General features: G+C 45.2%; 2 protein-coding genes across 3 annotated transcripts; one reads left to right on the top strand and one right to left on the bottom strand.

The window, feature by feature from the left end:
• The first annotated feature begins 67,767 nt into the window (after window positions 1–67,767).
• Eml4 (EMAP like 4) lies at window positions 67,768–201,613 on the top strand. 2 transcript variants are annotated; one of them, XM_045137312.1, is made up of 23 exons: window positions 67,768–67,882; window positions 131,645–131,827; window positions 143,476–143,605; window positions 148,141–148,314; window positions 150,145–150,273; window positions 151,619–151,644; window positions 162,945–163,068; window positions 163,492–163,641; window positions 166,041–166,110; window positions 167,865–167,975; window positions 171,792–171,887; window positions 175,332–175,466; window positions 175,578–175,713; window positions 181,434–181,585; window positions 182,691–182,816; window positions 182,899–183,030; window positions 183,681–183,748; window positions 188,682–188,770; window positions 191,160–191,257; window positions 194,338–194,425; window positions 194,919–195,017; window positions 197,500–197,630; window positions 198,896–201,613. In XM_045137312.1, exons 1-23 carry the CDS (start codon window positions 67,858–67,860, stop codon window positions 199,337–199,339), a joined length of 2,916 nt encoding a protein of 971 aa, XP_044993247.1. In that variant the 5' UTR covers window positions 67,768–67,857; the 3' UTR covers window positions 199,340–201,613. The 2 variants fall into 2 exon arrangements, with proteins under 2 accessions (XP_044993247.1, XP_044993248.1); XM_045137313.1 differs by lacking the exon at window positions 148,141–148,314.
• A 16,836-nt stretch (window positions 201,614–218,449) lies between these two features.
• Window positions 218,450–230,606, bottom strand: LOC101616129 (cytochrome c oxidase subunit 7A-related protein, mitochondrial). Its single transcript, XM_004660124.2, has 3 exons — window positions 230,475–230,606; window positions 220,947–221,078; window positions 218,450–219,324 (listed from the first exon to the last, which is right to left on the bottom strand). The coding sequence occupies exons 1-3, from the start codon at window positions 230,544–230,546 to the stop codon at window positions 219,184–219,186; spliced, it is 345 nt and encodes a 114-aa protein (XP_004660181.2). The 5' UTR covers window positions 230,547–230,606; the 3' UTR covers window positions 218,450–219,183.
• Window positions 230,607–288,358: the final 57,752 nt, after the last annotated feature.

Genomic DNA, 288,358 nt, shown 5'->3' with positions numbered 1-288,358 from the left:
CACTATGTAGTTTTGGGGTGGCCTTGAACTCTCAGCGATCCTCCTACCTCTGCCTGTCGAGTGTGCTGGGATTAAAGGCACGCGCCATCACACCCAGGTCTGGAACGCATTTTACTTTTTTTTTTCCTTTTGTAATTTATTCATAAGGAGAAAGAGCGAGAGAATGGGTGCTCCAGGTCCTCTTGGCCCTGTAAGCAAAACAAACTCCAAGCCTGTCATGGTGGCACACAGCTTTAATGTCAGCACTCAGGAGGCAGAGGTAGGAGGATTCCTGTGAGTTCGAGGCCAGCTTGAGACTGCATAGTGAATTCCAGGTCAGCCTGAGCTAGAGTGAGACCCTACCTCAAAAAACAAATAACAGGCTGGAGAGATTGCTTAGCGGTTAAGGCATTTGCCTACAAAATCAAAGGACCCCGGTTCGATTCCCCAAGACCCACATAAACCAGATGCACAATGCAACATAGACTCTGGAGTTTGTTTGCAGTGGCTGAAGGCACTGGTGCACCCATTCTCTCTCTCTCTCTCAAATAAATAAATTATGAAATATAAATTAAGAAAACAACAACAACAAAAATTAAAACTCCAAATGCATGTGCCACTTTGTGCACCTGGGTTTTACATGGGCACTGGGAAATTGAACCTGGACAGGCAGGTTTTGCAAGGAAGCGCTTTTAACCATGGAGCTATCTTCCCCAGCCCTAGAACTTCTCCTGTTAGATGTCTTTGTGACTTGTCCTCGTGCCCACTTTTCTTTTTTTGAATATCTACCCAGGCACTCAATTATTAGCTACGTAGGCCTTTCTGACCCAGCGTCAGAGAGCAACCCACTGCCCCTACAGAATTTTTTTTTTTTTTTTTTTTTTTTGGTTTTTCGAGGTAGGGTCTCACTCTAGCCCAGGCTGACCTGGAATTCACTATGGAGTCTCAAGGTGGCCTTGAACTCACGGCGATCCTCCTACCTCTGCCTCCTGAGTGCTGGGATGAAAGGCGTGCGCCACCACTCCTGGCCCTTACAGAACTCTTTATTCTGCCTTATCGGTATACCTCTTAGTCCATGTCCATTATTATAGTCAGGTTTGGCCATCGCTGTATCACTCCCCTCTCCCACCACCAGGAACCGTGCCAGGCATGTAGCAAGGAGTCAACACACTTGTATAGAATGAGCGGTCCCGAGCCGGGCACGGTGGCGCACGCCTTTCATCCCAGCACTCAGGAGCCAGAGGTGGGAGGATTGCCGTGAGTTCGAGGCCACCCTGAGACTACAGAGTGAATTCCAGGTCAGCCTGGGCTAGAGTGAGACCCTACCTCGAAAAAAACAAAAAAGAATGAGTGGTCCCCTGCAGAACAAGATGTTGACCTTTTATTCTGCTATCAAACGAGGCTGCTCAAAAGCCGGACGTGGTGGCACACGCCTTTAATCCCAGCACTCCAGGAGGCACAGGTAGGAGGATTGCCATGAGTTCGAGGCCACCCTGAGAGGCTACATAGTGAATTCCAGGTCAGCCTGGGCTAGAGCGAGACCCTACCTTGGCAAACCAAAGCAACAACAAAAAACAAACAAATGAATGTGGCTGATCAAAGTGGGCACGGATCATAGTATACTCGATCTAGATGGGGCACTGTATTAAATCCAAGGGGGTTGGCCGTGAGCCTCCCAGAGCTAATCAGTGCTCTCCCCAAAAGGCTGAGTGGTTGGAGCAGCAAAACTTCTTTCCTCAGAGCTCCGTCCTTTGAGAATGCTGCAAAACTAGTGACAACCAGCTCAGCTGCATGTCCTTCGAGCCCGGACTTTGTTCCTGGCCCGCAGGATCTAGGTGACCCTTCCCGATGGCCTGACGTTAGCAAACTCACGGGTGCGTAGGCCTCCACGGCGATAGAGATCCCTTTCAGAGAGCCACACCACAGAGAGGTGTTCCTTCACCAGCCGAAAGATTTATGATGTCCTTCCCCCACAGAAAAAAAAACCACAGAAATATTTCCATCTTGACTGCAGCAGTGAGTTCCAAGTTTCATTAAAGAATTGGCCAAATACTTCCTCCTAGCTGGTGTGGGAATACTTTCAAGATAAAAGCCCTTGGAAATTCTACCTCTGCACACCTGCCTCACAACCCTATTCTCCCCCCCCCCACACCCTCGCTCTCTCTCTCTCTCTTTTTGTTGTTTTTTTTTTTTTTGATGGGTCCTTTTCCCATTTCCCCAGGGGTCAGGGCTCTGTGACTTGCTTCCCCAAGCAGCTGGGGCTCCGGGTCCCCCTTCCATATTAATAATAGATGGCTGATTGAATTGCACACCCGCAAGACACCAGGCACTGCGATCTGCAAATTGGCCCAGGTTCTGCGTGCGTGCGTGTGGGTGTGTGGGTGGGTGTGTGAGTGCGTGCACGCGTGCACGTGCTATGGAACACATGTGGTGATCAGAGGACAACCAGGGACGGGATGTTCTTTCACCTTATTTGAGAAAGAATCTCTGTCATTTGCTGCTCTGAACTCCAGACTATGAACTTTGGGACCCTTCTGGTTCTGCCTCCCATTTGCTATAGGCACATTGTGATTACAGGCCGGCTTTACATGGGTTCTGGGGATCCGAACTCCACTCGTTAGGTTTTTTTTGTTTGTTTGTTTGCTTGTTTGTGTTTTTTGGTTTTTCGAGGTAGGGTCTCGATCTAGCCCAGGCTGACCTGGAATTCACTGTGGAGTCTCTGGGTGGCCTTGAACTCACGACGATCCTCCTACCTCTGCCTCCCGAGTGCTGGGATTAAAGGCGTGCCAGAATCTGTCCTCCTACCCCTGCCACCAAACATCACCTTCCTGCAGGATATGTGCGGAAAGGGAGTTGGGTTTGTCACCTCCAGAACCGGTCTGAGCCGCGGCCCTGATCTTCCGCCCCCACCTGCTCCTAAACCGCACACGCGGTCCTGTGGGTTCTAGTTTATGACTCAGCGCTGCCACCTGCCCTGGATGAGACCCTGGTGGTGGCCTCAGGGGTACAGTGGGCAGAATAGCAATCCCCCGAAGTGTCTGCGTCCTGCAGCCCTTGAGTACAGTTTCCTTAAATGGACTTTGCAGATGGGATTAAGTTAATGACCTTGAGATGGGGAGCTTATCCTGGACTAGCCCAGTAAGCATAAAGTAATCACAAGGATCCTTATAAGGGAAGGAGGGAAGGCAGAGAGCCAGGGTGAGGACAGCTTGCAAGGTTGGAGTGACACCAGGGACAGCCAAGGACTACAGGCAGCCTTTACCAACTGTAAGGGGCCGGGAAACACTCCTCCCTAGGAACCCCAGGAGGAATGCCACCTTGCTTGCCGCTACCTCAATTTTAGGTCTTATGATCCCCAAGACAAGGAAAATAATAGATATGCAGTGCTTTAAGTCACTATTTGAGATAATTTTAAAATATTTTTATGTGCCATAGTATTGGCAACGCAATAGCTCTTTTATTTACTTGACAGAGAAAGAGGGAGAGAGAGAGAGAGAGAGAATTGGCGCCCCAGGGCCTCCAGCCACTGCAAACGAACTCCAGACACGTGCGCCCCTCACCCCTTGTGCATCTGGCTAATGTGGGTCCTGGGGAATTGAACCGGGGTCCTTTGGCTTTGCAGGCAAACACCTTAACCACTAAGCCATCCCTCCAGCCCAGTTGGAAGTAATTTGTTACACAAGTCATAGGAAAATCGAGGCCACACGGAGACTACACAGTGAATTCCAGGTCAGCCTAGACTAAAGCGAGACCCTACCTCAAAAACAAACAAACAAACAAAAAACAGCCAAATCCTCCTGTGCTTATATTCTAGTGGGCTGAAAGGTCTCAGCCCACCTTTGGCCCTGTTCTCTAACAGGAGAAGCTGTAAGACCCAGGGGACCCAGACCATGCATCTCTCACTGTCTCGCCCAGGAATGATGCCACACCGTCAGCCGATTCGCAGAATAAGTCATGGCTTGCTTCATTTCCCAGCTCCTGTTCTTCTCAGGATTCTTCTGTCAACATGGGCACAACAAACTCTGCTTCCTGCTTGACAGGGCTGTGGCTGGTTTTATGATTTCTGTAATTCATCTCTCTCTCTCTCTCTCTCTCTCTCTCTCTCTCTCTCTCTCTCTCACACACACACACACACACACACACACACACACACACAGAGCGTCTCATTCTACATTATTGTTTGAGAGAGTCTTGCTAAAGGTAACATACTCTATCCAACTAAATAAAGACACCAGAGCCGGACGTAGTGGTGCACACCTCTAATCCCAACACTTGGGAGGCAGAGAGATAGGAGGATCTCCATGAGTTCGAGGCCACCTTGAGACTACACGGTGAATTCCAGGTCAGCCTGGGCAAGAGTGAGACCCTGCCTTGAAAAAAGAAAGGAAGGAAGGAAGGAAGGAAGGAAGGAAGGAAGGAAGGAAGGAAGGAAGGAAGGAAGGAAGGGAGGAAGGAAGGGAAGGAAAGAAGGCGGGAAGGAAGGCAGGCGGGAAGGAAGGAAGGAGAGACAGATATGATTTGACTTGAGCTGTTCAGGGCAGCTCTGGTCACCTTTGCACAACCACACACTGAATCCAATGCTTGCTGCTGCCAAGGAAATGGTCCCTGTAATTCATTTATTTGACAGAGAAAGAGGGAGAGAGAGACACAGAGAGAGAGAGACAGAAAGAGAATGGGTGCCCCAGGGCCTCCAGCCACTGCAAACGAACTCCAGACGCGTGTGCCCTCTTGTGCATCTGGCTTACGTGGGTCCTGAGGAATCAAGCCTCAAACCAGGGTCCTCAGGCTTCACAGGCCAAGTGCTTAACCGCTAAGCCATCTCTCCAGCCCATGGTTACCTTCTTGTTGCTGGGACAAAACACCTGCCTAAAACCAGTTGATGGTAGGAAAGGGCTCATTTCAGTTTCTAGTCTTGAGGGAAAGTTTTATGAAGGCAGGAGCAGGGTGATCCTGGGGTACAAGCTGCGCACCCCTTCTCGCCGTGGCAGGTTGAACACAGTACCAGGAATGTGGGCTGAGCGGTGGAATGGGGGAGCTGGCAATAACACCCCCAAAGCCTGCCCCAGGGAACACATCTTCTCTAGCAAGACTCCACCTCCCAAATTGCCACCACCCAGGGACCAAGCATTTGAACACATGAGTTTATGGGGACATTGGATTCGAACCACCACACGAACTCAGGCTGACCTGGAACTCCCCTTGAAGCCCCAGGCTGGCCTTGAACTCATGGCGATCCCCCTACCTCAGCCTCCCAAGTGCTGAGACTAAAGGCATATACCATCATACCTGGCTCTATTTACTATTTATTTATTTGTTCACAAGCACAGAGAGAAAGGTAGAAAAGGAGAGAGAGAGTTTGGGCACACCAGGGTCTCTAGCCTCTGCACATGACCTCCGGATGCAGGTAGTATCACTTTGTGCCTCTGGCTTTACATTGGTACTGGAGAATTGAACCCCAGCTGTCAGGCATTGCAAGCAAGTGTCTTAACCACTGAACCATCCAACCTGCCTGGCTCTTTTTTTTTTTTCCTTTCTTTTTTTGTTTTTTGTTTTTCTTTTTCTTTTAAACTTTTGATAATGGAGATTGAATCCAGGACTTCTTGCATTGAACCATCAAGCTATACCTTCAACCCAAGTACTTCTCTGTAACCTCTTTTTGTTGCTATTGTTGTTACTTTTTTTTTTTAATTTATTTGAGAGAGGGAGAAAGAGAGGGAGGGAAAGAGAATAGGCGCTCCAGGGCCTCTAGCCACTGCAAACGAACTCCAGATGCATGTCCACCTTGTGCATCTGGCTTAAGTGGGTCCTAGGGAATCGAACCGAGGTACTTTGGCTTTGCAGGCAAACAGCGCAACTCCCAAACCATCTCTCCAGCCCTATTTAGGTATTTTTATACATATGCACTACAAGCAAATGCCAGATGATTGGACCACATTTTAAAAACAAAATTTTGTTTATTTTTATTTATTCATTTGAGAGCAACAGACACAGAGAAAGAGGCAGAGAGAGAGAGAGAGAGAGAGAATGGGCGCACCAGGGCCTCCAGCCACTGCAAATGAACTCCAGATGCATGTGCCCCCTTCTGCATCTGGCTCACGTGGGTCCTGGGGAATCAAGCCTTGAACCAGGGTCCTTAGACTTCACAAGCAAGCGCTTAACCACTAAGCCATCTCTCCAGCCCCCCTTGGACCACTTTTTGATCCTGGCTTTATGAGGCTGCTAGAAAATTGAACCCAGGCTGGCAAGCTTTGCAAGCAAGTATCTTTAAACAGTTGAGCCTTGTTTGTTTGTTTGAGATTGAGTCTCAATATGTAGCCCTGGCTGGCCTGTAACTCACCATATAGAACAGGCTGGCCTCAAATTCAGGATGTTGCTGCCTCAGCCTGCCCAGGGCTAGGATTACAGGCATATATACCACCATATACCCGGGTAGTTTTTTAAATTTGTTTTTCAAAGTAGACTTTCATCCTAGCCCAGGCTGATCTGGGATTTACTATGCAATCTCAGGGAAGCCTTGAACTTACGGTGATCCTCCTACCTCTGCCTCCTGAGTGCTGGGATTAAAGGCATGCGCCACCATACCTGATAAGGTACTTCTTTATTATTATTATTGTTATTTTGTTTGATTTTGTTTCTTTGAGGTAGGGTTTGCTCTAGCTCAGGCTGACCTGGAATTCGCTATGTTGTTTCAGGGTGGCTTCGAACTCACGGCAATCCTCCTATCTCTGCCTCCCAAGTGCTGGGATTAAAGGCATGTGCCACCATGCCTGGCTTCCCAGATACTTTTTTTTGGATCAGTCATGGTTTTCCCCTCAAAGAATGAGGACCATTCCAATCAAGCACAGGCAGCTCAAGCCAATTACTTTTAACAAAACAAACTCTAACTGGGGATACTGGAATTTCAAGGGGAAGAACTCTTGCCCGTAGATTCCAATTAAGTTTACTACCCTTCTTGTTGCACAATGATTATTGTAATATAAATAATGATACATCTTTCACGTGTTTACTAGGTGCCAGGAACCTCACTAAATGTTTGACTTGCCTTAGTTCATTGAATCCTTAGCAGCGAGGTTGAGAATCATTATTATCCACATTTTACAGATGAAGAGATTGTGGTGACGGGGATTAAGAAAGTTACTTGAGGGCTGGAGAGATGGCTTAGCGGTTAAGCGCTTGCCTGTGAAGCCTAAGGACCCTGGTTCGAGGCTCGGTTCCCCAGGTCCCACGTTAGCCAGATGCACAAGGGGGCGCACGCATCTGGAGTTCGTTTGCAGAGGCTGGAGGCCCTGGCGCGCCCATTCTCTCTCTCCCTCTATGTGTCTTTCTCTCTGTGCCTGTCGCTCTCAAATAAATAAATAAATAAATAAATAAATAAAATTAAAAATAAAAAGAAAGTTACTTGAAGATTGTGCTGCTAATAAGTGGCAAAGCCAGAGCTGAACACACAGGTTTGCCTGACAATCACCCTGGTATCACCACTGCACACTACTGCGGGTGCTTTTGTGACTCAAGGAACTGCAGGATGAAAATATTTCCACTTTAAAAATGCTACTGTCAGGACTGGAGGGATGGCTTCGTGGTTCAGGCGTTTGCCTGCAAAGCCAAAGGACCCAGGTTCGATTTCCCAGGACCCATGTAAGCCAGATGTACCAGGTGGCACATGCGTCTAGAGTTCATTTACAGTGGCTAGAAGCCCTGGCATGCCCATTCCCTCTCTCTCTCTCTGTGCCTCTTTCTCTCTGTCAAATAAATAAATATGCTACTGTAAACCATGGCATGGCAGCACACGCCTTTAATCCCAGCACTCGGGAGGCAGAGGTAGGAGGATTGCTAAATTCGAGGCCAGCCTGAGACTCCATAGTGAATTCCAGGTCAGCCTGGGCTAGAGTGAGACCCTACCTCGAAAAAAAAAAAAAAAAAAAACATTAATTGCCTGAGCAATGGTGAGTTTGGAGACTTGTGATTTACCCAAGAGTCGTATGGAGACTGGCAGCAGTGGCAAGGACTGCCACCTCCATTTAGAGGCCTTTAATAAATGAGCGTCTAAAACGCTCCAGAGCGAATCCCAGCAGAGCCCTCCAGCCAAGAATCCTTGGCTCACGGAGTAACGGGGATTGCTTCTTCCCAAGTTACCACGCACAGAAGCAAAACTTGGCAGAATCTGAAACAAAAGAATTTGATCCTGTTCCTACCATGGCTTCCAGGGAAGGATGCGAAACCACTGGTTTTTTTTTTTTTTTATCTAGTACTGCGCCTGAGCACCTAGACCCGGCTGGAAGAGAATGCCTCGCAAGCTCTCTGCCCGGAGAAACCAGGTCCAGCTCCCAATACCACGTGCAAATGAGACGTTCATACCCAGGCTTATTTTCTGCAAGGTTCTCTTTTCTGAGGGAGAACACCCCCCCACCTCCACCTCCCGCCCATAGAAGGGAGCTGCTGCTCTGACGCCACTTTAATTGAGTAATTCATGGTGACGTCATGTCAGCCAGGCGCTTCAGGGAAGGTTCGCGTTGCTGGTAGAAATCACCTGACCAAGAGCAGCTTGTGGGAAAGAAGAGGTTTACTTTGGCTTTCAGGCTCGACAGGGGAAGCTCCACGGTGGCAGGAGGAAAACGACGACATGAGCAGAAGGTGGACATCACCCCCTGGCCAACATCAGGTGGACCACAGCGACAGGAGAGTGTGCCAAACGCTGGCAAGGGGACACTGGCTGTAACACCCGTAGGCCCCCCCAACAATACACTGCCTCCAGAAGGCTTTAATTTCCAATTGCCACCAGCTGGGAAACCTAATATTCAGAACACCTAAGTTTATGGGGGACACCTGAATCAAACCACCACACTGGCTATTATGTTTTATGAATTGGTTCTCCCTTAGGAATATATATATATATATATATATATATATATATATATACACACACACACACACACACATATATGTGTGTATATATACATATATGTGTATGTATATATACATATATGTGTATGTATATATACATATATGTGTGTATGTATATATACATATATGTGTGTATGTATGTATATATGTATATATATGCATACACACACACCTATATATATATACACACACATAAACAGTCCAAAATATATATATACATCATATATATATATATTTTGGACTGTCCTCCCTTTTTTTTTGCTGGACTCCGCCACTTCTGAGGCAGCATGCCTGAGTGGTGAAGTGTTGCCTGCTTTTGAGAAAAGGAATTCCTGCTGGTGGAGAGACAAATGGTGAGTGAGGCAAAATGCGTGCCTATAATAGTACATCTTAATTGGCGAGCTGGCTCAGGATGTGCGGGGGCCTGCTCTGGGGCTCATTTGCTCCCCCGTAGGGCCCATGGAGCTGGGGGACACTGGAACTCACGGCCACACTCCCTAGAAACCTGCGGAGCCACTCGCCTCCCTGGCTGGCACCTGAGCCACTACATCCCTCACGCCCGCCTCCCCCGACCATGCACACACATGGTCACTTTCCTCCCCTGTCTGCTCGGTGCAAAAAAGAAAGGAAAAGACGGGTTTGGCAAACGTGGACTGTAAAAGTCTAATGCAAACAGCATGCCCGCTGAGCTCAGCCTGGGTGACTCATGTGCAGTGATGTGTGAGGCCAGCGAGCAGAGATTAAGATCTGGCCCGCCCCCGCCAGCCTGCCAGCCTGCCAGCCTGCCAGCCTGTGCCCCACACTTCCTTTGATCGGCTCTGCATGGTTTTTAAATTGGGCGAAGCTACTTCGTGCCAGCAGAAGCAGCAGCAGCAGCAGCAGCAGCAGCAGCAGCGAGCGGCGGCTTTCTGGTGCAGGAGGCCGGGCCAGGGCAGTGTCCGCGCTGACCTACTTGTCAGAGGCCAGGCAGGCATGTGCGGATGGCACAGGGCACTGACATCCTGGGCTCCCAGCCCGCCTGGAACCGAGAGGGCAGCCTCTGCGCCCAGGCAAAGCCTCAGAAGCCGTGCGTGTGAGCAGCCTGGGCTCTGAACCCGCCCTTGGCACCCGCTCAGTCGCTGCGTAATAAAGGAAACGCCTCTCTCTCTCTCTCTCTCTCTCTCTCTCTCTCTCTCTCTCTCTCTCTCTCTCTCTCTCTCTGTAGGAGACTTTTTTATTTATTTATTTTCTTTTCCTTTTTTTCTTTTTTGGAAGCTGGGACATCTCCAGTGTCTGGCACCAGATGAAGGTCTGGCTGCGTTCAGAACTAGCATCTCACATGGGCTTCGCTGAAGGTGGAACGCACTGGGAGCGTATTGCCTCTGGAATTGCCCTGCTTGGCTGGAATGCCCTTGCCCCTCAGTTACACCCTCTGCCAAGCACAGCACCTGGAGTCAAGGCTCATGACCCTTCCCCTTCTCTTCCTCTGGATTCCCAGGCAGCAGCGTGATTCTAACCCAAGCTGCACGCTACCACCACTTTGGGAGAGGGTATGACTTAAAATAATAATAATAATAATAATAATAATAATAATAATAATAATAAAGAGCCAGGTGTGGGGGCGCATGCTTTTAATCCCAGCACTTGGGGAGGCAGATGTAGGAGTATCACCATGAGTTCAAGGCTACCCTGAGACAGAGTGAATTCCAGGTCAGCCTGAGCTAGAGTGAGACCCTACCATGAAAAAAAAAAAGGAATAAAATAAAATAAATAATAATAATAGATCCCAGGTTAGTGGTTAAGACCTGTGACATGTAAGGTCGCAGGTTTGATACCCAAATAAGCCAGATGTACATGGTGGCACATGTGTCTAGAGTTTGTTTGCAGTGGTTAGATTCCCTAGTGTGCCCACTCTCTTTCTCTCTCTCTCTTTTTTTTTTTCTCTCTCTCTCTCTCGTGAATAAATAAATAAATAAAAATAAAATATTAAAAAAGAAAACTGGAGGGCTAGAGAGATGGCTTAGCGGTTAAGGCACTTGCCTGCAAAGCCTAAAGACCCATGTTCAACTGGGTGACACAAGTGTGCAAGTTTGCACATGTGCACAAGGCAGCACGTGTGTCTGGAGTAACACTCACAATGGCTGGAGGCCCTGTTGTGCCAATTTTCTATCTCTGTCTCTCTCCCCCTCTCTCTCTCTTTCTCTCTCTCTCTCTCTAGTGAGTGCATGCGCTCACTCTCATATTCTCACATAAAAGGGAAAAAAAGGCAGTTTGTCGGGCTTACCTCAAAAAGAAAAAAAAACATACATACATACATATATATATATATCAGCAGCGGCCAGCTGAAAAGTCTTGGTGTATAATGAGCCTTTGAACTTTTGCATGCCAATGTCATGTCAGGAGCAATAAACCCAAAGCAGTGGGATACAAATATTAACCAGATCAGAATTAATATGAAAGTTCTAAGAAGGAAGAATACAAGCTGGATGTGGTGGCACACGCCTTTAATCCCAGCACTTAAGAGGTAGAGAGGTAGGAGGATCGCTGTGACTACTGAGAGAATTCCAGGTCAGCCTGGGCTAGAGTGAGACCCTACCTCAAAAAAGTAAAAAAAAAAAAAAAAAATACACACTGTAGCCAAGTGTGGTGGCACATGCCTTTAATCTCAGCTCTTGGGAGGCTGAGGTAGAAGGATAACGATGAATTTGAGGACACCCTAGGCCTGCAGAAGAAGTTCTAGGTCAGCCTGGACTAGATAGAGCAAAACTCTACCTCAAAATAAAAAAAAATAAATAAATAAAAATAGGGCTGGGGAAATGGCTTAGTGCTTAAGGCATTTGCCTATGAAGCCTAAGGGCCACTGTTTGATTTCCTAGGACCCAAGTAAGCCAGATGTACAAGAGGGTGCATGCGTCTAGTTCATTTGCAGTGGCTGGCGGCTCTGGCACGCCCATTCTCTCTCTCTCTCTGCCACTTTCTTTCTCTCTCTCTCTCTCAAAGACATTTTAAAAAAATGGGCTGATTGGCTTAGTGGTTAAGACATTTGCCTGTGAAGCCAAAGAACCCAGGTTCGATTCCCCAGGACCCACATAAGCCAGATGCACAAGGGGCACATACGTCTGGACTTCATTTGCAGTGGCTAGAGAACTCGGCACATCCATTCTCTCTCTATCTGTCTCTCTTCTCTCTCTCTCTTCTTGCAAATAAATAATATTAAAAAAGAGAAAAAGAGAAAGAAAAGGAAAAAAGAAAGAGAGAGGAAGGAAGGAAGGAAACTTGTGATGGACCATGTGGTAGTTTGAATGAATGCCCCCCAACATATTCAGGATTTTATTAAGTTCATAATTTAGATCTGTAGCTACCTGGTTGGAGGAGGCGTAACTCTGGGTGGATCCCAGGGTCCAGCCCTGGCATGTGGGGGTGGATTTGAAATTCCAGTCTAAAGATATGCAAAGTGCCTGAGCTCTGCCTGGAATTCCTAAGTGTGCTTGCTTAGAGGGCTGGCGTGGCTTGTGGCATTTTCTCTCTCTGCCTGGACCTGTGAATGAGGACCAGCTTCTTCTGCCATTAGGCAACTTCCATTGGGTCTGCAAGCTTCAAATAAATTCCCTTCCTCCATAACTGTGCCTGGTTTGGAAGTTCATCCCAGCGGTGTGAAGCTATAATCTCAGCATTTAGGAGACAGAGACAGAAGAATTAGAAATTCCAAGCCAGGGCTGGGCATGGTGGCACATGACTTTAATCCCAGCGCTTGAGAAGCAGAGGTAGGAAGATGGCTGTGAGTTCAAGGCCACCCTAAGATTACATAGTGAATTCCATGTTAGCCTGATCTACAAGACCCAAACTCGGGTGTGGAGGGGGGGCAGTGGAGAGAGAACCTTTTAAAAAGCTACATAGGGACTGGAGAAGATGGCTTAGCAGTTAAGGCAATTGCCTGCAAAGCCAAAGGACCCCTGCTCGATTCCCCAGGACCTACATAAACCAGAGATGCACAAGGAGGCACATGTATCTGGAGTTCATTTGCAGGGACTGGAGGTCTTGGCGCACCCATTCTCTCTCTCTCTCCCTTTCTCTCCTCTCTCAAATAAATAACTAAAATACTTTTTTTTTTTTTGGTTTTTCGAGGTAGGGTCTCACTCTAGCCCAGGCTGACCTGGAATTCACTATGGAGTCTCAGGGTGGCCTCGAACTCACGGCGATCCTCCTACCTCTGCCTCCCGAGTGCTGGGATTAAAGGCATGTGCCACCATGCCCGGCTTAAAATACATTTTTTTAAATTTATTTATTTGAGAGCGACAGACACAGAGAGAAAGACAGATAGAGGGAGAGAGAGAGAATGGGCGCACCAGGGCTTCCAGCCTCTGCAAACGAACTCCAGACGCGTGCGCCTCCTTGTGCATCTGGCTAACGTGGGACCTGGGGAAGCGAGCCTCGAACCGGGGTCCTTAGGCTTCACAGGCAAGCGCTTAACCGCTAAGCCATCTCTCCAGCCCTAAAATACATTTTTTAAACCAGGTGTGGTGGCACACGCCTTTAATCCCAGTCCTTGGGAGGCAGAGGTAGGAGGATCACCGTGAGTTTGAGGAAACCCTGAGACTCCATAGTGAATTCCAGATCAGCCTGAGCTAGAGCGAGATCCTACCTCAAAAAACGACCCCCCCAAAATATATTTTTTTAAAGTTAGTATATTATATGGAAATGTGAATTACATTTGCAGTCTAATATTTAATATTTTAAGCTGCAGTTTCCAGAACATTTGGATTAATTACTAAATGGGCATTAAGTTTTATTTTGCTGTCTGAAAAAAAAATATTTTAATAAATTTTACTCTAGGTAGTCCTTACTATAAAATCACCTGTTGCTATATGCCATTTACTGACAAAACTTGAAATCGTACTTGATGCTAGTTGAGACCTATGCGTGTTAGGTACTAATGCCCATTAGCCTGGCTAAGAAGTTTTCACCCTGAGACTTTCGTGGGTTAAACTACTATACATGAATTAAACACGTAGTATATTTGGTGCTTCTGTAAAATGCAGTTAATGCAGGTATTTAAATCCATAGTTGGCAATATTTCCATAGTCAGATAATGAATCATCTGCAAATCTAACACTAAATGATGAATGTGGCCCACTATATAGTTTAATTTTTTTGTTTTATTTATTTAAATGAGAGCGAGAGACAGAGAGAGAAAGAGGTGGATAGAGAGAATGGGCGCGCCAGGGCCTCCAGCTACTGATAACGAACTCCAGATGCATGCGCCCCCTTGTGCATCTGGCTTATATGGGTACTGGGGAAACCAAGCCTTGAACCAGGATCCTTAGGCTTCACAGGAAAGCACTTAACTGCCAAGCCATCTCTCCAGCCCCCCATTATATTGTTTTTGAAGTGGTATGGATAATTCAGGGAAATTACCAGATGCAAAGAAATTGTATGAAGACTATAGAGAGATATATCTATTTGTTTTAATAGTTGTATATATTTCATCCTGAGCAATGGCAGCTAACATGCTACTTCTGCTAAGGGTCATTTATATAATGATTTATCTTTTCATTTATGAAATTAAAACCAATTTTACTTACATTTTCACTGGAAAAAAGAAGAAGAAATTCAAAGTCATCCTCAGCTACATAATGAGTTGGAAGCCAGTTTGCATAAGATTCTCTCTTAAAAAATAAAATCCCCCAGGAGGAGGGATGGCTCAGCAGTTAAGGTGTTTGCCTGCAAAGCCAAAGGACCCAGGTTTGATTCTCCAGGACCCATGTTAGTCAGATGCACAAGGGGACGCACTCATCTGGAATTCGTTTGCAGTGGCTGGAGGCCCTGGAATGCCCATTCTCTTTCTCTCTCTTTCTTTATCAAATAAATAAATAAAAATTAAAACCACATTTTAAAATAAAAAATATAAAATTCCAGGGCTGGAGAGAAGGTTTAGTGGTTAAGGCATTTGCCTGCAAAGTCAAAGGACCACCATTCAACTCCCCAGAACCCACATAAGCCAGACGCACAAGGTGGCTCATGCATCTGGAGTTTGCTTGCAATAGCTGGAGGACCTGGTGCGTCGTTCTCTTCCTCTCTTTCTCTTTCTCTCTGCTTCCTTCTCTCTCGCTGTCTCAAATATATAAAAAGAAAATTTAAAAATAGCATAAATAAATAAGATCCCAGCCAGGTGTGATGGTGCATGCCTTTAATTTCAGAACTCAGGAGGCAGAGGTAAGAGGATCACTGTGAGTTCAAAGCCACCCTGAATTCCAGGCCAGCTTGGATTGGAGTAAGACCCTACCTCAAAAAGCAACAACAGGGGCTGGAGAGATGGCTTAGCGGGTAAGCGCTTGCCTGTGAAGCCTAAGGACCCCGGTTCGAGGCTCGGTTCCCCAGGTCCCACGTTAGCCAGATGCACAAGGGGGCGCACGCATCTGGAGTTCGTTTGCAGTGGCTGGAAGCCCTGGCTCGCCCATTCTCTCTCTTTCCCTCTATGTGTCTTTCTCTCTATGTCTGTCGCTCTCAAATAAATAAATAAAAAATGAACCAAAAAAAAAAAATTAAAAAAAAAAAGCAACAACAGCCTCTTTCTGTCTCTCTCAAATAAATAAATCAAAAGTTTAAATAATAATAATAATAATAATAAGGGTTGGAGAGATGGCTTAGCAGTTAAGGCATTTGCCTACAAAGCCAAAGGATCTCAGTTTGATTCCCCAGGACCCTTGTAAGCCAGATGCACAATGTGGTGCATGCATCTGGGGTTCATTTGCAGTGGCTAGAAGCCCTGGTGCACCCATCCTCTCTCTCTCTCTCCATCTTTCTCTCTCTCTCAAATAAACAAATAATAATTAAATTAAAAATAAAAGAAATAATAAATAAGTAAATCAAATCCCACCTGGGTGTGGCGGTGCACACCTTTGATCCCAGCACTCAAGAGGCAGAGGAATAAATCCAGCTGCCATTTCCCACTGCCATGGACAGAGCCATCCCAGCCCACCCTGCCTTCCCCACCACCGACTGGAGATCGACTGGAAACCAACCAGTCCTTCCTCCCTTATGTTGTTTCTGTCAAGTTCTGTCACAGGATTGAGAAAAGTAATCAAGACATACAGTATTGGAGCCTGGTATGGTGGCACACGCCTTTAATCCCAGCACTCGGGAGGCAGAGGTAAGAGTGAGTTCAGGGTCAGCCTGGGCTAGAGTGAATAATAATAATAAACAAGTAAATAAAAATACCTTGGAAAAAAAACAAATGATAAAAAATAAATACCAAAAACCAAATAAAGTATTTACCATCCCACTAAGAAAGTGGGATGCAGCACAGAGAAAGAAAAACATGAAAGAGTGAAATTCAGAATAGGCGAGTTTTGATACGGGTGAAGAAAGACAGGTTCCGCACACAAAGCAGTGACCAATGCAATAGGAATTTCTGGAAGGCAGGTTTGTCTGCGGTGGGGCGGGTCATATGGTATTGTCTTCACTCCGATGACTTCCAAATAAAGTAAGATTCAGTAGTTAGTTAGAGTTTGATTGCAGAGAAACAATAAATAATGTAATACTTGGGAAATACTTGCACTTACATTTTTTTTTTGGAGGGGGGGACTTCAGGGTAGGGTCTCACTCTAGCCCAGGCTGACCTGGAATTCACTATGTAGTCTCTGGGTAGCCTTGAACTCACAATGATCCTCCTACCTCTACCTACCAAGAGGCCAACAGACTGGTCTTTTAAAAAAAAAAAAAAGAATTTTTTTTAAATTTTTTGTTCATTTTTATTTATTTATTTGAGAGTGACAGAGAGAGAGAAAGAGAGAGAGAGAGGCAGATATAGTGAGAGAGAGAATGGGTGCGCCAGGGCTTCCAGCCACTGCAAACGAACTCCGGACGCGTGTGCCCCCTTGTGTATCTGGCTAATGTGGGTCCTGGGGAATTGAGCCTAGAACTGGGGTCCTTAGGCTTCACAGGCAAGCGCTTAACCGCTGAGTCATCTCTCCAGCCCCAGACTGGTCTTTTGGTGTGTGTGAGAGAGAGGACAGAAAGAATTGGCATGCCAGGGCTCCGGCCACTGAAATTGAACTCCAGACACGTGCTCCCCTTTGTGTGCATGAGCAACATCACACACTTGCATCACTGTGCGTCTGGCTTACTTGGGACCTGGAGAGTCAAACATGAGTCCTTAAGCTTCGCAGGCAAGTGCTTTAACCACTAAGCCATCTCTCCAGCCCCCAATTTTTCTTCTTTCTTCCTCCTCTTTATTTTTTTTATTTTTTTTTTTTTGGTTTTGTCAAGGCAGGGTCTCACTGTAGCACCAGGATTCACTCTGGAGTCTCAGGGTAGCCTCAAACTCATAGCCTGCTTCCTACCTCTGCCTCTCAAATGCTGGGATTAAAGGCATGCACCACCCCGCCCAGCTTCCTGGTTATTTCACAGTTACCTTCTAAGATAATACAAGTTATACAGTGGTTAAGGTGCTTGCCTGCAAAGCCTAAGGACCTGGGTTTGATTCCCCAGTACCCGCATAAAGTCAAAAGCACAAGGTGGTTCATGGGTCTGGAGTTTGTTTGCAATGGCTAAAGGCCCTGGTATGCCCATTCCCCCCCACCCCTTCTCTTTCTCTCTCTCTCATAAATAAATAAATAAATAAATAAATAAATAAATAAATAAATAAATAAATAAATTTTTTGGCATTTTGAGGTTGGGTCCCACTCTAACCCAGGCTGATGTGGAATTCACTGTGTAGTCTCAGGGTGACCTCAAACAAATAATTTTTTTTTAAAAAAAGGACAAGCTATAGTTTTTAATCTTAGTTCATTGAAAACATTTTTTTTTAATTTTTATTTATTTATTTGAGAGCGCCAGACACAGAGAGAAAGACAGATAGAGGGAGAGAGAGAGAATGGGCGCGCCAGGGCTTCCAGCCACTGCAAACGAACTCCAGACGCGTGCGCCCCCTTGTGCATCTGGCTAACGTGGGACCTGGGGAACCGAGCCTCCAACCGGGGTCCTTAGGCTTCATAGGCAAGCGCTTAACCGCTAAGCCATCTCTCCAGCCCTGAAAACATTTTTGTTTTGATGGTCGCTTGACTGTTTCTGTGGCAGGGTCTCATGTGGCCAGGACTGACCTTGACCTCCTGAACCTCTTGCCTCGTCCTCCCAAGTGTGAGAGTACAAGCCTGCACCACCATACTAGGCTTAGAGGCCGAGATTTTTATTTTTAATTGGTTTATTTATTTTTTTTCCCCAAGGCATTTTAAAAATGAGCTAACGTATTCAAAATCTCTCAGTTTCTAACAATCTTTATCAATAAAGGGGCATTGCCCGGAGCTTGGATGAAAATTCTTGTGTTTTTTTTTTTTAAGTATTTATTTGAGAAAGAGAAGGAGAGAGAGAGAGAATGGGTACACCACGGCTTCCTGCTGCTGCAAACACACTCCAGAAGTACGTGCCACTTTGTGCGTCTGGTTTTGTATGGGTGGCTGGGGAGTCGAGCCTGGGCTGTCGAGCTTTGCAAGCAAGCACCTTTAACTGCTTAGACATCTTTCCATGTTCGGTGTTTACTGAAAGCTTCCTCTATGTAACGCTCCTGGGATAAGGAAAATGTGGCATGAGGTGCGAGCTATGTTTATGGAGAACGAAAAGAAAAGAATAGGACCAGGAACATTCCACTTGCCACACAGCACTCCGCTCCCTACAGAACCAGACAGAAATAGCCACCCTGCCCAGAGGCCACCTTCCAGCCACATCCTCAGGAAAGGGATAAAGGAAAACAGTGTGTCACCAAGGCCCCCACCCCAGGGTAGGGTCCTGAGTATGACTTGAGGGACCGTGTGACGCAGTAGCTCATCCTTTAATGACTGCTACACTTGGCATTAGCCGACCTCTCTTCCAAAGGCAGGGAACAAATAATTAGATGACTCAAAAAAGACTTTTCCATTTTTGGGTTTTTTTTTAATATTAAATTTATTTATTTGAGAGAGAGAGGAAAAAAAAAATGTGGGCACACCAGGTCCCCCCGGCCACTGTAAATGAATTCCAGATGCTTGCACCACCTTGTGCATCTGGCTTATGTGGGCACTGGGGAATCAAACCCGGGTCCTTAGGCTTCGCAGGCAAGCACTTAACCACTAAGCCATCTCTCCAGCCTCCATTTTTGGTTTTATCTGGACCTTTCTTTTTTCTATTTTAACCAACTGCTTTAATGAATAGGAGTCAAACACAAACAAAAAATAAACCACAGATTTAAAAAAAAAAAAAATCACTTCTATAGCTGAAGAGAAGGCTTAGCAGTTAAGGCACTTGCCTGCAAAGCCTAAGGACTCATGTTCAACTCTCCAGGTCCCACGTAAGCCAGACGCACAAGGTGACGCAAGTGTGCAAGGCTGCACATGCGCACAAGGCATCTGGCGTTCGACTTCAGTTGGCTGGAGGCCTTGGCAGGCCAATGCTCTTTCTCTTTTGCTCTCCTCTCTGATAAAATAAATAAATAAATAAATAATACTAATAGAGCTGGAAGGATGGCTTAGCGGTTAAGGCATTTGCCTGCAAAGCCAAAGGACCCGGGGTTCAATTCCCCAGGACCCATATTAGCCAGAGGCACAAGGGGGCCCACGTGTCTGGAGTTCGTTTGCAGTGGCTGGAGGCCCTGGAGCTCCCATTCTCTCTCTCTCTCTTTCTCTGTCAAATAAATAGACAAATAAACAAAAATAAAATACTTAAAATAAGAATAAGATTTTTTAAATCCCCTCTAGACAATACCAGTGGAAGGAAGCTGTGACCTGGAGCTTAGAGGCCCAAGAGCTGTCAGTGGCTGACTACCACATATGCCTCTCTTCCTGCCCACCCATTCCATGCCAGGTGGACAGCAGAGGGAAATTATGGATGCCCTTCCACATATCAGAGTCCATAGATAATCAAAGGTCTAAGCAGTCAGTCTAAGATGAGAGTCAAGGCCAACAGTGTAAGTCTTGGACACAGATTTTGGGTTTTTGTATTTATTTTATTTTTGTTTAATTATTTTTTTAAATAAATATTTTTTATTTATTTATTTATTTGAGAGTGACAGACACAGAGAGAGAGACAGATAGAGGGAGAGAGAGAGAATGGGCGCGCCAGGGCTTCCAGCCTCTGCAAACGAACTCCAGACGCGTGCGCCCCCTTGTGCATCTGGCTAACGTGGGACCTGGGGAACCGAGCCTCGAACCGGGGTCCTTAGGCTTCACAGGCAAGTGCTTAACCACTAAGCCATCTCTCCAGCCCTAATTATTTTATTTATTTATTGCGGTAGGGTCTTGTTCAAGCCCAGGTGGACATGGAATCCACTCTATAGTCTCAGGGTGGCCTCGAACTCACGGCGATCCTCTTCCTTCTGCCTGCCGAGTGCCAGGATGAAAGACGTGTGCCGCCATACCTGGCGGGTTTTTACATTTAAGTAGCAACAGTTTTGATGTTCTTCCTACTGGTGTGAAAAGACTGACGAGAGCAGGCTGCTTTGGTGTGTCAATCTTACCAAGAGTAATCTACACATTTAATGCAACGCCCATCAAAATTCCAATGGCAGCCTTTAATCCCAGCACTGGGGAGGCAGAGGTGGGAGGATCACCATGAGTTCGAGGGCAGCCTGAGACTCCATAGTGAATTCCAGGGCAGCCTGGACCAGAGTGAGACCCTACCTCGGAAAAAAAAAAAAAAAAAAAAAAAAAAACTAAGAGGGTGTAAATAAGTCATATGGAAACCTACTTTTTTTTGGATAATGGTGCATCCAGATGCCATAGATTGTTACTAGAATGTTTTTTTTTTTTACATTTTAATTATTTATTTATTTTTCTTTTCACAATTTTTATTAACATTTTCCATGATTATAAAAAATATCCCATCGTAATAACCTCCCTCCCCCCCTGCACTTTCCCCTTTGAAATTCCATTCTCCATCATATCCCCTCCCCATTAGAAAATTTTCAGTGTCAAGAATGGGATTCCTTCCAGAGAAGTGTTGGCCAGGGAGGTCTGTGATGCCCCCAAAACATTACAGGCCATTGCCAAAGCTCTTGGTTTCCCACCAGGAATAGATGGTAAGACCCTCCCTATGGTGAAGATTCCACATACTTGGGCTGCAAGGCCACTGAGAAATCCTGCTGGAATTGAGCGATAACCTCCTCCATGTAGACCAGCTGACAGAAAGCTGGAAGAAGTCATTCTGCATGCAGCTCAATGGGAGAGAGAGAAATCACCAGTGAAGATACTCAACAGTGGACACTGCAAGCCTTATATTTGGCCAGCCAGGCCAAATGAGCTAATGGGTGCAACAATGGCACGTCTGTTATGGGGAAAACAACTGCCCTCTAATTGGACTGGAGGCCCGCTCCATGGGAGAGACTACATCCTTGATACTGAAAACCTATGACAGAGGAGGTCATGAGCCCTAGGGATTTAACGACTGCTGGTATCTGGCTAACTGTATAAACTATGCTCACCAAACTGCCTGGTAGCCCTTTTCTTAATGTTCACACCCTTATATTAATGCTACTCTCACTTTTGGTTAGAGAAGCTTCTCTTTTCAGATGGCAGTGACCTTGGGATGACTCAGAAGGCACCACAGTGCTGAGAAGAAGTGACAGAGTGCTCACTACTGCAACATCTCTATCACACCTTCCAAGGCTCAGGGTCCATTGCCGAAGAGGTGGTGGGAAGAATGTAAGAGCCAAAGGAAGGGTAGGACTCCTTACAACGTGCTCCTCCAGACATAAAATGGTCTGGATATCCATGACCTCACAGTGCCTGACACTACCTATACAAGACCAGCATAATAGGAGGAAAAGATGATGACATCAAAATAAAAGAAAGACTGTTGGGGCTGGAGAGATGGCTTAGCAGTTAAGCGCTTGCCTGTGAAGCCTAAGGACCCCGGTTCGAGGCTCGCTTCCCCAGGTCCCACGTTAGCCAGATGCACAAGGGGGCGCACGCGTCTGGAGTTCGTTTGCAGAGGCTGGAAGCCCTGACGCGCCCATTCTCTCTCTGTCCCTCTATCTGTCTTTCTCTCTATGTCTGTCGCTCTCAAATAAATAAATAAATAAATAAAGACTGTGCCGGGCATGGTAGCCCACACCTTTAATCCCAGTACTTGGGAGGTGGAGATAGGAGGATTGCTGTGAGTTTGAGGCCACCCTTAGACCACACAGTGAATTCCAGGTCAGCCTGGACTAGAGCGAGACCCTACCTCGAAAAAAAGCAAACAAATGTTCAAACAAACAAACAAAAAAAAAGAAGTTGGGTGTGGTTTGAGGCAAGCCTGTTCTACATAGTGAGTTGCAAATCAGCCTCGGCTAGAGTGAGGCACTGCTTTTAAAAAGAGAGTGGAGCCAGGCGTGGTGGCGCACACCTTTAGTTCCAGCACTTGGGAGGCAGAGGTAGGAGGATTGCTGTGAGTTCAAGGCCACCCTGAGACTAAATAGTGAACTCTAGGCAAACCTGGGCTACAGCAAGACCCTACCTGAAAAAGAAAAAAAAAAGACCAAAAAAAAAAAAAAAAGAGGAAGGAGGGGCTGGAGAGATGGCTCAGCAGTTAAAGGTGCTTGCTTGCAAAGCTTGACAGCCTGGATTCAATCTTCTAGTGCCCAGGTAAAGCCATATATTCAAAGAGTCACATGCATCTCGAGTTTACATGCAGTGGCAGGAGGCCCTGGTAGGCCCTACTCTCTCTCTCTCTCTCTCTCTCTCTCTCTTCTTTCTCTGTTTCACAAATAAATAAATAACAAAGAAGAGTGGAGTTCATGGTGACACCCAGTGCACATGGCTGAAGCTATGGCAGTACAGCCTGGGCTAGACAGAGACCCTACCTCCAAAACACAAAAAAGGGGCTGGAGAGATGGCTTAGCGGTTAAGCACTTGCCTGTGAAGCCTAAGGACCCCGGTTCGAGGCTCGCTTCCCCAGGTCCCACGTTAGCCAGATGCACAAGGGGGTGCACGCGTCTGGAGTTCGTTTGCAGAGGCTGGAAGCCCTGGCGCGCCCATTCTCTCTCTCTCCCTCTCTCTGTCTTTCTCTCTGTGTCTGTCGCTCTCAAATAAATTAATTAATTAATTTAAAGATATTTTTTAATGTTTTATTTACTTATTTGAAAGAGAGAAAGAGTCAGAGAGAGAGAGGGAGAGAGAGAGAAAGGGCGCGCCAGGGCTTCCAGCACACTGCAAATGAACTCCAGATGCGTGCGCCCCCTTGTGCATCTGGCTAACGTGGGTCCTGGAGAGGTGAACCGGGATCCTTTGGCTTTGCAGGCAAATGCCTTAACCACTAAGCCATCTCTCCAGCCCATTTTAAATAGTTTTTGTTTATTTTTATTTATTTGAGAGAGAGAGAGAGAGAATGGGCGTGCCAGGGCCTGTACTCACTGCAAAAAAACTCCACTTTGTGCATCTGGCTTACTTGGGTACCAGGGAATTAATTGAACCTGGGTCCTTAGGCTTCACAGGCAAGTGCCTTAACCAAAAAGCCATCTCTCCAGCCCTATCTTTTTCTTAAAAAAAAAAAAAAAAAGAAGACATTTTTAAATATTTAATGTCTTTTTTTATATGTGCGCCCCCTTGTGCATCTGGCTAACGTGGGTCCTGGGGAATCAAGCCTCGAACTGGGGTCCTTAGGCTTCACAGGCAAGCGCTTAACTGCTGAGCCATCTCTCCAGCCCTAATGTCTTTTTATAAAAAGAATTCTGGCCTCCGAGAGGAGCCAGCACAGGCCTGGCGGATGCACTCCCAGGCAGGCAAAGCCCGACTTGGGTCGGTCCCAGGCGGCATGCCGGTCCATTTCTTCTTGGAAGAGGGCCCCAGGAATGCCTGCGAGCTTAGTCAAGATGGCTCTCCAAAAAAACGCGTTTGAGTCTGTGTCAAAGGTGTTGACAGACTGTGGGGAGACCATCTGAATCTAGAAATCCAAGCAGAGTTTTCAGTTCCCTTAACCGTGTCAGTGATCCACTCCGAGTAAAATTAGCTGTGAGTAAGACTCTTGGGTTTTTTTTGTTGTTGTTGATGTTGTTTTGGTTTTTCAAAGTAAGGTCTCGCTCTGGCCCAGGCTGACCTGGAATTCACTGAGTGGTCTCAGGTTGGCCTCGAACTCACAGCAATCGCCCTACCTCTGCCTCCGAAGTGCTGGGATTAAAGGCATGGTGTGCCATTCTGCCCAACTACTTCTTTATTTATTATTATTTTTTGAGTAGGGTCTCATTCTAGCGGAGGTACTTTTTTATTTTTATAAATGTTTTATTTACCTATTTTATTTATTTATTTGAGACAGAGAGAGGGAGAGAGAGAGATAGACAGGGAGTGAGAATGGGCATACCAGGGCTTCCAGCCAGTGCAAATGAAGTCCAGACGCACGTACCACCATGTGCATCTGGCTTACGTGGGACCTGGAGAATCGAACATGGGTCCTTTGGCTTTGTAGGCAAGCGCCTTAACCACTAAGCCATTTTTCCAGCCCATCTCTTAACATTTTTAAGCCCTCATTTTCTAATTTAGAGGGTTTGGAGTATTTGACTCACCAAATTTAATGTCTCAAATATGACATGTTTATTATCATGGGTACTTCAAAATGTCCTTTAGCCCAAGTACAGACTTGGCCTCAATGTGGCCATGTCCTAGAAGAGCTTAGGATCCATTTCCCTAGTAATGTCCTCAAGTCAGGATGCTCAAGCTAGTGTTCAAGTAAAAAGGCAGAAAATAGCCGGGCGTGGTGGCGCACGTCTTTAATCCCAGCACTTGGGAGGCAGAGGTAGGAGGATCACCATGAGTTCAAAGCCACCCTGAGACTCCATAGTGAATTCCAGGTGAGCCTGGGCTAGAGTGAGACCCTACCTCGAAAAATCAAAAAGACAGAAAACGCTGACACCTTTTAACTTGTAACTCTATACCCAGGTACAGAATTTTCTGCCTCCCACCCCCTGCCCTCTTTTTTGGTGGTGACGGTGTTGAGCATAGAACCCAGGTTTTCAAGTCCATTAAGCATGCAATCCGTCTGCCACTGAGCTGCTCCCGGCTTTTAGAGACCCTTTTGTTTTAGTGCTCAGGTTTTACCGCAGGAGCAGGATTTCCAAGAAAAGGGCTTCTAACCCAGACTTAGCTTCAGATTCACCCTGATGACCAATTAAAAAAAAAAAAAAAAAAAAAACAACGGTCTGTGAGGTTTTCAACCTGTCCAGGCTTGGGTTTTTCACGTGTCCACTTCATGGCAGCAGTTGCTTTTCTTCGGAGAGGGTGTTGTGACTCCTTGGGCCCTTTGGGTTTCCAGTGACAGGCAGATTTGGAAGGTCATAAGGGACAAGCAGAAGAGAAGTGTCATCAGATTTCCTCTACTTCCTCCCTGGGGAGAGACCATGCAGCTGGAAAAGAGGGAGGGGTGGCGGCAAGAAAGACAAGATGAGAATGGAAACAAACCCCCCTGGCGTAGGGGAGGGAGACAGAATGGCACCGACTTTGGCACTCAGCTGCCTGAAACAGTCTTAATGCCCTGCATTGCTGTGGGAAGAGGAGCCCAGACTTCCCCCCTCCCCCACCCCACCCCCAAATCCAGGCACTCCGACACGATTGCAGAAGCCACACCCATCGGCCCACAGACAGCCAGAGCTGCCCAGGAACCCATGAGACACCTTGGGAGGCGACCTAAGTTTCTGCAGACATCCCTTGTTTAAAATTTAAAATTAAAAAAAAAAAAAAGCTTGCCTTTTGTGCATGGTGGATGCTTAAATCCCCAAACCCCGGGCAATCTGGGGGAATTGGGGGGATTGCTTGCAGGGCTGCTGTGCAGAGCTGGAATAATAAATAATTTATTTGCTTAATGAAAAGTTCATTGCAGAAATTGTGCCCTGCGCTCTGTTTGTGGGGCTCACCGCCAGTCCCCTCTCCCCCCACCACCCCCCCAGCAGCTGGCATCAAGGCAAGGCAGACCCAGAAAGCACGTGAGAAGCTTTGATGTCAATAGAGGTAGGCAGGGCAGGTCCCGGTGGAAAACTGTGAAGTCAGCACTTATCTCCCGCAGCTCCTCCCTTCCCCTGGCTTCCCCTTCCTCCACCCGTTCCTCCCCCCACACATCGGAGTCCAGCTTCTAATTTTGGGGGGAGGGAGGGGGTGGTGCTAGGGAATATATGAAAACCTGCTGCCACAAGATAGGAGCCCCCCCCACCCCAATCCCTGCTGGCAAGGCTCCAGCTATCACAGCCTGCAGGGTTGCATTCCATACATTTCCTTGGAGAAGACCCCCGAACTCTTCCTCTGTGTGCTCACAGTGAAACCCCCAAGAGTTTTGGGGGGGACCTCAAGCCTGAAGCTGTCTTCTTGCCTCTTAGGGCTTTTATAAAGAGAGAATTGACTCTGAAGGGCTCCAAACCAATCCATTTGCTTGGTTTGTGGCTCACATTTAAAACCACAAATTATAAAATGATAAATCTCTGCTCAAGTCTCTTCCAGGAAAGACAATGATGTTGTGAACATGAGGTTTACAACCTCATGGACGTAGGAAAGTGGGGTGCGGGGCGGGGGGGAGAGCGTCTAGCTGGTGACTTCATTCTCACCCATTCTCCTGCTGGAGATGTTTTCTGTCCAGTGACCTTTGTTCCTGAGATGACACGAAGGAATCAAGATCAGGGAGGCCCGGGGAAGCATCAGGGGCTCTGCGCTTGATTACATAATGGCCGCTTTCGTTTCGTGAGAAGCCAAGGAAAGTTATGAATTTTCTTCCTTCCTTTATTTTATTTTTTTTTTGTCCTTGGGCACATCGTAGGCAGAGGAGCTCTCTTCACACAGCGCCTGGGAATGTGAAGTTTGTAGTCAGACGGGGTTGTTTGAAGGAATTCGAGTCTTTTTTTTTTTTTTTTAAAGGATCTGTTCTGTGATTTGTGCAAGATTGCACCATGAATTTACTGTGCTTTGTTCCCATGAAAATACATCCTTTGGCAGTCTCTGGCCAGGGTCTGTTCAGTGACATGCATGATTTCGCTGTTGATGATCTATGCCAGAGCTCTGGTGTGGGCAGGGGGCAGGAGAGAGGAAATACTTGTTCAAGGAAGCCACCTTGCAAAAACAACACCAAAAAACAAAACAAAAACAAAAACAAAAAAACACTAGGCACACTGACCTGGTTTGGAGGTCCTGGGGTCACAGGAGCTTCTCCAGCGCAGTGCCTCAGTTACACACCATGCCCAGGGGTTCTCCAAGGCCACTCCAGCCTCCAAGGCCTGGACCTTCAGGTCACCAGTCAGATCCAACTCCCAAATTACACTTTGGACCCTCCCGTCTCCCCCAGCCCCCCGCGGTTCTTGCCTCCCTCCTAGGTGGCAGTTAGCGCTCGCTCGGGTGTCCACTGTCTTGCCGCCCCCCAACCCCACTGCCGCTTGCTTCGGCTGCCGTCGTCACTGTTGCTTTTTCTGGGATCCTTCAAATTGTGGAGAGAGAGTCCTTTTCCTGTGATTATAGTTCTTTCTTCCAATGTTGAGAAGTCTGGCGTCGCTATGATTATAGTTCATTAGGACTCCCAAGGCAAGAGAGGAAACTTTTTTTTTTTTTTTTTGAGGTAGGGTTTCACTCTACCCCAGGCTGACCTGGAATTCACTATGGAGTCTCAGGGTGGCCTCGAACTCACGGCGATGCTCCTCCCTCTGCCTCCCGAGCGCTGGGATTAAGGCGTGCGCCACCGTGTCCCTCAGAGAGAGCACTTTTTTCTTACTTGCTTATTTCAATTTTTTTTTTTTTTTTCTAGGTAGGGTCTCACTCTAGTTCAGGCTGACCTGGAATTCACTCTGTAGACTCAGGATGGCCTTGAACTTACAGCCATCCTCCTACCTCTGCCTCCTGAGTGCTGGGATTAAAGGCATGTGCCACCATGCCCGGCTTATTTCTATTTTTTTTTTTTTTTTTGTTAATAGCATTTACTATAGTTCATTTTTTGCAGAGAGGTATAAAGAAAAACTCAATAGTGGTTATTGATCACTCAGTCCTAATAACCCCTAGCAGTTACTTTTAGAAATAAAAGTAATACATACACATGGGGAAAAGATCAAATGAAACAATAAAAAAAAATTAAAAGAAAAAGAGGGTATAAAACGAACAAATTTAAAAAAGCTCCCTCTTTTGCCCTTAAATTCCTTTCAGAAACATAACCATTCTTACTACTTTCCGTTCATCTTAACTCCCTGCTTGTTTACATCCTTTAACAAAACTCTATGAAACAGATCTTACTGTGTTTATTATTCTGCATTCCACTTTCCCACCTCAAATGCCCCAAATCAGGGAACTTTGTACATGTGCACGGCAGCAGTTATATACCCTTTTCTTTCTTTCTTTTTTTTTTTTTTAGTAGGGTTTCTCAATACAAAAAATATGGGCTAAAAAGTCAAGCATTGTAGCGTATACCTTTAATCCCAGCACTCTGAGATATAGGAAGACCCTACCTCAAAAAAGAAACCAGGGCTGGAGAGATGGCTTAGTGGTTAAGATACATGCCTGCAAAGCCTAAGGACCCAGGTTCAATTCTCCAGGTCCCACACAAGCCAGTTGCACAAGGTGGCACATGCGTCTGGAGTTTGTTTGCAGTGGCTGGAGGCCCTGGCGCACCCATTTTTACTCTCTTTCTATCTCTCACTCTCCCCCTCTCTCTGTCTCAAATAAATAAATAAAATAGGCACATAAAATGTTTGTTTGTTTGCTTGTTTTAAAAAAAAAAAACACAACCTGGGCTAGACCAGGCTAACCTGGAATTCACTATGTTGTCCTAGGCTGGCCTCAAATTCACCGAGGTCCTCCTACCTCTGCCTACAGTTGGGATTAAAGTCATGTGCCACCATGCCCAGCTATATTCCCTACTGCTAATGTTTGTGTTCTCTTGGTTAGAAAAGCCAGCTTTCTTGCCACTCCCGGCCCCTCGGGTCCCTGTCCTTTGACGTCCTTCACACCCCAATGCAGGGTCTGATCACCAAACTTCGAAGAATAATTTACATATGCAAGGTTCAACTCTGCTCTTTCCTCCTGAAGATCATTATGCCGACAGGGAGACAGCTTTCTGCTGGTCAGAGCGGGTGAAAGTCCACCCAATTCTGCGTGTCAAGGGTGGTGGCGCACGCCTTTAACCCCAGCGCTTGGGAGGCAGAGGTAGGAGGTTCACCTGAGTTCGAGACCACCCTGAGACTACAGAGTGAATTCCAGAGCAGCCTGAGGTAGAGTGAGACCCTACCTTGGTGGAGGGGGGGACAATTCTGGGTGTCACTAGTACAGGAAGCCTATTTGTCTCCTGCTTAATATGAGCTGACATAGAGTTGGGCATTCCTGCTAGCCTGATATTCGTTCAATTCCAGTTTGTTCGACATCTTAGCAGGGAAGAACGCTGCTCTCTGTTGGGCCTCTTCACGGTCCTTGAATGTCACTTCTTACATAGTTGTATCAAAATACACTTAAGTTTCCTAATGATGGATGTATTCATTGATTGAGCAACAATACTTCAATGAACTCTTTGATTGATTTTTCAAGGTAGGGTCTTGCTCTAGCTCAGGCTGACCTGGAATTCACTCTGTAGTCTCAGGGTAGCCTCGAACTCACGGTGATCCTGCTACCTCTGCCTCCCAAGCGTTGGGGTTTAAAGGTGGGCGTCACCACGCCTGGCTCGTGAGCATTTTTTGTTTAAGTAGTTTGGTGCACTTTTTACAAACACATGGAAGAACAGGTTCTTTATAAAACAATTGCTGGGCCAAAGATAGGCATTTTGGGGTCCCTAAGATGGAAGAAAAAGTCTATCCTCAACATTAATACAGGGTTGGAAGAAATACCTCAGGAATGGGGCTGGAGAGATGGCTTAGAGATTAAGGCATTTACCTGAGAATCCAAGGAACCCAGGTTCGTTTCCCCAGAACCCACATAAGCCAACTTCAGAAGGTGGCACATGCATGTCGAGTTTGTTACCACTGGCTGAAGGCCCTGGTACACCCATCCTCTCTCTCTCTTTTTCCCTTTCTATGTCTCTCTCTCAAATAAATAAAATATAAATTTAAAAAGATTAAAAATCAATTAATTAAAGGTCGGGCATGGTGATGTACGCCTTTAATCCCAGCACTCAGGAGGCAGAGGTAGAAGGATCACCATGGGCTCGGGGCCACCCTGAGACTCCATAGTGAATTCCAGGTCAGCCTGGGCTAGAGTGAGACCCTACTTCGAAAAACAAAAAAACAACAAAAACTGATTCTTCTCTCTCTCTCAATCTCTCTCTCTCTCTCTCTCTCTCTCTCTCTCTCTCTCTCTCTCTCTCTGTACTGGAGATCAAAACTGGGGCTTTCTTACTTACATGTGGCAGGCAAGTGATCTATCTCCACTAAGCTACAACCCCAGCATGCAAGCTGATCCTTATAAGGGTAATAATTAACACAGCTTTATTTCTTACTAGGTGCCAAGTTCTTGCTAAGCACTTTATGTGTAGTAATACTTTTGATCATTATGCCTTCCATCGTGACCATTATTATCTCTATGTTTTCTGCAGTTGAAGGTCAAAAATTGTTCATTAGCTGGTTGGTATTCACACAACTGGGCCCAGTAGAGAAGATGGAATTCATGACCATTTTTCTGTGATGCCAGACCCCCTGTGACTAAGCTGAGTAAAGGGTGTTCTTCGCGGCGTGGCCTGGCGTTTGAAAGCGTGGGGTAAAGCTACGGAGATGGCTTTGCAGTTAAGGTGCTCGCTTGAAAAGTCAAAGGACCCGGGTTTGATTCTCCAGGGCCCACGTAAGCCAGATGCACAAGGTGGCCCATCATCTGGAATTCTGTTTGCAGTGGCTGGAGGCCCTGGCGAGCTCATTTTCTCTCGCTAAAAAGAAAAAAAAAAAGAAAAAAAAAGAAAAAGAAAATGTGTGGTGACTTTTGCTTCAGGATTCAGCTCACACATTTGTACATATATAGTGAAGGGATTAAGAGTACAGACTCTTGGGCTGGAGAGATGGCCTAGCGGTTAAGTGCTTGCCTGTGAAGCCTAAGTATGCTGGTTCGAGGCTCGATTCCCCAGGACCCACGTTAGCCAGATGCACAAGGGGGGCGCATGCATCTGTAGTACATTTGCAGTGGCTGGAGGCCTGGCACGTCCAGTCATTCATTCTCTTTCTCTCTCTCTTTTCTTTCTTTTTTTTTTTTGGTTTTTTGAGGTAGGATCTCACTCTAGCCCAGGCTGACCTGTAATTCACTATGGAGTCTCAGGGTAGCCTCGAACTCACGGCAATCCTCCTACCTCTGCCTCCCGAGTACTGGGATTAAAGGCGTGCGCAACCACACCCGGTTCTCATTCTCTCTATCTGCCTCTTTCTCTATCTGTCACTTTCAAATAAATAAATAAAAACAAGGAAAAATTAAAAAAAAAAAAAGAGTACAGATTCTTCACCCACACTGAGTTCAAATCCCAGCCAGGCTTCTTACTTCTTACCCATCATATGACAAGCACCTCAGTTTTCTCATCTGCTAAGTGGAGATTTTTTTCCTTGTTTTTCAAGGTAGGGTCTCAGTCTAGCCCAAGTTGACCAGGAATTCGCTATATAGTCTCAGGCTGGCCTCAAACGCAGTGATCCTCCTCAACTCTTGAATGCATAATGGGGATGGGCCATGGCCTTCAAAACCGTGCTTGATGCTCTCCCAAAGTGCTAGGATTTGAATGCCACAGCACAAAATGATTCATGCTTTTGTCCACTGATGCTCCAGGGGTTTCTTTATATGAAGTCCATAGAAATCAGTGCTCTGCACAAGTGCCGGGAATGCCGACCTCACTATGTGCCGAAGTGAAACTTCCTGTGAGTGATGCTGGTCAGCCTTGTCCCTCGGAGCCATTGCTGTGCCTGCATGCCTTTAATCCCAGCACTCGGGAGCAGAGGTAGGAGAATTGCCATGAGTTCAAGGCCACCCTGAGACTACAGAATGATTTCCAGGTCAGCCTGAGCTAGAGTGAAATCCTACCTCGAAAAAAGTGAAAGTGAAGACACTTTAAGAACAAGTATATAGGGCTGGAGAGATGGCTTAGCGGTTAAGCGCTTGCCTGTGAAGCCTAAGGACCCCGGTTCGAGGCTCGGTTCCCCAGGTCCCACGTTAGCCAGATGCACAAGGGGGCGCACGCGTCTGGAGTTCGTTTGCAGAGGCTGGAAGCCCTGGCGCGCCCATTCTCTCTCTCTCCCTCTATCTGTCTTTCTCTCTGTGTCTGTCGCTCTCAAATAAATAAATAAAAAATTAAAAAAAAAAAAAAAGAACAAGTATATATACATACACACACACACACACACATATATGGAGTAGCAAAATATTTAATAAGAGGACATTGGAACAAGACTAACTGGATTCCAGTCCCACTTCACTTACCTATCAGTCATATGACTCCAGTTAACTTAACTAACTTCTCTGCAAATTGGTGTTCCCATTAATTTCTATAATGAAGAAAAAAAGAACACTGGCCAGGCGTGGTGGCGCACACCTTTAATCCCAGCCCTGGGGAGGCAGAGGTAGGAGGATCGCAGTGAGTTCGAGGCCACCCTGACACTACATAGTGAATGTCAGGTCAGCCTGAGCTACAGTGAGACCCTACCTTGAAAAATGAAAGAAAAAAAAAGTCTGCTCTATTACAGAGATTAAGTGACTTAATATACGTAAAGCTCTTAAGCACTGTGGTGAACATTAGATCTCATAATTATTATTCCTAAGAATGCTATTGCGAAACTGGCTTTCTTATTGATAATGTGCTTTAGGGATTATTTCACAGCAGTATAGAGTTCTCTCTCTCTCTCTTTTTGTCTTATCTCATTTTATATTTTTAAAGTTATTTATTTATTTATTAAAAACAGAGAGTGAGAATGGGCTCACCAGGGCCTCTAGCCACTGCAAATGAAGTCCAGACACATGTGCCGCCATGTGCGTCTGGCTTATGTGGGCTCTGGAGAGTCGAACCTGGGGTCCCTAGGCTTTGCAGGCAAGCTCCTTGACCTCTAAGCCATCTCTCCAGCCCAAGTTCTCATCTTAAAAGCGGCAACTTAGTACTTCAGACCATGGACCATACTGTGATTTATTTACATATGTCCCGATTTGAGCAGTCTCTAGCATTTGTGTTCTTTCTCATCTGAGAACATAGGGCTGACTACAAGTCATAGATAAATACATTCCATTTTATTTACTCAATACATATAATCCAACATTTACCTCATAAATGTAACTCCTTTACCATAGCAGTAACACATGCTCAGTGGAGTAAAATGAACCTGTCTCAGGACAGTCTAATGCCAGCTCACATTCCTTAATAGTAAGTGAACAGGGCTGGAGAGAGGGCTTAGCAGTTAAGGCACTTGCCTGCAAAGCCTAAGGACCCAGGTTCAATTTTCCAGAGCCCACATAAGCCAGATGCACAAAGGTGAGGCAAGCTCAAGGTCACACATGCCCACTAGGTGGTACAAGTGTCTGGAGTTTGATTTCAGTGGCTGCTGCCCTGGTGTGCCAATTCTCTCTCCCTTGTCTCTCTGTCTCTCTCTCTCTTGCCCTTGCTAAAAATAAATAAATAAATAAATATTAATTAATTAATTAATTAATTAAATAGTAGGTGAACAAATGTAGCTGATTTAATATAGTAGTCCTGAGCCAGGCATGGTGGTGCACGCCTTTAATCTCAGCACTCAAGAGGCAGAGGTAGGAGGATCACCGTGAGTTCGAGGCCACCCTGAGACTACATAGTGAATTCCAGGTCAGCCTGGACTAGAATGAGACGCTGTCTTGAAAAATAATAATAATAAACAAGTGTGTGCTGTGGCTGGTTGTGGAACAATGCATTTCCCGTTAGGTCGGTTAGGTGGTTCAACACTCATGCATACAACCTTCCCTTTTGCAGATTTCTCCTGTGCCTTTCACAACTGACTTGGCCAACTCAGACTCCTAAAATGTAAAGTTCCCAAAGAAAGTGTGGTCAGAAGTTTCCCAGTGAAAACACGAGCTTCTCTCCTCTTTGCCCTCTGTCAGGGTTCCCATCCCTTCCCTTAGGCAACTTTAGCTTTTACACATGTGTACTAAATGTCTTTTTCTTTAAAGATATGAGTGAAATATTTCTTTTGGAGCATGTCCAGAGAATCTGGGGAAATGCACACTTGACATTAGCTACAGGGAAACTTTTTTTTTTTTAATTGGAAGAACAAAAAAATAAATAAAAGTAGGGCAAACTATAGGCTTATCTTATTTACAAATCAGGATATCTTTCCAAATGGAAGGCTTTTATAAAACGCAAACAAAATCTTTGCTTTGTTAATGAAAAAATATAAACATACACATGTAATACAATGTTCTGGCAAGTTTGTGTATTCATGATAAGGGCATGCATTTTCAACTCAAAAGTTCTCATCCTAACACATTAAAAACCTTCATTTTCTCTTAAAAATAAACTATCTTTGATTGTGTTCTTACAAAAAGAAAGCACATAAAACTGATCTTCCACCCACCCCGAAGCTTGGCTTTTGGCTCATGGTGCTTCCTGCCCTGTTCCAGCTGTGACATGTTGAAAGTAGACTTGGAAATTGTGGACTTTGCTGTAGTGTGTGAGCCTTTGTTGTGACTCAGGCCCTTTGGTTTTTAGGATAGGGTGGGAAGGACTGGAGAAAGTCCTGTTAGAAATAGGGAAGGGGCCAGGCGTGGTGGCACACACCTTCAATCCCAGGACTTGGGAGGCAGAGGTAGGAGGATCGCCGTGAGTTCGAGGCCACCCTTAGAATACATAGTGAATTCCAGGTCAGCCTGGGCTAGAGTGAGACCCTATTTAAAGAAAGAAAGGCAGAGAGAGAGAGAGAGAGAGAGAGAGAGGAAGGGAAGAAGGAAAGCAGGAAGGAAGGAAAGTAGGAAGGAAAGAAAAGAAAGAAAAAAATAGGGAAGGGGCCAGGCGTGGTGTTATACGCCTTTAATCCCAGCACTGGAGAGGCAGAGGTAGGAGGATCACTGTGAGTTGGAAGTCACCCTGAGACTACATAGTGAATTCCAGGTCAGCCTGAGCTAGAGTGAGACCCTACCTTTAAAAAGAAGAAAGAAAGATAGATAGAAATAAATAGGGAATCTGGGAGTGGTGGCGCACGTCTTTAATCCCAGCACTCGGGAGGCAGAGGCAAGAGGATCACCATGAGTTCGAGGCCACCCTGAGACTACATAGTGAATTCCAGGTCAGCCTAGACCAGAGTGAGACCCTATCTCAAAACTCCCCCTCCCCCCCCCCCAAAAAAAAAGTTCGAGGCCACCCTGAGACTACCTAGTGAATTCCAGGTCAATCTGAGCTAGAGTGAGAATCTACCTTTAAAGAAAGAAATGAAATGAAAAATAAATAAATAAACAGGAAAGGGGCCTCCAAGGGACTCTTCTCCACTCCTCTGCTGATCACATCTTTCACGGGAACAAATTGCCTTTACTTAAGCCAGCCTCTCTCACAGGGAGGTAGTTGAGCAGTGTGTTGGGACAGGAAAAAGGGCTTGGTTTACCTTTGATCACAGTGCACAAAACTACAGGTTGAATACAGGAAAATATACTAGCAGAACCGCTAAGACCAAAATCAGAAGTTGATTGCAAAGGTGGTGATCCATTTTCATTTAAATGTGTACATGATGTAATGAATCGGCCATTATCTGCTTAAGCAGACCAGGCAGCCATATTTTGTTTGGTGTTCTTTTTGTTTGTTGTTGTTTATTTGTTTGTTTTTGAGATAGGGTCTCACTCTGGTCCAGGCTGACATGGGATTCACTATGTAGTCTCAGTGGCCTCAAACCCAAGGCAACCCTCCTACCTCTGCCTCCCAAATGCTGGGATTAAGGGAATGCCACACCTCACCCAGCCCCAGCAGCCATATTTTGAACCATCTGATGTAGATCTCGGATCTCACGGCTGATTGGATCACAGTGTGCACCCGATCAGAAGGCAGCCAATCAGTACACCCAGCTAAATTCCTGTCCCCTCTATCTGGGTCGCAAAAGGCACACCAAGGGAGAGGGAAGACTCTAGAAGACTCTATAACTGTCATGGTCATTGTGCTAATAGCCATGTGCTAATAAAGTTTTTTTTTAAACTTTTTACAAACTGCATACTGTCAATTAGGATAACTTTTTAAAGTTTTTTTGAGGTAGGGTTTCATTCCAGTAGTCTCAGGGTGGCCTCGAACTCATGGTGATCATCCTACCTCTGCCTCCCAAGTGCTGGTCCTTCCTTTCTTTCTCCCTCCCTCCCTTTCTTCCTCTCTTTTCCTTCCTCCCTTCCCTCCTCTTTCCCTTCCTTCCTTCCTCCCTCTCTTCTTTCCTTCCTTCATTCCTTCCTCCCTCCCTCCCTCTCTCTTTTCTTTCCTTCCTTCCTTCCTTCCTTCCTTCCTTCCTTCCTTCCTTCCTTCCTTCCTTCCTTCCTTCCTTCCCTCCCTCCCTCCCTCCCTTCTTTCTTTCTTTCTTTTGTTTTAAGGTAGGGTCTCACTCTAGCTCAGGCTGACCTGGAATTCACTATGGAGTCTCAGGGTGGACTCGAACTCTCAGTGATCCTCCTATCTCTGCCTCCTGGGTGCGGATTGAAGGCGTGCGCCACCACACCCAGCCTCACATTGATGTTTCTTAATGTTCTTACATTTGAGCTAACTGGAAGGAGTGATGGACACATAGTTACTGCTAAAATAAAGCCAGTTTAAAGCACTCTCCAATAGGCCATAAAAATGGAGCCAAGATAAAGGGGACTGAGGAATCAGGGAACTCCAAGACAGAAGTCACAACAACAGGTTAGTAGAGCTCTTTCCTAGCAGGCATGAGGCCCTGGCTTGCCTCACCAGCTCGGCATAACCTGAGCATGCCTTTAACACGGCACTCAGAAGTGGAGGCAAGAGGATCAGGAATTTAACGTCATCCTGGCTATGTAGGGAGCTCAAGGTCAGGCTAAACTACGTGACAGCCAGTCAAAAGGAAAGACAAAGAATAAAAACAGGGTGTGGGACTGGAGAGATGGCTTAGCCATTAAGGCATTTGTCTGCAAAGCCAAAGGATACCCATTCGATTCCCCAGGACCCACCTAAGCCAGATGCACAAGGGAGCGCATGCGTCTAAAGTTTGTCTGCAGTGGCTGGAGGCCCTGGCGTGCCCATTCTCTCTCTCTCTCTCTCTCTCTCTGTCTTTCTCTCTCTCTCCCCTTCTTTCTCTCTCTAAAATAAATAAATAAAATATTTTTTTAAAAATAAAATAAAATAAAAACAGGGGCTGGAGAGAGGGCTTAGCAGTTACGGTGTTTGCCTACAAAGCCAAAGGACCCAGGTTCGATTCCCCAGGACCCATGTAAGCCAGATGCACAAGGAGGCGCATGCATCTGGAGTTCGTTTGCAGTGGCTGGAGGCCCTGGCACACCCATTCTCTCTCTCAAATAAATAAGTAAACTAAGATAAAAATAGGCACGGTGATCCTGACCTTGAAACCCAGGATCAATACTCTCACTAATTGTTTCTACCTTATAAAGCAGAACCGTCCCCTTGGAAAACGTCAACATGAGAGAGGCGCAGGGGTCCCACTTCTCGGGCCAGCCTGACTCATCTGATGTGGGGCGTTAGGACATGAAGTCTTTCGGGGGTTTAGTCACATTGACACCAGCTCTCTTATCTTCCCCTTAAGGATGTCCCTTAACACAAAGATGACTATGAGCAGGTCAGATTCCCAGGAGGACAGAAATGTGTAGTCCATGAGTCAACACGGTAGATTGCGCTCTCAAAAGGAGAGGACGGGTCAGAGAAAACATCTACGCAAAGCTCTTTGACAAGCACGCTGACAGCAAGCCGTTCTTTTCTCTGACTTCATCCACTCGTGGGAAGTAGTCACACTGGGCCTGTGTGTGTGTGTGTGTGTGCGTGTGAACACAGGTGAAGAGGCCAAAGGCATTACCTGTTCCCCTCTATTTTCTTCTACTTTATTTCCTTGAGAGGGATTTTTTTTTTTTTAATTTTTATTTACTTACTTGACAGAGAGAAAGAGAGAGGGAAGATTGGCATGCCAGGCCTCTAGCCACTGCTAACACAATTTCAAGATGCATGTGCCTCCTTGAGCCTCTGGCTAACATGGGCCCTGGAGAATCGAACCCAGGTCCTTTGGCTTTGCAGGCAAACCACTAAACCATTCCTCCAGCCCACCCTTTATTTATTTATTTATTTATTTGGTCAGACTGGTTGACCAGTGAGCATGCGTGACCACAGCATCCTTTTTATTTATTTATTTTTATTTATTTAATTTATTTATTTGCAAGCAGAGGGAGAGAGATAGAAGAGAGGCAGACAGAGAGACAGAGAATGGACACGCCAGGGCCTCCAGCCAATGCAAACAAACTCCACATTCATGTGCACCTTGTGTATCTGGCTTATGTGGGTCCTGGGGAATAGAACCTGCGTCCTTTGGCTTTGCAGCCAAGCGCCTTAACCGCTAAACCATTTTTGTTTTGTTTGTTTGTTTCTTTTCGAGGTAGGGTTTCACTCTAGCCCAGGTTGACTTATAATTCACTATGTAGTCTCAGGGTGGCCTCGAACTCACGACGATCCTCTTACCTCTGCCTCCCGAGTGCGGGGATTAAAGGCGTGAGCCACCACGCCCAAACTACAGCATGCTTTTTATGTGGGTGCTAAGGATTGAACTCAGGTCCTCAGACTTGCACAGCAAGCAGTCTTAACCAATGAGCTATCTCCCTAGTCCCCTAGATAAGAAGTTTTGCTGCATGACTTGAGTCATACCTTTTTTTTTTAAATAATGTACTGAAGATGACCTTGAACTCCTGATCCTCCTGCCTCCATCTCTGGAGTATTTGATTACATCGTGCTCAGTTTATGCGATGTTGGGGTCCAAACCCAGGGCCTCATGCATGCTAAGAAAGCTCCTTACCAACTGAACTATCATCCAGGCCCTCTTTTGTAATATTAATTTACTTGAGAGAGAGAAACAGAGAGGCAGAGATATAGAGAGAGAATGTGAAGGCCAAGGCCTCCAGCCACTGCAGACACACTCCAGATGTATGCGCCATCTTGTGCATCTGGTTTTAGGTGGGTACTGGGGAATCAAACCTGAGTCCTTGGGCTTCACTGGCATATGTTATTTATTTGAGAGAGAGAAAGTAATTTATATTTTTTTCTTTTGGGATATGTGTGACATATTCTTTTCATATCTACATTCACTTTCTTTTCTCTTCTTCCTTACTTCATTTCTTTTTTTTTTGAAACAGGGTCTCACTCAAGCCCGGATTGACCTGGAACTCACTCTGTAGTCTAGGTTGGCATTAAACCCATGGTGATCCTCTTACCTCAGCCTCCTGAGTGCTGTGATTAAAGGCATGTGCCACCAACCCCAGTCATGCCTACTTTTTGTTTGTTTGTTTTTGCAAGGTAGGGTCTCTTAGCTCAGGCTGACTTGGAATTCACTATGTCATCTCAGGGTGGTCTCAAAATCATAGAGATCCTCCTAACCCTGCCTCCCAAGTGCTGGGATTAAAAGGCGTATGCCACCACATCCTGCCACACCTACATTTTTTAACCCATGGTGTGGCCAGCTTGAAGCCCCTGGATTCTGGATGAATGATCAGCAACTCCCTTGAATTGATGTGAAGACACTTTTTGCACAACTTTGGCCCTGGAGGATGCCAGGTTCTTCTGTGGGAATGGCTTCTGACAGAGAACTTGTCCTCTTCTCCATGGGCTCTCCAAACCTGGGTCATGACCCATCTCTCAAGCCTTTAAACCCATCTCTTGGGAGGAAGAGGTAGAAGGAGCCTTGAGAGTTCAAAGCCACCCTGGAACTATAGAGTGAGTTCCAGGTCAGCCTGGGCGAGAGTGAGACCCTACCTTGAAAAATCAAACAATAACCACAAAAAAAAAAAAAAAAAAAAAAGACCAATACTGCCGGCCAGAGAGATGGCTTAGCAGTTAAGGCATTTGCCTGAGAAGCCAAAGGACCCAGGTTTGATTCCCCAGGACCCACATAAGTCAGATGCGCAAGGTGGCACGTGTGTCTGGAGTTCATTTGCAATGGCTGGAGGCCCTGGTGCACCCATTCTCTCCCTATCTATCTGCCTCTTAGTCTCTCTCTCTCAAATAAATATTTTTTAAAATTTTATTTTTATTTATTAGAGAGAGAGAGAGAATGGACGCACCAGGGCCTCTAGCCACTGCAAAGAAACTCCAAATGCATGCAGGCGCTGCCATGATCATCTGGTTTACATGGGTTCTGGGGAGTTGAACCTGGATCCTTAGGCTTCACGGACAAGTACCTTAACCACTAAGCCATCTCTCTAAACTTCAAATAAATAAATATTTAAGAAAAAGAACACATACAAAAAAAAAAAAAAACGCTGCCATTTTGGAATTAAATTTTCAGTTCTAAAATAATGTACACATTTTAGTTTATGAAACCATATTCAATTCATAGAGCCTCTCAGTCTTTTTTTTTTTTTTTTCAGATAGGGTCTTGCTCCAGCCCAGGCTGACCTAAAATTCACTGTGTAGTCTCAGGGTGGCCCTGAACTCATAGCAATCCACCTACCCCTGCCTCTCAAGTGCTGGGATTAAAGGTGTGCACCACCATGCCTGGCTCCATAGATCCTCTCAATGCTCCAACAATCAGAATTTAAATTAAAGAGAGGCCTTATCTGAAATGGTCATCCATTTAGGTGAAAGTACACCAAGGATCTAAGAATGAAAAATTTCTCTTCTAACTGGGAGAACTTTAAAAATGATCATTAATTTATGCAACTGGAAACCATCTGCTACTATAGACCATTCACAGCTTAATCAAATACGCAGTGTAGACCAAGAAAAGTTTTAGGCTAGGAAGAGGGTGATACAAAAAACATTTTGGGGCTGAAGAGATGGCCTAGTGGTTAAGGTGCTTGCTCGTGAAGCTTAGCGACCCAGGTTCGAGCACCAGGACCCACATCAGCCAGATGCACAAAGTGACATATGCGTCTGCAGTTTGCAGTGGCTGGAGGTCCTGGTACGCCCATTCTTCTCTCTCTCTTGCTTTCTTTCTCTTTCTGTCTGTCTCTTTCTCTCTCTCTCAAATAAATGAATAAAATATTTTTAAAAAAAACAACTTTTGAAGCCAGGCATGGTGGCACATGACTTTGATCCCAGCACTTGGGAGGCTGAGGTAGGAGGATTGCTGTGAGTTCAAGGCCAGCCTGAGATTACCTAGTGAATTCCAGGTCAGCCTGAGCTAGAGTGAGACTTTATCTCAAAAACAACAATAACTTTTGGCTGTGTACCTGGAGACACACACATATGCACACACTCATGCACATACAATTTATTTAAATGGACTGATCTGATCAGAAGCAAATGATTCACTTTTCTTCTTCTTTTTTTTTTTTTTTTTTTTTTTTTTTAGTAAAAACCCCCACAATTTCAGGCTGCTTAATGACAAACTAATAGTTATATGAGTAAAGACACTAAGGTTATATCTGATTGCAAAAAGGAAATTGCTTTTAAATCCATTAGTAAGATTTTTATAGGCTTTAATTACACCCATGAAAGACTATAAACTAGGGATGGGAACCTCCAGTTCTTTTCTTTAATCATTTATTTTTCCCCTTTGGTTTTTCTTTTTTCTTTTTTTTTTTTTTTGGTTTTTTGAGGTAGGGTCTCACTCCAGCTCAGGCTGACCTGGAATTCACTATGTAGCCTCAGGGTGGCCTCGAACTCTCAGCAATCCTCCTACCTCTGCCTCCCAAGTGCTAGGATTAAAGGCATGCGCCACCACCCCAGTCCCTTTAGTTTTTCGAGGTAAGGTCTCACTCTATCCCAGGCTGACCTGAAATTTACTAGATAGTCTGCAGTTGGCTTTGAACTCACAGCAATCCTCCTGCCTCTGCCTCATGGGTGCTAGGATTAAAGGTGTGTGCCGCAATGCCCAGCTCGTTCTTTAATCTTTTTTATTTTATTTTATTTTTATTTATTTATCTGAGAGAGAGAGATGTAGAAACAGGCAGAGAGACGCAGAGAGAGAGAGAGAGAATGGGCATGCCAGGGCCTCCAGCCACTGCAAATGAACTCCAGATGCATGTGCCCCACAGCTGGCTTATCTGGGTCCTGGGGAGTTGAACCTGGGTCCTTTGGCTTTGCAGGCAAGCGTCTTAACTGCTAAACCACCTCTCTAGCCCTAGTTCTTTAATCTTGTCACAGTTCAAGTATTTCATTGCTCTTGACAACCATTTATGATCTCTTACTCATAGATTTCTGGTACTTGAAGAAAGAAAGATTTAGAAGAATACAAAACACTTTGTGGTTATTATTTGAAGCATAGGCAATTTTTAACTTCATCTTTTATAAGACTTCTTTACAATGTTTTAGTACTGTATTTGGTCATTTGGTTATTTTTATTTTTGAGGCAGGGTCTTACTCTAACCCAAGTTGAACTGTAACTCACTCTGTAGGTCCAGGCTAGTCTTGAGTTCACAGCACTTCAGCCTCCTGAGTGCTGGAATTAAAGGTATGTATCACCACGGCCAGTTCATTTGGTTCTTGAATTTAAAATTTGGGTGTTACAGCCGGGCGAGGTGGCACATGACTTTAATCCCAGCACTCAGCAGGCAGAGGTAGGAAGCTCGCCATGAGTTCGAGGCCACCCTGAGATTGTGTAGTGAATTCCAGGTCTGCTTGGGCTAGAGCAAGACCCTCCCTCAAAAAACAAAAACAAAAATTGGTGTCACCAAAAAAAGAAAAAAAAAAGGAGGCTGATGAAATGGCTTAGTAGTTAAGGCATTTGCTTACGAAGCCTAAGGACCCCAGCTCAAAATCCTCAGAACTCACGTAAGCCAGATGCACAAGGGTGCATGTGTCTGGAGTTTGTTTGCAGTGGCTAAAGACCCTGGCATACCCATTCTCTCTCTCTCATAAATAAATAAATAAAATGTTTTTCTTAAAAAAATAAAAGGTGGCACATGCATCTGGAGTTCATTTGCAGTGGCTGGAGGCCCTGGCATGCCCATTCTCTCTCTACCTGCCTCTTTCCTTCTTTCTCTCTCTCTCAATTAAATAAATAGTAAAAAAAATATTTTCTTGGGCTGGAGAGATGGCTTAGCGGTTAAGCGCTTGCCTGTGAAGCCCAAGGACCCCGGTTCAAGGCTCGGTTCCCCAGGTCCCACGTTAGCCAGATGCACAAGGGGGCGCACGCGTCTGGTGTTCGTTTGCAGTGGCTGGAAGCCCTGGCGCGCCCATTCTCTCTCTCCCTCTATCTGTCTTTCTCTCTATGTCTGTCGCTTTCAAATAAATAAATAAATAATATTTTCTTAAAAGAGGAAGTAATGGATCCAGGTGTGGAACACACGCCTTTAATCCCAGCACTCAGGAGACAGAGGTAGAAGGATCACCAAGAGTTTGAGGTCACGCTGAGACCCATAGTGAATTCCAGGTCAGCCTGGGCTAGAGTGAAACTCTACGTCAAAAAAAATTTTTAATTAAAAAAAAGAGGAAGTAGTGGATATGGACATCATAAGTATGTCATTGAACATGCAGACATAGTTGATGATTTCAAAAAAAAGGCATAATGAATCGAACAAACAAACAAACAAAATGACCAAACAATATGCGACAAAATGAGAAATGCAGAAACTCCATAACTCATAGTAAGGCTATGTCCCAGTAACCCCATTATAAGCTGGATATAGTTACTTTCTTGTCACTCTGACCAAATATCTGACAGGAAACAAGAGAGAAAAGGAAGGAAAGAAACGCGGGAGGAGAGATTTATTTTGGTTCATGATTTGAGGAGATGCAAGTCCATCATGATGGGAAAGGCTTCATGGCGGTGGCAGCGTAAAGCAGCTGGTTGTGTGGGTTAGCAGTCAGGAGGCTGAAAGGAGTGGAACTGGACACAGGGCTAGGCTATCATGCTCACCCTGTCTCCAGAAATCCCCCTCCTCCAGCTAGGCTCCACTTCCTAAAGTTCCATCACCTCCCAAAAGTGCACACGAGCCCATGAGGGCAATATCACAAATCAAAACTGCATTACCATATCTGATCTACTGAACATCATAGCTCAGTGGAATTGCACTGTACAGTTTGGGTTGTTTTCAACTGGCTGTGGTGGCTCACTGCCATTGCCCACAGCACCATGAGAGTTCTGGACTAACTATCACCAGCTCAGGAAAAGTTGAAAACCCAAAATTTGAAATCAGGTTTCTCTTGCATCTGGATGATTTGTGTGGTAGTGTGATTCAGGTGTCCCCCATGAACTCACGTGTTCTGAATCCTTGGTCCTCTGCTGATGCAGTTGAGGAATTGGCGCTTCCTGTAGGAGGTGTGTTGTTGGGGCAGGCTTTATGGTGTGATAGCCAGCTTCCCCTTGCCAGCGTTTGGCTTGCTCCCTTGCTGCTTTTGTCCAACTGATGTTGGCCAGGAGGTGACGTCAGCCTCTGCTCATTTTCTGCTTTCTTCTGCCATAATGGAGTTTCCCCTTATGTCCATAAGGCAAAATAAATCCTTCCCTCCCATAAGCTGCTTTCAGTTGGATGTTTTGTGCCAACAATGCAAAGGTAACTGCAACAACTTATATTATCATAAAGTTGAAAATTTACATGAAACTACTGTAATTCAGAGACCACATGTATCTGCTTGGACTTTGTCCTGAGTTCCTAACTCAGAGCTACTAAAGCTCTTGTAACTTCTGGAGAGGTTGGACTTCTGTCACTGTTGACAGGCCTTTAGGTAGGTTTAAGATAGGGGCTGGTCTCTAAAAGGACAGAACTTGGAGTCAAATCTTGGCACTTTCAGGCCTTTTCCCACCTCTGAGGAAAGACAAGGAGCTGGAGATTGAGTTAATGGTTGATCGTAAGCCGGGCGTGGTGGCGCACGCCTTTAATTCCAGCACTCGGGAGGCAGAGGTAGGAGGATTGCCGTGAGTTCGAGGCCACCCTGAGACTCCATAGTGAAGTCCAGGTCAGCCTGGGCTAGAGTGAGACCCTACCTCGAAAAACCAAGGAAAAAAAAAAAAAGATTGATCATGCCTATGTGATTCAAATGAATAAACAAGGATAAAGCCCTGCGTGGTGGAATTGGAAGAGCCTATGGGCTCATGAGTGAATTCACATGCTAGAATGCCACAGGACAAAACGATCCTTCTAGACTTTGCTTTACGTACCATTGCGTCTGATTGTTCATCTGGATTCATTAAAATATATTTTATAATAAATGAGTAAGCATGAGTAAAAAAAAAAAAAAAAAACCACCAGGGTAGGACTCCTTACAATGTGCTCCTCCAGACACAAAATGGCCTGGATATCCATGACCTCACAGTGCCCGACACTACCTACACAAGACCCTCATAAGAGGAGGAAAAGACCATGACATCAAAATAAAAAAGAGACTGATTGAGACAGGGAGGGAATATGATGGAGAGTGAAGTTTCAAAGGGGAAATTGGGGGGAGGGAGGGAATTACCATAGGATATTGTTTACAATTATGGAAGTTGTCAATAAAAAAAAGAAAGAAAAAAATTTAAAAATAAGTAGTATAAGGCTAGAGATGGCTTAGCGATTAAGCACTTGCCTGTGAAGCCTAAGGACCCCAGTTCGATTCCCCAAGACCCACATAAACCAGATGCCCAAGGTGGCACGTGCATCTGGGGTTTGTTTGCAGTGGCTGGAAGCCCTGGCATGCCCATTCTCTCTCTCTCTCTCTCTGCCTCTTTCTCTCTCTGTCACTCTCAAATAAGTAAATTAAATAAATAAAAATTAAAAATATGTATGGATGAGGAATATTTTATTTATCTCTGTGCAGAATATAAATTAGTAGGAGAGGGCTGGAGAGATGGCTTAGTGGTTAATCACTTGCCTGTGAAACCTAAGGACCCTGGTTCAAGGCTCGATTCCACAGGACCCATGTAAGCCAGATGCACAAGGGGGTACATGCATCTGGGGTTTGTTTGCAGTGGCTGGAAGCCCTGGCATGCCCATCTCTATCTGTCTCTCTTCTATATATCTCTCCAGTTGCAAATAAATAAATAAATATTTACAAAATAAATAAACCAGGGTTGGAGAGATGGCTTAGCGGTTAAGGCGTTTGCCTGCAAAGCCAAAGGATCCCAGTTCGATTATCCAGGACCCACATAAGCCAGATGCACAAGGGGGCACACACACCTGGAGTTTGTTTGCAATGGCTGGAGACCCTGACACACTCATTCTCTCTCTCTCTCTCTCTCTCTCTGTCAAATAAATAAAATACATTTTTTAAAAAGTTTCCAAGCCAGGCATGGTGGTACACGCCTTTAAAAAATTAAAACTAAATAAATAAAATAAACCAAAATAAAATGAAAAATTGCTCTCTATGAATGGTGATTATAGAGAAGAAGCCATCTACAGGTAGCTAGTAAAATGTAGAAATCAAGTGCCAGGCATGGTGGCGCACACCTTTAATCCCAGCACTTGGGAGGCAGAGGTAGGACCGCCATGAGTTCAAGACCACCCTGAGACTACCAAGTGAATTCCAGGTCAGCCTGGGCTAGAGTGAGACTCTACTTCGAAACCCTTCCCGCAAAAAACAAAGTAGAAATCAAGCTCTCCCTCTGACAGAGACAAGAGAGAGAACTTGGTTGGTTTCCTTTGCTTGCAAGCACACTTGGATACCCTCAATTCTAAAACTGTGCGTTTTTTTTTTTTTTTCTAAACTATATGTCAGTTCAAATGAGTATTCTTTCTGCTCTTCCTTCTTCATCCAATAGCAGATTTACTGAGCACCCATCAGATGCAGGGGCTTTTCCAGACTCTTCCCATGTTCTAGAAACTGTAGCCTGTGTTGTTTCTTTGCATCTTCAGATCACCTCCTTAGTCTTTAACCTCCCATGAACGTACTTCTTCCCCCACTGTGGAAGTTTGAACGTATGTTTCCCATAGATCCAGATGTTTTTTTATTGACAGCTTCCATAATTGTAAACAATATCACATGGTAATTCCTGCCCTCCCTCTACTTTCCTCTTTGAAACTCCACTCTCCATGATATCCCCTTCCCCTCTCAATCAGTCTCGGTTTTATTTTGATGTCATGATCTTTTCCTCCTCTGATGATGGTCTTGTGTAGGTAGTGTCAGGCACTATGAGGTCATGGATATCCAGGCCATTTTGTGTCTGGGGGAGCACGTTGAAAGGATTCCTACCCTTCTTTTGGCTCTTACATTCTTTCCACCTCCTCTTCCGCAATAGACCCTGAGCCTTGGAAGGTGTGATAGAGATATTTCAGTGCTGAGCACTCCTCTGTCACTTCTTCCCAGCACCATGGTGCCTTCTGAGACTCAGATATTTTATTAAAGATTGTAACTTGGACTGGCTGTAAGAGATGTCACAGGGGGTGGATCCAAGAGTCCAACCCTAAGGCATGTGGAGGGGGAGCGGGATAGGGGTGTGTGTGTGTGCGGCATTCCAGAATTTTGGGCTGACTTCCAGCCCAAAGAGGTACAAAAGCAGTTTGGGTTTTGCCTGTGTCCCCACTACTTCCTGCCAATCTGTGCCTGCTTACGGGGCTGGCTGTGTGGTGCTTTCTGTCTGCTTGGGTCTTTGAAAGGGAGCCAGCCTCTTCTGCCAGGATGGGACTGCCCTGGATCCATAAGCTAAACTGACCCCGTGCGTTGGTACACGGTTCCTCCCAGCAACGAGGAGCTGACTCCAGTGCCCACCACAACACGGCAGCTCACTAAGGAGCAGCAGTGATCACTTCATCACTCAATCTCTGTTCTGGCTCCTCATTTTCTTTGGAGCACATAATATTGAATAACACCCTGTAGCACACAGCTTCAGGTTCACCGAGATGAACTTTCAGACCAGACACAGTTATGGAGGAAGGGGTATTTACTGAAGCTCACAGATCCAGGGGAAGTTCCATAAGTGGCAGAAGAAGCTGGCCTGCCTTCACAGGTCCAAGCAGGGAGAGAGAGAAGCACAAGCCTAAAGCCAAAAGCCACAGCACACTTCAGGAACACTAGGCACACTTTGCATATCTTTAGATTGAAATCTGAAACCCACCACCACACCTAAAGATTCACCCAGTGACATGGCCTCCAGCCAGGTGGCTGCAGATGCAAACTACAAACAAATAAACAACTGAATATATTGGGGGCCATCTATTCAAACCACCACACACCCATAGTCTTGTTTTTATTTTTTGAGGAAGGGTTTCACTCTAGCCCAGGCTGACCTGGAATTCACTATGTAGTCTCAGGGTGGCCTTGAACTCACGGTGATCCTCCTACCTCTGTCTCCCGAGTGCTGGGATGAAAGGGGTGCGCCGCCACGCCCAGCTAACATCCATAGTCTTTGCAGACGAGATAGGGTGTGTTCAGGGTGGCATGATCATAGATGCCACTGTGGCTCTAGTATGACTTGCTTCCTGCTGCTATTTTTTGTTGTTGTTTTGTTTGTTTTGATTATTTAAATTTTATTATTTATTAGAGAGAGTGCATGTGTTTGCATGTGTGTGTGTGTGTGTGTGTGTGTGTGTGTGTGTGCGTAAGAGAGAGAGAGAATGGACTTGTAGCGTCTCTAGCCACTGCCAACTCCACACTCATACACCACCTTGTGCCATCTGGCTTACGTGGGTTCTGGGGAGTTGAACTTGGGTCATCAGGCTTCACAGGCAAGCACTTTAACTGCTAAGCCATCTCTCCAGCCCCATTATTGTTTTTTTTTTTTTAATTTATTTATTTGCAAGCAGTGGGAGGGAGAGAGAGATAAGAGAGGCAGACACAGAGAGAGAACGGGTGTGCCAGGCCCTCCAACCACTGCAAACGAACTCCAGACGCATTTGCTCCTTGTGCTCTGGTGCAGCTGGTTTAGGTGGGTCCTGGGGAATCGAACCTTGGGTTCTTTGGCTTCACAGGCAAAATGCCTTAACCATTTCTCCAGCCCTGGGTTGTTGTTGTTTTTTCTTTCTTCCTTTTTTTTCTGAGGTAGGGTCTCACTGTGGCCCAGGCTGACCTAGAATTCACTATGCAGATCTCAGGGTGACCTCGAACTCAGCAATCCTCCTACCTCTGCCTCCCCAGTGCTGGGATTAAAGGTGTGCCCACCACGCCCATCTTTATTTTTTATTTTTATTTATATATGTTTTTGAGACAAAGTCTCATATATCCCAGGCTGACTTCAAGCTCATGATGTACCTGAGGATGAGCTTAACTTCATAACCCTCCCACCTTGACCCCTCCAGTGCTGGGATTCCACCCCAGCATTGTCCTGCTTGCTTACCCTGCCTGCCGTTGCCCTTGCTTCTTTCCTCATTCCTGCTCTCATGTCCCCCACTTTCTGTGGTCCCCCGAGCTGTGCATTCAGTCCAACTCAACTGTCGCTTAAACTTTTTCCTTAGAGCCAGGCGTGGCAGCACATGCCTTTAATCCCAGCCCTCGGGAGGCCCAGGTCAGAGGATCGCCGTGAGTTCAAGGCCACCCTGAGACTCCACAGTGAATTCCAAGGTCAGTCTGGGCCAGAGTGAGACCCTAAAAACTTTTTCCTTTGAGGATGTCTCATGACTTAAGTCTCTGGCTTTTCTAGAAATTTCTGAAACCTACATTTCCAGAATGGCTAAACTCAAATCCCACATTTCAAGTGGTATGCCGGGAGACCTCCATGTGGGTATCTGGTTGTGATGCCAGGCACCGCCCGTTTAAAAACGAGAGAGGCAGTGTTTGTCCCACTCTGGGTTCTCCACTACAAATAACAGAAACCCATTCTGGCTAACTCATGCAGAAAAGGAATTCACTGTGAGGATATCAAGTAACTCACTCAGTGGGCAGGAAAGTCAGAGGGATAGGCACATGAAACTGGCAGAATGCCAGGCCATCGAGGAGGGCACATGGCCAAATTTACCCGCAAGAGGAGGCTGCCCTGGAGTTGGCGTCCCTCCTCCTGCCTTCCAACATTACCATAGCAACTCTACACTTTTTTCAGCCTCCTTTAACTTGGGGTCTAACGGATAGTTTTTTTGAATTATTTCCCCGAAGATTAAAAGATCTAGTTTGCACCATCCAACTGGCCTAGGGTTATGTGCCTGGACTCCAGCTACCAAAAACTACTTCTGGCTGGGCTTGGTGATACACGCCTTTAATCCTGGCAGTCCGGAGGCAGAGGTAGGAGGATCGCCGTGAGTTCGAGGCCACCCTGAGACTATAACAGTGAATTTCAGGTCAGCCTGGACTAGAGAGAGACCCTGCCTCCAAAAATCAAAACAGAACAAACAGCACCACCACCAACAAAAACATCCTCCGATTCCCCTCACCTTCACAGAAAAGGAAATTAATCTCTATACATTTGGTATGTGTGTGGGGGGAGGGGCGTTGATAGGGTCTCACTCTAACCCAGGCTGACCTGGAACTCACTCTGTAGTCCCAAAGTGGCCTTGGACTCACGGTGACCCTCCTACCTCTGCCTCCTGAGTGCTGGGATTAAAGGGTGCACCCACGCAGAGCCATCTTATTTCTTTTACTTCCAACATTATCTGCATGACCACAAGCTACACCTGGGTAACCTCTTCATGTGTGTGCGTGTGTTCACGTGGAAACCAGAAGACAACCTCTGCTGTATTATTTATGTATTCAATGTGGGGGGTGGGGGGCTGGAGAGTTAGCTTAGTGATTAGGTGCTTCCCTGTGAAGCCTAAGGACCCAGGTTTGATTCCCGCCGGGGCCCACGTAAGCCAGATGCAGAAGATGGTGCATGCATGTGGAGTTCATTTGCAGTGGCTAGAGGCCCTGGTGTGCCCATTCTCTCTCTATCTGCCTCTCTCTCTCTCTCTCTCTCTCTCCCTTGCTCCAATAGATTAATAGAATTTTTAAAAGAGAGAGAGAGGATGACTGTGTCAGGGCCACTAGCCACTACAAATGAATTCCAGATGTGTGTGTGCCACTTTGCACATTTGGCTTACCTGGGTCCTGGGGAGTTGGACCTGGGTCCTTAGGCTTTACAGCCAAGTGCCTTAACTGCTAAGACATCTCTACAGCCCTGCCATCCACCTTAAAAAAAATTTTTTTTTTTTTAAAGTTTTTGGAGGTAGGTTCCCGCTCTAGCCCAGGTTGACCTGGAATTCACTATGTAGTCTCAGGGTAGCCTTGAACTCATGGCTCTCCTACCTCTTCCTCCTGAGTGCTGGGATTAAAGGCATGTGCCACCACGCCCAGTGTCATATTTTTTAAAAATTTTATTTATTTATTTGCAAGCAGAGAGATAGAAGAGAGACAGCCCGAGAGAGAATGGGCGCTCCAGAGTCTCCAGCCGCTGCAAACGAACTCCAAATGCACATGCCACCTTGTGCATCTGGTTTACGTGGGTCCTGGAGAATTGAACCTGGATCCTTTGGCTTTGCAGGCAAATGCCTTAACTGCTAAGCCATCTCTCCAGCCCTAATTCTTTTTTTTTTTTTTTTTTTCAGTAGTGTCTCATACTAGCCCAGACTGACTTGAAACTCACTGCATAGCCCAGACTGGCCTTAAACTCATGGTGACTCACCTACCTCAGCTTCCCAAGTGTTGAGATTAAAGGCGTGTGTTAGATGCCCAGCTCACTTTAAATTAATTAATTAATTAATTTTTAATATATATTTTTTTATTGACAACTTGTATACTGACAGACAACAAACTATGCTATTTCCCTCCCTTCCCCTCCCCCACTTTCCTCCTCATAATTCTGCTCTCCATCACATCCCCTCCCTCTCTCCATTAGTCTCTCTTTTAGTTTGATGTCGTCATCTTTTTCTCCTATTATGAGGGTCTTGTGTATGTATTTCTAGGCACTGTGAGGTCTTGGATATCGAGGCCAATTTCTGTCCAGACAGTTGTATGTAAGGAGTCCTACCCTTCCTTTGGCTCTTACATTCTTTCTGCCACCTCTTCCACAATGGACCCTGAGCCTTGAAGGGTGTGAGATGTTTCGGTGCTGGACACTCCTCCATCCTTTCTTCTCAGCACTGTGTTGTCTTTCGGGTCATCCCAGTGGTCATCGCCATCTGAAAAGAGAAGCTTCTCTAGCCAGAAGTGAGAGTAGCATTAATATATGAGTGTGGAGACTGGAAGATGGCTTAGTGGTTAAGAGCCACGTTAGCCAGATGCCCAAGGGGGCGCACGCGTCTGGAGTTCGTTTGCAGTGGCTGGAAACCCTGGCGTGCATTCTCTCTCTCTCTCTTCGACCCTCTTTCTCTGTCAAATAAATAAACAAAAAATTTAAAAATTTTGAGTATGAGGAGAATCACTGTGAGTTCGAGGCCACCCTGAGACTCCATAGTGAATTCCAGGTCAGCCTGGGCTAGAGTGAGACCCTACCTCGAAAAAAATAAAAAATAAATAAATAAATAAATAAATAAATAAAATTAAAAAATAGGGCTGGAGAGATGGCTTAGTGGTTAAGCGCTTGCCTGTGAAGCCTAAGGACCCCAGTTCGAGGCTCGGTTCCCCAGGTCCCACGTTAGCCAGATGCACAAGGGGGCGCACGCGTCTGGAGTTCGTTTGCAGAGGCTGGAAGCCCTGGCGCGCCCATTCTCTCTCTCTCCCTCTATCTGTCTTTCTCTCTGTGTCTGTCGCTCTCAAATAAATAAATAAATAAATAAGTGTTCCATTCTAAAAAAAAAAAAAAATTAAAATAAAATAAAATAAAAAAATAAATTGAGTATGAACATTAAGTGTAGTGATTTCAGGGCAATTTGGTGAGAGTGATATATGCATTTATCCACACAAGAGCAGGCTTTATACCCCTAAGGCTCATGACCTCCCCTGCCAGAGGCTTTTGATTAGGTTTTCAGTACCAGGCACGTATTCCCTCACATAGAGTGGACTTTCAGTCCAATTACCCAGCTCACTTTTTATTTTAGTTTATTTATTTATTTGAGACAGGATTTCTCACTGGCCTGGAGCTCACAAGTCAGGTTAAACCAGCTAGCCATCAAACCCCAAGAATCTGCATATCTCTGCCTCCTCAGTCCTGGGATTAAAAGAGTGCTAATATACTCAGCTTTTTTTTTTTTCTTTTGAGGTACGGTCTCACTCTAACCCAGGCTGACCTGGAATTCACTATGGAGACTCGGGGTGGCATCAGACTTCTTGCAATCCGCCCACCTCTGCCTCCCGAGTGCTGGGATTAAAGGTGTGTGCCACGATGCCCTGCTTTTTTTTTTTTTTTAACGTGGGTTCTAGAGACCCAGCTGAGGTTCCCATGCTTGCACCCCAAACATTTTACTACCCAAGCACCCCTGGGTGACTTCTCTCACCTCTTCCTCAGTTACAAGCAAGCTGTCAGTCAGGTCTGCAAGGATTTGGGTGGTGGTCTTCCCTCACACTGTTTTCCGTAACTGCTTCCCCACTAGGACCGTCTCTGCCACACCCCCCAACCTTAACTGGAGTCCACTGTTCTGCCTCCTCCAGGTTGTCCTCCCAGGGGTTCATCTTCCAAAAGCAACACTTGGATTACATCACTCTGCTGCAAACTCTACACTGCTGATGGATGCCTCTCGGGCACCCCAGGATCTCCATTCTAGAACCCTGACGAGACAAAAGGGCAAACTGGTGCCCTGAAAGGAACCTAACCTTCAGATACAAAATGATGTCGGTTCAGGCTTTGATTACCCCTCTTCTAGCTGCACACTCTTTAGATTTATTTCCTCGGTCTGGAAAACAAGGACACTAATATCTGCCTTGGGCTGGAGAGGTAGCTTAGCTGTTAAGGCGTTGCCAAAGGACCCAGGTTCCATTCCCCAGGACCCACATAAGCCAGATGCACAAGGTGGTACACGCATCTGGAGTTTGTCTGCAGTGGCTGGAGGCCCTGGTGTGCCCATTCTCTCTATCTGCTTCTCTCTCTCTCTCTCTCAAATAAAATTAAATAAATAAAGTTAACTTTAAAAAAATCTTGCTGGAAAGAAGTGACTGGAGTACTGAGGAACATCTTGATCACACCTTCCAAGGCTCAGGGTCTAATGCGGAAGAGGTGGCAGAAAGAATGTAAGAGCCAAAGGAAGGGTAGGACTCATTACAACGTGCTCCCCCAAGACACAAAATGGCCTGCATATCCATGACCTCACCATGCCTGACGCTACCTGCATAAGACCTTCATAAGAGGAGGAAAAGATCATGACATCAAAATAAAAGAGAGACTGATTGAGATAGGGAGGGGATATGATGGAGAATGGAGTTTCAAAGGGGAAAATGGGGGAGGGGGGAGGGAGGGTATTACCATGGGATATTTTTTGTAATCATGGAAAATGTTAATAAAAATTGAGAAAAACAAAAGAAAACAAAATCTACCTCCTATTGTATTTCTAAGTCAGCACTTTGAAAGCTGGAATGGAGTTATAAATTGCGTGTAGGTTGCAACACCATCCCACAGGAACTTACAATGGGCAGTATTCAATTTCAGACCTGTCTGATTCAAAGCCTTAAGTAAGGCTGTCATCACTGTGGTTTTTACCCAGGCCGGTTAGGATCAGCACGCAACATGTTTTGAGGGCAAAGGAGGCATTCTACCCATCATTTATAGCATTGTTCTTAATTTCAAACAACTGACTTACAAATGACCCCTTGAAATATGTTATTGCAAGTAGAGAACTTCCTGAGCTATTTACTTTGAGAATTAAATTTCCCTTAGTGATTGATTTCCATCCTAACATCGCTGGTCAAAAGTAGTTTCCTGTAGCATTTTAATTTTGTTAAAGACTGCTATGAATTGCCTGTGGAGGAAAAGTATATAATTGTGATGGACACATGAAAATTATTAACTATAATCTCTATAATTTTCCTGGTATCTAGCAAATGTGGCAAAAACACAAGCACATAAAAAGAAACTTTAAAGTTTAGCTTTTGGTTTTTTTCAGGTAGGGTCTCACTCTAGTCCAGGCTGACCTAGAATTCACTATGGAGTCTCAGCCTGGCCTTGAACTCATGGCGATCCTCCTACCTCTGCCTCCTGAGTGCTGGGATTAAAGGTGTGCACCATCATGCCCGGCTAATGTGTTTTTTTTTGTTTTTTTTTTTTCCCACCTCATGGTTTAAGTTTTGAGTCAGCACTGGGAGGACTTAGCTTCACGGCCTCAGTGATTCTCTTCTCTCTGCCAGTCATGGATGGTGTCAGAATTAGCCAGGGTCAGTGTCCACTCATTCACTCATGCCCTGATGTGAGGCGTGACAGTGATCCATCTGCAGGACAGATTTCAGCTCTCACGGGGAATTTACACCACTAGGCTCAGCAGTTAAAAGTGCTTGTTTGTTCATTTGAGATTGACAGAGAGAGAGAGAGAAAGAGGCAGAAAGGGAGAGAGAGAGAGAGAATGGGTGCGCCAGGGCCTGCAAACGAACTCCAGACGCGTGCACCCCCTTGTGCATCTGGCTAATGTGGGTCCTGAGGAACTGAGCCTTGAACAGGGGTCCTTAGGCTTCACAGGCAAGCGCTTAACTGCTAAGCCATCTCTCCAGCTTGTTTGGAAGGCCAGCTAGCCCTGGTTCGATTCCACAGTATCCATGTAAAGACCAGCTGCACAAAGTGGTGGGCACATGTGTTTGCAGTTTGTTTACAGTGGCAAGAGGTCCTGGCATGCTCGTACTCTCCCTCTCCTGTAAATACATAAGTAAAAATACTTTAGAAAGAATTTATAGCTGGGCGTGGTGGTGCACGTCTTTAATCCCAGCACTTGGAAGGCAGAGGAAGGAGGATCGCCGTGAGTTTGAGGCCACCCTGAGACTACAGAGTGAATTCCAGGTCAGCCTGAGCTAGAGTGAGACCCTACCTTGAAAAACCAAAAAGAAAAAAAAAAAAAAAAGAATTTATAGCACTGCCAATTGCTTCTGAAGGCAGTAACTTTGGAAAGTCCTGAATTAGAAGATCAAAGTCATGCCAAAATTGGTAAACTAGTTATTAAAGAAGTATGATACACGTTTTGTTTTTGAGGCAGGGTCTCGCTCTAGCCTACGCTGAACTGGAGCTCACTCTAGCTCCAGACTGACATCGAACTCACGGCGATCCTCCTACCTCCACTTTTAGTGTGGGGCGACTAAAAGCCATATGTCACCACATCCAGCTAAGTATGATGTTAAAATATATTTTTATTTATTTACTTATTAGACAGAGAGAGGACAGAGAATTGGTGCTCCAGGGCCTCCAGCCACTGCAAATGGACTTTAGACACATGCACCACTTTCTGCATCTGGCTTACATGAGTTCTGAGGAATTGAACCTAGGTGGTCTCTCCAGCTCCCACCATGCCCAGTTTTATGGGGCTGTGGGGCTTCCTGCATTCCAGGCAAGCACTCTTAACAACTGAGCCTAGTCCAAGTTTACATTCCTACCTAACTCCTGGGGTATGCTACCTCTGCTGCATTCTAGGAGCGCTCTGTGGTATACAGTCTAGTAGTGAGATACTTATTGAATAATAATTCAGATAAAATTAAATAAACAAAAGCCGGGCGTGGTGGCGCATGCCTTCAATCCCAGCACTCGGGAGGCAGAGGTAGGAGGATCACCATGAGTTTGAGGCCACCCTGAGACTACATAGTGAATTCCAGGTCAGCCTAAGGTAGAGTGAGACCTCAAAAAACCACACACACACACACACACACACACACACACACAAAATTTTAAATAAATGAATCAAAAAAAATTCATGCTCCCATGAAGGAGAGTACAGATTGTCACGAAATGTTTTTTTTTTTTTTTTCAATTTGAAAACACAATGAGAACATTACCCAGCCTTCCTTGCAGTTAAATGTGGTCAAGTGATTTCTAGCCAGTGGAATGTGGACAAAATGTGATAAAGGACAAGAAAGAACCTTGTAGAACAACAAATCCAGGTGCCATGGAGTACAATGGGCAAAGAAATGTTTTTTTTTTTTTTAATTTTTTTTCCTGTTGATTTTTATGTATTTATTTGAGTGTGACAGAGAGAGAAAGAGACACAGAGAGAGAGAGAATGGGTGCGCCAGGGCTTCCAGCCACTGCTAACGAACTCCAGACGCGTGCGCCTGCGTGCGCCCACTTGTATCTGGCTAACGTGGGTTGTGGGGAATCGAACCTCGAACCGGGGTCCTTAGGCTTCACAGGCAAGCACTTAACCGCTAAGCCATCCCTCCAGCCCCAAAGAAATGTTTTGAAAACAAGATTCAAGCAAAGAATTTTCCCTACCCTTCATATAGTAGTACTAGCAATGCTGTGTAAATTTTGATTAATTCTTTTTCACAAGATCACATTTAAAAAAGGGGGGGGGCGGATGGAGAGATGCCTCAGCAGTTAAGGTGCTTGTCTGCAAAACCTAAGGACCTGAGTTTGATTCCCCAGTACCTACATAATGCCAGATGTACAAGGTGCTATATACATCTGGAGTTTGTTTGCAGTGGCTAGACGGCCTGGTGTGCCCATTCTCTCTCTCTGTCTCTCTCTCTATGTACCTCTTTCATTATCTCTCTAAAATAATTTTTTTTTTTAAAGAAGGAAAGAAACTGTATCAACCTTGGGGTTCTAGAATCGCCGTGGGAAAGTGACTGCTGTATCTCCCCCATTTCTCCGACTTTACTCTACTTGCCCTCTTTCTGAGAGGATGTATTGCAGCTTTCCTGAATTTTTTTTGTAAGATAAATAAATGTTTTGTTGGTTTCATTAGTTAAAATAAATCTGGAGTACTTTCATAAAAATGAAAGTAGCTAGGGCTGGAGAGATGGCTTAGCGGTTATGCGCTTGCCTGTGAAGCCTAAGGACCCCGGTTCGAGGCTCGGTTCCCCAGGTCCCACGTGAGCCAGATGCACAAGGGGGCGCACGCGTCTGGAGTTCGTTTGCAGAGGCTGGAAGCCCTGGCGCGCCCATTCTCTCTCTCTCCCTCAGATTATCTGTCTTTCTCTCTGTGTCTGTCGCTCTCAAATAAATAAATAAAAATTAAAAAAAAAAAAATGAAAGTAGCTAGGCCAGGCGTGGTGGCGCACGCCTTTAATCCCAGCACTCGGGAGGCAGGAGTAGGAGGATTCCCGTGAGTTCGAGGCCACCCTGAGACTCCATAGTGAATCCCAGGTCAGCCTGGGCTAGAGTGAGACCCTACCTCGAAAAACCAAAAAAAAAGAAAGTCGCTAAAATAGAGGTAGATTTCTCATGAAATTAACTAGTCTCAACTTCTCTCAGTCTGTAAGTCTGTCCATCTCTCTCTCTCTCTCTTTTAGCGCAGGCTGACCTGGAATTCATTTATGAGGATCCTCCTACCTCCGCCTCCTGAGCGCTGGGATCAAAGGCATGTGCCACCACGCCTAGCACTCTCTCTCTCTCTTTTTAAAATTTTATTTATTTAGTTATTTGATAGAAGGAGAGAGAGAGAAAAAGAGAGAGAGGGGGTCATATATAGAGAGAATGGACATGCCAGGGCCTCCAGCCACTGCCAGTGAACTCCAGACGCATGAGCCACTTGTGCATCTGACTTACATGGGTACTGGGGAATTGAACCTGGGTCCTTTGGCTTTTTGAGAAAGTCCCTTAATGGCTAAGCCATCTCTCCAGCCCCCTCTTGTGTTTTTTTTTTAAATTATTTATTTATTTATTTGAGAGCGACAGACACAGAGAGAAAGACAGATAGAGGGAGAGAGAGAGAATGGGCGCGCCAGGGCTTCCAGCCTCTGCAAACGAACTCCAGACGCGTGCGCCCCCTTGTGCATCTGGCTAACGTGGGACCTGGGGAACCGAGCCTCGAACTGGGGTCCTTAGGCTTCACAGGCAAGTGCTTAACCGCTAAGCCATCTCTCCAGCCCCTCTTGTTGTTTTTGATATAGCTCATACAGCCTAGGTTGGCTTCAAACTTGCTGTGTGGCTGAGAATGCCCTGGAACTCTTAATCTTCCAGCCTCTCAACTGCTGAGTTACAGGTTTGTGCTTTGCCAGTGTCCTGTGACCTGTGGCTTTGCTACACGTGTTTGGTAAAGTGTCTTTCCACTACCGTCTTCCTTTTGCCACCCAGTTCTTTGCATCGAGTGGTGTTGGAGTAGCTCAGCATATTTTGACTATCTGGCTGAGGCAAAGCTGAGTTAGGGGTACATTTGATTTCAGGCTTTGTGAGATATATTCGTATGATCTATGGTTAATTGTATTGAATTATTGCTGGCTTTTTTTTTTTTTTTTTTTTATTTTTAGAGTGCTCCTGTGGGCCACTGAGCTGACTCCGCTGGCATCCGGTCATTCCGTTTTAGGGGAGAGGTTCCAATGTGGCACAGACATATGGCTGGTACTGCCAGCATGTGAGAAGTGTGGGAGGAATAAGGATTGCAACATACAGTGCCAGAAGCTAATCCAGGGGAAAATTCTTGCAGTCATCAGATATGTACATTGTGAGTAGAGAATTTGGTTTTCATTGATGTCAAGCCAAAAACAGACATTGTTTCCTGTCAGAAACATACTCAATAATGCAGCGTGTATAATCTTAAACGCACCGTAAATTTCATCTCTCATCTTCTTAAAATGGGAATCGCATGAAATAAAAGCAAATAGAATGCCTTCAGTAATATATAGCCTTTATTATACGTGTGAAGTTTTATCTCAGTAAATAGTTAAAACATTGATCTACCATGCTAAAGACACACTGAATTATATTCCTATCCGTTCAATTAAAATGATTTGATTATTACTTTTTATTATCATTTAAAAAATTTCTTTTGTTTATTTGTGAGAGAGAGAGAGAGTGAAATAGGCAGGGAGAGAGAGAGAGAGAGAGAGAGAGAGAGAAAAGAATGGGCATGCCAGGGCCACTAGCCACTGCAAATGAACTCCAGATGCACGCACCTCCTCAAGCTTATGTGGGTGCTGGGGAATTTAACCTGGGTCCTTTGGCTTTCCAAGCAAGTATCTTAACCGCTAAGCCATCTCTCCAGCCCTATTTTATGATTTTTTAATCTTTTTGATTGTTTTTCAAGGCAGGGCCTCACTCTAGTCTGGGCTTACAGAACATGCTCTATAGTCCCAGGCTGGTCTTGAATTCATAGTGATCCTCCTACCCCAACCTCCCAAATGCTAAGACTAAAGGCTTACACCACCATGCCTGTCTTAAAAAATATTTTAAAAATAAACATCATATTTGTAACACTGATTTCATAAGGGGTGCTGTGACGTTGAAAGAGAATAAAGAACATGAAGCTTTATTCTGAATAAAAAACAAAAATTTATTTTGGGCACAAAACTTGTCACATAGCAGAATCATAATAAACGTGATCGATTTGAGAGACAAGTAAGCCTGGCATGGTGGCGCATGCCTTTAATCCCAGCACTTGGGAGGCAGTGGTAGGAGGATTGCCATGAGTTCAAGACCACCCCAAGAATGCAGAGTGAATTCCAGGTCAACCTGGGCTAGAGTGAAACCCTAGCTCAAAAAAAAAAAATAAAAAAATAAAAAAGAAGCAGAAGAAGAAAGCAATATCATATATATATATTTTTAATTTTTTGTTCATTTTTATTTATTTATTTGAGAGTGACAGAGAGAGAGAGAGAGAGAGAGAAAGAGACAGAGAGAGAGAGATTGAGAACGGGCGCGCCAGGGCTTCCAGCCGCTGTATACGAACTCCAGACGCGTGCGCCCCCTTGTGCATCTGGCTAATGTGGGTCCTGGGGAACTGAGCCTCGAACTGGGGTCCTCAGGCTTCACAGGCAAGCGCTTAACCGCTAAGCCATCTCTCCCGCCCTTAATATATATTTTTCTCTGCAAGGGGGGGCAGGGAAGATAAAGAGAGAATGCATTTGCCAGGGCTTCTTGTCGCTGCAAACAAACTCCCGACGCATGTGCCGCTTTGCTCATCTGGCTTTATGTGGGTACTAGAGAATTGAACTTGCACCATCAGGCTTTGCAAGCAAGGGCTTTTAACTGCTGAGCCACCTTCCCAGCCACAGGTAAGATTTACATTTCCAATAGCCTAACTTCAGTCTGTGAAACTTTCCAGAAATACTCTGTGGACTGATACTTATTCACTTTCTAACTCAGCTCTTTATTAGTGAATAAGCAACTTAGTTCCCAGGAACCTTACTCTAGTCTGCACAAACTATAGGAAAGTGGGCTGGAGAGAAGGCTTAGCAGTTAAGATGCTTGCCTGCAAAGCCTAAGGATCTAGGTTCGAAGCCCCAGTACTCACATAAGGCAGAGGCGCAGGTTGGCACATCCTTGGCGTGCCCATTCTTTCTATCTGCTTCTTTCTTTCTCTCAAATAAATAAATAAATAAACTACAGGTGTGGTGGTTTGATTCAGGGGTCCTCCATAAACTTAGGTGTGCTGAATGCTAGGTTCCCAGCTGATGGAGATTTGGGAATTAATGCCTCTTGCAAGCAGTGTATTGTTGGGGGCAGGCTAATAGGTATTTTAGCCCGTCCCCTTGCCAGTGTTTGGCACACTCTCCTGTTGCTGTTGTCCACCTGATGTTGGTCAGGAGGCAATGTCCACCTTCTGTTCATTTCATCATTTTCCCCTGCCATCATGGAGCTTCCCCTCGAGCCCGTAAGCCAAAATAAACCTTTTATCCCCACAAGCTGCTCTTGGTTGGGTGATTTCTGCCAGCAATGTGAACTTGACTGCAACAGTAATGTTGGCACCAATAGTGACATTGCTGTTAGACACCTGTGTGGCTTTGGCCTTTTGGAGCTGATTTTCAAGAGAAATGTGGAAGGACTTGAATCCTTGGCCTAAGAGAGACGCCTTGCAGCATGGTAATTACAGCTTGATGGACTATTCTGGGCAGAGCTGAAAGACCTGAGTGCAGTAAGAACTATGGGCTGCGAGGTTTGGCTTGTGAAGGTGAGAAAGAGCTTTAACTGGACTGGGCTAGAAGCAGTTTTGTGTGAGAGGCTTGCTGTCATGCCCATGTCTGGAGAACTTGTGCAGGGTTATTTTGTGTAGAAATGGACTGGTGTGATCAGAGGGATATGACACAGAAAAAAATGAAATCTTTGGGTTGAAACTTCTGCCTGTTCAGCTGCAATTGAGAGAGTACAACCTTTGAGATTGGGTCAGCTGACCTGCACTGGGGCAACAAGAATGTAGACTCTTTGGAAGGGGCCTGAGTGCTCAAGGAGTGTCCTGTTCTTCAAAGTCTGCTTTATTCCCCCCTGGATTAACAAATTGGCACCGTACCTGTTATTATGGAGTATAAGAAATACAAGAAAGAGAGGGTCATTGAATTTGCAACACAGTCTTGTGTTTTGGAAATGGCCATGGGCATTGTGAAGCAGGTTTGCTGGATGCCTGCATGGAGACCCGATAGAATCATGAGGAAGAATTGTGGGTTGCACTGGAGATCCAGTGGAGATGCCAGGATCATGAGATGGCTGCTAAGGAGAGCTGCTGGCCCCAGATGAAATTTCCCAGGACTGTGAGTAGCCTAGCTGGAGGGGTGGAATTGGAACTCCTGAGACTTGTTGCTAGCTAGAATTATTGGACTTGGAGATTTGTCACTGGCTAGAGTTGTTGGACTTGGAGCTACAGAGTTTGATGTTTGCCCTGGTTGTTTTAAATCTTGTATTGGTTGAGTATTTCTTTGCTATGCCCAGTGCCATCTTTTGCAGTGTGAAATGTTTATTCTGTGCCATTATGTTTTTTTTTTCTTTGAACATGAGGTAGCTTTTATTACTTTTTTTTTTTTTAAAAGAAAAAGTCTCAGCCGGGCGTGGTGGCACACGCCTTTAATCCCAGCACTCAGGAGGCAGAGGTAGGAGGATCACTGTGGGTTCGAGGCCACCCTGAGAATGCAGAGTGAATTCCAGGTCAGCCTGGGCTAAAACCAAAAAAAGAAAAAGTCTCAATATGGAGCCTAGGCTGGCTTTGACATTGATTCTCCTGCCTCGGCCTCCCAAGTGCAGGTATTCACAGGCATTCACCACCACCTCTGGCTTATTTAGTTCCTAATTCCTTCAGTCATTCCCTGTAATTTTCTTTACTACTCTCATTTCTAAGTGTTTGTGCTGCTGACACTATAATTAGTGGGAGTGTTTCATTGTCACAGATGCACTGAGGAGTCACCCAATAGCATCTCCACCAGCATTGTGTTCCCTTTGTATCGCCGCCCTTAGCTTACCTCTCATTATGTATGGGCATTCAATGATACTTTTGAACACCAATCAATTATCTGGTTTTTTTGTTTGTTTGTTTTGTTTTTTGAGGTAGGGTTGTACTCTGGCCCAGGCTGACCTGGAATTCACTCTGTATTCTCAGGGTGCCCTCGAACTCACTGTGATCCTCCTACCTCTGCCTCCCAGTACTGGGATTAAAGGTGTGCACCACCACATCTGGCCTCATTTTGGCTTTGTTTATCTTGATTGGTGAGATGAGTAACTCCCTGGGCTCCTGTACCCAGGCTATTGCCCCAAAAGTACAATAAGTAAGCATTAACTTGAAATGGAATAGAAATTGGACTTTTCTTTTTCAACCTCACAAGACCTGATGACCCCAAGAGCTTTAAATTTTTATAATTTTATTTATTTATTTATTTATTTGTGTTGGGGGGCACACCAGGGTCTCTTGCTACTGCAAGTGAATGCCTGTCTGGTTTTATGTGGCTGACTGGGAATAGAAACTGTTCCAGCAGGCTTTACAAACGAAATACTTTGACCACTTGGCTAGCCCCCTAAGTTATTATTTGTTTTCGAGGTAGGGTCTCACTCTAGCCCAGGCTGACCTGGAATTCACTCTGTATTCGCAGGGTGGCCTTGAACTCACGGTGATCCTCCTACCTCTGCCTCCGGAGTGCTGGGATTAAAAGGCGTGCGCCACCACGCCCGGCCCCCTGAGTTACTTTTTTTTTTCTCAATTTTTATTAACATTTTCCATGATTATAAAAAATATCCCATGGTAATACCCTCTCTCCTCCCCCACTTTCCCCTTTGAAATTCCATTCTCCATCATATCCCCTCCCCATCTCAATCATTGTACTTACATATATACAATACTAACCTATTAAGTACCCTCCTCCCTTCCTTTCTCTTCCCTTTATATCTCCTTTTTAACTTACTGGCCTCTGCTACTGAGTTTTTTTCCTTCTCACGCAGAAACCCAATCATCTGTAGTTAGGATCCACATATGAGGGAGAACATGTGGCACTTGGCTTTCTGGGCCTCAGTTACCTCACTTAGTATAATCCTTTCCAGATCCATCCATTTTTCTGCAAATTTCATAACTCCATTTTTCTTTACCACTGAGTAGAATTCCATTGTATAAATGTGCCATATCTTCATTATCCACTCATCAGTTGAGGAACATCTAGGCTGGTTCCATTTCCCAGCTATTATAAATTGAGCAGCAATAAACATGGTTGAGCATATACTTCTAAGGAAATGAGATGAGTCCTTAGGATATATGCCTAGGAGTGCTATAGCTGGGTCATCTGGTAGATCAGTCTTTAGCTGTTTTAGGAACCTCCACACTGATTTCCACAATGGCTGGACCAGATTGCATTCCCACCAGCAGTGTAGAAAGGTTCCTCTTTTTCCACATCCCCGCCAACATTTATGATCATTTGTTTTCATGATGGTGGCCAATCTGACAGGAGTGAGATGGAATCTCAATGTAGTTTTAATCTGCATTTCCCTGATGACTAGTGACGTAGAACATTTTTTCAGATGCTTATATGCCATTCGTATTTCTTCCTTGAGAACTCTCTATTTAGCTCCATAGCCCATTTTTTGATTGGCTTGTTTGATTCCTTATGAGTTAACTTTTTAAGTTCTTTGTATATCCTAGATATTAATCCTCTATCAGTTGTATACCTGGCGAAGATTTTTTCCCATTCTGTAGGTTGCCATTATGGTGTTTTATTTTTGGATAGTTTGGTATTATGGCTCAGTTAAAAGGTCTAGGACTATGGTAATGTTTGAATATCACTGGGATTGATAAAAACTATGGGGACTTTTAAAGTTGAATGAATGCATTGCATTTTACATCATGGATGGTTATCAGTTTATGGGGATCAGGGACGGAATGTGGTGGTTTGATTTAGGTGTCCCCCATAAACTTAGGTGTTCTGAATGTTAGGCTCCCAGCTGATGGAGATTTGGGAATTAATGCCTCCTGGAGGCAGTGTATTGTTTGGGGTGGGCTTGTGGGTGTTATAGCCAGTGTCCCCTTGCCAGTGTTTGGCACACTCTCCTGTTGCTATGGTCCACCTGATGTTGGTCAGGAGGTGATGTCCACCTTCTGCTCATTTCATCATTTCCCCCTGCCATTGTGGAGCTTCCCCTCGAGTCTGTAAGCCAAAATTAACCTCCCCCCACCCCAAGCTGCTCTTGGTTGGGTGATTTCTGCCAGCAACACGAACCTAACTGCAACAACAGGAAAGTACGGAAGGGAAATAGAATAAGGAGAGTGGGCAGAAAGATGGCCTTGCCCTTGACTTTGAAAATGAATTGACATGATGCCTAAATAAGTTAGGTGATTTTATGGAGCTAACCCTAGAATCCCTCGCTTGCTGTAGTTTCCCAGCGGGCAATTCTATGGTGTGCATAAAACAGCTCCCTTTGCGCCTTTGGTGGAAAGATCATCCAGGGGAGTAAGGAAGCCTGGGGTTTAGTTCGAGTTCCACCAAGCGCCATGACCTTGGGCAGGTCATGATCTTCCGAAGACCTAGTACCTTTCCTGTAAGGGTTAATAAGTCTGAGGTCCCAGCAGTCATTAGAGTCACAGAAACATGAGGTTTAGCACAGAGGAAATTCTTTTGGGTTGTAAATAACTTTCCAAACCACAACCTGATAAGGAGCCATGCAAACCTACCATCATCAAAGAACTAGTCAACAGTTAAGAGTCCAACCTGGGAGAAGTCAACAAAGAAAATGGCCCTGTTACACCCATTTCCCCCTCCCCCCCAATTCTCTGCCCTGCTGGTCTCTCCCTGTTAAAATCTCGCTCAGCTGCTTCTGAGCAAACCTGCGGATACGGCTGGCCGCCCTTCACTGTTTACTCGTTCCTTTTCCAATAAAGAACAGCCTGCTGTTGAGGTCATATATTCTTGTTCCCCGTCGCTCTAGTTGATTCAGCCCTGACTCTGAGCCAACACTTCCTCCTAAGAGTTTAAGATGAACTCCTGGGTCTCATCCGCCACTAAAATTCCTTGTTTGTGATCTGTCCTGGGGGACCCGCGGCTGTGGCAATAGTGAGCTCCAAGCTGGTGAAAAAGGCCTAGACCAAGGCTGGAGACATGGCTAAGTGGTTAAGGCACTTGTGTGAAAGTCAAAGGACCCAGGTTCGATTCCTCAGGACTCATATAAGCCATCTGCACAAGGTTGTGCATGCATCTGGAGGCCCTGGTGCACAGGGCTTCTCTCTCTGCTTCTTTCTGTCTCAAATAAATAAAATATTTGGAAAAAGACAAAAGGCCTTGTCCGTACTTACTCTTCTTCACCAACTAGAGAGGGGCACTCCCGTGATTGGAATGCCTGCTTCTCTCATTCATTTGCCTCTTTTTGTAAAAAAGGTATTTTATTTAAGAGAGTGAGGCACAGAGAAAGAGAACGGGCGTCCCAGGGCTTCCAGCCACTGCAAAGGAACTCCAGAGGACGCATGCACCACCTAGCCCATCTGGCTTACGTGGGTACTGGGGAATTGAACCAGGGTCCTTTGGCTTTGCAGGGAAAGTGCCTTAACTGGTGCAGCCTTCATTTTGCCTCTTTTATTTTACTTATTTGAGAGAGAAAGAAAGAGGCAAATGGAGAAAGGCAGAGAATGGGCACGCTAGGGCCTCCAGCCACTGCAAACACACTCCAGATGCATGTGCCACCTTGTACATCTGGCTTACATGGGTCCTGGAGAATCGAACTGGGATCCTTTAGCTTTGCAGGCAAACGCCTTAGTGGCTAAGCCATCTCTTCAGCCCCGTTTTGCCTCTTTTTAAGGTCCTTGTAGAATGACCATTGCCTTTCCATGGGTAGGACTCCAGATCTGGAATCCCCAGACGCTTGGGGGGAAGAGGGGCTGGGAGGGAGGGCTGAATGCAAGAATTCCACGCTGCAAGTCCTGGTGGAGCACACCCGGGAGGCAGACGTAGCAGGAGGGCTGTGAGATAAGAGGCCACACTGAGAATACATAGCGAGTTCCAGGTCAGCCTGAGCTAGAGTGAGATCCTACCTTGAAAAACAAACAAAAGCCTAAAAAAAAAAAGCCTGGCGTGGTGACGCACACCTTTAACCCCAACACTTGGGTTGGCAGCGGTAGGAGGATCGCCGTGAGTTCGAGGCCACCCTGACACTACAGAGTGACTTCCAGGTCGGCCTGAGCTAGAGTCAAACCCTACCTCAAAAAAGCAAAAAAAAAAAAAAAAAAAAAAAAAAAAAAAACCACACACAAAGAAATTTCCACGCTGCACCTGAGTATTTATCCTAAGCAGCAGACTAACCCCCGAGAACAGCAGGCACCGGAACCCGTGTCCCGGACCCCAGCGGGCAGCCGGGGCCTACCGCGCACGCGCAGTCAGCAGCAGCACCAAGCACCAGAATAGGCCCCGCCTCCTCCTCCTCCTCCGCGGCGTCACGTGGGGGGAGGGCGGAGTCGGAAGCGTGACGACGTGCGCGGGGGGCGGGGCGTGCGCAGGGGCCGGCGCTGTGCCTGCGCGCGGCGGCCGGGGGCGGGGCGCGGCGTGCGCGGGGGGCGGAGCCATGCCTGCGCGCGGCGGCCGGGGGCGGGGCGCGGCGTGCGCGGGGGGCGGAGCCATGCCTGCGCGCGGTCGTAGGGGGCGGGGCGCGGCGCGGCGCTCGCGGCTGCAGCCTGGGAGAGAAGAGCGAGACGAGAGAGAGAGAAAAAGAGACCAGAGAGGCCGGGCCGGCGGCGGGGCGGCTCGGAGCGGCGCGGCGGCTCTCATCCTGACGGGGAAGGTGTCCCGAGCGGCCGCGTCTCGGTGACTCGGGGGGTGGCGGGGGGGGGGGGGCTCCCCGCAGACGGACGGACGGACGGACGGAGGCGGCGCGTGGAGAACGAGAGGCTCGGGCTGCCCCGCGGGCGCGCTGAATGAAGTGCCCGCCGGCCCGCTGAGCGAGCCCCCGAGCCCGGCGCTTCCCCCTCGGCGGCCGCCCCCTGCCCCGCGCCCCATCCCCCCGCCGCCCCGGCAGACATGGACGGGTTCGCGGGCAGCCTCGGTGAGTACGGCCGGCCGCGCTCTCGCGCGCAGCCCGCGGGGAGTCCCCCCACCCCACCCCCGGGTGACCTCCCACGCCGCAGGCCCCGCTGGGTCTGTCCACCCGGGGGCCCCCCGGCGCCCCTCCCCACCTCCACCTCCACCCCGCACCCGGGCCCCTCCGCCAGCCCACCGCCCCCTCCCCCTGGTCTTCCCACAGCGGCAGCCCCCCTCCATTCCCTGTGCGGGCCCCTCCTCCAAAAGGTGGGGGTCCCCGTCCCCCTCGCACCTCACCCCCCATAGCTGGCACTTCGTTACCCTACCCCATAGACAGATGTTCGGCACTGTTCTCATCCCCCCCCACCCCGCACCGACCCCCTCTAGGGTTGGGGCACCCCCCCCACTTTCTTTAAATCCAGATTCCTTTTGGGGGTGCTACATTCTTCTCTCCGCTTGACCAGGCGCTCTGCTGGATTGGGACAATCTTTCTCCATAGAGGGGTTTTCTTGTTTTTAGTGTAGGAATCCTATCCCTCCCCCACTCCCCGGCCACCCCCCCCCCCCCACTTCTGGACAGGGCACCCCTCCTGAAGTCTTCACCTTAAATTTGGAGACGTGTTTTATTTTAAGTATTCACCTCACTCACGGACAATTTTCCCTCCACTGCCTCCACATCGCGGGGAAGACACTGGAGCCCACAAGCATCATTTCTTTAATACAGGAAAAGAACTGTGTGTCTATACTGGGGACTTTTAAGAGTAAAAATAAGTGTTTTTTTTTTTTTTTTTTATTGGCCATCAGCATGAATACTGGAGAGAACCAGTAGCCCTATGAATCCATAGGAAAGGGGGCCTCAAATAGAGAAAGGATTTTCCATTTTTGGAATATGTTGTCTTTGTGGAATGGGGAGCAAGGGGATGGAGCCTTTATTCAGTTTGCTAAAGTAAGGTTTCAGTGTTACCTTTGACTCGAATATACGTGGTAAGTTTTGTAACTGACTATAACCTGTGTCTGGAATTACTATTCTTCGAGGCCAGTGGAATCTGGTTACTGTAAAGATTGAGCTCAACTTTTATGGTGAGAGAAAGTTTTGCTTTGGCTGATATGGCAGTTATATGATACCTGCTGCTGGATTTGATTTGTGTTTTGAGTATTTTATGCAGAGGTAGTTCGTTCTCAGATGCCTTTCTTTTGTATTTCTTTTTTTAAACCCACTTGGTTTTTTAAAAAAATATTTTACTTGAGAGACAGAAAGAGAACAGACGTGCCAGGGCCTCTAGCCACTGCAAACGAACTCCAGATGCATGTGCCTCCTTGTGCATCCAGTTTTCGTGGGTACTGGGGAACTGAACCTGTGTCCTTAGGCCTGGCAGGCAAGCTCCTTAACCTCCAAGCCATCTCTACAGCCCCTCTTTTGTATTTCTTGATAATAAGTGTTTAGTTGATTAACAAGGATCATGGATCAGTAAACGATCTGGCCGTATTTTAATCTGTCCACACAAGGTTGGGATTATGGATTTTAAAAATCTAAAGTAGGGGCTGGAGAGATGGTGTAGCAGTTAAGGCACTTGCTTGTGAAGCTTAAGGGCCTAGGTTCGATTCCCCCAGTACCCACGTAAGCCAGATGCACATGGTGACGCAGGCATCTGGAGTTCATCTGCAGTGGTTAGAAGCCCTGGTGCATCCATTCTCTCTCTCCCCTCCCCCCTGAAATAAATTTAAAAAATTAAAATTAAAGTTAAAAAAAAAGTAAGTGGAAGAGCAGTGGGTTCATTCTTGTACTTAACTAGGAAGACCCATCATTTTGGTCCCTCCATTCTCTGGAAGAAAAAAAAAAAAATCAATGTTAGTAGAATGCTTGGAGAATGTAAATCCTAAAATAGGAAGCAACTCAGTGTTACTCTTTCCTCCCCAAAGGCACCTGTTGTCCATTATCTAACCTTAGATGTCTTATAATTCCTTACATAGTGAAGTTATTTCACTCTTGGGCTCGTTTTAGAGAGGCGTCAACTTTTCATTGGTTCTTTTTTAGCTTCATGCCTGGGTTTATTCAGTAGTTCATTTTGGGAATTTGTTCTGTATGTCCACTAAAGTGGTGACCATATGCTTTGCAACAATTAGCTATCTTTCAGGGCTTGGTGGCTGTAATAATCTTGGTATTCTAAAGTCCCTGCTTATTTGTGCTGGTTCTCAGGAATTCTAAAGGACTTGCAGAAACTTCTTAGGCAGTGTTTTGAAAGTATTTTTTCACTAAGTGGAGCATTTAAGTTTATTTTGAAAGTGTATCTGCCTCGTTAAGTAACTTTATCTCTTTGTAACCAATTCAGGAGAAATTCCAGGCTGAAAAAGTTACAATTAAAAAAAAAATCTCATTTTTATAGAGCATTAAAGTTGACCTTAATGTTGGATTTGTTTTTTGTTTTGTGTTTTCGAGGTTGGGTCTCATGTTAGCTCAGGCTGACCTGGAACTCACTCTGTAGTCCCAGGCTGGCCTCGAACCCATAGTGATCCTTCTATTTCTGCCTCCCAGTACTGGGATTAAAGGCGTGTACCAACAAACTTGGCTAATACTGGATTTTTAAAATTAATTCATTTGATGGCCCCTTTTGGGTGATAGGTGATAAGACGGTTCTTTTTACTTGGTGCTGATCAGGAACTGGAGAGAGATGTCTGTCTCTAGAGAGGAACCTGTGTCGCCTGAGGGAAGGAAATGGCTCCTGGCAGCGTTCTGAAGCTGCTCTTGAGCAGCTCTGCTTTCTCTTTCTGTCTGTCCCCTTCCTTGTGAGAGTAAAACTAGGCCCCATCTTAATTGAAACCTTCAAGGGTTGGGAGTGGGGGAGGGGCAGGGCTGGTATACTTTACTGGTAGACTTTAAGAGATGCCCTGATTCGCCTTTGCCAAATTGCTTGTTTCTGCTCCCTGCGGTTCATTAGTCTGGAGCTTAGAGTTACATTGATCTTTATTTCATCACGAGAGCCATTAATACAAAGGCAAGTACTCGTACGCTAGTAGATGCTTAAAACTGTGTGTGTGTGTGTGTGTGTGTGTGTGTGTACACGAAACAAGAATTCAAAACATGTAAAGTTCTTCTGGGGTAATCACTATTGGAAGCATTTTATTCCCGAGAAAGTGTGTGTGTCTGTCTCCTTTTGCGTGAGTTCTTGGGAGATTGTGAAAAAGCGACGTTTTCATAAGCAGGAAAGTTTAGTGCTTTATCAACAGAATGATTCTAGAAGAGCTGATTATTTAAGGGAATCGTGTGTGGTGAATCATCTTTTGTAAAGTGGAAGGACTGAAAATTCTAATTGTGCCTTTGGTCTGAGTGGTTAGATAGGGAAAACACTGTATTATGTGCATTTTCTAAGATACCTAGTGACAATGGTGGTTTTTGGAACTGGCCACTTTACAAATGCCACTTTGAAGTTGTATACTTCTTGTGTTACATAAAAGCAAATAAAGGATCTTTTTAATCTATGCAGCAGGCAACTAGCTAATGAACTCCTGGACAGCTTGGTTGGCAGGTGTTTGTACTCTGGAATTTCCCTCAGGTATGTTTGAGTGCATAAATCAGGGTAATTAAAAAGGCAGCACTTTGGAAACTTTTTTTTTTACATCACCTTTTGTTATTTTGATGTGTTGCCTCCAAATCACAGTATGCGTATACATACATACATACAGCTTGTCTACACAGTATCTATTTTCAGGTCTATGTGCAAAATAGGGAGACTCAATATAACTTTCTGATAACTTGTAAGATAGGGATTGGGTACATTTTTATTCTTGTCTTAACTTTTTTTTTTTTTATTTTGAGGTAGGGTCTTACTAAGTAGTCCAGGCTGATCTTGGATTTGCAGAGGTTTTCTGCCTCAGCCTTCCAAGTACTGGCATTGCAAACTTGAGGCATCTTGATGCCCTGGAAGATGCCTTTAATCCCAGCACTTGGGAGGCAGAGGTAGGATGTTCACCATGACTTGGAACTACAGAGTGAACTCCAGGTCTGGTTGGGCTAAGGTAAGAACTTACCTCAAAAAAACAACAAAAATTCTATTTATTTACTTGAGGGAGAGAGAGTGATACAGTGTGGGTGCTCCAGGACCTCATGCCACTACAAACAGATTCCAGTTGCTTGCACCACTTTATGCACCTGGCTTTACCTGTGTACCAGGGAAGTGAACCCATGGTGGTCAAGCTTTGCAAGCAATGCCTTTACCCTCTATACCTTCTCCAGCCCCCAAATATTATTTATTTATCTACTTGAGAGAGAAGCAGAGAGAAAGAGTATGGAGTCACCAGGACCTCCTGCCACTTCAAGCAAATTCCAAGGTCCATGCACCACTTTGTGCTTCTGGCTTTGTGTGGGTACTGGGCAATCAAACCTGGGATGGCAGGCTTTGCAATGATTTTGTTTGTTTGTTTGTTTTATGTTTGTTTATTTGAAAGTGACAGGCAGAGAAAGAGGCAGAGAGAGAGTGAGAGAGAATGGGCACGCCAGGGCCTCCAGCCACTGCAAACGAACTCCAGACGCATGTGCCCCCTTGTGCATCTGGCTAATGTGGGTCCTGGGGAATCTAGCCTTGAACCAGGGTCCTTAGGCTTCACAGGCAAGCGCTTAAGGCTAAGCCATCTCTCCAGCCCTGCAGTGATTTTTAATGAATAACATTAAATCTAAAATACCTAAGTCTGAACACTTTCTCCATAAGCCAGCTGCTTTTCCTTTCACAATGATTCATCACTAACTTTTCTTAGTCAGCTTTTCTGGAATCATTGTGTCGTTAAAGCACTCAATCTCTGCTTATAAAAAGTGCTAATCAGGGCTGGGGAAATGGCTTAGCAGTTAAGGCGTTTGCCTGTGAAGCCTAAGGACCATGGTTTGATTCCCCAGGATACATGTAAGCCAGATGCACAAGGGGGCGCATGCGTCTGGAATTCATTTGCAGTGGCTAGAGGCTCTGGTGTGCTCATTCTCTTTATCTCTATCTGCCCCTTTCTTTCTCTCTAGAACAAATAAATAAATACATATTAAAAAAATGCTAATCAGACTGTTGTTGATGACTAAAGTTTAGGTAAAAATAACTTCTGAATTATGTGCACTTTACATTTAATAGAAATTAAAGCTATATGCATTGGTTTTTGAAATCATAGACCAGCCAGCATGTTAGGTGATGGGCCATTTTATAAATGTCACAATGTAGCCTGGTGTGGTGGTACACACCTTTAATACCAACACTTGGGAGGCAGAGGTAGGAGAACTGTGAGTTCCAAGCCACATTGAGACTACCATATGAATTCCAGGTAATCTCCTATCTTGGAAAAACAAAACAAAAAAGTCACAATGAAGTTATATAATATATTACTTTTTCAAACTTAAAATATTTTGTTACTTAGCTTTGAAATCTCAGGACAGTGTTATAATTCCTTGCATTTTTTCTTAACTACATGTAATGGTTTGATTCAGGTGTCCCCCATAAACTTAGGTGTTCTGAATGCTAGGTTCCAAGCTGATGGAGATTTCAGAATTAATGCTTCCTGGAGGCAGTGTATTGTTGGTGGCGGGCTTATGGCTATTATAGACAGCTTCCCCTTCCCTTTGGTACTCTGTCTTGTTGCTATTGTCCACCTTATGTTGACCAGGGGGTGATGTCCACTCTCTGCACATGTCATTATTTTCCCTTGCCATCATGGAGCTTCCCCCTCGAGCCTGTAACCCAAAATAAACCCTTTTTCCCACAAGCTACTCCTGGTTGGTTGATTTCTACCAGCAGTGTGAACCTGACTGCAACAGTAAAGTGGTACCAAGGAATGGGATTGCTGTTAGACACCTGACTGTGGCTTTGACCTTTTGGAGCTGATTTTCAAGGGGGATGTGGAAGAATTTGAAACCTTGGCCTAAGAGATGCCTTGCAGTGCTGTAAGTACAGCTTGATGGACTATTCTGGACAGAGCTGAAAGACATGAAGGCAGTAAGAACTATGGACTATGAGGTTTGGCTTATGAAGATGAGAAAGAGCTTTGCTTGGACTGAGCTAGAAGCAGTTTGTGTGAGAGACTTGCTGTTATGCCTGTGTCCTGAGAAGTGCATGGGTGCATTGCTTAGAAATGGACTGGTGTGAGCAGAAGGATATGGCACAGAAATGAAATCTTTGGGCTGAAACTTCTGCCTGTTTAGCTGCAATGAGACAGTACAACCTTTGAGATTGGGCCAGCTGACCTGCACTGGGGCAACAGGAAGAATATAGACTCTTGTAGGGTCCTGAGTGCTCAAGGAGTGACTTCAAAGTCTGCTTTATTCCCCCCTGGATTAACAAATTGGCACCCTACCTGGTATTACAGAGTATAAGAAATGCAGGAAAGACCCAGCACTCAGGAGGCAGAGGTAGGAGGATTACCATGAGTTCGAGGCCACCCTGAGACTCCATAGTGAATTCCAGGTCAGCCTGGGCTATAGTGAGACGAAACCTCAAAAAACCAAAAAAGAAAAAAAAAAAAGAAAAAAGAAATGCAGGAAAGAGATAGTCATTGAATTTACAACACGGTCTTATGTTTTGGAAATGGCATGGGCTGTGTGAAGCAGGTATGCTGGATGCCTGCGTGGAGACCCAATGCCATCTTTTGCAGTGTGAGTGTTTATTTTGTGCCATTATGGGTTTTTGGTATTACAGTTCAGTTAAAAGACTTTGGACTGTGGGGATGTATGAACATCATTGGGATTGATAAAAACTATGGGGACTTTTAAAGTTGGACTGAATACATTGCATTTTACACCATGTATGGTCATCAGTTTATGGGGGCCAGGGGTGGAATGTGGTGGTTTGATTCAGGTGTCCCCTGTAAATGTCCCTTGTAATCTTAGGTGTTCTGAATGCCAGTTCCCAGCTGGTGGAGATTTGGGAATTAACTCCTCCTGGAGGGAGTGTGTTGTTGGGGGCGGGCTTGTGGGTGTTATGCTCATTGTCCCCTTGCCAGTGTTTCACACACTTTCCTGTTGCTCTTGTCCATTTGACGTTGGCCAGGGGGTGATGTCCACCCTCTGCTCATGCCATCGTTGAAACTATAACAGTTCAGACAGGAATCAATAGATGCTAAACCTAAAAGGGAATTTGATGAAGAGCTGGATTCGTACCTGCTCTTAAATTTCTCTTCATTGTTTGCTTTTTTAGTTCTAAGCGGAAAAATAATCGTTGTATACAGCAATGAAGTCAGGCAACACGGAGTGCGTGACCAAATAAAAAGTGAACCGTGTGCCTCTGGATGTGACGCCTTGAAAGAACACGTCACTGAGGTTGTTTTCTTGGTACGAATGTGTAGTCTGAATCCAATCAGGAAGAAACTTTGGACTCCGAATGGGAAACCTCTTACTTTTGTCATATTAACTATAGACACCTCTGTGGAAGTGGTCCAGATTACAGGAGACTAAAGAAACTTGGCAACTACTAAGTCATGTTTTAGAGGGAAAAACAAACAAGGGATGGTGGTGGCTTGATGCAGGTGTCCGGTAAGCTTACGTGCGCTGAGCACTCCGTCCTCACTGGTGGGAATTGAGCCTTGCTGGAGGCAGGGTGCCGTTGGAGCAGGTCTGCGGATGTTACAGCCAGCTTCCCCTTGCCAGTGTTTGGCACACTCTCCTGCTACTCTTGTCTACCTATGCTGGTCCACCGTTTGCTCATGCCACTGTTTGCCCCTGCCATTATGGAGCTTCCCTGAATCTGAAAGCCATAGTAAACCCTTTCCTCCCACAAGCTGCTGTTGGTCAGGTGTTTTCTGCCAGCAACGCAAAGCTGACTGTAACGGGAATATTATCAGTTCCCCTGGAAGAAATTGGAATATATGTGATAGATGAGAGAAAAGTATTACAGCAAGCAAGGCATGGTGGTGCACGCCTTTAATCCTAGCACTCAGGAGGCCTAGGTAGGAGGATCATCATGAGTTTGCCTCCACCCTGCGACTACATAGTAAACTCCAAGTCAGCCTGGGCTGGAGCAAGACCCTACCTCGAAAAACAAACAAAAAATGAGATCAGTACTCAGTTAAACTGAAGTTGATATCTATCCTAAATTATGTATAAAGGTATTGTAAAAAATAAAATTTAGGCCAGGCATGGTCTTGCATGCCTTTAATCCCAGCACTCAGGAAGCAGGAGTAGGAGAATCACTGAGTTTGAGGCTAGCCTGAGAGTACACAGTGAGTTCCAGGTTAGCCTGGGCTAGAGGAGACCCTACCTTGAACCTCCCCCCAAAAAATTATTATTAGAGCAGAGAGTATGTGTGTATGGGTGCACCAGGGCCACTTGTCATTGCAAATGAGCTACAGATGCATGCACAGCTGTTGAGTGCATCTGGCTTTACATGAGTACTGGGGAATTAAATCCAGGCTGGCGTGCTTTGCAAGGCTGAGCTAACTCCCTAGTCCCATTTTGTTACTACTTATTTTTAGTTTTCAAGGTAGGGTCTCACTCTAGCCCAGGCTGACCTGGAATTCACTACGAAGTCTCAGGGTGGCCTTGAACTCACAGCAATCCTCCTACCTCTGCCTCCAGAGTGCTGGGATTAAAGGCGTGTGCCACCATGCCCAGATGTTATTTTTAATTTTATTTATTTGTGAGCAGAGGGAGATAGAAGAGAGGCGGATGGAGAGAGAATAGTCACGTCACGCCCCGTAGCTGTGGCAAACAAACTAGATCCATGAACCACACTGTGCGTCTGGGGAATTGAACCAGGGTTGTTAGCTTTGCTGGCAAGCACTTTAACCGCTGGGCCATCTCTCCAGCCCTGTTTTGTTATTTGTGAAGTAGGGTCTTCTTGAACTCATGGTGATACTCCTACCTCAGCCTCCTGAGAGCCAAGATTAAAGTTATGTACCACTGGGCCTGCCGAGCATTTTTCTTTAAATGCAAAGTGTGTGTGTATATGTGCCGTGGCATCGCGCACACTCCCACAGGCCAGAGTGGGATGTCCGGTGTCGGGCTGCATTGCTCTTCCACCAGAGTCCTGTTTTTGACCTGGAGTCTCTTCATTGGTTTCAGAGTCTTTGAAGATTATTGGGTCTCTGCTCCCAAGAGTGTATCACCCACATGTGGTCTCACCCAATGGTTTGTGTGGGTTCTGAAGAAATGAACTCTGGTGTCTTGGGCCCGCAGGGCTTTGTGCCTGCACAGGAAGCACGCGCAAGTGCTGAGCCACCTCTCCAGCACATTTTAAAAACATAATTTTATTTACTTATTGGCAAACAGAGGAGAGAAAGACAGAGAATGAATGGATGAATATGGATATGCAAGGGCATCTTACCACTGCAAACTCCAGATGCATGTGTCTCTTTTTTAAAAAATCTTACTAACATTTTCCATGATTATAAAAAAATATCCCATGGTAATTCCCCCCCCCCACACTTTCCGCATGTGTCTCTTTGTACATCTGGCTTTACATGGGTATTAGGAATTGAACCCAGGCTGTCAGGCTTTGCAGGCAAATGCCTTTAACCACCGAGCCATCTCTAGCCCACTTCTGAGAAGTTTATTTACATGTGTGTCTGTATGTGTGCTCCGGTCTCAATCTGTAAACCAATGTTAATCAGTCTTAACATGGGTGCTTAGGCTTTGCAAGCAAGAGCCATCTCCCCGGTCCTAAGAGTATCATCATTGTCAGGAAAGACATTACATGGTTAGGGGAAGGTGGTCAGGTATGTATAACTTAACTGCTGTGCTTGGTTTATTTACTTATTTTGGAGGCTAGGTCTCCTCATGTTGTAGCCAGAGTGACTGCGCTCACAGTGACCCTCTTCACTTACAGTCCTGAGTGCCAGGATTGTCGGCATGCTGTGCCCAGCTTTATGGAGAGAAGGTCTCACCAAAATGGACAGTTTTAGTAGGTGAGCTTCGTAAGAGCTGTGTGTGTGCTCTTTTTTAAAAAATTGTTTATCTGGGGGCGGGGGTGAGAAGTGGCGGGAGAGAATGGCCACAGCACGGCCTCTAGCCACTGCAAACAAACTCTAAACGTATGTGCCACTTTGTGCGTCTGGCTTACGTGGGTCCTGGGGGGATTGGACCGTGGTCTTTTGATTTTGTAAGCAGGCATCTTAACCACTAAGCCATCCCTCCAGCCCTACCCGTATGCTCTTGTACCGTTGCTCTTAAAGCTTTTCTGCAGTGTGTGCACACGTGCCAGGGTCTCTTGCTGCTGCCAATGAACACCATATGCTTGTGCCACTTTTTGCATCTGGCTTTATGTGCGGGTGGCTGGGGAATTAAACCTGGGCTGGCAGGTTTTGTAAGGCAGGGCCAGACCCTCCAATATAGAGTTAGAAAAATGAACTTTGTATCTTACTCCATAGGACAGTATTTTAAAGGTACGAAACTGTCCTGTCTCAGACAATCTCAGGGTTAGCACTCGAGATAAAATGGCTCAGAGTAGCTGCTGGCTGTGGGGCGCAAGGACGCGCGTTCTCTAGTGGCGTAGCCGCGGGTTAGTGGCCTGCATTCAGTCACGTAACTCCCTAGCGTGTCGTGCAATTCTGACCTAACCCAGTGGTTAACATAAGTAAGAAAGAAGTAGGGAGAGGATTAGTTGGGAAGAAGGTGTTTAATGGGAGGGGAAAGGGATAAAGAGGGTAATAAGGGGGCTGGAGAGATGGCTCAGCAATTAAGGCACTTGCCTGTGAAGCCTAAAGACCCGGGTTAAGTTCCCCAGTACCCACATAAAGCCAAATGTACAAAGTGGCACATGTATCTGGAATTCCTTTGCAGTGGCGTGGAGGCCCTGGCATGTACAGTCTTTCCCTTTCCCCTCCTCTTCTTTCCTTCCTTGTAAATAAATATTTGAAAAAGATGGTAATGGGATGTGTATTACATGCATGTGTGAACTTGTCAAAAATAAAATTGGCCTTGAGTATTTAATTTGGTTGGTTGGTTGGTTTGTTTGTTTTTGTTTTTTCGAGGTAGGGTCTCACTCTGGCCCAGACTGACCTGGAATTCACTATGTAGTGTCAGGGTGTCCTCAAATTCTCTGCAGGGTGTCCTCAAATTCTCTGCAGTCCTCCTACGTCTGCCTTCCGAGTGCTGGGATTAAAGGTGTGCGGCACCACACTTGACTTCTAATTTTTTTTTTCCAGGTAGGGTCTCTCTCTGTAGCCCAGGCTGACCTGGAATTCACCATGTAGTGCCAGGCTGGCCTTGAACTCATGACGATCCTCTTATCTCTGCCTCCCAAATGCTGGGATTAAAAGCATGAGCCACCACATCCAGACTTATTTTGGTTTTTTGAGTTAGGTTCTCACTGTAGCGCAGGCTAACCTGAAATTCACTGTCTTCTCAGTGTGGCCTCAAACTCACAGCCATCTTCCTATCTCTGCTTCTGGTGCTGGTGCTGGAATTAAAGGATGTGCCACTACACCCAGCTTAATTTGGGCAATTTTATTTAGTAGTTTGGGATGTTTTTAAATTGAAAAATGAAATGAGTTTGCATTCCAGATAGTCTGTATTATTTAAGAATATTTATTTACTTATTATTTCAGAGACAGAGAAGTAGAGAACATGGGCATGCCAGGGCTTCCAGCCACTATAAACAAAACTCCTGATATCCGTGCCATTTTGTGCATCTGGCTTCATGTGGGTACTGGGAATTGGACCTAGGCCATGAGGCTTTGCAAGCACCTGTAACCGCTGAGCCAGCTCCCCGGCCCCGATAGCCTGTGTCCCCCGAGGGGCGTGTCGGGCCCACTGGCCTCCGTCCTGCTGCACACGCAGGTTTTCGTTTACTTCCTCGCTGCCCTCCAGACACACGCTCGCCACCTGGGCCTCGCCGGGAGGGAGATGCGCGCTCTGTTGCTCCTACGGTTTGAAAGCTGAGTTGCTGAGCTAATGTTCTGTCACCCTCCCAGGCCTTAGTGTTTGTTTCCGGTGAGCAAGGAGCTTGTGCATAACACGCCACAGCCAACAGTGCTGGGCATCAATGTGGATGCGGTGCTAGGGTCTGTCTCCTCCTCTAGTTTCTGCCAGCAGTATAACCTCAGTTTAGCACACCGATTCTGCTCACAATTAACATGTAGTGCTAGGTTGCGTGTCTCTTTAGTCTCCTTCAGAGCCCTTAGTCTGCCTGTGTGGTTTTGGTGTCTTTACACTTTGGTATATTACAAACGTTTTTATAGAATGTTCCGAACTTGAGTTTTCTTCCTGAGTAGATTTAAGCCATAGTTCTTATTTAGAAATATCACAAAGTTGAGCTGTTTGTGCCATTGCTTTCTCCCCATCTCTCTGTCTGTGTGTGTGTGTGTGTGTGTGTGTGTGTTTGTATACACATATATACACGCACATATATCTGTATTCATGTGTATATTTATTTATTTATTTTGCTTGTTTTAGAAGTAGGGTCTCACTGTAGCCAGGTGGACCTGGAACTCACCCTGTAGCCCTCACGCTAGCTTCTGACTCACACTGATTGTCCTGCTTCAGCCTGTGATTAAAGGTATACACCATCCAACCCCGGCTAGTTCATTTTTTTTTAAATTGAGAACTTGAATATGTGGTCATGCATTAATTTGATCATGTTCTTGTCCTTTTGTGCTTTTTTTTTTTTTTTCGGCCCCCTCTCCCCTACCCCCTACCTCCTGAGGACCCTCTTCTTTCCAGGTAGTCCTTCCTGTGTTCTGTTGTCTAGTTCCTTTCGTCCTCCATGTCAAAATGGTGATGGGCCGAGAACCGTGCTGGCCTTGTATCAGTATTCCCTGTGGGGTCATGAATGCATTGGTTGGTTTTTGTCCGGAGGACAGAGACCCCATGGTATGTATGCTTACACCCCCTTTGGCCCTCGCTTCCAGTGTGCCTGAGCCTTGATGGGTGTAGTAGAACTCTCCTTCATTGTTGAGCTGTTGACAGCCTCTTGGTTTCTGCTCTGTTGGTTTAAAACACACACACACACACACACACACACACACACACACACACACATTTGTGAATAGAGTTGGGGGAGAGGGGAGAGAGAAAGGGAGGAGATGGGAGCTGCAGTTACATTCCAGAAGCAGGCGCTACCTTGTGCGTTTGGCTTTACTTGGGTGTTGAAGAATTGAACCTGGGCCTTCAGGGTGCAGGTGAGCACCTTCATCTGCTGAGCCTTCTCCCCCAGCCCCTTTAGAGTTCTGAGTCTCCTCAGTGTCTGCTGCCATCTCCGTAGAGACGTTTCTCTGGCAAGTAGCACTCACGTTCTTCCTGTTCCTGAGCCCTGGTGGGTGGGATAGAGGTGAGTTGTCCCGGCTGAGGCCCTAGGCCTTCTTGTCATTTTGATGACTCTCAGTCCTCCCAGCGTTGATAAAAGAAGGTTCTTAACCAGAAGTGGCAATAGCAATCAAAGTGCTTAAACATATAGTACACACTTAGAAGTTCCTTTTAAGTTACTTTTTTATTGCTTATTTTATTATTTTTTTTAAATTTTTTTCTTCATTTTTATTTATTTGAGAGTAACAGTACTAGAAAGAGGCAGAGAGAGAATGGGCACGCCAGGGCTTCCAGCCACTGCAAATGAACTCCAGACGCGTGCGCCCCCTTGTGCATCTGGCTAACGTAGGTCCTGGAGAATCAAGCCTCCAACCAGGATCCTTAGGCTTCACAGGCAAGTGTTTAACCACTAAGCCATCTCTCCAGCCCCTCTTATTGTTTATTGATACTTTTTTTTTATATTTTGATTTTTCTTTTTTTAATTATTTGAGAGAGAGAGAAAGAACGGGTGTGCCAGGGTCTCTAGCTGCTGCAAATGAACTCCATCTTCAGGTGCCACCTTTTGCATCTGGCTTACGTGAGTAATTGAACGTAGGGCTTGGTGGGCAAGCATCTTAACTGCTAAGCCATCTTTCCAGCCCCGTTTTTTGGTTTTTCCAAGGTTAGGGTTTCACTGTAGCCCAGGCTGACCTGGAATTCTCTATGTAGTTCTAGGCTGGCCTCAAACTCACAGTGATCCTCCCACCTCTGACTCCTGGGTGCTAGGATTTGCTTTTTTTTGTTGTTGTTGTTTGTGTTTTTGAAGTAGGGTCTCACAGCCATCCTCCTACCTCTGCCTCCCAAGAGCTGGGATAAAAGGTGTGCGTCTCCACGCCTGACCCAGCTGTTTTTTAAATTGAAAAAGTTGCTAAGCAGCTTTAATGAACAAAAACTAGCCCTCTTGCCAAATGATACCATTATTTCATTTTCTATGATTTCTCCATTTTTTTGTTGTTGTTGTTGTTTATTTGTTTGGTGTTTTGAGGTAGGGTCTTGCTGTAGTCCAGGTTGACCTGGAATCTACTATGTCGTCTCAGGGTGACCTTGAGCTCGCAGTGATCCTCCTACCTCTGCCTCCTGGTGCTGGGATTAAAGGCGTGCACCACCATACCTGGCTGATTTCTCCACTCTTGTTCACTTGTATTTTAGTCTGTTGGAGCTACCACAATATACTACCTCACAGTGGGTGGCTTATCAGAAATTTTTCTTTTTCACAGTTCTGGAAACTAGAGATGGAAGATCAGGGTCTTGGCAGGCTTGCTTTCTCCTGAAGTCTCTTCTCCCGGCTGCAGACCGCCAGCTGCAGGGGCTTTCCTGTGCGCGCACTGCCACGGCGTCTCCGCTTGTGTCCAGATCCTCCTCCTCAGGAGGTTGCTGCTTATGCTGGGACAGGCCTGCCTTACGTCCTTACTCTTACCCCAAATACAGAGATACAGTCGTATTCTTTTCTTTCTTTTTTTCGAGGTAGAGTCTTCCTGTAGCCCAGGCTGGCCTGGAATTCACTATGTAGTCTCAGGGTGGCCTCAAACTCACGTTGATTCTCCTACGCGTGCCTCCCAAGTGCTGGGATTAAAGGTGTGCGCCACCATGCCCAGCCTTTTCTCTTTTTTTTCTCTTTTTTTGTTTTTTCAGGTAAGGTCTCACTCTAGTCCAGGCTAACCTGGAATTCACTATGTAGTCTCAGGGTGGCCTCAAACTCAGAGCAATCCTCTTACCTCCCTCAGCCTTCTGAGTGCTGGGGTCAAAGCTGTGCACCATCATGCCTGGCGGTGAGGGAGGGGAAGGAAAGAATGGGTGCACCAGGGCCTCTAGCTGGTACAAATGAATTCTAGACGCATGACCACCTTTTGCATCTGGCTTTACTTAGATACTGGGTAATCAAACCCAGGTCTTTAGGCTTTAACTGGCAAGTGCCTTAACTACTGAGCAATCTTTCCATCCCCAGATAAATCTTTATATAAGTGAGATGTTGATGTATTACAGTCAATTATGCTGACTTATATTTGTCATACTCCTTAGCAATGCATTTCTCTTTCCCAGAGAACATGATTTTCCTTTTATTTCCTGCTGTGAAATAGAGCTATTCAGTATTAACATCCAACATTTCCTTAAATCATTGTTTTTGCATGCTGGTTTGAAGTGGCTATCATAATGTAATGTTCTAAGTGATATTTCAAAGTAAATGACAGAATTTATTTGCATTTTTCAGTGAGCCATTTGTTTCAGAAAAGTGTCATACATCTGGTGATGAGTGAGTGGGAAGTTTGTTTTCAGTTTTGTTGGGATACAGTTTTGAATGATATTAGTAGTTTTTGGCATTCATGTTACCCTTTGTTTTTGTCTTTTTAAGGTAGGGTCTCACTGTAGTCTAGGCTGACCTGGAAGTCACTGTGCATTCTGAGGCTGACCTCAAACTCACAGCAATCCTCCTCCTTCTGCCTTCCAAGTGCTGGGATTGAAGGTGTGCGCCATGTCCAACTTCATTTTATTTTTTATGTTTTTAATCTTTAAAATATTTTTATTTTATTTTATTTATTTGAGAGAAAGAAAGAGGCAGATAGAGAGAATGGGTGTACCAGGGCCGTTAGCCACTCTAAATAAACTCCAGACGCATGTGCCACCTTGTGTATCTGGCTTACATGGGTCCTGGGGACTCATACCTGGGTCCTTTGCCTTTGCAGGCAAGCGCTTTAACCACTAAGCCATCTCTGCAGCCCTCATCTTCAGTTATTATTGGTATAGATGCATGCTAATGACACAAGCAGAGACTTCAATTTTTAGGATTAAGTTATTTGTTTAAGTACTTACTATTTAAGATATTGAGGAACAAAGTTTAGAATGGATGATTGGAAAGATATTTTGGAGCCGGGCGTGGTGGTGCACGCCTTTAATCCCAGCAGTTGGGAGGCAGAGGTAGTAGGATCACAGTGAGTTCGAGGCCACCCTGAGATTACATAGTGAGTTCCAGGTCAGCCTGAGCTAGAGTGAAACCCTACCTCGAAAAAAAAAAAAAAAAAAAAAAATTTTGTTTTCAAGTCAGAGTCTCTCTCTAGCTCTGGGTGACCAGGAACTCACTCTGTAGCTCCAGGCTGATCTCCAGCTCACAGCAGTCTTTCTACTTTAGCTTCCTGAGTTCCTGAGTGCTGGGAATAAAGGTATATACAACTGTACCCAGGTAGAAAGATAAGTGTTTTGTTTTGTTTTTTTAATGTGAGGGTGAGAGAGATCATTGGCCTGCCAGGGCCTCCAGCCACTGCAGTCGATCTCCAGGTGCGTGTGCCCCGTGTGCATGTGTGGCCTTGGGCGCTTGCGTCACTGTGCACCTTGGCTTCCATGGGACCCGGAGAGTTGAACATGGGTCCTTAGGCTTCATAGGCAAGTGCCTTAACCGCTAAGCCATTTCTCCAGCCTGAAAGATAAGTTTTGTTTTGAAAATTTTAATAGTGAATATTTGTGAATGGCATTTAATATGCATTCTTTCAAACCCCTTATCCTCTTCATTAATGTATGTTTTAGTAGGGCAAGGTCATGGGCTTCAGTCTTACTTACCTTGAGATTCCTAGTTCTACGTGCATTCAGTGTGTGGGTTTTTATTAGTGTCTGAAGATCTCATCCTGCACCAAGTGCGGTGGAAGTCTGGTGAGTGAGGCACTCAGAACCACTGATCCCATGAGGCTTCTAATGCTGTGGGGGATTCCGGCAATATTTAGTCAGGAAATATTTATTGAATGCTGGGAATGTGCTTAGCACTCTTCCAGCTATAAACAAAATCCGCATGAGTTTATAATGCAGACTTTTATAATACAATAATAAGAATTGTTGTAGTGAAGTATACAGAAGGGTTTGGGAACCTGGATGGTTACCTTACGCCTCTCTCATCGAGCCTTTTCTTTTAAATTCACATCTTTGTTTAAGCAGAAAAATAGAGGCCAGGTCACAGTGGCCCTCATAGCTAATGGAAAAAGCTCAGAGGAGCATTCTTCTCATTCCCGCTCCCTAGACCCCTGAGAACGTGACGGGGGTTGTACAGGCAGCGCATCCTGCAGCGGGCCGTCACCCGCTGCGCCCTTCTCTATCACGCCGAGGCAGGGATTTCATCGGCTTCTGTCCTCTCTGTGTCACCTGTCATCAGCAGTCGTTTTCTATGTTTTCTGTCTTTGTCTTCGAGCATGAATCGAGACCTGTAGTGGACACTGCCCAGTGTGGTGGTACCTGGCTGTAATCCCAGCATGGAGTGGCTGAGGCAGGAAGCCAGCCTGGCTACACAGGGACATCAGGGAGAGGAAGAGGGAGGGATTTGAATTTCAGGATTTCAAAATACTGATATTTTGTGTAAATTAACTTCCTTCCTTGTTCCCTTCCTCTTTCCCTCCATTCTTCCCTCCAGGTAGGGTCTCGCTCTAGCCCAGGCTGACCTGGAATTCACTATGTAGTCTCAGGATGGTCTTGAACTCACAGTAATTATCCTACTTCTATCTACTGCTGGGATTAAAGACGTATGCCACCATGCCTGGCTTTGTGATAACCTTCTAAAGAACCCAGAGAAATCTTAATTTCAGACTGAAACATACCCTTAAGCTTACCGTCAGTTCCGTAGGTGGAGTGAAATGGAACCTGTTATCTCAGATCTCATTCCGAGATGCTGATGCCTGCCCAAAAATGTGAACTGCTCCAAAATCAAAACTGTGGGAGCATTTGGGAGTTTTAGATTAGAAATGCTCCGTTGGACATCAATGCAGATATTCCAAAAATTGAAAACTCCAAAACCAGAAACGTACCTGGCCTAACTTTGGGTTAAAGATTTTCTTTTTATTTTTTCATTTGGTTTTTCTTTCTTTCTTTGAGAGAGAGAGAAAGAGAGTGAGAATGGGCCATCTTATTAATACCCTCCCTCCCTTCCTTTCTCTTCCCTTTATATCGCTTTTCTAGCTTACTGGCCTTTGCTACTGAGTTTTCTTCCTGCTCACACAGAAGTCCAATCATCTATAGCTAGGATCCACATATGAGAGAGAACATGTGATGCTTGGCTTTCTAAGCCTGGGTTACCTCACTTAGTATAATCCTTTCGAGATCCATCCATTTTCCTGCAGATTTCATAACTTCATTTTTCTTTACTGCTGAGTAGAACTCCATTGTTTAAATGTGTCATATCTTCGTTATCCACTCATCAGTTGAGGGACATCTAGGCTGGTGGTTCCATTTCCCAGCCATTATGAATTGAGCAACAATAAACATGGTTGAGCATGTGCTTCTAAGGAAATGGGATGAGTCCTTAGGATATATGCCTAGGAGTGCTATAGTTGGGTCATATGATAGATCTATTTTTATCTGTCTTAGGAACCTCCACACTGATTTCCACAATGGCTGGACCAGATTGCATTCCCACCAACATTTGTAGAAGGGTTCCTCTTTTTCCACATCCTCGCCAGCATTTATGGTGATTTGTTTTCATAATGGTAGCCAATCTGACAGGAGTGAGATGGAATTTCAATGTAGTTTTAATCTGTATTTCCCTGATGATTAGGGATGTAGAACGTTTTTTCAGATGCTTATATGCCATCCGTATTTCTTCTTTTGACAACTCTCTATTTAGTTCCATAGCCCATTTTTTAGTTGGCTTGTTTGATTTCTTATTATTGAATTTTTTGAGTTCTTTGTATATCCTAGATATTAATCCTCTTAACAGATTTTCTCCCATTTTGTAGGTTGCCTCTTAATTTTATTCACACTGTCCTTTGTCATATAAAATCTTTGTAATTTCATGAGGTCCCAGCCTTTAATTTGTGGTTTTATTGCCTGAGCAATTGGGGTTATATTCAGAAAGTCTTTGCCAAGACCAATATGTTGAAGGATTTCCCCTACTTTTTCCTCTAGCAGTTTCTGAGTTTCAGGTCTGGTGTTAAGGTCTTTAATCCATTTGAACTTAATTCTTGTGCATGGAGAGAGAGAGAAGAATCTATTTTCATCCTTCTACAGATACATATCCAGTTTTCCCAGCACCATTTGCTGAAGAGGCCGTCTTTTCTCCAATGAGTATTTTTGCCATTTTTATCGAATATGAGGTGACTATAGCTATCCGGACTTACATCTGGGTCCTCTATTCTGTTCCCTTGATCTACATGTCTGCTTTTTTGTGCCAGTACCATGCTGCAGAACGGGTTCTTAAAACATAGTAATAGCTAGGCTGAGTGGCTTGTGTCTGTACTTCCAGCTGCTGGGAGAACTGGAGCACAGGAGTTGAAGACTGACCTGAGCCGCGTAGTGAGATCCCTTCGCACACAAAACGAGGAGCAGTGATAGCTGTGGTGTTGACTGACTTACTCGTGTTTTTTCCCTCACGTGTGTGGTGTCTGCCACGTGTGTCGTGTCTGCCACGTGTGTCGTGTGTGCCCTTCGGCGTCCACAGTTTTGCCTGCAGCGGCCAGAGCCGAAGGCATCCTGCTCCGTTGCTCTTCTGCCACTTCCTGTTGGAGTTGGGGTCTCTACCGCGTCCGCTCGCGGCTTTGCCGGAGCCCAAGCAGGTCCCTGGCCTTGCCTTCTCTTTCCAAGGGCGAGGGCCACAGGCCTCCATGGCCACACCCAGCTGCTCCCTGGGTTCTGGAGAAGCTCAGGCCCTCAGGCTTGAGCAGGAAAGCACTCAACCCAGGAGCCATCCCCAGCCCTTTTTTATGTAGCTTAGTATTTAATTTTAGTATGTTTCTGGAATATTTACTAGTATTCTTTACATTTTCAGCTTTATCATTTATATTTAAGCCCTTATTGTTAGATAGACTACCTTTCTATTTCCTTTTATATATTGGAGTCTTTTGATTTAAAAAAGAAACTAGGGCTGGAGAGATGGCTTAGCGGTTAAGCGCTTGCCTGTGAAGTCTAAGGACCCCGGTTCGAGGCTCGGTTCCCCAGGTCCCATGTTACCCAGATGCACAAGGGGGCGCACGCATCTGTAGTTCGTTTTCAGAGGCTGGAAGCCCTGGCGCGCCCATTCTCTCTCTCTCCCTCTATGTGTCTTTCTCTCTGTGTCTGTAAGCTCTCAAATAAATAAATTAAAAAAAAAATGAACAAAAAATATTAAAAAAAAAAGAAACTAGCTGGGTGTGGTGGCGCACACCTTTAATCCCAGCCCTGGGGAGGCAAAGGTAGGAGGATCACTGTGACTTCGACAGCAGCCTGGAGTTAGAGAGAGAGTTCCAGGACAGCCTGAGCTGGAGTGAGACCCTATCTCGAGACAAAAATAAACACTTCTTTGTAAGGAGAGAGATAACATGAGAGAGTGAATATGAATGGGCGCACCAGGACGTCTAGCCCCTAGAAATGAACTCCAGATGCGTGCACCACCTTGCGCATCTGGCTTTATGAGGTTACTGGGAAATTGAACCTGGGTTGTTAGGCTCTGCAGGCAGCAAGACCTCAACTGCTGAGCCAGCTCTTCATCCCCCTTTTTGGATTTCTTGAGGTAGAGTCTCAGTTTAGCCCAGGCTGAGCTGGAATGCACTTTGTAGTCTCAGGCTGGTCTCGAGCTCAGAGTGATCTTCATGCATGTCTCATAAGTACTGGGATTAAAAGGGTACCACCATGCCTGGCGAAATATACACTTTTTAAGTAACTGAAAAATATTTTTGTTAATTTTTTTTGTTTATATAAGAGGGAAAGACGGAGGCAGAGAGGGAGAGAATGGGCGAGCCAGGGCATCCAGTCACTGCAAATGAACTCCAGATGCGTGTGCCACCTTGTGCATCTTGCTCACGTGGGTCCTTTGGCTTTGCAGGCAAACACCTTAACTGCTAAGTCATCTTTTTCAGCCCAGTTTTTTTTTTAAATAAAATATATTTATTTGAGAGTCAGGCAGATGGATGGATGGAAAGAGAGAGAGAGAGAGAGAGAGAGAATGGGCATGCCAGGGTCTCTAGCCACTGCAAAAGAACTCCAGATGCATGCACCATCCTGTGCATCTGGCTTACGTGGGTACTGGGGAATTGAATTTGGTAGTCCTTAAGTTTCATAGGCAAGCGTCTTAACCTCTAAGCCATCTCTCCAGCCTCTAAAAAATATATTTTTAAAAATTTTTGTTTATTTTTATTTATTTATTTGACAGCAACAGATACAGAGAGAGAAAGAGACAGGTAGAGAGAGAGAGAGAGAATGGGCGTGTCAGGGCCTCTAGCCACTGAACTTCAGACACGTGCACCCCCATGTGCATCTGGCTAACGTGGGTCCTGGGGAGTTGAGTCTCAAACCGGGGTCCTTAGGCCTCACAGGCATGTGCTTAACCGCTAAGCCATCTCTCCAGCCCTAAAAAATATTTTTAATGGAAGAATTTGTCCATATTTCAGTGAAATCTTATTTCAGATCACCTACTATAGGACCCTGTTTATCATTTTGGATTCAGGACCCTATCCAATTACTGAGGAGTTCCTGCGCTGCTGCAAAGGTCTTGGGACAAACAGCTGCTTGTGGGTGGCAGTGGTGGTAGAGGCAAACAGTGGGCTGTGGGACCAGGATGAGGTCACCTTTTCCACTTTGTGGATCTCTTTCCGGATTTTAACACCTACTTTGGTACTTAGAGCAGTTGCAATTCGGGCTGTTTGCCGCACTGAGAGGGTCCGTTTATTGGTATCCTCCTATACAGTGAGGTCAGGGTTTTTCTTTCTGCTTTTTGTTGTTTTGTTTTGGGTGAAACTTTTCGGGGTGTGACTGTCCTCAGGCGGTGTTGATACGGTGCATGGGTCCTGGCACACTGTAAGCGGTGTTCCAGTATCTGATCTCGGCGTTTGACCTCCCCTCTTCCGCTAAGCTCCCTAGGGCCACTGTTCTTTTAACATACCGTGATTGTGATTTCCCAGTTTTAAGACCTCTCACTCATTTTAAATTGCTAGGGTGGTGGGCTGATGGTTCAGTAGTTAAAGGCCCTTGCCTGTAAAGGCTGAGATCACAGATTTGATGCCCCAGTAACCTGCTTAAGGCCAAGTGCACAAAGTGATACATGTGTCTGGAGTTCATTTCCAGTAGCAAGAGGCCCTGACACAGCCATATTCATTCATCCATTCTCTCTCTGCAAATAATTAATGAGTAAAAATAAAAATAATTGCTAGGTTAAATTGTCCTACCCCTAGCTGCAAATTACCTTGCTACCCTCATTCTATATTTCCTGTTGTTTTTTAAATTTTTTTAAAATTTATTTTTATTTGAGACAGAGACACAGGGAGTGAGAGAAAGAGAGACAATGGGCACACCAGGGCCTCCAGCCACTGCAAACGAACTCTAGACACATGTGCCACCTTGTGTATCTGGCTTACATGAGACCTGGAGAATTGAACCTGGGTCCTTAGGCTTCATAGGCAAGCTCTGTAACCACTGAGCCATCTCTCCAGCCCATATTTCCTGTTTTGAATCTTATGGATTCTCCCAGTAACCTTTTTCTTTTTAAAAAATATTTTATTTTTATTTATTTATTTGACAGAGAAAGAGGGAGAGTGTGTGTGTGACAGGGCCTCCAGCCATTGCAAACGAACTCCAGATGCGGGCACCTCCCCTCCTTGTGCACCTCTCTGACGCGGGTCCTGGGGAATCGGACCTGGGTCCTTTTTCTTTGCAGGCAAATGCCTTAAGCGCTAAGCCATCCTTGCAGCACCTTTGTCTTGCTAGCTTGTTTCTTCTTACAAGGCTCATTTCATTGTGTAGCAGCTTCATTTCTCTTGCTAACCCCCGCCTGTGCAGCGCATCAGCACCTCTTCTTCCTCTGACTGCTTCAGTCCCAGGCCGCCTCCCGATTCTGGCTCCTGCAGCCCCTCCACTCGCCAGTCATGTCCGCCCCACACTGGCCTGTCTTGTCTTTGGGTTTATGTTTCTTCTCTCTTCACTCCCACAGTATACTTGGTATGTTTGCTTTTGAAACAGAGTCTTACTCCAGCCCAGGCTAACCTGAAACTCACTCTGTATCCTGGTCGTGAACTATGAGCAATCCTCCTATCACCGCGGGAATTTAAAGCATGTGCTGCCATACCTGGCGTTTCTTCTGTTTTTGCTTGTGGGTTTTGTGTGTGTGTGTGTGTGTGTGTGTGTACATTGCATGTGTACATTGTGTGTACTGTGCATGCACATGTGGAGCATGGCAAGGGTGTCTTCTCTGCAGTGACTGGAGCAGAACTTCAGCTGTCCCACCCTATCATTTTTCTACCCAGCATTGTTTTTTTAACTATTTATTTATTTGAGAGAGAGAGAATGGGCACACCAGGGCCTCCAGCCACTGCAAATGAACTCCAGATGCAGGAGCCACTTTGTGCATCTGGCTTACATGGGTTTTGTGGAATTGAACCTGGGTCCTCAGGCTTCACAGGCAAGTGCCTTAACCGCTGCGCCATTTCTCCAGCCCCCAGTTTTTGTTGTTTTGAGGAGGGGTCTCGCTGTAGCCCAGGCTGAGCTGGAATGTACTAGTCCTCTCAGGCTGGCTTCAGACTCACAGCAGCCATCCTCCTGTGCCTCCTGGGATCAAGGCATGCACCACCCGGGAGAGAGAGAGGGAAGGAGGAAGAGAGAGAATGACTGTGAACAGGTGCACCAGCGCCTCCAGCTGCTACAAACGGATCCCAGACTCTTGCCCCACCTTGTGCGTCTGTCTTTTTGTGGGCACTGGGCAGTTGAACTCAGATCTGGGTTTTGCAGGCAAGGGCCTTAACTGGTGAGGCCTCTCTCCAGGCCTCCCCTCCCCCATCTGGTTTTGAGATGAGGTCTCTTTTTTCTGATTCCAGGCCTTGTTGGGGTTGGGCCCAGAAGATTCTTGGGTGTCTGTTCCCTTGCAGGACTAGGTCATAGGCTTGCTCGGCCATGCCCAGCTGTTCTACATGGACCTGCAGTGTCAGCCCCTCCCCTTGGTCGCTCATGCTTGGGCAGGAAGCACGCTTAACTACCCATCTCTCCAGTCCAACAGTACTTTCCTTTTTCTTTTTAAAGAATATTTATTTATTTGTTGGCTGGAGATGGCTTAGTGGTTAAGATGCTTGTCCAAATCTCCAGGTCCCACATAGCCAGCCAGATGCACAATGACGCAAGTGTGCAATATCACACATGTGCACAGAGGGGTGCATGTGTCTGGAGTTGGTTTGCAGCAGCCTAAAGGTCCTAGTGTGCCCATTCTCTGTCTCTCTCTCTCTGCCTCTTTCTCTCTCTCTCCCTTAAAAATAAAAATAATTCAGAAATATTTATTTCTGAGAGAATGGACATGCCAGGGTCCCCTGCTGCTGTAAACAAACTACACACATGTGCCATTTTGTGCTTCTGGCTTTACTTGGGTGCTGACAAATTGAATCCAGGCTGGCCATCTTTGTAAGCAAGTGCCTTTACTATGGAGCCACTTCCCTAGCCCCAGAGAATACATTGCTTTTGGACAGGGCAGTATTTTATATTCAGTAGAATTATTCTTTATTTGTTTACACATACATATAACATACATACATACATACATACTTGAGATATGGCATTGATATTAAAGGTGTTAGCCACCATGCCCATCTTAATATTTTTTTTGTTGTTAATTTTTCAAGGTAGGTTCTCACTCTAGCCCAGGCTGATCTGGAATTCATTCTGTATTATCAGGCTGGCCTCAAACTCCTCGGTACTATAATGATTAATAGTATGGGAGGCAAATCTGATGAAAGCAGGACCAAAATCCTGCCATAAGTTTTCAAACTCGTACTGAAGGAAAGACACTTTGGGACTACCAGGTGAGTTCCAGGTCATCCTGGCCCCCACCCTCAAAAATAAAAATGACAACACAACAGTAAAGCCCATGCTAAAAGAGCTGGCAGGTTCGATTTGGCTGATTCTGTGCATTGTTTCATGATTGCAGTCTCACATGGAATTTTATTTCCTGCCTTCCCTGCCTTATATGTATAAATGCGCATTGTTTTAATTGAAAACCCAAACAGTTATGTTTGCTGAAGAGTAAGTCCAGATAAACTTGTATGTACAAAGTATCTTATTTACTTATTTTAATTTTTATAACTACAGGAATTTATTCTTCAAAGTACACTTTTTTCCTGGAGGCCCGTGATTGTTGGATCAAAGACCAGCCTGGGCTACGTTGTGAGACCCTATCTAAAATCACCACCTCCTCCAACAACAAACACAAAGACACAATGTACAGCTTTTCCAGCAGCAGCAGCAGGAGGCATGGCGGCCCGCGGCCTAGAGCTGTGTCTCGGGTGAAGGCAGAGAGGAGCGTAGGACAGGCGCAGCGTGGCGCGTCCCAGGCTTGCCGCCGGTCTCTTCCTCAGCTTCCCCGGTGCTGGGACTAAAGGCGCGCACTGCTACCCCTGGCGTGCCGGTTAATTTTATGTTCAGGTTACCTATTTGTAGTACACTCAGTTTTCTTGACCTTGGTATGATTTTCATTACTATTTAGTTTTTTTGTTGTTGTTTTGTTTTTCAAGGTAGGGTTTCACTCTAGACTCTAGCCCAGGCTGGCCTGGAATTCACTACAGAGTCTCAGGGGGTCTCGAACTCACGGCGATCCTCCTACCTCTACCTCCTGAGTGGTGGGATTAAAGGTGTGCTCCACCATGCCCAGCTATTACTATTTAGTTTTGTCACCATCTCAAATTGGATTTTAAAAGACACCCCGTGTGCGCGCGCGCGCGCACGCGTGCGTGTGTGTGTGCATGCACATGCACATATGCCATGGCATGTGTGTGACAGTCAGAGGATGGATCACGGTGTCTGTCCTCTCCTTCCCTATTCTTTGAGACCAATTAACGCCCTGTTTGGCCACTGCAGGCACCCAGGTAGCTGGACTCTGAGCTTCCAGTGCTTCTGGCTCTTCCTCCCATTGCTGTAGGTCAGAGAGAGCACACATGCCTGTGTCTGGCCTTAGGTGGGTGCTGGCGAGTATTGAACCAAGTCACCAGGCTTGAAAGCAAGCGCCCTTACCTGTTGTGCCCTCTTCCCGGCTCCAACTCCAGTTTTGGTGCCTTTTTTCTGAAGGCCTTGGTGGAAGTTACTCTTCTTGAAAGTGTGTGCACTTATAACCAGTCTGTGTGCTGGAATACTGGATAAAAAGACCTTGGTCTTCTCTTACCTTTTTTTTTGTTTGTTTGTTTGTTTATTTGAGGTAGAGTCTCGCTCTAGCTCAGACTGACCTGACTTCACTGTGTCTCACGGTGACCTTGAACTCATAGTGATTGTGGTAGTTTTAGGTGTCCCCCATAAATTGAAGTATTCTGATGCTAGGTTCCCAGTTGATGGAGATTTGGGAATTAACACCTCCTGCAGGGAGTGTATTGTTGGGGGCAGGCTAATGGGTGTTACAGCCAGTTTCCCCTTGCCAGTGTTTGGCACACTCTCCTGTTGCTATGGTTCACCTGATGTTGGCTAGGGGATGATGTCCACCCTCTGCTCATGCCGTCGTTTTCTCCCTGCCATCCTGGAGCTTCCCCTCGAGCCTGAAAGCCAAAATAAACCTCTTTTTCCCACAAGCTGCTCTTGGTTGGGTGATTTCTACCAGCAATGCCAACCTGACTGCAACAGCAATCCTCCTACCCCTGCCTCCTGAGTGCTGGGATTAAAGATGTGCACCACCACACTTGATAGTTCTTGACATTTTTATTGCATTTGAATATGTCAGGCATTAAAATATAAGTGTGTTTTGTTCAAATAGCTGCCTTCTGTTAGAACTAAAAATCTCACCTGTAAGAAATGGAAACAGTAGAGCAGTTAGTTGCTGTGTCTCAGAGTTAATAGAGTGATAGATTCCACTGTACCGTTTTCAGTCTTTTCTGCTCTTTACCGAGAAACCCTGAGAATTATGGTGCATCAGGGTTTAGCTAAATTGCAAGAGGGATCGGTGATATTAAAAAGGCATAGAACTGCTTTACAGGTTCTGAAGTGGTAGAGGGAATACATACTTGGAGAATGTGATTTGGCATGTTTGGCTGGTTGGCTACATTTAGCCCAGCAGTCATTTGTATACAGCATGGTATGCCTCTTAGTAAATACTACATAATGTGTGTGTGTGATTTGTTCTACTGAAGTAGAACAGAGGAACTAGTTGGTGGGAAGGATGGGGGACCAGTAAGAGCAAGTATGGGGTTGGAAGAACAGTAGAGAAGAGATGAGTAAGGCCAAAGTATACTGGTATGATTGAAAATGGCATAATGACTCCTGTTACTTTAGATGGTTATTTCAAATTAATTAAAATTTTTTTTTCTACTGAAGGAAATGAAAAGGTTTTTTTTGGGGGGGGGCATTTCAAGGAAGGGTCTCACTTCTAGCCCAGGCTGATCTGGAATTACTCTCAGTCTGGCCTCGAATTCACAGCAATCCTCCTACCTCAGCCTCCCAAGTTCTGGGATTAAAGGCATGTACCACCGTACCCAGCCTTAAGTTTTTATTTTTTTTGGAGGGGGCTGTTGCTTTGAGGTAGGGTCTCACTCCGGCCTAGCTGGCCTGGAATTCACTATGTAGTCTCAGGTTGGCCTCAAACTCACAGTCATCCTCCTACTTCTGCTTCCCAAATGCTGGGATTAAAGGCATGTACTGCCACACCTGGCTAAAGAAGGATTTAAAGAAAAAAATGAAAAGGAAAAGTATTCAGGGCTGGAGAGATGCTCAGTGATAGAGGCACTTGCTTGCGAAGCCTAAGGACCCAGGTTTGATTCCCCAGTACCCATGTAAGCCAGATGCACAAGATGGCACAAACGCCTACAATTGGTTTGCAGTGGCTGAGGCCCTGGTGTGCCCATTTTCTCATATCTGCCTCTCTTATTTTTTTTAAGTATATTTTATTTATTTACTTGAGAGAGAGAATGGGCGTGTTAGGGCCCTCAGCCACTGCAGAGTTCTTTCACTCCAGGTGCATGGGCCTTCTTGTGCATCTGGCTAACGTGGGCCCTGGAGAGTAGAATCGGGATTCTTTGGCTTTGCAGTCAAACATCTTAACCACTAAGCCATTTCTCCAGCCCTGTATCTGCCTCTTTCCTCTTCTCTCTCTCTCTCAAATAAATAAAGAAATTAAAAAATATTTTATTAGCAAGAGAGTGATGTCTCTAGTAAGAGTCAGAGAATGAGCATGTCAGGGCCTCCAGCCACTGCAAACTAACTCCAGAAGCATGTGCCCCCTTCTGCATCTGGCTTATGTGGGTCCTGGGGAGTTGAACCTGGGTCCTTTGGCTTTGCAGGCAAGTTCCTTAACTGCTAAGCCATTTCTCTAGCTCCCCACCTCCAGTATTTTTTTTTTAAGGAAAAGTATTTATAATTATGTCTGTTGTGTAATTGTTTAGACTGGAAATTTTTCTCAGGAAAGAAATAGCTGTTAACAATTTTGCTTTTTGGAGTCAAACCTCATCTAATATTATAGTTAGAGCTAAAATGATTTGAATTACTTAACCGGTTAGCCTTTGTCATGTCTCTGTGTGTGTGTGCAGTGTGAATGCAGAGGCCAGAGAACAGTGCTGTTTACCTGCCCTCAGTTGCCATCCGTCTTGTGTGTGTGCCTGTGGGGATGGGGACTGTGTGGGGACATGGATTGCCTCTCTCAGGCGGGTGCCTTAACCGCGGAGCTGCCTCTCCAGCCCCTGGTGGTCTTTCTCCACCACTTACTAACTCATTTGAGACAGGATCTTTTGCTGAACCTAGAGCTCCCTGCCAGGCTGGACTAGCTAGCCAGTGAGTCCCGGCAATTCCCTGCCTCCGCCTTCGCTGCGCCCCCTTGTGCATCTGGCTAACGTGGGACCTGGGGAAACGAGCCTCGAACCGGGGTCCTTAGGCTTCACAGGCAAGTGCTTAACTGCTAAGCCATCTCTCCAGCCCCTGTTTACTGTTTTTTAAAGGTAGGTTCTCAGAGTAGGTCAGGCTGTCCTGGAATTCACTAGGGTAGTCTCAGATTGGGCTGGAACTCACAGTGATCCTTCTACTTCTGACTTCTAAGACACAGAAAGAGGCAGAGAGGGGGGGAGAGAGAATGGGCACATCAGGGCCTCTAGCCACTGCAAACAAATTCGGGGGAATCGAGCCTCGAACCAAGGTCCCCTAAGCTATTTCTCCAGCCCCTCATTTCTAACTCTTTTAAAAAATATTTTTAAATTTCTTTTTTATTTATTAGAGACAGAAAGAGAGAGAGAGGGAGGGAGGGAGGGAGGGAAGGAGGAAGGGAAAGAGGGAGAGAGAGAGGGAGGGAGAAAATGAATATAAGAATGGGTGCACTAGGGCCTCCAGCCACTGCAGACGAACTCCAGACACGTGCTGCACTTCGTGCATCTTTCTTTATGTGGGTATTGGGAGTTGAACCTGGGTCCTTAGGCTTCATGGGCCTTAACCACTAAGCCATCTCTCCAGCCCATGACTTGTATTATCTTTTGATTTATTTGTTGAATTGTATGCTGTTGCAGTCAGCTTCACATTGCTGGCACAAAGCAGCTTGTGGGAGGAAAGGGTTTATTTTGGCTCATAGACTCTAGGGGGAAGTTCCATGATGGCAGGGGAGAGTGGCATGAGCAGAGGCTGGACATCACCTCCTGCCCAACATCAAGTGGACAGCAGAAGGACTGGCAAGGGAAAACCAGCTATAACACCCATAAGCCCACCCCCAACAGTACAATGCCTTCAGGAGGCACCAATTCCCAAATTGCCATCAACTGAGAACCTGGCATTCAGAATACATAAATTTATGAGTGACACCGAGTTCAGACCACCACATGTGCTCTTTCATTTTATTGTGAGATGGTTATAGAATTTCCCTTACACCTTTTCTTTTTTTTTGCTCATTGCAAATCGTATTTGTAATTCATTTATTTGGTAGCACATTTTAAGTCCATTTTTCTTTTAGAAGAGTTCTCAATGATACCTTTTTTCAGTATTTTATTTATTTACTTTTTTTTGTTTAGTTTTATTTATTTGAGAGTCACAGAGAAAGAGGCAGAGAGGGAAAGAGAATGGGCGCGCCAGGACCTCCAGCCACTGGAAACGAACTCCAGATGCATGCGCCCCCTTGTGCATCTGGCTTATGTGGGTCCTGGGGAATCAAGCCTCGAACTGGGGTCTTTAGGCTTCACAGGCAAGCTTAATCACTAAGCCATCTCTCCAGCCGCTATTTATTTACTTTTTAATGCATCCTTTAAAAAAGTTATTTCATTTATTTGAGAGAGAGAACGGGCACGCCAGGGCTGTCAGCCTCTGCAAATGAACTCCAGAAGCATGCACCACTTTGTGCATCTGGCTTACGTGGGTCCTGGGAAGTTGAACCTGAGTTCTTTGGCTTTGCAAACGAGCTCCATAACTGCTGAGCCATCCCCCCAGCCCCCCCTTTTTTTGGAGGTAGGGTCTTGCTCTAGTCTAGGCTGACCTGGAATTCACATTGTAGTCTCAGGGTAGTCTCAAATTCACAGTGATTCTCCTACCTCTGCCTCCTTAGTGCTGGGGTTAAAGGCGTGTGCTAACCACCCCTGGCTAATACATCCTTTTTATTTTATTTTTTAAATTTTTAAAAATTTATTTGAGAGAGAGAGAGAGAGAGAGAGAAAGAGATACAGAAATAGACAAGTAGACCAAGATAATGGGCGTGCTAGGGCTTCCAGACACTGCAAACGAACTCCAGACACATGCGCCCCTTGTGCATCTGGCTAACGTGGGTCCTGGGGAAATGAGCCTTGACCGGGGTCCTTAGGCTTCACAGGCAAGTGCTTAACCACTAAGCCATCTCTCCAGCCCTAATACGTCCTTTTTTAATTGCTTTTTTTATTGACAGCTTCCATACTTACAGACAATAAACCGTGATAGGGCTGGAGAGGTGGCTTAGCAGTTAAGCGTTTGCCTGTGAAGCCTAAGGACCCCAGTTTGGGGCTCGATTCCCCAGGACCCACATTAGCCAGATGCACAAGGGGGTGCATACATCTGGAGTTTGTTTCCAGTGACTGGTGGCCCTGGTGGGCCCATTCTCTCTCTCTGTCTCTCTCTGCCTCTTTCTCTCTTCACTCTCAAATAAATAAAAAAAAATAAAAATAAAACCATAATTCCCTCCCTTCCCCCACTTTCCCCTTGACAAATCCACATTCCAACATATCCCCGTCCTCTCTCTGTTAGCTTCTCTTTTATTTTGATGTCATCATCTTTCCCTCCGATTATGAGAGTCTTATGATGGTAGTGCCAGGTACTGTGAGGTGAAGGATATCGAGGTCCTCTTTCTTTCTTTCTTTCGCTCTTTCTTTTATTTTTTTTTGAGGTAGGGTCTCATTCCAGCCCATACTGACTTGGAATTCACTATGGAGTCTCAGGGTGGCCTCGAACTCACAGCGATCCTCCTACCTCTGCCTCCTGAGTGCTGGGATTAAAGGCGTGCGCCACCACGCCCAGTTTTTACCTGGACTGTTGCATTGTAAGCAGTCCTACCCTTACTTCGGCTCTTACATTCTTTCCTCCACCTCTTCCGTGCCTGGCTTATTACTACATTTTATTTGTTTTCAAACATTTTATTTATTAGAGAGAGAGAGAATGGACGCATCAGGTCCTCTAGCCATTCATTGCAAAAAAACTTCAGATGCAGGTACCCCCTTGTGCATATGGCTTCCGTGGGTTCTGGGATTGTTAGGCTTCACAGGCAAGTGCCTTAAGTGCTAAGCCATCTCTCCAGCCCTTTTTATTACATTTTAAAATACAGTACCCAGTACCATATGCTCAGTTTTTATATTATACTAAAATTAACATAAATAGATTAATTTTGGTAAATTTTAGGAAACAATATTCCAGAGTTTGTATTGAATCATACCCATAAAGATGGCACTGCAAAATCCTTTTGTTACCAGGTTTTGTGACTGTAGGATAAAAATTTTAACATTTAAGACAGCTTTTAGAATTAAATTAAAATTTAATGCCAGACGTGGTGGCGCACGCCTTTAATCCCAGCACTTGGGAGACAGAGATAGGAGGATTGCTGTGAGTTCAAGGCCACCCTGAAACTCCATAGTGAATTCCAGGTCAGCCTGTACCAGAGTGAGACCCTACCTCGAAAAAAATAAAATAAAATTTAAGAAAAAATGTTTGTTTTTTATTTGTACATGTGTGGGGGGTGGCGTGCCAAGGTCTTTTGCTGCTGCAGTCCAGTGTCTGCCCAGCTTTATGTGTATAGCTGGGGAATTGAACCTGGGCCAGCAGGCTTTGCAAGCAAGCACCTTTAACTGCTGAGCCATCTCCTTTAAGAAAAATCTAAACGTAAGTCTGCATATGTATTAGTGTATAGACATATCACGCTTGTACCAGAGTATAGACATTATGCAAACTCAGTTGTTGGCTTAATCTCTGAAATACCAGTATTTAACATGCTTTAGCTCTAAAGGCTAAATTTTAATCATATTACTTTGCTAGGATTTGTGCCAGCTTTTGGTTAATCATTTTCTCGTTGATTATGTTTGGTTCAAGATGACTCATTTTTCAAGGAGCTTTATTGCAACATAACATATTTACTACAGGAAGCCTGGACGGACGTGGAGCATTAGGTTGTTAGAAATCGTTCTTCAGTCTTTATTGTACTGTTATTTAAGTTAATCATTTTTCAGTAACCATTTTTTTTTCTCTGTAAAACCTGGTGCTTCATTAACCAAATGTCTTAGCTTAGTTACTCCTTTCTTGTGGCAGACAAAAATGTATGTTTGATAATTGGTTTGAGTTTGACTAAAGTATTTTGTTTTTATCAAATGGATATTAGAATTGTCTGGGTTTTTTGGAACCAATTGTAGAGCTTTGAGGTTAAATTTGTCTGTAAAATTTACTAGCCTTGGAAGCTTGGGTAAAATACTTCTCTGAACCTTACTATTCACTTAAGTGAATGTATGAATTCACTCACTGAATTTGGATAAAAATATTTACCTTGCAAGATCAGGATTAAAATGGACATAAAGGAGCATCTAACACTTAATGTGCTTAATTTATTGTAGTACTTATGCTGATAATAGATACTGAAGCTAGGGGAACCAGTCATTTATTTTGCAGCGAGTTATCAGCCTAACAAAGATCCTGGGCCAGAGCTAAAGGTCAGCGGTTATGTCCATGCAGTTTCTTCATCTGTGTTCAACGTGAGGTCCGAAGGCTGGCAGAGATGCTCTCAGCGGGTGTGGGCACTTCCTGCAAGCGTACGGGGGCTCATTCTGAGTTTGATTCCCTAGTACTCTCGTATAAGTAACTGTGGGCTCATATACTTGTGACCCCAGTCCTGTGGGGAGCAGAGACCAGAGAGTTGCTGGGGCTTCCCAAAAACAGCAGCTCCAGGTTCAGAGCCAGACTTGTCTCAAGGAATTGTGGGGATGAGCAATAGAAGACACTCGGGAGTCGCTGCTGTCTCTGCACACGTGCTTGTGCAGCGGCACCTACAGCACACACACACGCGCGCACACACACACACACACACGCACACACGCACACACACGTGGTCCAAGGAAGATTTTAGACCCTCACTCATCAAATGAGTGCCTTCTCTGCAGGGAAGATGGGCGTGTGTGGAGTGGTGGGAAGTTTAGTGGCTAATTCAGTAACCCTCCTGCTGCCGTCTGGTCCCTTCCATGTGGGAAAGAGAAGGGAAGTTCTTTTTTTAAATTTTATTTGCAAGCAGAGAGATAGAAAGGCTGGAGGGAGGACGAGAGAGAGAGAGAATGGGTGTGCCAGGGCCTCTAGCTGCTGCAAACAAACTCCAGATACATGCTCTACTTGTTCACTTGGCTTTATGTGGGCACTGGGAAATCAAACCCTGGTTGTTAGGGTTTGCAGGCAAGCGCCTTAACCACTGAGCCATCTCTCCCGCCTGGAAGTCCCATTCTTTATCTTTTTTAAAAAATTGATTTATTTATTTGAAAAAGAGAGGAAAAAAAATGAGGCAGATAAAGAGAATGGGCATGCCAGGGCCTCTAGCTGCTGCACATGAACTCCGGACACATGTGCCACCTTGTGCATCTGGCTTATGCGGATCCTGAGGAATTGAACCTGGGTCCTTTGGCTTTGCAGGCAAGTGCCTTAATCACTAAGCCATGTTCTCCAGCCCCCATTCTTTTAATATGAGGTGAGCAGAAGAGTGACTCCCTATTTTGAAAACAGAAATTTCGCTATGCTCCTTGTTTTTGTAGGTCATAGAATAATTAAGTGGTTACAGCGTAAGAGTTATGAGTGGGAAAGAAAAAGTCAGGCGTGGTGGCGTGTACCTTTAATCCCAGCATTCAGAAGGCTGAGGTAGGAGGATTGCTTTGAGGTCGAGGTCAGCCTGGGACTACAAAGTGAATTCCCAGATCAACCTGGAAAGAAACAAACAAAAATAGTAATTACTGGGCTGGAGAGATGGCTTATTGTTTAAGATGCTTGTCTACAACACCAAAGAACCCAGAGTCAGTTCCCAAGGACCCACATAAGCCAGATGCACAAGGTGGCACATGCGTCTGGAGTTTGTTTGCAATGGCTGGATGCTTTGGTGTGTCCTTTCTTTCTCTCTCTCATCTTCCTCAAATAAAATAAATAAATAAAGTAATTACTTTTGTTTGGAGTCTCTCTTGTAGTTGAAGAGGTAGTTTGAGAAATTGAGGCTCAGCCTTTTGTTGTAAAGACAATAATCTTCGGGCTCAGCAGTTTGGCTCTAAGCGTCATAATAAGTCTAAATTTCATATCTGAAAGAATGTTTCAAATCTGTTTTTGGCAAATTTTACCATTTCTGCAGACACTCATATGATAGCATTGGCATGTGTTTTGTTCAATTTTTGGTGGGAGAAAATAGCACATTAAGTCAAGAACTGAAATTTCCAGGGGAAGGGTAGGGGAAAATAGCAGGAAATGAGGTCCTGTCCGCAACATAGTTTATCCCAGTGCTTTGGCCCTCCTCTGTGCTCCGTGGGTTGCGTGCTGTGTTCCTCCACGGGTGACCGAGGAAAAGGAAGCAAACAGCTTCTAGTGTAAGTGTTCACTAGTAGCCGCACGACAGGGGAATAGACATTTCTTTTTTGTTTTTTTTTCATAGTAGGGTCTCACTGTTGCCCCGGCTGACCTGGCACTCACTCTGTGGTTCCAGGCTGGGCTTGAACTCACAGTGATCCTCTTGCCTCTGCCTCCCAAGTACTGGGCTTTAGGCATGTGCTATCACACCCAACTTTATATACCAGTCTTTTTCATTTGGCTTATGAAGTTGAACTTAAGACTGAAACCTTAAAAATACGAAGTACAAGTTATATATGTAACATAATAACACTTCTGGGTATTCATACTCAAAGGGATTGAAATGAGTATGAACTTCAGTTGTTCACTGCAGCATTATTTACAATGCTGAGGTGTTGAAACAAGTCGTGAGTGGATATTTAAAATGGACGTGTGTATCCAATGAAATACTATTTAACTTGAAAAAGGGGGGATTTCTATAATTTGGAACATGATGACTCTAGAGGCCGTTATTTCTAAGAGAAATGAGCCAGCACAGAGAGCCAAGTTCTGTATCCTGACTTGAACTAGGTGTCCCCCATAAACTTACTGAATGCTAGGTCCCCAGCTGATGGCAGTTTGGGAATTGGACCCTTGTTAGAATATGCTGTTGGGGGCCGGCTTATGGGTGTTATAGCCAGCTTCCCCTTGCCAGTGTTTGGTCACCCTCCTGCTGATGTTCGCCACGTGCTGTGGCAAAGGTGATGCCCACCCTCTGCTCCTGCCATGGCATTCCCTGCCACCATGGAGCTTCCCCTTGAGTCTGTGGCCTAAATAAGCCCTTCCCTCCCTCAGTCTGCTTTGGTTGGGTGTTTTCTGCCAGCGAGGAGAAGCTGACTGCAGCATGCTGCATGGCCTAGGACAGCAGGCGTCGTCTTTGTGCTATCTCCACTGGTGATCGCCAGAGACTGGAAGAGGAGGTGCGGGGCCGGTGGAAGGAAGGCTGGTCAGGAGGAGGAAAGTCTTCACGGGGGCAGAAAGAAGTGGGTTGTGAAGACCCTTGTACAGCAGTGCCCACATACAGCATGGAGACTTCAAAATAGCTGAAGGAATCAGTTTTCATTGTTTTAAAACAAAGCCAGGATAAGCATATAAGGTGATATGTTAATTGATTTGATTGGTAGGTAGTCATAATGAATGTATGTCACCTAATAATTGTTGAGGACTACTTTATGGTATAGATATAGTACTAAGCACTTGTATACATGTTCATTGCCTGGAAAATATATGCTGCTAATTACTTTTTTTTTTAGGTAGGGTCTCACTGTGGTTCATGCTGACCTGGAATTCACTGTGTAGTCTCAGGGTGGTCTCGAACTCACAGCGATCCTCCTACCTCTGCCTCCTAAGTGCTGGGATTAAAGGCATGCGCCACCACACCTGGCCTGCTGCTAATTATTATTATTTTTTTTATGAGAGTGGGTAAGAGAGACAGAAATGGCATGCCTCCAGCCACTGTAATCAAACTCCAGGCATGTGCACCACCGTGTGTGCATGTGTGACCTTGTGTGTCTGGGTTACATGGACGGGGTCTGGGGAGTTGAACATGGGTCTTTAGGCTTCGCAGACAAATATCTTAACCACTAAGCCATCTTTCTAGCCCTGCTATTACATTTTTTAAAGAAAATGGAAATTAATATCTGGTTGGGCATGTGGTATGTGCCTTTAATCCCAGCACTGGGGAGGCAGAGGCAGAAGGATCGCTATGAGTTTGAGGACACCCTCAGACTATATAATGAATTCCAGGTCAGCCTGGGCTAGAGTGAGACCCTACCTTGAAAAACAAAATAAAACAACAACAAAAAAAGAAACTAATTTTTAGGGAAGCTATAACTGCTTGGTGACATAGATTTTGATTCTAGGTTGTTTTGGCTTTACTGCCAATGGCTTAATTTCTTTTTTTTTTAAATTATTTATTTATTTATTTATTTGAGAGCAACAGACACAGAGAGAAAGACAGATAGAGGGAGAGAGAGAGAATAGGCGCGCCAGGGCTTCCAGCCTCTGCAAACGAACTCCAGACGCGTGCACCCCCTTGTGCATCTGGCTAACGTGGGACCTGGGGAATCGAGCCTCGAACCGGGGTCCTTAGGCTTCACAGGCAAGCGCTTAACCGCTAAGCCATCTCTCCAGTCCCTTAATTTCTTTTTTATGTTTTATTTATTTATGCATTTAGTGTGTGTGGTTTTTGAGGTAGGGCTACCCTAGGTGGACCTGGAACTTGCTCTTTAGTCCCAGTCTGGCCTTGTACTCACAGAGATCCTCTTACCTTTACCTCCTGAGTGCTTGGGATTAAAGGCATGCACCACCATGCTCAACCCCGTGGCTTAATCTCTTGCCCACCATGCTGCTTGACAGGGGTTGATCAATTTTTTTGCTTTATTGAGGTAGTCTCACTCTACTCCAGGCTGACCTGGAACTTACTCTGTAGTCTTAGGCTTGAACACACAGCCATCATCCAACGTCTGCCTCCCAAGTGCTGGGATTAAAGGCGTGCACCACTGCACCTGGCTTTTTTTTTTTTAAGATGTTTGTTTGTTTGTTTGTTTATTTATTTATTAGAAATAATGAGTGAGAATGGGCCTGCCAGGGCCTCTAGCCACTGCAAACAAACTCCAGATGCATGCGTCACCTTGTGCATCTGACTTACGTGGGTCTTCAGAGTCAAACCAATGCCCTTTGGCTTTGCAGGCATGTGCCTTAACTTCTAAGCCATCTCTCCAGCCCTCCCCCCTTTTTAATGAGAGAGAGAGAATTGGCGTGCCAGGGCCTCCAGCCCCTGTAATCGAACCCCAGATGTGTGCACCATTTTCTGCACGTGTGTCACCTTGTGCATCTGGCTTATGTGGGTTCTGCGGAGTTGAACTTTGGTCCTTAGGCTTTGCAGGCAAGTGCTTTAACTGCTAAGCCATCTCTCCAGCCCCTGGCTGTGGCCAACTTTTTTGGTGAAGGACCGACTACTAAATATTTTAGGCTTTGTGGGCCACATGGTCTCTTTTCTGCTCTATTTTTTTAATTAATTTATATACTTGAGAGAGACTGGGCATGTCAGGGCCTCTAGCCACTGCAAACAAACTCCAGATGCATGTGACACCTTGTGCGTCTGGCTTACGTGGGTTCTGGGGAGTCGAACAGACATCCTTTGGCTTTGTAGGCAAGCGCCCTAACTGCTAAGCCATCTCTCCAGCCCTGCTCTGCTAGTTTTACAAAACAACCATAGATGATATCTAAGAGATACATGTTCGGACAAAACAATTTCATATAATTTTTATGGGTTCTGAAGTACTCTTCCTTGAATTAAAAATATTTTATTATTTATTTATTAGAGAGAGGGAGTGGTAGATAGAGAGTGGGTATGCCAGGACCTTCAGTCACTGCTGATGAACTCCTGACTTGTGTGCCACTTTGTGCATCTGGCTTTATGTGGTTACTGGGGAATTGAACCTGGGTCCTGCTTTGCCAGCAAGTGCCTTGACCACTAAGCTATCTTTCCAGCCCTGTAACAGTTTTTTAGAACAAGCTAATATTGGGCTGGAGAGATGGCTTAGTGGTTAAGGTGCTTGCTTGCTAAGCCTAAGGGGCTCAGGTTTGATTCCTTAGTACCCACGTAAGCCACATGCACAAGGTGGTGCATGCGTCTGGAGTTGTTTGCAATGGATGGAGGCCCTGGCATGCCCATTTTGTCTGTCTGCCTCTTCCCCTCTCAAATATATAAATAAGTAAAAAAAAAAAATTAATTTATTTATTTATTTGAAAGGGAGAGAAAGAGAGATTGGGTGCGCCAGGGCCTCCAGCCACTGCAAACAACTCCAGATGCATGCGTTTCCTTGTGCATCTGGCTTACGAGGGTCCTGGCTAGTCAAACCAGGATCCCTTGGCTTTGCAGGCAAATTTCTTAACCACTAAGCCATCTCTTCAGCCAAGTAGAATGTTTTCTTTCTTTCCTTTTTTTTTTTTAAATAAGCTAATTTTGTTTGGTGTAGTTACAAATTAAAAACAAATATTGGCAGACATTCATGAAATGCTAAGATTATGGAACTGCAATATTGTTCCTATTATAATCCTACGTTTATCTCTGTATAGTTCTATTTTAAACTTTATTATTATGGTGATGATTTTGTCTTGCTGTGTAGGCCATCCTGGTCTTGAACTTGCAATCTTTTTCTTGTCTTAGCCTCTTACATGCTTGGACTTCACATGCCTACTACCAAGCCCAGCCCATATATTCTTAGAAGCTGTAAATATTCACCTATTTATCATTTACAATAAATTGCCAATTAGTTTTATATCCATCAAAACAATTTTATGTTTTTGAGTCAGTGCCTCATTATGTATGCCAGACTGGCCTTGAAATTGTAATCTTTTTGTTTCAGTCTCTAATGTTGGGATTACAGGCATATACCACCAAGTCTGGTTGTCTATCAAAATAACTTCAAATCTTGATCTTTTCTTTATGTATGTTAGGTTCTAAGATAACTTGATTCTACAACTAATGGGAAAGGGTGTTAGGAATAAAATGAAAGACTTTGCCAGGCATGGTGGCTCAAGTGGCGCATGCCTTTAATCCCAGCACTCGGGAGGCAGAGGTAGGCAGATCGCCATGAGTTCAAGGCCACCCTGAGACTCCATAGTGAATTCCAGGTCAGCCTGGGCCAGGGTGAGACCCTACCTTGAAAAAAAAAGAAATGAAAGACTTTCAAAAGATAATTCCTGAGAAATTAGTGTATTAGATGACATTTTAATATTTATAAACTGGATTTTGTAGAATAAATTTAGTGTAAGTTTGGCTTATGAGCAATAGGAAAACACTTCCAGATGTGATCACTGATACATGATTCTGAATTAAAATGCTTAATGAAAACTTGTGTTGACAAATCAACACGAATATAACTGCCTCCTTATACATTGTGAAGTTTATTAGCAAAAATTTATACTTTTGTGTTTGGTAAGAAAAAGATATATACTGCTGTGCGTGGTGGCGCACGCCTTCAATCCCAGCACTGGAGGGCAGAGGTAGGAGGTTCACCATGAGTTCAAGTCCAGCCTGAGAGTACATTGTGAATTCCAGGTCTGTTTGGGCTAGAGTGAGAGCCTACCTTGGGGGGAAAAAATAAGAAAAAGAGATACACTGAAAATAATCCAATTTGAGTTTGGCATAAAATAATTATAGGTACAGAATGGTCCTTTTTTTTTTTGTTTTGTTTTTGGTTTTTCGAGGTAGGGTCTCACCCTGGTCCAGGCTGACCTGAAATTACCTGTGTAGTCTCAGGGTGGCCTGAACTCTCTATGCAGTCCTTCTACCTCTGCCTCCTGAGTGCTGGATTAAAAGTGGGCACCAAGAATGGTCCTTCGTGAGAAATACCTACATAGTTGGTGCCAAGCCAGTTTCTTGGCTTGCTTAAATTCACTCAATTTTAAAACATATCCAGTGTGGCCTGAATTATTAGGTGGGCACTCACATGGAGAAATCAAAAGACCTCTGTTTGCATAAAAGGTTTTCTAAGGAATTGACAGAATGAGTGAATCAGTCAGACTCTTGACAGAAATGGAGAAATTATTTCAGAATCACACCAGTTGGTTATTGCCTGTAATATGAAATCTAGTTATGGAGGCTTAGGTTAAGCCTACATAATTTGGCCTCAATCTTCCTTTGCAGCCACCTGTTTCTTAATCCTTTGTTAACTGATTAACTGATTGTGTATTCAAGCTTTACTGTTCCTTGATTCATATACATTTAATCTACCACTTTGCAATTTTGTTATCCTTTTGGACCAGTCGATTTCTGCTTGCTTTAAGACTCAAGTCCATTTTATTTTTTTTAGGCGGATCATTCTTGTGTGCCTTGATCTTTTTTCCCCTTTTAATTTCTAGCATTTAATACCTCTGCACTCAGGTGAAGATCCTCCTACCTCTGCCCCCAAGTGCTGGGGTTAAAGCTGATCCAGGTTAGGAAAGGCAGACGAATGAGAACATGGGTGTCTTTTTGTGACTGTGTGTGTGTTGCTGAGTATGATCTGTTCCATCCATTTTCCTATAGATTTCACTGTTTGTTTTTTTTTTTTTGCTTTTCCTCTTTTCTTGGGCTACTGGGGTGTTGTTGAGGAAGTCCGTCCTCACTTCTGTATTGTGGAGAGTTCCTCCTATTTTTTCTTGCAGTAGTTGGAGAGTTTCCGGTGTTTAGAGATGGGTCATCACTGCAGCCCAGGCTGGCCTTGGACTTAGAGCAGTCGTCCTACCTCTTAACTCCCAAATGATGGGGTTAAAGGTGTGTACCCCATACCCAGAGCAAGAATGTGCAGTATTTTCCTTTTATGTGTGTAGCCACCGAGTTTTATTATCTTGCTGCTTGTATAGAACATTATGGTACATGGTGCATAATGCATACAAGTTTGTAACTTAAATTTTTTCCCAACATGTTGGTAGAAGCAAGGAACTGTTTAGATTTCAGATTGAAGAGATAGCTCAGTGGGTAAGGTGCCTAAAGTGCAAAGCTTGAGTACCTGAGTTTGGATCCCAGACCCCACATAAAAACCCACAGCTGAGCTGATCTATAATCCTCACACACCTGTGGTGAGATGGGAAGTGGAAACAGAATTACCTGAGGCATACCCACCAGCTAGCCTGGTGAATGGAGCAGTGACTCATGGGAGACCTTGCTTCAAATGAAGTCAAAGGCAAGGTCCAAACACTTGTGTGCTCACACTTACAATATGCACTCATAAGCCCACAGCATCTCCTCTTGCCCAAGACATGAAAGAAGAAGGGGGTACTAGCCAGGAAGAGGGAGGGGAGCAGCAGAAGTGGGAAGGGAGCAAGAGAGGAGAGTAATGGGTTGAATGTAATAACACATGAATGTACATGTGTGAAAATAGCCAGTGAAACACATTACGTAGGATTAACATGCTAGTAAAATATTTTTGAAGGAAATTTGGTGATATCTAAAAAAATAGATTTAGTCTATTTCCTGTCATTCCTTATTCTTTTATAGGCAGCAGCTTGAGTGAGAGTCACGGATTGCTAGCTCGGCTGGGTCAGAGCCCTCGCTGTACAAGCGCAGGAGCCCAAGTTCTACACCCACTGCCAACAGGAGAAGCCGGCCCGGCCACTCATGTCTGTAATACCCAGACAGGAGAATCTCCAGTTCACCAGTCAACTTCAGAGAGGGAGAGAGAGGGGGGGGGGGGGAGGGAGGGAGGACACACACACACACACACACACACACACACACACACACACACACACAGAGACAGAGACAGGGAGAGCGAGCACTCGAGAAGGACACCTTGCATTCTCCACTGGTCTCTGCATGGGGCAGCCACATGCACCTGCACACACCTGTGCAAACACTATGCACACCACTAAAAAAGGTCAGAGAATGGATACAGTGCAAAAGTTATTTTTAACACATTTACTCTTTAAGTGTTCTATTTAGAGAGCCAGGCATGGTGGCCACGCCTTTAATCCCTGCACTTAGGAGGCAGGGCTAGGAGGATTGCCTTGAGTTCGAGGCCACCCTGAGACTCCATACTGAATTCCGGGTCAGCCTGAGCTAGAGTGAGACCCTACTCCGAAAAACAAAACAAAACAAAAGTAGTAATTTAGAAACAGACTGTTACTTGATGCTTAGCTAAGTATTTAATCTCAAAGGGCTTGTATATTTAAAAAGTCATTCTCAGTGTTGTAACCTATTTCTTTATCTGCTTGTATAGTGTAGATTTTAGGGTCCATCCTTCTCCTCCCCCTCCTCCCTGTGGTAGGGCCTCACTCTAACCCAGGCTGACCTGGAATTCACTATGTAGTGTCAGGGTGGCATCAAACTCTGCCATCCTCCCACCTCTGCCTCCCGAGTGCTGGGATTAAAGGCATGTGACATCACACCCTGCTGAGTTTTTTAAATTAAATTTAATTATTTGAGAGTGGATCACTTTCCAAAAACTTATTATATAATTTTTTTAAAATTTTTTTTGTTTATTTATTTGAGAGGGATAGAGAAAGAGGGAGAGAGAGAATGGGCGCGCCGGGGCCTCCAGCCACTGCAAACGAACTCCAGACGTGTGCGCCCCCTTGTGCATCTGGCTAACGTGGGTCCTGGGGAATCGAGCCTTGAACTGGGCAAGCGCTTAACTGCTAAGCCATCTCTCCAACTCTATTATTATATTATTAATTATTATATTTACTATTTAATACACCTTACTGACCTATTGTGTTGAAAAAAGTAACACTTAAAACTCAGTGGCTTAAGGCTATATTGTGGGTCAGGAATTTTGGTCGGGCTTAAATTCACTTGCTGCCTTTCAGCCTAGTCACTAGAAAGTCCTAATGTTTCCTTGATAGTCCAGTATGTCTGTCAGAACGGCTGGTAGAGTAGGCTTATCTTGGTACAGCTACACTAGTAAGTACAAATATGTGTCTTCTCTTCAGAATACACCTGAAGACTTCATTTGAGAGAGAGTGAGAAAGAGAGGGCATGAGAGGAAGAGGGACATAGAGAATGGCTCCAGGTCCACTAGCCACTACAAAACAGATGCATGTACATCTTGTACATCTGGCTTATGTGGGCACTGGGGAATCAATCCTGGGTCCTTAGGTTTCAAAGGCAAGAGCCCTAACTGCTAAGCCATCTCTCCAGCCCTAGTTGACTTAAAAACATTTTTTCTTAAAATTTATTTGTGAGAAAGCGAGGGAGTGTGTATGCATGAATGCGTTGAGGCCTCTTTCTGCACTGTAAACAAACTTCAGACGCACGTGCCATTTTTTGCTTCTGGTTTTACATGAGTACTGGGAAATTGAACCTGGGCCAGCAGGCTTTGTACGTAAGTGCCTTTAACCACCGCGCCATCTCCCTAGCCATTGTTGGACTTCCTAAATGAAAAGTTACTACTACTAAAAGAAAGTATCTCAGCAAGCCAGAGTTGAAGTTTATAAAAATCAGCTTGTATTATAAAGTTTTAAAAAAATACTTGTTTTTTTAAAAAAATATTTACTTATTTGAAAGGGAGGGAGAATGAGAATGAATGGGTGCACCAGGACCTCTAGGCATTGCAAATGAACTCCAGATGCATGTACCACCTTGTGCATTTGGCTTTACATGGGTCCTGGTAAATTGAACTTGGGCCCTTCGCCTTTGCCGGCCAGCACCTTAACTGCTCAGCCATCTCTCCAGCCCCAAGATTTTTTAATATTTAATTTAATGTATTTATTGGAGAGAGGGGGAGAGAAAGAGAGAGAATGGGCCCGCCAGGGCTTCTAACCACTGCAAACTAACTCCAGATGCATGTGCCACGTTGTGCATCTGTCTGATGTGGCTCTGGGGAAATAAACGGAGGTCCTTTGGCTTTGCAGGCGAGCACCGTAACCGCTAAGCCATCTCTCCAGCCCCAGCCCCAAGACTTAGATACTGTAGTATAGCTAGTTTCCCAAGTGAACTGACATTAGTTGTACAGGTTGGATAAGTCCTGGTGATTCTGAGACTAATGAAATCGCCGAGGAGACAAAGTAGTGAGAAGGAACAAAGGTCAGCATCACTTCTTACTGAATTTGAAACCACACCAAGAGTAAATAAAACAAGAAAGTCAGAAAAACTAGATTTTCAACCATTCAGGCATTTCTGTCAGTGAAGTTTTCAGTTCACCAGTATTTACACAGCTGGGAAGCCCTGCAGAGCCCCGGGGGAAAGGGTGACGCTTCACCAGAGAGAGACATCCGCCTCAGTGCATTGGTGCAGGTGAAGGCATCGTAAAGATTTGAGGCTGGTTGTGGTGACACCTTGTGATTCCAGAAGGATCATCATAAGTGCACTCTTACCTACAAGCTTAAGCACGTTAGGAAATTTGGGTGTCGTGTCCAAGATCTAGGTAGGTGTGTCACATTCCCTGTAAGTTTTACTGCCATCGGTGCGCGACTCCTTGGAGTCCTAGGGTGGTGTACAGCTCAGCACTTGCTAGTGTGTGCTTGTGGAAGTGGTCGTCATAAGCATTTCTTCTAGCCTTAACATAATTAGCTAATTTGAAGAGGGTTATTCAGACAAACTGAATTCTGTAATTGTAGGAAGAGTCTTGTAGAAGATCGTTTGTTGCATCCTCATACACTGAGACTAGGTTACACTTGACTCCTCAAGACAGGCTAGCCTCGTTTCATTAAAGAATTTTTCAGTGAAAGGAAGTGTCATTTGTCAAAGTTCATTCATTCATTCATTCTTCTTTTTGTTTTGTTCTGTTTTTCAAGGCAGGGTCTCACTCTAACCCAGGCTGACCTGAAATTCACTATGTAGTCCCAAGGTGACCTTGAACTCACAGTGATCCTTCTACCTCTGCCACCGAGTGCTGGGATGAAAGGCCTGCGACATCATGCCCGGCTTCAAAGTTCATTCTTCTTCTTTTTTTAAATTTATTTGAGAAATAGGCAGATAAGAGAGAGAATGCACGTGCCAGAGCCTCCAGCCACTGCAGAGGTACTCCAGACGCGTGCGCCCCCTTGTGCCTCTGGCTAACGTGGGTCCTGGGGAATCGAGTCTCGAACCGGGGTCCTTAGGCTTCACAGGCATGCACTTAACCGCTAAGCCATTTCTCTAGCTCTCAAAGTTCATTCTCCTTGAATTAACCTTTAAGAAAAATCTTAATCTAACCTGTGTTCCTCACATAACAGGTGGAGTACATTTCTTGTTGTTTAGCCTTGGTAGAAACCCATGACTACTGTTTTTATTTAGTCACTGTAGGTAGGTACTTGAAGCCATCTTTTAGGCTTTGCTGTGCTTGAATTAAATTATTTACATAATACATATCCAAACAGAACTTTCTGCCTATGAAAAATGCTCTGGGGATTGTTAAAATATGCTTCTGGATTACGTTTGGTTGTGTTTGTATGTGCATATTTTGATTTTCTTAGATAAGTAGGTAGTTTGAACTATGTTGCTTGGTTGCTGGGAATGTCTTAGAACTGTGGTAAAGGGTCTGATCTATCAAGATCCTAACCAACCTACTCATTAGAGAAAATGGTTTGGATTTGATGGGACTTGTTTTGTTTTTGTTTTTGTTTTTTTTTTTTGGTTTTTCAAGGTAGGGTCTCACTCTAGCCCAGGCTGACCTGGAATTCACTATGTAGTCTCAGGGTGGCCTCGAATTCACGGTGATCCTCCTACCTCTGCCTCCCAAGTGCTGGGATTAAAGGCATGCGCCACCACGCCCGGCTTGTTTTTGTTTTTTGGTTTTTCAAGCTAGGTTCTCACTATAGCCCAGGCTGACTTGGAATTCGGTATGAAGTCTCAGGGTGGCCTTGAACTCATGGCAATCCTCCTACCTCTGCCTCCTGAGTGCTGGAATTAAAGGCGTGAGCCACCACGCCGGGCTTTGATGGGGCTTTTGAGTACATAGATAGATATATTTTGAGGAGGACATGGGGAATTTGATCTGGGCTTTGATAATCTCACTTTTGGAAAATCCTTAGAATGTTAGATTGATTCTGGAATTAATTAATGGCTCAATCAGTTCTGGGTGGTCCTGCAAGATTGCAAAGTTCTAAGTAGTGGCCTGTGTAATTTCCCAGGTGTTCTGTCTATAAGAATTAATTACTGTTTGATTCTCTCATGAATATGAATCTTATTGAACCTGTCTGAGGAGCATGTAATAGTGGAGAAAAGGAGAATTAAGTTTGTTCTTCCTTTCTGCTTTAGTGTTAGCCCTTCATTGAACAGCGCAATCCATATGAGCACTGTGTGGGTATGCCCTTAATTGCTTTACTGGGGCCATAAGAATTCTTGAATTTTGGATTTCAGCTAGTAGTATAAGTTAGGGTTTTTATTTTTGCCAACTCTGCGATCCTTTAATGTAGGAATAGCTAATGAAGCTAAATGTTTGTTATGCATCTTCCCCCAAATTTAGCTGTATTACATTTGCAAGTTATCAGTGATACCGTTTTCAAAGTAGATTCTGAAAAGTCAGCTTTCTTGATTTCTGCCATCAGTTATTTATTATAGTAGAAATTGCATTAAATGAGGAAGTCTGTGGTAAGAAAATAAACGAGTCAGAAGGAAGGGATGCTGGGCTGGAGGGATGGCTTAGTGGTTAAGGTGTCTGCCTGCAAAGCCAAAGGACCCAGGTTCGATTCCCCAGGACCCACATAAGCCAGATGCACAAGGGGGTGCATGCATCTGGAGTTCGTTTGCAGTGGGTAGAGGCCCTGGCACACCCATTCTCTCTCCTTCCCTCCCTCCCTCCCTCTTTGTCAAATAAATAAAAATAAAATAATTTAAAAAAAAAAAGAAGGAAGGGATGCTGAGGGAAGTAGGAAAGAGTTACCTGTATTTGCTGTCTGCTGTTAATTATTGGCTAAAATGGTTTCTGGCAGCTCCCTCTCACAGCATGATGAAACTTTAAAGCAGGGCACTCCATCGTTGGTAAAACTCCTCACAACCTCCTTTGGCCTTCCATTCTGATCAGTGCTTTCAGCCATGTTTTTGTTCCCTTTACTCCACTGGAATCTTCTGGTAAATAATGGCCATACCAGACCATTTATTTCAGTCTTTGTCTTTGATACCTGTGTAATCTGTGGTTGGTTTCTTCTTTCCCATGTTTGTGATTCCATTTCTTCCAGTTTTCTCTGTTGTGAAACCTCAGCCTCTGTTCTCATCTCACCCAGAGCTGGAATTCTCATAATCCTAGTTATCAGTTGTATGTGACTGTGGTTCCCTGATGTAATCAATGTCTGTGTCAGCGCTCTGTCTTAAGCTGCAGACTTTTTGTGAAAACAGCCTCGAACTCCTCAGGTCCAGGGCTGGTCATCGTTCTACTTGAGTCCTCACATGCCACACTCTCTTTCCTTCCTTCCCTACAAGTGGAACCATGGAAATTCTCTTCTACTTTTTATCCTTCATGCGATCATGATCATAATCTGTCAGTTCTGTCTTGAATGAAGCTCTGGCTCAGAAAACCATACTCCCAAGTATGACACTATTGCATGCTAAGAACTTTGAACTAAGGACCATTGGAGGGCCCCAGAGACAACCTCAGAAAAGATCTCTCTGGGCTTTTCCTACCATACTTGTTCTCCCCTCATCCTCCTCCAAAGTTACAGAAATCCAAACTTCTCTCCCACGGTGGGTCACAGGGATTGAACTCCTTTTTTGCAAAGCTGCCGGTAATGCATACAGTTACCACTGTGATCTGTCCCCTCACCTTTCTGTGTGGGAGCTAGCCATTACATTCTCTGGCTTGCCTCCTTCCTTGCCTGATAGAAGGGATTTTCTCCTATCTTTGCAAGGAAGGAATGCCACAGAGACCAAGAAGAACCTGGAAAGGCCTTGCTGTATCTATCTATGTCCCTACTTCAGTCTCTGACGTTAGCTCATGACCTTTTTTTTTGTCCAAGCATAGATCTGCATGCTCTCCATTCTCTGAATCTAAACATAAACAAGTATTTTTATTTTAAAAATTTATTTGCAAGGAGAGAGAGAGAATGAGAATGATATGAGAGAATGGATGCACCAGGGCCTTCAGCTGCTGCAAATGAACTCCAGACGCATGTACCACTGTGCATCTGGCTTTATGTGGTAACTGGGGAATTGAACTAGGGTTGTTAGGCTTTGTAGTCGAGTTCCTTAAGCCCTGAGCCATCTCTGCAGTCCACAGAGATAAGGTTTGAGCATAGAAACTAATCTAAGACTTAGAAGCTTTCTTATTTTAAAACATATTTATTTATTAGAGATAGAGAGAGGGAGACAAACAGGTACACAGAGAGAATGGGCATGTCAGGGCCTCAGGCCACTGCAAACAAGTCCAGATACATGTGCCACCTTGTTTTATGTGAGTACTGGGGAATCAAATCTAAGTCCTTTGGCTTTACTGGCAAGTGCCTTAACCACTAAGCCATCTCTCCAGCGCAGCTTTCTATCCTGAAGTCAGATTTTGATTTGAGAAGAAATACCCAGGTTCTATAATGTGCAGATTAGTAGTACTCCACACAGGTGAATGGTAGAGAGGAAGAATCATAATGCAGAAGAGGAGTATTTTTGTTTCACTAGTTAAAAAGCACTTTGTTACAAAACTTGACAGTCCTAACCTTAGGAGGCTGTAGTTATTTAATTGGGCTATACTTAGTATAAAGAAGAGTAGTTGACGTAGAAATCATGAAATTAGTCTACGGCCATACCACCCTGAACATGCCCGGTCTCATCTGATCTTGGAAGCTAAGCAGGATTGGGCCCGGTTAGTACTTGGTTGGGAGAAATTATGAAATCAGGGCTGGAGAGATGGCTTAGCAGTTAAGGCGCTTTCCTGTGAAGCCTAAGGACCCAGGTCTTCCAGTACCTATGTCAACCAGATGTACATGGTGGCACATGTGTCTGGAGTTCCTTTGCAGTGGCTAGAGGGCCTGGTGTGTCCTTTTTTTTTTCTCTCTCACCCCTCTCAAATAAGTAAAATGTAAAAAATGTCAAAATTATAAAACAACAGTCTGAAATACGGCAATTTAAGATACACATACTTTAATATTACATATCAATTAATACATATTAATAATATGCAACTACTTTCCAGCTTCTCACAAACCAATATCAAGAGTTTGAATTCCTGGCTGGGTGTGGTGACACATGCCTTTAATCCCAGCACTCAAGGCAAAGGTAGGAGGATCACTGTGAGTTCGAGGCCACCTCTCCTGAGACTCCATAGTGAATTCCAGGTCAGCCTGGGGTAGAGTGAGACCTTACCTCGAAAACAAAAAGCAAAATAAGAGTTTGAATTCCTTCCTGTTCTGTGATGTTTCAAACACATAGCACACTTCCCAGTTCCCTTAATTCCTGCAGTTGTTTGATGGCTCCGCACCAGGTGTCAAAGACTGTTTTCCTGAGTCTTACTTGCGGAACACAAGTGGTAGCTCCCGCTTTCCCAACAAGCTTTTCATCAGTGTTAGTCTGATTGCTTTCCTGTTTCTCCCCGTCTGCTTGCCAGTTCTCTTCCCTTCCCACCATCGCTGTCCACTGCTCTTCATGTCCAGTTTGGTTTAGGCTTCAATCATTGCACAGTATTTTCTTGGTGCATGCATGTGTTTTTTGTTTCTAAATCAAGCCAGAGTAATTACTTTTCTTAAATATAGTTAAGTTTAAAAGCAATAGATTGAAGGAGAAACATCTGATTTTTAAATTTTTATTTATTTATTTGTTTGTTTGTTTTTCGAGGTAGGGTCACACTCTAGTCCAGGAATTCACTATGTAGTCTCAGGGTGGCCTTGAACTCTTAGCAATCCTCCTCCTCCTGCCTCCTGAGTGCTGGGATTAAAGGCATGCGCCACCATGCCTGGTTTGACATCTTTGTTTTGGCACTTCCATCACAAATTTGTTCTTAACTTTAGAAATGTATACAAAAAATAAATTTATATTATATTCATTGTTACCTGGTTTTATATAGTATCATAAGACAGTGTAAAGATATGTAAGATTTGAATTCTGTTGTACATTATCATTACATGGACAGTGTAAAGCTGAGATGTTCGGGGCTGGAGAGATGGTTTAGTGGTTAAGGCGCTTGCCTGCAAGACCAAAGGACCCAGATTCAACAACTCAGTACCTACACAAGCCAGATGCATAAGGGGGCGCCCGCATCTGGAGTTCATTAGCAGTGGCTGGAGGATCTGGCACACCCATTCTCTCTCTCAAATAAAGAAAAATAAAATATTGTAAAACACGGAGATGTCTGTCTGACCAGTTATGAATTTTCTTTAATTATAGGTTACTTAGTACTACTATAGCTGCAATATTTTATAATAATTTGAAAATCGCTTTTTTGTTAATTATGTGTACTCACAGTGAAATGCCTATAATAAACCAGTCATGGTCGTAATATTGAGGCTTAAAAACTGAATGAAAAGTAATCATTCTTTGGCCTATATAGTTGATGTGGATTTCATTTTATTTTAAGCAGAAGGAAAAAGGAAATATGACTCGCCACTTTGCGCACACATTGTTTGCTTCCTACTAGAAAAAAACGTTCACTTGGGGACTTCTAAACTCCATTATTTATAGAAGCTGCCTTGTGTTGCAATTTCAGAAGGAGAGAACTGGCCTTTGTATTGGAATAGCAGTGTCTTAGTGCTTTGTTGCTGCTCATTTAAGAGAAGGTGCAAAAAGTACTGCCACAGACAGCCAAATAATCATCCCGAGTATTCACGTAGTACATTAATTCTGGTGTTTCTGTTGCCTGGGGTTTAGCTGCTGCCAGCAAGGTGGGGTTTTTGTTTTGTTTTTTTGTATGTGTGTGTTGTTTGTTTTTGTCTGTATCCTACCGCTTCCTGCTCGCGTGCTGTTTGCTGGCTCTCCTTCAGTTTGTCTCCCTATATCAGTAAGTAGAAAACTTTTGAGTTCAGAGAGCAGAGACAGGAGAGGAGCGATCCTGAGCAAGTTTTTATTTGTGCCCGCATAGAGGGCTTGTGGTAGGCTGTCTGGAGTGAGAGGGTTTCCTCAGAGTGTAAAGTCTGTCGTGAGAGTTAGAGGCGAGCGTTGGCTCTGGAATCACCTGGGAAGGCAGCAGGAACCATAGGCAGACGGGTTTGAATTAAGTTTACGTTTAGGTGGCAGAAATGGAAGACAGTTTGCAGTGGGTGGCTCCTGTATGCTTATGAACTGGTGAGCTGGGAACACATCTCTTCTTTCCTGGGAATTCAGACCAGTCTCTCATGCTTCCCTGTTGGTAGAAGTTCAAGGAATTGGGAATAAACCTAGTCCCTTTGCCCCTTGCATATATGTGCCAATAATGGCATAAATATTTGCCTGTGTACTTTGTGTGCTTTAAAATGTACTCATTTTATAAACAATTATCTTCCTGTCGAGAGGCAGAGTGGGCTTTAATCTCCTTTCTAAAAGGTAGTCAGGGCTCTTTACCCCCTCCCGCCTTCTTGTGTACTTTTCTCTGCTTCTCTTAATCTAATAAAGTCTCTCTTTAAAAAAAAAAAAAAGGTAGTAGCCAGGCGTGGTGGTGCACGCCTTTAATCCCAGCACTCTGGGAGGCAGAGGTAGGAGGATCACCACGAATTTGAGGGCACTCTGAGACTATGTAGTGAATTCCAGGTCAGCCTGAGCTAGAGTGAGACCCTACCTAGAAAAAAACAAAACAAAACAAAAAGGTAGTCAGGTACATAATACATAATATACTTGAGGGGAAATTTTAAAGCAACGGCTTTTAATGTTGTCTTTTAAGTAATTAATCAGGTTGTATAATTCAAGCTTCTATAAAGTCTGACCAGAAAACTTTATCACAGAGAATTATCTGCCTGTTATTTTAAATTTTGTGTTAGATGAAATAAGACTTTGACAAAATCATCTAAATACAGTAATAGGTTTTTAGAAATATTTTCTTCACTTATTTTACAAGCAGAGAGAGACACAGAGGAGGGAATGGGCATAACAGAGCCTCCAGGCTGTGTAAACAAACTTCAGATGCGTGTGCCGCTGGCTTTACGTGGGTACTGGGGAGTCAAACTCAGGTCACTAGGCTTTGCAGACAAGTGCCTTAACCACTGAGCCATCTCTCTTGCTAGCCCCAGGAGTGGGTTTTTTTTTTTTTTTTTTTTTTTTTTTTTTTTTTTTGCCTAACACAGTTTCTCTTACATGCTAATAGATGATTTTTTTTTTTCTTTTTGCCCAGGCTGGCCTCAAAGTCATGGCAAACCTTCTACTTCAACTTCTAAGGCATCTCTAATTTTTAAAAGCTTAAAAAAAAAAAGCAGCAGCATTGTGTTGTTTCACAAAAGCTAGAAATTAAGTTTTCTTATTTTAATAAAAACATTATTTACTAAAAAAATGAAATGGCCAGGTTTTAAGTTAAAATAGATTATTAAGTCTTTTTTTTTAGAGAATAGTTTTACTTTGGAAGTAGGACATCAGGATAAATAGGAAACATTAGTTTTTGAGTAAATATACTTCTGTGTTTTCATGAAAACCATTTTATAGTTATTTTCAGACATAAGGCTTAGCTATAGTAGCATACATAGTACATTGACGTAATGGTGCTGTGCTCAAATATTGCCGTCTTTGTGTAGCAGTGCTTGAAGACAATGCCCGTTTCTTTTTTGGGGGTTTTCCAAGGTGGGGTCTTGGTCTAGCCCAGGCTGGCTAGGAATTCACTATGTAGTCTCATGCTGGCCTTGAAGTCAAAGCTGTTCTCCTACCTCAGCCTTCACGTGCTGGGATTAAAGGTTGTGTGGCACTATGCCTGGTTATTTTTTTTTTATTTATTTATTTTTGGTCCGTTTTTCAAGGTAGGGTCTTACTCTAGCCCAGGCTGACCTGGAATTCACTATGGAGTCTCAGGGTGGCCTCGAACTCACGGCCATCCTCCTACCTCTGCCTCCCGAGTGCTGGGATTAAAGGTGTGTGCCATCACGCCTGGCCTGCTGCTGATTACTTTTTTTTTTCTTTTTTTTGATAAGGCAGTGTCTCACTTCTAGCCTAGGCTGACCTGGAACTCTGTAGCCCCAAGCTGGCCTGGAACTCATGGATTCTGCTATCCAGCCTTTTAAGTGCTGGGATTAAAGACGTGTGCCACCACACCAACCTTTCTACCTTTTCTTGCAGTGAACATTCTTGAATCTGTCTCTTGGGTATTTGTGCAAGAGGGTCTCTAGAACAGAGACTGGAAAACTGCCTGACAGCTATTTTGTTTGGTTTCCTGAAGAATTGTAACTTGACATAGCCTTATTCATAGCTGTCCCCCCCCCTTTACAAAAATAGATCTGAGTAGTTGCTACAGAAACTCATTTAGAAAGCCTAAAATCCTTATTCTCCTGTCCTTTACAGAATAACACCCGACTCCTGCTAAGTTAGAGTGTGCCCCTCAGGGTAGAGCTGCTGTTGATCACAGGACATTTATTCCACATCTTTAGTTGTACTTGATAATGCTGACACCCCCCCCCCCCCCTTCAGTTACTCAAATAAGCTGCCTTCTGCCAGTAATGTGTGAGGGTTCACATTACATTATGTCTTTGGGAATATATAATATTGTTATATGTAAAGCTCTTCCCTTACCCTCCCAGGGTTTCATTGTTGCCTGGGTTGACTTGAAATTCACTCTGTAGCCCCAGGCTGCCTTTGAACTCAAGGTGATCTTCCATCACACCCAGCATAAAATAGCATTTTGTATGCACCTTTCCAAGATGATTAATGAGGTGTTCAACACTCATTTCATATACTCAATGATTATTCATGCTTCCTTTTCTTTCTGTGAGGTGTTCAGTTAAAGCTTTGATAGTTTTTTTCTGTGCAGTTTCTTTTTCTTTCTCATTTATAAGAATTCCTTGGGCTGGAGATATGGTTTAGTGGTTAAGCGCTTGCCTGTGAAGCCTAAGGACCCCAGTTTGAGGCTTGATTCCCCAGGACCCACGTTAGCCAGATGCACAAGGGGGCGCACGCGTCTGGAGTTCGTTTGCAGTAGCTAGAGGCCCTGGTAAGCCCATTGTTTATTTTTCTCTCTCTGTCACTCTCAAATAAATAAATAAAAATTTTAAAAGATTCCTTATTTGGGATCCTAACTAATATGATACAACTATCTTTTTTTCTGTCCATAGATTGCTATTTCTCTTTACAGGGTCTGAACATATTTCTTTAAAATTTAAACTTTAGGGCTGGAGAGAGATGGCTTAGTGGTTAAGGTGCTTGCTGGCTAAGCCAAAATGCCCAGGTTCACTTGCCTAGTACCCATGTAAATCCAGATGCACAAGGTGGCACATGCATCTGGAGTTTGTTAGCAGTGGCTAGAGGCCCTGGTGTGCCCCCTTTGTTTCTTTTTAAAATATATTTTTTTATTTATTTGAGAGGGGGGAGGGAGAAAGAGAGAGAATGGGCGTGCCAGGGCCGCTGCAAACGAACTTCAGATGCATGTGCCACCTTGTGCATCTGGCCTATGTGGGTACTTTGGTTTTGCAGCCAATTGCCTTAACTACTAAAAGCCCTCTCTCCAGCCCTCTTTTTGGCTTTTTGAGGTGGGGTCCCACTCTAGTCTAGGCTGACCTGGAATTCACTATGTAGTCTCAGGGTGGCTTTGAATTTACGTCGATCCTCCTACCTCTGCCTCCTGAATGCAGGGATTAAAGGTGTGCGCCACTATATCCGGCCCATTTTCTTTCTCTCATAAATAAAGTACTTAAAGAAAAAAGTACAAAAATATTATACCTTTATATTTGTTTTCTGTTATATTGCACTGGACTTTATTTTATTTATCTATTTTTATTGACAACTTCCATGATTGTAAACAATATCGCATGGTAATTCCCTCCCTCCCTCCACTCTCAATCAGTCTCTCTTTTACTTTTGGTGTCATGATCTTTTCCTCCTCTTATGATGGTCTTGTGTAGGTAGTGTCAGGCACTGCGAGGTCATGGATATCCAGGCCATTTTGTGTCTGGAGGAGCACGTTGTAAGGAGTCCTACCCTTCCTTTGGCTCTTACATTCTTCCCTCCACCTCTTCCGCAATGGACCCTGAGCCTGGGAAGGTGTGATAGAGATACTGCAGTGCTAAGCACTCCTCTTTTCACTCCTCAGCACCATGATGCAAGGTCACTGCCATCTGAAATGTGAAAGTATCATTAATATAAGGGTATGCACATTAAGAGAAGTGCTTATTGGGCAGTTTGATAAGCATAGTATATACATTTAGCCAGACAGCAGCAGACGTTACACCCCTAGGGCTCATGACTACCCCTGTTGTGTGTTTTCAGTATCAGGGATGTATTCCCTCCTAGGGAGCAGGCCTCCTGTCCAATTAGAGGGCAGTTGGTTTCCACCATGACAGATGTGCCACTATTGCACTGGTTGGCTCATTTGGCCTGGCTGGCCAAATATAAAGCTTGCAGCGTCCACTGTTGAGTACCTTCACTGGTGATTTCTCTTTCTCCCATTGAACTGCATGCAGAATGGCTTCTTTCTGCTTTCTATCAGCTGGTCTGCAGGGAAGAGGTTTTCAGCTCAGTTCCAGCAGGATTTCTCAGTGGCCTTGTAGCCCAAGTATGTGGAGTCTTCAGCAATAGGGTCTTTCCATCTATTCCTAGTGGGAAACCAAGGGCCTTGGCAATGGCCTGTCATGTTTTGGGGACATCAGGGACCTCACTGGAAGGTATCCCATCCCTGGCACTGACAATTTTCTAGTAATAATCTGTGGCTCCTGTGTGTTTTATTGTCCAAAATAGTAGGTTTCCATATGACTTACTTATGTCCTCTTAGATTTTGATTAAGTAAAGAAAGCGTGGAGGGAGGGCTTACCTCTTCCCCTGACCTCACTTAGGCCTTCCCACCCCCATTAAGGTGTTGTTCTACTTACATACATAACTACCCCCCCTTCTATTCCCTTCATAGCCCCTTTCTAGCTTACTGGCCTCTGCTACTGAGTTTTCTTTGTACTCATAAAGAAGTCCAGTCATTTGTATTGGATTTAATTTTTGCATATGGTAGAGGAGTTTGAATCTACCTAATTGAAGTGAATTTATAATAGTAATTATTATTTGAGGTAGTCTTGCTGTATCCCAGACTGACCTGGAATTTACTATGTAATCTCAGGCTGGCCTGGAACTCAGAGCAATCCTCCTACCTCTGCCTCCTGAGTTCTGAGATTAAAGGCTTATGCTACCACGGCCAGCAAGTTTATAAATTTTAATTTTGGCAAGTCAACCTCTTTTTTTATCCCCTCCTAAAATCTTTTTTATCTTCCTCTAGTGACACAGATATTAGGTCTGTGGCTGTGTTCATTCCCATCCCCCCACTTCTTGATGAGATTGGGTGATTATTATCAATCTGTCATTAAGTTAAATTTTTTTCTAGTTCTAAAATCTACATTTAGCTTTAAAATACCTGTTTCTTGCTGATACTTTAACAATGCTTGTCCTTGCTTTTCAGAACATAAATAGTTGCTTCAAAGTCATTGATGATTCTATAACTGTCACTTCTGATTAGTGTTCGTTGATTTTCCTTGTGTCTGGGTGTCAGTTCTCCTGGCTCTGAAATTAGTTAATTAACTGGAATCAGTTAATTTTGTGTTACTTTCCAGGCACTTTGAATATTATGACACTCTGTCTTTAAAAAACATTTTTTCCATTTGCTGAATTTATTTAATTAAATTAAACTTGACATTAACTTATTGCCATGATCCTGAAACAGATGTTAACACTCGATGCAAGTTAGTAGTCACTTGTGAGGAAAGCTGCCCATCAATAAGACCAGTATTTAGCAAAATAAACACCATTGACCATACTATTAAACTACAACTGAATATAGTAAAGACAATGTTGTATGGATAGGGGCTAGAGATGGCTTAGTGGTTAAGGTGCTTGCCTAAGGATCCAGGATCAGTTCGCCTGTACTCACCTAAGGCAGATGTACAAGGTGGCATATGAGTCCGGAGTTTGTTTACAGTGGCCTGAGACCCTGGTATGCCCATTCATTCTCTCTCTCAGTATTTAGAACACCCCCCCCCCCCCCGAGTTATGGTCTGACTCTAGCCCAGGCTTGCTTCAAACTCACAAGGACCTTCTACCTCTGTCTCCCAAGTGCTGGAATCAAAGATGCGTGTCATCACACCCTGCATATCTCTTTAAATCTTGTGGAGAATGTTGGTGGTTTGGTTTGCCAGACCATCAGCTTAGTTAGACTGCAATTCCTGAGCTGCATTCTGTGCACTGTGCTTCTAGTTTCTGTTTAGCTATTAAAGCTAAAGTTTTTCCAGGGTTTTCTTGTCAGCTCTGCATGAGCACTGCACGTGCGCGGAGCAGCTTGGGTCCCGTGAGTATTGCAGTGTAACTCCAGTGGTTTCCTTTTAGCCTAGAGGATTTCATGGACCCCTTCCTTTCCCTAGCTTCTCTTGCTCATTGCCATGAAGTCTGGATTTCATGCTGGCCTTTTCTAAGTTTACTTGATAGAAATCTGAGTTCTTTCCCTTCTTGTGTTGCTCTCCACGTGAAGGTACAGGGTGAAAGAGCCTGCCCCCTACCCCCCTTGAGGCCTCCCAGCCCCAGGAACTTGTGTGCTTGGGAGAACCAGAAAGTACTGGACTTGTGTTTGCCTTGCAGTCTTCCGGTTAGAGGGACTCGAGTTATTCTTCAGGTACAGCTGGGCATGGGGCGAAGTTATTACCTTATTAGGCGTCGGTCAGAGTTTGATTTCCCTTTCAGTTCACCTGCTACCATTTACTCCCAGAGATGGCGAGTAATCACTTGTGTTCTTTCCGGACTGCTTAGTTGCAATTAAGGGACAAGGTGGATGAGCGTCTGTTTTCAATACCCAGAAACCCTAGTCTTTGTGTATTTTAATACCTGATTTAGCCAAAGACAATGAGGCACTATATATTATCTATAATCCACCCAAACATGAAAAAGTAAGCAGCTTATGTTACTAGCAGAAGTCAGAGGTGAGGGCTGTGGAGCTGCTTCAGTGGGCAGTGCTTGCTGAACAGAGGCCCTGCCTGGTCAGCGCAGTGCTTGAGTCCCCAGCCTCCATGTAAACAGGTGTGGGCCCCAGTGAAACAAACCAGCATCTTTGGGTTCAGTGAGCGACTTGTCAAGGAAGCATGTGGGTGAGCAGAAGAGGACATCTGATGTTCTCTTCTGGGTGAGGTGAAACAGCTGTATTGAGCCAGAGTCCTGGCCTAATGTTATTTTACCATGACAAAATGAGCCCCAAATTAGTTGTGTGTTTTGTACACTTTCTAAATGCACCCTGCCACAGAAAAGCTAAATTTTAGATCTGACAAACTTGGATCAGATCCCAACACTGCATCTTATGAGCCACACACTCTTAGGCAGTTATTTCTCACCTTTTCTTTTTTGTAAAGTAGGGTTGCCCCAACCTATTCTATGGTGTTATTGATGGACTAAGTGTGATTACAAGGTGTTTACCACAGTGCCCAGCAGTAAATGTTAGTGACCTTATGTTTTTCTATTTTTTAAATATTTTAGAGAGAGAATGGGCATGTCAGGGTCTCCAGCCGCTGCAAACGAACTGCAGACACATGTGCCACCTTGTACATCTGGCTTATGCAGATTCTGAGGAATTGAACCTGGGTCCTTTGGCTTTACAGGCAAATGCCTCAACTGCTATGGTGTCCCTCCAGCCCCGTTTTCTAGTTTTAAGTTAGGCCTTTTGTTATGTAATTCATGTATATTTACACAAACTTAAATAGATGATGTCTACTTCAGAAACTATTCTTTGTTTGCATAAAAAAATTTATTTTATTGGCAACTCCCATAATTATAGACAACAACCTATGGTAATTCCCCCCAATCAATCAGTCTCTCTTTTATTTTGATGTCTTGATCTTTTCCTCCTCTTATGATGGTCTTGTGTGTCAGGCACTGTGAGGTCATGGATATCCAGGTCATTTTGTGTCTGGGGGAGCACGTTGTAAGGAGTCCTACCCTTCCTTTGGCTCTTACGTTCTTTCCGCCACCTCTTCCGCAATGGACCCTGAGCCTTGGAAGGTGTGATAGAAATATTTCAGTGCTGAGCACTCCTCTGTCATTGCCATCTGAAAAGAGAAGGTTGCGTAATCAAGAGTGAGAGTAGCATTAATATATGGTTATGAACATTAAGAGAAGTGCTTATTGGGCAGTTTGGTGAGCATAGTATATAACATTTGTTCAGACACCAGCAGACATTACCCCCCTAGGGCTCATGACTACCCCTGTTGTATGTTTTCAGTATCAGGGATGTATTCCCTCCTATGGAGCAGGTCTCCTGTCCAATTAGAGGGCCGTTGGTTTCCCCCATAATAGACATGCCATTATTCCACCCAATGGCCCATTTGGCCTGGGTGGCCAAATTTAAGACTTTTTTTTCCAGCTTTTTGTCAGCTGGTCTACATGGAGAAGTGTTTTAGTTTAGCTCCCAGCACATAAACTATTTTCATATAGACAGTTCCACGGCTTGATTATCCAAGACCCCATAGTATCAGATATTAAATCGAAAGGAAGCATTGCTCGAATCAGGCATAGTTATTCCTCACTGCAAAAAGATATGCAGAATAAAATATTAGAGTCACGTATCGTGGCACGTCTTTAATTCCAACATAAAAGGTAGTAGGATTGCCATGAGTTTGAGGCCAACCTGAGGCTACATAATGAATTCCAGGTCAGCGTGGGCCAGAGGGAGACACTACCTACCCCCAAAAACCAAAGGAAAAAAAGCTATTGTATTTCTACCATAATTTCTTTCTAAGACGTCTTTAAAAACTTTTTTATTTATGGGGGAAGGAGGGAAAGACAGAGGAACGAAAGAAAATGGGCATACCAGGGCCAAATTCCAGATGCATGCATCACTTTTGCACGTGGCTCTATATGGGTACTGGGGAACTGAACGCAGACCACCATCAGGCTTTGTAAGCAAGCATATTTTAACATTTTATGTTTAATTATTATTTATTTGACAGAATAGGCACACCAGGGCCTGCAGCCACTACAAATAAACTCTAGATGCATGCATCCCCTTGTGCATCTGGCTTTCCTGGGTCCTGGGGAATTGAGCCTCAAACTTGGTCCTTAGGCTTCAAAGTCAAGTGCTTAACTGCTAAGCCATCTCTCCAGCCCCCCAAAACTTTTTTTTGGATTTTCTAGGTAGGGTCTCACTTTAGTTCAGGCTGACCTGGAATTCATTATGGAGTCTCAGGGTGGCCTCGAACTCATAGCGATCCTCCTACCTCTGCCTCCCAAGTGCTGGGATTAAAGGAGCGTACCACTACGCCCAGCCCCAAAACTATTTTTAAAATAAATTATTGTCCCTCATCCCACTGAGTTTAACTTTGCACGGGTGTGGGTGGGGGGGTTACGTACTGGAGCATGGGAAACGCAGCAGTGGCTGCGCTCCTTAACTGCCCGTAACTCCTCCAGGAGGGCTGCGGTCCCCCGAACCCCTCCCGTCTGTCCACAGTGGGATGCTGACGGGTCCAGTCTTGTACTGTTAATCACAGAGGCCGCACGCTTGAGAGTGTGGTGGCCAGGTCAGAAGACATGAGCAAAGTTAAATGGCTTGGAGAGAGACGGCTTAGTGGTTTAGGCGCTTGCTTGCAAACCTGGTAGCCCAGGTTCAAATTCCCCGTACCCACATAAAGCCAGATGCATAGGGCAGTGTGTGCATCTGGAGTTCACTGCAGTGGTAAGAGGTCCTGGGCACCTATTCTCATTCTCTTTCATATTCTTTCTCTCTTCTTGAAAAATACACACACGTCTGTTAAATGGCTTGACCAAACTAAAAAAAAAAAAAAAAAGTTACTAAGGAGTTACTAAAAGCTAGGCAGGTCTGTAACATTGACATTATAGTCTGATAATCTGTGCACTAGTTTATGCATTATGGTGGAAACATAACTGCTTATTCTTCACAAATTGAGAACTTACAAGGACTTATCCTTCCAGTTTACTGACTTCATTGGGATGTTCGACCTATAAGTGGCAGCTTGCAAAAGGTAGACTTATTAGGCTACATAATTAGCTATACGAAATAGCAGGCTGGAGAGATGGTTCAGTGATTAAAGGTGCTTGCTTGTAAAGCCTGACAGACTAGGTTCAGTTCCCAGTACCCATGTAAAGGCAGATGCACAAAGTAGGGCTTGCATCTGGAGTTTGTAGGGGGCAGAGGGCCCTGGTGTGCCCCGTCCCTACTCACCAGGGGTGTCACTACCCTCCCTCTCATTAATTAATTTAAAAATGTGTGAAAACCAAGGACGACGATAATCCTAGTTTGCTTCCTCTGGATTTTTTCAGTTTATAGTGAATTAGTCAGTAGCAGTAGCAGTTGATCCAACAAATAGTTCATGCTTAGATTGAGCAGCTGTAGAAGTTGGTAATTGCTGTTACAGTTTATTTAAACTACTCTTTAGCTGGGCGTGGTGGCGCACGCCTTTAATCCCAGCACTGGGGAGTTTTAGATGGGAGCATCGCCATGAGTTCCTGGCCACCCTGAGACTACAGAGTGAGTTCCAGGTAAGCCTGGGCCAGAACAAGACCCCTACCTCGGAAAACAAACAAAATAAAGTACTTTGTGATGGCTATCCACCCAGGGCATATATATTATATAAGCATTTCCTTTTTATTTTGATTTGTTGGTTCGGATTTATTTATTTACTTAGAGACAGTGTCTCACTGTGAGGCCCAGGCCAGCCTCTCACATTGCAGGTGCGCGTGCACATGAGTACATGTGCCTGTAGAGGCCAGCTCGTGTCCAGTATTGCCTTCAGTCACTCCTCCCTTATTCTTAAGCCCCAGGATCCTTCTGTCTGCTTCCCAGCTTGGGAATTACAGGCATGCACTTCTGTGTCTGGCTTTTCTTTTGGTTTGCTTTTCAAGGTAGGGTCTCTCTCTAGCCCAGGCTGGAATTCACTATGTGGTCTCAGGCTGGCTTCAAACTCACAGTGATCCTCCCACTTCTGCCTCCTGAGTGTGCCTAACTTAAGTGAGGGCTTGGGATCTAAACTCAGGGTCTCAGGCTTGCACAGCAATCACTTTCCTGACTGAGCCATCTCCTCCACCCCTCCCCTCAAGCCAGTTTTAATTTTTTTTTTTTTTTTGAGGTAGGGTCTTGGTCTAGCCCCAGGCTGATCTGTAATTCACTCTAGTCTCAAGTCAGCCTCAACTACAGTGAGACGCTTCAGTAAACAAACAGAAAAGGATAGCTTGAATAGTTTGCTCACTTACAAACTATTCAGAAGTCTGCAACTAGGTATTCTTGAAATATTTAGGTAAGAAAAGTAATTAAGGTGATGTTATCAAAATAGGAAAAAATTGACCACACGAATGTTCTCATCATTTTCAAATAACTTGACAGAAAAAAGAAATTATATAGAAGTTAATTTTGTAAATGTGATAGAATTTTTTTGTCTTTTTGTTTAGAAATATTTGTTTGAGAGAGAGGCAGATAGAATATACCAGAGTCTAGCCACTGCAAACGAACTCCACATGTATGTATATCATCTTGCATGTCTGGCTTTATATGGGGTTGGGGAATTGAACCTGGGTCCTTTGGCTTCGCCAGCAAGGGCTTTAACTGCAGAGCCATCTCTCAACCCCCTCTTTTCAGAGGTTGAGTCTCACAGTAGCCCAGGCTGACCTCATGCTATTACCTCAGCCTCCCTAATTACCAGGACTAAACCACATCCAGTTGAGTGTTTGTTTGTTTATTTATTTTGGTCCTTCAAAAAACTAATCTGTTGCTGGGTGTGGTGGCACACGCCTTTAATCCCAGCACTCGGGAGGCAGAGAGGTAGGAGGATAGCTCAAGACCATCCTGAGGCTACATAGTGAATTCCATGTCAGCCTGAGCTAGAGTGAGACCCACCCTCGAAAAACCAAAAAAAAAAAAAAAAAAAAAATCTAATCTGGTATACTTGTTTTTACTGGAAAGAGATTTTTGCTCACGTAGTTTTTAAAACATTCATTATTGGGACTGGAGAGATGGCTTAGCTGTTAAGGCACATGGTTGCAAAGCCTAAGGACCCAGGTTTGATTCTGCAGGTTCCATGCAAGCCAGATGCACATGGTGGTGCATGCATCTGGAATTTGTTTGCAGTGGCTAGAGGCATTGGTGTGCATCTATTGTCTCTCTCTCTCTCCCTGTCTGTCTGTCTCTAATTAATAAAAATAAATCTTTAAATTATTCAATATTTTATTTTTTAGATGACAGTATTTCTGCTGCAAGTACATCTGATGTTCAAGATCGCCTCTTAGCTCTTGAGTCACGAGTTCAACAACAAGAAGACGAAATCACTGTGCTAAAGGCAGCTTTGGCTGATGTCTTGAGGCGTCTTGCGATCTCTGAAGATCATGTGGCCTCAGTGAAAAAGTCTGTCCCAAATAAAGGTAATTAAGTGTGTTATAAAAGAGAAAGAAACCTTGCTTTTTGTGGCATTTTCCTTGAAAATTGAAATGGGAAATTAAAGCTATTTGCTTGTTTGTATTCGATTCTAGCTCTTTTATTCATAATTCTGAAAGCTTGTTCTTCATTTTAAATTGGAAAGTTTGTATAATCCTCCTGATTGCACTTGTGGACTTTTTGTCAGACAATTTGAGTGAAATTAGTGTTTTTTGTTTGTTTGTTTGTCTTTTAACTAAGTAGTAAACTTACTGAGAATTAAGAACTGGATCTTTTTGGGCCTCCTGTCTTAATATACGGAGTAGGATTCAGTCCAGTTATTATGGAAAAATGTTTAAAACCATAGTTCAACTTCATTCTGAGCTTTCTGATTAGTCAACACAATTCTGAAGAAATTAATTTAAGCTTTGAAAAATATTGCCAATCTCAGGACAATGGGAAAATAAGCTTCCAAATAGTGGGTGTTTCAAAGGTTGAAGAAAATCTTTAGGAACCTTTTGCTCTGAAGAAATACAGCCTTTTTCTTCCTTCAACCACCAGAAATTTTACATTCTTTCAAATTGACCAAACATTTGAACTTATCATTTCACCTCTCTCATTGTTTCCTTGGTAGAATTAAATGGGGACTAGAATGAATTACCCTCCTTTCTGTATTGGGAAAAGGCAAGGCTGCAGTAAGTGAGGAGAACTAGGAGAAAATTTAGAGAAGGTCTTTTGTAACTCCTAGGTTTTAGCTACTCGTAAGAGAATACAGTCAACCAGATCTGGAAGAAAGGTGGTGAATCCGGTTGTTGAATGTTGAACATGAAGCATATGTGTTGCATGAATAGGCACGTGAAAATAGCTGAAGTCCATGTATGGTGCTCACTTTAGTCTTGGCTAGCAAAAATAACTTAGGGCTGTTTAGCTTCTGAATGAAATTAGAAGCAATAGAAAGAGGATGTAAAGCCGGGCGTGGTAGCTCACTTCTTTAATCCCAGCACTCGGGAGGCAGAGGTAGGAGGATCGCCGTGAGTTCGAGGCCACCCTGAGACTACATAGTGAATTCCAGGTCAGCCTGAGCCCGAGTGAGACCCTGCCTTGAAAAACCAAAAAAAAGAAAGAGGTTGTAAAGTTAGAAGCCCAGGACAGACCACTGGATGATTCTGATTGTTAGCGCCTACAAATGTAAATCAATTAAGAGTTTGAGGGCTGGGGCTGGAGAGCTGGTTTAGCAGTTAAAGCGTTTTCTTGCAAAGCCAAAGGAGCTCAGTTCAATTCCCCAGGACCCACATTAGCCAGATGCACAAGGTGGCGCATGCGTCTGGAGTTCGTTTGCAGTGGCAGGAGACCCTAGTACGCCCATTTTCTAATTCATTAATAAAATTAAAGAACATGTTAAAAATTTGAGAGCTGGATTAAGCTGGACAAGGTGGCGCATACCTTTAATTCCAGCACTTGGGAGGCAAAGGTAAGGGGATGGCTGTGAGCTCAAGGTCAGCCTGAGACTACAGAGTGAATTCCAGGTCAGCCTGAGCTAGAGCAAGACCCTGCCTTAAGAACCCCCTCCCCCCCCAAAAAAAAAGTTTGAGGGCTGGAGAGACTGCATTTGCTTGCAAAGCTGAAGGACCCACATCAGCCAGATGCACAATGGGGCGGATGCATCTGGAGTTTGTTTGCAGTGGCTGGAGGCCCTGGTGCACCCATTTTCTCCCCTCTCAAATAAATAAAGTTTAAGAAGTGGCCATTGAGTTTGGTGCTTATAAGAATATTAGAAAACTATAAAAGCAATTTTAGTATGATAGTAGAATTGAAAATCTAGTACTCTGAGAAACTCAATTAGAATATTGTAATTGTGAATTGAGAGCAGCAAATAGTGATTCTTTTTATATTTTATATAATATTTCAAAAACTGTTTTATTTTTATTTATTTATTTGAGAGTGGCAGATAGAGAAAGAAAGTCACATCGGGGCCTCCAGCTACTGCAAATGAACTCCAGACACGTGGCGCCACCTTGTGTATCTGGCTTATGTGGGTCCTTTGGCTTTACAGCAAGTGTCCTAACCACTAAGCTATGTCTCTAGCCCTGTAGTGACTTTCTTTTAATGACTTGCAGAGGGGTGAGATGCTAGCAGCCAGACGAAGAGGATGGTGAGTTGAAGGATAGTCTAAATTTAGTGGAAAGTGGATGGGTGGCTTTACACACGATAAGTACACACATATTCGTGCTCCTAATTATTAAAGACATTTTAGATACACGGGAGACAGCCGAGAGGAAGCTGCTGTTAGGACTGAGGATAGTTGGTGAAGCAAGTTTTCTTCACCTTGCAGAAAGGACCTTATGGTGGCGAGGCAGAATATTATGGTGGAGTTCATTTGGTAGAGCAAAGCTTCTTCGTACTGATTTCATTTCCAACACACAGTTCCTGTCATGGGATAGTTGGATCATCCACAGTGACTATACACACTGCTAAGCCATCTCTCCAGCCCAACTAACTTCAGTCTTTTAATAAGTCTTGTTTATATTTAGGGAGGGGAGGGAGAAGAAGAAAGAGAATGGGCTAGAGCCTCCTGATACTGCATGTGCTACTCTGTGCATCTGGCTTTATGTGGGTACTAGGGAATTGAACTCAGGGCTTTAGGCTTTACATGCAAGCACCTAACCACTAAGCCATCTCTCCAGCCCATTAAATCCTATCAATTGGATACTAATCTTTCATTTAATTTTAAAATATAGCTTTGTATGTTTACTTTGCTATTGTGGGTTTTTGGGTTTACTATTATTATTATTAATTTATTTTTGAGGGAGAGTCTCACTCTAACCCAGGCTGACCTGAAACTCACTATGTAGTAGTCTCAGACTGGCCTTCAGTGGACTGCTAGGATTAAAGGCATGTGCCGCCCTCCCGGCTTTTTTTTTTTTTTTTTTTTTTTTTTTTGAGGTGAGACACTCTCTCACTCTATAGCCCAGGCTGTCTTGAACTTAGTTTGTAAACTAGACTGGCCTTTAACTCATTCAAGGTGTTCTGCCTGCCTCAGCCTCCTGAATGCTGGGATTATAGGTGTGAACCACCACTCCTGACTGACTTTGTTATAACATGCTAATTGATTATATCCTGAAATGGGGCTCACTAATATTGACTATTCTTTGAGTTACTTGGTTACTTAGACACCACCAGTAAAATGGATTGATGGGCCTGTTGATTATAATAATTTGGAAAAATAACCTTATTTTCCAAGGTAGGGTCTCACTTTAGCCCAAGTTGATCTGGAACTCATTCTGTAGTCCCAGGCTGATCTCAAACTCAGAGAGATCCTCCTACATCTGGAAAAATAACCTTTATAGCTGTACATAATTTATTAAGAAGCAATTACTTATTTTCCTTTAATAGAACTCCTGCCTGACCAATTTTGTTTTCAATATTGGTCATAAGTTTAGAGAGAGAATTTGTGTGTGTGTGTGGATATGTGTGTGCACGTGGAGACACTGTCATTCACACTAGCACGAGATCTATTCCGGATGCTGTTTTCCAGGTGTGCTGCCCACCTCTTTCTCCCTAGTTCTGGGATCATAGGCGCTTACTGCCATGCCCAGCCCAGTGAACGCTGGGAATGAAACTCAGAGCCTCGTGTTTGCACGAGGAGCGCTTTACCAGCCACGCAGTCTCCTCAGCCAGGATAGTTTTAATGTTAGGTTCATAGTGGAATTTGTACGTAACGTACTATCAAAGCAGTTCGAAAAGATATTAAGTGGCTTCATTGTTAGCATAAAATAAGTTGTCAATTTTGAAATTACATAGGATATAGTAATAGTATAAAATATAGTATATAAATATTTTAAGCAAAACATTTTTAAGTAAATAAAAATTTTTTATAAAATGTTAATAAAATTGGGTTGTTTTTTTTTTAAAGGATTTGTGTTTCTTTTTTCCTGTAATTAAAAAGTGAAATTACTTTAATCCCAGCACATGGGCAGCTAAGATAGGAGGATCATCAGGAGTTTGAGGCCAGCCTGGAGCTACAGAGTAAGTTCCAGGTCAGTGAGTTCCTCAGGTAAACTGAGAACCTGCCTTGTAAAAAAAGAAAGAAAGAAAGAAAAAAGAAAGCAAAATCAGCCAACAGAATGCTTTTAATCCCATCACAAGTTTGGAGTCAGCCAAGGCCAAAGTGAGACTTTGCCTCAAAAAAGGGGGGAGGAGCTGGAGAGATGGCTTAGCAGTTAGGTGCTTGCCTATGAAGCCTAAGGACCCCGGTTCGAGCCTTGATTCCCTAGGGCCTACGTTAGCCAGATGTACAAGGGGGCGCACACGTCTGGAGTTCGTTTGCTGTGGCTGGAGGCCCTGGCATGCCCATTCTCTCTCTCTGTTGCTCTTAAATAAATATACAAAAAATAAGCAACAACAACAAAAAAGCCGGGTGTGGTGGCACACATCTTTAATCCCAGCACTTGGGAGGCAGAGGTAGGAGGATTGCTATGAGTTCAAGGCCATTCTGAGACTGCATAGTGAATTCCAAGTCGCCCGAGCTAGAACAAGACCCTACCTCAAAAATCAAAACACACACAACGAAAAAGTGAGATTATGTTTTATACTAGGACAACAATTGTATCAATTTTTCAGTCCCCCTTGAAATTAAAATTAAGTATATAACATCAGGTTGGAGAGATGGCTTAGCAGTTAAGGCACTTGCCTGCAAAGCCTAAGAACCGAGGTTCAGTCCCCTTGTAACCACATAGAGCCAGATGCACAGGGAGGCACGTGTATCTGGAGCTGGTTTGCAGTAGCTTAGAAGCCCTGGTACACCCATTCTCTCTCTCTCAAATAAATAAAATATTTAAAAAACACAGCATCTATTATCCATAGCGTTCCCACTGTAGTGGGCGTGTTAAATAGTGCAGAGACTAAGAAGTGTGCAGGAGGTTGTGTGGAGGGTGTGCAAATAGTGCAAGAGGCTTGAGGGGATGGCTTCATTTCCCCAGACACTGCGCTCACTGTCACACTGTAAGTTGTTGACAGGACCCTGATCGTCGTCATCAAAGCGTGCCTTTTCCAGACACATTTCTTCTAGAGATCAGACTGAGCCCCGGAAGGTGAGTAGGGCAGAACCCTTCTACGGAGCTTTGCTTAGAATACGCCACCCTTGCTAATGCAAACGGCAACTGTATCTTTTGGTAGTTAGTTGATGGCGATGTTAAGCGTCATTTGGCTTCATGTGTGGTTCACATTGAATGCTAATAATGTGTATGTATCTTAATGGCTTAATGAATTTCTGCTCTCACTTCATAGTGGGATTGCCATTCAGTAAGTGCCAAAACCCAAAACATACCTAACTAGTTACTGCAATTTGTCTAGTTCTCTTCTTTTAGTTTATCTTCTGCCATGTGCCAGCAGTATTAAAAGCTAATCCTTGTATTTTTCTTGTGTACATTGTGCAAGGCACTTAACCGAGTAAGAAAGATTTCCCAATACTTTTTAAGGTGGCCACTCATTTAATATACCTAATACACCTTCTCAGTTGGGAATTCTTTCCCTTTGACGACATGTGTCCATAACGTATGCACCAGTTCAACTGAATCCTTGCCAAAAGGAAAAAAAAAAAGAAAAAAACACCTGTACTTTGGAACAAAAAACAAGGTCTAGAGAACACTTTGGCAGTTTTAACTGCCAGGAAGACAAATTATAGTTCAGCTGTTAGCTGGGAAACTCATTAGGACCTCTTGGGGTTGAACGAATGAATGTAATTTGAGAGTATAAGCCAGTGGCATTATTCAAATACATGCTATTAGTATGCAGTGCTTTAGAAGCAAAAGAGCCAAATTTATGTGAAGATAACAGTCATTAAAATCAAAGAAGGTGTTGATAAACCGAAGATAGGAAACACTGAGCCTGCCAGTTGAGAAAACAAAGAAAGCACTGAACTGCACCAGGGTCAGTCCCCGTTGCATAGAACCTGGGACATCAGGAAAGCACAGGTCTGGGTCATTTGGTTCCTCTCTCCAGCAGCATCGGAGCAAGCAGCAGTTGACAGGTTTGTCGTCAAGATTGTTAAGTAAATTACATTAATCTAGTCGGGGAAGATGTGATTCTCCTTGATGGGACCATTAAGCTAAGTGACTGATAATGTGATGGGGACAGGGAACGCCTCCTTATTTGGGGAAACACCTTAGAGACTGCTGAGCTCTCTAGAAATGTGTTGGACGTGGCCTCAGACCTGGCAGCATTGCCACCTAGGGGCACAGTCACTTTGTGAAAATCAGTGCTTGCTTTGTCATTTCTGTCAAAGTATGTTTCTGAAAAATAGTGGCCAGGTGTTAAAGTACATCTTCCTGTAATTCAAGAGGAAAGGAGAAACACAGAGATAATCCTGGGTGAAGAGAAAAGTAGATGTGCACACTGCCTTCTCCAGGGATGCAGCTGTGCATGGGTTCAGAAAGGAGCAAGGGGCTTGGCAGTGAGGAGAGCAAGAAAGAGCGGTGGTGAACCTTCTCGAGTGATGGACCCCATGATGGCAATTCTCAGATAAATGAGGTTCTGAGAATCAGCGTTCCTCCTCCTCCTCGGGTTGTCTTGACCCTGCCCCTGAGCATTTGTTTTCCGTTGTGCAGAGTTGGGCACAGACCAGAACAAAATGGCAGCGCCGAGCTCATCTTTTGAGACTGCAAATTATATCCTTAAAATGTTTTGAATTTTATTTTACATTATTTTTTTGAAGCAGGGTCTCACTCTAGCACAGGCTGACCTGGAATTCACTATATAGTCTCAGGTTGTCCTCGAACTCACAGTGATCCTCCTACTTCAGCCTTCCTAGTGCTGGGATTAAAGGCGTGCACCACCACACCTGGCTGCCCCCCCCCCTTCTTTTTTAGAGAAAAGAGAGAAGCGGGGAGATTTGGTGCCTCAAAGCCTCAGCCAGAGCAATCAAACTCCAGACGCTTCACCAGCTACTGGGCATGTACACCCTTGCATTTGCTTCATCTTTGTGGGAACTGGAGGGTCAAACATGGATCCTTAGGCATCTTAGGCAAGCACCTTAACTGCTAAGCCATCTCTCCAGCCCCTAATATGTATATTTTTTTAATTTGTTTGCAAGCAGACAGAGATAGAGATAGAAAAGAGAGAGAGAGAACACACACCAGGGCTTCCAACCACTACAAAGGAACTCTAGATGTGTGTGCTACTGTGCATCTGGCTTCATGTGGGTCCTGTGGAGTTGAACTCGGGTCATTAGGCTTTGCAGGCAAGTGCCTTTGACCTCTGAGCCATCTTTCCTGCTCCCAAAATGTTCTAATTTTGTTGTTGTGTCATAATTGTCTTAGAATTTTATTTATCCTTTTTGCATTTATGTGTCATATTATCCTGAAATCTATTTATATGGCCACTAAGGGGCGGGTCCTATAAAATGCAGATTGAGGGACTGAGAATACGGCTCAGTAAGAGTGCTTGCCTCGCATGGTTGAGATCCTGGGTGGGGAGTGGGTGCAAACTGAACTATTTCTTTTTTTTTTTTTTCTTTCCCAGTTTAAAACTCTTTAGTGGTCTCTATTCTGTAAAAATCTCATTATCTAAGTTCCACTTTTCCTTTGCAGACTCTGCCCTCTCTGCTCACTTTCTGGGCGTATACTAATGAACTTGTTGGTACCCCCGCCCTGCCCATCCAAGGCCACGCATACGGACGCACGTTTAGCTGCTATATTTTCTTGGTTCCTTTACAAGAGCTGCAATAGGAGTCCAGGATCTTAGCTGCCTTTTAATTGGCCATTCTTATCTTTTTAGACTTTATTCCTAACATTATCCTTAGAGAACTGTAATCCTTTTCTAGTACTTCATTAATATTGCTATTACCATATTTGCCACCTTTTCATTGCCAGTGTGCTTCCCCTACAGTATTCTGAACTTGATCTCAGTGGCTGAAGCGAGTGGGGAGTGACGGGGGCATGTTAGTTGAGACAAGCAGGGTGGGGGTCAAAGCACACGCCGGAGAGCTGAGCACAAGTCCTTGATTCAGCAGTGAAGAGTGAGTGAGTGCAGGATCGACGCTTGCAGGTGTCAGAAACGACCCCAGACTAGTCAGTAGGTAGAGTGATACGCTAATTGCTTTTGCATACTATATCCAAAATGTGTGGAAGAGGACAGACTCGTTGTGGCTCACAGTTCTAGCGGCGCCGTCAGTACGTTGTGACGGGGAGGCCATAGTCGCGCCGAGCAGCCCGTCTCCTGATGACAGGCAGAAGGAAGTTCCACCAGCACGATCCCGGAGAGAACGCGGAGGCACGCAGGCGCCCTCAGTCATGGCTGGGCTTTGTGTGGGTGCAGGTGTGCACGCCCCCTGTGTCTTCAGGAGGCGTGCACCGCCATGCCCGGCTTTTTTTTTTTTTTTTTTTTTTGAGGCTGTCTCACTCTGTAGCCAAGGCTGGCCTTGAATCAGTTGTCCTACCTCAGCTTCCCTAGTGCTGTGATTGTAGACATGGGCCACCATGCCTGGCATTACACTGGCTAATTTTACATTCTTTCCCAAGTACTAACATCAGCTAAATCCCATGAGAGTTCAACTTAAGACAAATAGTTGCCATTTTTGGCATCTAGTACTTGATAATTTTGACTCATGGGGTGGGGGCATCTTGCTGGTGAATGAACCCAAAGCCTCACAGGAAGTAGATCTGGTTCTGAGTTATAGCCCCAGCCCTGTACATTTTTTTGTTGTTGTTGTTTTTGTTGTTATTTTTGAGGCAGGGTTTCACTCTGGAGCCCTAGGCTGCCCTCACACTCACGGGGATCCTTCTACCTCAGCCTCTCCCGGACTGAGATTAAAGGTGGGTGCCACCACATCTGGCTTATTATTTTTGAGACCTTTTAAAATTTATTTTTATTTACTTATTTGCAAGCAGAGTAAACAGAAGAGAGCCGGACAGAGATTGGGCATGCCAGGGAGGGCCTCTAGCCACTGCAGACAAATTCCAGATGGATGTGCCACTTTGTGCATCTGGCTTTACATGGGCACTGAAGAATCAAACCTGGGTCATTAGGCAAGCAAGCAACCACCAAGCTATCTTTCTAGCCTAAGACCTTTTTCTCCTCATATCAGCACCTTCGTTATTCTTGTCATTTGTTCTACTTAAGATAAAATATTCAAGCTGGGCATGGTGGCACACACTTTTAACCCCAGCACTCGGGAGGCAGAGGTAGGAGGATCACCATGAGTTTGAGGCCACCCTGAGACTACCTAATTCCAGGCTAGTCTGGGCAATCATGAGACCCTACCTTGAAAAACCAAGAATAAAAAATAAAAAAATAAAATATTCAAATGATTGCTAAAACATTTTGGTGGGTTTCAAAACAGTAGGGTGGTCTCAAACTGATGGCAATCCTCCTACCTCTGCTTCCTGAGTGCTGGGATTAAAGGCATGCACCACCATGCCCGGCTTTAGTGAATTTTATTGAAGACTTTGTTAGAAAATACACAAAGCTTGAATTGACCTAAACTAAACTGCTAAAACTGACCAGAATTGTCAGGCATACACTGCCATCTGATCATGTGAAAACACTAATTACACAAGATACCTTGAAATCATTTGAAGAATGGCAAATTGTAGGACTTAGGTGATGGTAATGTGGTCATCTCTTTTTGCTTTACTGTAATAAAATTTATTACAAAATTTGGTACCCATTTTTAGGTATAGAGTCCATTGATATTTATGTACCCACCACCATCCTCCTCCCAAATTGAAGATCTGTGCCCAGTCAACAACAACAAAAATTCCCATTGTCGGGGTGGAGAGATTGATTGCTCAGTGGTTAAGGTGTTTGCCTGCAAAGCCCAACGACCTGTGTTTGCACCCAGCTAAAGGCAGATGCACAAAGTGGCACCTGCGTGTGGAGTTTGTTTGCAGTGGCTAGATGTCCTTACGTGCCTGTTCTCTCCAGCCTCCTCCACGCTGGTAACTCTAACTCTACGTGCTGTGTCTATGAATTTGCTGGGAGGAAATTTTTTAACTATAAATACGTACATTAGGAAAGGAGACTTGGCTGGAAAGATAGCTTAGAGGGTAAGGTGTTTGCCTCAGAAGCCAAAGGGTCCAGGTTTGATTACCCCCGAAAAAACATGCATAATGACACACAGTTACAATCCCAGCCCTGGGAAGGCAGATGGGGCTCTCTGGCCAGCTTGTGTAGCCTTCCTCTGAGTTAAGAAACAGTCTCAAAAAAAAAAAAAAATTGCCCGAAGGACACTGCCTTTGAAAGCCTACTCTCTACTCACTACTCACGCACACCCATAGAACACAGAGAGGGAAATAATCACGTGTGCCACAGAAGCTATCCAGGGCAGGCACATGGGTGGGAATAGAAAGCAGCTGGTAGCTGACAGAGAACGCAGAGGGGGAAAGCAGATGGGAAGTGGCTGCTTAGCAAGTGTACCAGTTCTGTTTAGAATGAAAGAAGGTTCTGGAACTTGGTAGTGAGGATGTCCATACAACATTGTGAGTGAGCTAGCTGACTGATACTGATACTGAATTTGAACATTGCTGAAATGGCATTTTTGTAAGTTTTTTTTGGGGGGTGTGTGTGTGTATGGGGGTATATGAGCACGTATATGCCTTTGCAGTACCATGTGTACTTGCCTGCAGCCGGGGATGTTCGTCTGCTGCTGTTGAAGGAGAATGGCCAGTGTCTAACCCCACTGCTCTTCCACCTGTTTTTATTCTGAGCCAGGGTCTCTTAGTGGGCTTGTGGTTTTAGGAGCCCAGGGCTTGGTTTCGGGCGTGCGTGGCTGTGCCGGGCTGGTGGCGGGCGCGTTCCGGAGGGGCGGTGGCCCTCGTGCGCACACAGCTAAATGAACGGGCCTAGCTGCAGCTTAGCAGTTTACTATGGCTTTTCTTTTTGTGCATTTTTATGAGATTAAATCTGAAGACGGTACTATCATACGCTGCATGATAGGGAAGGGGGCAGCCTGCTCACTAAATCTTAACACTGATGTGGGTTTTTGTTTTGTTTTTAAAGAATGAGTCACACCTCAGGCCCTAGGAAGAGATAATGACATTCTGAAAAGTCACCAGAGAACACCTATTAATGCTTTATTTATTTAAGAGCATGAGGATGGGTGTGCCAGTATAGCCACTGCAAATGAACTCCAGACACATGTGCCACCGTGTGCATCTGGCCTACGTGGGCACTGAGGAATTGAACATGGGTCCTTTGGCTTTATAGGCACACATCTTACCCACTAAGCCATCTTTCTACCCTAGCTTTAACTTTTAAAACTGATCTTGAAGAATTATTTTGAGAGAGAGAGAAAGAGGCAGAGAGGGAAAGAATGGGGCACCAGGACCTTCAGCCTGCTGTGAACAAAGTCCCCTTGTGTGCACGTGCAACATTGCACGCATGTGTCACTGGGCGTCTGGCTGCATGGCACCTGGAGATTTGACTCTGAGTTGTAGGTTTCACAGGTAAGCCATCTCTCCAGCCCTGTTTTGTTCTCTTCAAGATAAGGGCCTGCTCTAGCCTGGGCTGAGCTGGAACTCCACTCTGTAGCCCAGGCTGGCCTCAGACTCATCAGTGATCCATCCTCCTTGTATGCTGGGATCATAGATGTGTACCATCCCATCTGGCCTTTGAGGAATATTTCAAAGTTGGATATAACCTTTTCCTTAACTATCTTTAGGTCAGCCAAGTCTTCGAGAAGCTATTTCTATGACCTGCATAACCAATGGAAGTGGTGTGAACAGAAAACCAAGTCATACAAGTTCTGTCTCAATTGCAAGAAAAGAAACTCTGTCATCTGCTGCTAAAAGGTAATTAGTAGGTGGGAGGAGGAGCTGACGCCGCCGCGCCACGCCGCTTCAGTCTCTCAACTGCGCGTGAGGCTTTGAGCCGGGCATTGCCGTTAGATTCATCATAATCTGTTCTTTTTTTTTTTTTTTTTAAAGCAAGAATTTGTTGGTGTCTCTTATCGAATGAAAATATATAAGTGAATTTTCCTCAGCAAGTTTTTGATACATATAATTTTCAGCCTTTCATTAATGTAGAATATCTGAGAGATTCTACTCTAGAGTACTGAAAGGCTAAGTGCTGTAATACCATTTTCTTTAACCATAATTATGAAATTGAAACTTAATATGCTGGTAATGTGTGATAGGTGTCTATCTGCATGTTCAAAGATAGTAGACAGCAGGGAGGCAGTATTGTTGCAATATAAAAGTTGCAGTGGGGCTGGAGAGATGGCTTAGTGGTTAAGTCACTTGCCTACAAAGCCAGAAGACCCAGGTTTGATTCCCCAGGACCCACGTAAGCCACATGCATAAGGTGGGACATGCATCTGGAGGCCCTGGTGTGCCCATTCTCTCTCTCTCTCTGTCTCTCAAGTAAACAAAAATACAAAAAATTTTACAGATTTGAATTCTGTATTTATCAGTAATTACCTGTTTCTCCAATACAGTTTTGTATAGGACTCCCGTCCCTTTTATTTTGTGGAGTAGGGTTTCACTTTAGCCCAGACTGACCTGGAAGTCACTTTGTAGCCCCAGGCTGGACTCAGAGTCGCAGCAATCCTCCTACCTCAGCCTCCTAAGTGCTGGGATTAAAGATGTACACTGTCATGCCTGGATTTTTTAATAACTAAATATAAAAAAAGTAAAGAAAAAGTTATTTGCAAGCAGAGAGAGAGAGAAAAGAGACAGACAGTGGGCATGCCAGGGCCCCAGCCACTGCCAATGAACTCCAGACGCGTCCATCACTTTGGGCATCTGGCTTATGTGAGTACTGGGGGGTTTGAACTAGGTCCTTAGGCTTCCCAAGAAAGCACCACAAGCCCTCTTTCTTTCCAGCCCCGTTTCACCTCCACCGTCCACTTCTGTGCCCGTAGACAGGGCAGCACAGTCGTAACCCCTCCCACCACGCCGCTTTCTCCCTCCCTTCTCTCCACCGAATCGCTGCTTTCCAACTCGTCTCTCCTGCTCTGTGACTGAGGTCCCCTCCTGTTAGGTGGATGGCGTCGGTCACTGTGAGGTCATGAGTGCCAAGGCCACTCTGTGTCTGGAAGACAGTATCATAAAGCACTCCTCCTCCTCTTTGGCTCTAAAATTTTTTCTGCCACCTCTTCTGCAGTGGTGCCTGAGCCTTGGAGGCTGTGATAGAGATGACTCATTTAATGCTGAGCACTCCACTGTCACTTCTCTGCACTTTGAGTGTTGAGGCACCCAGTGGTCACCGTCACCTGAGAAGGGAAGCTTCTCTAAACAAGAGTGAGAGTAGCATTAATGTATGGGCATAAATGCAAGTATTTAGAGGGCAGTTTGGTAGGCATATTATATTCATTTAGCCAGACGACAGTAGTAACTCCCTCTAGGATTTATGAGCGCGCCAGCCATAGGCTCTTGACAAGGTTTTCAGTACTAGGTAGTAGTTCCCTCCCATGGAGCAGGCCTCAAATCCAAGCACAGAGCAGTTGGTTTCCTCCGTAACAGACATGTCACCATTGCACCATTTGGCGTATTTGTCCTGGGTGGCCATCTGTAAAGCTTGCAGGGCCTATTGCCAGTTAACACCATTGATGACTTTTCTCCCTCAACAGGCTACACAGTTTCCTAGCTTCTTGACAACTAGTCAACAGGGAGGAGGCTTACAGCTTAGCTTCGGTTTGAGTGCTCAGTACCCTGTAGCCCAGGCATATGGAGTCTTCAGCAGTAGGGTCTTGCCATCTAATTCTGGGGAGCAAACCAAGAGCTTTGGCAATAGCCTATAATGTTTTAGGGGCATCAGGAGCCTCCCTGACTAACAACTCACTGGCACTGAAGTTTTCTTACAACAGTCTTTGTCTTATTGGCACAGTATCATCCACCCCACAGTGTACTACTTTTTTTTGTTTGTTTTTACGAGGGTGGGAGAGCCGGCGTGGTGGTGCACGCCTTTAATCCCAGCACTCGGGAGGCAGAGGTAGGAGGATCGCCATGAGTTCCAGGCCACCCTGAGGCTACATAGTGAATTCCAGGTCAGCCTGAGCTAGGGAGACCCTACCTCAGAAAACAAACAAACAAACAAAAGAATGATTTGTTAATAGTGTACTGATGGAAGATGCTTATCTCAGTAAGCTAATGCCAGTGACTTTCGGAATTAGAGATGTTTCAACAAACAGGTGGCCACAGGAATCGCGAAGAGATAACAGATTCTTCAGTTCTTTCAAAAAATCCTTATAAAATCTAATCTTTGTAGTAATTTTATAGAATCTAAACTTTCCCTTTCAAAGAATCCTAAAAAAATTGTGGTCTACTTTCAGGAGAAAAGAACAAATTGTTTAATAAAATAAATTTGTACTAGAAGTTTTTAATAATTTTTAATAAATGTCTCATCGTTTGTCCAGTAACAGTTTACTTCTGGCAGGCTTTCTTAAATAACTGTTGTATTGTTGACATGTGGTAATCAAAGTTTGTACACAATAATAATTCAACGATCTAAGACCAGCTTTGTTTGTTTGTTTGTTTTTTCAAGTCAGGGTCTCATTCTAGCTCAGGCTGACCTGGTATTCACTATGTAGTCTCAGGATGGCCTTGAACTCATGGCGATCCTCCTACCTCTGCCTCCCAAGTGCTGGGATTAAAGGTGTGCGCCACCACATCTTGCTTTTAAAACATTTTTTTGAAAAGCTGAGCATGCAGTTAAGTCAGTGGCCACGGTGAGTGAAGTCAGCAGATAACAAAACTGAGCCAGCATAGGAACACACATCTTCAGTCCCAGCCCTTGGGAGGCAGAGGTCAGAAAATCACTGTAAGTCACAGGCCAGCCTGGTACTACGCAATTCCAGGCCAGTGTAGACCACAGTGAGACTCTGCTATAGAGGGAAAAAACAAAAATCAGAACAGTCAGTCAAAGTGATGCTTTAACATTTTAACTGTTATAATGTGATCATGGAGTTGGACATACTATATATATATATTCATTGAAAATGTTCTTGGAATGGGAGGGATTATGATCACAATACATTATGTAGATGTATAAAAATTACCAATGAAAAGTTGAAGAAAATAGTAAAATTATAGTGTTCTTTAAGAATAGTTTTCGAGCACATGTTGATTCTGTCTGATTTGTAATGTTGGTATACATGTTTGTGCAATTGGGGATATAAGATGTTTCATTTAATTGAATGTTCAAGTAAAGAATCATAAAAATATACATAACTATATTAAGTATGTTATTTTGAAATACATTGACACATTTGTCAGTTTCATTATGGAAAGAGAAGCTGCCTTCAGCCTTTCAAGGGATGTACCTGACCAAAGTCCTTTTTGGCCGTATTGTATATGATTATAAATACTTTAAGTTTTTAATTAATTTATGTTTTTATTTGCAAGCAGAGGGAGAAAAAAAGAAAATGGGCACGCCAGGACCTCCTTGTCACTGCAAACGAACTCCAGATGCATGTGCCACTCTATGCTTCTGAATTTTGGGGGTTACTGGGGAACCAAACCGAGCCTTTAGGCTTTGCAAGCAAGCACCTAAACCGCTGAGCCATCTCTCCAGTGCCCTTTCATAATCCTTAGTTTCATTGTAAAAGGCAGAGTAAGGAATAGAAAACTCTGACTAAATGTTAGTCATATTTCTTTTTCTGTGATTTAAAAAAATTATCTTACACTCATTTATTAGCACTTTTCAGAAATTTGGTCTTTTAAGTTAATTTTCAGACCCACAGTTTTCATGTGTATTTTGTCCCTTTTTTTTTTGTACTTGCTTCCTTTTATAGCTCAGGTAACTGCAGCTGGCATAAACAGAGTTTGGAGAAACGATAAACTCTTGGTCAGATTAAAACTCTCCATGAGGCTGGGGATGGGAGTGTGTCAAGCAGGCCTGTGTGAGGCCCTGGACTGACCTCACCCCCACAGCTCGCCTTGCTCCTCCCACCCGGGGCCCCTCAGGTGATGGGAGCTGTTGACTAGAGCATGTGAGCATGTCGTGTGCCATTGGCATCAGCCAGTTTGTTTCTGTGGACAGTGCAAAATGCCTCTGGCCCTTTAATTTAGGAAAGTTGAGATCAATTAAGAGAACTTCTGTTAGTCCCTGAAATCTGCCAGAATGACAAAATTTATTAGGTCATTTCTGTCCAAAGGAGCAACCTTCATAGGATGTATTTTCTTAGCATTTTAATAAATTCTTCACTAAAAATTTTAGTTGATTTTGGAGTTTTTAATGAAATAATTCTCCCTATTGAATAAAAGCAGTTATAAATTGTATTAGTTGTATAACTTAGGGTTTTGAAATACATAATCACTTTCTATTATTTTGAGTTTTAAGTTTGTTTAAATATATGTGTTGTTCCATGTTATACTTTATTTTACAGTGGTACAGAAAAAAAGAAAGAAAAACCACAAGGACTGAGAGAAAAAAAAGAGGAATCTCATTCTAATGATCAGAGTCCACAAATCCGAGCATCACCTTCTCCCCAGCCCTCTTCACAGCCTCTCCAAACACACAGACAGACTCCAGAAAGCAGGAACTCTGCTCCCACCAAAAGGTTCTAACTGTCCCCAAGTACAGAGCTAGGGAATGGTTGTAAAGATACCTAAATTCTGTGATTTGGGAAAAAGTTGGCTATCCATGCATTCCAAGAGAAAAATCTGGTGACTTTTTTTCTTTGTTGGTATAGTCAGTATTTTAGCACATTGGGGAATAACGATTTAAAATCATAATTTCTCAGTTAAAACTGGGGAAAAAAATAAGTTACAAATAATTTCATGAAAGAAAAGCATATATAAGTTACTCTAAAACCAAATACAGTCCTTTTTGTTACACAAGTGTAACATACTTTTTTCATGTTTAAGTGGTTGTACTGTCAATGTGCAGCCACGGAGAGAAGATAGCCACGTGTAATCATCCTCACCACATTTTGGCATCGTTACAACCTGCAGCTTGCAAAGGCCTGCTCAGCAGATGGCTGCGTCCCAGCTTCAGTTTGGGGTCTTGGGAGGATAAGTTCTTGCTTGAGTACATGAGTCCTTTCACTTGATCTTCTCTATGCTAAACCCTGGTTTAAGGGCTTCTCTGTGTGTCCATAATGATGAATGCTTTAGTTAGTGAGAGGAAGAGAAGGAAAAACATTCTAACAATATGTGTGAGCCTGAATGGGGGTTTAACCCTGCATGCCGGGAGGTCACTGCTACAGCTACCTTGTAGACAAGTACTGAGACCAACTTGTTAAATTCCCCTGCCTTAGAAATGCTGATTCAAGCTCTGTTGTTAGGTATTTTTTCATTGTTGTGAATCTGCCTAACAATCCTAGGGAACTATTAAACTATCCCCAAAGCCGTTTAGGGTATCAGTAAATTAAATGGCAACTATCCCTAAAAGATACACTATATATCTATATAACTGTATTAATATTTTGCCTCAAGTCTATGATGGAAATTTGGAAGACCAGAATACCATCCACTGGATTACTGCATGTTCACCATTTACAGAATGCGTTGTCTCTGTCTCACGCAGATTCTTGTGCTCTGTATGCGATTGTAATTTGCTTGGTCTCCTGTGGAGTTTCTTGGATACAGCTTATTAATGTTCTGCAACTTCTGACTGTGTTCATTAAAGGGGCTTTTTTGAGCGGTCTCTTTAAGGCTCTGATCTGACGGGGTGTGTCTTTGTCCTAGCATCTTTTTCCAGCTGCTTGAGGTCTCCTGGAGACACTCTTCTCGATTGCTCTCTGGATGCACCATTGCAAGAAGTATTAAAGACTGGATGAGTCTCAGGACACTTAACAATGCAGCCAGAAAGTCATCTATAATCACAGCCTTCTACTTGTAATTACAGGGAATCACCATTGATAAAGTCACATTCTTTAATGTATTGATCAAATCTCCTTTATTTCTGATCCCAGGCAAAACTCTGAAAACCTGTGGAGCTTCAATTTTAGCGTGTCAGTTTATTTAGAAATTGTCATTTGTACCACATACAATTCAATTACATAAATATGTATGTGTATGTATGTTGCATATATATATCACAGTCTCTGTTCATTGGCTATTAAAAACTACAGATTTTTGTAACTACAAATTATGAGAAATACTTCAGGTTTAAGCAATTTTTTGCATTCAGCAAAATTTATAGATTTCTTTTTGTCAAGTAATATTCTAGTGAATATTTAGAATTACACTGAAACTATAAGACACTTTAATTGCTTTGTTTAACTCCTACACTCATCCAGCCATATCCTTTCAACTAATCCGGCCTCTTTCTTCTGGATTATATAGCTAAGGAAGTGTTAACTGCTTTTATTTTCTGTTAAAAACTGCTAGTTATATGTCATTACTACTGAGAACTTTTCTCTAAGAAGCTAATCTTTTTCTTCTAGCTTAAAACGACCACCACCAACTGAAAAGTCACATAATTCTTGGGAAAATTCAGATGATAGTCGTAGTAGATTATTGAAAACAGTTTCAACATCAAAATTAATATCAAAAGTTATAAAAAATGCAGACAAGTAAGTATTATACTTTCTTTGTTACATATAAAAATTCTGTTACTAGCTGGGCGTGGTGGCACACGCCTGTAATCCCAGCACTCAGGAGGCAGAGGTAGGAGGATCGCCGTGAGTTCAAGGCCACCCTGAGACTACAGAGTTAATTCCAGGTCAGCCTGGACCAGAGTGAGACCCTACCTCGAAAAACAAAAACAAAAACAAAAAATTCTGTTACTGTCACGTTCTCAGGTACAGTATCTGGTTTGAATTATTATGATTATTTTGTTTGTTTTTTCAAAGTAGGGTCTCACTCTATCTAGCCCAGACTGGCCTTGAACTCATTGTGATCCTCCTACTTCTGCCTCCCAAGTGTATGTATATGCCCAGCTTTGGTTTGATTTTTTTTTTTTAATTTATTTGAGAGAGAGAGATGGAGGAAAATAGAGAAAGGCAGGTAGAGAGAAAATTGAATGGATGCACCAGGGCCGCTGTAAACAAACCCTGCCCCCTTGTGCATCTGCATTCATGTGGGTACTGGGAAAGTGAACGTGGGTCCTTTGGCTTTGCTGGCAAGCACCTTAACCACCAAGTGATCTTTCCAGCTTTGGTTAGAATTTTTAAACCTGTAATTTAAAAAAATTTCTTTCTTTATTATTTGAGACAGAATGGGCATGCCAGAGCCTTTAGCCATTGCAAATGAAATTCCATATGTATGTGTCACTATGTACATCTGGCTTACATGGGTATTGGGGAATCAAACCTGGGTCCTTAGGTTTTGCAGGCAAGTGCCTTAATCAGTACACCATCTCTCCAGCCCTAAACCCTATTTCAACTTAATGTTTTTCTTTTCTGTATTTTTTAAAGCATTTTAATAAATTTATTATTTATTTGAGAGAGAGATCTAGAAAGAATGGGCACACCAGGGCCTCCAGCCACTGCATATGAAGTCCAGATGTATGCACCTCCCTTGTGCATCTGGCTTACGTGGGTCCTGGAGAATCTAACTGTGGTCCTTAGGCTTCACAGGCAAACATCTTAACTACTAAGCCATTTCACCAGCCCCTTCTATATATTTTAAGTCTTAGAAAAGGTCTGTCTTCCTGCTAATGATTCCCAACTGTGGTAATCCAATAAGATTTTAACATGTAATTTTTATTATGCTTTCAGTGCTTAGGGGATCTTACATGGCAGTCGTTATTTTATAATTATAGTTGAAAGCCCTAAAAAAATAGTAATGCCTAAATTTTACTTGTAGAGATTTATCAAGGATCAAGGGTATGGGCTAGGCATCAATTTTTTAAATTCTTTCAGGAGATTCTGGTGCTGAATGATGTAAAACAACCGTGTTCTTTGCATTTCTTTTTAGACATAAAGATGTCATCATCAATCAAGGTAAATTAAACATCCCTTAAAACCCTTACTCTGCAATCTCCTCTGTTACTAATTCATAAGAATGTTATTTATTTTCATTCAGTATACTTTATTAACTCACAATAATCAGAGACAAGTGTCTGTAGTCTTTTAAGACAATGCTCAGTTTTATTGTAAGATGTGTCATTTTTGTCTCAACCAGCAAAAATGTCCACCCGTGAAAAAAGCAGCCAAGGTAAGCTAAGCTGCGCAGCTGGTCGTCCTCCAAGCGCCCTTCCTCCCGGGCCTCTGATTTGGCTTCTCATTACTTCTGCTGTCTGACTCTACTTTTAACAAAGGAGGTGTCATGGACGTTTAAACTAAAGAATCTAATTACTTTCCTTTTAAAAAAAAGTCCATTTTTTAAACAATAAAACAGCAATATAGAGAAAATTTTAAAAAATTAGAAATACTTTCCTTCAAAAATTGTACTTATGGCAGGCGTGGTGGCGCATGCCTTTAATGCCAGCACTCCGGAGGCAGAGGAGGAGGATCCCTGTGGGTTTGAGGCCAGCCTGGGCTGCAGAGTGAGTTCCAGGTCAGCCTAGACTAGAATGAAACCCTACCTCAAGAAAAAAAAAAATTATATCTAGGAAAGCCATTTAAAAGATCAATAAATTTTTTAACTCCAACTTCCTATCTTGCCAATTTTGTTGCAAGTAATCTCATTTCTTGGTGGTAAGACAACCTCATGAGCCTAGCAAACCATTTCCTTTTAAAGTCCCCCTTTTTTTTATTAATTGTAATTTCTGGGTACTTGCTGTTGGCTTGTTCTGATCAAAAAAAGAACCAGACTTTGTACACATGTATATTGTAACTAAGTGCAAAGTAGAGCAGTTTCCTGCATCTGTTTTAGGTTCTCGTTAGAGTGTTTGCAGATGAGTCGAGGGGTGGCACGCGGTTCTAAAGGAAGGCGTGTCTTTTCTGTGCAGTGCTTTCTGCAGCTCATTTCTGTGTGTCGTCGTCTTTGTTGCTAGACTGCTAACCAGCAGAAATGTGGCTAAAATGTTTACAAGAGATTTAACTGGCTGGAGTGATGGCTTAGCGGTTAAGGCACTTTCCTACAAAGCCTGAGGGTCCAGGTTCGATTCCCCAGTACTCACTTAAGATAGATGCACGAGGTGGTGCCTGCTTCTGGAGCTGGTTCGCAGTAGCTTGAGGCTGCCTGTTCTGATGAGTACTGAAACGCAGCCCGCATGGTGCCTTGGCTGAGCAACAGGACGTGGGCCCAGATGTGCGCAGGACATGAGGACACAGGAGCCGTGCATTCAAAAGAGGCCTCGCTGCTGTGTCTTCCCCTGTGCCCTGTGCTTAGACTCTTCTTCAGTACTCTCCTTAGTACTGAGCTTTGTTACAGTCACAGGAGAGAGAAGTTAAAACTTGAAAAAATTTTCCCATAGGACTGCTTATTGTTTCATGTAACAGCTAGGTTTTTAACACATTACTGTTTGCAGTTCATCAGGTAATGATAAACAATTGTGCTTTGGCCTGTCTGTTGTAGCAGGGCTGGAAATCAAGTACACACTAGCAAGCATTGTACTTTCTGTGAATGTAGACTGTAGCTTTACATAGACTGAACTGCATTCCCATCCCCAAATCAGTACAGTTGATAATGTCATCTTAAAAAAAATGGGGAGGGGGTTGGGCTGGAGAGATGGTTTAGCGGTTAAGGCACATGCCTGCAAAGCCTAAGGATCCAACCTGGGGTTTGATTCTCCACGTCCCATGTAAGCCAGATGCACATGGTGGTGCATGCATCTGGAGTTCATTTGCAATGGCTAGAGGCCCTGGTGCTCCTATTCACACACACTCTCCCTCTCTAATAAATAAATTTTAAAAATCTTTAAAAAAATTTTTTTACTTGCAAGTAGAGAGACAAGAAAGGAGGAAGGGAGGGAGGGAGGGAGACTGAGAATGGGTATGCCAGGGCCTCCAGCTGCTGCAGATTACATGCCACTTACATATGGCTTTGTGTGGGCTTGAGTAATCTTACCATTTTTCTGAAACTCTTACATCTTAGGCTAGTATCTTTGTTCTTTTTAAATTGATAGGTAACGTCCGGGCATGGTGGCACACACCTTCAATTCCAGCACTTGGGAGGCAGAGATAGGAAGGGTGCCAAGAGTTCGAGGCCACCCTGAGACAACATGGTGAACTGCAGGTCAGCCTGAGCTAGAGTGAGACCCTACCTCGAAGGAAAGAAAAAAAAAAAAAAAGCAGATAAAGTTGATAGATAAAATCGAATGTATATAACATAGTATATGCTTTGTATGAGGAAGGAATAAGGGGAGATTGCTGCTTCATAGAGTGGCTGGGGAGGCATCTCCGACGTGGGGACGGCATTTAAAGCTCCTGACAAGAGTGAGGCAGCACAGCTGTCGCAGGTGGAGGGAGCTGGGAGGACACAGGCTCGAGGCGGGGACTTTCTTGCTGTGGTTGGTAAGGAACAGCAAACGCGTGGGTCACAGGACACATGCAGTATCGTGTTACGCAACCAGTGTACTCATAGATGCATCTGTGTTTTATAAAGTACAGACTAAGAAATGAACCTTAATGAGGCACTCACTGATAAAAGAAAGGCAGTGTGGTGGAAGTAGCTGAAATGACAATGCAAAATAAGCTCAAAGTTCACTTGCTGAAGGAGATGATAGGGGAAAGGCCTAAAAAGGAAAATTGTTCATCTCATAATACATTTTTCTTACTCTGATACCTTGGGTTTCAGGGTTCTCACATAGATAGATAGATAGAAAGAAAGATAGAAAGATAGGCTTAGATATTACTATGACCTTTAAAAAAATGTCCATTATGTATCTGAAAGGGGAGAGGGAGAATGGGCACATTACAGCCACTTGCCATTGCACCCAGACTCCAGATGCACGCACCACTTGGTGCATTTGGCTTTAAAAGGTGGGTCCTGGGGAATCGAACCCAGGCTCCCAAGCTTTGCAAGCAAGCACTTTTAACTGCTGAGCCATTTCTTCAGCCCCTAACGTCTTTCTAATACCTTTTTATGCCCCCTGGTACCTCTTTAAAAATTTTTATTGAAGCAGAAAAAAAATGAAGGGCACCCTTTTCTAATGTCTTTACCAACATGCTTATAAACTGCTTCTATAAGAACTTTAATGCTTGGTCTTAAATCCTGCTTGTGTGGGTCAAGCTTCGCATCTGGAAGTGTAGCTGAAATTTGCCTCTGGGGATGGCTGTGTGATGATAGTGCTCTGCTGACACTACCAACAGGGTGTCGCACTGCCGGAAAAGTCGAAGCCCTTCATTGAAGTGAGCTACTGAGAAGGAGTCCAGTGTCTTGCAATTCCACAATATAAGCAGTGGTATGTTTGGCCAAGTTCGGTGGTGCACGCCGTTAATCCTGTCACTCGGGAGGTTGAGATTGAGGCCAGTCTGGGACCTGCACCATGAGTTCCAGGCTAGCCTGGGCTAGAGACCCTGCCTCAACCAACATAAGAAAATTAAATTAAATTTAAAAACCCAAAAATTGAGAAACAGAGAAGAAATGGTATGTTTTTAAATTTTTTATTTTTATTTTGAGAGAGAAAAAGACGCACAAAATGAGAGAATGGGCACGCTATCAATTCCAGACGCATACACTACCTTGTGCATCTGTCTTACATGCGTCCTTTGACTTCACAGGCAGATGCTTTAATCCCTAAGCCATCTCTCCAGCCAGAAATACTAGTTTAATGTATATAAGCAGGGGAGAAAACTAAATATCACATTTCCAAAGAAGAGATGCACTTAATTTTAAAATGTGCCCACCTAAGCCATATACACAAGGTGAAGCATGCATCTAGAATTTGTCTGCAGTGGCTAGAGGTCCTGGCATGCCTGTCACTCTATTGCCTCTTTCTGTCTGTCTCTCGCCCACTGTCAATTTTTTTTCCTGTTTTCTTTACTTTATTATATATTTTTAAAAATTTTTATTAGCATTTTTCATGATTATAGAAAAAACATCCCATGGTAATCCCCCCCCACTTTCCCCTTTGAAATTCCATTCTCCATCATATTACCTCCTAAAATATTTTAAATAAATAAATTAAAAAAAATAATGTTAGGATTTACTACAGATAAAAAAGAAAACCTGAAGCAAAATTGACTAGATATTGTGGTTGGTAGCACTTTTCTAGATGAAAATATTGAAACCTGTGTGCAATTTTTTAAAATGTTTGAAAAATATTTTTTTTTTATTTGAGTGAGAGAGAGGAGAGAATGGATGCACCAGGGCTTCCAGCCACTACAAACTCCAGACACGAGTGTCTCCTTGTGCATCTGGTTTACGTGGGTCCTGGGGAGTCAAACCTGGGACCTTTGGCTTTGCAGGCAAGTGCCTTAACCACTAAGCCATCTCTTCAGCCCTTTTTTTTTTTTTGGTAAGTAAAAATATTTTTGGAGCCAGGCATGGTAGTGCACACATTTAATCCCAGCAATCAGGAAGCAGAGGTAGTAGGATTGCTGAGAGTTCGAGGCCACCCTGAGACTACAGAGTGAATTCCAGGCGAACCTGAGCTAGAGAGAGAGACCCTACCTTGAACCCCCCCCCAAAAAAAAAAAAATTTAAAAACACACACATACACTCACTTGGGCTGGAGACATGGCTTAGTGTTTAAGGCTGGCCTGCAAAGCCTAGGAACCCATGCTCAACTAGCCAGGTCCCACAAGCCAGGCGAGCAGAGGTGAGATGAGCATAAGCTCACACATGCCCACCAGGTGTCATGTGTGTATAAAGTTCTATTGCAGTTGCTGAGGCCCTGGCATGCCAATTCTCTCTCTCTTGCTCACTTTCTCTAAAATAAAAATAAATATTTCATTTGCAAACAGATAGAAGAGATGGAGAAAATGGTTGCTATACAGATTCCAGCAATTGCAAATGAACTCCAGAAGCATGTGCTACTTTGTGCATCTGGCTTTGCATGGGTACTGGGAACTCCAGCTGGGGTTGTTAGGCTTGGCAGGCAAGCACCTTAACCACTGAGCCATCTCTACCCCAACCTCAAGATTTAAAAAAAAAAAAACTTGATTTACAGTCTCCATTTGTATACATATGTAACCTGGTGCTGAGACTGTAAAAAAAATATTTTATTTCTATTTATTAGAGAGAGAGTGGGTGCACCAGGGCTTTTCAGTCACTGCAAACAAACTCCAAACACATGTGCCACCTTGTGCGTCTGGCTTATGTGAGTCCTCGGATATCAAACCTGGGTCCTTTGGCTTTGTGGGCAAGTGCCTTAACCACTAAGCTCTCTCTCCAGCCCCTTGATGAGATTTTTAACTTAAAATACAAAGTCTTCAGTCTATTATATGTTTTATTTCTCCTGCACATCTCAGTTCAGACTAGCCACTTTCCAGATAATCAATAACCATTTACTACCATTTTTGATTTTTGTAACAGTTTTAAGAGTAAAAATGTTTCCAAAGTTTGTGCATGCATTGCTTTGTGTGTCTGGCTTTATGTGGGTACTGGGAAATTGAACCTGGGTCCTTTTAAAAATTTGATTGCCAGTTTTTGTTGTTTTGCGCAGCCCCCCCCGCAGGGTCACATTCTAGCCCAGACTGACCTAGAACTGACACTGTAGTCTCAGGCCAGCTGTGAACTCCTGCCTCAGCCTCCTGAGTGCTGGGACTAAAGGTGTGTGCCATCAGTTTTCCTACATGCATGTAATGTGTTTGATCATAATCCCTCTCATTGTCTTCTTCTGTCTCACCTCCTGTCAGCCTTTTTGTATGTGCTATTGCTAATCCTTTGTAATCATGCATTCCTTTACAAGTAGCGATGGAAGCATCTACTGCATGTATTTTTTTAATTCAGAAAGTGTGTATAATGTACACTTTGATCAAACGTCTAAAGCATAGAATACCTGTCTTCAGAAATACATGATACTTAAGGAAAAAAAAAAAAAAAAAAGCTGGGCAGGCCCATATGGTGGTATACTCCTTTGGTCTCAGGAGGTTAGTTCAAGGCCACCTGAAACTACATAGTAAAACTCCAGGTCAGCATGGGCTGGAGCAGCCCCCCCCCCCAAAAAAAAAAAAGCTAAAAAGACAGTTGTGTAACAAATCACCACCTGGAAAAGTCTGATTTTAAAAAGGAGTATGAATAAGGATGATGACAGAAAGGAGGTATTTACAGCTGGTAATCATTTAGTTATCAAAGTCCAGCTATGCTAACAATGGGCAGGAAGCGAGGCCCACTCTTAGAGTCACAAGTAATAAAGACATATATCATTGGGTGTTAACACCATCAAGTAGGAGGTATCAGCCTGTTACTAGATCAAACCCCGAGGCTGAGCCCACTGTGAGTAACAACAATAAAAATAGCTTGAACTTCTCACCCATATGTACAACCTTTTAATGTGACTGAAGAAATACTTGCTGGCATTCCATAAGTAACCTGTCTTCTTCATAGTTTCTTTACATAAACTACTGAATTGGAAGTACTGAGGTACAGTGTCGTCTTTGTAGGTAGCTCAGGTCGTTCATTGTTAGAGATCTTAAGATTGTATCAGTGTCTGGTTGACGATGGTCACATTTTCATTTTGTCTCAGCTGTTTTTCTATGCCAGACACGTTAACAAGTGCTAGATCTGCTTCCTGTCTCTGTCCTGGGCCTCTGTGTCCTTCCCTTTAGAGTCTTTGGAGCCCGTTTCACAGTGTCACAGTGATGACCTCCCTGTGTGTAGGTCATCAGGATGCTACTAACTGACCTTATGTCCTTCACATACCGTGTTTCTCTCCATCACCCTAATTTGTGAAGATAGTTCACTTCTTGTGAGAGCCTTTGAGGCCGTCTTTGGTTTAATTATGTATTTGTTTATTTTTGAGACAAGCCTAATAGACTGCACCCCCACCCCCTTAATGAGAGAGAGAGAATTGGTCTCCACATCCTTCAACCATGCAGCTGAACTCCAGGCATGTGTGTCGGTCACCTTGAGTGCTGTGTCACCTTCTATGTCTGGCTTATGTGGGACTGGAGAGTGGAACATGGGTCCTTAGGCTTTGCAGACAAGCTCCTTAGCCACTAAGACATCTCTCCAGCCCATGTTTTTAGTTTTTTTTTAATTGATAACTTTCATAATTGTAAACAATATCCATGGTAATTCTCTCCCTCCCCCCTATTTTTGGTTTTTATTGTAGTAAGAGCACAGCATGTGTAGCAGACAGCTTCAGGTTCGCTGAGCTGAACTTCCCGACCAGGCACAGTTATGGAGGAAGGGATATTTATTGAAGCTTACAGATCCAGGGGAAGTTCCATAATGGCAGAAGAAGCTGTCCTGCCTTCACAGGACTAAGTGGAAAGAGAAGTACAAGCCAAAAAAAAAAAAAAAAACAAAACCCCAAAAGCCACACAGCACAGCACACTTCAGGAACTCCAGCTAGGCACACTTTGCATATCTTTAGATTGAAATTGGAAACCCACCACCACACCTTAAGATCCACCCAGTGACACTGCCTCCAGCCAGATGGCTGCAAATGCAAACTACAAACAAAAAACTGAATATATTGGGGGCCATCTATTCTATTCAAACGACCACATTCTGCCCTTGGCCCCCATTAGATTTATAACCATTATACATTGTAAATTATACTCAGTTTAATTTTAAAGGTCCCCACAGTCTTGACCAATTTAAGATATTAAGACCTGTAAAATTAAACAAGTTAAACATTTCTAACATAAAAAGGCACAGAGTAAACATTTTCAACTGCTATAATGCATAGCAAGGAGAGACTAAAACAATGTAAACTCAACCACCATTAAACAAACATCAAACTTCTGCAGTTCAAGTCCAATACAACCAAAGACTGACAGTCTCCAGATTTTTTAATTCCGCCCCGCCATCTGGGCAGAGTAGCCAGGAAACACTTCCATCTTAGGCCAACAGTGCACTCTATGGTAGTCCTTGCACAGTCCTGGTATATCCAAAACTTCTTGAGTTCTTTATGCAAACCAAGGTCCACCTTCCAAAGGCTCTTTCATCCTATCAGGGCATCATGCCCTGCCTCATCTCGCACCTTAGCAGCAGCTCCTGGAACCACGTGCAATTCACGACCACTCCTCACATTTTCCAAAGGCTCTTGTAGCCTATCAGGGCATCAGGCCCTACCTCATGCTGTATCTCAGCAGCAGCTCCTGGAAGCATGTGTAATTCATGACCACTCCTCGCATTTCTTATGCTTCTGAAACCAATAACAGGTGTGCAGGACACAGCCATATTCTTAATTCACAGACAAAATAAATCATAACCTTGAAAAGTAGGTTCGTTCCCCACTCAACTCTTTCCAAAACTGTTTGTATTCTTATGATAGTCTTTCCTCAGGCATCCTTTCCGTGGTAAAGCAATTGGACCATCTTCTGTTAAGATTGCTAATGTGTTTGAAAATAGCAGCTTTAGTAATCTAAAGCCAGTCTCTGTGCCAGTAAATTTAACTTGCTTAAAGTTTTCTAGCTTAAAATCTTAAATCTCTCAGTTCAGTATGTTTAGCCAAGCATTTCAGTCCATTACAAATTTAACCTTGATCACACACTCTGGGTCTCAGCAGCAGAACACAGCCAGCCCTTATGGCAGTAGCCCAGTTCCAACAAAGTCCTCTGCAGTCTTTCCTTCCCCTTAGAACGCTCATAAGCCAAGCCTCGAAGTTCAATGCTGTCTGCACTTAGCATTCTCAGACTTATCAGAATAGTCCATAAAACTTGGTTTACCAGTCCAGAAGACATCTTCAGTTGCAAGCACCAAGTCCATGCCTATTCCTCCAAAACAAAGGTTCCAAAAGATCAACATCCACATGGTCAGGTTCATCTCACCCCACTCCTGGTACCAAGTTCTGTAGCAGACAGCTTCAGGTTTGCTGAGCTGAACTTCCAAACCAGGCACAGTTATGGAGGAAGGGATATTTATTGAAGCTTACAGATCCAGGGGGAAGTTCCATAATGGCAGAAGAAGCTGTCCTGCCTTCACAGGACTAAGTGGAAAGAGAAGTACAAGCCAAAAAAAACCCAAAAGCCACACAACACAGCACACTTCAAGAACTCCAGCTAGGCACACTTTGCATATCTTTAGATTGAAATCGGAAACCCACCACCACACTTTAAGATCCACCCAGTGACACTGCCTCCAGCCAGATGGCTGCAAATACAAACTACAAACAAAAAACTAAATATATTGGGGGCCATCTATTCTATTCAAACCACCACAGCATGAAATCTACTTTCTTAAATTATTGAAGTTGGATATTGTGTGGATACAGTGTATCTTCAAGTTTACCCATCTTGCTTGCCTGAAACTTTATTTATTTGCAAGGAGAGGAGAGAGAGAATATGCATTCCACTGTCTCTTAACATGTCAGATGAACTCCAGGCACATGTGGCACTTGTGCATCTGGCTTTATGAGGGTACTAGGGAATCAAACACAGGTCATAAGGCTTTGCAAGCAAGCACCTTTTACTGCCAGGCCATCGCCTCAGCCCTGTTTGCTTTTATTTGTTTATTAGAAAGAAGGGCAGATAAAGAATAAGAATGGGCACACCAGGACCTCTAGCCACTGCAAACTCTAGATGCATGCGCTACTTTGTGCATTTGGCTTTACATGAGTACTGGGGAATCAAGCCATCTCTCCACCACCACCCTTGTTCATTGTTATTTTTGAGGTAGGGTCTTATGACCTGGAATTCACTATGTAGTCTCAGGGTGGCCTCACATCCGATTCTACTTCCTGAGTGCTGGAATTCAAGGTATGTGCCACCGTGCTAGGCAGCACTCTGGTTTTTACTGGTCTGAAGAGATGCAGTTTTCTATATAGATAGCACTGATTATTACTAACATTGGACATTTCCTTTTAATGCCTGTTACCTAATTTTGTATTTTCTTTGAAGAAACCTATGAAAGTATTAAAACTGTTTTGAAATAGATATGGGCTGGTTAGATGGCTCAGCAGTTAAAGGTACCTTCTTAAAACAGGTTTTTGGGTTTTGTGGGCAGTATTTATGTGTTGGTTCTTAGTCCCTTATTCACGCATGGTTTGCAGATTTTCAGATATCTGAATGTTGCCTTTTCATTTTACAAGAGCTTTTTTGGTTGCAGGGTCATGAGCTTTTTTGTTTGGTCAGTCAGTCAGTTGTTGGGGTTTTCTGTGGAGGGGAGGAGGTGGGTGCATTTAGACAGGGTCTCATTGTAGCTCATGCTGACCTGGAACCCACCCACTCTGCAGGCCAGTCTGACCTTTGACTCAGTGAACCTTATCCTCCCGAGTGCTGGTATTATGGCATGAGCCACCACACTCGGCTGTGGGGTCGTTTTTTTAAGTGGTGTGGTGGGTATTGTTAGCTACTTTCCAACAGTGAGGTCTCTACACCAAATTGTTTTCTGTGTAGTTTTCTACAGCATTTTCTCTTGTTTTAATTTTACTTATTTATTGTTATTGGCGTGAGGGAAGGAGAGTGAGTGAGTATGAGAATGCCAGGACCTCTTGCTGCTACAGACAGACTCCAGATGCATGTGCCACTTTATGCATGTGGCTTTATGTGGATACTGGGAATTTGAACCCCAGGCCAGCAGCCTTTGCAAGCAAGCGCCTGTAACCACTATGTCATCACTCTCCAGCTCCTGTCTCGGCATTTTCTATCCGAGTCTTCCTGGATTTCTTGCAGAGATAGCTTAAACATGTAGTTTATATTTTGGGGTTTTGTGTTTTTGTTTGTTTTGATGTAGGGTCTCATTCTAGCCCAGGGTGGCCTCAAACTCATGGCAATCCTAACCGTCTTGAATTAAAGGCGTGTGCCACCATGCCCAGCTGGTTTATATTTTGATTAAAATAGTTATTCTTTAAGAATATTTTATTTTTTATTTATTAGAGAGAGAGAGAGACATAACAGAGAGAACAGACACACCAGGGCCTATAGCCACTGCAAATGAGCTTCAGACACATGCACCACCCTGTGCATCTGGCTTACATGGGTTCTGGGGAAATCGAACCTGGGTCCTGAGGCTTCATAGGCAAGTGCCTTAACCACTGAACCATTTCTCCAGCCCCAGCATAGTTATTCCTAATTAGGAAACTGCTCAGTGACTTTTTTCCTCCAGTGTTTTGGATTAGGTATTTATAGTATCACTTTGTTTCTTATTTGCTCTTTAATGTATAACAAAACAACTACATATAATGAGAATAAAACTTTAAAATAGCTATTCTTGTTGTGTTCATATTGTATCATTAATAATCTGCTTTTCTGCTATTATACAGAAAATGGATTGACTTTGATTTTGTCTTATGTTTCAACAGAAGGAGAATATATTAAAATGTTTATGCGAGGTCGGCCAATTACAATGTTTATTCCTTCTGATGTTGAAAACTACGATGATATCAGAACAGAACTGCCTCCTGAGAAGCTCAAATTGGAGTGGGCGTATCCTTCTCTACCATGACAGTAAATGTTTGCTTTGTCTCTAGTTCAAGAAAAATTTGTTTACCTAGTCCGTCAATACTGTCTTTAAACCAAACACGTAAATATAACAACCAGTTGAGAAAGTAAAAAGGAAATATCTATAATCATCTTGCATATTAAATATTGAATTTATTCAGGTACTAGCAGTTCAGAGATTAATGTAGATAGGGCAAGCAGCATTCCATGAACACTGCAGCAGGTGCTGGTTGTATAGCAGGAAAGGAACCAGGCTGGAATTGGACAAGAAGAATGAGTGCCTGGATGTAAGCTTTCTAATTGTAATCCATTCTTCATGATGCCTTAATGATTGCCTAAGTATCCTTAAGTGTTATTATTTAACACCTTGAATATTTGTTCCAAAGCCTTGACTCTCAGTGTTGATAGATACGGTTACCGAGGAAAAGACTGTCGAGCTAATGTTTACCTTCTTCCCACTGGGGAAGTAGTTTATTTCATTGCGTCAGTGGTAGTGCTTTTTAATTATGAGGAGAGAACGCAACGACACTACCTGGGTCATACAGACTGTGTGAAATGGTTGGTATCATTTAGCGTTTTGTCAGTTTTGAACTTTCATGACTTTGTTTTGCATTTTTAAAATTCGGGTTATACTGAAAATGGTGTTTGTGGAAAGCCCAGAATGTTAAGGATATTAGGGTCTTCTATGGAATATATCTACAAAAGAAAAAGTGCTTTAAGCCCCTCGGCATGGTCAGTGTGGCATTGGTAGCCATAACGTACACAGCCATGAATGCAGTTGGAACCGCCTCTGCCTTCGCCCTTAGCCCTCTCCTTTCAGCCTGTGTGCTGTGACATGTACGTGGAATACACTGGACTTAAGGACTTCTGAGAACAGTTTTTCATTACTCAGTTTATCTTGTGTAGATGAATTCTAGACTTGAGGTTTTTTGTTTTGGAGGAAAAACATCCTCACTGAATGGTACCATGAGCATCTCATATCTACCCACCGTGTACAGCAGCTTCAGAGCGCTCAGGCTTATGTTTTACTAGGTAAATCTTGGTGCTGTTTGACATCACTCATCTGTCACTAAAACCCACTCTTTCACCTCCGACACCATGGCCACTTCATGTTGTTCGCCATCTGTGTCTGGATGGCACATGGCCACCAGGGTGTTACACAGCCGTTGTTGAACTCCCAGAAATGATTAAAATACTGCCTTCTTTCTGTATTTGCAGAACAATATCGTGCAAAGTTACAGCAATATTGTGAAATTAAGAGTTAAAAGAAGCCTAACTGTCATTAATGTGGGAATTAGTATAGGTACAGTGTATCCATAGGTCACCATGCAGCTGTAAAAGAAGGAGGAGTAGGGCATGTTCCTATAATTTCAGCATTGGGGAGGCTAGGACAGAGAAATGGAAAATTCAAGGCCAGCCTGGTAAGTGCCTGTCTCAAACAAAACCAAAAAGACAGAACAGCAGAAGAGAGCAAGGAAGCATTTGATGCGTCAGTAAGGAGACGTCTTCTGTACACCAGGATGGGCGTGGAAGCGCAGGAAGGCGCTCCTCTGCCACCTGTGTAGAGAAAGAAGCAATGAATGCTGCTGTTTTGCCTTCTATATCTGTAAAAGCTTCCTAGAACCGCTGATGAAAAGAAGCTGATGGTAGTGGTATCAGCAGGTGGCGGTGAGGTCTTAGCAGTTTGGGTGGGTAGGAAAGAGACATTCCTCAGAATTTTTTGGCAGTTTTCGCTATTTGAGCCATGCAAACATATTACCTATTCCTAAAATTCTCATTTAAAGCTTTCTGTTCGAAAGCAAAGGTGAGTTAAATACATCAAGATATGAATGTTGTTAGGGTTTTAGTTTTAATGTAATTGATCTCAGTACAGGATATAAAGTCTAAGAAGAAATTACAAAAGCATTGATAAACTAGCCTTCCTAATAACCAAAGTTGAAACAAGATACCATTTATGTCAAATTATTTAAAATATGTAATTTTTAACATAGAAACGTTGAGAAATTTGCAAGGTTTTATCTGTTATGGCAATTTAGTTCTGGAAAGTAATGAACAGTATAGAATAAGGGAAAAAGGATTTTCATTTGAACTTACTCCTTGATTGCAAGGTATCGAAAGATTTTTTTTAAATATTTTATTTATTTATTTGAGAGAGAGAGAGAGAGAAAGAGAGAATGGGCACTCCAGGGCCTCCAGCCACTGCAAACAAACTCCAGACAAGTGCGTCCCATCCCCTTGTGTATCTGGCTTACAGGCAAATGCCTTAACCACTAAGCCATTTCCCTAGCCCTGGAAAGGCTTTATGTGAAGATGCTTTAAAATTTTAGAAACTGGCTATAAGTGTTCCATGATCAACTGGAGTACATTCGCTACAGTATTTTACATTTTTTAAGTCCTTTGCCCCAGGCTTGACTTACAAAAGTTTAACATTCAAATGTAGTTAAAGGTTTGATGGAATTATACTTGAAGATGTTTGTTACTGCTTTTTTACTTGTAGAAAAGTAGAAATAGCTTAAAACCTTAAAGAATTAAGTTAGTAAGTATATGAGGTTTGTATAGCAAGATGAAAGATACTTATATTTTAATAGGTGAAAATTACACCATGCAGTGCTGCATCTCTCTAATAAAGCCATGTGCAAGGCTCTGTCTGTGCACATGGAATGAAGGAACTTGAATAAATGAACAGTTTGATTTGTTACCATGATGTAATTATGGATAAATACTTCCTGTGAATTTCATGTTCCATTAATTTGCTAAGTTAGACAAAGAAAAATGTACAGATGAAAACTTAAAAATCTTCAGACAATTATAGTTTGTTTAATTTCCTCATAAAAATAAATAGGTCAAAGTGAGTTTTTAATGACTAAAATCTGTTTGAAAAATGTTGATACAAAGGTACATTTCTGCTGTTTCACATGTTTCCTGTATTTAAAATTATTGTTGATACTGCTTTTTAGCCTTGCTATACATCCTGACAAAATTAGGATCGCAACTGGACAGATAGCTGGAGTGGATAAAGATGGAAGGGTGAGCAGCACAGTTTTATGATTCTCTATCTAGCGGCTCTGCTGTTAGGATGGCCTTGACTATGCTTCTGACCACTGTGACCGGGAAGTCGTGAGCCTTCTCTTAGGGAAGCTGTATGTACGAGGTTGGAGGGCTCACAGGCTTGTTACATGTTTCTTTATGTAGACTCTCATCAGAAAAGAAAGTACTGGAATTTCTATTAATTAGCACCTCTTGATTTTGTATGTACGAGCTAGTATCACTTAGTTTCTGTTATTATTGAGTTTTACTCAGTTGGTATATGTGACATAGGTTACTCCTAGAATCAGCAGTGACTATGGATGATGACTCACATGTATGACCACCCATTGCATTCTCTGGGCTTTAAAGAAAACAGCGAGTAAGAGGGTTGGTTATATTAGATGGTTTATGACCATCCCTTCTGCTTCTAAATTTTTAGAGCGCTTGCTTAGCAATTTATTGGTGTTAATGTTTCAGAGACATTTTCCCAGGAACGAATTCCCAGCTGTTTGGAAGGCTGAGGCAGGGGGATCACTTGAGCTTGCAAGTTCAAAACCAGCCTAGGCAACATAGTGAGACCCTGTCTCAAAAGTAAAGACAGCAAGAGGGTATCAAATTCCCTGAGTCTGGAGTGTAACTTTACTTGATTTGTTTTTTTCTTTGTTTTTTTTTTTTTTTTTTTCAAGTAGGATCTCATTGTAGCCCAGGTTGGCCTTGAACTCACAGTGACTTTCCTACCTCTGCCTCCTGAGTGCTAGGATTAAAAGCATGCATGGAACATGGCTGTGTTTTGTTTTTTTTTTTTTTTATAATCAGAGAGAGATAAAAATTGGCATGCCAGTCTGTGAGCCATCCTATGTATATGTGTCACCTTGTGCACCTGGCTTACGTGGGTTCTGGGAAGCCTAGGTCCTTAGGCTTCACAGGCAAGTGCCTTAACCGCTAAACCATCTCTCTAGCTCGGTTTTGTTAATTTTGAAGTAGAGTCCCACTCTTGCACAGGCTAACCTGGAACTCACTCTATGGTCCAAGCAGACCTTGAACTCATGGTGAGCCTCAAGTTCTGGGATTCAAGGCATGCTTCTCTACCTTTTTCTTTGGTGGTGGTGGGGCAGGGTAGGGTTTCACTCTAGCCCAGGCTGACCTGGAATTTACTATGTAGTCTCAGGGTGGCCTCAAACTCACAGCCATCCTTCTACCTCTGCCTCCCAGGTGCTGGGATTAAAGGCGTGCCCCACCACCCCTTGCTTCTCCACCTTTTAGTAGCTATAAAACTTTGGTTATTTCAATCATTGTATATCATCTTTAAAAAATATTCATTTATTTATTTATTTGAAAAGGGGGGTGTGTGTGCCAGGTCCTTTAGCCACTGCAAACAAACTCCAGGCGCATATATCACCTTGTGCCTCTGGCTTTATGTGGGTACTGGGGAATCTCTGAGCCATCTCCAGTCCTGAATATCAGCTTTTTAGTGATAACTATAGTGCCTAACATTGTGAGGATTAAATAGGTTGACATGTATAGGTTATGTGAACCATAACAAATCCTCATTTATTTCTAGTCCTTGTTATCACTCATTTCCTGTTTTTCACGGCAATAGGAGTCTTTGGGAACATGTCTAAATCTCATAATGTTCTCTTACTAGATGTGTGCCCATCCCTGTCTTTTAAAGGTGGCAGGCAGTGCTGTGTGGTAGCGGTTCATATTTGCACACACCCGAGTGTGTTAAAATGGACTCTCTTGTGTTTTTGCAGCCTCTGCAACCCCATGTCAGGGTGTGGGACTCAGTTAGTCTCTCCACGCTACAAATTATTGGACTTGGAACTTTTGAGCGTGGAGTAGGATGCTTGGACTTTTCAAAAGCGGTAAGTAGCTTTTGGTTTAAGCACGCTGAGCGAAGGAAAGGGAAAGTGGCCGCACTCTGTGTGCGCATCCACTGAAAAGCGAGGTGTGCTGTCTGTTTCAGTTTCTGCTTAAACCTGAGTACTAAGTTTGGTGCCTAAATAGGATCAAGCAGCTAGCTATCTTTAATTGTGTTCTGTTCCCACATTGGAGTCCAGGGTGGTGATGGGGGAGGGTAGATGGAGGACTGTAGACAGAGCAGAACACAGATCAGCAAGAAAACATGCTCTCACTTCACTTAGATCATCCGAATTTCTACTTTATTTAGAAAACTCAGGCATAATGTCTTGCCAATTCTGTATAATAATTGACATTTCTTTATGTCTTATTGGGACAAAGGAAATAATAAACCTTTGTACCCCCTAAAATGAATTGACTGGTTCTGAATTAATGATAACATGGGTTTGAAATTTTATGTGTAGTAATTTTATAATACATAATAATATAAGCTCTGAGCTTTATTCTGAGAAAAATTTTACTTTACTGGCCTTTTTTTTTTTTTAAATGTAGGTGGGGGAGAGGATTGGCCCGCCAGGCCCTCCAGCCACTGTAATTGAACTCCAGATATGTGTGCGACCTTGTGTGTGCGTCTGGCTTATGTGGGGCCTGGAGAGGGGAACATGGATCCTTAGGCTTTGCAGGCAAGCGCCTTAACCACTAAGCCACCTGTCCAGCCCAAGAATCTTACTTTTTGAAGCATTTTATTTTTCTAGAACTAGATGTAATTATGATTATAAAGTATACAAGAAGGCTGAACATGGTGCACACCTTTAATACCAGCTTTTGGGAGGCTGAGGAGGAGGATCACTGTGGGTCGAGGCCAGCCTGAGACTACATAGTGAGTTCCAGGTTAGCCTGAGCGCAAGTGAGACCCTACAGTGAAATCTAAAACAAAAAAAAGTATATAAGAGATACACCCCTTAGATTTTGTTGGACTTTTTTTTACATTTCAGAATATGTTTATATCTTTTTAAATTTATTTAAGGCTGGGCATGGTGTCACATGCCTTTAATCCCAGCACTCAGGAGGCAGAGGTAGGAGGATTGCTGAGAGTTTGAGGTCAGCCTGAACTAGAGTGAAACTCCACCTCGAAAGTCCAAATACATACATACACATACATTATATACGTATATGTATATATATTTGAGAAAGAGAGAGGTTAGGGGCACACTAGGGCCTCTTGCTGCTGCAGCAAACAAATACCAGACGCATGTACCACTTCCTGCCAGGAACGCTTTGCAAGCAAGTTACTGCCACCACTTAGCCCTCTCCCCAGCCCACGTTATAGCTCTGTGTTGTTTCTTTAGTTCTTTCCTCCCAGCAGTTTTCTGAATTATGGGAGTTTGTGAGACATGAAAGAAGAGATATTTTTAAATCAGAAAGATCAATTTGTTTGAATTTAGGAACTTTGCCTGTTGAAGGCACTGAATGATAAGACTCTAGCAAGTCAGAAATCAGGAGAAGAAAGTTAGAAAAGGAGAGAGCAGGGCAAAAATAAAATCTCTGTGGCTAGCCAGGCATGGTAGCGCATGCCTTTAATCCCTGGGAGGCAGAAGTAGGAGGATTGCAGTGAGTTCTAGGCCACCCTGAGACTACATAATGAATTAATTCCAGATCAGCCTGAGCTAGAGTGAGACCCTACCTTGGAAAACTGAAGGGGGAAAAAAAAAAAACAACTCTGTAGCAGGCAGTATTGTTAAGTTGGTGGTACCATTTTAAAATATTAAGACTATCTTGAATTTACCATGCCCTAACTTTTTCTAACTCAGATAATCATTCCAGTACACCAGAGGGAAAGATGAAGAGGAGAGTGAGTGTCGTCCTTCCTCTTCACTACATTATTTCTTTGTTCTAAACACATTGTGAGCCGGGCATGGTGACACACACCTTTAATCTCCCAGCACTCGGGAGGCAGAGGTAGGAGGATGACTATGAGTTCGAAGTCACCCTGAGACTCCATAGTGAATTCCAGGTCAGCCTGGGCCAGAGTGAGACCCTACCTTGAAAAACCAATAATAATAATAATAAATAAATAAATAAATACATTTTGAGGCATGTATCCACAAACACTACTAGAAAATGAAAGTCATGGGCTGGAGAGATGGCTTAGCGGTTAAGCGCTTGCCTGTGAAGCCTAAGGACCCCGGCTCGAGGCTCGGTTCCCCAGGTCCCACGTTAGCCAGATGCACAAGGGGGCGCACGCGTCTGGAGTTCATTTGCAGAGGCTGGAAGCCCTGGCGCGCCCATTCTCTCTCTCTCCCTCTATCTGTCTTTCTCTCTGTGTCTGTCGCTCTCAAATAAATAAATAAATAAATAAAATTTAAAAAAATTAAAAAGAAAAAAAGAAAATGAAAGTCTTCACTATCATCATTAGTTCCTTTTCCTAAACTGACCGGAGAAGGGAGTGAGGGTGTGTAGTAGTCGCGTTCTCGGTGCTCGACTACAGCGTCTGGGGGCAGGAGGCAGGTCTCCACCTGCAGCCGGGCCTGTGGGAAGCACGGTGGCAGGAGCTGGAAGGTCTGGCCACCTCACCGCCTGGGGTGGAGCAAGGACGTGGGGCTCGTGCTCAGCTCACGTTGTTGTCCTTCAGCTCAGTCCGGGACCACGGGCCGTGCAGTGTTGCCGCCCACGGCTAGTACTCCTGTCTCATTGCACCCAGTCTAGAAAATCCTTCAAGAGATTCCCTTCCAGAAATTAAAATTCTGCCAAGTGGGCAACCCAACCAGAAATTAACCATCGCTGGATGGTTTCAGAAAAATAAGATAGAAAGGATTTGTTTCTGTTAACCTGTATATTTATGTTACTGTAAGCCAGGTTTTACACACACACACACCCACACACACACACACACACCAAGCAAACTTGAAAATTTGCAGCTCTTTTTTTTTTTAGGTTTTATTTACAACTGAGTGTGGTAGCACATGCCCTTAATCCTAGCATCGGTAGGAGGACCCTACTTTGTTTAAAACAAACAAAGTAGAAACAACAATTTTTTGGCGGGGGGGGGGTAAGCAGAGAGAGGGGGGAGGAGAGGAGACAGAGTGGGTGCACCAGGGCTTCCTGCCACTGCAAATGTACTCCAGACCCATGTACCACTTTGTGTATCTGGCTTTACATTGGTGCTGGGAAACCAAACCCAGGCCATCAGGCTTTGCAAGCAAGTGTCTTTAACCATCTCCCCATCCCCAGCATACTTTAAAGTAATGATTAGCTCTAGCATGTTCTATCAAGCTATCAAAGTTTCACCAAGAGAAAGTTGATGAAAGTATATACATTTCTTCATAGCTACCTCATGGAGTATTTTGTAACAACAAGAAGGACGCATAGGACACTGAAGGAACTCAGATGTCTTTAAAAACAATTACTGACTAATACCAAGTAACAGCCCAGTGACCAGCTGCAACTAGAACTCAACCCAGGGGAGAAATTAAATGAAGAAAAAATGTTAACGAACACTATTTCTGAAAAAAGTATAGTGTTTTTTGTTTTGTTTTGGTTGTTTTTCGAGGCAGGGTCTCGCTCTAGCCCAGGCTGACCTGGAATTCACTGTGCAGTCTAGGGTGGCCTTGACCTCTCAGCAGTCCTCCTACCTTGGCCTCCCAAGAGCTGGGATTAAAGGCGTGAGTCACCACGTGTAGTTCTGATAAACAGTAGACTCCTGTTTCAAAGGAGTTTAAAGACTTGGGTTATCTTACTATTAGTAGTTTTAAAAATACGGCATTTCTTCAAAATTAATGTCATCCAGGATTTTTAAGTGCCTTTAATTGACTTTTATGTAGGACTCAGGTGTTCATTTATGTGTTATTGATGACTCCAATGAACATATGCTTACTGTATGGGACTGGCAGAAGAAATCTAAAGGAGCAGAAATAAAGGTAAATCAAAATACGTGTTAAATATTGTCTTCTAGAGTTTATTATTCACTAGGTGTTTGGAGGATATTACATACAATTGAGTTGTAAGAGTAAACTATGGCCAAATTCAGATGTGCTGATTTGCCAGAATTTTGTGGTATTAACACTACAGTTGTTTAGACAACACAGAATAGTCAAACGACTTGAAACAGTTTCGCGTTTCAGACAGCACTATGCTGCTGAAATGCAAGTGGACGGATGTCTGACCTCTGAATTGAGACCGGACATCACCTTTGCCTTAATCACCTTACTACACTGCCGTTGGTTCAGTCCTCCCAGATGAACAAACGCAGAGGAATCTCCACCTTTAACAGCAGCCTGCCATGACTGAAGGATAAAACACGGTAAACTTGGGGTGTGAATCGTGTCTAGTGTGGTGATAGAAAGCACTGCAGGACTCGTTACTGCTGGGGCCGTGTGCATCCCGTTGTGTGCAGTCACACGATGGCTTTGACAAGCACTTCAGTACAGCTGTTCTGTTTTCAGCTTCAAGTTTTTAGTTTTTTGGTTTAAAAAAAAAAAAGGTTTTTAAAAATGTTTTCATGTGTAACTACCCTGAAAGATGCATAGATCTGATTTTACTTGAAAGGAATATATTTGTTAAAAAACCTCCCACCTTACAAAACAAATAAGGACATAGATTGATTTCCAGCCATTTTTGTCCCAAGCAACTTAACATTGACATAGGAACGTTCCAACAAAGCAAAATATGTGAATTTTGGGCTTTTGTAGTAAGGTCTATGTTGCAGTCCGGTTTGCATTGCTGTTAGAAATTACCCAACCAAGAGCAGCTTATAGGAAAAAAGTTTGTTTTGGCTTATAGCCCCTAGGGGAAGCTCCATGGTGGCAGGGAAAATGCTGGCATGTGCAGAGGGTGGACAGTAGCAACAGGAGGGTGTGCCCAACACTGGCAAGGGGACACTGGCCATAACAACCACAAGCCCGCCCCCAACAATACACGGCCTCCAGGATGTTAATTCCCAAATCTCCATCAGCTGGGAACCTAGCATTCAGAAAACCTAAGTTTATGGGGGACACCTGAATCAAACCACCACAGTCTATAGATGAAATCTGCAGTAATGATCCTCCCTTCCTTTTTTTTATTTATTTGAGAGCAACAGAGAGAGAGAGAGAGAGAGAGAGAGAGAGAGAGAGAGAGAGAGAGACAGACAGACACACAGGTAGTGATAGAGAGAATGGCCGCACCAGGGCCTCCAGCCACTGCAAACGAACTCCAGATGTGTGCGCCTCCTTGTGCATCTGAGTAACGAGGGTCCTGGGGAATCGAGCCTCGAAACGGGGTTCTTAGGCTTCACAGGCAAGCACTTAACTGCTAAGCTCTCTCTCCAGCCCCCCCCCTTACTTCTTTTTAGGAAACTTAAGTGTTGGTAATACAGAGTTCCATTGCAGATCCTCCTCTAATGACATAACTGTCCATTTGCTGAGTCCTGCAACAATTATTTCAAGCTCAGATTTCTAACAGGTTTCAACCTGTACTTATACTTGCCTGCTAGACATTTTTATGTAAGTGTCCTCGGCAAATCAAAATTGACATGTTAAAAACCTAATCATCTCCCTTCAGCCCATCTAGTTCTGTCTCACAAGGACTGACACTGTTTCTTAACAGCTGCCAGAGCTAGAAACTTGAACACCTTTCATTTTTTTAAATTAATTTTTAATTTTTATTTATTTGAGAGCGACAGACAGAGAAAGAGAGTGGGCACGCCAGGGCTTCCAGGCACTGCAAACAAGCTCCAGATGGGTGCGCCCCCTTGTGCATCTGGCTTACTTGGGTCCTGGAGAATTGAGCCTTGAACCAGAGTCCTTGGGCTTCACAGGCAAGCACTTAACCGCTAAGCCATCTCCCCAGCCCCTAATTCTCTATACTTTGTATCTCAAATGTCTACATTATAACTTTTCAAAACAGGGAACTGCAAAGCAACTAAAGCTGACTTAGTCCACACAGAGTGTTTATTCCTCTGTAGGGTACAAAGAAAGCCTTCCGCAAAGGAGTCGTGTCATCCGGGGCCGGGTCATTGGACCATCTCTGCTACTAGCTCCTCCCTGGTGTTGGGCCCACCCTATTCTAACATGGGTGGGCTTTACCTTTGTGTAAGTCCTAAGATTTGGGCAGCTGATGGGTAACTTTCTAATTGATCAAATTTAATATTTAGTGAGGCAGTTCAAACCTTAGTGACCGAAATTAAAGAAGGCCTGGTAAACACAAGGGCACGGTGCCGTCATCTGTAGAGCACCGGCCCTGTGTCTCTGGCAGCGCCCTCTGCAACACCGTCAGAATCGCACGAGGCTTTATTGCGAACCAGCGCAGCGCAGCCTGGAGAGAGGGTTCCAAGACAGCTTGGCTAGAGGGAACCCTTACCTTGAAAAACCAAAAGTGCTGCTTAAGCCCAAGGGCCTCTGGGACCAAAGACCACCAAATTCTACTCCCCAGAACTTGCTGTGTGAAGTGCAGCACATGGGCATACACACCTGTAACCCCAGCCTGGGGGGGGAGGGGTAGAAATCGGAGATTCGCGCCAGAAAGAACGCACACGTCAGAAGCACAGAGCCACGGGCATCGAGTGTAAGAATGCTCGGGAGCCCCGGGGTGCCTGTGCGGGGTCTAGAAGAGGTGCTGCACGGCACAGTGAGGGTGCTCCTCTGTGATGATTCACTAGCTCTACTGAGCATCCCTTCCCCAATGGTCTGCTTTAATCACAGGTAGGCCCAAGTATGCATAGGCATAGGGTGATAAACAGGGATTGTCTCAAAAAGCTGGCGTGGACGGAGGACGTAGTTTCCCTTCCAGCACATGCACGCAGAGTCAGCCCCTGCCTCCTGGTATATCTCATCTCAGAACATGTTTGAATAGAACCAGCACATTACCACGGAGTTGCAAGGGAGTCACTTATGTTCATTGTTTAAAGTGGGCAGACATTCCCATAGGTGCACGTGAGTACATTGATGGGAAAGGGGTGTGTTTCCTGCCCAGCCAAGCAGCAGCAAGGTGGCTACACCATTCCCCTGTGCTCGCTGCCTCCACGTGAAGGGACTAACTAGAAAGGGGGGTCTGAAGCGTTTCTGACATGCTCGTAATAGTGTGTTTCTGGCTCCCTTTTGTTCCTAGCTTTAAGACAACACTTCTCATTGCATTTGACAGTCTTAGCTGTACTTCGTATAAATTTCTTCCAAGTGAAGAGTTTTTTATGAGTAAATAATATAAAAACTAATATTGTAGCATAAGGACATCAAATCTAAAACAGCTTACATTGTTTCAGGAAAATTAATCTTGGAATAAAGAACATTTCCATCAGTTTCACCTTGCCTTTAATTATCACATGCTATTTGGTACTTGATAGTGATAAAGGTACTAATTCATTTTGTGTGTCATTTCTCTTTTCACAGACAACAAATGAGGTTGTTTTAGCTGTGGAGTTCCACCCAACTGAGGCAAATACCATAATAACATGTGGTAAATCTCATATTTTTTTCTGGACTTGGAGTGGTAATTCACTAACAAGAAAGCAGGGAATTTTTGGGGTAAGGATCAGAATGTCATAACTTCATTAAATAGATAAAATTTTAATCTTTTATTGCTGAACAAGCATAAAATAATGTCATAGGGAGAACTGAAAACTTTTTTTGTTGTAGAAATATGAAAAACCAAAATTTGTTCAGTGCTTAGCATTCTTGGGAAATGGAGATGTTCTTACCGGCGACTCTGGTGGAGTCATGCTTATATGGAGCAAAACTACAGTAGAGCCCGCGCCTGGGAAAGGACCTAAAGGTATGGTATTCTCATGTGCAGCTCATTCTGAGTACCTCTCACAATGCTGCTGCGCTCCCATCCCGAGCCAAGTTCAGGAGCAAAGACCACACGGGAAGAAGGTGAGAGTCACAGACAGACTTACTGCTTTTAAGGTTTTCTTAGAGATCTTTTAAAATAAATTACTCATTAAGCATAATATATAACCTATATGTGAATATACTGAACTTTTTCCTCCAGAAATTTATTTCATATGAAATACTAGAGAGAGGGAGGGAGGGAGAGACTAGGTTAAAATATACAAAGGTTTGCTCTCTGCTTGGCTGGTGTTAGGGTACCTGAGTAGAACTGGCTGTGTGATTAAGATGAAAAAAATGGAGGAGGAAAATGAATGAACTCATATAGTTCCGTTCCCGTTTCTCCTTTTTCTCATTACAGCCTGACTCCCCAGGCCCAGGAGCAGGCTGTAGCATTCACTGCACTTGACTTCACATCACTTTTCCCAGAAAACTGTTCTGTTTGTACATAGATATAAAAAAAAAACAAAAACTGTCTCTTTTGCAAATGAAAAAAATGCCCCTTTTTAAGGGGTGTGTGTGTGTGTGTGTGTATTCATCATTCATTCATTCTAGGAAGAATGGTGAAAATGCCCTTTTTCAGTACTGTGGGCTAGAAGCAGAGGGACATTCTTCATCAGAATCTCAGTCCCTGAGAGTTCACCAAGAAAGCGATGGGGAACCAGCCTGGGGACTGTCAGAGCGGCATGCCGATGTCTCTGGTTCATGCACTTCACCCCAAACACAACCGGGCTGCTCCTTACCTGTGGCAGTGTATTCCCTGCACCAGACCGTGGCAGACAGCCTGATTTATATGTGTGGGGGAGGGGGAGCCCTATTCTTCAGAGTCACTTCCCTTGTCTCGTCTCCAAGTCTTTTGCCAGTACGAACACGATGTTTGCCGTTTTGTACTAGCAGTTTGAGAATTACTCAAGCATTTTATTGTGGAAATTCATCTTACCTTTGGGCGTCAGTGCAAGAGAGAATTTTTTGATGGATATTGATTAGAGCACTGTTTACTATGTAAACTTTAAATTTAGCCCGATACCTGTTTTATGTATAGATTTTTGTACTGTATTTTTTAGGAGTTGTATATGAAGTTTTTTCTTGATCCTCCTGCCTCTGCCTCTTCAGCAATATCCTACCGGCGTGCTCCACCACAACCGGCATGAAGTTTTTTCTTTTACATATTCATAAATTTGTATGCTGGGCTGTTGTATGTTATTGAACATATACAGAAGTTAAAAATAATACCAGCTGTACATGATAACATGTGCCTGTGATCGGAGCACTCGGGAGATGGAGGCTCCTGATCTCAAGAGTGGCTGGACTTTGTCTCAACAAATGAGATCTTTATATTACAGTGCCATTGGCTTTGGTCTTAATTATCGGCTATATACATTTAGCCTTTTTGAGTTTAGGTTCAAGTTTTACATATAAGGATAGCAAAAAGGACAAAGGGTTTTAGGAAGTTACAACAGCATTAGCAATTATCTTTCCCACTCAGTACTCTTTCTGAGCAAATTTCTTCATTATTAGAAATGCCAGGAAGAGTAATACATCAACACAGTATCTTAAACTTCTGACATGTCTTAGAACAGCGAGCAGAGTCTGGTTATAATGTGCTCCTTCCTTAGCTTGTTTGTGTCGGCATGGAATAGCTGGGACAGGTTCTAACATATTTAACTTGGGCCTGGGAAGGTTGATCAGTGGTTAGAGGTGTTTGCTTGCAAAGCCTGTCATCCCAGATTCATTCCCTGGTATCCATGTAAAGTCACATGCACAAAATGGCACATGCATCTGGAGTGAAATATTTCCAGTGGCAAGAGGCCCTGGAGCCATCCCCCCGACACAAATTTTATATATATATATATATATATATATATATATATATATATATATATATATATATATATATATATTTTGCATACATGTTGAGGGCTGGGGCCATGGCTCAGCAGTTAAAGGCACCCATATAAAGCCAAATGCACAAAGTGATGCATGCATCTGGAGTTCAAGTGTAGCAAGAGACCCTGTTGCAAGCATACCCATACTGTCTCTCTTAGATGGATGGATAAGAAAGAAATTTAGTTTGGTTTGGTAGTGTTTGCTACATAATTGGTCCTTCCTATTACAGGCAGAGTTAAGGATTGTTTGTATTTAGAGTTTTCAACTCATTAAGGATGGCTAGGAAGGATTTGATGAGTAGTGGGGGAAAAAAAATGGATAAGCATAGACCAAACTATAGGCCCCAAATTTCAGTAGGTTGATCCAGTTTTCATGCCCCTATTCATGACATTTACATAAGTTACAGCAATTTTCAGAATAATTAGTGTTTATTTACTAGCTGGGTATGAGCTCATGCCTACAATCCCACCACTTGGGAGACAGACAGAAGGAGTACCATGAATCTGAGATAGGCTGGGCTACATAATGAGTCTCTGGCCAATTTGAGCTACAGAGTGAGACAACAAGAAAACAACAAAGTATATTTACGATTTCTCAAGTGGTAAAGGGTATTTATTTCCTATACGTGTTTTTATATGAAATAGTTCATAACATTATGCACAGAGGAGCACACGTTGAGTATATCCAAAGCACCATTAAGGTCTTTGTCAAGTTCCTTAACTAATAGGGAACTAAGAAACATGTGACCTGCTTGCCAAGTAACCAGCATGAGCCCATCGCCCTGGTGGTAAGAATACGACCTAAATTTGAGTACCTCTCTGGTGATCGAGTCTGTACCTGAACAGACTCAGAAAGCCCTCCAACATCTCTTTGTCCAGCAAGATAGATAGTCTCACTTTTTCATGGAATCTTTCTGTTAAGAGATGAGCAGAAAGGCAAGGATTTGCAATTACGCTTGGGTAACCTTGGCATATAATTAAGCCTGGACATAGAGTACATTTTTTAGCTTAAAAGATAATTTTTTATTTCTTGGCAAGTATTTGAAATGTTATTTGACCTAAACTAGAATGCCAGAGATGCAACCCCATAAAGAAAGAAATAATCACAAGCTTGTTTTATAGTTGAAGTGTATGAGCACATGGGTAGTTTTAGATTTGAAACACTGAATTTTCTTTTAGCTAAGTTTCTACTACTTGAGCTTTCCCAGGAAATAACATTCCCAGGGTAAGAGGAGGAGGGTGGAACTCTGAATTGAAAAATGTGCTGAAGGTTGTTTTTTGAGATAGGATCTCATGCTAGTCCAGGCTGACCTGGAACTCACTATATAGTCTCAGAGTGGCCTCGAACTCAGCTATCCTCCTACCTCTGCCTCCCGAGTGCTGGGATTAAAGGCGTGTGCCTCCATGCCCGGCTCTTTACTTTTATTGTCTGTTTTCTGACATTCCATCCTTCTGTGGGGGGCGGGGGGAGAACATAAGTTGACAAAGTTTTGACATGCTTATTAGAAGGAAAACAATGAAGAACAGAAAAATTTTGTTTCACTTTCCTACATTCTCATGGAGAATATAAAACTCCATACCTGCGTTTTTTAAAAAATGTTTTATTTATTTATTTTTTTTTTGACAGAGAAAGAGGGGGTGGGGGGAAAGAGAGAATGGGCACACCAGGGCCACCAGGAATCAAACCTGGGTCCTTTGGCTTTGCAGGCAGATACCTTAACCACTAAGCCATTCCTCCAGCATGCCTGTGTATTTTTTTAATGACTTATTTATTTGACAGAGAAAGAGGCACAGAAAGAGAATGGGCACGCCAGGACCTAGTCTAGCCACTGCATAGAAACCCCAGATGCATGTGCCACCTTATGCATCTGGCTTATGTGGGTACTGGAGAATCGAACCTGAGTCCTTATGCTTTGTGGGCAAGTGCTTTCAGACTATTGTTGCTTGTTGAAAGTTTTGCACAGGTCTTTCCCCTCCCCTTAATTTTTTTTTATTTAATCTCAAATGAAGCCAGTTATGCTTTCAGAAAGTTCACATGTTTCAGATGCCCTTTCCCAGTCGGGCACATTGATGCATCAGAATAGTGCTAGGTAGTTGTCCAGGGACCCCACTGAGCACATTGTACCACTCAAAGCTTAATGACTTTTTAGGTCATGTACCCCCACTTTTCTCCTGGCTGTGAGTGAGGAGCTGAAAGTGGATGGTTGGAGGTCTGTGCTGAGCTCTGCTGACAGGCAAGCTTTCCATTAAACTACACACTTCCCTTACTCCGAGGCACCTACACCCATCTTCTAAGTGTGTGCATCAGGACCATGCTCATGCTGAGATGGTTTTCAGAGTCAGCGTAGATAACTGTTTTTAAAGGCTGCCAATGCCCTGCACTTGAAGCTAATTTTATAAATATAAATGTAGCTCAACTAGAAAGATGAGTTTAAACGAGTAATCTCAGTAATAGCTTTATTGAGATATAGTTCATGTTATAAAATTCACCCTTTAGGGCTGGAGAGGTGGCTTAGCGGTTAAGCGCTTGCCTGTGAAGCCTAAGGACCCCGGTTCGAGGCTCAATTCCCCAGGACCCACGTTAGCCAGATGCACAAGGGGGCGCACGCATCTGGAGTGTGTTTATAGTGGTTGGAAGCCCTGGCATGCCCATTCTCTCTCTCTCTCTCTCTCTCTCTCTCTCTCTCTCTCTCTCTCTCTCTCTCTCTCTCCTCTCTGTTGCTCTCAAATAAATAAATAACAATAATAAAAATAAAATTCACCCTTTAAGCTGCGTGTGGTGGTGCACACCGTTAATCCCAGTACTTGGGAGGAAGAGTTAGGAGGATCGCCATGAGTTCAGGGCCACCCTGAGACTACATAGTGAGTTCCAGGTCAGTCTGGGGTAGAGTCAGACCCTACCTTGAAAAACCAAAAATAGAAAATTCACCCTTTTAATTTACTTATGCATGTGTGGGGTCCACATAGTTATACATGCATGTGGAAGCCAGAAGAGAGCCCTAGGTGTCGTGACTCCCAGGTGCTCTCCCCACACCTCCCCTCCCCCCCCCATCCCACACATACCTGTTTTTTGAGACAGAGTCTTACTGGCCTGGAGCTCACCGTGTAGGCTAGACTGCCTGGTCAGCAAGCCTCCTGTGTGCACTTTCCCAGTGCAGGGATTCCCCATGTGCCCCACCCCACTTGCCTATTTTACATGGGTTCTGGGGGTTGAGCTCATATACCCGTGTTTGCGCAGCAAGCACTTTACCATTTAAACCATCTCCCCAGGCCCCTGACCAGTTTTTCATATACTGAAGTTTCTCTGTACTATCCCGTGTGCACCTTTGCCTCAGTGCATGTTCCAGTTGCCTATATCCGAGCAGATGAAAGTTTAGCAGTGATAAATGTTAAGTACTGAGATAACAAAGGTTTTCTTGTAAAGTTCTAGGCACCTTGAGGTGTGAGGCATGACTCCTGGTCACAGCTTTGTTATTATAAGCTAACTGGTGGATTGGGCATGCCACTCCTGTACCTGTGTCCTCAAGGCTATATTCAGAACAGTAGAGCCACACTAACACAGCACAAGGCAGCGACAAGAGGAGACAGCAACATTTGAGGCTAAGATGGAAGTTATACTGTTGATTGATGACTTGTTGAAATAGGGCTTTGACTGTGGAGTCGGGATCTTTCAGTCTTCCCTGTGTGGTTCTGCTGTGGCTGTCTTCCCCACAGACACTCAAGTTGCCCAGTGAAAAAGTGATGTCACTGCTGTTTTTCTTTTTCCCTCATCTTTCAGGTATATATCAGATCAACAGACAAATCAAAGCTCACGATGGCAGTGTGTTTACACTTTGTCAGATGAGAAATGGGATGTTACTGACTGGAGGAGGGAAAGACAGGAAAATAATTCTGTGGGATCATGATCTGAATCCTGAAAGAGAAATAGAGGTAAGGCTGGAAATGCAACATTAAGACCACTTAAGTTGTCCAGGAAACTGGTACCCATTCTTACTGTCCATGGGAAAGAATTTGTTATGGTACAAAAGACTTTTTTAAGACAAAATAATGTTAAAGAATTAAAATCGAGCAAAGCAATTACCTTATATATTGTTTTACATGTTGAGACTTTTCAGATCTGAAAAAATAAAACCTTCCAAATTTAAAATTCAACAGATGCATCATTGAATACTATATCCAAGTCTTAGGATATACAGTGACCAGTTTGATTTTAAAAACTGAACCTGGGCTGGAGAGATGGCTTAGCGGTTAAGCGCTTGCCTGTGCAGCCTAAGGACCCCGGTTCAAGGGGGCACATGCATCTGGAGTTTATTTGCAATGGCTGGAAGCCCTGGTGCGCCCATTCTCTCTCTCTCTCTCTGTGTCACTCTTAAATAAATAAATAAAAATGAACCCCCCCAAAAAAAAAAAAAAACACCAAACTGAACCTATCCATGTGTGGAGGCACATGCCTTCAATACCAGTACTTGAAAGGCAGAGATAAGATTGCCATAAGTTCAGTGCCACCCTGAGACTATCTAGTGAATTCCAGGTCAACCTGGGTTAGAGTGTCTGAGACCCTACCTCAAACACACAAAAAATAAAAAGACTGTATGTATGGCAAAGTGGTGGTGCGTGTCTTTAATCCTAGCACTCAAGAGGCTGTGGTAAGAGTATCACTGTGAGTTCAGGAATAGCCTGGGACTACAGAGTGAGTTCCAGGTCAGCCTGGGCTGGAGTGAGACCCTACCATGAAAAAGGTAGTAAGCTAGGATTGAGGTCAGTGCTAGAATGCTTGCCTAGCATGTAGGAGGCTTTATATTGCAAAAATTATTATAAATGAAGCAAAAACATTGGTAATAACAACATGACTTCTGTGTAGTGAAGTGTAGTTGAGCTAATTACTAGTAGCATGAGATTAGCATATTACTTTCAAATTTGGAGTTCTATCATTAAATATCCTATAATTGCTTGCAGTTATAAATGCAGCCACTTTTAGGTAGCAATTAATGCATGTTAATATGTGTGGTAATTTTATAGGCTTCCTGTTTTTCAGGTTCCTGATCAGTACGGCACAATTAGAGCTGTTGCAGAAGGAAAGGCTGATCAGTTTTTAGTAGGTACATCTCGAAACTTTATTTTGCGGGGAACATTTAATGATGGCTTTCAAATAGAAGTTCAGGTAAGCTTTCGATGAAATCAAAGATTTACACAGGTTTTTGATGATATCCTGTGGTTCTTAAACCAATGATTGTTGTTCTCAGGGTCATACAGATGAACTTTGGGGCCTTGCCACACATCCTTTCAAAGATTTGCTCTTGACGTGTGCCCAGGACAGACAGGTGTGCATGTGGAACTCGGTGGAACACAGACTGGAATGGACCAGACTGGTAGATGTGAGTGAAGCCAGATGTGATTAACCCCCCCCCCCCCCCAAGAAGCTACTCCCACCAGCACTTGGAAACAGCCAAAGAAACTGTGGCTTGTTGGGGTGGGGGAGGATAAGAGGAACATGCTTGATGCCCTTTAAAGAAGCAAAATAGCAGGATAAAATTGTGATTTTCCTGTCCATTTCAGTTGTAAAAATTAAAGATTTCACATATACTTACGGAGTGTTAACTCTGAAAACATCTGAGCCTCTGGTGGTGTTGCAGTTAGATTTAGTGCGTGCTGCTCACTAACAGACTCGACTGTCCTCTATTTTTAATTTTGAGGAGTATTTTACTGTATTTTCTCAGCCCACCCAGACACCCACCTCTTCTGGCCCCAAAGGAATGCACTGTACAGGTGCTTGTTACTGTCCTTCTTTCCACTGTTTGACCACAGCCGGGCGGTCCTTCCCCTCGCCAGTCCGCCAGCACATCCCATCGTTCCCTGACATTCTCTTCCTCTCATGAAGTAGTATCTCTTACTGGTTACAGTAAAGTTGATCAGATTCCCATGTTGATGTGAAACAAATTACTTTCAGAGTTGTTTTTACTGTTGTGAAATAGATCTAGGGAGACCTTCTCACGTACGCCCCAACAGCTGTCTGTCTGTCTTCTAGGAACCAGGACACTGTGCAGATTTTCACCCAAGTGGCACAGTGGTGGCCGTGGGAACGCACTCAGGCAGGTAGGGCGTCTCACGCGAGCCGAGGGGTCTGAAGTGGCAGGATATTCTGTCTGATTGGGAAAACGGATCCTACAGGTAGCACACTTACTATGCGTGTTGTGCACTCCTTTAATCCCAGCTCTTGGGAGTCAGAGGTAGGAGGATACCTGTGAATTTGAGGCAAGCCTGGGACTACGTAGTGAATTCCCGGTCAGCCTGACCTAAAGTCGGACACTTAAGTTTGGGCTGGAAAGATGGCTTAGCATTAATGCACTTGCCTGCAGAGCCTAAGGACCCACGTTCAATTCTCCATTACTCATGTAAGCCAGGTACACGTGGTGGTGCATGTGTCTGGAGTTCATTTGCAATAACTAGAAGCCCTGACATGCCCATTCTCTGTGTGTGTCTCTTTCTCAAATAAATAACTAAAAATAAAAGATTAAAATTAATCCTAGCTAAACATTATTGTGGGTGGGATGTAGCTCAATAGTAAAGGCCAACTAGCATATATGCCTTACATTCAGTCTTCCCACAGGCACACACACCACCTTTTGGGTCTGGCTTTCCATGGGGGCCAGGGAAGTAAACTTGGGCCAACAGGCTTTGCAAACAAACGCCTTTGACCATTGAGGCATATCCCCATCCCAAGACCCACTTCATGATGAGATGAAGTATGAAGAAAATCATTTTTCATTTTTTTGCATTTATTTGCAAGCATAGAATGGGCACACTGTGGGCCTGTTCTCACTGCAAACAAACTCCATATGCATGAGCCACTATGTACATATGGCTTTATTGTGGGTACTGTGGAATCGAACTAGGGCTGTGCGGCTTCATAAGCAAGCACCTGTAACCGCTAAGCTATCGTCCCCAGCCCCAGCACTTGGGAGGCAGAGGTAGGAGGATTGCCAAGTGTTTAAGGTCACTCTGACACTACATAGTAAATTGAAGGTAAGCCTGGGCTAGAGTGAGACTCTCCCTTGTTGGGGGGGGGGGTGGAATTGCTCCTCAGATGCTCCTTCGCCTTGGGATGAGGGCTTCCTTACAGAGCTGGGGGCCCAAGAGCAGCAGCTCCACCAAGAAGTCTCATTCTGTCCTGAATAAAGACTGACCAGTGGACACTTGAGGTTCCTTGTCCATGTCCAGAATTATGAGACCCCAAAACAGCACTTCTTTCTAAATTTAATTATTTGAGACAAATAAAGGGCAGACAGAAAGAAGATGAGTATGGGAACTGGGAAATCACACCCAGGCCATCAGGCTTTGCAAATAAGTGTCTTTAAGTGCTGAGCCATTTCTCCAGCCCTCCTCTTGTATTCTGGGGGTGTGTAGGGTCTCAATCTAGCTGGTCTAGAACTCATGGTGATCCTCCTACTTCCCCTCTCCTTCCCTCCCCAGTGCTGGGATTAAAGACATGTGCCACCACGCTAGTCCACACATTTCAGCATATGGGTATGACGCCTTCATCAACTAATGATGTGTGTAGCAGCGCTGCACGATTTGTGTGGGTGTGGTTGTGACTCTGCTCAGCCACAGTCTGGTTAGTCCTTTGTAGAACCACCCAGGCTTAGTGCGGCGGCAGCTCTGCTGCTCTGTGCTCTCACCAGCACCGGAAGTCCTTTCACCGCATCGTCAGGGTTCTTTTCTAACATTTATTTTTTATTTTTATTTATTTGATTGAGAGAATGGGTGTGCCAGGGTCTATAGCCACTGCAGACGAACCCCAGGTGCATATGCCACCTTGTGCATCTGGCCTCATGTAGGTTCTGGGGAATCTAACCTGGGTCCTTTTACTTTGCAGGCAAACACCTTAACCACTAAGCCATCTCTCCAGCCCCTTTACAGGTTTTTGTTTTGTTTTGTTTTGTTTTTTTGTTTTGTTTTTAATTCAGAAGTGAGAATACATTCAAAATGGGTTGATGGGCGTATCAGGTTGGCGTGTTCCAGCCAAGCAAGGAAGTCTCTGCTTCAGGCCTCAGATGCTGACTGATGACATGCTGATTAGCCTTTGGGTTGGTGGAAGCTAGGAATCTGAGCTTTCCACAAGGCTTTACTTAGTGTCGCAAGAATGAGAATGAATTTATTCGTTAGTTTTTTTATGAGCAGAGACAGAATGGTGCATCATGGCCTATGGCCTCTGCAAATGAACTCCAGACACACGTGCCACTTTGTGCATTTGGCTTTACATGGATAAAGGGGAATTAAACCTGGGCCAGGATACTTTGCAAGCAAATGCTTCTTTAAGCACTAAGCCATCTCCCTGGCCCCTTCACAGTGTCTGTTATCTGTATTTTGGTTACCCATTGGGGTGTTTGCTTCCTTTTTCTTGCCTCATTGTTCTGACTGGAATGCTCAGTACAGAATTGAACAGAAATGGGAGAGCACGCATGTTTGCTCGTCTCTACTCAAGGGGAAAGTGTTCACCCTGCAGCTGGGAGCCTAGGTGTGCCAGTACTGCGGAGGTGCCTTTTTCATTTAAGGAAATGTTGTTAAGTGTGTTGAATCAAGAAAGGGTGTGGAGGGCTGGAGAGATGGCTTAGTGGTTAAGCGCTGGCCCGTGAAGCCTAAGGATCCCCGTTCAAGGCTCAGTTCCCCAGGACCCACGTAAGCCAGATGCACAAGGGGGTGCATGCGTCTGGAGTTCGTTTGCAGTGGCTGGAGGCCCGGATGCACCCATTCTCTCTTATCTCTCTCTGCCTCTTTCTCCCTCTGCCACCCATAAATAAATTAAAAAGAAAGGCTGTTGAGGGGCTGGGGAAGTGGCTTAATGGCAAGGCACTTGCATGCAAAGCCAAAGGACCCAGGTTTGCTTCCCCACATTAGCCAGATGCACAAGCGGGGCACATGCATCTGGAGTTTGTTTGCAATGGCTGGAGGCCCTGGTGTGCCCATTCTTTCTCTGTCTCCTTCCCGCTTGCAAATAAAACGTTTTTAAACAGGGTGGGGGGTGTTGAAAGCCTGTTGTGGTGGCACATGCCTTTAATCCTTTAATCCCTGCACTCAGAAGGCAGAGGTAGAGGCCACCCTGAGACTACATAGTGAATTCCAGATCGTCATGGGCTAGACTAAGACCCTACCTTGAAAAACCAAAAATAAACAAGGTTGGAAAGGAGAGGTGGCTGATGGAAAGAGGTGACATACAGAAGACCTGAGTTTGTGGTCTGTAGTGACAGTGTAATAAATCTGACAAGGAAGCTGGCTGGAAAGATGAGCGTGTTAAGTATATAGACCTTAGGTTTTTACTTAGAATCATCGACCGGGAGAGACTTCAGTGTCCAGCTCAACTCAGCACTTTTGGCAGCAGCTACAATCCTAGCCAGTTAATGGAACTAAAATGTTCCAAATTCCAACTCAGATACCACTGATTGTAAAGGTTCTGAGTCTAAGACAGTGTCCCTTCAGGGGCTGGAGCGATGGGTCAGCAGTTAAGGCGTTTGCTTGCAAAGCTTAATGACCCAGGTTTGACTCTCCGGTGCCCACATAAAGCCAAGTGGCAAATGCATCTGGAGTTTGTTTGCAGCAGCTGGGGGCCCTGACACAACCATTCTGTCTTCTGTCTGTCTCTCTGCTTGCAAATACAAATAAACAAAAATATTTTACAAAGTCCCTTCATTTCAAAACATTTTAGTAATAATAGCTAAGGTTTTCATCTTTGGCAAGACTAGAAAACACTTCCACACTCACATCACGGCATGCATCTTCTCACACACTCGTCACCATCACCACACACAGACACACAGGTTTTCCCCTTAGTGGTGTGGCAATAGTCACTTGAAATGTAGCTGAGTTGAAGCCAGTGAATACATTCGCAGTTCACTTTCCTCCTGTCAGCAAGTGCGGAGGAAGTGGGGAGGCAAAGCGCCCTCTTTCGGGGTTCCTTGAAATCACACCAGACACATGGCTCAGTGCCAGTCCCTGGCACCCGCACAGTCCCAGTCCTGCCCACCTCACCCACGAAGCTCTTACTCCGCCCGACGCCCTTCAGGGTTCAGCTCAGCTCGCCCCCCCCTTCTTCTAGAGGTGTGGCTGTACCTGCTGTCATCCCTCCTCTCTGCGGGTCCCTCTGTTAACTTTTCTGACCATCACGTCATTCTTCTCCTAACTGCCTCGTTGACTTTCCTCTCACTCGAGTAGTCCTCAAGAACACTGACCCTGTCGTCAAAACAGTGCCTGCCAGAGACACAATTGATGTTGAGTGAAAACTTAACATAGCCAGGGTGAGGTGGCACACGCCTTTAATCCCAGCACTTGGGTGGCAGAGGCAGGAGGATCACTGAGTTCCAAGCCACCCTTAGACTACAAGAGGGAATTCCAGGTCAGCCCCTGGGCTACAGTGAAGCTCTACCTTGAAAAACCAAAAAAGACAAAGGAAAATAGAAATGAGAAAATTATTAGGTATGTTTGTTCATGCTGCACTTTGAGAAATGAACTCATCCTTCATTAGAAGAGGAAAAACACATTCTACTTAAAAGATTGTTCAGGACTGGAGAGATGGCTAAGTGGTTAAGGCACTTGCTTGTGAAGCCTAAGGACCCAGGTTCAATTCCCAGGACCCATGTAAGCCAAATGCACAAGATGGCACATGTGTGTGGAGTTTGTTTGCAGTTGCTGGAGGCCCTGTCATGCCCATTCTCTCTATCTGCTTTTTTCTCCCTCTCTCTTTCTTCAAATAAGTAAATAAATAATAAAAAAATTTTTTCAAAAAAGATTTTCAAGCCAGGTGTGGTGGCTCATGCCTTTAATCCCAGCACTCAGGAGGCAGAGGTAGAAGGATCGCCGGGAGTTCAAGGCCACCCTGAGACTCCATAGTGAATTCCAGGTCAGCCTGGACTAGAGTGAGACCCTACCTCCAAAAAAAAAAAAAAATAATAATTGAAACTTTAAAATGTACACAGTGCCAACAACTTTCTGAATAAACATCTGCGTAAAGTTTCAATTTGTCCTTCTCAAACAGGTGGTTTGTTCTGGATGCAGAAACCAGAGACCTCGTTTCTATCCACACCGATGGGAACGAGCAGCTCTCCGTGATGCGCTACTCAGCAGGTAGGCGAGTCTGCCCAGCCCCATCCTAGCGTTCACAGCCCTCTGCTCGCTGGCGCTCTCTTACTTCTGACAAAGATGACTTGATTATTGTCTGCTCTCAAGAGCTGTGAAGTATTCAGTGTGTTTCCCTAAACAGCAGACTGCATGTCCCTACTGGGCCAGAGACACCGGTCAGTGGTGGAATGGTTCCCTGGCATGTGGTGCTGTGGACGTGATCCCCAGTACCACAGAAGCAAGCCAATGAGCCACACATGGTGGCTCCTTTAACCCCAGCACTTGGAAGGCAGAGACAGGAGGATTGCTATGAGTTTGAGGCCAGCCTAGGACTACAAAGTGGTTGCAGGTCAGCCTGGGCCAGAGTAAGACCCTACCTTGGGGGACAGGGGGAGCAAACAAACCAACAAATTACACAATTCCACTTTTGGAAACTACAAAATGTCTGCTAAAATTAAACAACTTTATAACCCTCAAGCAAATATGAATTTAGAATGAATTGCTAGAATGACATTTGCTGTTGAAAATAAACAGTACAATCAAATATCCCAGACACTAGAATTTTGAGTAGATACTAGGTCAAATACTATACCTAGTTATAGTTAGCTCCCTCGTCCTTGCATATAAGAGGTTATAAAGACTGAAAACTCAGTGTAGCTAAGTGGTAGAGCACTTGTCTCTCACACGTGAGGCCTTAAGTTCAGTCCTCTTTACCACAAAAAAAAAAAAAGAAAAAAGAAATTGTATTCTCTCTCACTTACTCTGCCTCTTTCCCTCTCTCAAATAAATAAATAAAAATAAAATATTTTTTTAAAATTTAAAGAGGGGCTGGAAAGATGGCTTAGTGGTTAAGGTGCTTGCCTGCAAAGCCAAAGGACCTCAGTTTGATTCCCACATAAGCCAGATGCACAAGGTGGCTCATGTATCTGGAGTTTGTTTGCAGTGGCTGGAAGCCCTGGCGTTCCTATTCTCTCTCTCTCTCTCTCTAACAAATAAATAAATAATATTTTTTAAAAAAGAAATTGTGGTAATATTCAGAATATGCAGATGTCACAGACCTTTTCAGTTCTTTAGAATCTAGTTCCATTATGTCTGTTTACATAGTCAAAATCCATTTGTTGGGCTGCAGAGATGGCTTAGTGGTGAAGCCTAAGGACCCAAATTTGATCTCCCTCCAGATCCCACATAAGCCAGACACGCAAAGGTGACAAGCGCAGGGTTGCACATGCACGGTGGGCGTGCAAAGGTCACAAGCGCAGGGTTGCACATGCACGGTGGGCGTGCAAAGGTGACAAGCGCAGGGTTGCACATGCACGGTGGGCGTGCAAAGGTCACAAGCGCAGGGTTGCACATGCACGGTGGCCGTGCAAAGGTGACAAGCGCAGGGTTGCACATGCACGGTGGCCGTGCAAAGGTGACAAGCGCAGGGTTGCACATGCACGGTGGGCGTGCAAAGGTGACAAGCGCAGGGTTGCACATGCACGGTGGGCGTGCAAAGGTCACAAGCGCAGGGTTGCACATGCACGGTGGGCGTGCAAAGGTCACAAGTGCAGGGTTGCACATGCACGGTGGGCGTGCAAAGGTCACAAGTGCAGGGTTGCACATGCACGGTGGGCGTGCAAAGGTCACAAGTGCAGGGTTGCACATGCACGGTGGGCGTGCAAAGGTCACAAGTGCAGGGTTGCACATGCACGGTGGCCGTGCAAAAGTGACACAAGTGCAAGGTTGCACATGCACAGTGGGCGCGCGGGCTTCTTGAGTTTGACTGCAGTGGCTAAGGCCCAGTTACTCTGTCTCTTTAAAAACGTCTGTTTAATTAGATGAAGTGTTCAGTTCATCATAAGAATTTGCGCTGCACAGATGGTTCAATGGATGAAGGTGCTTGCTTGCAAAGTGTGACGGCCTGAGTTCAGTTTCCCAGTACCCACATAAAGCCAGATGCACAGAGTGGCACATGCATCTGTAGTGCATTGGCAGTGGCTGGAGGCCCTGGTGAACTCATTTTCTCTCTCTTCTATCTCTGCGTGCAAATAACTATGTATGTGTGTGTATGTATGTATATTTTGAAACAATGTTTTTATTTATTTACTTGTTTTTGTTTTTTTTTTTGAGGTAGGGGGTCCCACTCTAGTCCAAGCTGACCTGGAACTCACTCTGTAGCTCCAGGCTGACCTGGAACTCAGGCAGTCCTCCTCCTGCCTTCCAAGTGTTGGAATTAAAGGCATGTGTCACCACACCTGGCTTTTTTTTTTTTTTTAATTCTTATTTTGTTTTGTTTGTGATAACAGTAAAATTGATAGAATTTAACTTTTGTAAAAAAAAGTCTTAGTATATATAGATCCAATAAAGTAACAGTAAATTTCTCTAGTTAGTAATTTTTCCTCTTGAATTCCAGATGGGACTCTCCTGGCTGTAGGATCTCATGACAATTTTATTTACCTGTACGCAGTCTCAGAAAATGGAAGAAAGTACAGCAGATATGGAAAGTGCACTGTAAGTATGAACTAAAAGAAGCTAAGTTGTAAAGTGATCGAGAAACTTTCCTCGTGTTAAAAAGAGAATTATGTGGGCTGGAGAGATGGCTTAGCGGTTAAGCGCTTGCCTCTGAGGCCTAAGGACCCCGGTTCGAGGCTCGGTTCCCCAGGTCCCACGTTAGCCAGATGCACAAGGGGGCGCACGCGTCTGGAGTTCGTTGGCAGTGGCTGGAAGCCCTGGCGCGCCCATTCTCTCTCTCTCCCTCTGTCTTTCTCCCTGTGTCTGTCGCTCTCAAATAAATAAATAAAAAATGAACAAAAAAAAATATTTTAAAAAGAGAATTATGTGGTGGTCACGTTGAGGCAGCTGCTGTTTCTGTCGGTAGTAAACTCTCTCATCTCCTCCTCTGAGACCTGAGATGGCCATGGCTGAAAATGGCCTGCAGCTGGTCGGCTGCCTAGCATGCATGAAGCCCTGAGTTTGATCCTTGGCACTGTCTAAATTGACCCAGTGCCCCATACCTGTAATCCCAGCACTCAGGAGGTAGAGGCAAGAGAATGCGATGTTAAAGCCATCCTTGGCTACATAGTGAGTTCAAAGCCAGTTCATAGTTGGTTACCTAACTTTAGAAATTAATCATTGCCTGTGCTCAGAGGCATGTCATTGTTTCTCTCCCGTTGGCTAATGAAAGGCAGTTTTTGTTTTTTTCAAGGTAGGGTCTCACTCTAGCCCTGGCTGACCTGGAATTCACTGGGTCATCCAGGGTGGCCTCGAACTCATGGCAATCCTCCTACCTCTACCTCCCGAGTACTGGAATTAAAGGTGTGCGCCACCACGCCTGGCTAAATTAGGCAGTTTAAAAAGCTATTTCTGTTAGAAACTTTCAGAGTAACACTTTTTGAAAATACAGTGGGTCAGAAAGAAGTCTCAGAGACCAGGCATGGTGGTGCATCCCTTTAATCTCAGCACTTGGGATGCAGAGGTAGGTGGATCACTGTGAGTTCGAGGCCACCCTGAGACTACATAATGAATTCCAGGTCAGCCTGGGCTAGAGAGAGAAAAGGGGGGGGGGGGGGGAGAGCAGTGCTGGAGAGATGGCTTAGCGGTTAAGGCTCTTGCCTACGAAGTCTAAGGACCCAGGTTCAACTCCCCCAAACCCATGTAAGCCCAGATGTACATGGTGGCACATGCATCTGGAGTTCGTTTGCAGTGGCTAGAGGCCCTGGTGCACTCTATACTCTCTCTGTCTGCCTCTTTCTCTCTACTATTCTCTCAAACAAATTAATAAAGTTATACCAAGTCTCAGGCTGGAGAGATGGCTTAGCAGTTAACCTTAAGCAATTAACAGTACTTGCCTGCAAAGCATGAGGACCCAGGTTTGTTTCCACAATAAACACATAAAAACCAGATAGACAAGGTGGCACTTGCTCACTCACTCATTCTCAAGTAAATAAAATATTAAAAAAAAAAAAAAAAAAAAAAAGGAGCCAGATGTGGTTGTGTACACCTTTAATCCCAGCACTTGGAAGGCAGAGGTAGGAGGATTGCCGAGAATTCGAGGCCACCCTAATACTACATAGTGAGTTCCAGGTGAGCCTGGGCCAGAGTGAGACCCTACCTCAAAAAAACAAAATAAATAAATAAATAAAAACTGTGCATGAAATGGCGTGGCAGTGCATGCTTTAATCCCAGCACTCAGGAGGCAGAGGTAGGAGGATCACCATGAGTTTGAGGCCACTCTGAGACTACATAGTGAATTCCAGGTCAGCCTGGGCTAGAGTGAGACCCTGCCTCAGGGCAAAAAAAAACTGTACATGAGAAAATAATTGAAATATAAATGTGCATATTTGCAGTGTAGCACTGTGGGGACTATCATAGATTTAGAAAGATCTTGGGACACATCATTATGCATTGGAATAATTAGACTCTAGTAATTAGAAAACTTGTGTGAATGATTAACTATATCTGAGGTACATTGAATTGATTATTAACCTAAGAAAAAAATAAAAGGATGCAAGCACAAGGTTTGTAATTTAAAAGAAAAAAAAAAAGACTACAGGAGATGAAGTGATTTTGAGTGTGAACCTGGAGGAATTGACAAACAGGAAGATGTATGTGATGTATCCGAGATACTGTTGGGCATCATCAAACATACATGTAAAGCTAACAGAATTCAGTGGGAGGGGTGTTAATTTTCCAGTGTGAGAATAGCAGGTAAGAAGAAAAAGATAACTGTTTTGAAGAGCCAGGTGATAACTGGGCTGGTGGCTGGGCAGGAATGCAGTGCTGGGCGGCTTTGCTCACCCGGGTGGCGATGGGAGTTCTCCTGCAGAGTCACTGCCTGCAACACGCACACAGCCCTGGAAATGAACGCGGCACTCTCAGACCTGGAACCACTAATCACATGAATGAGCCTGACAGACGATATGATACCTTTTTCTCATGTTTTTATGATTTATTTATTAGAGAGAATGAGCATGCCTTTAGTCACTGTAAACAAACTCTAGATGCATATGCCACCATGTGAATTTGGCTTATGTGGGTCCCGGGGAACCAAACCTGGGTTCTTATGCTTTGCAGGCAAGTGCTTTAACCACTAAGCCATCTCTCCAGCCCTATGATTGATATCTTTTGTAGTGTTTTCTCAGATGCAACTTTAAGAGCCTTTCTTAGAATGCTCTAGCAGAGGTAGTTGGTACCTGTTTCTAGTATGTATGTAGAGAAGCCAGCAGGGTCCACCAAGATTTCAAGTACTTAATGTTGCTGTGGTGTGCAGTCCCTTGAGCTTCAGGCCAGTGAAAGAGAACCAAAGACCTGCTGAGGGCCCTGTTGTGTTCTACACGCTCAGATGCTGGCACTTAGGGGTCCTGGCCAAAAAAAGATACATACATATATATATATGTATGTATGTATGTATGTATGTATGTATGTATGTACGTACGTACGTACGTATGTGTAAATATATGTATGTATATATATATGTATATGTATATATGTATATGTATATATATATATATAAAAAATATGCATGCACTGTTGGTGAATTTCTAAAGCATTATTCAAAACTCTTAAGTGCTTTCATATTACTCTTTCCCTAGGGACATTCCAGCTATATCACACACCTTGACTGGTCCCCAGACAACAAGCATATAATGTCTAACTCAGGCGACTACGAGATACTGTACTGTAAGTATGAATGATCAGAGGTGGGCTCAGAGGGGTCTGTGGGGCTGACACGGATGGGCTGCATGGAACTGAGTCGTGCGGAGTGCATGCAGCCCTGATCCTGGCAAAGCACTGTGGACCCGAGCTAAGTAACGAGCCCCACACGAGCGTCACTTCTCCAAGAAAGTGGTGCATTCAATTAGTGGTGTAGAGCTGTCACGGTGAGAATCACTGCGAGACAGGTGCCACACAAAATGGTTCCTAGAGCCAGGCAGGGGGGATTACAAAGGATGAGTATTTATGCTTTTTAGGTGGAAAAAAAAAATCCATGAGAAACACTATACTTCTGTAAGAGCCTGTTAAGTAAACACCTTCTTTCCCTTGTTAAACGTGTCTTCACGTTTTCCAGTGTATGGGGCATAAATACAGTAAACGTGGCTAGTCTGAGTCAAGATGCACTTTAAATACATTGTGCCCAGCACTGTGACTGTACTCCCTGTCTCTAAACTTAAAGGGGACGTTGAAAATGGCTGCAAGCTAATCAGGAACCGGTCTGACTGCAAGGACACCGACTGGACGACATACACCTGCGTGCTAGGCTTTCACGTCTTCGGTAAGGACACGACAGCTGTGCAGAGGCAGTCTGAACGTTTATATGGACTATGTTTACTTACATAACGCTAAGAATACTTTGTGTTAATCACTACGAATGTCAGGTTCATAAAAATCAAAGCTATTAGGATTAAACCAACGTGAGATTTGTTCTCAAACCCCACTTTTTGTCCGCAACATATATGAGAGACAAGAGGAAAGAAACCGACATAGTCGTATAGATTACCTTTTATTAATTTGAGAGAAAATGAACGAGTGCATGAGTGTGCCTGGGCCTCCTGCCACATCTGGCTTTACATGGGCACTGAGGAATCAAACTCAGGCCACCAGGCTTTGCCAGTAAGTACCTTTTACCACAGAGCCATCTTTCCATCCCCACTGGAAGCTTTTTAAATCAGTAAAGGCTTATTTTGTTATTTAGTTTTTGAGGCAGCGCCTCACTGCAGCCCAGCCTGCCTGGGGCTCCTGTCACCGCCCCCTCCCCAAGCCTCCCAAGTGCGGGAACTTGAGCCGCGCTCCTTCACGCCTGTCCAACAGAGGCGTGTCACGTCGCAGCTTTAACTCACATACCGTGCGAGTCACCTGAAGGGCCCACTTGACATTTGCTGGTTTTCCCGTATTCAGTCACGACATATCGTGATCTAGTTTTAGAGCTTTTTTCCACCATTAAAAACTGTGCCCAGTCGTCCCTCCCCACTGCCCCCTGTCCGCACTCCAGCCACCACAGACCCATTTCTCTAAACTTTAGAAGCCTACACGTGTGAGCTCGGCACGGGTTTCTTTCCTTTGGCATAGCATTTTGAGAGTCTTTCATGGGGAAGCCTGTGTCTGTAGCCTTTCTAATGGAAGACTGTTTTGTTAATTCATTAATCAGCTGAACACGTACATTCTTCCAGGTACTGTCTTAGACGTGTTCTTATTCTCGCGGGCATATGCCACATAGCAGCTGTATGTTGTGTCTTGAGCCACTACCGCTCTGCAAGGTGGCTGTACCTGTGCACTCCCCCTCCCCCCGTGTCCTCGCCGACAGGGTCACTCTTCACTCTGCCACATAAAAAGCGTGTGTGTGTGCGCACACTGCGCACGCTCAGGCCTAACCCAGGGTCTTTCTCTTGCTCCACAAGCACTCTCCCACTGAGCTGAATTCCCCACCTCTACATACAAAATCGCTTTTAGCAGACAGTATTTAAAGATAAAATTTGTGAGTTATTTCTAATCCAGTGTTTTGGATATTTCTAGAAGTCAGTCCTCTTAGTCTTCCTCCATCTCTAGATGACCCTTCTGAAGGGTTTTTAGGATAAATGGGAAAGAGCAGGGCGTAGTAACACACACTGTAATCTTTGCACTTCATAGCCTGAGATGGGAGGATCTCCAGTTTGAGGCAAGGGTAGGCTACACAATGGAATCATGAAGAATTAACAAAGCCTTGTTTTGTGAAGAATTAAAAGGATGTTATACTCGGCAGTTACAATGCTACATATGAGTATGACACGGAAACCTGAAGCAGGTACCCAAACTGCTAAATTTTCCTTGTGACAGGGTAAAATTGTGCTGTCTCCTCTGGCCATATCTTAAAGTTGAACATCTTTATGCTGTGTGTTAGAAAATGAATCCAGTGTTAAGTCTAAACTCTGGTAGGCTAGTGAAAAATTAAAAACAAAATAATTAACTTGGTCTGAAATAATAATCTGGATGAAATTTAAGCAGTAACTTGCCTGACAGATTTGTTTTGTTAGTCAAGGTCTCGCTGTAGCTAGCTCAAGCTGACCTGGAATTGTGTGTAGTCTCAGGGTGGCCTCAAACTCAGAGCAATCCTCCTACCTCTGCCTCTCGAGTGCTGGGACTAAAGGCCTGTGCCACCACGCCTGGCTGCATGGTAGTTCTAATAAGTATTTACTTACTTGTTAAACCAAGTAAGTGTTTTGACTTGTTTCTATGCATTTACTTAAAAAAAAAAAGAAAGAAAGAAAGAAAGAAATATTTGTTCTCTGGGATGTCATTCCACTGTAGAATCTGAACATCTCAGCCTTTACACGTAGCAATAGTTTTAATCGAATTTAATAGAAGTCTGCTCACTTACATTGAACAGCGTCACCAAGTGCCTAAGAAGATCACACTTGGCATGTCTTTTCTTTGGACATAATGTTTCAGGAAAACTGGGATATATGCTAGAGCTGTGTGTGGCTGACACTGTGGTTTTCTTGGAGGCATCTGCCCGGAAGAGGGACGTACAGGTCACTTTGAAGGCTTAGTGCTGTGGCTCTTTTTTTTTTTTCTTCTTCTTCCCCATTTCACTTTACAAATAACTGGTAAATTGTCCTCTAACTAGAGACATTTAGGAACTTAAGTGCTGAGGTGAGTCAGGGAGCAGCTACTGGAGCAGCGCATCTGCTGGGTACCTCAGAGGAGCGCTGGGTCTGTGCTGGCCGCCGGGACTCTTTGCAGTCACCCCCTAACATCAGTCGCTCGCCCCGTTTCCCTAGGTGTCTGGCCAGAAGGGTCCGATGGGACAGACATCAACGCGCTGGTGCGATCCCACAACAGGAGGGTGGTGGCCGTGGCCGACGACTTCTGCAAAGTGCATCTGTTCCAGTACCCCTGCTCCAAAGCAAAGGTACCGTAACTCCGCGCGCCAGTCTGGAAACCCTGCGTGTGTCGTGGATGAGAAAGAAGAAAGCATTCGTAGGTCAGCGACTTCCCCTGCTGACCCTCAGACGCAGCTTGTCTTCTCCCTCCGCACCACTCCAGGGAGCGCTGAGAGCCGCTTATCCTCTCTGTTGCTGTTTCTGATTTTTGGCACTTTCCAATTAACCCTGTTTCCTTTTTTAATATATATTTTATTTGAGAGAGAAGGAGGTAGAGGGGGTGTGCCAGGGCCTCGAGCCTCTGTGAATGACCTGCAGATGCGTGCGCCACCTTGTGCATCTGGCTTACGTGGGTCCTAGGGAATCGAGCCTGGGTCCTTTGGCTTTGCTAGAAAGCTCCTTGACCATTAAGCCATCCCTCCAGCCCTGATCCTATTTCCTAAATCACCTGTAATCTTAATGATCTAGAAAAATGTCCTCCTGGCCAGCTCATGAAAAGAGTTACTAAGCTTATGATAAGTATACTATCTGACATCCAGACATTTAGTTTTTTGGGTTTTTTCCTCCAGGTAGGGTAAAAAAATAAATAAATAAATAAATAAATAAATAAATAAATCTGTAGCCCAGATTGACCTGGCAGTCACTCTTCAGTTCCCGGCTGGCCTCAAACTCACATGCATTCTCCTACCTCTGGCTCCCAAGGGTTGGGATTAAAGGCATGCACCACCATGGTTGGCACCCATTTGGCTATTTTTATAAAGATATACTGAGAAAGTTCAGGTGTGCAGTTGGTCTTACTGTCCTGTGATGCTCAGGCTGGCCTTGCATTCTCGCAGCGGTCCTTTGGCCTCCTGAGTGCTGTTACAGGCGGCCCCCCCCCCACACACGCGCGTCTTTTCTCGTAGCCCAGGCTGCCTTCAGACACAGTGATCCCTCTACCTCAGCACCCCAAATGCTGGGATTACAGGCACAGACCACTGAGTCTGACAAACACACCAGGCTCTCGTTTCTCCCCCACCACTCCCTTTGGTGATATTATTGATTTGTTTGCTCTTTTTTGTGCGTTTTACTTTGTTTCCTTTACTCATTTATCTTTCTTGTTTCTCCTTTTATGTCAGAATGTATTGAAGGGAAATTACTGCTGGCTTTCTTTCTCAGATGTATGGCTGTGGCTTTGATTTGAGCTCCCTGGCTTCTCAAGCTGACTTAGTCTCCCTCGTCTACCCATCTCCCCTGCCCCGCGTCGGCTCGTGAAGAATGAGCTTAGTTTTCCTCTCCATCTGATCTCTTGCAGGCTCCCAGTCACAAGTACAGTGCCCACAGCAGCCACGTCACCAACGTCAGTTTTACTCACAATGACAGTCACTTGATTTCAACCGGTGGAAAGGACATGAGTATCATTCAGTGGAAGCTTGTGGAAAAGTTATCTTTGCCTCAGAATGAGGTCACAGCAGATTCCGCTCTAAGCAAAGTCCCCGCCTCTTCCATTGAAAGTGTCAGCCAGCCTAACGGCCCCCCGCCGCCGCCCCAGCCCTTCAGCGAGAGCGCCGAGGACGGGAGCAGAGTGAGCAGCTCCCCCACGCTCGTGGAGAACAGCCTGGAGCAGACTGGAGAGCCAGGCGGCGACCACAGCGAGGAGCAGAGCGAAGGGGACAGCGAGGACCTCGCGGAGCCGAGTGCCGAGGAGCCCAGGGCGGAGCTGCCCGCCGACCCGCACGATGCTGCGCTCCTGTGCTAAGACGCAGGCTTGCTCCTGCCGCTGCCTGGGCTTCACCCTCCTGCTCGGCAATCAGGACGGACGGCGATGGGGAGTCCCTGTTGACGGAGACTGTTTTCCGTGACCTGTCGTCTCCGGTAGTCTTACCTGCAGCAGACCTACAGGTGGTTTGGTTTGGGCTCAACCACACGGGGTAAAGGAGAAAACTGAATGCCGGTGTGTGTCACTGCGTTGTGTGTGCGTGTATGGTGTGGATACTGGAAACCAAACCAGCGCCCGCCGACTGAAAGCAAAGTCCTGACGCCTGAACCCGCTTTCTTCAGGTGCCCCCAGGCCTCACACAGGGGTGCTGCTGCTGGTGCCTTGGCGGACTGCCCCTCCTCCTGAGAAGAGGGCAGGAGAGGGCGCTCGCACCAAGACACGGGCCAGCCCACCCGCCTGGCAGATGGAATTTTTTTCAATCAAAAACGTCAGTATTGCCACGTGCAATCATGTTGCCTTCTCAGATGATGCGTTTTCTTAATACAGCGGCTGCCCAGACGTGCTTGTTAGTCTACTATATAGGTGCTGCCTTTTTCTAAGTTACAACAAGGAATAATCCTCAATTTCCTGTGTACAAACTATTTCACCTTAGAACTGAGCATTGGTTTGTTGGAGAGCTTTTAATGTATATTAAACCATGCTACTAAGAAAGAGTGATTCTCCAAGGAGTCCTTTACTGGCCTAAACATTGTCTAATGTTTGGCATTCAAGTGAATGGAAGATTAAAACCGCATGCCTTTAAAACTGAACTGTAATGATTGCCTAGCTAATTGTAGCTTAGCCTTCATCATTAATTTGTTCCCCCAACACAAATACAAACACAGTAAGCTTAAATTGTTGAATTGGTGCTTGAAATTCATGGGTTTAGTTATGATTTTTTTATACAAATTAATTATTCTGAGGGATAAAATGTTCAAAAAAATCAAAAATGCTTTTTTTTTAAACAGAAGTGTGAATAGTAGTCACAGTACTTTTTTTATATAAATTGCAGACTTACCAGATTTGCTATATGTGGTCATTTTTTTCTGAGCCTTGCACATCTAATCTGGCTAGCTTCTTTGTGGGACAACACATTGTAAAGTTGGTGGTGGTGATGTTTTGTTGTTTTGTTTTTCGAGTTTTGTCAGACAACTATGTTTTTCTTAAGTACATGTTTCCTACTTTAAAATAATTAGTGGCAAGTATGCATTTCTTGTATGTTTATACTTTCATTACAAAACTTGTTTTATTTTTTAACTTGCATTGTTTTCATACTTTTTGTTGGTTCATGTTTAGAAACTTTGGATGAGTTCAGAAGTCTTAATTATGCAAGCGTTTACGTGATTGTGCCATTCCAAAGTGCATCAGAACTGTCATTCCCTTCTAGTATCTTCTCAGGAGTAATACATATCAGGTATGTCATCATCATTTGGAAATATGAAAACTCCAGTGAATTCCCAAGGACACTTACAACACTTATCTTCACGCGCTATATGAAAAGGTGTCAGTGTGTGTAAAAGGACAAGTGGAGACACTGTATCTCTAGGTAAGAAGATACCACATCACAAATACTCAGTGTAGATCTCTGTGTGTGTAGTTATGTCTGTGTATATCTCTTTCCTTTTGTTTACAACTATTGTAGTTTTTTTTTTTTAATAAAAAAGGAGGGAAAAAAAAGAAAAAAAAGAAAACACCTCAAAGTAGCTCTCTTCAAAAGAAGAGATCAGTTCCCAGCCACCTGGCGTTTCCGGCGTGCTCCGTGCGCACTCGGCCGAGCACCGGTCTCAGCGCCGGTGTCCACCGTTGGCGGTGGGGGGGGGCATCAGGTCAGCAGGGACATCTGCTCCCTGCGAGAAAGACACTAGGAAATAAGCAAGGAATAAGGAGAAGAAAGTGCATTTCTTTTAGTGCCTGGGGGATACAGTTCTCCATGATAAGCAGGGAATTTATTTGGAGGCATCTGTGTCACCTTTGGGGTTGCCATATACAATGAGATTTATAATCACGATACTCTTGGGTGGTAGTTTCCAAAGACACTACTAATACGCAGAAAGCGTTCCAGCCATCTGCTGCTGGTAACTACTGTTTAATGGTCAGTCAAATCTGTGATAATGGTTGGAAGTAGGCGGGATTATGAAATTGTAGATGTTTTTAGAAAAACTTGTGAATGAAAAATGAATCCAAGTGTTTCATGTGAAGATGAGCCATTTCTATCATGCATTCCGATGTCATGGCAGAAAATTTTGAAGATTAAAGAATAAAAAATGATTTAAAAAAAAAAGGTTTCCTTTGCTTTCTTTCTTTGTTGCTTGGGACACAGTCTGTCTAGCTTTGGGGGAGTCCTCCCACCTTAGCCTCCCCAGCTACGATCACACGGTGGCCCACCAGAGTCCCTTGAGCGGGTCACTGCATTCACACTGCCGGTGGTGTCCACTTATCAGAACACGTGGTGATTCAGAAGGAAACAGTCACCAGCTGGCTGCAGCTGTGGGTAGAATGGTTCTGGCAGCAACAAAACCATCTCGTAACATCAGGAAATTCCTTGTGATTTATGCCCCTCTTTGGTAGGGAACTAAGTTAGCTTTCATGTGTTTCACACGTCCACCTTCTGTCATGCCTAACACTGGGTCACCTGCTTGCCCTGGCCGCCCCCTAGGTGGCCTCTGTGAGGTCCTGGCACTCAGAGGGCCCGACCACCCCGCCTTGTCCCTTCTCTCTGCCTCGCCACAGAGACACTGCTGCTGCAGGATTCTCTGGTCCTGGACAGGAGGTTCTCCTAACTACAGGCTCACAGCCCTTCACTCACACTGACCCATGAGAGGCTCTCCCAGAGCAGGAATTCCTCCCTTCACTAATACCAAGACACCGTGATTAAGGACCTAATCTATGAGGAAATAGTGAACCAGACTTCAGTCATATTGAGGTGTGTTAGTATAAGTTACAGGAACTAGGAGGGTTAGGGTAAATATAGCATAGTGGTAAAGCATTTGATTCACGTATGGGAGGCCCTGAGTTCAATCCTATGCACCACAGGCAAAAGGAACTAAAGTTTCTAGCTTATGCTGGTAGCTCAATGGAGTAAGGTCAGAAAGATGTGCGGTGTGGGGCCGGAGAGATGGCTCAGTGGTTAAGGCGTATGCGTGCACGCCTGAAGGCCTGGATTTTCATTCCCTAGTACCCACGCAAAGCCAGTTGTGTGGATTGGCGCATGCGTCTGGAGTTCATTTGTGGTGGCTGGAAGCCCTGGTGCACCCCTTTCTCCCATGCTCGCTCGCTCTGCTCTACACACTGACACCTTTTCATATAGCGCGTGAAGATAGGCGTTGTAAGTGTCCTTGGGAATTCACTGGAGTTTTCATATTTCCAAATGATGATGATTATTTATAAAAATAAATTTAAAAAATTTTAAAAAATACTTATTTGAAAGTGACAGAAAGAGGCAGATAAAATGGGCGTGTTAGGGCCTCCAGATACTGCAAACGAACTCCAGATGCACATGCCCCCTTGTGTATCTGGAAAACATAGGTCCTGGGGAATCGAGCCTTGAACCGGGATCCTTAGGATTCACAGGCAAGCACTTAACCACTGAGCCATCTCTCCAGCCAATAAAAATTTTTTTTTCATTCTTTTTTTAAATTTTCACAAGATTTATTAACATTTTCCATAGTTATAAAAAATATCCCATGGTAATACCTCCCCCCCTGCAATTTCCCCTTTGAAATTCCATTCTTCATCATATTATGTCCCTATCTCAGTCATTGTTCTTACATATATACAATACCAACCTATTAAAAATAATTTTTAAAAAAGATGTAAGGAGGGTTTTTTTAAAATATTTTATGTTTTTTTTTAATTATTTGACAGTGGGGGGTGCCCCGCCAAAGCCTCCAGCCACTGCAAACAAATTCCAGACGCGTGCACCCTCATGTGCATCTGGCTAACCTGGGTCCTGGGGAATCAAACCTGGGTCCTTTGGCTTTGCAGGCAAAGGCCTTAACCGCTAAGCCATCCCTCCATCCCTGGTTTTTTGAGGTCGGGTTTCACTCTGGTCCAGGTTGACCTTGAACTAACTATGTAGTTTCAGGGTGGCCTCGAATGCACACGGCAATCCTCCTACCTTTACCTCCCGAGTGCTGGGATTAAAGGAAGAGGTCCTGGAAAGAAGATATGAGGAACAGGACCCGTCATTCTCCCCCAAGAGTGTGCAAGTCCGCAGTAGTGGCGCATGTCTGCCACAGCTGGTACCAGGTCCTGCTGGAGAAGCCCTCCTTGTCCACGATGCCCAAGCCTGGTGTCGGGGAGCCCTAGAACACTGTTCAGGGGCTTATCCTTCCAAAGCACGCCATTGAGGGGGGCCGCGGGGGGCAGCTCCTGCCAGCTCAGGGAATGGGGATCTGAGCAAGCCTGAAATTCTGCTTGTCCCCGCCCCCCTCCCCCACTCATCGATCCCTAGATGTGACCTTAAAGCTCTCCTACAAACTCCCTCGCCAAAGGAGCAGGAGTAAATAACACTTAAGTGGACAGAAGACATTTTGTCTCCGCTAGAAATGTCAGCTTGTTTCTAACTTTCGGTACTCTCTCTCTGGGGTAATGTTCTTAGAAGACTGACTTACTGATTTTCTTCTCTTTTTCTTCCTTCCCTCAAGGTAGGGTCTCGCTGTACCCCAGGCTGACCTGGAATTCACTCTGTAGTCTCAGGGTGGTCTCAAACTCATGGTGATCCTCCTACCTCTGCCTCCCAAGCAAGTGCTGGGATTTAAGGTGTGCGCCACCACGCTGGACCTCTATAATTTTTTTTTTTTTAGTTGCCAGTCCAGAAGTCAGGCAGGAAAACTTGGTGCTGTGCCTGTGAAAGAATCAGGGAATCTAAATGGATAATAAATTGTGGTGGCGCACACCTTTAATCCTAGTACTCGGGATGCAGAGGTAGGATTGCCATGAGTTTGAGGCCACCCTGAGACTACATAGTGAATTCCAAGTCAGCCTGGGCTAGAGTGAAACCGTACCTCTGGGAGGAAAAAAAAAAGTCATGGACGGGCGTGGTGGCGCAAGCCTTTTAACTCCAGCACTCGGGAGGCAGAGGTAGGAGGATTGCCTTGAGTTCGAGGCCACCCTGAGACTACATACTGAATTCCAGGTCAGCCTGGGCTAGAGTGAGACCCTACCTCAAAAAAAAAAAAAAAAAGTCATGGTATGGGAACTTCCTCTCCTATTTGCTTTTGAAAGGACCATGGAGAGGAAAAGGGGCCTTTCTACAACAAAGCCTTTTTACAAAATATTTTAGCCTGGACTAGAGTGAAACTCTGCCTCAAAAAAATTACATATATATATATAGGCATACACACACACACACACACACACACACACACACGTGTATATATATATATATAATTTAAGAAAATGAGAATCGGTGCACCAGGGCCTCCAGCTACAGCAAATGAACTCCAGACACCTGTGTCACCCTGTACATATGGCTTATATGGGTCCTGGGGAATCAAACCTGGATCCTTAGGCTGAAGGACTCAGGAACCAGATAGACGCCATGATAGGCTTCAGAATCCTCAGTTAGGCCTTGGTTTCTGTTTCCCGGCAAGGTCTCAGTTTTTATTTTCTGGTAAGGGTGGGTTTAACAGTTACTGGAAACTGATCACGCCAAACATTCCAGTAGTCATAGATAAGTTCAATCCCCCCAGCCCACTTTGCCCGCCAAAATCCTAAACCAATCAGAAGGGTACAAGTGCAGTTACTGTTTAAATCAACCAATCATGTACCCGTACCCATCCTATGTTCAAATCCCTATAAAAACCCTGCCCTCCCGCTACCCCGGGCTCTCGTATGGATCCACTGCCTTGGTGAAGTCAAGAGACTGAGCTTAAGCCCAAAATAAAGCTCCTTTCCCTTGCATACGTGTTTGGTTCTCCTTGGTGGTCACTGGGGATGCCAAGAACTGGGCAGAACAAGGCTTCTAAGGCAAATGCCTTCACTGCTAAACCATCTCTTCAGCCCCTCCCGCCCCCCCACCTTTTTTTTTTTTTTGAGACAGTGTCTCATTAGCGCCACCTGGCTTCCAAGTTAACACCTCGTCAAAGATGACGTTCTTCTGCCTCCACTTCGCAGGTGCTGGGGTTACAGGCGTGTGCCAGCACACCTGGTTTATACGGTGTTGGGGATTGAACCCAGGCCTTTACTGTACCACTGAGCCAACACCCCCAGACCCCAACAGAGCCGTTTTATATTTCTGTCCTCGTGCACTTAAGGGCTGTGTGCAGAGGTCAGAGGAACTTGTGAAATGGGCAGGCGGTCGCTGGTATCCTGCCCAGCCGGGATGGGAGGAGCCCTGAGCACATTAACCTCATCTTGTCCACCCTTCCAATGTGAAGTGGTTGGCACAGGTTGAGTGTTTCCAAAATGGGACCAGAAGTGCTTCAGGGTTCAGGGTTTTTTTTTGTTGTTGTTGGTTTGTTTTGATTTTGGGGTGTTTGCATATGCAAAATGAGATAAAGTCCACAAATGTATTAAATAGACCTGTACACACAGCATGAAGATCATTCATACATGAAAAGTGTTTGCCTTTTTAGTTTTTCCAGGTAGGGTCTCACTCTGATCCAGGCTGACCTGGAATTCACTATATAGTCTCAGGCTGGCCTTGAACTCATGACGATCCACCCACCTCTGCCTCCCAAGTGCCGGGATTTAAAGGCATGCGGCTGTAATTGTGTTTGCATTCTTGAGTGTCATCTGCCACACTCAAAGTTTACCCTGTGCGCCAGCATCTTGATGTTCAAAAAGCTTCGGGTTTTAGCAAATTTTGGATGTAGGACCTGAGTCTTGCAACTCTCACCTGCCACTGGGGAGAGAAAACAGCCTCTAGTGTCGCCTCATTACCGAGGCACTCACTCCCTCCCGGCTTGCTCTGCTCGAAGAGTCACCGCTGCCGTCTTCCTTGTTCTTGGAAACCTCCTAAAGCCACCCAGCCCTGATTTTCTAGGTGCCTGGGCTGAGCCACCTATCCTTAGTCGGAATTAATCAAATGATGGGGAAATAAAAATAGGCAGCCTGGCCGGGCAGGGTGTCGCATGCCTTTAATTCCAACTCAGGAGGCAGAGGTAGGAGGAGCGCTGTGAGTTCAAGGCCACCCTGAGACTACGTAGTGAATTCCAGGTGAGCCTAGGCTGTAGCGAGACCCTACTTAGGAGAGATTAAAATTAAAAATAATAATAAGGCGTCCTGGGAGACAGCAGCATTGAGATGAGGTCACCGGGCTTTCTCCCGAGAGTGACAGGCCCCGGTTTCGCCAGCACAATCCATTTTCACGTGGCCTACGGTTTGCTGCGTTCGAGTAATGTCATCACCAGGATCATTAGCAAGGATGTTGCTCACGTCCTGACATTTTCATTTAGAAGACAAATTAATTCCGAACCGAGCCAAGAATTCCCATGTTGGGGAACTGTAACCTCAACCTAGGAGGCCAGCCCCTATTCTGGGGGCTGGTGAGCAAAACTCAAACCTAACTGCAGTCGCCCCAGACCCCTGGTGGCCTCGGTTAGTTAGTGACATCGCCGTTCTCTGTGTAAGTGACTGTGATTTCGAATTGGGAGGAAATCGCCTAGGGATGCTTTCGTCAGCCTGGATCCTCCTCATGTTAAGTGACACATGGCTATGCTGGCTACAATGGAAAGGGCCCAGTGAACAGTTTGAGCTGCGGGAATCCCTCGGCTCCAGGGGGAAGTTCTGCCCATGGTGGGTGGAAGGGAGTTTTAAGTGGAACCCGGCTGGGCTCGGGCTCTGCCCCCTTGTTGTGAGGGGCGGCAAGGGCAGCCTCTACGGGCCATGAATGAGATCAGCTGTCCCTGTGTCGGAGTTCTGAGAAAGCTGTCCCCTCCAAAGCACAGTGACAGTGTTTGTTTGTCCTGGAAGTCACTAGCAGCGCGACAGGTTGTCAGGAAAGCCTGTAGGTGGCTCTATTAAATAAGGCTGCTGCTGTTCCTAGTCAACAAAGCTCAAGTGGTTTCCATGGAAACTCACGGTAAGACAGATAGGCTTTTCCCCCCTCTCTTATATTAAATCATAGTAGTCAATTACATTTCTTATTAAACATTACCAAATTTAAATACAGGGACTTGTTTGAGAGGGCACTCGGGAAGCCAGAGATGTGGCTATTCGAGCTGATGAGAGCCTTGGAGAACAGCGGTTTGCTTTTCGTTCTTTTAGTAATTTTTATTTTTTTTTAATTTATTTTGCAAGCAGAGACAGAGATAGAGAGAAGAGAGACAGACACAGAGAGAGTGGGCGCACCAGGGCCTTCCAGCCACTGCAAACGAAGTCCAGACACATGCATCTGGCTTATGTGGGTGCTGGAGAGTGCCTTAACCTCTAAGCCATCTCTCCAGCCCCTTTTAAATATTTCTATTATTTATTTATTTGCAAGCAGACAGAGAAGAGAAACAGAATGGGTGCGCCAGGGCCTCCAGCCACTGCAAACGAACTCCAGACACATGCGCCACCTTGTGCATCTGGCTTACGCGGGTCCTGGGGAATCGAACCTAGGTCCTTTGGCTTCTCAGACAAACATCTTAACCGCTAAGCCATTATTTCTCCAGCCCAAGAAGAGCAGTTTTGTATCTGCTCTGTGCCGCTCACGCCGCAGTGCAGGGGACGCACACTAATGGAGAATGTGGGGGAACGGATGGGCAGGGAGGCCTCCAACACGGGCCAGCGGTCCCCACACCTCTCCCTGCCAGCCTGACTGTTCTGACTTCAGGTGTGACACTGGTCACATCCCTGATTTGAAACTCCTGCCTTCTACCTTCCCTCTTCCCTTCCTTTTTTTGGGGGGTGGCTGATTTTGTCTTGCAAAGTGTAATATAAAGCCCACACATCTCTGTATCTTTGGGTATATTCAAAGCATAGGCCCAGGTAATGAGCAGCCACAGGAAGGGGGGACGTTCCCGGCACTTGGAACCAGACCGTGTGACCCTCGGGCCTCGCAGTGACCTTGGTGCGGATGCTCCCCCAGAGGTGACCACAGCACAATCTGGTTTTGCCTTCCAGGGACTGGAACTCCCACCTGGCCCTCTGTTGGTCTCTGTGACCCTGCACATCCCTCCCTCGGGTCTGAGCAACGCAGCAGCCGGTCCACCTGTTTACTCATCCCATGACGTCCCCGGGCAGGCAGCTGCCCTGTCCCCATGGAGGGCTCAGTTTACCTTCTCTCTGTACTCGTGACCGGCCTGTCATCCCGGACACCCCACTGTGCCCTGGTTCACTGTCGCTCAGTTCACTGGGTCTCCCCGACCCTGAGAGCCTTCCTGCTCGCTGCCCGTGGCTCCCGGGCCCCCACAGCACACGACAACCCCACAGCCTGGAGTCTTTGCCTTCTCCAGTCTGTCTTCGAGCCTGGTACCACAGGCTCAGAGAGCTGGTGATGATCGCGAACACCTGCTACTGCCCACCAACCAAAGAGAGCTGCCCTCGGCCACTATGGAAGCTTCCGGAGCATGCCTGAGCCGCCTCCGTCTCCCCACTCCTAGTCCGGCCCTTCTTTTCTCCTCTCTGCTTTTCACAGCCAGGGTACCCGCTGCCCTCACCTTCAGGGGCCCTGGAGAGCTGCAACCGCCCTGCTATTGCTTATCAATCCCTAAACCGTGGGGGTGGCGGGAAGGGTGCCTTTCTGAACCCCGCAGAGAAACCCGTGCGGTGAGCGCATTACAATGGTGTTGCAGCCAGGTTCGCGTGGCTGGCAGCAACCACCCGACCAAGAGCAGCTTGTGGGAGGAAAAAGAAGGGGTATTTTGGTTTACAGGCTCGAGGGGAAGCTCCACAATGGCAGGAGAAAACGACGACATGAGCAGAGGGTGGACGTCACCCCCTGGCCAACACAAGGTGGACCATAGCAAGAGGAGAATGTGCCAAACACTGGCAAGGAGAAACTGGCTACCATACCCATAAGCCCACCCCCAACAATACACTGCCTCCAGGAGGCTTTAATTCCCAAATTGCCATCAGCTGGGAACCTAGCATTCAGAACACCTGAGTTTATGGGGGACACCTGAATCAAATCACTACATTCTGACCCCGGCCCCCATAAACTGATAACCATCCACGATGTAAAATGCAATGCATTCGTCCAACTTTAAAAGTCCCCATAGTTTTTAATCAATCCCAATGATGTTCAAACATGCCCATAGCCCAAGACCTTTTAACTGAGCCATAATACCGAAATATTACCTCAAAAAAAAAAAAAAAAAACCATAATGGCACAGAATAAACATTCACTGCAAAAGATAGCACTGGGCACAGCAAAGAAATATTCAACCAATACAAGATTTAAAACAACCAGGGCAAGCTGAGCGTGGTAACAGACCCCTTTAGTCCCAGCACGTGGGAGGCTGAGGTAGGAAGATTATTATGAGTTCGAGGCCAGCCTGAGACTACATGGTGAATTCCAGGTCAACCTGGGCTAGAGTGAAACCCTACTTTGAAAAAGAAAAACAAAACCAACAACAACGACAACAAAAAAAAAACAAAAACAAGACAAACATTAAACTGTAGCTCAAAGTCCAATGACTAACCAGTGACAAATCTCCAAATGCAATCATTCTAACCAGGAACAAGTCTCTGGAGTTCCAATTCCGCCCCTCCAGTGAGGCTACTCACAGTTTTGGAAAGCTTCATCCAGGGCCGGCAGCTCTCCTTGGCAGCCACCTCGTGGTCGCGTCCCGGCGTCTCCACCGGGTGCTGCAATCCACGGTCCTTCCTCCAGCTCCACCGCGTCTCCGCACAGGTAATCCAACAAGCCCGCTTCACAGCGTCCACGGCCATTTCCAAAACACAAGCCCGTGTTGCAAATTCAATGGCCCTCTCTGTCCTTCACTTGAGTATTCAGGTCCCTTCCAAAGACTGCATTCTTCCTGTTGACCCAGTTCAGCTCAGTTGGCCCAAATCTCGATGGTTGTAATTTCTCATACAATTGCAGCTGAACAGGCAGAATTTTCAGCCCAAAGATTTCATTTCTGTGCCATAACCCTCTACTCACACCAGTCCATTTCTGCACAATGCAACCTTGCACATGTTCTCAGGACACGAGCGTAAGAGCAAGCTTCCCACACAAACTGCCAGCCCAGTCCAGGCAAAGCTTTCTCACCCTCATAAGCCAAACCTCACAGTCCATAGTTCTTACTGCATTCAGGTCTTGCAGCTCTGACCAGAATAGTCCATCAAGCTGTACTTACAGCGCTGCAAGGCATCTCTTAGGCCAAGCTTTCAAATCCTTCCACATTCCTCTCGAAAATTAGCTCCAAAAGGCCAAAAGCCACACAGTCAGGTTTCTAACAGCAATGACCCCCCTTCTCAATTTCAACTTTACTGTTGCAGTCAGGTTCACATTGCTGGCAGAAAACCCCCAACCAAGAACAGCTTGGGGGCGGGAAGGATTTATTTTGGCTTACAGACTTGAAGGGATGCTCCATGGTGGGCAGGGAAAACAATGACATGAGCAGAGTGTGGACATCACCTCCTGGCTGACATCAGATCAACAGAAGAGTGTACTAAACAACAGCAAGGGGAAGCTGGCTATAACACCCATAAACCCGCCCCCAACAATACACTGCCTCCAGGAGGTGTTAATTCCCAAATCTCCATCAGCTGGGAACCTAGCATTCAGAACACCTGAGTTTATGGGGGACACCTGAATCAAACCACCACATTGTGCAGGGATTTTGTTTGTTTGCCTGTTTTTTTGTTTTTTCAAGGTAGGGTCTCACTCTAGCCCAGGCTGACCTGAAAGTCACTCTGTAGTCTCAGGGTGGCCTCGAACTCATGGTGATCCTCCTACCTCTGCCTCCCAAGTGCTGGGATTAAAGGTGTGCGCCACCACACCCGGCTTTTTTATTTTTTTTTTTCATTGACAACTTCTATGCTTACAGACAATAAACCATGATAATCCCTTCCCCCACAGTCCCCTTCACAAATCCACTCTCCCTCATATCCCCTCCCTCTCTTCATTAGTCTCTCTTAATTTTCATGTCATCGTCTTTTTCTCTTATTTTGAGGGTCTTGTAAAGATAGTGTCAGACACTGGGAGGCCATGGATATTGAGGCCAATTTCTACCTGGACAGTTGCATCTTACACAGTCCCACCCTTCCTTCGGCCCTTATGTTAGTTCCGCCACCTCTTCTGCAATGGACCCTGACCCTTGGAAGGTTTGATAGAGATAGCTCAGCACTGAGCACTCCTCCGTCACTTCTTTCAAGGGCATTGTTGGCGGGCATGGAACAAGTCAGATGAAGTAAGGGTGCCTACCTTCAGGTAACCCCATACCTGCTCATGGAAAAACTGCAGGAAAGGACACGCAGGACCCCACAAGAGAAATGCAGAAAACTTGCGGGGAGCTAAACAAAGCCCAGGGAGCTGGAGGGGGGGTGGGGGACACAGGAGAGAGCCCCAGCTTCAAGCTTCAAGACACAGCTGGCTGGCAGGTGAGTGTGAAGCCAGAGGCAAGACCATCTTCTCAGTGCTGCCAGACTGCCCCTGCTTCTTGTTTTATTTATTCGTTTATTTGAGAGCGAGCGAGACAGAGAGAATGGGCGCGCCAGGGCCTCCAGCCACTGTAAACGAACTCCAGACGCATGCGCCCCCTTGTGCATTTGGCTTATGTGGGTCCTGGGGAATGAAAAATGGGTCCTTTGGCTTCACAGGCAAGCACCTTAACCACTAAGCCATCCCTCCAGCCCCTACCCTTGCTTTTTGTTTTGCAAGGTAGGGTCTCACGCTAGTCCAGGCTGACCTGGAACTCACTCTGTAGTCTCAGGGTGGCCTCAAACTCACAGCAATCCTCCTACCTCTGCCTCCCGAGTGCTGAGATTAAAGACGTGCACTTGTAGCCAGACTTCAGACCAAACTGAGGTTCCTCTGGGCCCAGAACACCACCCTCTCCCCAGCACCCATAAAGTCTCAGAATGAACAGGTCACAGCCCAAAAAAGCCCAGTGCACTCCCGGCTGACCTCAAAAGGCTGTGTCCCAGCCTGCCCTAGAGGCCACCAAACTGGCCAGGGCCACCTCGGTTACTTTTTTAATTAATTAATTATTATTATTAAATATTTAATTTTATTTATTTGACAGAGAAGGAGGGAGAGAGAATGGCCACGCCAGGACCTCCAGCCATTGCAAACGAACTCCAGACACGTGCGCCCCCTTGTGCTTCTGGCTTACGTGGGTCCTGGGGAATCGAATCAAGGTCCCTTGGCTTTGCAGGCAAACACCTTAACCACTAAGCCATCCTTCCAGACCCCCCTTTTTTTTTCTTTTGGTTTTTCAAGATAGGGTCATACGCTAGCCAGGCTGAACTGGAATTCACTAGATAGTCTCAGTGTGGCCTTAAAGTCATGGTGATCCTCCTACCTCTGACTCCCAAGTGCTGGAATCAAAGGCATGCGCCACCACACCCAGCTTTAACATATATTTTTCAATTTTATTTATTTATTTGAGAGACAGTCAGAGAGACAGAGAGAGAGAGAGAAAATGGGCACGCCAGGACCTCTGACCCCTGCAAATGAACTCCACACACATGTGCCACCTTGGGTATCTGGCTTACGTGGGTCCTGGGGAATCAAACCTAGGTCCTTTGGCTTGGCAGGCAAGCCCCTTAACTACTAAGCATTCCCTCCAGCCCATCAGCTATTCTTGAACTTAGCTCCCCCTGCCGCATGCATAGCTTGTTTCTGTGGCCAGGATCTCCCTAATGCTCAGTGACCAGCTCCCACGTCCTGAGGGAGAAAGCTGCGGGCAGATGGGCAATGCCCATGAGTGAAGTTAGAAAACTGATTTCCAAAAGGCTGCTTCAGGAGGAGAACCGGGGCTGAGGAGATGGTCAGCAGTTAAAGGTGCTGGACAGGTGTTCATTTGCAGTGGTAAGAACCTCTGGCACACCCATGCACACACGCACACACACGTGCAAATAAATAAATAAAATTTTTAAAGAGGAGCAACAGGAACAGCCACCAAATATAAACAAAGGCTTCTCTGTACGATTCCACTTTAATTAGGATGACAGCTCATTGAAAGCAATTTAATGCTGGTTCATGAAAGGTTAATAGGATTCATGTTTTGGAGCTGTTGAATGAAACACAGACTTAGGCAGAAACACAAATCTAACCTTTATTCTTTATAATTATCTGGTCAGAATAATTTCCCGGGGGCAGCTTTAGTCTCAAGATGGTTCTAATTAAACGCCAGTGAACTCACTGTGCTGCAACTCAATGTTCGAATGAATCTGCCATATAACGTGGGGGTGGGGGTGACCTTGGCTGGAGAGGAGGTGGGAGAGATGGGGTTCAGCCCTCAGGGGTAAATGGATTCTGAACATCCGGTCTCCAGTGCCACTGCCTTGCCACAACCGCGGAGCCTCCTTCCTGGCTCAGCTCCGCTCTGACCTCCACCCCATTCATTCACCTTCATGGTCTCATTCTCTCCTTTCCAGAACCCCCACTCTTCCCCTGACCATGCTAAGCTCTGCCTGTTCCCACAGCTTTGCCCTCACTGGGAAGCAAGACCACCATTTCCTCCATCAGGTCATGTCTGGAGTGAGCAGAGGTTCCTACTGGCTCGTGCATGCTGGGCCGCGACAAATGTCAGAGGCCATGGAAGAGCTCAGGGTTAGGGAAGGGCATGATGTCCTGGCCAGGCTGTTCAGAACATGAAGGGGAAGGGTGTTATCTATAGAGTGGTGCCTGGCGTGGTGGCGCACTCCTTTAATCCCAGCACTCGGGAGGCAGAGGTAGGAGGATCGCTGTGAGTTCGAGGCCACCCTGAGACTACAGAGTGAATTCCAGGTTAGCCTGGGTTAGAGTGAGACCCTACCTTGAAAAACCAAAAAAAAAGAGAGAGAGAGAGAATGCAGGCTGGAGAGATGGCTTAGAGGCTAAGGCATTTGCAAGCAAAGCCAAAGGACCCAGGTTTGATTCCCCAGGAGCCACATAAGCCAAGATGCACACGGGGGCGCGCACATCTGGAGTTCGTTTGCTGTGGCTGGAGGCCCTGGCGCGCCCATTCTCTCCCTCTCTTTCCCTTTTTCTGCGTCAAATAAATAAGTAAGTAGTATTTTAAAACTAAAAATAAGGAATGCTGTCTCTGGCCATTCTGCACGGCTTGCTGCTCACTGTGTTTTACAGCAGCAACACCTTGGAGATCAGCTCTGACGGACTCTAGACCAGGGCAAGCAGCTCCAGTACGCACCCAGCTTCCCTACACAGCCGCATCACGCTGCGGGTCGCCGCAGCCACGAAGACCAGAGCTCGGAGTGCGGGTGTGACCGCCACCAGTCCCTTCTTAACTCAGTGTGACGCGATTTTCCCAGGACCCGGGCCCACAGCAGCCTCCCCTCACCCACACCCACACGACAATGCCAAGCAGAAGGAGGCAGGGGACGATGGGGGGGCACCTCTATGCAAGAGTGGGTCTCAGCTGTGTGGTCTGTGGTTTGTTTTTTCTATTTTTTAAAAATATTTTTTATGCATTTGAGAGAGAGATAAACAGAGAGAATGGGCACACCAGAGCCTCCAGCCACTGCAAACGAACTCCAGACGCGTGCGCCCCCTTGTGCATCTGGCTAACGTGGGTCCTGGAGGATCGAACCAGGATCCTGTGGCTTTGCAGGCAAACGCCTTAACCGCTAAGCCATCTCTCCAGCCCAGCTGTGTGATCTATGAATCTTGACATTGGGGTCCCCTGGAATGACCCAAATAGTTTTTTGTAATTTTTTTTTTTTTGAGGTGGGGTCTCAGTCTAGTCCAGGCTGACCTGGAATTCACTATGTAATTTCAGGGTGGCCTTGAACTCTTGGTGATCCTACCTCTGCCTCCCGAGTGCTGGGATTAAAGGCGTTGCACCACCACGCCCAGCCCTGTGTGATTAATTTTTGAGGCCCAAGCAGTTCATAAATCACGGAAGCCCTAGAGAACCGAGTGACATTCAGTGAATCCAACAGGAAGAGTGTGAAGCCAGCACTCGCTCCCCAAGCAATCCCACTTGAGCAATCTGTGGCGTTTGACCCACCAGCGATTCCAATGGAGGTGTGCAGCCAGGGCGTCCGGAAAGATCTCCATTCTGTGCGACCAGAAATGTCAAAGTTTCTCAGTCACCTATGACTGTTGCCCCAGATGTGACCTGTAGCTATTGAAGATCAATAGACTAGGAAATAAAAGCTTTGGAATGCTTCCAACCTTGAGAAGAAGAAAAAAGTTGAAATCAGAAAGATGATCGGAGTTATAAATTTCAATATCAGAGCCGGGCGTGGTGGCACACGCCTTTAATCCTAGCACTTGTGAGGCAGAGGTAGGAGGATCACTGTGAGTTCGAGGCCACCCTGAGACTACATAGTGAATTGTAGGTCAGCCTGGACTGGAGTAAGACCCTACCTCAGAAAACAAAACTAAAACAATTCTTAATATAAATTTAAAAAGAAGCCATGCCAGCTTTTACTGTGCTGCGGAAGGCATTGTACCAGTGTCAGGGGGTGAAGGACCAGGAAAGGGGAGGAAGGCTAGGTAGTCAGGAGTCAGAGGTAGGAGGGTTGCTCTAAGTTCGAGGCCACCCTGGGGCTAGAGACTTCCAGGCCAACCTGGGCTGGAGCGAGACCCTACCTTGAAAAAAACAAAACATGATTGAGAGGGGGAGGGGATATGATGGAGAGTGGAGTTTCAAAGGAGTAAGTGGGGGGAGGGAGGGAATTACCATGGCATATCATTTACACTCATGGAAGTTGTTAAAAAAAAAGAGGGAGGTTCTCAAAGGTATTAATTAATCTGACAGAAAACAAAAGGACAGATAATTGGGCATTTCAAATGAAGTGTAAAGTAGCCACTTTCAATATTTCATGCTAAAATCTGAAAAATCTGTCTGTACCCCTTCCTATTTCAAATCTAAAAAAAAAAATAATCAGGGGCTAGAGAGATGGCTCAGCAGTTAAGGTGCTAACCTTTGAAGCCTAACAACCTGGGTTCGATTCCCCAGTCCTCATAAAGCCAGATGCACAAGGCGGCGCATGCACCTGGAGTTCATTTGCAGTGGCTGGAGGCCCTGGTGCATCTGTCTCTCTTCTCTCTGCTTACAAATAAATATTTTTGTTTTGTTTTGTTTCGTTTTTGAGGCAAGCCTAACAGACTGGCCTTTTTGTTTGTTTGTTTGTTTGTTTTTTAAATGAGAGAGAGTGAGCAAGAGGGAGGGAGAGACAGAGTCAGAGAGAACTGGCCCACCAGGGCCTCCAGCCATTGCAATGAAACTCTAGACTGGCTTATGTGGAATCTGGAGAGTCTTCTGGTTCTCCTGTTTCCATGTTGGGTGACGTTTGTATTAAAATAAAGCAACTGCGAAGGACACTGAGAGATTCGGACATCTGTGAAGACAGCCCATGAAGGCAGCATTATCCACGATGACGATGTGACACGGAGTAGGGTATGAGGAACACGGCTTACTCTTGGGAGATAGTGGTTTAAGTATCTGTGTCTGATTGACAATTTCAAAACTTAACATGAAGCAGTAGATTGTTGCTAGAAAATTCTCAGTGCCAGGGATGGAATACCCTCCAGTGACTTCCAGGCCAAGTTGTTGTTGGCCAGTGAGGTCCCTGATGCCCCCAAAACATTATAGGCCATTGCCAAGGCCCTTGGTTTCCCACCAGGAATAGATGGTAAGACCCTATTGCTGAAGACTCCACATACTTGGGCTGCAAGGTCACTGAGAAACCCTGTTGGAACTGAGCTGATAAATCTCCTCCATGTAGACCAGCTGACAGAAAACGGGAAGAAGCCATTCTACATGTAGTTCAATGGGAGAGAGATACCACCAGTGAAGATACTCAACAGTGGACACTGCAAGCCTTTTATTTGGCCAACCAGGCCAAATGAGCCAACGGGTACAATAGTGGCACATCTATCATGGTGGAAACCAACTGCCCTCTAATTGGACTGGATGCCCGCCCCATGGAAGGGAATACATTCCTGATACTGAAAACTTAAAACAGGGGTGGTCATGAGCTGTAACATTTGCTGCTGTCTGGCTAAATGTATCTACTATGCTTATCAAACTGCCCAGCAAGCACTTCTAATGTTCATACCCATATATTAATGCTACTCTCACTTTTGGTAGAGGATCTTCTCTTTTCAGATGGCAGTGACCTTGGGAAGACTCAGAAGGCATCATGGTGCTGGAAAGAAGTGACCGGAGCAGTCAGTACTGCAATATCTCTATCACACCTTCCCAGGCTCAGGGTCTATTGTGGAAGAGGTGGCAGAAAGAATGTAAGAGCCAAAGGAAGGGTAGACTCCTTATATCATGTTCCTCCAGACACAAAATGGCCTCGATATCCATGACCTCACAGTGCCTGGCACTACCTACACAAGACCATCATAAGAGGAGGAAAAGACCATGACATCAAAATAAAAGAGAGACTGATTGAGATGGGGAGGGGATATGATGGAGAATGAAGTTTCAAAGGGGAAAGTGTGAGGAGGGAGGGCATTACCATGGGATTATTTTTTTATAATCATGGAAGTTGTTAAGAAAAATTTGAAAAAAAAAAAAAAAAAACACATGAGGGCTGGAGAGATGGCTTAGAGGTTAAGGCACTTGACTGCAAAGCCTAAGGACCCAGGTTCAGTTCCCCAGTACCCACTTAAGTCAGATACACACGGTGGTGTATGCATCTGGGGTTTGTGTGCAGTGGCTACAGGCCCTGGCACACCCATTCTCTATCTTCTTTCTCTCTCTCAAATAAATATTAAAAACCATCAGGCGTGGTGGCACTTGCCTTTAATCCCAGCACTTGGGAGGCTGAGGTAGGACTGCCGTGAGTTCGAGGCCTTCTTGAGAATACATAGTTAATTCTAGGTTAGCCTGAGCTAGAGTGAGACCCTACCTTGATCCTCCCACATTAAAAAAAAAAAAAAAAGAATGCATATAGCAATCCACAATATGCCATTAGATTCCTATTACCTGAGTGAGAAAGCATTTTGTTAAGATTACCTGTGTGACTAATTAAAAAGAATCAAGACCAGGGTTAGGATACTTAAATGTTCTATACTTGTTCTGCAAGATCACTTAATTGCAACAAATGTCAGACTTAAAAATTTTTTATTCATTATTTATTCCACAACCAAGAAAGTCATAATTTAAAATTGTAACATTTTTACAAGGTAAAGGAGACTTGTATTAACAAAACAGACAGCAGCACTAAACAGGTGTTTCTCTGTTCCCATGACAGAAAACGCATGGCCTTTACATACAACATTTCACCCAAGATCTGTGGCGAGGCAAACAACCCTTTGAATCAAACTGCCCAGTGAAGAGAGGTGAGCTGCGAAGAATTCCTCCTGTCACTTTACTGCAAGATGGAAAACCCCCAACTCAAACTTCTCATCTCACACACCTGGCCTTGGCTTTTATCTTGCTTCCTCAATCCCATCCAAATCCAGAAAGGCATCTATCTGTACTTACAAACACAATTCCACGTCCCTGAGGACCTGAGCACAGGCCGGCGTGGATGAGCCTGTGAGCAACCTCCATCCCGAGCCTCCAGGGAAATCAGAGCCCAGCACAGAGCGCGGCACCGTTTCTTTAGACGACAGTTTGACTGTCAACTGAGCTCTAACACCTGACAGGCCATATGCATTTCATACTCAAACCAAAATACTGTCATCATTTCATTTCCTTTGTTTTGTAAGAATGTTGAGTAGACCATCCAAGTGGAAAAAAACAAACAAACAAAAACACCACAAAAACCAGAAACAATGAAAACTGAATGTTCAAAGTGTGTAAGTCAAAACGCAAAGCAGTCCTTTGCAGCCGGGCTCATTTGTTTCTGGGCTGGGAGGCCATGTAGAGGGCGACCAGGCAGTAGATGGTCCCGCCCAGAGTCAGCGCCATGGTGGTCCGGTAAAGCATCTGGTCAGGCAAGCCTCGTTTCAGGTGGATGGGCACACCGTCCGATTTCTTAAAAGCAAGAACCAACAAGGAATTGGTTGATTAAAAAACGATTTTACAATAGACTAAAAAGAATAAATCTGCCCACTGTGAAATTAATTCAAACACAACGCAGTGGAGAATCCCTAAGGCATCATTACACTGCCGACAAGTCCTGGTCTACTTTCTCTTTAAGAGTAGCTGGAGCTTGTCAACAGAGGCTTTCTCTACAGCAGGCTGAGACAGAGCGGGCAGCCCGCGCCCATGTGGGAGCCATCTATCGTACGACGAGGCCAGCAAAGGAGCACTGGGGTCCCGTGAGCAGCCGCGGACGTCTGCCCTTAGACAGAGGCCAGCGAGCCACCCGCTCCTCGGCGAAGCCCCTTCCTTCTGGCCTCTGCGTCTAGTAATCAGAGTGCACAGGAGAGTAACGAACGGCTCTGCAGAGGTTGCAAAGGCCCTCCAGACTCTAACGGTGTCTTGAATCTCACTCATTAGATAGAGAATTACACTGACCAACACAAAAGTGCTCTCTCCCCAGCATGGACCCAAATCTGGACTGTTTTTTGTTTATTTTTGGTTTTTCGAGGTAGGGTCTCACTCACCCAAGCCTAGGCTGACCTGGAATGCAGGCTGGCCCTGAGCTCACAGTGAGCCCTGCTGTGCCCGCGTGCTGGGGTTGAAGGTGCGCGCCGCCACGCCCGCCACGCCTGACCGTTTCCAGGGGCCCTGGCCCTGAAGCAGTGCTTGTAGCTCTGGCACTGACACACAGTCAGACCCCGAGTTCTCAGGTCTCCACAGACTACTGATGACGTTAACAGCTTCAATTTGGGATTCTCTGCTCATCAGCAAATCCAAAGACTCCCACACTCCAAGAACTCTGAATTCTAATACCAAGCAAGCAAAAAATAAATAAAACAGGAAAAAACTTGTCAAAGTCATGGCGTGTGTCACAAGTACAAACCTAGCCTGGATGACACAGTGTCATGACGTGCCATTGCTTCCCCCCATGCAGCAGATCACTTCTAACTGCATGTAATTAGAGACCTGTGCCTTGGGGGGTGGGGCACAGCGGTAAAGCACTTGCCTGCAAAGCCTAATGACCCAAGTTTAACTCCCCAGGACCCACGTAAAGAAAGCCAGAGGCACAAAGTGGCACAAGAGTATGGAGCTCATTTGCAGTGGCTGGAGGCCCTGGCATGTCCATTCTTTTTCTCTCTCTTAGATACATGTATGAAAATTCACTAAAAGCTGGGTGTGGTAGCACACGCCTTTAATCCCAGCTTTTGGGAGGCAGAGGTAAGAGAACAGCTAGCTGTGAGTTCGAGGCCACCCTGAGACTATATAGTGAATTCCAGGTCAGCCTGGGCTGAAGAGATTCTACCTCAAAACAACAAAAAGAAAAACTCACTAAGAAAGTTTGTAAAAAGAAAGCCTGTGCTGTTAATGGTCTGAGGACACTAGCCAGCCTTCCCTCAGCCATGTGTCTACCCACATATAAAAGGCACTGCTGGCTACAGCTCCAACTATAATCAAGCCTTTCCTGTTTTACTGAAGGAGACTGGGCAGTAAGCGAAAACGAAAGTCCAGTTTGGGAAGACGTGCTGTTCGGCCGCTCACGTCCCAGGCACTGCCCGAGCGCCTCCCCTCACCTGGAAGAACTTCTGCAGCTCTGGGACTTTGTTCTTCCCGGCATAGTCATATGGAGTCAAACTGGAGGTCAACTTAGTTGGCGTCGCAAATACGATGGGCGGTGCTTCTGCGGAGACCATGGGCTTTAAACCCTGCGGGGAAAGAAAACAGCAAGCTGAAGGCGTGTCTGGCCATTTGAGTTTGCGTGCACCTGTCAAAGCAGGCTTCTGGAAGAGTGGAGGCAGCCAAGACACATTCACAGGACAGGAAAAAGACTCGAGACCCTACATGATGAGGCCTTTAGTTGGTCCTCAAACTTTTTTAAAAAATTATTTTTATTTATTTGAGGGAGAGAAAGAATGGGTGCTCCAGGGCCTCCAGCCATTGCAAATCAACTCCAGATGCATGTGCCACCTTGTGCATCTGGCTTACATGGGTCCTGGGGAATTGAATTGAGGTCCTTTGACTTTGCAGGCAAGTGCCTTAACCTCCAAAATGTTTTTTTTTGTGTGTGTGTGTGTGTGTTGTTTTTTGAGAAACGGTCTCTCTCTAGCTCAGGCTGACCTGGAATTCACTATGGAGTCTCAGGGTGGCCTCCAACTCACAGCCACCCTCCTACCTCTGCCTCCCGAGTGCTGGGATTAAAGGTGTGGGCCCCACACCCAGCTGGTCCTCAAACTTTTGATGAGACAACCTCATGTGTTGCCCCAGTGCAAACCCTGGGAAGCAGCCGCACCAGTATGATGGAAGGGACAGCAGAGGTCCAATGGGGGTGTCCACAGGTGCCTACTGATCAAACCAGCAAAACACACTCAATCCGAATCAACAGCTAGTGACAGACCTGGATACGCCAGTCTCCTCTGCCTGAATGAATAGAATGTTTCATACCTGAGTGCACTCTAGAAACTTCTAGAAGCAAAGTACAGAACTCTCAATCTGGGAGAGCTTCTAAGGAGACTGTATGTGGACTTTGTTTATCAGACGAGAAAACAAAAACCAAAAAAAAAAACTGTAAAGTTAACTGGACTTCCACACATTAATAAACTCCTAAAACACACGCACAGCATACGTACAGGAAGGAGTACAAACCCAGGCTACGACATGGCTAACTCCTGAAAACATCATGCCCAAAACGAGAAACCTGATGCAGGCCACACCGTGACTCCGCCGCCAAGTGCTCATGGCAAACTCTAGATGCAAAGCAGATTCATGGCTGTTAGAAGCAGGACTGCGGGGGAAAGGCGGCTGAGGACAGGTTTCTTTCTAGAGTCATGCAACTGCTCTAAAATCAATATTAACTATGGTAGTAACGGCTAGCTGTGCATAGTGGCACATGCCTATAGCCCCAGCATTTAGGAAGCTTGCTATGTAGCACAGACTGGTCTCAAACTCCTGGACTCTCACAGTTCTCTGGCCTCAGCCTTCTAAGCAGCTGGGACTACAGGTACAAGCCACCACCAGCTCACCACCACTTAATTATACACTTTCATTTTTTTTGTTCATTTATTTATTTGAGAGCAACAGACACAGAGAGAAAGAGGCAGATAGAGAGAGAGAATGGGTGCACCAGACACGTGTGCCCCTTGTGCATCTGGCTAACATGGGTCCTGGGGAATCGAGCCTCAAACAAGGGTCCTTAGGCTTCACAGGCAAGCGTTTAACCACTAAGCCATCTCTCCAGCCCTTAATTATATACTTTATTGGGGCTGGAGAGATGGCTCAGCAGTTAAGGTGCTTGCCTGCAAAGCCTAAGAACCTGGGTTCGATTCCCCAGTATCCACATAAAGCCAGATACATAAGGAGGCCCACGCTTCTGAAGTTCACCTACAGCGGCTGGAGACTCTGGTGTGCTCATATTCTATCTGCCTCTTTCACAGAGAGAGAACTGTATGGCAACGTGGATGGTATCATCTCAATAAGGCCGATTCTCTTACTCCGTAAAGAACTAAGGTGAGGGCTGGGGATGTAGGTCAGCAGTGTGCACAGGTCTTGGCTCCACCTGACTTTCTATATGAAAGAGTAAGGCTACATGGTGAGAGACATCCAGATGGTTCTCCAGAAAACCCTGCAGACTAAAGGAAGGAGTTGAGTTACAAACCATAAAAATTAGGAAAAAAAAAGTTGGAAAGCAGAGTTCAAACCTAACCTCTTTGTTTTACAGATAAAAAGGAAATTCACTGGGCGTGGTGGCGCACACCTTTAATCCCAGCACTTGGGAGGCAGAGGTAGAAGGATAGCCATGGGTTCAAGGCCACCCTGAGACCATAGAGTGAATTCCAGGTCAGCCTGAGCTAGAGTGAGACTCTACCTTGAAACCCCCCCTCAAAAAAGGAAATCTCTCTTGCTCAAATGAATACAGTCCTTATTCCTATTTCTCAAAGAAATCTAGATTTATCTATAAGTGACAAGAACCATTCTAAATATCAGACATTTAAAACACCAGCGCTAGTGAGCACGAGATGAACTCCGACAACTTATAAGCAGTGCTTCACGCAGCTCACCCACCAGCAGCACTAGGCTTCTGAAGAGCAGGCTGAGCCAGGGTAAACCCCTTTCCTGTGTGCGCCTACTCCAGTTGTCCGGGCCTAGAACTGAGAGCTTGAAGGATGTCCCTTACCATCTTGATCAATGACAAGGCCATTCTTCCGGGGACTCAGGCTGAAAACCTTGGAGTTATCGACACCTCATTCACACCCTGCAAAGCCTTTTGGATGGATCTTCAAATATCCTTGCTCTCCGACCCCTCTGCATCTATTCCATCTATTCCACTCTAGTCCACGCCTCTGGATTTCTCCAAGGTCCTCTAACAGGCCTCTGCTTCCACACTTACTGCCCTACAGTTTACTTTGTGGCTGTTGAAACCAGATGTCACCACTCAGTTAAAACCTCCTAGAGACCACCCGGGCTCACCGACAGAACCCAAAGTTCTTACAACGTCCCAGGCTCCGAAGGCGCACCCACCTACCCTTCCTCTGGCAGCCCCTTCCTTCTCTCCACCCAGAGCCTGTAGGCCTCCAGGCTCCAGGCCTGTTCCCTGCGCCTAGAATGCTCCTCCTCCAGACACCTGCATGGCTGTTCTCCCTCTCTTCAGATCTTTCCCAACAGCTGAACTGCTCACCAAGACTTTTCCTAACCATCCCTTTGTTTTTGTTTGCTTGTCTGAAACAAGATCTTATCTATCCCAGGCTGACTGTGGAACTCCTGACCCTCTGCCTCCAGCTCCCAAGTACTGGATTTACAGATATGTGCCACCACATTGGGCTCTAACCTTTTTGAAAACTGTGTGTCCTCTGTGGTGGTGGCTTAAATGGAAATGCCCCCCCTAGCCTCAGGTATTTTTAAAAATTTATTTATTTGACAGAGAAAATATGAATGGATGAATGAATGAATGGGCACACCAGGACCTCCAGCCATTGCAAAGGAACAAACTCCAGACACATGGGCCACCTTGTGCACCTAGCTTACACTGAGGAATCAAACCTGGATCCTTTGGCTTTGTAGGCGCGCGTCTTAACCGCTAAGCCATCTCTCCAGCCCCCTGGGGCTTCCCACTTAGTCTCCAGGGGCAGAGCCCCGCTGGACAGGCGTCTCTGACACTGCGCCCTGCGCTCTGGCTGCTCGCTCACCCACTGCTGCGCACGCGTGAAGGGAGCCAGCTTCCTCTGCCACAGCGGATCTTCCTTTCACACTGTAAGCCCTTTCCTCCCACAAGCTGCTCTGGTCAGGGCGTGTTGTCCAGCAGCAAGAGCGACCTGCAATGCCCACGAACAACCTGCCCACTGTCCACATCGCAGCGCTCTGCCCCGCCGGTTTGCTGGGCCTGCCTCGCTTGCTGCAACGCAAGCCTGGGAGCGCAGCGCTGGGCAGGTTTCTGCCACTGCTCGCAGTACCCAAGACGCACCAGAGCAAAGCGACACAGAAAGCACATTCTGCAAGTATCTGCTGAGTGTCTAGGGAGGAAAGAACATCACCCCAAAACAGACATAAGTGAGCTGAAGTCAAACTACCTGTCACTTGCCAGCAGAACCCCACACTTCTGCAGCAGAGAACTGAAAGCTGTTACCAGATTTTACTGCTTACAGAACCCTTCCTCCAGAGTTAACTGAGGGCCACTCAACCTTAACAACATCTAGTAGTTTCTGAGTTCTGTCTTCTTTGACTGCAGGTGTTGGACCTGGAACGCAGGCCAGCAAGCCAAGCGCGCGCTCTCATGCCACCCCTCCAGCCTCTCATCGCTCTGAATTCCGTTTGCTTTGTTTTGTTCTGTTATTTGTCCCATGTAGCTCAGGCTGTCCTCAAACTCCGCAGGAAGGGAAGGATGATCTTGAAATGCTGATCTTGCCTCTACCTCCCAAGTTGCCTGCATTACAGGTAAGTGCCACCACATGTGACTCAACATTTTATTTCCAAATGTCTTGTGAGCATGAGTGCGCACGTGCGACATCGGCAGCACTGTGACTGCGGCGTTACGTGACACACCTGGCCAGTGGCCTCTGCAAGCAAGTTCCCTTAACTGCTAAGCCAGCTCCCCAGTCATTAGCTTAAATACTTAAGAGACAAGTAAGCCTGATTTCTCTTCTAAACTGACTCAATATTTCCTTCTATCTCTTGTTTTGTTTGTTTTCGAGGTATTTAGCCCAGGCTGACCTGGAAATCAGTAAATAGTCTCAGAGTGGCCTTGAACTCACAACGATCCTCCTACCTCTGCCTCCTGAGCACCGGGATTAAAAGCATGGGCCGCCAACACTCCCAGCTCCTATCTTTCTAAATTGTTGGAAACCCATGAACCCTTTCACTCTGATTTATGACTAGAATCTAGTCCTAACTGCAAGCTGGACACCATCATCCTGTCCCTCTGAATTTCAGAATGTCCAAATTACCCTCAAAGCCCACTCAGGAGCTGATGGCCCTGAGGACCCAGCACCATCCTCCCACTCCCGGTAACCCTGGATTCCTCCTCATCTCCTCAGACCACCCTACATACCCCCTGCACCGCACTTCCTGCTTATGCCTTATGGTGAAATCCTCTCCTCCCAGGACTGTCATGTGTTACCCCTGTCCTCTTCCGCTAGCTTACCTACTCAGTGATCCCCCTGCCCCCTGCCCGTAGTTCCCCACACCTAGAACCACACTCTGCCATCTTAATTGGAATCGCTGGGTCTAACAGTGAAATGGCATCCTTGTTAAGAAACTGCCAGCGGCTCCTGGTTTCTCTCCATCTTCCACTCTTTTTGGGACCTGTTTTTGATTAAAGGCATCCTGGCAGATATGAAGTGCCGTCTCATTATGGTCTTGATACGCTTTTTCCTAATGCCTAATACCGTCAGGCACCTTCTTATGCGCAGCTCACTGGCCTCAATTTGTGTGTGGCACAGAACACCGAAGGCAAGTTAACACTTCTCAGTCTGCCACTAGAAAATACTCTCCCAACAACTCATGACTAAGTGGACTTACAGTGTTACCAAAATCAAGGGCACCAAGTTGGAGGGAGGCCTGTCACTCACACTGAAACTCCAAGAGTTATGTAAAGCCTATTCAATATTGCTTCTTTCAACCATAGCTTAAGAACTCTTAAAAAAAAAAAAGTCGCAAGCAGAAAGACAGAGAAGAGAGGGCTAATAAGTGTGTCAGGGCCTCCTGCACATGAACCCCAGACACATGTGCCACCTTATGCATCTGTTTTACATGGGTACTGGTGAGCCAAACCTGGGTCATTAGTCTTTGCAAGCAAGCACCCTTAACTGCTGAGCCATCTGCCCAGACCAATTTAAGAAATCTTTAATTATGCTGGAGGTAGCTCAGTGGTAGAGTATTCACCTAGCATGTGTGAGACACTGAGTTCAATCCTCAGGACCATAAGAAAAAAAAAACCTTTTATCCTTTTTTTGTTTATTTGAGAGCGACAGAGAGAGAAAGATGGGGGTGGGGGGGGAGAGAGAGAGAGAGAGAGAGAATTGGTGCACCAGGGCTTCCAGCCACTGCAAACAAACTCCAGATGCGTGCGCCCACTTGTGCATCTGGCTAGCGTAGGTCCTGGGGAATCGAGCCTCGAACCAGGGTCCTTAGGCTTCACAGGCAAGCGCTTAACCGCTAAGCCATCTCTCCGGCCCAAACTTTTATCTTTTTTTTTCCCCTGTTTTTTTTTGAGGTAGGGTCTCACTCTAGTCCAGGCTGACCTGGAATTCACTATGTAGTCTTAGGCTGGCCTTGAACTCACGGCGATCCTCCTAACACTGCCTCCCGAGTGCTGGGGTTAAAGACATACGCCACCACACCTGGCGAAAATTGAGTCTTTGACTAAGAAGCTCAGATTCTCCGATGAAATACAATTCACGTGGTGCGCTGAGAGCAAATGCACCTCACAAGAATGTGCTCTGGGTGCCGGCTGCCAGTTAAAATTCTCCTTTCTAGGCAGCAAAGCTGAGGTGCTAGAGCTCTTTTGAAAGAACACCCTCAGGCTGGGGAGGTGGTTCCGTGAGTGAAGTGACCACAGCCCAAGCGAGTACCAGAGAGCAACCCCCACAGCCCACCTAAGCCAAAAGTTAGCAAAGTATGGTGGTACATGATTTTAGTCCCAGGAGGAGCACATTGAGTTTGAGGCCAACCTGAGTCCACAGAGTGAGTTCCAGGTCAGCCTGGGAGAGAGTGAGACCTTGCTTCAGATGGGGGAAAAAAAAAAATTAAGCCAGGCATGGTAGTGCACACCTTTAGCCCCAGCACTAGAAAGGCAGAGGTAGGAAGATCACTGTGAGTCTGAGGCCAGCCTGAGGCTACATAGTGAATATCAGGTCAGCCTGGGCTAGAGCAAGACCCTACCTCAAAAAACCAAAAATAGTAATAATAATTTAATTAACCCGATGACACAGGTTCAATTCCCCAACACCCACATAAAGTCAGATGCTGCACAAAGTGGCGCATGTGTCTGCAATCTGTTTGCAGTGGCAGGCTCTGGTGTACCCATACTCACTCTTTCCCTGTCTGCCTCTTTCTTTCTCTCTCAAATAAAGTCCAGAAGCTATGACAGGTTTCTGTCATCCCAGTGGAATGGGAAGTGGAAACATGAATGTGTGCACATGCATGCACACACACACTCTAAAATTAGTGTGTGTAAATAAATAAAAGATGAGGGCTGGAGGGATGGCTCAGCGGTTAAGGTGTTTTCCTGCAAAGCCAAAGGACCCAGGTTCAATTCCCCAGGACCCACATCAGGCAGATGCACAAGGGGGTGCATGTGTCTGGAGTTCGTTTGCAGTGGCTGGAGGCCCTGGGGTGCCCATTCTCTCTCCTCTCTCCCTCTCTTTCTCTCTCTCTGTCAAATAAATAAAAAAAAGTAAAATATTAAAAAAAAAGATGATACCAAGAGAAAAGATAAACTGACATCAATACAATGTACATGTAACATGGAAGAACCTCAGTATATCGAACCTTATACAGAACAGCACATATTTTGTAGTTCCAGTCACATGAGCTGTCTACAGAGCCGGAGCCCACAGAGGAAACCGGACAGAAACTACTGACAGAGACAGAGCATGAGTGATGGAATGAATGCTCTGCATACTGACAGAAGAGTGGATCCCAACGTAGACACAAGTCAAAACTTATCAAATGTTAGCACACACTGAAAATACGCTTTATAGAAGGCGCAATGGGAATGGCTCCTTTCCCACATGCCCTGTAAGGAAATCGGTAAAGCTACTGGCAAGTCCTTCTTTACAACTCATTACCTTCCCCTAAAAAAACAAAACAAAACAAACAAACAAAAAAACTTGGACTGGAGAGATGGCTTAGCAGTTAAGGTGCTTGCCTACATAGCCTACGGACCAGGTTCAACTCCCCAGAATCCACATGAGCCAAACGCACATGGTGGCGCATGTGTCTGGAGTTCATTTGTAGTGGCTAGAGGCCCTGGCACGCCCACTGTCTCTCTCTAATAAGTAACTTTTAAAAACTTGCCCTTCCTGTCCTCCTTTATCCTAACAGCATAGCTAATGTTGGACTGAGATCATTCTTAGACACCTTGCCCTTCAGCAAGCTGCAGTGTCCCACCAAAGAGGCAACAATAACGGATCATCCTTTACAGCCAACATGGGTCCTTGCTATTCTAGCCAAGGTTTTCCAGCGACATGGGCCGCCAACCTCACGCCACTCCAGAGGATCTCAGGAATGAGTGTACTCTCAGACCCAGCTTGTGGAGGACAGCTACCACTGACCCAGAGACGACCACCTGCCCCCACCAAAAAAATGCTGTTCACTTGACACATGTCACATTTAAGCTGCTTGAATCAAGCAGGGCTCACTAAAACTAATGACCAAGGTCACAAATTAAGGCAGAAAGCCAGTACTTGAGCCCTGGTACTTCTTTTGGACAACATGGTGGGCTTAAATTTAAAACTCAAATAGAATCTTTTCAAAAATATTTTTATTTGAGAGTGTGGGGTGGGGATGGGGGAGAATGGGCACACCAGGGTCTCCAGCCGCTCATATGAACCCCAGATGCATGTGCCACCTTGTGCATCTGCTTTGCTTGTGTCCTGGAGAATCGAACCTGGGTCCTTTAGCTTTGCAAGCAAGCACCTTAACCTCTAAAACATCTCTCCAGCCCACAGCGTGGCATCTTAATATATTATCAGGTCATGCAATGGTCCCAGACGGGCCACTTCATAAACACGAAAAGTGTAACTTAGCTGTGTCCGTTCCCATGCTTTCCCGGACATTTGAAGAGACGGGTTATGGTTAAATCTGCCAGTCTACATCGCGGCTCCAAGGCAGCCCCAATCTTCAATGTCGTGACTGGGAGAGTTTTAAACTGTGGGAGACCAGACCTCCAAAACCGAGGCTTTCGGAATAGCCCAACTCTGAAACCAGTGGGTCACGCTCTGCGCTCTCTTTAAGGCATCGAAAGCAAAGACGCTATGAGCTGGACAGATGGCTCAGCGGTTACGGCATTTGCCTGAGAAGCCAAAGGACCCACGGAAGCCAGCTGCACATGGTGGCGCATGCTTTTGGAATGCGTTTGCAGTGGCTGGAAGCCTTGGTGCACCCATTCCTTCTGAATCTGCTTATTTCTTTCAGTAATAAATAAAAACGATTTTTAAAAAACCCAAAAAGCCGGGCGTGGAGGGGCACGCCTTTAATCCCAGCACCAGGGAGGCAGAGGTAGGAGGATCGTCATGTGTTCGAGACCAGCCTGAGACTATATAGTGAATTCCAGGTCAGCCTGGGCTAGAGCGAGACCCTGCCTCGAAAAACTAAAATAATAATAATTTTTTTTTTTAAAAAAAGAGAAAGAAAGCAAAGACGCCGGAGGTCACCTTGACCTCCTGCAGGGAGGTCACCGAACTGGAACCGGGGCGAAGCCCCGCGTGGGGCTGCAGTTACACGGGGGTGGGGAGGGAAACCGAAACCGAAACGACCACCCCCAAGCCAGGACGGCGCAGGGGGGAGGACGCCCACAAGCACCACGTCGGCCGAAGCCTCCCCGGCACGGGGACGCCGCAGACCCCGGGGCCGGGGTGCTCCGTTTCCCCCGCGCACTCGACGACGCATACCTGCGGGCTGTAGGCTTCGGAAGCCCACGCTCCGGCCAGCTTCTGCGTGAAGCCGCTGAACTTGTAGTACATGTTGGCCCCGCTCGCCCGCGCGACGGCCGCAGAGAAAGGACCCGCGCGCTCCTTCCGGCGGCGCAGGGCTCCGCCTAGGACCCCCGGCCGCCGGCCTGAGGGCTGCCCGTGCAGCGCCTGACTGAAACATGCCCAGTGCAGCCGGGTCGCGAGCACAGAAGCCGGGGGTTTCAAGACCTAAGGGGAATGCGGCACGTCTCGGAGAATAGGCAAAGCAAGGGTGTTGGGGTTTGCAAGCAACACGAGGATCCCGCTGCTCCGTGCTTAAATGCAGGCAGTGACAAGACACCTTAGCAGCAAGTGCGCAAGCGCGCCGCACGCCAAGGCCCGCAGCCGAGGGACCGCTGGGCGGGGCCTGGAGGTGGGGCTTCGAGGTGTAGGCTGTCCTCTTTCCCTCTGCTCCCCTCCTTCCTCCATCTTCCCCTCCCTCCCTCCCTCACTCCATCCCTACCTCCAGGGTCTCATATATCCCTTCTGGCCTTGAACTTTTTTTGATTTTTTTTTTGTCATGGATGGCTTAATGCTAGCAGCAAAGGAAACCCCGAGTTTTATATTCCTATGCATCTCAGTGAAGGGCCACAGAAAGCAACCCAGCATTATCTCTGAAGGACACCTAATTATGTCATATATCCCCACGAACAGCAGTGGAATACCACGCAGTCATGGGCCATATTCATATCTTACCTGATTTATTTTGTTAGGGAGCCCTCTGACACCTCATATAGTTGCAAAAGTGCCCTTTCAAGAGGCTGAGGAGGTGAGCTGGGTCAGTGCATAAAGGTACTTGCTTGCAAAGCATCCGGACTCAGGTCCAATGTCCCAGTACCCTTGTAAAGCCAGTGACACAAAATGACACATGTGTCTGGAGTTCATTTTGCAACAGCAAGAGGCCCTGGCATGCCCATACTCATTCACTCTCTCAGTAGTTTTATTATTTATTTATTTATTTATTTATTTATTTATTTTTCCCGAGGTAGGGTCTCTCTCTAGCTCAGACTGACCTGGAATTCACTAGGTAGTCTCAGGGTGGCCTCACAACTCACAATCCTCCTACCTCTGCCTCCCAAGTGCTGGAATTAAAGACATGCACCACCATGACCGGCTCATTTTAAATAAAATTTTTTAAAGTATTTTGGGGATAAGGAGATGGCTCAATAGTTAAATGAGCTTGCTTGCGAAGTCTGTCTGCCTGAGGTTTGATTTCCCCAGTACCCGTGTAAAATCCATAAGGTCGACTTCACAAAGTGGCACATACACCTGGAGTTTGTTGACAGTGACAAGAAGCTCTGGTGCACCCATTCCCCACCTTTATCTCTCATTTAATTTAATTTTTAAAAAATGGTAGGGGTTGGAGAGATGGCTTAGTGGTTAAGACACTTGCCTGCAAAGCCAAAGGCCCCAGGTTCAATTCTCCAGGAACACGTAAGCCAGATGGACACAGTGCTGCAGGCATCTAGAGATCTGGAGTTTGTGTGCAGTGGCTGGAGGCCCTGGAACACCCATTCTATCTGTCTCTCTCTCAAATAAATAAAAATTACAAAAACAAAATTGTAGCCAAGCATTGTAGAACACACCTTTAATCCTAGTACTTGGAAGGCAGAGGCAGGAGGATCGCTGCGAGTTTGAGGCCACCCTGAAACTACAGAGTGAATTCCAGGTCAGCATGGGCTACAGCCTACCTCAAAAAAAAATTAATTAATTAATTACATTTTAAAAAATTGTATTTATTAAGTCAGGTGTGGCAGCACATGCCTTTAATCTCAGCACTCAGAAGCAGAGGCAGGTGAATCGCTGAGTTCAAGGCCAGTCTGGGACTACAGAATAGTTCTATGGCAACCTGGGAAACCTTGAAAAAGAAAAAGGGTATTCATTTATTTGAGAGAGAGAAAGACAGACAGAAAGAGAGAGAGAGAGAGAAAGAGAAAGAGAGGGAGGGAGAGAGAGAGTGTGTATGGGTATGCCAGGGCTTCTTACCACTGCAAATGAACTACAGACACATGCCACTTTATGCTTCTGGATTTACATGGTTCTGGAGAATTGAACACAGGCTGTTAGGCTTTCCATACAAGTGCCTTTAACCACTAAGTCATCTCCTCAGCCCCTAAATTTAGTTTCTAGATAGACTTACTCTGTGGTCCTGACTTGCCTGGAGTTTACTATGTAAACTAGGTTGTCCTCTGCCTCTCACGTGCTGGGATTATAAGTATATACCACTATACCCAACGAAAATACCCTTTTCATTCAACAAACACATATTGAACACTGTGCAAGGCACTATGGACATACCAGTGAGAAAGCTGGACCAGGTACCTGCCCTCGTGAGTTTGCAGTCTTGTAGGGAAGACATATCGTCAAAGATCCCCAGGACTTGTTGGCCAGCTAGTCTGGCTCAACTGATGAGTTCTAGGTTTGGAGAGAGATGGTTTGAATGCAAAAATGTCCCCCTTGCACTTATGTGTTTGAATATTTAATCCCCAGTTGGTGGTGCTATTTGGGAAGGTTCTAGAACCTTTGGGAGGGGGACCCTTGCTGAAGGAAGTGTGTAAATGAGGAGCAAGCCTTGACGTGTTACAGCCCAGCCTTTCTTGTTCTAATTCCTCCTTGCTGACATGAAGACGTGACACTGAGGTCTGTTGTGCTTCTCCCCAACACCCCACCCCACCATGATGAAACATCCCCTTGAAACTGTAAGATGAAATAAGCTCCTTCCTCCCTTAAGCTGCTTCCAGTCAGGTATTTTTGTCCCAGCAACAAGCAGTTGACTAATACAGGCCCTGTATAAAAAAAATAAGGTGGGGCTAGAGTGATGGTTTAGCGTCTAAAGCGCTTGCCTAGGAAGCCTAAGGACCCATGTTCTACTCTCCAGAACCTGCATAAGCCAGATGCACAAAGCTGAGGCAAGGCAAGCGCAAGGTCGCTCATGCCCACTAGGTGGTAGAAGCGTCTTGGACTTTGATTTCAGAGGCTGGGGCCCTGGCATGCCAATTCTCCCCCCCACTCTCAAAATAAAAGGTAGGAGGGATGGCCTAGTGGATAAGGCATTTGCCTGCAAAGCCAAAGGACCCAGGTACAATTCTCCAGGACCCACATAAGCCAGATGCACAAGGGGGCTCACGCGTCTGGAGTTGGTTTGCAGTGGCTGGAGGCCCTGGCGCACCCATTCTCTCTCTCTCTCTCTCTCTCTCTCCCTCCCTCTTTCTGTAGAATAAATAAATAAATAAATATATTCAAAAATAGAAAAATAAGGTGTCCAGAGGTTGAGGTAGATACCCAACATCAACCTTTGACCTCCACAACCATGCACGCACATTTGTGCCATTCCCACACAAACATACTACATACAACACACAAACACACACACACAGCCTTACAGGTTTTATGCAGAGTTGACGTGACACATTTAGCAAACTAAACTTCTGACATCTGGATGTAAAGTTTTCAGTTTCTGAGAACAGTATTTTGCTCTCCTATGAGAATCAGTTGCTCACCCTTTGGCCTCCGCTCTCCAAGACAAATGAGCTTGGTGGGGGCGGGGTGGGCTTCCCCTTTCCCCTGAAGGGATGACCACTCTCTTTTTAATTTTTATGACCATGTTCTATTGTGCTAATATTTAGTACAGTGTAAAAATGGTGTTATTTAAACTCCTTCTATGTGCAAAGTACTATATAAGAAGTGTGTATCAGTTACTTTCTCATTTCTAGGACAAAATATCCAACCAGGCAGGGCATGATGGTGCACATCCTTAATCCAAGCACTTGGGAGGCAGAGGTAGGAGGATTTTTGTGAGTTCAAGGCCAGCATGAGATTACATAGTGAATTCCAGGTCAGCCTGGGCTAGAGCAAGAGCCTACCTCAAAAAAAAAAAAAAATCCCAGTCAGCCAGGCATGGTGGCACACACCTTTAATCCCAGCACTCGGGAGGCAGAGGTAGGAGGATTGCCATGAGTTCGAGGCCACCCTGAGACTACATAGTGAATTCCAGGTCAGCCTGAGCTGGAGTGAGACCCTACCTTGAAAAACAAAACAAAAAGCCCAACCAGAGGCAGTTTATGTAAGAAAAAGAGTTTAATCCGGTTTATACTTCCAGAGGATAAGGCCCCACCATGGCAGGAGGAGGAAGCTAGCATCACCTTGTCACATCAGCAGAGAGGACGGATAAAGAACAGCCAGCGGGGCTGACCTATAAAACCTCAGGGTCTGGCCCCAGGACAGACTTCCTCCAGATGGCTCGATCTCCTAAGGGCTCTACAGAACAGCACCATCAGCGGGCAGTCAAATATTCAAACACGTAAGTCTATGGGGGTCATTTCACATTCATACTATCACAAAGAGTACACTAGTTTCTTTTTTCTTTTCTTTTCTTCCCAGATAGGGTCTCACTCTAGCCCAGGATGACCTGGATCTCACTCGGTAGTCCCAGGCTGGCCTCATACTCACAGAGATCCTCCTACCCCTGGCACCCAAGGGCTGGGATTAAAGACGTGAGCCACCACGCCCCTCCATACAGCTTTATCATCTAGCTATAAATTTTCACGAGCTAATGATAGGTGCATGTGTACTGCATTTATGAAAGTGTGTGCAAACTGATGGATGATGTGAGAGTGGGTACAGAATTTTCCATAAACACATTCAACCTTCAATATAACCCTAGGAAGTAGGTGTTATTATCATCACCATTTTACAGCCCAGAGAAATGAAGCAATTTTGCCCAGGCAAGCAATTAGTGGCACAGTTAGTCATTGAGCTCAAGACTCTGTGCTCTTAAGCACCGTATTATAGATAAATAGATATAAATCCATCCTAAGAAGAGGCAGATCAAGGCTGAGCACTCCAGAGCTGTGGGATACACTGGCATTGTGGTTCTGGCAGATTTAAGCTCCAAATCCCCAAGTATTCGGCACCTCCAAAACCCTGGCCGGCAAAGCTTTCAGCAGTTCAGAAAAGTCAATTCAAATCTGCTGCTTCTACAAAGCCTTGACACCATGCAAAGAATTAGCAAATTGGTTTTCAGTTCCATTTTCTCCTTGGCTGGATGACTTGAGCCTAGTCATTTCCCCTTTCAAAACCTCGCTTGTCTCCTCTATGGAAGAATAATTGTCATCCTGTCTTCCCTCACTTGTGGCTGAGGATCAACCATTCAGGAAGTTACAAAGCTCCCACTAAGTGAAGTTCACGATCTCGCCTTCTGGTCTTTCTTTCACTTTGCCATCCCTCTTGGCTCCATCTGAGAATTTTAATCACCATAAATTTTTATTGGTTACTCTAAGTTAAATTAATTAAATGCTGCAATCCCTCATCCTGAGGAAAACGAATGAACGTGGTAGGAAATACGGGGTGGAAGGAAAGGTCTTCCCTAGAACTTAGATGGAAAATAGAAATTAAATGACTTAGAATAGCTCCTATCTCCATCCCACTATTTTCTGGACCTATCTTGGGAGAGAAAGAAGGAGAAAATGTTGCCCCAATTTCTAGCAGCAAGGTATAGCAGCTTCTTGAAGTAGAAAGGTGCCTGTCAACATCGGTTATTTTCTTAAAGCCCCTGCCATCTGATTTTAGTTCCTGCAAGACACAAATTAAGAATCCTGAAAATGTTACAACAGCCGGGCTGTTCAGTGGGAGATAAAATGTCAGTAGCAGAGTGTAGGCTGGGATGTCACATGGAGTGGCTGATCATGGAAAGATTTTTGTCTCATTTCCCAGATAAAATGCAGCGCACTCTGACAGTACTGAGACGCCATTTCTCTGGTTTGATATTTTTCCCCACCCTACCCAACATCAAAGGCATGATCTTTGCTTTGTCTCCCGATGCCTTCAGGTGGTTCCCAGGATCCTATTCTGATCCTGGGGAAGTGACCAGCTCTCAGAGTGCTAAGAAGCTTGCCAACCGCTGAGTGAATTGTGTAAGTGCCAATGCCAGGCAGAAGGATGGCTGGAGGACGAGAACCATTGCTTCTCCATTTGTGAGAGCTTTGTGCTAATGGCCTCTGGCAGGCTGCTCTGCAAAAACATTTAGACCATGGGTGGGAAACAAATATAAATTTTTAAATTGAGTTATACTCAATACAGATAGTAACTGCCTCGTGAAATAATTCTTAATTTTTTAATTCTGTATTTTTTTTTTCTAGAACTGGCTTTTTAAAAATATTTTTATTGGGGCTGGAGAGATGGCTTAGCAATTAAGGCGCTTGCCTGCCAAGCCAAAGGACCCTGGTTTGATTCCCTAGGACCCACGTAAGCCAGATGCACAAGGGGACGCACGCATCTGGAGTTCATTTGCAGTGGCTGGAGACCTTGGCGTGCCCATTCTCTCTCTCTCTACCTGCCTATTTCTGTATCTCGCTCTCTCTCTCAAATAAGTAATTAAAAATATATTTATTTATTTATTTACTTGATGGGGAGAGAGAAATAGGCACAGAGAAAGGGAGTGGGGAGAGGGAGAATGGTCATGCCAGGACCTCTAGCCACTGCAAATGAACTCCAGACGCATGTGCCACCTTGTGCATCTGGCTTTATGTGGGTACTGGGGAATCAAACCTGGGTCCATTGGCTTGGCAGGCAAGCGCCTTAACCACTAAGTCATCTCTCCAGCCCTAGAATCGGCTTTTGAAGCACTGACACTTGATGGGACAGGCAGGGCTGAAACACACAGGTCCCACACCAGGGGAGGTGACGGCAGGCCCCTCTTTCAGATTCCTTCTACCCTTTTCTGTGTTCCAAAGGACTCATATATCACCTGTTTTGGTCTCACCTGTTAGAAGCAGAAATATGAGGGATAAACGCTTATTTTAGGCATTTTACTACGGGGCAGTGATCTCCAGGACAGAGCCCTCCCCTAAAGATGCCCTACTTTTTCTTGTATTATTATTATTGTTGTTGTTGTTATTTATTATTTGCTGTCAAGGCTACAGACTGAACAAAGTTCTGAACCTAGGGAAGGATGTGTGTGTACGTGGATGGACTGTTCCTATTCTGAGATTGTGACTTTAATGGGGTAGACCAGGTGCACTGTTGGAGAAATGTACCTTTCTTTTTTTTTTTAGTTTTTAAAAATTTGTTTCTTGGGCTGGAGGGATGGCTTAGCAGTTAAGGCATTGGTCTGCAAAGCCAAAGGACCTCGGTTTGATTCCCCAGGACCCATGTAAGCCAGATGCACAAGAGGGTGCATGCGTCTGGAGTTCATTTGCAGTGGCTGGAGCCCTGGCACACCCATTCTCTCTTTCTCTGTTAAATAAATAAATAAAGCAAAAAAATTTTTTTTTGCTTCTTTTTATTTGAGAGAGAAAAAAAATGGGTGTGCCAGGGTCTCAGCCACTGCAATTGAACTCCAGACGCTTGGGCCACCTAGTGGCTAGGTGTGGCCTTGCTCTTGCCTCACCTTTGTGCATCTGGCTAATGTGGGATCTGGAGAGTCAAAGAAGGGTCCTTAGGCTTTGCAGGCAAGCGCCTTGACCACTAAACCATCTCTCCAGCCTGAAATATGCCTTTATTACTGTAATTTGCATAAAACTTCTCTGTCTCCCCCCCAAAAAGGTAGAGAGCACATTTTCTCAATGTTTAAAACTGCTGTTTATACCACCGAGAAAAGCATCTCTGATAAAATGTTAGAAAAGCAAAATGTAACGCTAAGCCAGCTTTATGATACTTATGATGACATGCTGTGCAATTATTTGGTAATTTTCATGTGGCAGAAATCACAGCTGTCATTTCTTACTCTTTTTGTCAAATAAAGCCTTATCTGATGTGAAAGTTTTTTTTCTTTCTTTCTTTCTTTCTTTTTTTTTCTGCAAAACCTAAAACCTAGGATTACATTGATCTTGAAAAACAACCCTTCTTGGAAGCTTGGTGTTTTCTTAACAAGATAGGGAAGGTCTGAGAGGCACATTTCTCACCCAAGGAAAGGGGAAGGCGGCAGCTGGGATTGCAGTTGTGGGGACAGCTTTATTGCAGTTTGGGATGAACATATTGACATCAACTCCCTACACTGACCTTCTCGCTGTTGAATGTCAATACAGTGTGTGAAACTGCCTCGATGCTGCCTGTCTGCCGTCAGCTATGCGCAAGTCAAAAGCACATCCACATAGATTATGGATCTCAACCCAAGTTTGACACATCACATTTCATTCCGCTGGTAAAGAAAGACTGAGGCATGACTCATAATTTATTTTAAATCATTTTAAATACGCTTAATTATGCGTAGAAAGAAAAAAGTTGAGCTCCAGAACAAGATTTCACACTACTTGATGTTAACATTGTCTGTAAAAACACAGCACATATACCGTGGTCCTGTGCATAGGATGCAAAGAAAAGCAGTGACCTTCCCAAGTTCAAGGCTGACAGAGAAATATCATTCATCCCTGGGGACCCTCATTCTATGCATCATATGTCTGCACTGATGAATTTTTCTTTGGTTTTTCAAGGTAGGGTCTCACTCTAGCCCAGGCTGACCTGGAATTCACTCTTTAGTCTCAGGGTGGCCTCAAACTCATGGCGATCCTCCTACCTCTGCCTCCCGAGTGCTGGGATTAATGGTATGTGCCACCATACCTGGCCCTCTGAGTTTAAAAATTCAATTTAAAAAAGGTTTCACATTGTGCTTATTTCCCAAACTACTAGTCAATTTTTTTTCTTTTTTAAAAAATTTATTTCTCAGAGGTAGTAGGGTCACTGAGAGTTTGAGGCCACCCTGAGAATACATAGTGAATTCCAGGTCAGCCTGAGCTACAGTGAGACCCTACCTTAGAAAACAAAACAAACAACAACAACAAAAAAAATTATTTCTAAAAAGAGAGAGAGAGGGGGAGAGAAAATGGGCACATCAGGATCTCCTGCCACTGAAACTAACTCCAGACAGATGAGCCCCCTTGTGCATCTGGTTTATGTGGGACCTGGAGAATTGAACTGGGGTCCTTAGGTTTCTCAGGCAAACACCTTAACTGCTAAGCCATCTCTCCAGCCCCCTGGTTTTATTTTTAATTAATTCTTCTGAAGAATATTTTTATCATTTATTTGCAAGCAAAGACAGAGAGGAAAAAGAGAGAGAGAAAAAGAGAATGGTCAAGCCAGGGCCTTCTGCTGCTGCAAATGAATTCCAGATGCATGTGTCACTTTGTGTATCTGGCTTTACATACGTACTGGGGTACCGAACCTGGGCCATCACGCTTTGCAAGCAAGTGTTTTTAACTCTCTAGCCCCTAATTTTACTTGTTGACATTTTTGTATGTGTATCTGATGTATTTTGGTCACATTCACTTCATTACTATCTCTTTTCCTCCACACACTCCTACTGAACCTTTCTCCTTTTCAACTAGTTCAACTTCTACTTTTTCTTTTTCTTTTTGGTATTTTTTAGAGGCAGGGTGTCACTCTAGTTCAGGCTGACCAGGAATTCACTATGGAGTCTCAGGGTGGCCTCGAACTCATGGCAATCCTCCTACCTCCGCCTCCCAAGTGTGAAGATTAAAGGCGTGCGCCACCACGCCCGGCCTCACTTCTACTTTGATGTCGTGTGTGTGTGTGTGTGTGTGTGTCCTACTGAGTTTAATTGGGGTTGCTTACATTAGCATGGCTGATGAATTACTTACTGGGGCTATACTACCAAAGAAAATGTCTCCTGCTTTTGCAGCAGGCTTTAACTGCCAGTAACTCCTCAGGGAGGGGTGAGGCTTCGTGAGCCCGTTCCCCCATGAGTGACAATGTTGATAGTCCCACCTGGCACAGGCAACCGCAGCTGCGTGAGTTCTTGAGTACGGCAGCCATGGCATGTTAGGAGGACAGCGTTTCACAGCACTCCTCCCCATTCTCTGGCTCTTCCATTCTTTCTGCCCCTCTTCTGCAATGTTCTCTCAGCCTTGGACGGGGTGATATGATGTCCCACTTAAGGCTGAGCACTCAGCAGTCACTGATTTTCAGCACTGTGATGAGTTTTGAATCTCTTCAGTAGCCCCTACCCACAGCAAAGAGACACTTCTCTTTCCACCCGCTCCTTCCACTAGTGAACCTAACAGGGCGTGGTGGTGCGTCACCTTTAATCCCAGCACTTGTGAGGTAGAGGTAAGAGGATCACGGTGAGTTCGAGGCCACCCTGAGACTACATAGTAAATTCCAGGACAGCCTGGAATACAGTGAGAACCTCCCTCAAACAACAAAAGCAAGGGGCTGGAGAAATGGCTTAGTGCTTAAGGCATTTGCCTGCAAAGCCAAAGGACCATGGTTCAATTTCCTAGGACCCACGTAAGCCAGATGCACAAGGTGGCTCATATGCATCTGGAGTTCATTTGCAGTGGCTGGAGGCCCTGGTGCGTCCATTCTCTCTCAATAAATAAATAAATATAAATAAAAATAAAATATTTAGAGCTGTAGGGATGATTTAGCAGCTAAGGCGTTTGCCTGCAAAGCCAAAGGACCCAGGTTCGATTCCCCAGGACCCATGTTAGCCAGATACATAAGGGGGTGCACATGTCTGGAGTTTGTTTGCAGTGGCTAGAGGCCCTGGTGCACCCATTCTCTCCCCCTCTCTCTCTCCCTCCCTCCCTCCTTTTTTCTCTGTCAAATAGATAAATAAAAATAAAATCTTTTTATAAACACACAATTATATTTTATAAAATAAATTTTTATAAATATAAATAAAGTATGAAAAAAAAAGCAAAACCAAAAACGCTCTTCTGCTCTGATGGTCAGTGGGGAGTCACAGAATCACCTGGTATTATCAGGTGGTGTTCTCAGCTACCTGGCAAGGCTCACCAAGTGGCCCACGTGGGAAGGAGGGCTGTAGACATCAGCCTATACCTTCCAGGCCTACAGGAAGTTGTGAATCTGCAGAGGGGGTCTAAGGAAAGCCAGATCTCCTGCCTCAAAACAAAGACACCCAAAAATCGGGCGTGGTGGCTCACGCTTTTCATCCCAGCACTCAGGAGGCAGAAGTAAGATGATCGCCATGAGTTCGAGGCCACCCTGAGACTACAGAGTGAATTCCAGGTTAGCCTGGGCTAGAGCGAGACACTACTTTGGGAAAACAAACAAACAAGCAAACAAACAAACAAACAAACATAACCAGAGGACATAGAACCTTTCCAAAGCCCAGCTGAGAAACTTTGAAATTGGGGTCATCAATCAAGTCAGGGTCATCAATCCTGGGCCTAAGATCCCCAAACCCCACACCTACCCTTAGCATGGTGAACTCTATCTATACTCTGACCAAGACAGCACTTTGCTAAAACACGATTGCAAACAAGCCCAGGATTACTAGCCAAAGACAAAGGCTGGAGCTCCGCTTTCTGATAAGGGGCAGAACGGAGGGAAGATACAACTATAGGCGTTACCTCATGTGAGCCTCACCCGTCATTCAACTCCATCCTGTGCCCTCCTCTTGCCTGCCCCCCCTTCTCCATCCCAACAGCCCCCGGGGGCAGAGTGGAGAGTTCCCATCACACCCAAGGTGAAAACCCACCCAAAGGGTGTGCCTTGCTGCCCCCCCCAGAGCAGAGGCAAGCGCTCCCTGAGCACACACGGCCTCGATGCAGCGCAGATGCCAGGAACAGGGGGCCTGTAAATCTGCCCAGGCAGTTCTGTTCTTGAATCATTAAGAACAACCAAGTGGGAGGAACAAGAACATGAAATTGCTGTGTGCACTCATGTTTTGTTTATGGAGCAATCATTTCTAGACGTGTTTTCTTTCTTTACGAAGAATCCTATGTTTGCCTGTGTGCACCCCGCCTTGCTTCCTGTCCCCAGCTCTCCCACACCCGCGGAAAAGAAACCGCACGAGCATTGCAGAAATCTCCACATGTTTAAAGAATAGGTTGCAGTGTCTCTCTCTCTAAACCAGTCCCATTTATTCAGTCAAAATAAATGATTTAGTAATATGAGTAATACAGGGTAACAATTGAATTTGAACACCGTGTATTGTGGAGAAAGTTCACAACTACAGCCGTGGAGTCATAATAGTCACTTTTCTTTCTTTCTTTTTTTCCCAAAGAAAACCCTTATTTTTATTTATTTATTTATTTGAAGAGAGGGAAAGAGGGAGACAGAGAAAGAGAGAGAGAGAGAGAATGGGCACGCCAGGGCTTCCAGCCACTGCAAACGAACTCCAGATGCGTGCGCCCCCTTGTGCATCTGGCTCACGTGGGTCCTAGGGAATCGAACCGAGGTCCTTTGGCTTTGCAGGCAAGCGCCTTAACTGCTAAGCCATCTCTCCAGCCCCGGTCACTTTTCTTTTTCATCATTATGCAAAGAGGACCTTGTTAACCCTTGGGATGGTAATTATCAGCAGGGGTTGACTGCCAGTCACGTCCCTTTGTGAAGTTGTTAGTTTTGCTGAGTTTAGGTCCTTTATCTGGGAGATGGTGTCTGTTTAGTGAGGGCTGCATGGCCTCGTGTGTGCACACGTGTGTGTGTGCAGGGTGTATGTAGCGAGCTCTCGCTGAATCGTAGCAGTTGCTGTTGTAAGTGGACCTTTGTGAATCTCCCCTTCTCGGTCCACGCAAGCCTTGGCACATCGCAGATGCCAATAAAAGCTGACTCTTCACTTCATCATGGCAACGTGACCTCAGTTAGTGCCCGGGGTTCCCTGGATGCCAACAGCTCCCATGCTGCTCCACACCTGCCCGCCTGCTGGGTCCTGCCTCCACCCCAGAAGGGTTTGTGTGAAGCCTGGCAGCTGTGTTTACTGTCTGGGCGAGTCACCCCTCACTTGTTTCTCTGAGTGTTTCTGGCTTCCTTAGTATTGTCCGGCTTGGCTCATGGTCCCAGCCACTTTCTCTTGAACACACCCCAGAGATGCCCTCTGTGTGGGTCATCTGCTTGCAGCCAGAGACACAGCAGGGTGGCATCAGGTGCTTTAAAAAAGGTAGTGATGCCATTAAATTTTGCCTTAGGAAAATGAACTTGGTTTTGGAAAGAAAAAAAAAAAAATCTATGGGAGGGAATACATGCCTGGTACTGGAAACCTAATCAAAAGCCTATGGCAGGGGAGGTCATGAGCCTTAGGGGTATAAGCCTGCTCTTGGCTGGCTAAATGCATATATCACTCTCACCAAACTACCCCGAAAACACTACACTTAATACTCACACTCATATAATAATGCTACTCTCACTTCTGGTTAGAGAAGCTTCTCTTTTCAGATGGCGATGACCACTGGGATGACCCAAAAGGCAACACAGTGCTGAGAAGAAGGGACAGAGGAGTGTCCAGCCCTGAAACATCTCACGCCCTCCAAGACTCAGGGTCCATTGCGGAAGAGGGGGCGGAAAGAGCGAAAGAGCCACAGGAAGGGTAGGGCTCCTTACAATGCAACTGTCCAGATGGAAATTGGCCTTGATATCCATGACTTCCCAGTGCCTAGCAATACCCACACAAGACCCTCATAATAGGAGAAAAAGATGATGACATCAAAATAAAAGAGAGACTAACTGAGAGAGGGAGGGGATGTGATGGGGAGCGGGGATGTGAAGGGGAAAATGGGGGAAGCGTAGGAAATATCATGGTTTATTGTCAATTAAAAAAATTAAAAATTAAAAAAATGTACCATGGTATGGATCTAATAACTTGGTTCCATCATAATTTCTCCTCTGCTTGCTCTCATTGCCAGGGCTTTCTTCAGAACAGTGGAGGACAGCTCTGCTGCTTTTCAGTTGGCCAGTGAGCTTGCACCGGACGAGTTACATGACACGTTCACCCACAGAAGCTCTCATCACATCTAATGGCAACACAAGCATCACCAGGGAAACCTCCCCAACAACAGCGGGGCTGAGCCTGGATAAGAGTTAGGAGAGCCCCGACGGCTGGCTGCCAAGAAGTACTTTGCTTTGGGCCGGGGAGATGGCTCAGCAGTTAAGGCCCTTGCCTGTGAAGCCTAAGGCTCCAGGTTCGATTCCTCAGGACCCACGTAAACCAGATGCACAAGGTGGCGCATGTGTCTGGAGTTTGTTTGCAGTGGCTGGAGGCCCTGGCATGCTCATACTCTCTCTCTGCCTCTTTCTCTCTTTCTCAAATAAATAAATAAATGTAAATGATATCAGAAAAAAAAAAAAAAAAGCCAAGCACATTGTTTTGTCATCTGAAAGGCTGGCCAGACAGCATTCCATGCCCAGGACAAAGTTGTAATTTCAGATGTGCAAATTGGGCCACCAGGCCGCCTTCCTTTAGGAACCTGGACTGCCCTGGACTGTCCTTTTCCAGTCATGTGCACCCCGGGAGTTGATGGCCAAATTAGAGAATGAAAAGCTGTGGCTACACTCCCCTAAGAGGCCAGTGAGGCCCTCGGTCAAGTGGCACCAATTCTCAGGGGGTTGTAACCGAGCAAGCTGCAGGCGCGGTGAGCCCTTCAGTGGGATCCGAAGTTCAATGATGCAGGAAGAACAGCTCCCGGTGAGCGCTGTGTGCTTTAGCTTTAAACACAAAGCCAAGGGGGCTGGAGAGACAGCTTAGAGGTTAAGATGCTTGCCTGCAAAGCCAAAGGACCTTGGTTCAATTCCCCAGTATCCATGTAAGCCAGCTGCACAAGGTGGTGCACGCATCTGGAGTTTGTTTGCAGTGGGTGTGAGCCCTGGTGCACCCATTCTCTCTCTCTCTCTCAAATAAATTATATAAAAAAAAAAACAACAACAGGGCTGGAGAGATGGCTTAGCGGTTAAGCGCTTGCCTGTGAAGCCTAAGGACCCCGGTTCGAGGCTCGGTTCCCCAGGACCCACGTTAGCCAGATGCACAAGGGGGCGCACGCGTCTGGAGTTCGTTTGCAGAGGCTGGAAGCCCTGGCGCGCCCATTCTCTCTCTCTCCCTCTATCTGTCTTTCTCTCTGTGTCTGTCGCTCTCAAATAAATAAATAAATAATTAAAAAAAAAAAAAAACAAAGCAGAGGGCTGGAGAGATAGCTTAGCAGTTAAGGCGCTTACTTGCAAAGCCTAAGGACTCATCAACTCTCCAGGTCCCTCATAAGCCAGACACACGAGGTGACAGCAATGTACAAGGTTGTACATGCGCCCAAGGTGGTGCACATGTCTGGAGTTCCATTACTGTGGCTGGAGGGCCTGACATGCCAGATCTTTCTCTCCTCTCTCCCTCTCTCTCTCACACACACACATTGAAAATAAATAAATAAGGCAAAAGCTGGGTGTGGTGGTGCACACCTTTAATTCCAATAGTTGGGAGGCAGAGATAGGAGGATCACTGTGAGTTCAAGGCCTCCTTGAGACCCCGTAGGGAATTCCAGTTGGCCTGGGCTACAGTGAAGAAAAAAAAAAAAAAAGAGAGAGAGAGGCAAAAAAGACCAAACTTCCAGGTGTGGTGGTACACACCTTTAATCCCAGCCCTTGGGAGGCTGATTCCAGGCTGGCCTTGGCTAGAGCAAGACCCTACCTCAAAAAACAAACAACAACAACAAAAACAACCCAACAACCCTCCTCCCCCTGTTTTTATATTGATTGTAAGTACTTTATAGCAAAAGATTCTCTTTCTATTAAGCTCCCTTGATGAAGCCATAAGTAACCTGAGTTGACAGACCTTGGAGGCCTGCAACTTTTCAGCAGCACTCCGTGGGCACACCTGGAGCTTTGCAACTGGACCTATATGGGACTGGGCTTCCCTCGCCAGGCTGCCGTGCCCTGTGTTAGCTATGTGGGCACTTGGCCTGACAATAAGAAAATGGTCACCAAGGTGCAGACATTGGCTCGCTGTTCAGACAGGGCTTGCAGACCTCTGCTTTGGAGAATCCTGGGCTGGGGCTGCAGTGGTGAAGGCACGTGCCTGCAAAGCCTAACAACCCTGGTTCGATTCCCGTTGACACGAGTAAAGCCAGATGCACAGAGTGGCATATGCTTCTGGGGTTCGTTTGCAGCAGCTGAAGGCCCTGGTGCCCATTCTCATTCTCTCTCCCACCTCTCCTCTCTCTCCCTGCAAATAAATAAACATTTAAAAAAAAAAGACATTCATGGGGGACCTCTCATTTCCAAGAGGGGTTACACTAGGAAGAAGCAACTTCCTGTAATCACGCAGTTAAAGCATTGGTTGTACATTATTCTATAACTCTGACCTCCAAAGTGAAATTAGCTTCAATCATAAAGGTAGGTTGGCAGGCTGCCCACTGGAATGTTCTATGTCTAGACTGGTCAATATGGTAGCCATGACTGAAGAACTTAATTTTATTTCGTTTGCAGTTTAATTTAGAGCCACGCATGCCTGGCACCAGGCAGTATTGGGTACAGAAGTTTACGAAGAGTAATGTGGGAAGGAAAAGCAGACCTTTTCCCCTAAGAGCAATCCCCCTGTTTGTCTAAGTCCTGAAAGAGGAAACTCCAACTCATTTGTTAATGAATTCAGGCTGCAAGAGTGAAAAAAAAAAAAAATAATTTCAATTTGTATTGAAAACTGCTTCGATTCTTGTCTAACTGTTGAGCTGTAATAGCGTCTCTTTTTCACAATTTCAGTGAGAAAAAATATCATTTTATGCTTCCAGAAAATCCATGTGTCATTCCTGCATGTGCCCACCATTAATATCTCCATCTTTCCCCCTTGGGGCTTGGCATCTGTAGATGTCTGTCTGACATTGCTTTATGATTTTTATAGCCAGGGGCATAAGCACATTCTTCTACGGCTTGTGCCAGGCTGGGGGTCCCACCCTGACTTTGACACTCCCTCCGTGTTCACTGTGGTTCAACATCTCTGTTTGCAACGTGGCCACTTCTTCCTGTGACAAACATCGCAGGAGCTTCTGGCAGGTTGGTATCTGAGTCCCATCCCTGAACCTACACAAGTTTGAGGACAAACTGCCTTCTGCCCACAGAAAGAGGGCACCCCTTTGAGCTGGGTGTGGTGACACACGCCTTTAATCCCAGCACTTGGGAAGCAGAGGTAGGAGGATCGCCGTGAGTTCGGGGCCACCCTGAGACTCCATAGTGAAATCCAGGTCAGCCTGAGCTAGAGTGAGAACCTACCTCGAAAAACCAAAAAGAAAAAGAAAGAAAGAAAGAAAGCGGGCACCCCAAGAAGGGGAGGGCAGCATAGCCTTCTCCTGCTGCTCACAGGGCCCAAGTCCCCAGCACCCCCCACAGAGCAGGCTCCGAACCCCAGACTTTGCCCCTAGCAAGGGGACAAAGGTCACACAAAGGGGTGAAGGAAACTGAAGGGTGAATAGCGTTCCTGAAGACCAGAGGGAACTAAAGAGTTAATAACTATCCGTAAGGCTAGAAGGCCATAGAAGAAGCAACAGAGGAATTCAGGCCAACACTCCCCCCCAATTCATGCACTCCCCTTAGCCTAGATGGCCTTGAAGGACCAGACACCATCTGGGTGTCCTCCCTTAGACAATCCTGGCTGAAGAAACCTTTTCTGAACAAGGACACAGCAATTTTCTTATCAACTGCCCCTGGTCCAGTCTTGTTTCTTAGGATCCTCATTAAGTTTGAACCCCCAGCCTGGCCCAGTGCTTCAGCCTTCATCCCTCGCTGTTTTCCCTCAATAAATAGTCTGTCTGTAGAGATCAAGTCCGCTTTTCTCTTACACTTTCCTTACAGGAACAAAGAGTCCTCACATGGACTCAATGGCACAGGCTGGGGCCAACCACTGGGAAACAGGTGGAGCCAGGTGAGGACCCAGACTCTTCAGGTTCAAAGCAAACAACAGAAAGGTACGGGAAAGCTGGCAGCTGGGAGGCACGTGTCTGAGCCAAACAAACAACGAAAAAAGCTTGTACAAATCCAGGCTGAGCAAAGCATAGCAGCCCTCCCTGATGTCAGAGCCGGGCAAGGACTTGCCCGGCCGCAGCTGCCCAAGGATGCCAAAGACAGAGGCCAGGCCGCGCTGTGCTCCCGGGACCGGCCGCTCAGCCAGGCCTGCCTAATTGATATGGCTCCTAATGAGCAGGATAAATACCATTCGGGGCCATTTGCCGTGAAATGGACTAGGGTGTATGAGAAATTGGCCCCGAACGGGCAGAAAACACACACACCTCAGCAGAAAATAATGTGCTGGGAAGGTTTAAATTGAAGACACGTTGTCCTGGGCGTGCAGAGGCGCTATGCTTACGTAATTAATCATTTTAGATTTGAAGATTGGGATTTTTTTTCCCTCCCCGTTTTAATTAATTAGCCAGTAGGCTCGTTATAGTACATTTTTCATGTCAAAAGGCTTGTAAGAAAATAAAAAAAGAGTGGGGGATCACAGGGGAGGGTGTATGGGACAGCGAGTTAGAACATGCTGTGGCCAGCATTGGGACTCCCCGTCACCCCCGTGCAAGGAGCAGGAATCCCAGAATGGGGCAGAACCATTGGACTAACCCCGGTCCCACTTAGGCAAGATTGGGACTCCTGTTTTGCAGAACCTGGGTCTGCCCCATGTTAGTCAACTTTCCACCTCAAATACCTGAGAAGAGCAACTTCAGTGAAGCAAGCGTTCATTTTGACTCATTGTTTTGGCTTTTTCAAAGTAGAGTCTCACTCTGTCCCAGGCTGACCTGGAATTCACTATGTAGTCTCAGGGTGGCCTCGAACTCACGGCGATCCTCCTGACTCTGCCTCCCGAGTGCTGGAATTAAAGGCGTGTGCCACCCATGCCCGGCTTGCCTGGCTTTTCTTTATGAATTCTGGAGATTAAATTTAGGTCCTCAGCCGGGTGTGGTGCCGCACATCTTTAATCCCAGCACTCATGAGGCAGAGGTAGGAAGCCGGATCGCTGTGAGTTCGAGGCCACCCTGAGACTCCACAGTGAATTCCAGGTCAGCCTGGGCTAGAGTGAGACCTTACCTGGAAAAAACAAAGGAAAACAAGTTATAAGCATAGCCAACACTTTCCCAACTGATCTATCTTCTCAGCCTATACTTAAAGGTTTTTGTTATTTAGATGTCCAACATATATTGAAGATTCCGAAATAATAGTTTCTTTTTTATTGCTTGTGTTTTTGTTTTTCCAGGTAGGGTCTTCTTCTAGTCCAGGCTGACCTGGAATTCACGCTGTAGTCTCAGGCTGGCCTCAAACTCACAGCGATCCTCCTACCTCTGCCTCCCGAATGCTGGGATTAAAGGCATGCACCACCATGCCCTGCTAACAATAGGTTTTATTACTAGTGGGGCAGTTGCTTTTTATGGGACAGGATGCTGCCCTTAGTTTCTTATTTACAAGGTATATTTGTGATAAAATATGTAGCGCGATTTACCATTTAATTATTTTTTTAAATTTTTTTAATTATTATTTATTTATTTGAGAGCGACAGACACAGAGAGAAAGACAGATAGAGGGAGAGAGAGAGAATGGGCGCACCAGGGCTTCCAGCCTCTGCAAACGAACTCCAGACGCGTGCGCCCCCTTGTGCATCTGGCTAACGTGGGACCTGGGGAACCGAGCCTCGAACCGGGGTCCTTAGGCTTCACAGGCAAGCGCTTAACTGCTAAGCCATCTCTCCAGCCCATTTAATTATTTTAAGTGTACCATTCAATATCGTAAGTACACTCTCATTGCTATACGACCATCACCAGCACACACCTCCAGCGCTCTTTTACTCTCCCTAACTGAAACTGTACACACCACACACCAACTTCACACCTCACATCCCAGGCCCCGGCAACCATGTCTCTATTTTCTCTATACATTTGCCTGCTCTAGGAACTTCATATATGTGAAATTATACAATAGCTGTCCTCTATGACTAGCTTGCTTCTCTTATATAACATCTTCAAGGTTCCATTTATGTTGTAGCATGTGGCAAAAATCATTCTTTTTTTTCTTTTTCTTTTATTTATTTGAGTCAGAGAGAGAGAGAGAATGGGCAAGCCAGAGCCTCCAGCCACTGCTAACAGTGAAAACCTACCTCGGAAAAACATAGATATATAGTTTGCAAGCCGAGAGAAAGAGAGAGGCAGAGACAGAGCAGGAGAGGGAGAGAGTGAGCGGGTCCGGACCTCTTGCCACTGCAAACGAACTCTAAACGCATGCGCCATGTTGTGCATCTGCCTTTATTTGGGTAGTGGAGATTCAAACCTGGGCCATCAAGTTTTGCAAACAAGCCCCTGGACCTGCTGAGCCATCTCTCCGGCCCTTAAAAATACTTTAAAAATACTTAATTGGGCTGGAGAGATGGCTTAGTGGTTAAGATGCTGGCCTGTGAAGCCTAAGGACCCCGGTTTGAGGCTCGATTCTCCAGGTCCACGTGAGCCAGATGCACAAGGCAGCAATGCATCTGGAGTTCGTTTGCAGTGGCTGGAGGCTCTGGCTTGCCCATTCTCTCTCTCTCTCTCAATCTCTCTCCTCCCTCTCTCTGTCTCTAATAAATACATAGATTAGAATAAATAAATGTTTAAAAAACCTTATTTATTTGCAAGGAGAGAGGGGGAGGGAGGAAAGGAGGGAGAAAGAAAGAGAAAAAGAGAGAGAGAGAGAGAGAATGGGCCCACCAGGTCCTGTTGCCACTGCCAACCAACTCCAGATGTATGTGTCGCTTTGTGAATCTAGCTGGCCTGGGTACCAGACAACTGAACCCCAGCCCTAAGGCTTTTGCAAGCAATCACCTTCACCTGCTGACCCACCTCTCCAGCCCCTTGAAAATGTTTTTGTGGAGGCTGGAGAGATGGCTTAGCAGTTAAGGCACTTTAAAACCTGCAAAGCCCAACAACCTGGGTTCAGTTCCCCAATACCCATGTAAAGCCGGACGCACAAACTGGCACGTGCATCTGGACTTTGTTTGCGGTGGCTAGAGGCCCTGGCACACCCATTTTCTCTCTTTCTCTCTCCTTACAAATAGATAAAGGAAGTATTTTATTCATTTGCAAGCAGAGAGAAAGAGAATGAGAAAGAAAATGGGCACACTTAGGCCTCTTGACATTGCAAATCCCCTCCAGATGCGTCACCACTTTGTGCATCTACTTTATGTGAGTACTGGGGAGTTGAACCAGGGCAGGCAGGCTTTGTAAGCAAGTGCCTTTAACTGCTGAGCCATCTCACCAGCTCCTTATTATTTATTTTATGTGGGTACCGGGGATTCAAGTCACGTCCCCATACTTACGAGGCAAACACTACCAACTGAGCTAGCTCTCCAGCCCCTGTTTTTTCTTCCTAAAGGGCTGAAAGACACTCCTATGTTCAGCAGCATTTTATTTTTCCACTCATCTGTCAATAAACACTTGTGTGGTGTCATGGTTTCGATATGAAATGTCCCCAACAGGCTCATAGACTTAAACACCTGGACCCCAGCGGGTGGTGCTGTTTGGGATGGTTTTGAAACCTTTAGGAGGTGGGGCCTGGCAGACAGAAGGTAGGCTACCGGAGGCAGACTTCTGACGGTTATGATCCAGCCCACTTCCAATTCACCGGCAGGGTCCTGGTTGGAACCAGCAACTGACCCCTTTAACCTCCACGGAGCCCATGTTGCCGCGCCTCGTTTCCACGATGCACTCCATTTCCTGGATCTATGATCTGAAACCAACCCTCGCTTCCTTAAGTTGCTTTAATTACTTACTAGGGACTTTCACTTTCAGCTTTCATGAGCCAGGCTGCTTTGAGCAGGAAGTGCATAGATGCCTTTGACTCTCCGCTTTCACTACTGTGGGGACGGTTCCCAGTTGCCGAGTCACACAGTCATTGTGTGTTTGCTTCCTGAGGAATCACCGCATCCCTTTCCACAGCTGCCAGGCCGTTTTCTGGTCCCACAGGCGACGGGCGAGCATCCTCGCCAACACTTATCATTTCCTTGTCAGTTTGCTTTATAAAGAACCATGCCAGTGGCTGTGAAGTGGCATCTCCTTGTAGTTCCCACTTAACGTTTCCCCAACGACAGTAATGTCAAGCATCCCCCCGCCCCCATGCTCCCCAAAGCTGTTGACAGCAGAGAGAAGGAGAGAACTGGGAGGACAGGCCTTGGGGTCTGTATGAGCACTGTTGTGAGCTCCCTGTTCAGGGGGACAGGTGGGAACCCCCCCCCCCAATGGGAATTCCTAAAAGTGACTCCTCTTCAGACATAGAACAGGCAACTAGACAGTGAATAAAGGAAGGGCGGGCTGGAGAGATGGCTTAGCGGTTAAGCGCTCACCTATGAAGCCTATGGACCCCGGTTCGAGGCTCGGTTCCCCAGGTCCCACGTTAGCCAGATGCACGAGGGGGCGCACACGTCTGGAGTTCGTTTGCAGAGGCTGGAAGCCCTGGTGCGCCCATTCTCTCTCTCCCCCTCTATCTGTCTTTCTCTCTGTGTCTGTTGCTCTCAAATAAATAAATAAATAATGAACAAAAAAATATTTAAAAAAAAAAAAAAAGGAAGGGCTTTGAGTAAGCTGGGAACCCGATGGGGGATCTGAGAAGCCCTGGGCCAGCCTAGGGGGGGTCCTCGCTTTTAAGCATCTGGTGGCAGCTCCTCTGTGTCCCTAGAACAGGCATAGGCTGCTGCAGGAGGGGCAGCTGGGGGCTCCCCAGCCTCCAGTGCAGGAGTGAAGCTCTGCCACTTTCCCACCCATGCCCTCCTGGCAGAGGCTCCAGGCCTTGTTCCCCGGTGCTCCGGGAAACCAGACGATCACAGGGACAGGCCACCAACCTGTCCCTCTGTGGCGGCTCTCCTCCTGCACTTCCAACCTTCTAGCAATACCTCCCTGCCTCGTTGCTGTCATTGAACCGCCTGCTTCTGAGGTCAACTTGTTTGTCCATTAGCTTTACCTCTTAGCCCTCTGTCCCCCACCTCTGCACTGTTGGCTAGGGGGAGACGAGGGACTTTGTCTCTCTCCTGGCACACGGCAGGAGCTCAGTAAATATTTGTCGAACGAACTGCTTTCATGAGTTTACCCCTGAAGGTCCCGGGTGCCCCCTCCAGAATTCTTCTCAGAGCTAGGGCTGGACGCCGCCTCTTCTCTACCTCTCCACAGTCTGTGCCTCAGATTTTTCATTTCATTTAATTTAGTTTATTTATTTAAAAAAAAGAGAGAAGCTGGGCATTGTGGTGCACTCCTTTAATCCCAGCACTCGGGAGGCAGAGGTAGGAGGGTTGCCATGAGTTCAAGGTCACCCTGAAATGACAGAGTTAATTCCAGGTCAGCCTGGCCCAGAGTGAGACCCTACCTGGAAAAAAAAAAAAAAAAAAAAGAGAGAGGAGCAGAGGCAGATAGAAAGAATGGGTGTGCCACCCATGTAAAACAGGGTGGGTATTCATTTGCACAAGCAAGAGATCCTGGCATTTCCATATACACATGTGCAAAAAAATTAAAATTCTAAAAAAAATTTAGGGTCAGGCGTGGTGGCACATGCCTTTAATCCCAGCACTCGGGAGGCAGAGGTAGGAGGATCTCCGTGAGTTTGAGGCCAGCTTGAGACTACATAGTGAATTCCAGGTCAGCCTGGGCTAGAGTGAGACTCTACCTGGAAAAAAAAAAAAATTACAAAGGATTCGTCCACCTGAAAGCTAAAAACTATGAGGTATTGGTTTGGCACCAGTGTGGCTGCACTTTTGTTTCTCAACTCATACAATCTCTCCATATTCATATCTCTGTTATCTAGCATCTCTATTTAGTACACATATATGTCAATATAGATATGTGTCATACTTTCACCAAAACAAAATGTTATGCTGCTTTACAATTGTTTTCTCAAACACACACACACACACACACACACACACAGAGTATTTTTTGGGTTGGGGTTGAGGTAGGGTCTCACTCTGGCCCAGGCTGACCTGGAATTCACAATGTAGTCTCACGGGGGTCTTGAACTCATGGTGATCCTCCTACCTCTGCCTCCCAAGTGCTGGGATTGAAGGCATGCGCCACCACGTGCGCCTCCAGTGATATTTGTGTATCCAAAGTTCCAGTCTCTTACCCATATTCTCATGAACATGTGTAACAACAGCAGAATGTGACAAATTATTGTCACGGAGCCCTATTAAGCACCAGGTGTCCATTATTGCCAGTAAAATTCAAAATATGCTGAGTAAAAATTATTTCTTGTCTGAAATTCCAATATAACTTTAACTAGCAGCCCTATCTACTGAACATCTCAGGTTTTAATAAACTTAACATGGTGAGTCAGTTTCCTATCGCTCTTAGGACAGATTACCACAAACTCAGGGGTTTCAAACAATACAGATGTATTCCTTTACAGTCCTGGGATTGGAAATCCAACATCAGCCTGGCTGGTTCCTTCCAGAGGCTGTAGGGAGCGTCCACTGTGGTTCCTTCTGTATTCTAGAAGCTATTTGCATTCCTGGACTTAGGGTCCCTTGTTGGGGACCATTGTCATGCCTGCATGTTGCTGACATCATAAGTAACTGTACAAAAGGACCTTGAGACAAGGATGTTTAGACGGCAAAGCTCCCTGGACATTTCTGCCAATGCAAGTGGAGGAACGTGGCTGCTCCTGCTTCAAACTAGGAAAATAAGTTAGATCCCAACCACGGCCCCTGGGCTTTGTTCACCACAGCCAGACACTTGCCTAACAGACAAACCCGTGTCTTAAAACCACATGTCGGGCTGGAGAGATGGCTTAGTGGTTAAGCGCTTGCCTGTGAAGCCTAAGGACCCCAGTTCGAGGCTCGGTTCCCCAGGTCCCACGTTAGCCAGATGCACAAGGGGGCGCACGCGTCTGGAGTTTGTTTGCAGTGGCTGGAGGCCCTGGCGCGCCCATTCTCTCTCTCTCAATCTCTCTCTGCCTCTTTATCTCTCTGTCACTTTCAAATAAATAAATAAATAAAATTTTAAAAACCACATGACACAAAAACCAAGGACGTTCTTTCACAGACAGTCTGTTGGACGTCAAGATCATTATTTGTGATACAGAAGTGAGCTATTTGTGGTACATGTGTAAGCCTAAGAATAAAACCACAGTGTGTCAAGATCTGATGCCTTTGATGCCCATTGGACAGAGAGCCCCCTGGCTCCCCCACTTTTTTGTAATTTTTTTTTTTTTAATGAGAGAGGGAGAGAATTGGCACACCAGGTCCTCCAGCCACTGCAATCCAACTCCAGACGGGGCGCCGCCTGGTGCACATGGGCGACCTTACATGCTTGCATTACCTTGGCTTACATTGGACCTGGAGTGTTGAATGTGGGTTCTCAGGCTTTGCAGGCAAGCACGTTAACCACCAAGCCACCTCTCCAGCCCTCTCCCACTTTTTTCTTTTTTGATTTTTCAAGGTAGAGTTTCACTCTAGTTCAGGCTGACCTGGAATTCACTATGTAGTCCCAGGGTGGCCTCAAACTCTAGGCAGTCCTCCTATCTCTGCCTCCTGAGTGCTGAGATTAAAGGTGTGGACCACCACGTCCAGCTACTTTCCCACTTTAAAAAAATATTTTATTTATTTGAGAGAGAGAGATAGAGATAAAGAGAGAGAAATGGGCATAGCAAGGCCTCTAGCTACTGCAAATGAACTTCAGATGCATGCGCCACCTTGTACATCTGGCTTATGTGGGTTCTGGGGAGTTGAACCTGGGTCCTTAGGCTATGAGGCCAAGGGCCTTAACTGCTAAGCCATCCCTCCAGCCCTCCTTTACTTTTGGAATCAGCCAGGCTGTCTTGTCTTAAAAGCCCTGCATCACCCTCCGTAGAATCTTCTGGAGCCTGTTAAGTGTGTAAAAGCAGCAGCCCATTCTGTCTTCAAAGCTAACGGTTTCTGTTTCTGTCGCTATCCATCTCGGTTGCTCTCTCTCTCTCTCTCTCTCTCTCTCTCTCTCTCTCTCTCTCTGTTGCTCTCTCTCTCTCTTCCTGACTGACGTTCCCCTGATTACACTGAACCCACTCAGATAACCCAGAGCCACGTCCTACCCCATGATCCTTAACATGCTTATGCCTGAAAAGCCCCTTTTGCTCTGTGAAGTTCCTCATCTAGAGATGTAGACAGAGGAGGACGGACATCTTTGGGGAGACCATTTTTCAGCCCCCTGCACCTGCCAGCTTGCCACCACACTCTACGTTGTTTATGGTGCAGAAACCCATCCCGAAGTACACCCCAATCTTCTGCCCAACCTGCGAACTAGCACTGGGCATACTGGGCCTGACTTACAACTGTCCGTCCCTTTCCCTACCCCCGGCTTTGAGGACAGAGAATAGAACTTATTTCAGTCCGTATTGTGCTCAAAACACAGTAGGGGCCTGGCGTGGTGGTGCACGCCTTTCATCCCAGCAGTCTGAACTGAGTTTAAACGGCGTATGATGGTACATGCTTATAATCCCAGAACTCAGGAGGTAGAGGCAAGAGGAATGTGGGTTCAAGACCAGTGTGGGCCACATAGTGAGTTCTGGGCCAGCCTCAGCTTCAAACTGGGATACTGTCTCAAAAGTGTATGGGGGAGCACTAGGGAGATGTCTCCATGGTTAAAAGTACTCACTGCACAAACCTGGTGACTAGTGTTCAAACTTCTAGAACCCAGGCAAGGCCAGGCATAGGGGTATACACGTCTGTAATTCCAACCTGCCTATGGCAATTGGAGGCAGACTCGGGAAAAGTCCAAAGCTCAGTAGGCTCGCTAGTCAGTTGTCTGCAGTGGCACACAGCAACAGAGACCCCCTGTTAAACAGGAAGGTGGAAGGGGAGGACTGACACCCTGAGGTTGTCATCTGATCTTCACACGTGCACCATGGCCTGTGCACACTCATATATACACACACATCACACACACACACCCTGAAACAAAGAATATACATATGTATGTGTACACACACACATATATATATATGAGGAAAGATACAAAAAAGAATACTTCCATTTAAATTTTTTTTGTTTATTTTTATTTATTTGAGAGAGAAAGAGGCAGAGAGAGAGAGAGAGAGACAGAGAGAGAATGGGCGCGCCAGGGCCTCCAGCCACTGCAAACGAACTCCAGATGCGTGCTCCACCTTGTGCATCTGGTTTACGTGGGTCCTGGGGAATCGAGCCTCAAACCGGGGTCCTTAGGCTTCATAGGCAAGCGCTTAACGGCTAAGCCATCTCTCCAGCCCAATATTTCCATTTTTGTAAAAAAAAAAAAATTGTTTTTTAAAGCATATATTCATTGTAGGAAATATTTTCTGCCTCCACTTTCTCTACATCCTGTGTTTGGGCCAGGGAGGATGACACCTGCATCTTGACTCTCCTTAGCTTCCACAGGTACAGCAAACCTCACTGGCATTTCTGACTTTGCTTCGCCAAAATTCCTTTCTCCCCCCCGCCTCCCGACCCTCTTGCTTGTCACAATCTTAGTCCAGTTTTCAGTCACGGTGCCAGACTCCATCTCCCATCATCGCTGATCTCGTCTCCAGAGAAAGCAAATCTTAGTCATTATGAATTTATCAAATTCACTCAGGGCAAACTCTTTTTTTTTTTTTTTTTTCGTTTTACTTTTTGTTATAATTTAATTTTGGTTGAGCTATTTTCAGACAAGGCATGCCCCACACCAAGATGTGCCTGTGTAAGTATCTGCATTCATTTCTTTGTTCTCAGGTTGGGGCCTGAAGAGAAAAGACCATCAGGCTAGCTGTCATCAGTAACAGGGATCTCCAAAGACATCGAGTGGCCCAGTCTCTGTGGTGGCAGAACAGCACTGATTAGAAGTGGGTGTCCAACAAGACAAGATGCCCTGTCCTTGTCAGCTGTCCCTAGGGCTGCTCCAACCCCAACTTTTTACTTTTTTATTTTATTTATTTTTTTTTTTTTGAGGTAAGGTCTCACTCTGGTCCAGGCTGACCTGGAATTCACTATGTCATCTCAGGGTGGCCTCGAACTCTCGGCGATCCTCCTACCTCTGCCTCCCGAGGGCTGGGATTAAAGGCGTGCGCCACCACGCCCGGCTCCCACCCCAATTTTAGTGGCTACAGTTCCAGGATCACACCAGGAAGGCTGTGACCCAGAGGCACTGAAACCGCTTCTTCTGGAAGAGAGAGCGAAAGACTATGGAAAAAAAAAATTTTTTTTTCTCACTCATTTATGCCATCAATCCTTATTGGTATCTATTATGAGCCTGGCTCTGTGTTAAGTACCCCCAGGAAAGAGTAAATGTGAATTATTTTCCCCAGAGGAACACAGTGCACCGTGTCTGGGATGCTATCGAGTCAGCTCTGCAGTGGAACAAATAAGAGGTGGTGGTGGAGCGGGCACCATATGGAAAAAAGGAAGAGGGAATGAATGATTCCCACTCAAGCGAAGCCCGGCGACCACGTCCTGCTGCTGGCTGGCAAACAGTGGTGACTGACGGGATCTCATTCTATCTAAAACCTTAACGAACACAGTGTTTCCATAAATAAGTGTTACACATTCCTAACCAGAAGGCTCCACTAGCCTGTGAAGGAAGGCTGCATTTCTGTTTACTTTGGCAAATCTAAATTTGTATCTAGCATCTCATTGCGAGGTCTATCGTGCACATCCTGGGCTCGGTCACACGGCAGATCTTGGCAGGGACAGGCCAACCCACCGAGGAGGGCCAGAACTCAGGCCTGGGGTCTCTGCCAGCCGCACCCTGGCTGCCCACCATGCCGCCCTTCAAATGCACAATCTGTCTTGCACAACATCACTGGCCATTGTGTTTTCAGGGGCTGGGCAGCGAGCACGAAATATTTACCCGCTTTGGCACTAAATCGGTTGCCAACTCGGTGAATTAAACTCACTTAGCTGCCTCCCTCATCTTTGTTGGGCTTGTGATAATTGGCGATGCCCCCTGCCCCTCAGGCCTGGTCTCTAGGTAAGGGTCTGGCAGGAGAGGGACATGGGGACTCAGAGGCTATGCTGTGGGCAGAATATTGCTGCACAACGTCCCCCTCCTTCGCAGAAAGGGAAGAGCTGGCTCTTTTCTCCACTTCTTTTCTACTAAGGGCAGCCACCATTGCAGCACTCGGAGGACTGCAGGAGACCACTCTGCTCCGACAACTTTCTCTGCCACTGACATTATCTCCTAATTATCCGCTCAGTGGTGACGGCTCACTGCCAGTTCTCAGATTGCGCATGATGGTCCCAGATACCCGGTCTGATTGGGAGGAAAAGCAAAATTCACAATTCTGTAGTTCTTTCTTGGAGCTGTTACCATTCTTCCAAAAGGACCCAAGGAACGTTCACAATAATCACAAGGGAAGCTTTGCAGGAAAAGCACTTTACATGACCATTACTCATAAACTGGTAACACTTAGTTTCAGGCAGAGGAATATGTTTATGTAACAGGGTAAGTCTCGTCCTTAGCAGAGCTTCCAAGAACAAAGCCATTAAGCTAATGGGCTGAAACAGAACCCAAAGGATGTCAGCCTTGTGTTCCATGATGATACACACCCTGGTGGTTGGATGCAGTGTAGTGTTCCAAAGGAAAAGAAAAAGAAAAAGAAAAAGAACATATTACTTTTCCCAACAGCCTTAAGATGGGCAGCTGTGGTCCATGGCACGTTTGCTAGGGGAAGAGGCTAACCTAGAAATCAAGTGGTGGCATTGAAAACACAATTTTGAGGCTGGAGAGATGGCTTAGCAATTAAGGTGTTTGCCTCCAAAGCCTAAGGATTCACGCTGGACTCTCCAGGTCCCACATAAGCCAGACGCACAGGGACGCAAGCGCGTAAGGTCGCACATGCTCGCTAGGTGGCGCAAGTATCTGGAGTTCTGGATTGCAGAGGCTGAGGCCCTGATGTGCCAATTCTCTCTCTTTCTGTCTCTCTCTCCCTCCCTCTAAAATAAAAAATAAAAATAAATAAAAATTTAAAAATTATTTTTAAAAAAAGAAAGCCATCTAGGCAGCATAGCTCCATGCTCATTCAATAACCCTCCCATTCATGATCATGCAAGCAACCCTAACGACATTCTACTGGTCACAAAGAAAAGAAAAGACAACGAAGTCAAGGTTGGACTGTTTGGGAAGAAAGTTGGGAATAAGGGGTTCAGGCAGGAGGAAGAGAGAGAGAGAAGTGATGGAAGTGAAGATGATCAAAATGCATTGTATACATATGTATATATAAAACTGTAAAAAAAAAAAAAGATAATAGAAAATAGAGAAATAAAAGCCAGCCAGAGAGCTGTGGAGCATGTCCGGAAGCTGGTAGGCCGGCCAGCTGGGGGCTCACACCAGTAACCAGCCAGACACCTCGCCTCCCAAGGCCACAGATGAGAACTGGCACCTAGGGCTGTCCTCTGATCTCTGTCTGCACACCATGACATCTGTGCAAGAGAGAGAGAGAAATTTAAAAAGCAAAGCAAAGCCACATACAATGTCTGCAGGCCTGATACCTGGGTAGAACCATATGGGGGAGCCCAGCCTGGGGGGGGGGTGGCCCACCCCAGCTTAGTACGCTGTCCCCCAGCCCCTTCCTCCTCAGGGTCTCTGTGAAGACACCCTCAAGGACGGGCAAAGGCCTGAGATTTCAGCACCGTGGACCACAGCACTTAGCTCCCGAGCTGGATGGACCGTGTGGCTTTGCCATGCGGAGGGCTCGGGTTGGATCTGTGTCCCGGTTTGACTTTGAAGTCACCGTGCAGTTTCTGAAAACCCACTTAATTCTCCTTTTTTTTGTTGTTTTTTTTTTTGGGGGGGGGATCATTTTCTTCTCATTTGCCAAAAATAAATGTTATCAGAACATGCTCCCAAGCTATGAACTTTTTAGTTATTAAACCTTAGGTGAAAGGTACAGTCTAAATTTAAAGATGTCATTAATGATTCTATTATTGGCCTTTTGAGAGGAAATGTTGGAAGAACAGTGTGTCTGTGGTAATGTTCAAGCTGAAATGCTCACATCCCTTCCAAAAGTACAGCAGCTGGGGTACCCCTCCAAGCCTCCCTTCCCCTCTTTCTTCCTCCCCAGCTCCATGGGGTACCAGCCCTCTGGGTTTCAGGAGAATGGCCCTTAGGCAGCTGATACCATTCGTATGAAGCTGGGACACTCGGGCCATCAGCTGAGCCACCAGCTGTCATTTATAATTTCAGGCCTCCACCACTTCTTGTAAATAATTCAGAAACACCTTCCTGATGAGAGTCTAACCCTACGCCTTCCTCAAATCAATTGTACCATGATTTGTTGGCCAATTACGAAGTGGCAAACAGTGGCAGAGACAAAATGTAATCCAAGTAAGAAAATATTTATCATCACCAAGGATGTATGAGGATAAGGTTGGCCCCAGGGATGTCAAAATCACACACACACACAGAGGAAAAAAATGCTGCCTTTGGGCTGGAGAGATGGCCTAGCTGTTAAGACACTCGCCTGTGAAGCCTAACAACCCAGGTTTGATTCCCCAGGACCCACATAAAGCCACATGCACAAAGTGTCCCTTGCTTCTGGAGTTTGTTTGCAGTGGCTGGAGACCCTGGTGCGCCATATTCTCATTCTCTCTCTCTCCCCCTTGCAAATAAATAAATATATATATATATATTTTTGAGGTAGTGTCTCACCCTGGCCCAGGCTGACCTGGAATTCACTATGTTGTCTCAGGGTGGGCTCGAATCCATGGCGATCCTCCTACCTCTGCTTCCCGAGTGCTGGAATTAAAGGTGTGTGCTACCACACCTAGCTAAATAAAATCTTTTTTTTTTTTTTTTGAGACATCATAAAACAATGGAAAAGTACTTTCAGCCTTTCCACTAGCAACCTGGGTAAAGGCAGGTAAAAGACAAGTTGGTTAAGGGTACACTCTGGCTCACAATCCACCTGCCTCACACTCCCAAATTCTGTCATTACAAGTGTGCCTGTTAATTAGATTCCCCTGGTCCCACCTCCAGGAAAATGAGGTGAAAGCCATCCATAGCAATTGACCCATGCTCTCCCAAAGGCAGAGGATGCTTTTCTTTGTAAATTTACCTCCTGCCTTTAGGCAACTACAGGAAGGGACTTCTAGCTGGCCTGTATTTGCTTAACTGTCCACAGCTCAGTAGTTCTTCATGTTTTGGGAAGATGGAGGAGGCGTAGTTTAAGAAAGCCAGCAAGAAGGATAGAGAAGAGCTTGGAGAGAGGCTGTGTCCTCAAATTGAGCCATTTGCCAAAGGTCTTAAAGGCCACACTGAAGGGTCTGAACATAAATCAAGTGAGGCAACACATCTCCATAATCTCAGTTTTTTTTTGGACCCCAAGGATGGAGAGTTTAAGACCAGCCTGGGCTTCATAGTAAGACCTTGATGGAAAAAACAAAATAGCCAAGTGTGGTGGTGCATGCCTGTAAGAAGTAGAAGCCAGAAGATCAGTAGTTGAAACTCATCTTTGGGTACATGGTGAATTCAAGACCACCCTGGGCTATATGAGATCCTGTCTTTTTTTTTTTTCCCAATATATTTTATTTATTTATTTGAGAGAAAGAGGCAGAGAGGGAGAGGGAGAGAGAAAGAGAGAGACAGAGACAGAGAGAGAGAGAGAGAGAGAAAACGGGCACTCCAGGGCCTCCAGCCTCTGCAAAGGAACTCCAGAGGCATGCGCCGCCCCCCCCCCCCCGTGCATCTGGCTTATGTGGGTCCTGAGGAATTGAACCAGGATCCTTTGGCTTTGCAGGCAAACGTCTTAACCGCTAAGCCATCCATCCAGCCCTCCTATCTTTTTTTTTTTTTAAGATTTATTTATTTGAGACAGAGAGAGAGAAAGGGAGAGAGAGAACATTCTAGGGCCTCTACCCATGAGACACATGCACCACCATGTTCATCTGGCTTATGTGGGACCTGGAGAATTGAACCTGGGTCCTTAGGCTTCGCAAGCAAGCATCTTAACCACAAAGCCATCTCTCCAGCCTGATCCTAACTTTTAAAAAACAATTTTTGTATTTACTTATAAGCAGAGAGATACAAGCAAGATAGAGATACAGAGACAGAGAAAGTATGTGCATGTCAAGGCCTCTGGCCACTGCAAACAAACTCCAGATGCATGTGCCACCCTGTGCATCTGGCTAATGTAGGTACTGGAGAATTGAACCTGGGGCATTAGGCTTTACGGGTAAGCCCTTAACTACTGAGCCATCTCTACAACCCCTATAAAATTCTATCTTAAAAAGTAAAACTTGGGGCCGGGCGTGGTGGTGCACTCCTTTAAGCCCAGCACTCGGGAGGCAGAGGTAGGAGGATCACCGAGAGTTCAAGGCCACCCTGAGACAACATAGTGAATTCCAAGTCAGCCTGAGCTAGCATGAGACCCTATCTCAGAAAAATAAAAATAAAAAAAGTAAAACTTGGACTGGAGAGATGAATTAGTGGTTAAGGCACTTGCCTGCAAAGCCTAATGACCCAGGTTTAATTCCCCAGGACCCACATAAGCCACACATACAAGGTGGTACATAAAGACTTCACTACTGGCACCCTAGTGGGCAGCACTGTGTAGTTTGAGTATGGGCGAAGGGCACCTCCCACTCAGTTCTGCCTCCTGGCCCTGGCCCTGGCCCTGGGCACCCTTCTATCTTGCAGGAGTGAGGACTGGAGTTGGAGGCTGTTGCAGTCTGGTTCGCATTGCTGGTAGAAATCACCCAACCAAGAGCAGCTTTTGGAGGATGGGGGCGGGGGAGAGAGGTTTATTTTGGCTTACAGGCTCGAGGGGAAGCTCCACGATGGCAGGGAGAAAACGATGGCATGAGCAGAGGGTGGACATCACCCCCTGGCCAACATAATGTGGACACAGCAACAGGAGGGTGTGCCAAACACTGGCATGGGGAAACTGGCTATAAAGCCCATAAGCCCACCCCCAACAATACACTCCCTCCAGGAGGCATTAATTCCCAAATATCCATCAGCTGGGACCCTAGCATTCAGAACAGCTAAGTTTGTGGGGGACCCCTGAATGAAACCAGCACAGCGGGGGTGGGGGTGGGGGTGGGGAGCGGGGCGGGGTGGCTGACCTGGCCTCTAGCTCTCTAGTCTCCAGAGGGAGAACTCAGGGGAAGAGTGTCACCTCTGGGCTGGTCCTGGCTCTCACTGGTCCATGAGATGATGCTAGGCCAGTGCCCCTCTGCTAAATGCCAGGGCAGGCCTCTGGGGATTACGATAATTAGAATAGTCACTGTCACCCTTCTGCCCACCCGAGGGACTGGGGAAATGACTGGGTGATTTTACTACCCTTCCTCATCCACTACTGTTTGTAGCCACTCAGAGAACTGTGCTTTGTCTTGCCAATAGAGTGAAGCCCAAAAGAATGAAAGTTTCACATTGACCATTCCTTAAATAATAAAAGTACTTCGTCTTCACCACAGAAAAATGAGAAAGCAAGAACAAGAGCATTTAGAATTCTCATTGTCTTAGCCTGGGCTACATAGTGAATTCCAGGTTAGCCTGGACTAGAGAGAGACCCTACCTCAAACAGCAAGAAAAAAAAATAAAAAAAGAGAGAGAGAGAGAGGGAATGGGTGCGCCAGGGCCTTCTAGCCTCTGTAAATGAACTCCAGCCACATGCGCCACCTTGTGCATCTGGCTTACATAGGTCCTAAGGAATCAAGCCTGGGTCCTTTGGCTTTTCAGGCAAGTGCCTTAACCACGAAGCCGTCTTTCCAGCCCCCCACCCCAGGCCAATTTCTGTCTGGATGATTGCATCATAAGTAGTCCTGTCCTTCCTTCTGCTCTGACATGTCATCACTCTGTTCACCTTGTTTGTCACCAACCCCTGGGAACTCACTGGCGTTTCGGGGTCTTGTCCTCGGGTGGCTACATTGTTCATTGCTTGGGGCGTTGACTTTGCCCATGCGTCTTCTGTCAATAAAGCGTGCTGTTAGATTGGGTTGCTTTGGGGAAATTGGTTTGTAGTTTTCCTTCCTACACTTTAAACAATATATATTTTTTATTTATTTGACAGAGAAAGAGGGGGAGAGAGAGAGAGAGACAGAATGGGCACACCAGGGCCTCCAGCCACTGCAAAGGAACTCCAGACGTGTGCGCCCCATTGTGCATCTGGCTAACATGGGTCCTGGGGAATCGAACCTGCATCCTTTGGCTTTGCAGGCAAACACCTTAACTGCTAAGCCATTCCTCCAGCCCTCCTCCCTACAATTTTTTATTTTCTATTTTTTGGTTTTTCAAGGTAGGGTCTCACTCTAGCTCAGGCTGACCAGGAATTCACTGTGGAGTCTCAGGGTGGCCTCGAACTCACAGCAATCCTCCCACCTCTGCCTCCCAAGTGCTGGGATTAAAGGTGTGAGCCACCACGCCCAGCTCTCCCTACACTTTTTAAAGAGCCAAGGAGAAGGTTCTTTCTGAAAGAGAGAGAGAGAGAGAGAGAGAGAGGACAGCCAGTGTTCCAGCTCATCTGAGGCCCTCATGTGAATGCCATGCAGGAAACATTTACAAACAACAGCACCACAATTGGATTTTGCTCTATATTTGGAAAATTTGGCCCCTTATTACAAAGCAAGCTGATGTTATCTTATTTAGCCCGTTCTTCAGCTCATCTCCTGTAATCATTAAATTACACGGCCAGATTTTTCAAAGCTCAAAGGGGGGGTTGCGGCGGGGGGAGGTGGAAAGTGGATTAGGAATAAAAATCTTTTAAGCGCCTTTAGAAAAGCTCTGGATTCGTCTGTGAATGGTGGTTGCGGAGCCCAGGGAAAGGTCTATTCTGAGCCGTCCTATGTGAATGATTGGACTCATTTTCCGTGCCTCTACCACGTTCTCTCTCGAATGGGGAACAAGGATGGCGCCCTTAATATGCTGTTTCGGGGATGTGTCCCTGATTGCTCCGTGACCCTATCCCCAGGGGCAGAAGTGAATGAAGGAATGAGAAACCGTGAACTGCACTGAATGATGATCAGAAGCCAGGGTTGCCGGGGTGCTTATCACACTCCTCTGAATAAGACCCTTTTGATCTGTGGGAGCAACTCCTCGCCTCTCTCTCTTTCAGCTCGGAAGTCTTTGTTCTTTCCTCAGGAAAGCCCATTTCTCTTAGGCGACTCAAAAACTCACCCAGTACTTGGAGAGCTATTACAGCCATCCTCAGCCCAGCATCTGAAGGCTGAGTTATCTTCCCAACTCCAAATCTGCTCTCCAGCCATGATTGATTCTCTTGCATTTTCATTTTCTCTGAGAGTCCAATTTGGACCCTTTGGTAAGGTTCCTTGGGGACACCTATTGGGTTCCCCGGAACCAGTCCAACTTTGGCCTAGAATTCCCCAAGACTTGTCAGCAGCCCCAGCCAGGGCTGGCTTCTTTCATATTGGGGGAAGGTGCTGGGCCCAAGTTCACAGGTTCTCTGGGGGGGGGGGGTATTCATCAACTGTTTTCCTCCTAACAGCTCTGCCAGGCTGTGGCTTGTACGTCTTTATTAGGGACGGGGTGGCATTAGAGCATTCTAAGAGGATGGCTGTCCCCAGGCAAGCCGAGCCCGGCTCCCTCCTGCAGCCCCCACGCACTGATCACTTCAGCAACCAGGAGACAAGCCCTTGGAGAGCTGTCCAAGGATCCAGGGCAAACCAAATCATGAGGACAGCACCCATAACTCACAGCTCATTAGCGTGACCTCAAACTCGGCTTCCAGCACCTTCTAGCTTGCAACAGTACTCTTGGAATTGCCTTATTTGCAATCATCTCGGAGACCGAGCGTTGAAACTTATGAAATAAGGCGGCAACAGGAACAACTTAAATCCTGTCTCTCTGCAGCCCCCTGAGAAGGCTGTTCTTCAGGGCCCCCTCGTTAATCAGGAGGCTGGATGCCTAGCACACGCTCGTCTCTCTTAACAATGTGCATCTCTTGCCTTTGATTAATTCAATCAATAAAGCTGGATTTGTGGTGCCAAGTGCTCTTATTAATATCTTAAAATTTAGTCCCTAAATTTCCTCACCATAGATATAGCAGAATCTATAGGAATCTTTTCATTCATAACAACTGCAACATCAGAAATTTGCTAAAGGATCCTTTTTCTTTTTTCAATATTTCATTTAATTTATCTATGAAAGAGAGAGAGAGAGAGACAGAGGAGGGGGGAGAGGGAGGCAGAAAGAAAATGGGTTTGCCAGGGCCTCTAGCCACTGCAAACAAACTCCAGACACACTTGTCGTCTTGTGCATCTGGCTTTATGTGGACTAGGGAATTGAACCTGGGTCCTTTGGTTTTGCTGGCAAGCACCTTAACTGCTAAGCCATCTCTCTAGCCCAAGGATCTTTTCCATCAGTTCAACTCAAATGAAGTCAAAATGGACAGAAGAGGGCTGGAGAGATGGCTTGGCGGTTAAGGCCTTTGCCTGCGAAGCCTAAAGACCCATTTTCCACTCTCCAGATCCCACGTAAGCCAGATGAAAAGGTGAGGCAAGAGCAAGGTGGCCCATGCCCACTAGGTGGCGCAAGTGTTTGGAGTTTGGTTGCAGTGGCTGAGGCCCTGGAACACCAATTCTCTGTCTGTATGTCTCTATAATAAAATAAAATAAATCTTTAAAAAAACGATGGGGCTGGAGAGATGGCTTAGTGGCTAAGGCATTGCCTGTAAAGCCAAGGAACCCAGGTTCTATTCCCCAGGGCCCACGTAAGCCAAATGCACAAGGTAGCACATGTTTCTGGAGTTTGTTTGCAGCGGCTAGAGGCCCTGGTGTGCCCATTCTCTCCTTCCCTCTCCCACTCTCTCTATCTCTCTCTCACAAAAAAACGATGGGGCTGAAGAGATGGCCTAGTGGTTAAGGAGTTTGCCCGCAAAGCTAAAAGGATCAAGGTTCAACTTTCCAGGATCCACATAAGCCAGATCACAAGGGGGCACATGCATCTGGAGTTCGTTTGCAGTGACTAGAGGCTCTTGTGTGCCCATTCTCTCTCCCTATCCTCTCTCTTAAATATATGTATATTTATTTATTTATTTTATATTATAAATATATATATTAGGGGTGGGCAGAAGTCCACTCCTAAGACAGGAATGTTGACTTTGCAAATGTTTTCTGGACACAAACAAAAAAGTCTCTCTCTGCCTGTATATAGGGAGAGGAGGCTTCTTAATCCACACTGCAGTCCTTGTTCAGGGCAGGCGGTTTCTTCCACTACCTCTGCCTCACCCCGGGCCTTTGCTTGCGCCCCTGCCGGTCACACCATCAAGCTCCCAGCGTCTCCCCCCTTCACTTCTGGGGCGTCAGGGAAGGAAGCTGTGCCCCCCGGCCTTAGTGCCCTGCTTGTGTAATGCAAGGCTGTGGGGGCCTGGCTGATCCGGGTGACCCCCGCAACGGCACAGTTAGGGAGCGGCCTGGCTGCATCTGTGCATCTCAAGGCGGAACAGCCCAGGTCTTACAAGACCACACGGCCATTGTTAAGCCCAGGTTATTCACATTAGGCGAAGTAGTTCATCTCATTAGGCTTCCTTCCTCGTGCGCAGCAGGGATAGTAAGGGTACCTTCCTCATAGGGTTAGGGGTGGGAGGGGAAAATGAATTAACACATAAGGCGAGCTCTTAAAACGGTCCTTGGCATGGGATAAGTGATGACAACAATAAAACAGAAATGAAGAATTTCATTTATCACATTAAAAGAAAAAGAGGGTGGGCAAAAATAAGCAGAGCAGATCTGGTATGAGCAGTTTCATAGCATTATTAAACCCAAATGCCTGTTTCTTCCTCAAGGACACTTCGCAGGCCTGGATCTGTAGCGTTCACAGGGCCATGGGTTCAACCCGCAGCACTGCGCGATAGGCCCAGTCTTCAAGAGGTGGAGGAGGCAGGCTGGGAAGTTCAAGGTCATTCTCAGCTACGTAGTGAGTTGGGGGCCAACCTTAAGTACATGAGGCCCTGGTTGTTTTATTTAATTTTAATTTGGGGGGTTTTTGAGGTAGGGTGTCGTTCTAGCCCAGGCTGACCTGGAATTCACTATGGAGTCTCAGGGTGGCCTCGAACTCACTGCGATCCTCCTACCTCTGCCTCCCGAGTGCTGGAAAAGAGGGGGAAAGAGCCACTGGGAGAAACAACAGTTCCTGTCATGACACCCACCCCAGCTCAGCAAGCGGCCTACAGTGGGCAGTGGGCATCTCTAGGGATGTTCTTACCAGCACCTCGCTGTCCTTAGGCCCTAACTGACCACATCACTGTACCTTCCCCACATTTTTCTCCCCACACTAAGGACCACTCACCCTCCTCCAGAAATTCCAAATTCTCCTCAGCGTCATACTGAACAAACAATTCGGCTTTTGTCCCCTCTATATCTGAATGCCCAGGAGCCCCGGGAACAAACTGTTCTCATCCGCAAACGCTCATCTGGTCATTTCAAGTCATTTTCCTAAATCCAAGAGCGGGTATAGCTAATGGATTGGACATATGAATTTAGTCCTGCTTCCTCTGCACACTCCACTAAAGCAGCACAAAAGAGGTTGCAGGAGGGCTGGAGAGATGGCTTAGCACTTAAGTCATCTGCCTGCAAAGCCAAAGGATCAGAGTTCGATTCTCCAGGACCCACGTAAGCCAGATGCACAGGGGGCACATGTGTTTGGAGTTTGTTTGCAATGGCTAAAGGCACTGGCACACCCATTCTCTCTTTCTCTCAAATAAATAAGTAAATAAAATATTTTAAAAACTAAAAAAAAAAAAAAAGACCACAAGCTGGGCATGGTGGTATACGCCTTTAATCCCAGCACGTGAGAGGCAGAGGTAAGAGGTTGCCGTGAGTTCGAGGCCACCCTGAGACTACATAGTGAATTCCAGGTCAGCCTGGGATAGAGTGAAACCCTACCTCTAAAACAAACAAACAACAACAACAAAAAACAAACCCCACAGCAATTCCAGAAGGTGGAAAGCACATGGTGAGGGGCTTTAAGCAGTCCCAAGTAGAGTGTATAGCAAGCTATCAGGTGGGAGAATGCAGCATTCTTCCACAGCACCCCAAGGCTTTTTGCTTGTTTATTTTTATTTATTTATTTGAGAGCAACAGACTGACAGAGATAGAGGCAGAGAGAGAGAGAGAATGAGAATGGGTGCACCAGGGCCTCCAGCCACTGCAAACAAGTTCCAGATGCATGTGCCCCCTTGTGCATCTGGCTTATGTGGGTCCTGGGAATGGAGCCTCAACCGGGGTCCTTAGGCTTCACAAGCAAGCGCTTAACCACTTAGCCATCTCTCCAGCCCCAAGGCTTGTTTGTTTTTCTTTTTTTTTCTTTTTTTTTTCTGAGGTAGGGTCTCACTCTAGCCCAGGCTGACCTGGAATTCACTATGGAGTCTCAGGGTGGCCTCGAACTCACGGCGATCCGCCTACCTCTGCCACCTGAGTGCTGGGATTAAAGGCGTGCACCATCACGCCCGGCTCCCAAGGCTTTTCATTTTTATTATTGACAACTTCCATAATTATAGACAATAAACCATGGTAATTCCCCTCCCCACATTCCCCTTTACAACTCCACTCTCCGTCATATCCCCTCCCCCTCTCAATCAGTCTCTTTTTTTATTTTGATGTCAGCATTTTTTCCTTCTATTATGATGGTCTTGTGTAGGTAGTGTCAGGCACTGTGAGGTCATGGATATCCAGGCCATTTTGTGTCTGGAGGAGCACATCGTAAGGAATCCTACCCTTCCTTTGGCTCTTACATTCTTTCCGCCACCTCTTCCACAATGGACCCTGAGCCTTGGAAGGTGTGATAGAGATATTGCAGTGCTGAGCACTCCTCTGTCATTTTTCAGCACCATGGAGCCTTCTGAGTTATCCCAAGGCCACTGCTCTTTGAAAAGAGAAGCTTCTCTAACCAAAAGTGAGAGTAGCATTAATATATGGGTATGGATATTAAGAGAAGTGCTTACTGGGCAGTTTGGTGAGCATAGTATATGCATTTAGCCAGACAGCAGCAGGTGTTACCCCCCTAGGGCTCATGACCTCCACTGTCATAGGTTTTCCGTATCAGGGATGTAGTCCCTCTCGTGGAGCGGGCCTCCGGTCCAATTAGAGAGTGGTTGGTTTTCCCCCACAACAGTTGTGCCACTATTGCACTTGCTGGCTCATTTGGCCTGGCTGGCCAGACTTCAGGCTTGCAGGGTCCACTGTTGCTCATCTCCACTGATGACTTCTCTCTCTCCTATGGAGCTGATTGCAGCGTAGCTTTTCCCAGCTTTCTGTCAGCTGGTCTATGTGGAGGAGGTTTTCAGCTCAGCCCTAGCAGGATTCTCAACCCCAGGGCTTTAGACTCGGCAGTGTGACAGGTGCAGTTGATGCTCACGGTGAAGGTTGACAGACTGGTCACAAAGCAACGTGTCCTCCCCTCTGCAGCCAATACAAAGACAAGGTGCCCAAATCCATCCCCCAGCCCCTGCAAGCTCTCTTCTTTTTTTTTTTTTTTTTGGTTTTTCGAGGTAGGGTCTCACTCTGGCTCAGGCTGACCTGGAATTCACTATGGAGTCTCAGGGTGGCCTCGAACTCTCGGCGATCCTCCTACCCCTGCCTCCCGAGTGCTGGGATTAAAGGCGTGCGCCACCACGCCCGGCTCATCTTCTTAACCCTTCTACTTTCCTTGTTCCTGTAGCTCTGTGTGATGAGAACCGCCAGCCCAGAGCAGTACACAAGGTCCAGTCACAGGCATTCCGTGGCTTTCTTGGTTTTTGCGCATCTATGCACTATGGAGAGTGATGCTGGCTGCCGGCTTTGGATGGACTTCCTTTACCCAGTTAAGAAGCCTATTTGGGGGCTGGAGCGGTGGCTTAGCAGTTAAGGTGTTGGTCTGCAAAGCCAAAGGACCCAGGTTCGATTCCCCAGGACCCATGTTAGCCAGATGCACAAGGTGGCCCATGTGTCTGGAGTTCATTTGCAGTGGCTGCAGGCCCTGGCGTGCCCATTTTCTCTCTCACTCTTTCCCCCTCTTCCTCTGCTAAATATATAAATAAGAAGGCCGTTTGGGCTAGAAAAATGGCTTAGCAGTCAAGGCGTTTACCTGCAAAGCCTAAGGACGCAAGTTTGATTCCCCAGTTCCCACATGAAGCCAGATACACAAAATGACACATGCATCTGGAGTCTGTTTGCAGTGGCTGGAAGTCCTGGTGTGCCCACTCTTTGTCTGTCTGTCTTTTATATCCCTCTGCTTGTGAATAAATATATAAAATATTTTTAAAGGCCTACTATTTGTATTTTGCCAAGAAATTTTGATCATAAATGAGTACTGACTTATGCTAAATGCATGTTTGGGGGAGCTATTTAAAATCATATGGTGTTTTTCCTTCAATCTGTTAATGTAATGAATTAATTAATATATCTTCTAAAGTTTTCCTGAAACAAGTCTTGCATTGCTCGTGATGATCTTTTTATTTTAATACAATAGTGGATTTAATGCGCTAACAGTATAATTACAATTTTTGCATTCATGTCCACTTAAAGACTCAGGCTGATTCTTTTGTTGCTCCTAAATCAGTCTTGGTACTAAGGTTATGTTTTCTTCACAAAATGAGTAACTTGGGCTGGAGAGAGGGCTCAGCAGTTAAAGGCACTTGCTTACCAAATGAGTAACTTTCTATTTTCCTTTTCTCTGGAACAATTTGCATTATATTAGAAGCACTGGGCTGGGGAAGATGGCTCAGCAGTTAAAGGCACTTGTTTGCAAAGCCTGCTGGCCCAAGTTCAATTCCCCAGTGCCCACGTAAAGTCAGAGGCAAAAAGTGCCATGGCGTCTGGAATTCATTTGTAGTGGCAATAAATAAATAAGGAATTATCTTTTCCTGGCTGGAGAGATGGCTTAGCAGTTAAGATGTTTGCCTGCAAAGCCTTAAGGATCCAAGTTCAATTCCCCAGATCCCACAAAGGCCAGATGCACCTGGTAGTACATGCATCTGGAGTCCATTTGCAGTGGTTAAAGACCCTGGCATGCCCATTCTCTCTCTCTCTCTCTCTCTCTCTCTAATAAGTAAATAAATAAAAATAAATATTTTTTAAAAAAGAATTAGCTTTTCCTTGAAAAATTTGCCCATAAACAGTTTAGGCCTAGTACCATATGCATGGGAGAGGGCAGGTGTTGGGAGCAGAGGCAATTGTAACTATTCAGCTTATTTTGATATTCTTTTTCTTTTTAAAAAAATATTATTTATTTATTTATTTGAGAGACGGAGAGAGAGACAGAGAGAGACGGAGAGATGATGGGTGTGCCAGGGCCTCCAGCCATTGCAGACGAATTGCACACGCATGCACCACCTTGTACATTTGATTTACATGGGTCCTGGGGAATCGAACCCAAGTCCTTAGGCTTTGCAGACAAGCGCCTTAACCTCTAAGCCATCTCTTCAGCCCTATTTTGCTGTTTTAAATCTGCTCTCGTTTTAGTGCTTGTTAGGTTGATTTTAGATTATATTTTCTAACTATCCACTCCCTTACATTTTCTTTTCTTTTCTTTCTTTCTTTCTTTCTTTTTTTCAAAGTAGGGTTTCACTCTGGCCCAGGCTGACCTGGACTTCACTATGTAGTCTCAAGGTGGCCTCAAGCCCACAGCAATCCTCCTACCTCTGCCTCCGAGTGCAGGGATCAAAGGTGTGGCACAAATATTACGACTGTTATTTGACTTCTTCTGTCAAAGTATAAAAAGTATGAGCCACGAACGCTTGCACAACATACTTGAGAGTGTGCAATTTGAGCACTACAGAGCTATCTACACGCTGCTAACTCTCATCAAATTTTGGAAAATTCAATTATATACAAAATATAAAGGGCTCAGAAAGAAGTCATTTATTTCAGTTACACACAAGATTCAGATATTCAGCCTAAAGAAAAACACTGAGTCACTTTCGCTTCTTTCCACCATTGTATGTTGATACATTTATTACAATATTGTTGTATAATCATGTTGGCTCTTAGAATTTGAAGTCAGGTTCAAAATCTCAAACCCAGCCATCCAGATAAAACACACCATCAAGCCGGGCATGGGGGCGCACACCTTTAATCCCAGCAACTTGGGAGACAGAGGCAGGAGGATTGCCGTGAGTTCAAGGCTACCCTGAGACTACAGAGTGAATTCCAGGTCAGCCTGGGCTAGAGTGAAACCCTACCTCGAAAAGAACAAAACAAAACAAAACAAAAACATAATTAGATAGAACGTCTCTTTTCTACCCCCTAACCCTCAAACCTATGAAGTCAGTTTTATAAAAGGACTGCAAACATTGGATCGTAACAACAAATGGTAGTCCCAGTTCATTTACTTGTTGCAACCCTTTCTGGGAGAACATAAGTGTGGCAGGAATCAGCGCCAGGCCTCCAGACCAAGGTATATCCTGCCGCCTGCGGGACCCAGTAATTCCTTCCTCAGGAGTTCCGTTCAGTCTACTGCCATTCAGTTCCTGGCTTTCCCCTTGGCATCTGCATTTCCTTTCAAGATCTTTTTGCTGGTCCCTGAATATGGTTAAACCCCTACAGAAAAGACAGTGTTCTCTCTTTTTCTATTATTATTATTATTATTGGGTTTTCAAGGTAGGATTTCATTTTAGCCCAGGCCTGGAATTTACTATGTAGTCTCGGGGTGACCTGGAACTCACTGCAATTCTCTCACCTCTGCCTCCCAAGGGCTGGCATTAAAGGCGTATGCCATCCTACCTGGCTTTGACTTTTTAAAAAAATATATTTTATTTATTTGTTTCCTGAAGTATTCAGAGTCAATCAAAAGAAAATCATGGGAGCCGGGCGTGGTGGCATATGCCTTTAATGCCAGCCCTTGGGAAGCAGAGATAGGAGGATTGCAGTGAGTTCCAGGCCACCCTGAGACTACATAGGTCAGCCTGGGCTAGAGTGAGACCCTACCTTGAAAAACAAAAACAAACAAACAAACAAAAAATCAAACAAACAAAAATAATAATACGAAGAAAAATAATGACTTCAGGTTCTGCACTGAGTTGTTTTTTTTTTTCTCAAATTATTTATGCATTTGAGAGAAAGGGAGGGAGAGAGAGAATGGGCATGCCAGGGTCTCTAGCCGCTGTGCCTCCATGTACATCTGGCTTTCGTGGGTACTGGGGAGTTGAACCTGGGTCCTTAGGCTTCGCAGACAAGTGCCTTAACCACTAATCCATCTCTCCAGCCCCTGACTCATTTTTAACTTTATTTATTTTTAATATTCTTTTGTTTATTTTTCTTTATTTGAGAGTGACAGACAGACAGAGAAAGGGGCAGACACATAGAGAATGGGCGCGCCAGAGCTTGCAGCCACTGCAAACAAACTCCAGACACATGCGCCACCTTGTGCATCTGGCTTGCATGGGTCCTGGGGAATTGAGTCTCAAACCGAGGTCCTTAGGCTTCACAGGCAAGCACTTAACTGCTAAGCCATCTCTCCAGCCCCTTATCTTTAATATTATTTATTTATTTGCAAGCAGAGAGAGAGGAGAGACAGAATGGATGCAACCTGAGCCTCCAGCTGCTGCAACAAACTCCAGACACATGGGCCGCTTTGTGCATCTGGCTGTACGTAGGCACTGGGTAATTAAACTCAGGTTGTTAAGTTTTGCAGGCAGGCACCTTAACCACTGAGCCATCCCTCCATCCCTAAAATTTATTTACTTGACCTGGTCATGGTGGCACACACCTTTAATCCTAGAACTTGGGAGGCCACAGTAGGAGGATGGCCATGAGTTCAAGGCCACCCTGAGACTCCATAGTGAATTCCAGGTCAGACTGAGCTAGAGTGAAACCCTACCTCAAAAAAATAAAACAAAAAAAAAATCATTTGTTTGCAGATGTGGTATTTGGATGTGGGGATGGGCAGCTGATACAAAGAGCTGCTTGCTGCTTTGTATAAATACTAGATGTGTGCAGAAGTTTTTGTGTCTGAAAGCTGGGGAATTGAACTCTGGCCAGCAGCATTTGCAAGTAAGTGCCGTAACTGCTGAGCCATCTTCTCAGCCCCTGCCCTTAATGGCTGAAAGAATGTTTGCTCTGTAAGCTTTTCTATTGGTTTATTTACTCATTATGAGAGAGAGAGAGAGAGAGAGAGAGAGAGAGAGAGAGAGAGACAATGGGCGTATCAGGGCCTCCAGCCACTGCAAACGAACTCCAGACACGTGCGCCCCCTTGTGCATCTGGCTAACGTGGGTCCTGGGGAATTGAACCTGGGTCCTTTGGCTTTGCAGGCAAATACCTTAACTGCTAAGACTGCTAAGCCATCCCTCCAGCCCCTTATAATGTTTCTTTTTGCCTTTGTTCTCTCAAAAGCTAAAGAAAAAAAAAAAAAAAGACTGGGAGAGAGAAAAAAAAAAAAGACCTATATATAAACTGGAATTCGCTACGTAGTCTCAGGGTGGCCTTGAACTCATGGCTATCCCCAGGAGTGCTGGGATTAAAGGCGCTGCAAACCAACTCCAGATGCATGTGCCACCTTGCGCATCTGGCTTTCCAGGTAAGCACCCTAACCTCTGAGCCGTGTGCAGCCCATTGTGTAGCAATTTTCCACAAATTGAAAGGGAGGAAGGGGACTCAAGAGGTGAGGAACGCAAGTCCAGACAGGCTGAAACTTCCGCGATTCCCTGAGGTTGTAACCTTTCCAAGCAATGAAGATCTGCTGGGAAGAGTTGACTTTCCCACCAGCCAGCTGCCTGCAAGTCACGGGGTGAACTCCGGAGATGCCCCTTCTCCAGCCACCTGTCACCTATGCTGGGGTGGCCTCGAGCTGCCTTTGGGTCACCCACTCTCCTGTAAGGAGCCCCCCACCCTCCTCTGTAAGTAACCCCAAGAAACTCAGTGGTCTGCCCAGTTGAAGTTTGGGGGAACTTCCTTTGGCTGCCATCACTGCCCTATCTGGGGAGGAATAGACATTTGTTCACGTCTGCTCAGGAGACGCTCGCGTGACAGGCGCGGTGATGCCCCCCATCTCCACCCCGTAGCATTTATTTGGGCACATGGTGATTGGCAGTTGGTTTCTGGACCCTCCAAGTCTCCTAGCTGGCCAGTTGTTTTCTTAAGCTTGTGACAGTGCAATCACATAATTAAAATGTTCAGGCCGGGCTGGAGAGATGGCTTAGCGGTTAAGCACTTGCCTGTGAAGCCTAAGGACCCGGTTCGAGGCTCGGTTCCCCAGGTCCCACGTTAGCCAGATGCACAAGGGGGCGCACGCGTCTGGAGTTCATTTGCAGAGGCTGGAAGCCCTGGCGTGCCCATTCTCTCTCTCTCCCTCTATCTGTCTTTCTCTCTGTGTCTGTCGCTCTCAAATAAATAAATAAAAAATGAACAAAAAAAATTAAAAAAAAATGTTCAGGCCACATAACTTTTGGTGAGTTTTTCCATGTAAATCACATTAGTAGCTCTACTGAGTCTCTCTCACCTGCTTCCCACACAAGGTGACAAACCCATGAATACTGATGCGTGTCTAGTTTATTCCAGGCAACATTTCTTGGTCTTACTCCACTGGGACAACTTCCTTGTTCTTTTTTTTAAAATTTATTTTTAATTTTTTTTAATGGAAACCGTTTTTAACTGTTGGGTGAATCATAAATAATCTGATTTGTTTTGGTGGCACAATTGGAGTGCTCACAATCGTTACTATTATATACCATGTGCAAAAGATAACCCCACGTACACACCAGTTCACGGATATGGGTAGGATAAAGCTTGAAGAGATACTGCTCGTTCCATTGCACATGTTTGTAATTTTGACAAAAATCGATAAAGTGAATTTTATAGTGGTTGAATCAATTTATACACAGTTTCCCCCAAAGCTTCCCCTACAGAGTATATTATTAAACTTTTGAATTTTTTGACAATTTGATAGGTGAAAAATGGTACCTCAGCCTACAGTTAATTTGCATTTCTCTTATTCTGAATGATGTTGAGTATATTTTCTTGTACTTGAGGGAGTGAATATTTTCTATGCAACTGTCTGCTCATATATCCTTTGTTTATTTTTCTATTTGTTGATGTTTCTTTTCTATTGGCTATTGATCATAAGCTCTTATAGATCAGAAACTGGTCCTTTGGGAAGTTACAAATGTTTTGCCCTTGTCTGGTTTACGTGGGACCCGGAGAATTGAACCTGGGTCCTTAGGCTTCATAGGCAAGGGCCTTAGCCACTAAGCCATCTCTTTGGCCCCATACATGGCTTTAAAAAAAATATTTTATTTATTTATTTGAGAGATACAGAGGAAGAGGCAGAGAGAATGAGAGAATGGGTGTGCCAGGGCCTCCAGCTACTGCAAACAAACTCCAGATGCATGCACCCCCTTGTGCATCTGGCTTACGTGGGTCCTGGGGAATTGAACTGGGCTCCTGAGGCTTCACAGACAAAGGCCTTAACCATTAAGCAATTTCCCCAGCCTGGCTTTAAATTTTTAAATATTTTTTATTTTATTATTTATTTGAGAGAGATAGATAAAGAAGTAGCATTATATCTAAACGTACCTGAAACAGGGCTCTGTTGTGAAGGATGTAAGAGTCTCATCTGTAAGGTTCATGAATGACCAGACCGGGCAAGACCATTGCGAAGATACAAGCTTCCGGCCTGGTCTTATGAGAGATGAGCTCAGCACCTTTGGGTTCGTAAAGCTTAGGTTTTATAAGACCTTTCTGCTGGGTGGGGGACCAGGGGGTGTGGGGGGGCTTGTTTGTGAAGTTAGGTAGGGGCATTTACTCACGGGAATTTTTTCTGTTTGTCACAAGATTATGGTCAAGTCATTAGTGTGTGTCACCCAAACAAAGGTCAGGTCGCTCTCATGTAAGGTAAACAGGAAGCTGTGGCCTAGGGACAAGGGGAGCCAATGGGTCTGCTGGGTTCTGAGGAATTCAGCTTGCTTGTTCTCATCCCTATCGTGTTATCTGCAGCAACTCCATCTTGGGATCTGGTCTGACCTAACATTCCAACCTTTTTGCAGGCTTCTGTATCTAACTCTTGCTGAGTGGGGGTCATGAGTGCTCTAGAAGATGCTGGATCCTGTGATCGGTGAATCCCCTTGGAGCCAATGTTGGGAAGACGGCTCCGCGGTGGCTAGAGGCTGATATGGATTAGGAGAGAGAGAGGTCAGTAATGGTTAAAAATTTTGATGGGTAAGCTCCTCTTTACCCTGGGCTCCTCTGTTTTGATATGGACAGTCTTGGGGTGGGGGGAACCCCAGGTCCCAGGGCAGCCACCGGTCTTCAGCCATCAGGCCAAGGAGATCACTGAGTGGCTCCTGCTGGGGTCCAAGGGAAGGGGCTGGCCTACCTTGGCTAGGCAAGGAGGGACCGTCCACCTCCCGCTGTCCCCAGAATCCACAGTGAGGGTCCTGGCGGCAGGCGTGGTTGAAGCAAGCTCTGGACCAAAGACCAGTGTGGTGCCACACTTGAGGCACGGTCCCCTGGTTATGATCATAACATTTTCATATTCCATAAAGCTTGCTTTCTGTATTTCGTTGTTTTTGAGGCAATCCCAACGGACTGACCGTTTTTTTAAAGAAGAAAAAGTTTATTGATTTATTTATTTGACAGAAAGAGAGGGAGAGAATGGGCACGCCAGGGCCTCTAGTTGCTGCACACGAACTCCAGGTGCATGTACCACCTTGTGCATCTGGCTTATGTGGGTCCTGAGAAATAGAACCTGGGTCCTTTGGCTTTGCAGGCAAGCGCCTCAACTGCTAAGCCATCCCTCCAGCCCCTGAGCTTTTTTTTTTTTTTCCGAGGTAGGGTCTCACTCTGGTCCAGGCTGACCTGGAATTCACTCTGTAGTCTCAGGGTGGCCTTGAACTCACGGCGATCGTCCTACCTCTGCCTCCCGAGTGCTGGGATTAAATGCGACCTGCTCTTGCGACGTATGTTTGAGAGCTTTCTGTGGGAAGTCAAGTGCTGTCGCTGGTCCCAAGATTCAATGTACGTACAGGCATCTGAGGGAGGCCTCGCCTTAGGGCTCAGCGTTCTTGTCCCAGCCGGGCACTGAGTCCAGAATCTGCACTGGCTCACAGTGAGGCCTCACCTGTGCAGAGGCTTCCCTTCTCCACGATCGCAGGCAGCTGTCAAAGTTCCGCTCATGACGCTGTGCCAACCGTACTACGAGGCCATCACCCCGTGCTGTCGGAAGAGTAGATCTTCCCACCCAACGACATCAGGCTGGATCATGTGGTTAGTTTTGTGAATTATAAAGGCGGGGGCTGGAGAGATGGCTTAGCGGTTAAGCGCTTGCCTGTGAAGCCTAAGGACCCCGGTTCGAGGCTCGATTCCCCAGGACCCACGTTAGCCAGATGCACAGGGGGGCGCACGCATCTGGGGTTCATTGGCAGTGGCTGGAGGCCCTGGCGCACCCATTCTCTCTCTCTCTCTCTCTCTCTCTCTCTCTCTCTCTCTCTCTCTCTCTTTCTCTCTATCAGCCTCTTTTTCTCTGTGTCTGTCCCTCTCAAATAAATAAATAAAACAGAAAAAATTAAAAAAAAAAAAAGGCGGGATCTGGGCTAGATAGATGGCTTAGCGGTTTAAGGCACTTGCCTGTGAAGCCTAAGAACTCATGTTCGAATCTCCAGGCCTCACGTAGCCAGACGCAGTGATGCAAGCACGCAATGTCACATAGGCACACCAGGGGCCTCGTGCATCTGCAGTTCATTTGTAGCCGGCTGAAGGTCCTGGTGCACCCTCTCTCTCTCTCTCAAAAAAGAGGGGAATGGAAAGATGGCTTAGTGGTTAAGTACATGCCTGTGAAGCCTAGGACCCCAGTTCAAGGCTCCATTCCCCAAGACCCACGTGAGCCAGACTCACAAGGTGGTGCATGCATCTGGAGTTCATTTGCAGTGGCTGGAGGCACTGGCGTGCCTATTCTCTCTCTCTCTGCCTCTTTCTCTTTTGCTCTCAAATAAATAAATTTAAAAAGAAAAGGCAGGCGTGGTGGCACAGGCCTTTAATCCCAGCATTCGGGAGGCAGAAGTAGGAGGATCATTGTGAGTTCAAGGCCACCCTGAGACTCCATAGTGAATTCCAGGTCAGCCTGGACTAGAATGAGACCCTACTTTGAAAAACAAAAACAAAAACAAAAACAAAAAAAGAAAGTGTGAGCTGGGAAATGGTACCAGCCTAGATGTCCCTCAACTGATGAGTGGATAATGAAGATATGGCACATTTATACAATGGAGTTCTACTCAGCGGTAAAGAAAAATGAAGTTATGAAATTTGCAAAAAAAATGGATGGATCTGGAAAGGATTATACTAAGTGAGGTAACCTAGGCCCAGAAAGCCAAGCGCCACATGTTCTCTCTCATATGTGGATCCTAGCTACACATGATTGGGCTTCTGCGTGAAAAGGAAAAAACTCAGTAGCAGAGGCCAGTAAGTTAAAAAGGAGCTATAAAGGGAAGAGAAAGGAAGGGAGGAGGGTACTTAATAGGTTGGTATTGTATATATGTAAGTACAATGATTGAGATGGGGAGGGGATATGATGGAGAATGGAATTTCAAAGGGGAAAGTGGGGGGGGGGGGAGGGAATTTCCATGGGATATTTTTTATAAACATGGAAAATGTTAATAAAAATTTAGAAAAAAAAAAAAGTGTGATGCTTCCCAGGAGAAGCGATGAGTCTCCATTGCTTCCATTGTCTTTTCATTTAGCTCCGACACAAACATAGAACTTTTGGGATAAGGGCAGATTCTTCATCCGGGATCCCGAAATGAAGAGGATGCGTCACAAAGTCCGCCTGCAAAAGCCATGCCGTGTGAGCGGCAAACAGGCCTTTGTGATTATGAGGCCTTTAGAATTGGTTGCTGCTGTTTAACTCAGTCGGGTGTGACTAATACAAACTCCACGCCGTCAGATCTAGCCACATGTAAAAGTATATCTCGTGTCATGTGTCTCCGTCATTTCCTCACCCTCCTCCTCTTTGATCCCACTGCGCTTGGGATCAAACCCAGGACCTCACAAATGCTAGGCGAGCGCTCTGCCACTGAGCTATGCCCTCGGCCCATTAGCCACAATTTCTAAATGTTCATAGTGAATAGAAAATTATATACTGGCGGTGCTTTTCTTGTTTATTGTGATAGGACATACAGAGCGTGAAATTTGCCATTTTAACCTTTCTTTAAAAAAAAATTAAATTATTTTATTTATTTGATAGCGAGAAAGAGGCAGAGAGAAAGAGAAAGAGGGAGAGGATGGGGGGGGGGGTGCCAGGGCCTCCAGCCACTGCGAACGAAATCCAGGCGCACGCGCCCCCTTGTGCATCTGGCTTACGTGGGTCCTGGAGAATCGAACCGGGATCCTTTGGCTTTGCAGGCAAACACCTTATCTGCTATCTCTCCAGCCCACCCCACTTTTTTTTTTTTTTTCAATAAAGGAATGAGTAACTGTAGGTAGTACGTTTACAATGTGGTGCCACCATTACCACTGCCCATTTCCAGAGCTGTTTCATCATTCCCAGCAGAAACTCTATGCCCGCTACACACTACCTCTCCATCTGCTTCAGTGTAGCTAGAAGCCTACACAACGCTTGTCCTTGGGCACCCCTGGCTTGTTTCACTTAACATGATGTCTTTGGGGTTTAACCCACGCGGCAGCGTGTATTAGAACTGCGTTCTAGGGAGAGGCGGGGAAATGGCTCCATGGGTAGGAGCAGTTGTGCCAGCATAAGGAAGGGCCTGATCAGGCCTGCTTTGCCCCAAGTTTGATTCCCCAGCATTCACGTCAACAGCTGGGCATGGCCATGCAGGCCCATAACCTTAGTTCTGTGGGGAGCAGAGACCAAGAAAGTTTTGCGGGGTCTCATGAGCATAACACCTCTGTGTTGAGAGAGAGACTCTTGCCTCAAGTAGACACTCAGATAAACTACAGACAAGGTACCCGATGTTCTCCTCCAGCCTCCACTTACGCATGCATGGGGCACGTGCATGTGCACTTACGTGTGAATACACCAACCACACACACACACACTTTCCATACTACACCTTCCCAAAAACAACACCTGCATTCAATTTTAACGCTAATATTCATCCTTGTGAATGCCACATTTAAAAAAATTAATTTATTTATTTGAGATGGGGGAGAGCTAAAGAGAGAGGGAATGGGCATAGCAGGGTCTCCAGCCACTGCAAACGAACTCCAGACGCATGCACCACCATGTGCATCTGGCTAATGTGGGACCTGGGGAATCGAGCCTGGGTCCTTAGACTTTGCAGGCTTGTGCCTTAACTGCTAAGCCATCTCTCCAGCCCTAAATGCCACATTTTATGTATCTGGTTACCTGTTGATGAGCAAGTGGGCTATTTTCAGATTTCACCTCATGCCAATGTGCCTCCTTTAAAATCTAGAAGTGCTTATAATCATGGAAAATGCTAATAAAATTTTTTTAAAAATCTAGAAGTGCCACATAGGTGCTAGTATTGAAAAGGGCCGGAAATCTTAATAATAATAATAATAAACCACTGTCAGAGTGCACCTGTTGGGCTGAGTTTGGAATGAAGAAAACACTCTTCATTTTATACATTCCTATATGATTTAAATTACTGCCACCATTTCATGCAATTTGAAAAACTAATGAAGAGTTTTAAAAATAAATGCTTCCTCTTGATCAGAAGGGAGAGATGCACAAGGGGATAATGAATCATTTGCAAATGTGTGGGCCTTTAAAAATTATAGTTAAAACCACGGATCATAAACTTCACCCTCGCAACCACGTGTAAAAGCGCACGTGAATGCGTATTTAAGAATTATTAGAAAAAGCCCAGAGTGGCTCTATTGGTAGTGAGCCAGCCACAGAATCTCCATAAATGAACAGTAGTTATTAAAAAATTAAAATCACCACCACAGGAAGCTGCGTGTGACTGAATGAGACTCTTGCACATAATACCTTTTTTTCCCCTCCTTTAATTCTCCAGTATCCACTTCCGTGGCTCCTGGTGATTAATGGTTATTAGTAATAACAGTCCGCTTTGAGCAAAGCGGAGAACTATGGCGGCAGCTCATTCCCCGGGTATAAATGGGATTGACAGTCTTATTTTTCTGCAGCATCATTTGGTGTAGAATGCTACTCTGTGTAATCATTGTTCTTCTTCTTTTTTTTAACCGAAAAACACTGCTGTGATTTTTGCTCCCAACTGTATTTCATTGTTCTTGACAGGCCCCGGGAAGGTCTCATACCAGCTCTCCCAGGAGGTCAGAATAGAGTTCAAATGGGACTTGGTTAATATCCTTACAGAAGGCCAGACCCATGGAAATGGAAACTGTGAACGTAAGATTTGCTAAACCAGAACTGGGGCATGCCTGGCCTTAGCCCTCAGCAACTCAATACAACTTGAACTTTCAACCTTCTGATTAAAAGTAAGACCATGCATTGATCATACGTTCTGGGCTTGAGGGATAAAGGTTCAACAGAATAGTCAGCAAACATCTCCAGAGAAAAAATGACCAGCTGTGTGATATATCCCAGAACTGATTTTTTAAAAATATTTTATTTTTATTTACTTATTTGAGGAAGAAGAAAGGAGACAGAGAGAGAGAGAAAGAATGGGTACACCAGGGCATCCAGCCATCGCAAATAAACTCCAGACGCATGTGCCACCTTCTGCATCTGGCTTACGTGGGTACGGGGGAAATGAACCTGGGTCCTTTGGCTTTGCAGGCAAGCGCCTTACCTGCTAAGCCATCTCTTCAGCCCAGAACTGATGTTTAAAGATATTTTACTTGTATTTATTTGAGAGAAGGAAAGAGGCAGAGTAAGTGTGAGAGAGAGAATGGGTGCGCCAGGGCTTCCAGACACTGCAACCTGCCTCAGATAAGGTGGAAGACTGATACACCCACGGCTGTCCTCCGGGCTCCACACACGTGCAGGGACCTGTGCATGCCTACATCCATACACACCAACCAACACACATACATCGTTCACATGTACACACACACACACACACAGTTTCTTTCTGTCAGTTTCCCAGTGATAATCTGGGGCTAAATGTGGGCTCAGAGGTGCAGAGAACAGAGCCAGCCAGGCCAGAACCAGCATTATTACAAAGAACCTCAGAAAACAGCACATTCTCCAGTCAAGAAACAGACTGAAGGCCGGAGAGATGGCTTAGCAGTTAAGGCGCTTGCCTGCAAAGCCAAAGGACCCGTGTAAGCCAGATGCACAAGGTGGCGCATGTGTCTGGAGTTCGTTTGCAGTGGTAGAATGCCCTGTCATGCCCATTCTCTCTCTCTCTCTCTGTCCCTCCCTCCCTCTCTCTCTCAAATAAATAAATAAAAATAAAGTATTAAAAAAAGTAAAAGAAACAGACTGAGAAAGAAAAAAGAAACAACTGCATGAATATATTACATTTTTAACAAAACAATTGGGGGAAAAAAGAAAGAAAAGAAACAGACCCAGAGAGATTAATTAAGCATTTTCTCCAAGTGCAGGAGCAGTCTGCCCTACAGCAATGCCCAGATGGTTTGACAAGTTAGCTTTTCATTGCAATTGAAAAACCTTTGGTCCAATCTATGGTTTTTGATCTCATTGACCCAAAACTCAAAATAATTATTAGACACATCCATTGGTAACCCAGCTCTTGCAATTCTACACAAGAAGCCATTGTTCCCTAGTTATATTTGGGAAAATAACAAGGCAAAAACAATCCAGTGTTGGCTAGGGTGTGGGTGAAACTCCACCAAATCAGAAGATGCCAGAAATCATCTGAAAAATCAGTGTGACTATATTTTCAAAGCTGCAAAACTGATGCCCCCCCCCATCATTTCTGAGAATCTTATCATAAAGAACAGATAACTGCCGGGTGTGGTGGCGCACGCCTTTAATACCAGTACTCAGGAGGCAGAGGTAGGAGGATCGCTGTGAGTTCGAGGCCACCCTGAGACTACATAGTGAACTCCAGGTCAGCCTGGTCCAGAGAGAGACCCTACATCAAAAAACAAACAAACAAACAAACAAAAATAGATAACTTCCAGGACACCCGAACTCAGACAATTTAAAGCAATGGCTATGCCAGCAGTAAAGAGGGAAATGTCATTAGGAAATGCTGATGCTGCTTATGGCCTGGCTTATGAAGACACCCGTGTCCTACATTGGCCCCTGAACTCCTGAAAGAGCTTTTTCTCCAAATTCCCAGATTTCTTATCAACACTTCTCAGTCCTAGACCTCACCTGACCATGGGCAGGTATTTAATACCCACCAAACTCCCTTTCTTTCACTTTTTTTTTTTTTGTTTGTTTTCAAGATAGGGTCTCACTCTAGCTCAGGCTGACCTGGAATTCACTATGGAGTCTCAGGGTGGCCTCGAACTCACAGAGATCCTTCTACCTCTGCCTCCCTCCCGAGTGCTGGGATTAAAGATGTGCGCCACCACACCCACCATTTTTTTTTAAAGAAGTTTTATTTATTTATTTGCAAGGAGAGGGAGGAAAGAAAGAATATGAATTTGGATGCACCAGGGCCTCTAGCCACTGCCAATGAACTCCATGCCAATGCATGCACGACTTTTGTGCGTTGGCCTTTAAGTGGGTACCGGGGAGCTGGAACCTGGGTCATAAGGCTTTGCAGGCAAGCGCCTTAACTGCTGAGCTTTGTGCTTTGGAAGGTTTTAAGGGACCAGGCCTAGGTTACTTCATCTCTTCCCCTAAACACTGTTTCGTAGAGGCAACTTTCATCTTTTCCAAAACAGCTTTTACTTCCATGGCCAAGCCAAAGATTACAAAGTCCTGACTGCATGGATGACTGCATGTGAGCTCTCCCCAGGGCTCCAGAGAGAACCAGCAGCCTGTGAGAGACCTCCTTATGGTACTGCCCAGGCCCCTCGAGTCATTATCTAACATGCAACCTCTCCCCTCATAGAGCTGCCCACTCACTGCCTAGGCTAGGGTGAGACTGTACCTCGAAAAACCAAAAACAAAAAAAACCAAAAGGTGAGAGAAACAGAGGTAGCAGCAATTTCTCACAGTGACTGGGATGGGCTCATTTTTCTTCCTGTTTTCTGCCAAGTCTAGTATGCAGGCTGTCCTAGACACTCTAGGGAAGTCCTTTTTTTTTTTTTTTTTTTTTTTCCCAAGGTAGGGTCTCACTCTAGCCCAGGCTGACCTGGAATTCACTATGGAGTCTCAGGGTGGCCTCGAACTCATGGTGATCCTACCTCTACCTCCCGAGGGCTGGGATTCAAGGCGTGCGCCACCACGCCCAGCCCATTTTAAGCTAAGTCCAGTCTCTTCTAACTGGCTCCTCCAAGGCAAGTGCAGTTCAGTTTCTCTCCTGAGACCCTCTGGCTCCTCAACACCCCCAGTAGAGCTTCACAAGTTCAAGATGGCCCAAGTAGAAACGATCGCTTCACGTTTGAGCAGGCACAAGGACCACTCCCACACACGGGCCCCTTGGCCCTGGAAAGGTCCCACTGTATCGGCAGCAGTGCGTCAAAACTCAGTTTGGACAGATGTTCATCAGAGCCTCCCGTAGTCACAGGTGGAACACAAAAGATGTCTTAAAAATTTTTTTTGTTTATTTTTATTTATTTATTTGAGAGCGCCAGAGAAAGAGACAGAGAGAATGGGCGCACCAGGATCTCCAGCCACTGCAAACGAACTCTAGACGCGTGCGCCCCCTTGTGCATCTGGCTAACGTGGGACCTGGGGAACCAAGCCTCGAACCAGGGTCCTTAGGCTTCACAGGCAAGTGCTTAACCGCTAAGCCATCTTTCTAGACCAAAAGATTTTTTTTTTTTTTAACAGCCCTTGCTAAGATTCACAGAAGGTAAGGGATGGTGGGACCTATGACTGTCACATTATTACCTTGAGATGAGAATGAAAGATTTTTTACCAAAACATTAATGATCTGGGCTTAGTGGTTAAGGTGCTTACCTGCAAAAAACAAAGGACCCAGGTTCGATTCCCCAGGACCCATGTAAGCCAGATGGCACAAGGTGGCACATGCCTCTGGAGTTCGTTTGCAGCAGCTGGAGGCCCTGACACATCTACTGTCTCTATCTGTCTCTCAAATAAAACAACATAATTAAAAAAAAAAAAACATTAATGATCTTCTCAGAAATCCAAAACTTCAACCTTACATGGCATCTTGTTCTTCTTTTAACTTGGTGAAAAATAATCCAAGCATACCACGTTCCGTCTGACATTTGCTATTATTTTTCCTTAAAAGAAAAACAAAAACCTGATTAGTTCCAAAAATAAAGTATAAAGAAAAGCTCAGACAAGAAGCAAACCCTGGTG

This window comes from Jaculus jaculus, chromosome 18 (assembly GCF_020740685.1).
Source record: "Jaculus jaculus isolate mJacJac1 chromosome 18, mJacJac1.mat.Y.cur, whole genome shotgun sequence".
NCBI lineage: Eukaryota > Metazoa > Chordata > Mammalia > Rodentia > Dipodidae > Jaculus > Jaculus jaculus.
This window is presented reverse-complemented; position numbering and strand designations above follow the sequence as displayed.

Coding starts and splice junctions, on each gene's coding strand:
- Eml4 (XM_045137312.1), top strand. CDS start 67,858: ATGGACGGGTTCGCGGGCAGCCTCG. Junction 151,645..162,944: donor AGATGTCATCATCAATCAAG/GTAAATTAAACA, acceptor ATGTTTCAACAG/AAGGAGAATATATTAAAATG. Junction 166,111..167,864: donor GAGTGGATAAAGATGGAAGG/GTGAGCAGCACA, acceptor GTGTTTTTGCAG/CCTCTGCAACCCCATGTCAG.
- LOC101616129 (XM_004660124.2), bottom strand. CDS start 230,546: ATGTACTACAAGTTCAGCGGCTTCACGCAGAAGCTGGCCGGAGCGTGG. Junction 221,079..230,474: donor CCGAAGCCTACAGCCCGCAG/GTATGCGTCGTC, acceptor CTTTCCCCGCAG/GGTTTAAAGCCCATGGTCTC. Junction 219,325..220,946: donor AGCTGCAGAAGTTCTTCCAG/GTGAGGGGAGGC, acceptor CTTGCTTTTAAG/AAATCGGACGGTGTGCCCAT.